This window comes from Myodes glareolus, chromosome 15, assembly GCF_982192425.1.
Source record: "Myodes glareolus chromosome 15, mMyoGla1.1, whole genome shotgun sequence".
NCBI classification, from domain to species: Eukaryota; Metazoa; Chordata; class Mammalia; order Rodentia; family Cricetidae; genus Myodes; species Myodes glareolus.
This window is the reverse complement of record NC_142040.1, coordinates 23,267,519-23,555,876: the sequence shown is the minus strand read 5'-3', so window position 1 is coordinate 23,555,876 and position 288,358 is coordinate 23,267,519. Positions and strand designations below refer to the sequence as shown.

General features: G+C 42.9%; 1 protein-coding gene and 2 pseudogenes across 1 annotated transcript; 1 reads left to right on the top strand and 2 right to left on the bottom strand.

The window, feature by feature from the left end:
- Positions 1–39,533: 39,533 nt before the first annotated feature.
- LOC125414063 (S-methyl-5'-thioadenosine phosphorylase pseudogene) lies at positions 39,534–40,757 on the bottom strand (annotated as a pseudogene).
- A 52,065-nt stretch (positions 40,758–92,822) lies between these two features.
- On the top strand, positions 92,823–288,016 carry Sv2c (synaptic vesicle glycoprotein 2C). Its single transcript, XM_087896799.1, has 13 exons — positions 92,823–93,039; positions 135,085–135,762; positions 181,144–181,324; positions 195,737–195,888; positions 245,982–246,115; positions 246,585–246,674; positions 251,064–251,174; positions 251,934–252,022; positions 257,375–257,539; positions 261,371–261,504; positions 263,020–263,223; positions 263,672–263,831; positions 279,901–288,016. The coding sequence occupies exons 2-13, from the start codon at positions 135,183–135,185 to the stop codon at positions 280,082–280,084; spliced, it is 2,184 nt and encodes a 727-aa protein (XP_087752925.1). The 5' UTR covers positions 92,823–93,039; positions 135,085–135,182; the 3' UTR covers positions 280,085–288,016.
- LOC148119651 (large ribosomal subunit protein uL24 pseudogene) lies at positions 283,731–284,168 on the bottom strand (annotated as a pseudogene).
- Positions 288,017–288,358: the final 342 nt, after the last annotated feature.

Below are 288,358 nucleotides of genomic sequence, written 5' to 3'. Positions count from 1 at the left end.
ACAGGCTTCTCTGCTACACTTGATTTACTTCTTAATAGACACGTTTCTGTTCTCAAGTTTGACCGCCTTTCGGACCATTAGAGTTGCCTTATGCCAAATCAATGAGAGAGAATTAGGGGAAAGGGCAAATGATTCCAATCATGGTTACAGCGCTGCTTCATGATGAGGGCACGCGCCTGGAATGTTCACGGCTAAATGGATTTAAAGTGTAAGAGGGTCTTAATCTTCAGTCCCTTTATGGGTGAATGGATAACCCCGAGGTCATACGAACACCCTTCTGAAAATGTAATTTCGTTGCTGCCTTTTCATTTCCCTGAGGTCTTTCAGCATTTTATGAAAATAGCTTTTCCCCCCTCACATAATTTATCCTGATTACAGTTCCCTCCCTCCAAACCTCCCAGTTCCTTCTCACTCCCTCACCCTCGGATCTACCCCATCTCTGTGTCTCATCGAAAAACAAACAGATTTTTAAGGGATAATAATAAAATAAAACAGAACAGAACTAATACATTGGACTAGAACAAACAAAAGAAAAAAGAAAGAAAAGGCACAAGAAACAGATAAAGACACAGAATTCATTCATTTTCACACACAGGAATCCCACAAACGTTTGATACTGTAAGCCATAATACATACAGATAGGACCTGTAGGGTAAAAGGGAAGGAAAAAAAGAAAATATATATAGTAAGACACAAAGTAAGACAAAATTAAAAACATAAACAAGCCCTGACATGACATTATGAGACAAAGAACCTACAGTGACACCACTGAGTTAGTTTCCTCTTGGTCTTTTCTACTGCTGGGCATACGGCCTACCCTGAAGAGTAATTTGTTTTCCCAGTGAAACTCTCTTGTAGGAAACTACATTTTAATTTGCAAGTGGTTAGTTATCAATTGGAGATAGCTTCTGGGTCAGGGATCGGGCATATGCACACTTCTTTCAACTCTAGGACCCCATCTGCTGCAGATCTGGGCAGGCCCTGAGCAAACTGCCTGGACCTCAGCGAGTTCAGATGTGCATTGCTCATAGGGCCTTGCTTTCTTGTTGTCCTCCATCCCCTCTGGCTCTTACACCCTTTCCATCTTCTCCTCCACAGGGCCCCCGAGCTCTGAGAGTGGAGAGATTTGAAGGAGACATCCAATTTAGAGCTGAGTGATCCAAAGTCTCTCATTTTGTACATAATGTCTGGCTGTGGGTCTCTGGATTGTTTTCCATCCGCTACAAGAGGAAGTTTCTCTGGTGATGACTGAGCAAGGCGTTGATCTAGAAGTACAGCACAATGTCATTAGAAGTCATTTTATGGCTAAATTTTCATTTCTTGTCTAGTTTTGTTTTCAGAACAATAGTATTTAGTTTTACTCTAGGTCCCTAGGCTAACTAGTCTCAGGTTCTTGGTCACCCAAGTAGTGTTGGATATGGGTTCCATCTTGTGGAGTGGGCCTTAAGTCAAAAAATATATTGGTTGGTTACTCCCATAAGCTTTGTGCCACCATTGCCCTAGCTTATCTTGTAGGCAGGACACCATTGTAGATCAAAGAGTTTGTGGCAAGTTTGGTGTTTACATTTTCTCTTCCGGCAGTGTACAGAGTACCTTCCTGTGCTGAGGAATAATCACTTTGCACACTGTGAAGATTTGTCACTGTGATTGATTTAATAAACAAACTGACTGGCCAGTAGCTGAACAGAATAAGGTTAGGTAGGAGAATCAGACAAGGAGAAAGTTGGAAGGAAGAAGGGCAGAGTCTTGGGAGTTGCCAGCCAGACGCAGAGAGAGCAGAAGATGAACATGTCATTCCAGTAAAGGTACTGCCACATGTCAGAGCATAGATAAAGAATATGGACTAACTTAAAATGCAATGGCTAGTTAGTAATAAGCCTAGGCTATTGGCTGACCATTTGGAATTAATAAAAGCCTCAGTGTGTTTGTTTGGAAGTGGCAGCTGGGACAGGAAAACTCCACCTACATTCCTGTACCAACGAAACTAGAATGTTGCAGTGAAGGTTGTATATAGGCCTAGGCCCTAAATCAACTTCTCCATATTCAAGGAGTTGTATAGCTATTGCCTTTGGCAATGGGGTCTTATTGTTAGTATGTAGAGGGCAACCTGTAGTCTTGGCAACAGCCTGAATTGTTTGGGGATTGACATGAGACCCCTTTGACCAACAACTCAATTAGATGTAACCAAATTCCAATACTGGAAGCTTCATTTGATGATAAGAAGTGACTCTGTTTTCTCCATTATTTGGAAAGTTCATTTGAATCCCGTGTGTGTGTGTGTGTGTGTGTGTGTGTGTGTGTGTGTGTGTGTATACGCATATATATATATATATATATCCCATATGTGTGTGTGTGTGTACACACACACATTACACATATTTGTACATGTGTGTGTATGCATACACAAACGCGTGTGCACACACACATATGAAGCCTCGACTGTATAAGATTTTCATACTACCTCTCAAATGACCCTTAATTTTAACTCTTCCCCCTTATTCCATCCTCCTCACCTCTTGATCCTCCTGTTCCAGCCACTCCCACACCCATCCATAATTATCTTTTCTATTTCCCTTTCCTAAGGAGAGCTATCTCTCCCCACCCCCTAGTCCTTCACTCTATATCTATTCTCTGTAGTTCTTTGTATTGTAGTATACCACTGATTTAAGAACTAACATCCACGTATAAGTGAGTATGTACAATATTTGTCTTTCTGGATCTGAGGTGCTTCACCAGGTGATTCTATCCATTCACCTGTGAATTTCATGATTTCATTTTTTTTAAAAAGACTGAGTATTCTTCCATTGTGCAAATGTAGTACATTTTCTTTATCCACTCATCTGTAGTAGGCTGTTTACAGTTTCTGGTTATTATGAATAGAGCACCAGTGGTTGGGCCAAGCGTCTCTGTGATATGACGAAGCATCCTTTAGTATATACCCAAGAGTGATATAACCAGATCTTGAGGTAGAGCAATCCACACCTTCCCAAGAAACTGTTATACTGATTTCAGTTAAGGCTGTACAAGTTTTCAGTCTGTACTGGCTAGTTTTGTGTTAAGCAAGATTCATCAGAGAGAAGAGAGGGAGGAGACTCAACTGAGATATCAGACTGTAGGCAAGTCTGTAAGGCATTTTTTTAAATTAGTGATTCAAGGGATAGGGCCCTACCCATTGTGAGGGGTGCCACACCTGGGTGGGTGGTCCTGGGTTCTACAAGAGAACAGGCTGAAGCAGACACGGGGAGCAAGCCAGTAAGCAGCACTCCCCCAAGGCTTCTCCTTCAGCTCCTGCCTCCAGTTTTCATCCCTGCTTGAGTTCCTGCCCTGGTTGTTTTTGATAATGAACTGTTATATGGAACTGTTTTATGTGAGTGAAATAAATTCTTTCCTCCCTAAGTAGCTTTTGATCATGGTGTTCCATTACAGCAACAGTGACCCTAAGACACAGTCCCACCATGACAGCAACAGTGACCCTAAGACAGTCCCATCAGCAATGGATGAGAGTCCCACTTACTCCACATTCTTGCCAGCCTTGGCTGTGTCATTTGTTTTATTAATCTTGGTCATTCTATCTGATGTATTTTTGATTTGCTTTTTCTGGTGACTAAGAATGTTGATCATTTCATTAAGTGCTTCTCAGCCATTTGAGTTTCTTCTTTTGAGAATTCTCATTTTAGCTCTGTAGCCCATTTCTTAATTGGATTATTTGCTTTCTTGATATCTAATTTTGCTGTTGTTGTTGCTATTGGTTTTTTTGTTTTGTTTTTTTAATTCTTTATATATTTTGGATATCAGCTCTCTATTGAAGGCTAATCTTTTCCTGTTCTGTAACCTGCTGCTTTGTCTGAATGATGGTGTCTGTTGTAGTTTGGGTTTCTATTCTGTGAAGAGACACCATGACCACAGGAACTCTTATAAAACAAACATTTATTGGGGTGGCTCACTTACAGTTTAGAGGCTCAGTTCATTATTATGGTGGGGAGCATGTCAGTGTGCAGACAGACATGGCACTGGCTATATCTTTATCAGAAGGCAATAGGAAATAAACTGTCTGTCATGAAATGTCTGTCTGAGCAAAACTTGAGCAAAAAAGACCTCAAAGCCCAGCCCCACAGTGATACATTTCCTTCAACAAGGACACACCTCCTAACAGTGCCATTCCATTTCAGGGCCTTTTTCCTTCAAACCACTACAGTATTGTTTGCCATGCAGAAGCTTTTCAGTTTCACAAGGTCCCATTTACTAATTGTTGATCTTAGTGTCTGTGTTAATGGTGTTCTATTCAGAGGGCTTTTTTTGCCAATGAGTTCAAGTCTATTCCCATTTTTTCTTCTACCCAATTTAATGTATCTGGTTTTATATTGAGTGTTGAATTCTGTGCAAGATAATAAGGATGGATCTATTTGGATTCATGAAGTCATTCAATTTGACCAGCACCATCTGCTAAAGATGCTGTATCTTTTGCCAGTCTATACTTCTGGCTTTCTTATTTAAAAAATCAGGTGTTTTACATTTTCTGGGTTCTCTGAATTGCCCCATGAATAATAACAAAATACTGCAAAATGATAAAAAAGAAACTTACTGTTATATTGAACAAAATAGATAAATCCTGAAATGAATTGTCCTTGGACAAAAATCACAGACTCATTATCCCCATTTATGTAACATTTTGGAAAGGCAAGACTCTAAGAACAAAGGACATCTCAGTGGTTTTCCGAGGAGGAGTCTCACTATACACGGCCACAGAAGGTGTTCAGGAGTTGGATGAAATGCCCTGTCTTTTCTGTCTTATCATAGTTACATGACTCATCTATAAGACCTGAAGGAAATGTATGATAAAATATGCAATTTTTTCTGTAGGCGCAGTAAAAGAGTTAGCATTTACTACTGTTCTTTTCTCTGTTCATTTCTTTCTCACATCTAACAGTTGCAAGGGTGAGAGCTGGTTGGAGTCCTTGGACGTTGGAAGTTATTTTCTCTGCATCCCTCAACATGGCTAATATTCACTATCAACTGGATTTGAAATCACCTAGGAGAAACATCTCTGGGTGTGTTGGTGAGGATGTTTCTAGGGAAGTTTAACTGCATGCGAATAGTACCATCCTGTGTGGGGAGGATGGGAGTCAGCCAAGCGCTTGTGTTAAATTCATCTCTCTGCTTCCTGACCACAGGGGCAATGTGATCAGCTGCCTCGCACCTTGTCAGCATCATAATTTCATCCCTCCCTTAACAGTGAGTTCAAGCAAATTCCTTAAGTCGCTTTTGCCAGGCGTTGATTACAGTGATAAAAAAAATAATTAATAATCTCCTTATCTTATTTTTTCTTCCTTTCCCTGTACATCCATTCAGAAGCCCTACCTCCATTATACATTTTCCCATCTCTTTTCCTCAGCAGTAAGGAGATGTCTTAGTCCAAAAGGTTGTTTTGGGTCTTGAATGTTCTAGATGTCCTTGTTTCACCCGAGGCAGCCACGGTTCGTTTGCTCCGCAGTTACTGGAGGGGAACGTGTCCTCACCACAGCAAATGTAATCTTTGCCTAGTGAGAAAACATCACATGTCAAATGAGAAGATATTTGTCTTTATTTCTTTGCCACTTCTCCTTACAGAAAAATCATCCCAGGAATTACTGGGTTAAGAAATACTGGCTTCTTTGCAGTCTTTTATTACATTTGAGAAATAGGCTATTACCCTGAAGTTTAATAATTACTAAACCCAAATATTCCATTATAACTCATTATTCCAAAGTGACACGGGAAGAATGAATTACAAAATTATGTTTCACTTTTTAAAAATTTATTTATTGATTTTATTGATCTATTCATTTTTTCTCTGCTCTCCTTCCTTCCTTCCTCTCCCCTCCCCTTCTACCCTCTCCCATGGTTCCCAGGCTCCCAGTTTACTCAGGAGATCTTGTCTTTTTCTATTTCCCATGTTGATTAGATCCATGTATGTCTCTCTTAGGGTTCTCATTGTTGCCTAGGTTCTCTTGAATTGTGAATTGTAGGCTGGTTTCTTTTCTTTATGTCTAAAAGCCACTTATGAGTGAATACATAGGATATTAACCTTTCTCAGTCTGGGTTATCTCACTCAATATGATGTTTTCTAGATCCATCCATTTGCCTGCAAATTTCAAGATGTCATTATTTTTCTGCTATGTAGTACTCCATTGTGTAAATGTACCACATTTTTCTTATCCATTAGTCGGTCAAGGGGCATTTAGGTTGTTTCCAAGTTCTGATTATGACAAACAAAGCTGTTATGAACATACTTGAGCACATGTCCTTGTAGTACGATTGAGCAATCTTTGGGTATATACCCAAAAGTGGTATTGCTGGGTCTTGAGGTAGGTTGTTTTTTAATTTTCTGAGAAATCACCATACTGAAATCCAAAGCAGTTGTACCAATTTGCATTCCCACCAGCACTGTAGAAGTGTTCCCTTTACCCCACATCCTCTCCAGCATAAGCTGTCATCTTGACCATTCTTACAGGTGTAAGATGGAATCTCAGAGTTGTTTTGATTTCCATTCCTCTGATAGATAAAGTTGTTGAGAATTTCTGTAATTGTCTTTCAACCATTTTAGATTTTTCTGCCGAGTATTTTCTGCTTAGGTCTGTACTCCATTTTTTAAAAATTGCATTATTTCTTCTTTTGATGACCAGTTTCTTGAGTTATTTATATATTTTGGAGATCAGTTCTCTGTCGGATGTGGGGTTGGTGAAGATCTTTTCACATTCTGTGGGATGAGGTTTTGTCTTGTTTACCATGCCCTTTGCTTTAGAGAAGCTTCTCAGTTTTAGGAGGTCCCATTTATTATTTGTTTATCTCAGTGTCTATGCTCCTAGGGTATAAAATTATGTTTTATTTTGATGAACGATAAGATGAAGGTAGTGAATATCAGAAAGGAGCATAACTAATTTATCAGACATAAAGCCTTCTGCATCAAAATAATAGTGTGTCCTTTGAAATTGGTTTCTTTAGAGGGTTAAACATCTGTTCAGATAATAATTAATTGATAAATATATATGGAAATCATTTGGATTAATTTTTATGGCAATATTGCTTTGAGTAGCCTTAGACATGGAAAAAAATCTGATGAGTATTTCAATATTTAAAAATTACCATGAAACATTCGAGATCAATCTAGACATAAGTAGGTAAACAAACTGTGAGATACTTTTGTTAAATGTGAACCAGGTTCAAGAAGATTGAAATTCCTAGTGACTCTGAGAGGTGCTGCAGAGGTTTAAAATAAATGTTTACATGGTGCTGTAATAGACCTGTAGTCTTTGACTCCTCCCACAGGGCCCCCCTTCATTTGATTACTCAAGCTTTGCTGTTGAAAATTTCTTAAGTTGTAGTCGCATGCTTTAGGTCAAGTGAGTGGCTCTAACAATCTTTAAAAGGCCAGACTATGCACCCGAGGTTACCTGGGACTCTTGTCTATTTCCAATCTCCAGGAGGATAACTACATGATTTTCTTCAGGTTCACCTTCTTATTTAGCTTCTCTAGGATCTCGAATAATAGGCTCAAAGACCTTTAATTATGGCTAGAATCCACTTATGAGTGAATACATACCATATTCCTCTTTTTGGGTCTGGCTTACCTCACTCAGTAAAGCGTTTTCTATGTCCATCCATTTGCATGCAAAATTCAAGATGTCATTGTTTTTTTACCGCTGAGTAAAACTCTAGTGTATATATGTTCCACACCTTTTTTAACCATTCTTCTATTGAGGGGCGCCTAGGTTGTTTCCAGGTTCTGGCTATTACAAATAGTGATGCTATGAACATAGTTGAACAAATGCTTTTGTAGTATGATAGGGCATCTCTTGGGTATATTCCCAAGAGTGGAATTGCTGGGTCCTGAGGGAGGTTGACTTCCAGTTTCCTGAGAAACCGTCACACTGATTTCCACAGTGGCTGCACAAGTTTGCATTCCCACCAACAATGGATGAGAGTTCCCCTCTCTCCACATCCTCTCCAGCATAGGCTATCATTGATGTTTTTGACTTTAGCTAATCTGACCGGTGTAAAATGGTATCTCATAGTTGTTTTGATTTGCATTTCCCTGATCGCTAAGGATGTTGAGCATGACCTTAAGTGTCTTTTGGCCATTCGAAGTTCTTCTGTTGAGAATTCTCTGTTCAGATCAGCACCCCATTTTTTAATTGGGTTAATTAGAGTTTTATTGTCTAGTTTCTTGAGTTCTTTGTATATTTTGGAGATCAGGCCTTTATCTGATGAGGGGTTGGTGAAGATCTTCTCCCAGTCAGAAGGTAGCCTTTTTGTCTTACTGACAGTGTCCTTTGCTTTACAGAAGCTTCTCAGTTTCAGGAGGTCCCATTTATTCATTGATTCTCTTATTGTCTGTGCTACTGGGGTTCTACCTAGGAAGTGGTCTCCTGTGCCTATGTCTTGTAGACTACTTCCCACTTTCTCTTCTATCTGGTTCAAAGTGGTCAGATTAATGTTGAGGTCTTTAATCCATTTGGACTTGATTTTTGTGCATGGTGATAGATATGGATCTACTTTCATTCTTCTACAGGCTGACATCCAATTATGCCAGCACCATTTGTTAAAGATGCTTTCCTTCTTCCATTGCATACCTTTAGCCCCCTTGTCGAAAATCAAGTGTTCATAGGTTTGTGGGTTAATATCTGGGTCTTCTATTCGATTCCATAGGTTGACTTCTCTGTTCTTATGCCAGTACCAAGCTGTTTTCAATACTGTAACTCTGTAATAGAGTTTGAAGTCAGGGATGGCTATACCTCCAGACATTCCGTTATTATATAAGATTGTTTTGGCTATCCTGGGTTTTTTGTTTTTCCATATAAAATTAATTATTATTCTCTCAAGGTGTGTGAAGAAGTTTGATGGGAGTTTGATGGGGATTGCATTGAATCTATAGATTGCTCTTGGTAGAATTGCCATTTTTACTATGTTGATCCTCCCAATCCAAGAGCAAGGGAGATCTTTCCATTTTCTGGTATCCTCCTCAATTTCTTTCTTCAAAGACTTAAAGTTCTTGTCAACTAGGTCTTTCACTTCCTTGGTCAGAGTTATCCCAAGATATTTTATGCTATTTGTGGCTATCGTGAAAGGTGAAGTTTCTCTGATTTCCCTCCCTGCTTCTTTATCCTTTGTGTGTAGAAGGGCAATTGATTTTTTGGAGTTGATCTTGTATCCTGCCACATTACTAAAGGTGTTTATCAGCTGTAGGAGTTCTTTGGTAGAGTTTTTGGGGTCGCTCATGTATACTATCATATCGTCTGCAAATAACAAGAGTTTAACTTCTTCCTTTCCAATTTGAATCCCCTTGATGCCCTTATGTTGTCTTATTGCTATTGATAGAACTTCTAGCACTATATTGAAGAGGTATGGGGAGAGTGGACAGCCTTGTCTTGTTCCTGATTTCAATGGAATGGCTTTGAGTTTCTCTCCGTTCAGTTTGATGTTAGCTGTCGGCTTGCTGTAAATAGCTTTTATTATATTTAGGTATGATCCTTGTATCCCCAATCTCTCCAACACCTTTATCATAAAGGGATGTTGGATTTTGTCAAATGCTTTTTCAGCATCTAATGAGATGATCATATGGTTTTTTTCTTTCAGTTTATAAGGGGAGAGAATTAGAGAGAAGGGAGTAGGGGAGGAATGGGGAAAACTCGGGGGACTGAGATGGGGAGAGGGAGGAAGGATGGATATGGGATCAGGGAAGAATATATCTCAACTAAGGGAGTCATTTTAGGGTTTACAAGAGACTTGATTATAAATGGGATCCCAGGTCCAAGGAGAGATCCCCAGATTGTTCTCTGGACAGAGGAGAGGGTGCCTGAACCGGCCTTGGCCTATAACCATGCTGATGAAGATTTTGCTTATCACCATAGATCCTTCTTCCGACGATGGATGGCGATACAGACGGAGACCCACATTGGAGCACCGGACTGAGCCCCCCAAGGTCCAAATGAGGGGCAGAAGGAGGAAGAACATGAAAAAAAACTCAGAACCGCGAGGGATGCGATCACCCACTGATACAAGGGGACTGATCTAATGAGAGTTCACCAAGGCCAGTTGTACTGGAACTGAACGAGCATGTGATCCAACCAGATTTTCTGAATGTGGCCAGATTCTCTGAATGTGGCTGGCCCGGAGCCTTTCTGAAAAGCCATTGACAATGACATTGGGACTTGTTTCCTCTGCATATACTGGATTTTTGGGATCCAGTCTGTTTGGATACTCACCTTCCTGGACCTGGAGGGAGGGGGGAGGAACTTGAACTTCCCACAGGGCTGGAAGCCCTGACTGCTCTTAGGAATGGAGAAGGAGGAGGAGGGGGAGGGAGGAGTGGGAGGGTGTTGGGAGGAGGGACGGAAATGGAAACTTTCATAATTTAATAAACTTTGAAAAAAGAAAAAAAAAAGGCCAGACTATGATAAGGAAGTGAAATTAGATTTCTTTGTACTCATTCTCACCGCCAAGGTTAAGAAACAAAATGCCAGAATGTTAAAATATTCTTTATTATACCTGGGTAACATAAGGATAAGAACAATGAGTTTGCATCTAAGTTCTATTTAGACCAAGGAGAGGCCATAGCAAATGGGCCTGGGCTAGAGCCTGCTGTCTACTATTTTCTAATTGGATGCAAACATTCCTGTAAGTTTTTGGTGGTGAGCCAGGGGCTCTGAGTCACAATGGTTGGTTAAAACACACCCAGTGGAGAGTCTAATTAGAATTGATCACTCTGTTGCTGCCTTCTGGGAGATGGGGACTTGAATGGCTTCTCAAGCTGGGTGTCTTCCTCATCTTGCAAAGGCTCTTTCAGATCGAAGGTCTCCAACGTTTTCAAGGAGGTAAAGGGTTTCTGAGTTGTCCCCATGCTTCGTGGCACTGCTGTGGCCAAGCTGAGAAGGTAACAAACAAACAGGATTCCCACACAGCATGACGGTCTCAGTGAAAGAATTTACTTGGTCTGCTCACCACGCTTATTCCAACAGTGTTTTATTCAGGACTCCGAGAAGCCATAGTTTTCTCATCAAGAAAATAAAAATGTAAAAAGATTGTATTTTGTATGTTTGTCCCCGGGTGCATGCATGTGTGTCACATGCATGCAGGTGCCTGCCAAGGCGAGAAGATGGCATCTATACCTTGACACTAGAGTTACAGGATTAGGGTTTCTATTGCTATTGTAAAGACCAACACCAAATGCAACTTGGGGAGGGAAGGGTTTACTTCAGCTCACAACACTCAGGTTATACTCCCTCACTGAGGGAAACTGGGGCAGGAACTCAAGGGAGGAACCTGGAGGCAGGAACTGAAGCAGAAGCCATGGAGGAGAGCTGCTTACTGGCCTGTTCCTCATGGCCTCTAATGAAATTCCCAACAACACTATTTTGGTGTTTTAAAACTGTATTAAATGGATGTCAGGTGATGGTGGCGCATGCCTTTAATCCCAGCACTTGGAGGCAGAGGCAGGTGAATCTCTGTGAGTTCAAAGCCAGCCTGGTCTACAAGAGCTAGTTCCAGGACAAGCTCCAAAGCTATAGAGAAGCCCTGTCTGGGGAGAAAAAAAAAGACTGTATTAAATGACTGGGATTAGTGACCTTATACAAGTTCTGAGAGGACATATTTAGACCTTCCCTATGGGAACATAATGGAAAGGAGCTATCTATGAGCCAGAGATAGGGCCCCCTGGTGGACACCAGGTCTTTCAACATCTTGACATTGGAGTAACTACCTCTAGCACTTTATCTTCATTGCTCATGTATTGGTTTGTGATATTTGATTTTTGCAGCTCAAATGGGTCAAGAGCATCATACAGTAAGTGTCTTCCTTTTCTCCTGGTTATAAGCATGATGCATTTATCACAGATTGAGTTTGGGAAGCCTACATACTATGGGGCTGTTTCCATGGATACAGGAAGACACCAGAGGTTCTCAAGAGTTAGAAGGTTGTTTCCAGTTACGCAGAAAACATAAGGGAAATTGGTTACATAGCAGAGCTTTCAAAAGCGTGCACTCAGTGTTCCTTTCCAGATCATTGGTGCTGGGGTGCAGAAGGAAGGACTTACACTGTCACAACATGTGCAGCAAGGAGGGGAAGCTGGGCAACCACCTCCAGTCTGGCTTCCTGAGCAGCAGCTACACATTATAGATTCCCTGTCCCAATACAAACAGTGAAGAAAATTTTTCCAGTTTCCCTCAAACGGAACTAAGTATTTGGAGTATTATATGATTCAAATTTAAGTTCTGTCTTTGGTTAGTTAGGAACAAAACTTACTTAGCCTTTCCTTTGATTACTTAATCAAATGTAATATATTTGCATGTGGAGAATCACACAGCAGTCCAAAAAAAATGAGATGGACATACCCCAAAGATTGTTTTTTATTGCTTTTGGTCTATATCATATAAGCCTTACCCTCTCTGAGGAGTTGATGGGGAGGGTGGGGAAAAGGTGGGGGAGTGGGAGGGCAAGAGGGAGAGGGAACTGGGATTGGTATGTAGAATAAGATTGTTTGAAAAAATACAATAAAAAAAATAGAAGACTCAGTTATAGGCCCTGGGCCCTGGTACTTTCTCACATGACCTTTGGCAAGTTAGTAAAACTTTCCAGAAAATACAGACACAGTTATCTGGTTGCCATCTGTTATCTACCATTTACCTATCTATCATATTATTGATCATCATGTCACCTGTCCATCTACATTTATATCTGGACAATCATCTATCATCATAATCTATTTACATGTTGAAGATTAAATTAATAAGGTATACATTATGTTTAGTTTAAATTTTTTGGTGAGCCTCTTATTAGTTAAGTAACTTAAATTTTGTGTTTCAGGAAACAACCCCATCTTTTGATGCATCTATTCTTAGATGATAAATCATGTTTTTTTTTTTCTTAAGAATTTACTGACAGAAAAGGGGGGTGCAGCTTGGTGAAAGAGCACTTGCCTGGCATGATTGAAGCCTTGAATTCAATCCCCAGGATCACATAACTGCTTTTTTAAAAAAAATACTGATAGAATTTCAACTGTGGGTTGGGATCTGTTCTAGGTGTTTTAGATACATAATAACAACCCCACCCATGGCTCTGTGACTAGAGTCATTTAGAGGTTGAGGAGATCAACAGTAGATAAGCAAAAGTTAGCAAAACACTCGACATGTTCCAATGTCCAAAGGAAATGGGACAAGAACCAACTCTGTGGAGACAGGGATGAAAGCCACAGAGACTAAAGCTGATTAAAGAGCTAAGGAAGTTAATTGTGGTGCTCTTCTGCTGCTTCAAAGATTTTAAAGATGAAGATACTGAGACCCAGAGTGGTTAGGCAACTTGCCATAGGTCACATAGCTAATCAGGATCAGAATTGGGATACAAAGACAATCATTGGACTGTCTGTCTGTTTTTAGATCTGGTCTTCTAATCTTTCCATCATGCCCCCTCACGAACTGATAAAAACCATATTGGAATAAATTAATATACAAATTAAAAACCACCTCTGCCGGTGGCTTAAAAGCACAGTTAAAGATTATAGGTGGGCTGAGAGATCAATAGGGAATACAGGATGAGCCAATCATAGGGTGCAATAGTTTTTTGGTTTTAAGTTTTCTAAGCTTCCTACAATGGAGAACAGGTCCTAAGAGCTGTCTCTTCACATATATTCACTTGGAAACAGCTAGCGGAGCGTGTACATCAGAGTAGCACAGCCCCAGAGGAGCTGGATTTCTTGCCCCAGCACACACTGCAAGGAAAGTGCTTCATCTGCCCTTGGCATCAGTGAGGACCCAAAGGGAAAGAGAAGTAATGGGTGAACACCATTAATGTTCCCTGAGATGTTCCCTCATGCCTCATCCTGGCTCCCTTCACCTCCCCACTCCAGATGGGCGTAGCTGAGATGTCCATGCATGGTCAGTGAAGATGAACCTGCAAACAGGAAAGCCATGCCATAGTTTCAGCACTGCAGAAGCAGAGGCAGGAACAGCATAAGTCTGAGGCCAGCCTGGGCTATATAACAAGATACTGCCTCAAATGATCAAACAACAAAACACACAATCAAACAAGCAATGCCTCATACTTTATATACACATATGTATGTATTTTAAAAACTTTAGTGTAGAAAACATTTATAATGAGAAAATTGACATTAAGTACATTTTGCAATTTTGAAGTTTTCTTTTATATGATTGATCAGACTGTAGTCAACGGTATATGTTATATATAGTATGTGCTGTTTTTCTTATTGCCTAGAAAACCACCAGGTTTGAGTGCTAATATTCTTTTTTGGTGACTTGGTATGTGTTAGTTGAAATAATGAGTTAGTACTTTAAGAAATAAGTTTAAGGAACTGTTTAGAAGTGGTGAAAGGCAACTCCCTTGTCTGTGAAATCATACTGACTTATGACATACATGAGCTTGAATAGGGAACATGCCATTTGGGAGCAGGGAGAAGCCAATGAGACACACACTAAAAACATCAGTAGCCTCTTTCTGTCCAGATTTGATTTAGTTAACTGGCGTACACAATCATGGGTTTTATCATGGCATTTCATGCATGTATGTCGTTATACTTTGCTCATATTTGCCTTCCTACTCTTTCTGATCCTATGATTTCTATCTTAGAAGGGTTTGGATCCTGGAATAGAAATAAGTGTAATCCTTCCATGCAGCAGTAAGAAGTATGAAGTATCTAACTATAGAATTCCACTACTAAGTTAGAGAAGATGGTGTGTCAATTCTAAAATAATCTATATTCTAAGCAGAAACACACATTTGTGTAAATGAATCTGTGGAAGAGACAATGTTTACCCACTTTTCCCTTTCCTACACGGATAGGAAGATTTCATGCAATTAAACTGAGGCATGAATTTTTGCCAAGAAATATAAACTATAGGATTATGCATTCCAGTCTTAAGTAGGCAAGAGTGGGAGGTCTTCTTGGTACCCTGCATCTCTTGCTAGGGTAGTCATGATCACCACATGTCCTAGATGATATCACAGCCAGAGGATGCAGAAAGGCCAATTCCAGAATTCACCACTGACACAAAAAGGTATTAACTGAGTTTGGTCACTGAGATTTTAGTTTGTTTGTCTTTTGTTTCTGTTCTTTTGCACCACAGAGCACTAGTTACTTGAGTTAAGACAGCCCGTAAGGATAGCAAGGGAGACATAGGTTGGATAGTGTATGGATGTGTAGATAGTGTATGCATGCAACCTAAGGAGGCTTTTAGAAGTGGGGAACAGCTATCTTTCCCAGAACGGGCACACTAGAACATGAGGAAAAGGGGAAAGGAGGATTTGGGGTGTGACTGGTATTTTTGGCTGAGTGCCATGATAGATACACTGTTTTCTCAGTTTGGCTGACATTTATCCATAGGTCAGGTTCATGTATGGAAGAGAACCGCAAAGCAGGAAGATTCCCACACTCTATTTGTAAGGGAAGGCTCTGCATCCATGTTCATTAAGTGCTTCTGGAGAGTCTAAGTCATTTGAGTGAGTCAACACAGTGTGAGAGTTAATAGAGCACCCTCAGCTCAACTGAAATAGTGAGCATTCATAAACCTAATCTCTAGGCACATTTATTGACATTTATTGCTTTTCATTTGTATTAGTTTTTCTTAGAGAAAGTTTTTTATGAAAAAATGTATTATTTTTAAAAAAGACTGAAAATCATGGACAAAAGCCAGTAGAGTAAGAAGTTCTTCCTTCACTGAAACAATAATAACCATAAGTTAATGTGAGGGTCTCCAACTTCTTCATATAGCTTCAAATTTTTCATGCCCTTGAATGCCCTGACAGAACACCAGGTTCAGGTAACAATTTAATTTATTAATTTGGAACAGAGCTCTTGCATTTGGCTTAACAAAATGGCTTGCCTTGTAGTGTGCTAGTTAATTTTCCATATACTAGAGTCCTTTTAGAAGAGGAAATCTCAGGTGAGAAAAGGCCTTCACCAGATGAGCCTGTGGGCAAGTCCGTGCAGCATTTTCTTGGTTGATGGTAGATGTGGGAAGGCTTAGCTCATAGTGGGCAGTGCTACTCCAGGCTGGTGGTACTAGGTGCTTTAAGAAAGCAGCTGAGTGAGCCATGAGGAACAAGGCAGTAAGCAGCACTTCTCCATGGCCTCATGACCTCCTCCTGCCTCCAGGATCCTGTTCTGATCCCCTGGATGATGGACCACAAGCTGTAAGATGAATAAGCCCTTTTCTCCTTAAGCTCTTGGTCACTAAGTTTTATCACAGCAATAGAAACCATAACCAAGACACAGATGAAGAGCTTCACTGCAGTGTTATGACAATGTTAGTCTTCCAGAAGGCAGGAACACACTTTCCCAAAGTTAAGAGAAATAGTAGTGAAGCGAGTGGAATTCTCTCAAGCAATCTGCTGTTTTTCTTCAAAGCTGTTGGCTGGGGTTGCTAGTAAGTAGACTCTCCACTTCTCCCTCGATTGGCCATGAAGGGCAATGGCTACCATGTTCATAGGCAGTTCTCTACTATTGGGGCCTTCAGACTTGTTTGTAGGAATAAGAACAGTGGTGCATATTGGGGTGGTGACAGTGATCTCACATCTCCTTCAAGAACTATGCATCTCCCTAAATGAGGAGATGGATAAGTTCATAATAATGGATTACTTTTTACATTTTTCCCATTGATTTTCCATAATCAAACGGACCTACTGCATTCAGGGCACAAGATTGAATTGGAATGAAGTAGTTCAATGTTTAAATATGAGATCTCTATATAATATTTTCTGGGTATCAATCAATCTCATGACTTCCCTTTGGGTACCAGCGACTGAACCCAGGACCTCTTTGTGCATGCTAGGTGAAGACCCTATGACAGAGCTATAACCAGCCCCAGTCCCCTTATGCTTGTTTCCAGCCTATTAATAGCTTTTTAATTCCGTAAAGAACTTATTAAACTTCCCTAAAATACTAAGAAAAGCCTATTCTTACTGCTTCATAAATGGGACCTCAGAGTACTCAGAGTACTCAGTGTGCAGTTCAAAACAAAACAAAACAAACAAACAAACACACGTGAGACTCTCCAGTCATTCAGGCTGTTTGCCACATGAACTTTCTGGGAACATCATAAGGAAGGAATGCAGGCCCTGAGAGTGGGACAGTTTGAAAATCTGTGACTGTTCTGTATGCTGATTCCCCACTGCAAAGCTCACCCCAACCTCATTAGAGAGAAAACCATGAATTTAACAGCAGTTGATGGTGTCTTAGCTAAGGTTTCTATTGCTGCAATGAAACACCATGACCAAAGACAAGTTTGGGAGAAAGTGGTTTATTTCCTTGTGCTTCCATATCACTTTAGAGTATCTTTCCTTTTCATTTAACCCAAGATAATCCCTTGAAGTGCGTCCAGAGGATAACATAATCTAAATAATCCCTCACAGTATCCTGGAGACTTGTCTCCTAGGTGACTCCAGATCCTGTCAAGTTGACAATTCATGATAACCATCACAGTTTCTCACAGTTCCCTCTACTTCATGAATGAAATGTTGCCTGATTCATAAATTGCTATCCAAACCCAATTAGGGTTTTACATCAAACTTGTTGAAGATGTTGTCTTTAATACTACCAAGAAATCCCTGGAGGCTCAACTCAGTATCTCCTTCTTGAGTCAAAGCACAGCATGGCTCACAGGGCTAAAAGGGAGTCTGTCTTAGAACAGGAATGTTGTGGAAAGTGTTGCATACTGCCCTGGCAGTGCATCTACCAACAGGTGACAACCTTCACACCTGCTTTCCATGGGAACTGTGCCTGTGATCACCCCTGAGCAATCCCCTCCTTTGCTACGTCTTTTGGTCCCTCACCAACCTACATCAATCGCTGTCTTTACTAGGTCATCCTATGTTTAGCATCCAGCCCCTCTGCTTCCCCCACCTGCCCACAGTACCCATTGCCACTGGCCACTCCCATCTCATACCATTTCTTCTCTTACACAAAGTGAGACCATTTATCTTTTTCCCTTGGTTCTCCTACCTCACTAGCCAGAGTTCATAGTAATTCTTTGCCAGGAGTCCATGCTCTCATAATTTAAATATTTGAGTGTCCCCACAAAGACTTCTAAGTCCTATATACACACACTACTTGGCTATTATCAAATATTTATGCCTTCAAATGATTCTTATATGCTGATCACTTTAATATCTCTCTTACTCCACCAGTTATAAAAGATGCTTTATGGTTTATTATATCCGAAACTGCACTGTGTCTTGTATTGATTTTGTGAGCATGAAAAATATAATTGCTTATCAACAATCATTGGACTGGACATTTTAGTTGCTATTACATGTGTTGATATCACATACCAAACAATGCAGCTATATGGAGAGACATTGCCAAATACCTTGGAAATAGGCAGATGGTATTTCACATCAAGAGGGTTAGGCATGACGAATCCTATGCTATACAGGACGATCGGTGAAACATCGGTTTAACAGAAACATGGGACAAAAGCTGCTAAACATTCAGCATCAAATAACTCAATTGAAAGGGAAAAGTATGAGTTTATAAAAGAACTAAAATTGCAGAATGGATATCTGAGGCTTGGAGAATTGGAGACAGTGGCTGCCCTCAAAATGATGTAATTATATTTTAAATTTAAAGATAAAACATTACAAATAAGTACTTGATCAATTATATTCTTTCTAGGAAAGAGGGTGACAGCTGCGGTGACATGGCCTCTTCACAGAACTCAAGATCCAGGTTCTCAGAAGGAGGGATGGAAGACAGACAATGGAGAGATAATGGACCTCTTTGTCACAACTGTCTCAGCTGGTCCAGACACCCCCACTAAAACTGTTTGATATCAGCCCACAGCCACTGAGAGAAATTTGCCACAGCCCAGTGTAGCCAGCCACCCTTTGTAAACAGCCCACCCACTCAGAGCTAAGTGACTGCAAAATAACTGTGGTGAAATTCTTTAATGTAGAAGCCATTCTGCTTTTGGCTACAATGGTAGACTTAGAATCTTCAGAGAGACTACACTAAAAATCATATTTAAATTCTAGGTAGGAGAGATTCTTCAGTAAACTGTGGGAAAGGGTATAGATAGAATTTTCTTTTTAATAAAAATGATAGTAGCAAAAGGGTCAACTGTACTCCAGTTACCATGCTTAAGTGCTTTGTCTCAATTTAAATAGTCAAATATAAATCTGTAACAAGCTTTTGGGGGTCTCTTACTAGGTCCATTTTATAGATAAAGGAATTAAAACTGAGAGAGGTAGTAATTTACCCTCCGTGGTGGTTTGAATGAAATGTCCCTCAAAGTCTCAGGCATTTGAATACTTGGTCCCCGATAGTTGGCACTGTTTGGGGAGGCATGGCCTTGATGAATCTAATGTGTCACTAGAGGTGGGCTTTGAAGTTTTTAACATCCTCTTTGTTTTCTCTGCTTCCTATTTGTCGTTCAAGATGTGAGCCTCAGTTCTCAGCTTCCGGCTCCAGTCACATTGTCTGCTACCTGCTGTCATGCTGTCCCTGCCATTGTGAACCTCAATGCTCTGGAAGTGCAGGTCCCAAATAAACCTTCTCCAAGTGTTTTATCATAGAAACAGAAAAGTAATAAATATTCCCACCATAATGTCAAAGTTTCGCATATCATGGGTCTCCGTCTCCATTCCCCCACCCTCCCTCCTTGCATCCCTTCATCTCTCCTTTCTATCATTATTTCTCTTTTCCTGAACCTTTTGTAAAGAATTAGTATATGCAGCTGTGAGGACAGGCCAGGCAAGTTAGAAGTTCTCAGGCCACTGTCAGCAAGATAAGTTGGATCTCAGCCTGGGTTGAGGTAGTGTACCACGAACTGAATATCTTTTCCTTGGTGGGGGCAGTGTCTTAGTTCCTGCTCCTCAAGACTTTAAAGTGGTTGATCAGGCCCACCAACATTATCTTTCTCCAGTGACATTCTTTATTTAAAATAAATGTATTATAGACTTCAATCACAAAATATATTCTCAGCAACATCCAGATTAGAGATTGATTGACTCACTGGGGACTATAGTTTAGGCAGATAGATGTATAAAACTGAACATCTTTGGTGGTTCTAACACAATGCCCCCCTCATAGGCTCATATATTTGAATTGTTGATCCCTGGTTAGTGTAACTGTTTGGGAAGGATTAGGAGGTGGTCTTGTTGGAGAAGGTATGTCTGTCACTGGGGGTGAACTTTGAGGATTCAAAATCCCACACTGGACTCAGTGTCTCTCTCTGCCTCTTGCTGTGAAGATGCACCATGACCAAGACAACTTAATAGAAAGAGTTTTTTGGGGACTTGCTTACAGTTTTAGAGGGTCAGTGCATGACCATCATGGTGGGGAACATGGCAGAAGGCAGGTAGGCATAGCATTGGAGTGGTAGCTGAGAGCATATATCTGATCCACAAGCATGGGGTGGAGAGGGGAGTGGAAGGAGAGAGGGGAGAACAAAGTGATAACTGGAAACAATGTGTGCTTTTGAAACCTCAAAGCCCACTCCTGGTGACACACCCCCTACAGCAAAGCCACACCTCCTAATCCTTCCCGAGCAGATCCACTAAGTGGGGACCAAGTATTCAGAGATATGAGCTCGTGAGGACAATTCTCATCCAAACCATTGCACCTGCTGAGCCATCTCACCACCTAAGTCTGTCACATTTCATAAAAATCTGTCAAGGTCAAGGGAAAATTGATAACATTTCCATTGGCAGTAAGATTGCCTGCCAGTCTCATAATGATACAAAACTGTGCAGGGTAAGCCCCTCCTCCACAGACAGAGGCAGTGGGGAAACACCCTTCTGCCTAATTGCAGTTACAAGGCAAGAAAGCCTAAGCCAGTGACTTGCCTCAGCAAGAAAAATGGTGCCCACGAGAAAATGCTGGCCTAAAGGATATATGTGAAGCCAATGAATTACATGGGGACCTTGCCACTTGGGGAGATCTATTGCCTTTCTCAGTTCATTTGAGTGTAATGTGTTCCTATGAACTTTTGTTCAGAGTAGGTGGGAATAATTTTTGCTTCCTTTCCTTGAGGGGAGGATACTGTCTAGGTCAAACATGCCTAGTCTCTTGATGCATGTTAGGTGCTATGTCAGAAATGGTGTTAATTTTTATTCCAGTACTTTCATATGAAGTCATCCTAGCCACTCAATCTTCCACTGCAGTGTACAATGAAGCTCTCTCAGCCTAATGGGTTCAGCAATCTCTCCTGGGCTGATGGCCAGAAGTGGATTGATGTGCTGTTTTAAAGGACATGAAAAACACAAAGAACTTTCAGGTCAAATGAGTAACAAGAAGAAAGGAAGGAAGGAAGGGAGGAGGGAAGGAAGGAAGGAAGGAAGGAAGGAAGGAAGGAAGGAAAGAAGGAAGGGAGGTAGGGAGGGAGGAAAGAAGGAGGAAAGAAAAAAGGAAGGAAGGAAGGAAGGAAGGAAAGAAAGAAGGAAGGAAGAAAAGGCATTTCTGTTAACAGAACTAAATGAGAAAAAAATCTCAGTGATGCCTCACAATGCAGCAAAAGGGATTCACAAGGCAGAAGAACTGGCTGGGTTTAATAAGGTCATTTAATTATAAAGTCTCAAATAGAAATGCTTCCAATTTTGCCTCAATTAAGAAGTCTGGGATGGTAAATATGAGTAAACTTAAAAAGCAATGTCATGACTACAATGTGATCAGTCCAGGAAGAGTCCCAAGAAAATGCTGGACAGACAGATAGTGAGACATGAGCAATGATCTTTGACGAAATGCAAAAGGTACCCAAAGATAACCACTGGAAACAATGGTTATCCACATCCCTGGAGTAGATACACAAAGGCAGAGCCATCCTTTGATATTCCATCTCTGTTCTATGGAAGAATTTGGGGGACTCAAAACCTGTCTTATCAAACAAATGTCTTTGCTAAGTCTTTATATTTTCTACCATCTTAAAGTTCTTTCTGGATTTGCCTTTGAGTGATACTATGACCCTGAACAAAAGAACTTAGACATCAGCCTTTTTGCTGTTGAACAGGGTGGATGAAGAAAAAGATCTCTAAAGTAACTTCAGTTTAATAACCTTGTGAGACTATAAAGGTCTATACAGAGAAATGTGTATTAAGTGAAGGGTTATTTGGTATCAATAAATTAATTTTTAAAAGATGAATTAAAAATCACCTTGTTCTACAAAGAATTTAATATGATGCATTATGGTTTCCCCAATCTATGAATAATAGGAATAGAGGAAGGAGAAGAATCTATACTCAAAGAGTTAGAAAATATTTTCAACAAAATCACAAAAGAAGGAGATGCAAATCAAGGTACAAGAAGCATGAAGAACACAAAATAGACTGGACCAGAAAAGAAATTTCCCATACCACATAATAATCAAAAGTCTAAATGTACAGAACAAAGAAAGAACATTAAAAGCTGCAAGGGGGAAAGATCAAATTACATAAAAGGCAGATCCATGAGATTAATACCTGACTTCTCAATGGAGACTTTAAAAGCAAGGAAAGGCTGGACAGATGTGCTAAAAACTCCAAAAGGCCACACATGCCAGCTCAGACTAGTATGCCCAGCAAAACTTCCAGACACAGCTCTACAGAAGAAAACCTTCAACCTGCAAAGGCTAGCCACACTCAAGAAAATAATACAAGCCACACACAAGAAATAAATGATATCAGATCTACAGGTTTAGAGAAGGGATGAGTGGGCTCTAAACCACAGCAAAGAAATAGCAGGAATCAACAGACACTTCTCCTTAACTACTCTTAGCATCAATGGTCTCAATCCCATGATGAAAAGACAAAGACTAACAGAATGGATTTTAAAAGAGCATCCATTCTTCTACTGCACCCAAAAAACACATCTTCAAGGACAGACCTCATGGAAAAAGGATGGATAAAGACATTCCAAGGAAGCAGACCTAAAAAGCAAGCTAGTGTAGCCATTTTAATACGTGACAAGATAGACTTCAAACCAAACCTAATCATAAGACATAGAGAAGGGCACTGCATTCTCATCAAAAGAAAACCCCACAAGTAGGATGATTGCAATTCTTTTCTATGCACCAGACAGAAGGACACCCAAGTTCATAAAAGAAATACTACTACAGTTTAAATCTATGTCAACACTCAGTGATAGTGGGGGACCTACAAATCCTCTCTTGCTAACAGACAGATCATCCAAAAAAAACTAAACAGAGAAATGCTGGAGATAACTGACATCATAAAAACAAATGGACCTACTAGATATTTACACAACATTTCACCCGAACATGAAAGAATATACCTTCTTCTCTCCAGCTCATGGAATGTTTTCAAAAGTGACCACATACTAGGACTCAAAGAAAGTCTCAATAGATGCAGGAAAATTGAAATAGAATTCTGCGTCCCATCTGACCATGATGGATTAAAACTAGATACCAACAGAAAGCTTACAGACTGATGGAAACTAAACAACTGTCAACTGAATAAAAATGGGTCAAGACAAAAATTAAGAAAGAAAATAAGAACTTTCTAGAATTCAATGAAAATGAGTGCACATCATCCTCAAACTTATAAGACACCATCCAGATGGTTCTAAGAGGCACATTCATAGCACTAAGTGCCTACATTAGAAAAAAAGAGAGAGCTCTTATACTAATAACTAACAGCACACTTGAAAATGCTAGAACCAAAAGAAGAAATCACACCCAAAAGTGGTAGATGGTAAAAAAAATAATCAAACTCAAGGATGAAAAAGTAAAAGAAATAAATACACACACAAAAAAAACAATGCAAGGGTTCAGTGAGACAAAGAAGTGGTTCTTGGAGAAAATCAGTAATATTGACAAGCCCTTTGTCAAATTAATTAAAAGTCCAGGAGAAAAAGAATCCAAATTAACAAAATTAGAGATGAAAGTGGACGTAACAGTAGACACCACCAAAGAACTCCAGAGAATCCTAAGGGCATATTTTAAAGATCTGTACTCTACCTATTGAAAAATCTAAATGGATAATTTTCTCAATAGGTACTACTTACCAAAGTTAAATCAAGATCAGATAAGCAATTTAAGCAGACCTACAACCCCAGGCAAAACAAAGAGTAGTTAAGAGTTTTCCAGCCCTAGCTGGGTGGTGGTGGCGCACGCCTTTAATCCCAGAACTCGGAGGCAGAGGCAGGTAGATTTCTGTGAGTTTGTGGCTAGCCTGATCTACAAGAGCTAGTTTCCAGGACAGGTTCCAAAGCTACTGAGAAACCCTGTCTTGAACTGCCACCCCCCCCCAAAAAAAATAGAGTTTCCCAAACCAAGAAGTCCAGACCAGGTGGCTTAGTGAAGAATTAGGATTCTGGTAGACCAGACTTTCAAAGAAAAGTTAATTCCGATACTACTTAAATTCTTCCATAAATAGAAATAGAATAATAGAAACAGAAGGATCATTACTCATTATCTTTACAAGGCCACATTACTCATCCCTAAACCACATAAAGACACAACAAAGAAAGAGCGTTACAGACTAATTTTTCTTATGAACATAGATGCAAAGCTTCTCATTAAATTACTTGTAAACTGAATCCAAGAACATATTCAAAGGATTATCCACCTTGATCAAGTAGGCATCATCCCAGAGATACAGGGAGGGTTCAATATACATAAATCAATATAAACAGATTGAAATAAAAAGTCCATGATCATTTCATTCAATGCAGGAAGGCCTTTGACAAATCTAGTACCTCTTCATGATAAAAGTCTTGGAGAGACTGAGGGTACAAAGGACATCATTCCAGCATAATGAACGTGATTCACAGCAAGCCAACAGCCAACATCAACTTAAATGGAGGGAAACTCAAAGCAATTCCACTATAATCAGGGGCAGCACAAGGCTGTCTACTCTTGCCATATCTATTTAAAATAGTACTTGAAATCTTAGCTAGAGCAATCAGACAACTGAAGGAGATCAAGGGGATACAAATAGGAAGGGAAGAAGTCAAAGTATATTTTCTTGCACATGATTTGATTTAATATGTAATTGTTTCTAAAAACCCCACCAGGGAACTTCTACAGCTGATAAACACTTTCAGCAAAGTAGTAGAATAGAAAAATAACACACAAAATCATCCAGTAGCCCTTCTAGAGACAAATAACAAGTGGATTGAGAAAGAAATCAGGCTAAGAATACCTTTTACAGTAGCCTCAAAAATATCTTGACATTACTCTAACCAAGAAAATGAAAGACTTGTATAATAAAAGCTTTAAGATTCTGAAGAAAGAAATTGAATAAGATATCAAAAGATGGAAAGATCTTTTATGCTCATGGATTAGTAGGGTTAACAGTAAAATAGGTCATATCAAAAGCAATCTACATATTCAATGTAATTTCCATAAAACTTCTAAAACAATTCTTCACAGAATTTGAAAAGACAATTTTTCAGCTTCATATGTATATACACACACCACCACCACCACACCAGAAAACAAACAAAAGCAGAAGATCTAAAACAATCCTGAACAATAAAAGAAGGTATTCCGGAGGTATTGCCATCCTTAATCTCAAATGATACTGCAGAGACATAACAATAAGAAGCAACATAGTATTGGCATAAAAAACATACATATTGATCAAGAAATCAAATTGAAGTTGTAGGCATAAGTACACCAGAATTTTTATAAAGAAGCCAGAAGTACATGCTGGAAAAAAAAAGACAGCATCTTCAATAAATTGTGCTGGTCAAACTGGATGACTGCATGTAGAAGAATGCAAATAGATCCATACTTGATACCCTGCACAAAACTTAAATCCTAATCATCAAAGACCTCAGTGTAAGGCCAGATACACTGAATCTGATAGAAGGGGAAGTGGCGAGTAGCCTTGAACTCATTGGCACAGAAGATAGAATAGTGGTCAATCCATAAATGCAGGCACTAGAACAATTAACAAATAGGATTCATGAAGCTGAAAAGCTTCTCCATGGCAAAGGGCACCATCATTCAAACAAAGTGGCAGCCTGCAGAGTGGATTTTAACCTTTATCTGATAGAGGACTATTATTTAAAGTTTATAAAGAACTCAAAACTGAACATCAAGAAAACAAATAGCCTAATTTAAGAATGTGGTGCAGATCTAGAGAGTTTTCAAAGCTGAAACACAAATGGCTGAAAACACTTAAAGGAACCCTCAACATCCTTAGTCACCAGGCAAATGCAAACTATTTTATGATTTCATCTCACACCTGACCTGTCAGAACGGTCACGATCAATAAAACCAAATAGCAATGCATGCTGGTGAGGATGTGGGCTAAGTTGAAGAATCCACTCTTTCATTGCTGGTGGGAATGCAAACTTGCACAGCCACTATGGGAATCAGTGTGGCAGCTCCTCAGGAGGATGGGGAAAGATATATCTACCTCAAGATCCAGTTATACCAATTTTAGGCATATACCCAAACGATACTTCATCCTACCACAAGGACACTTGCTCATCCATATTCATTGCTGCTCTATCCATAATAGCCTGAAATTAGAAACAGCCTAGATGTCCCTCAACCAATGAATGGATAAAGAAAATTGGTACATTTACATAATGGATTATTATTCAGCCATTAAAAATCATAAAATTTTCAGGTAAATGGATGAAGTTAGAAAAATAAATCATCCCAAGTGAGGTAACAGACTCCAAAAGGCAAATACCATATGTATTTGCTTATATATGGATGCTACCTGTTAAGTCTTCTGCAAGCAAGTTACAATATATTACCACAGAAGTTAGGTATACAGTAAGGGGCTGGAGATGGGTAGGAAAGGATCTCCCTGGGAAGGAAAGATAGTGTAGATTATTATGGATGCACAGAGTCAGGGAGAGGTTGGAATAGGACTATCCAACATGAAGGGAGGTAAAGGAGGAATTATGGGGGTTTTACAGCTAAAATTATGGCCATTTGAGAGGTCATATGAAAGCCTAATATAGTAGATTTTTAAAGTATATACATATATTTTAAAAATCTAAATGCAATTGACAGATAATGGGAGAGACAAAGCTCCAACTAGACAACTCTTGTTAACAAATGAAACTTCCCGTTCTGAGAATGGGCTACATCTAATGAAATTCTTGGCCAAAGGGGTCCCATGGGAACTCCCAAATCACCCAGGCTATTTCCAATATTATTGGTTGCTCTCCACAAACTGATAGTAAACTATTGATGACAACACAGTGTCTACATAACTCACTGAATAAGGAGAAGTCAAGCTGGTGTCTACCCACAGCCTTCATCCCTGCTGGTTAGTGTTCGTGGTACTGGAAGGAACTGTGCGCAATCCCAGAGAAGAAAGTAACCACCTACCAGACACCTACCCAGACACAAACCCTGCAGTCTATAGTGGTGAGCAGCCTATAATATATGCGGTACAATAGTTGCACAAATGTTGTATGAGTAACCAACTGTTCTCTGGTTGGAGTTAAGGTCCTCTCCACGAAATGGAACCCATACCTGAAGCTGTATAGTCAAGAATATGAAATTAAATAGATCATGGGCATAAGGGAAAACCAAATACTGTTGTTCTGCTAAAGGAAAATAGCACTAACGTGTCTCCTAATGACACTCTACTGTATTTACAGATCACTGTGATATCTAGCCATCATCAGAGAAGCTTCCTCCTGGAACAAATACAGAGATCCACAAATAGACAATATGCAGAGAGTGAGAGACCTTAGAACTCTCAGTCCTTAATGGGGTCTCTACATCAAATCCCTCCCCTCAGGGCTCAGGGAAGCTGTGGAGGAAGAGGCAGAAAGATTGAGAAGACCAGTGGGGATGGGTGACCGTAAGGGAACAGTGCCTTCCAGATAGGGCAGGACTAACACACGTATGTTCTCATGGAGACTGTGGCAGCATGCACAGGGTCCCTACAGGTAGCCAGATGGGCTCCCAGCACTGAGAAGGGAGCCATCCTTAACTCAGAAATTATCTTCAATTGACAAGTGCTTACAAAAGACAAGTCAGTTTTTTTCAATGGAGTCTCATTGGTTATGTAAATTACACTTAAGAGCAGGCCCCATCTTCCCAGAAATCGCTGTTCAACACAAAAATTAAGTCAGTGACATCTTAGAAGTTTGTTTTATTTTGTTGTCTCATAATGCTTTGTCTGGTCATATTTTTTAAAATGTTGTACAGATCCCTTTCATATATATATATATATATATATATATATATATATATATATATGATATATATATATGATTTCTGATTTGTTTTATAGGTTTTAGTATATATGAATGCATATATCTCAATATTTGTATTTTTTCTCTTGTGCTTTTCTTTGACTCTTTTTTGACTCTTTTTCTTCTGTCGATTTGGTCCTACTCTGGTTTGTTCTTATTTTATTTTATTATTATTTTTTAGTCTCTTTTTCTTCTTTTTTTCCCTAATGTGTGTGTGTGTGTGTGTGTGTGTGTGTGTGTGTGTGTGTGTGTGTGTGTAGGGGGGGAAGGATATAGAAGATTTGGAATCTGGGAGAAGTTGGAGGAAATAAAGCCATAATGAGAATATATTGTATAAAATTAAATATAGTTTCAAGAAAAAAGACCCCTCAAAGCACACAAAAGCAAAAATTTGAACTTTCTTCATAAACTTAGGCTGTCTGAAGTCTTTTCACTGTAGTGGCCAACATGGCCTAACACACTAAGTATAAAGCTTTTCAATCAGCATGGATTCAAAATGAGAAATGCTCTTTCTTCTATGTCACCCACCACGCTCATCTGTGGCTTTGAAGAGCTGGAGTAAGCGAAGGGGGAAGGAGAGAAGGCGGGGGAGGTGTGTCACATCTCAGTCAAAATTCAGTCTTATCACTGCTGCAGTGTGACAGCGCGTCTCCCGGCTGACATGGAGATGATGCCAGCTGAGGCGGGTAGCACTGCTCACTGCTGTTATTAGAATAATTGAATTTTCAGAAACAAGAGCCCATAAGCAGATGCCTGGAACCTCTAGCCTGTCTCCTCTTTGTCCTTCTCAGGGGGCCTCACACCCTCTGCTCCCTCTGTGCTTTCTGTATAAGATTGAACAACAGCAACGCCTGGTTTTTTAGCAGCATCACCCCCAACACCACAGGGCTTTGGGGACCTGGGCAGATCACCTCCAAACAAGATGTCGCTGTTCAGAAAGGTGTCTTTCAAGTCTGGGACACGGACCCTCATGGTGCATAAGCCTAGCACACCTCTCTTCAAGCTGTATGTGAGGGCTGAGTCTCCTGGACAGCCTGTGGCTTGGGATACTACAATAGCTTTGGAAAAAAAACCAAAGTGGAAGCCAGGCAGATATTTAAAGGAATCGTCCATGAGAGGAAGCCAGGTCAAGAGGCTCCATAGGGAAGCAGGAAGAGAAGATTTGAAGCAGTAAATGGGGGTTGCCTTCTTTGATGAAGGGTCACAGGCTCTGATAAACGGACGTGGGAGGGACAAGGAGGAGAAAAAAAAACTTTAAATTTCAAACTCAGAGACTGACACTCCTTGTTTCTTGTTCAAAGTCTGTTCTTCCGAACTGAGGGATCATGGAATCTTGACATTTCTACCAGGCACTCAGAAGACCCTCCAAGGATTGATGGGGCTTATTATTTGTGTTTGTGGAACAGCACGGTGGTACCAAAGTCAATTCTTAAACAATCCTGACCACCAGTAGGTTTCTCATCTGGCCTCAAACCAGGCATTTCTTACTTGGACACTTGTTGGCTCTCTATGCGCAGCTATGGCCACACAGTTGGGAGTACATGGGAAACCAACCAAGCTTACAAAGCTTGTAAAATGATAACAATGACAGGACCTGCTTTGTCACAGGTATAAGATGGCAGTGGGATTCATACAGAATTTGAACAGGACCTTGGTATACGGTATGTATGGCTCCAGCATCAGGCTAGGTGTGGGTGTTCGTACCTGTGCTGTCCTTAGTGTCTGTTAGCTGCACAACTGCAGTTTAGTTGTGTGCCTAGATTTCTGGCTAACGCTGGTGAGTAAGAAATGTATTTATTATCCTACAAAATGCTTGCATGTGGAAGGCCCCTTGGCAGTGAATCCTTCATCTCTTTTTAACCTGCATAATGGCATTATGAATGGATAATTCGCCCCCCCTTTTTTCACATGAGAAAACAGTTTGGGGAAAGGAAATGGCTGGCCTAATGACATACAATTGGTAGATAGGGAGATAGAAGCTTAGTTAAAAGATTAGTAAAATTTCAGAGCTTCTATCCATAGTAGGGGAAATGGGAGTGTGAAGTCCATCTTTGTTCTACCTTGCTAGAAAGTCTAGGGAGCATCACCTACACGGCTCAAAAGTGGGAATTGACCAACAGACCTCTTTCTTTTCCCTTATTACCCTGTAGGTCTTCCCAGCACATTTTCTCAGCCCTTCTCCTATCCATTTGTATTTTCAAATTGAACAATCATATTTTTTAGGTTATCTGTAAACTAGAGGCTGTTATCTAAAAACTAAAAACTGTTGAATAATTTCAGAATTCCTCAAAGTGACTTATGACCAACATAGTATCTTATGAGGCTAAGCGATTTTAATTTCCAACTTCATTCCATCTCTGCACTTTCCAGAGTTGGTCCACTGTATATACACATAAAGGGGTCAGAATCTTACATATGGAGGAGCTGAGGAGATGACTCACGCAATTAAATTAACTTGCTATGCAAGTATGAGGACCTGTGTTTGAAACCCCCAAACTCATGAAAAGCCACCATGGGAGAACACATCTGTGATTCCAGTATGAACCCACGGAAAGCCAGCATGGGAGCACACATCTGTAATGCCAGCACTCCTGCCCTGAGATGGGAAGCAGAAGCAGGAAAATCTCCCAGAAGCTCTTGGGTCAGAGAGTGAGGTCCATGCAACAATGATCAAGAGACCTTGTTTCATAACAGGTGGAGAGCAGCGCAGTGAAACTTGAAATTGTCCACTGACCTTCACCCAAACACTGTGGCATGTGTGTGCCTACACATACACACATATCATACCACATGTACCATACATATATACACATACCATACATATACACACATGGGTCACATGAGATAGGAGACTTCAGCTTGAAGACACAGAAGACACAGTAGGGCTTCCTAAGAATTCTATCATCAAAGCTTCACCTGTGAGAGCAAAGACTTATGGTCACTCTCAGGTCCTCGGCATACTCTGATATATCTTGAATAGAGTAGATATTCAAAATATAATGTGTGAATGATTGAATGTATGACCAACACTCTCATTTTCTTCCTAGTTTCGTTAATTCAGTCTGACAAAGTAAGAGAGCTAGAACTCTGCAAAGTTGTAGTGACAGAAACACAAAAGAGAAGGGAAGCCAACGCCACTGAATACCTGTGATGTCCAGAAACCAAGAGTGTCCCAGTTATCATTTCTTTAAATCCTCCTTGCCATTACACCAAAAATTGCACATTACAGCTCTACAATTGAAGAAAATAGGACGCAGAATACTGCAATCATCCCTCTAAGCCTTTCCTGCTTTCAAATGTCACATACATTCCATTAATCCCTGTTCTTAGGTTGTAGAGGAGGAAGGTTCATATAGATAATGGAAATATAAGAAGGCATCAAGAAGAACCATGAGAAATTTTTAGCTTTGTTTTATTTAAAATCAGAACATGGACATGGAGCCAAAAGTCTTACATTCAGAGCCCTTCTTTGCCACTCACTGGTTGTGAAGCCTTAGGGAATTATTGGACTTTACTGTGCCTTGGTTTTTCTGATCAGCAAAATGAGAGTGATTGATTTAGTGTGTGTCGTACTGTGGAGTTGTTGTGAGACACATGTGTGAATGATGTGCGTGCTGTTTATGATGCTAAGGATAAAGTTCAGGAAATTTTTCAAGGCAGAGACGACACTGGAAGGATGAGTAGGAGGAATATGGATTGTCACCTGACAACTCGAAAGAGGTTCCCAGACACAGGAAGCATATTGATGGAGTACACAAGCCTTGATTTATCTCAGAGGAGGAACCGTAATGATATAAGTTGACCGTTCTCCATAGGACACTGTACATAAAGGGCATTGGAGGTGGCATATTAAAAGACAGTCAATACCCAAGAAACTAATGTATACTCCGCACTCACAATCACAGTGGGGCAGAGGAGGGAGATGAGGCAGGAGGTCAGCTGGGACCAGACCTTTATCTCAAAGCCCAAGTTCAGGAACTGGCTCTTCTATTCCACACACATTTTCTTCTACCAAGGAGCTGTGCTGGCTTTCTTGGGTGGCTCTGTTTATCTAGATGTACAGTGGTTTTTTTATTTTATTTTCAGGTCCTTTACTTAAAACGGTATGATTCTATGATTCTGTTATTATAGATGATCCCACATGTGAAACAAACAGGACAGGAAAAAGTAATATAGGTCTCATTATATAACACAAAACTCCTTTGACTGTCACATAGTACCTTCCACTGGAAGCAGGGAGAAAGAGTGGGCATGGAAAAGCCACAGAAACTGCCTACCTGTGACAGGAGAACTTGTGATAAAGGCAGAGCTGGAGCATGTTCACCACATGTGTGTCTCTATGGTCATCTGCTGTGCAGAGCTTCCAGAAGATGCTGGAGCTTTCTATTATCTATCTATCTATCTATCTATCTATCTATCTATCTATCTATCTATCTATCTATCTATCTATCTATTGTTGGGTTTGCTTAGTTGTTTGTTTGTAAAACAGTTACTTATAATCTAGGCCTCCAAGGCCAGCTGCTTCTCAGAGCTTCCAGAAGATGATGAAGTTTTCTTTTCATCTATCTATCTATCTATCTATCTATCTATCTATCTATCTATCTATCTATCTATCTATCTATCTACCTACCTACCTACCCATCCATCCATCCATCCATCCATCCATCCATCCATCCATCCATCCATCCATCTATCTATCTATCTATCTATCTATCTATCTATCTATCTTTCTATCTATCTATGGTTGGGTTTGTTTGGTTGTCTGTTTGTGAAACAGTTACTTATAACCCAGGATGACTTTGAACTTGCTCTGTAGTTGAGGATGGCCTTAGATTTCTGATCATCCTGCCTCCACTGCCCAGGTGCTGGGATTACAGGCTTTGAGGTTTCAAAACCCAAGCCAGGCCCAATGGCCCTCTCTTCGTACTGCCTGCAGATCCTATGTAGAACTCTCAGCTACTTCTCCAATACAATTGATTGTGTGTTGTGCTTCCTGCCATAAAGATAATGGAATAAGTCTTTGAACTGTAAGCAGTCCCCAATTAAATGAGCTCTTTTGTAAGAGTTGCCATGGTTAAGATGTCTCTTCAAAGCAATAGAACATTAACTAAAAAAATGCTTAAGGCTAAATACATGTGACCTTGGGGTTTCACCTTACATGCAAGTCTGAAAAATGTACTTCACAAGCCACCTTGGAATTTCATTTAAAAAAGTAAATATTTTAAGTTAAAAAGTAAATCAGTCCACAAAAAAATTTAATTTTGAAATTTGCTTATCTATTGTAATGCGAGGGCCGGCTTGTTGGGGTTTCTGTCCTGCCCGGTACCCCAACAAGCCAGCAAGCCCCAAGGAAAATCAATCACACAGAGATCTCTATAAGTTATAAAGCTGATTGGTCCATTAGGTCAGGCTACTTATTAGCTCTTATAACTTATGTTACCCCATTATCCTTATCTATGTTAGCCACACCGCTCAGTACCTTTCTCAGTTTGACAGCTTACATGTTGCCTCTTTGGTGGTCTGCGCAGGAGTGGCAGAGGAACCTCCCTGCTTCCCAGAATTCTCCTGTTCTCATTGCATCACCTCTACTTCCTGTCTGGTTTTCCCGCCTATACTGCCTGCCTGGCCAATCAGCATTTTATTAAAATATGATTGACAGAATACAGACAATTCTCCCACACCATTTCCCTCTTTTTTTTTTAAACAAAGGAAAATACCCATAGTCCATTTGTTGGGAATGTGGGCGTAGTATTTCAGACTACTTCCTGCTGGTTGGGGGTGCTGATAATCTTATGGGGACCTAAAGAAAATTTAGAATTATCATCAAGTCCTGACTGGAGTATCCTGTGAGTCTTGATCATCTCAGGCAGCAGTCTTGAACCTGTTCTGGATGAAGAACTCAGACATCTGGGCCATCTGTTCCTGTCAGAGATTTCTCAGGTGGCCTTCCTTGAATCCACAACCTCTCATTTTCTGTGGAAACTAAAGCAAAATCTCTTCTCCAAAGTAACAAACCTTTTGATTTCAGTTTTGAAGCCAAGGTATTTTCAAAATACCTATCTTTGGTTAGTTCAGCAGTATTTATAAACAACAGTCCTTTAGCAGCTGTTGCTCCTTCCTCAGCATTCAAACAATTCAAAGAGAGCATAATAGCATACAGTATCAAGATTCTCTGTTTATTTTCCATCTTTATTTTAACCTCTATTTCTTTTATTTTTACTTTTACTTTTTGAGACAAGTTCTCTGTATATCTTTGTCCGGGAATAACTCTGTAGACCAGGCTGTCCTTGAACTCACAGAGATCCTTCTGTCTCTGCCTCTCCAGTACTGGGCTCAAAGGTGTTTGCTACCACACCTTGAACTCACAGAGATCCACGTGTCTCTGCTTCCCCAGTGCTAGGATTAAAGGTGTGTGCTACCACACCTTGAACTCACAGAGGTCAACTACCTCTGTCCCTTAAAGTCTCAGAGGTCAAAGTACCTCTGCCTCCCAGGCATTGGGATTAAAGGTATGTTCTACCACACCCAATTTCTCCCTTTCTTTCTTTTTTATTTTTAATGACTTTAACCTTTAGCCTGCATATATTTTTAACACACTGTAAACTATTTAGAGGTTTCCTTCATCTTTGAATCTCTCTTTACTGTATATCTCTCCTTTTTTGACCACATGAGTCTTTAAGGAGAGGACTAAAACTGTGGCTTTTATGGCTGGAATTAGCCCATTCCTTAGCTTTCCAGCCTCATGGCTGAGGTACCAGCCAGAGCTGTGTTCACTGCCACAACTCTATGGCGTTTCAAGGTCCTTGCCAGCAAGCAAACTGCAACATTCTGCTCACAGACCACACTCAGTCGGACTGCCTGCCTAAAAGAGTCAGAGTTTGCCCTGGCAGGACAGCCCAGAAAGCCAGCATTTTAACACGGCACAGCTTTTTCCCTGCTACAGCTGAAAACCGAAAAGCATGTGTTCAGCTTTTCATCAACACCGTTTAAGTGCTTCACGGCAGGACCTCTTAAAGAGCTGCAAGGTTTTGCAGCTAAAGCTGAGTCAGGAAGCCTCTCTTAGATGAGAGCATTTGCTTGCCTCTAGCAAGCAGAGCTGACCCGAAAAATTGCTGCTACCAAGAAACTATGCATAATGCTGTTATTTTGTTCTAGAATTACTTCCCAAACTGTCTCAGGCTTTATGTGGATACAGTTGTCCACACGTTGGCGCCATCTGTAACATGAGGGGCATTAGCGTTTTATTAAAATATGATTGACAGAATACAGACAATTCTCCCATACTAATCTATCTTTTGACCTGTTTATAAATCATATCCATTGAGAATAACTTCAAAAGCTTAAAAGAAAAAGCTGTCACTTAAATCTACTTATATAAATCTCTTTCTTAATAAAGCCCAATTTGCTCCTGTCTAAGCTACTTTCTCACTGGTGTGATTAAAATGCCCTGAGAAAAGCAACTTAAGGGGAAAAGATTTCATTCTGACTCACAGTTTGAGGGGATACCATCTATTAGGGCAGGGAAGACTTATAGGTAAGGTAGAATACCATGAACAGAAAGCAGAAAGCAGACATGACATGGGACCAAGTATGGAAGACTAAAGGCCTGACCTCACCCCACCCCAAGAGACATAGATGGATTCTTCATGAACTTATTTCAGATCATGTCACTTCTCCAACCAAAGGCCTGTATTCACAGTAAACTGTCAATAGGACCTGGCTCCATGCAATGTCTGGTCTCATTTTTACAAACTCTAGTTCACCCTATTTAGCCACAATACTCCTTGCTGTTCTGATTGGCCTTACCATGGAGCTTTTCTCTGTCTCCACTTGAGAAACTTGGAAGCTGCTCACTCGGAGAGTACAATACACATCCTTACTTCTTAGGAATGTCACTTTCCAATGAGGACAACCCTGTATATACTCAAGTCTTCAAGGTAAAATATAAATAATGGAAATGGGTTAATTCTAGATGTAAGAGCTAGCTAGCAATACACTTAAGTGATTGGCCAAGCAATTATTTAAATAATATAGTTTCTGTGTGATTATTTCGAGTCTGGACAACCAGGAAACGAACAAGCAGGCTCCTACTACATGTCGCCTTCCGGGGAAGTCTACCCTGCCCAGCCTAAGAAAATTGCATCTCACTCGGTCATTCCCAATATCATTTGCCATTTTCTACAAGACATCTTTTCTATCAAGACGTCACCTTATAGTATCATATAAAATGTGCTTGTATAGTTCAGCTTTTGTCTGTCTTTTTCATACAAGAGTATGCCCTGCAAAAGCAGGGATTTGCTTTGTTTTGTTTCTCATTGTTGCAACCCCAGCACTGACAACCACTGCTACAGAGCAAGGGTTCAATGCCTAGGTGATGAGTAGGTGTTGTTTCTTGAGAAAAGACCAAGTTGCAATCCAGGATGGAAAGTGAATGAGCACCAGTGTCTCTTTTCAGGGTGCAAAGGAAACTATAACTATAGGGAGCCTCTCTGTGGGCTTGGTCACACCTTCCTCTCCACAAGTTTCTCTGGGAGAGTGATTACTGGCAACTAATCATCCAGGAAAAAGACAGTCGAATTGTGGTGTTGCTTGTGAAGAACAGCAATTTGCCTAAGATTCATTAGTGTTAGTGCTCAAGGGTATGGGCCTCAGAACATTCCAGACTTCGATCTTATGGGGACTCATAAAAGAACAACTTTCAGGCAGCAAGAAAAATAAACAGTAAAATTCTCTCAAGAAATCCACCCCTTTCACTTGTTCTTTTTGTTTTGAACCATTTCATGTTCTAGGTTTTAAAGGAACACTGAAGAGGGTAAACACATTGTGATGGATCCATGTTAGCCTTTCCAGAGTCATTGAAATTATTCAAAGCTCCTTCTGGGGCAGAGACATAACAACTTTAGCTTTGGTGTATTTTCTATAGTTTGTTCTATGGCACCACGGGGAGATATATTCAGTCAGTCTATCTGAGGTCTGTGGGGGTCTAGGCTTTGGGTTGGGAGTCTCCTATTTTGTGCATTTTGTAGCCATTCTATGAAACCAAGGAAGAAGGATTGTAAAGAGAACTGCATAATGAGCTTTACACTGCTAAGCTCCTGAAGCATATTTTGCTGATGGGATCGTTACAACTTTGTTATGTTGACCTGAAGGCAGTGTGTGAACAGCACATCCCCACCCACAGAGCCATACTTTTGAAGGCAGGTAACAATAGATCCCCATTCACACCCACTGAGATGGCAGACTCTGTGGGTGGACAGCGCATTGTTAGCTGGTAGTGTGTGCTCAGAGAAGGCGACTGTTTTGTAAAAGGAAAACAGAGGCAGGGAGATGCTGACAGAGAAACCCAGGGATTCTATACATACACCAAAACTTTTACTTCCCACAGCTGACTTGCAGGACTTAGCTAGAATTTGAAGAAATAGAGCCCCCGCCCCTCACCAAGGAAAATGGAGAGAGAAGAAGCTGTGGTAACCAGGTAAGATCTTGAAAATTCTTCTGCTCTGGCTTTTATGTTTTTCCCTGAAGTTCAAGCTTCATAAGTAGTAAGGACCTATGAAATAGGAGCTGTAGTCTATTGCTAGTTGACACATTTGGCCCTCCAGAAAATTGTGTAAGACATGCTCTCATTCTGTAGATGAAGAATGTGTGGTTTAGAGATGCTAATATTTTGCCTAAAGTTGTATTTTAGAACTCACCTTGGGTTCAAACCTATGTATCCCTAACCACCCTGCTTTTAAGTATCATGCCAAATCACCTAAACCTATCATGCTTCAACCTTATGAGATCCAACAACTATTTCAATGTCCTTTTATTATTCTACTGTCAAATTCATATGTATTATGACAACCCTGTAATTTTATAACACACTTAGCAGTCTGTTAAAAAAGAGAGATAAGAGGAGAGCGATCAAGTTATAACATTTATGTTGGATATATATGTCTCCATATGTTGTCTGAGGTTTTTGTCCTGCCTGATTTCTGTCCTCCCACCAGGTCCCACAGCCACTTAGCCCCAAAGAAATCACACAGAGGTCTACATTAATGATAAACTAATTGGCCCATTAGCTCAGGCTTCTTGTTAACTCTCATAACTTGTATTAACCCATTATTCTTATCTGTGTTAGCCACATGGCTCAGTACCTTTTTCAGCAGGGCAGGTCACATCTTCCTTCTTCTATGTCTGGGCAGGATTGGGGAGAAATGGGCTTCCTTCTTCCCAGAATTCTCCTGTTCTCATTGACCCATCTCTACTTCCTGTCTAGTTGTCCCACCTATACTTCCTGCCTGGCTACTGGCCAATCAGCATTTATTTAAAACATAATTGACAGAATATAGACAATTATCCCATACCATCCATACACACACACACACACACACACACACACACACACACACACACACACACGTTTAGATTATGATAGACGTGAATGCAAAGTGGCACTTTTGTCAGTGGGGCATCCCAATATTATTTTGGTAGCAACAATAATAGCAACAAACCACAAAAATAAAACCCAGAAAAGTGCAACAACGAACAGCACAAATTTTCAAAACACTGTCTAAGGTATAGTGCCACCTCCAGTAAGCATAATTGCATTGAAAAAACCCACACATGTGATGTGGGATTGCCCTCTGTATGCTGTGAATACCATTGGTTAATAAAGAAACTGTCTTGGGCCTGTGTAGGGAATAGAGGTAGGCGGGGAAAACTAAATTGAATGCTGGGAGAAAGGAGGTGGAGTAGAGAGAAGCTATGTAGCCCTGCCAGAGACAGACACTGGGAACTTTACCCAGTAAGCCCACAGCCATGCGGCGAAACACAGATTACTAGAAACGAGTTAAATTAAGATGTAAGAGTTAGCTAATAAGAAACTAGAGCTAAAGGGCCAAGCAGTGTTTTAAATAATATAGTTTCTATGTGATTATTTCGGGTCTGAGTTGCCAGGCAGCCGGGAAACAAACAAGTGGTCCCCTTAAAACAACATACATTTTTTTTAAGTTTTACAACTTTATTATTTGATTATACTCACTTTTTTAAAAAAAGTAGAGAAAAAGATCAAAAGAAAGTAAGAATTATCCAGCATCTCTTCACAAATACAGTAGCAGGATTATATATATTCCCTTCTAGTCTTTTTTTGTACATTTATACACCATTTAAAACAAAAAACCAGTATCATTTCACAGTATGAAGCGACCATTTCTTTATGAGAAAATACGGTTTCTACTTGATTGCTTCATAGCTTAAGTATAACAGAAACATGGGACATCTAATTTTTCCATATTGTTTTGAATATTTTGGTTTCTTTACATGATTCTTCGAATGAATCTCCCATAACTTCCTGAAGAGAAACTCCTAGCGTATCAAAGTGCATTCAGAATTTTTAAACCTGAGATGCAATGTAACAACTGCCTCCCAGAAGGATGGTGCCAATTTACAACCCCAGTCCCATTTCAAGCTCACAGTCATTAGCAGTGTGGGGAAATGGACATTCTCACCAGTCTTCATTGTTGCCAGTGTCGTAGGAGAAATGATTGACAAGGTTTTTGGCTTTGTTCCCTTACATTTCTGCAGGCTGTTGTTTTCCTTCCAGGTTCCGGAGGAGTCCGTTTCTCAGTGGAGTGCACATGCTCTCACCACATGCTCTTCTTTCCCGGAAAGGAACGAAGGCCACGCATTGTTCCCATTTTTTGTTTAAGCAAAATCTCCCAAAGACTAGAAGTAGTAAGTCTCCTCGCGGTGGCCATGCTGTTTCAATGTCTTGGTGGTAAAACAGAACACTGGAACATATTCTTCAGATTTCGGAGCGTTTCTGACCACTCCATCGACCCTATCTGTGAAATGGTAGTAAGCAGTAAGCTTTTGACTTTGTTGGCATTTTCTTTCATGGTCTTTAAAACCCCATCCACTGACACAGCTTCTTCATGCTCCTTCCAACAATCACAATCGGTGGCCATGGCAATGCTTGCATAGCAAATCCCAGCCTCCTTCGCAAGCACCACCTCTGGAACCATCGTCATGTTGATAACATCTGCACCCCAAGTACGGAATACAAAACTTTCTGCCCGAGAGCTGAAACGAGGCCCCTCGATTGTCACTATTGTCCCCTTTGAATGGCATCGAAGACCAAGCTTCTTGGCTGTTTCTATGAGGACCTCTCTTGTTTTGGGGCAAAACGGTTCAGCCATCGGGATGTGGCACACTCCTCTGGCACCGCCGTGACTTCCATCATAGAAGGTCTGAGGCCTCAGGGATGTCCTGTCAATGAACTGATCGATGATGACCATGTCACCAGGCTGGATCTCCTCTCTCAAGGACCCGCAAGCTGTGGTCACTATGACGTGTGTACAACCCTCTTCCTTCAAAGCCCAGATGTTGGCCTGGTAGTTGACTTTTGAGGGCATGATGGTATGCTGTCTCCCATGTCTTGCAAGAAGTACACAATCAACGTTCTTTATCTTCCCCAAAATTAAGGCGTCGGATGGCTTGCCAAATGGAGTATCCACATATTTTTCAGTCCTTCCTTCCAAAATTTCTGGATCATCCAAGCCTGTTCCACCAATTATTCCAATCTTCACCGGCCGCCTGAGGCCATGTCTGCACCAGGGGAGTCGTCTATGAGCCGGAACGCTGAACCTGGAGAAGACTGCTGGGCTGGCGCTGCGCGGGAGGGAGCAGTGCGGCAACAACATACATTTTAAGAGTTCAAATTACTTAAAGAGAACCTGCCCTTGATAATTCTGTAAAATCACATCTTCACATCTGAATGTTCTGTCTTCTATACACAGGCAAGTGAGGCTAACCAAGCAACAAGGCAGGCCCACTTGGAGCTCTGAAGAGGAAGGGTGGATATCCATTGATTGCACACCCAGCCAAACGCGTCACATCCTGTGGTGGTTTCAATGAGAATGGCCACCATAGGCTCATAGGTTTGAACACTTGGTCACCAAGGAGTGGCACTATTTGAAAGGATTACAAGGTGTGTGGCCTTGTTGGAGGAAGTGTGTCACTGAGAGTGGGTTTGAGGATTCAAAAAGCCCATTCCAAGTCGAGAGTGTCTCTCTCTTCCTGCTGCCCGCAGGTCTGGATGTAGAACTCTCAGCAGCAAATTTTCCCCCATTTTGTCTGACTGCATGCTGCCATGCTTCCCACCATGACCTTAATGGACTAAACCTCTGAATTGTAGGCCAACTCCCAGGGAAATGCTCTCCTTTATAAGAGTTGCTGTGGTCATAAGTTTCTTCACAGCAACAGAACCCTGACTGAGACACTCACTATGCCCTCCACTACCTGAGGTGGTTCTAGCTCTTGCTCTTATTTGTATATGTGTGGTGTGCATGTTTGTGTGTATGTACACTTACATGGGTGGGTACATGTTGCATGAAGGGCCAATGTTGACATCTAGTGTCTTATCAATCACTCTCCACTTTTTATACTTATTTTCTACATTTAAACTTTTAATTAAAATGCAATTACATCATTTTCTGGATCTCCTTTTCTCTCACACCAGCTCCTACCATATCCCATTTTATCTTTTGAGGGGAACCTGGAGCTCACTGACTTGGGCTAGTCCAGAATGCCCCAGGGATCCTCTCTCTCTGTCTCCTAAGTTCTGGGTTTACAGGCAGCCAGCCACCTTCCCTGACAGGCTTTCACACGGGTGCTGGGAACATAAACTCTTGTCCTCATGTTTGCATGACAAACACTTTATCTGCTAAGTCAGCTCCTACCTTTGTTTTTTGTTATTTTTGTTTTGAGATTGGATCTCGTCATGTAGCTCAGGGTACCCTTGAAATTGCAACCCTCCTGCCTTAACATTGTGAAGTCTGGGCTTACAAACCTATAACATTAATTCCAATTGCCTAGGAGATTCTGCTTCACAACAAATAGCTTAATTTAGAATGTATTCTCCTCAAGTTCAAACTACCAGAGTCAGGATATCTCAATGTTTGCTTTTATTGCAACCAATCTGAAAGGCTTAAAACAAAGTCATACTGGGCATGGTGATGCACCCCTACAATCTCACAGGTCAGTAGACAGAGGCAGGCGAAGGCCAGTTCAAGGATAGCCTGAGCTACACAGCTAGACAAACGTAGCCTACTAAATGACTGGAAATGTGATTTCCTGTAGGTGGCGCCTCATCAGTGGACACACCAGCAGCCTCATTCTTTGCTCCAAGACACCACAAGGGCACAGCCAGCGTCAGTCCTCACTAAATGCTCCCTAGGATTCACTGTTGCTTCCCTTGTTTCTGGCTGTTAAGGCTGGGACCTTGTGACTGGTTTGGGTCACATGTGTGTAGAAGCAATCAATGGATGCATCATTTCTCGTGTATAGCAGGAGTAATGGAAAGAGGGGTTGAGTTCTTTCTCTCTCTTGTGGCAGAGATCAGAGATTGAGTTTTCTAGATGGCACAGTCACATGACCATAAGCTATGCATGTATAGATTTATTATATTAATCTTATTTTATTATGGAGATAGTTTCTCCTATAATACTTAAAGGAGTATAATCCACTGGACAGAAGATGGGGGTTTGGGATATGTACTATCTACAGTGTAGGAAATAAAAGAATTCATTTTCTTGCCTCAAAAGTCGGAGTTCTCTGGGTTGGGGATGTCTGGGTTTTCAATTATAAAACATATAATTCTTTCTGAACAATTGTGTCATGTGTTATTCCTCACCACTATCATGGGGATCCGCTGATCTTATGGACCATCCCTAGGTCCCACACCAATCTCTGCAGCAGTAGCCAAAACATCACAACCACTTGAACTGAGGACAAAGAGAGGCAGGACCCTACATGTGCATCGGTCAAAAGAAAAGGAAGAATGCTAGGCAGACAAAATTAGTTCCATCCCATGACAGGTTCAGACACCTTTTGAGTTTGAAGCCTTTCAGCGTCTCACTGTCTTCATGAACCTGTGTAAATTATCCTTCCTGAAGCTTCCTCCGTCTGCAAAGTGGCACAGGTGGTAAGGATTACCAGTCCCCCAGGATTCCTAGGGAGAAACAAGGAGTAAAAGAAGATGTAGCCTCTTACTCAATAGAGTGTAGAAATGACACGAGAAATGTCTTCCTAAATCCAGTTCTCCTGGGGTTGAGGAGCTAAGGGAGCACTGCCTGCCAATGACAGCTGTGGCTGTAGAAACCATGAAGGCACGACTTCCTTCCATCCCCGTTTCATTCAAACAGGGAACCTTGCCAGGTGCAGCAGGTGAAGGTGAGCGGTGTCATTAGCATCCTTAGAAGGCACACCTGCAGTGTGCATCAAAGCAGCTGTGTTTATTACCATAACTCATCAACCTTTCCACAGTAATTTCTCACTCATTATGGAGCGGTAGTTATATTTTACCTACTAGAAATAACTCCCTATAATTTTATCATGAACAACGAACTTGAACATTAGGCCCGTGCCACAGTCATAGCCTTCGTCTCCCTGCCTAGGTTCCTAGATTTACCTCCAGCGTTGTGTTACTTTCCTACTAAGCATGCAATATGATGTCTGGCAAGAAACTGCCATTCGCCAGTGGACTTTATTAATGATAATGAGTCAATTTTTGTTTTAAAAAAATCTATATTTTTTTAATTTTAGAAAGTAGAACGTTGGCATTTCTTCATTAATCTTCATGGTGTAGCTGAGTCTGTCCTGAAACTTCATTATGTTGGAGCTAACACAAGAAACCATCTAACTTCTGTCACACCTAGGGTTTCTATTGCTATAAAGAGACACCGCAACCATGGCAACTCTTAGAAAGGAAAACATTTCACTGTGGTGGGATCACTTAGAGTTCAGAGGTTTAGTCCATTTTCCTCATGGCGGGAAACAAGGCAGCGTGCAGCAGACATGGTGCTGGAACTGAGTTCTTACATTTTGATCCGAGGACAACAAGAAGTAAACTCTCTCACTGGGTGTGGCTTGAGCATATATGAACCCTCAAAGCCTGCCTCCACAGTGATGCACGTCTTCAAACAAGGCCACATGTACTCTAATAAGGCCACACCTCCTAATAGTGTCCCTCCCTTTGGGAGCCATGTTCTTTCAAACCACCATAGCATTCAGTCACAGCTACTTGCTTCTAAGATGGCTTTTCAGAGTATACTCTTGAGAGGATAAGAGGATAATGGGAAAGAAGAAACCCACCTCCCTCTAAGCCCTCTGCAGCAGAGCTTCCGAATGTTGTATGGGTGCCAAAGGGATGCCCCAATACAGGATCAGGAAAGCAGCAGCGAGAGGAAGCTATGTGCATGGGGAGATCCTAATCTTGGCATCTCCTCACAGGTCATGGGTCTGGGGAGGTGAGAGAGAAGAATCTGCTCTGTTGTTTCATTGTGTTGTGAAAGTCTCAGGACTTCGGGCCATGGCAGGGGCAGCACTGTTTTGGAGCTGGCGGTTTTCCACCCGTGGAAAGGCAGTGGGTTCCTGGGTCTCCCAGTTCTGTAGCATGGCTTTCAGAATTTCCTGAAAACCCATCCCAGAGGCTCTTAACCCTGATACCCAATGCTGCTAAAGACTCCTTTCCCTACATAATTAGCATAATGGCCCTTGTGCTGTCTGCTGCTTAGCCCATACCTTTCATTCGAAGGGATGTGTGCCTTTAGTTATCTGTTTTGTTCAAACATCAAATTGCAAGTTGAAACAGAAATGGACACTCCCTCACTTCTCTCTCTCTCTCTCTCTCTCTCTCTCTCTCTCTCTCTCTCTCTTTCTGCAAGAAAAACCATAATCACAGGCCTATATTTCCCTTACAATTTCAGATTCTGGTCTTCATAAACTTACTAATGATAATATTAGTAGAAAAGATTTTTTTCCAAGCAAAAATATAACAAAACTAGCATTGTTTGAGAAGGTGTTTATGGAGCAGCATGAATTATAAGTGTTATGGGCACCCTATTATTCAGATATTTGAATGGTTAAATCCAAATTCCACAACATATAAATCATAAAGATTAAATCTGACGTTTTGTGGGTCACTGTTTGGCTTTCCAATGACTTTCCAGTGGTAAAGCAACTTCCCTTAATTTGTCTGTTTTAATGGTGTAATTAAGTGAAGCAAAGTAGAGGCAGAGTTAAAGAATTAAAGAAAGGGGAGCAGTTAAAGGAAGGTACTGCTGTGTCTGTTTATGCAGGAACTCTAGGTGCTTCTTCCAAGGAAAAGTACTTTTTGTACATGGACCCTAAGAAACGCTAAAAGCTGATTATTGGTGCTCTACAGACTGGTCGAAATAAACTAGTCTGTCTCTACAGTACATTTTACTCACAGAAAACAACGCATGAAATGGGGGATGTTAGTGAATGAAATACAGGCTTTCCTGGATGTCAGATCTGTGGTGGGAATGTGTAAGCCTGGTGTCAGGAGATGTCCTGATGAGTGGGAAATCTGATTGGGATCTCAAGTATTTCTAATGGGGAAGGGAACAAAAAGGTAAAGGTAAGCCTGACCTGATGGAGTAAATCTGCAATTCTGTGACTGGGGGAGCCTGGGTAGAAGGATCCCAAGAAGGCCAGCCTAGGCAACTTAGGGGAAAACAAAAGCGAAACAGGGTTGCAAATGGCTCAGTGGTAGAATACTTCACTAAATCAAGATTTAATCCTGAGCAATGTGGGTAGGGAGAAGAAGAAATAAAGTTTGGGGAGCCATAAGTTTTGAGGGGACACTGTCAATACTGTCAAGTTATTGTATATGCTGTAGGCTTAGAGAGACCATTGAATATAGCAATTTGCTGACCATTTGTTGACTGTAGAGGGATTTTGCTCTGTTGTAAGAGCAGAAACCAGACTGCGGTGGGTTGAAAGGCAAATGGGGTGTGAGAAATGGAGACAATGCATACACAGTTTGTGTTGAGAACAAGATAGCAAAAGGAAAAGTGACAGGAAGTTACTTGAGCAGGGCATCAATGACAATGAGCATGTCAGTGAGGAAAGAGAAGGAGAAAGTGCAGCGAAGATAACTGTAGCATGTTTTTAGACTTGAATATGTGAGTCGCATGGGTTTAATGCAACATCTCCAAGCCCTGCAAGAGCAAATGCTTGATCATAATAAATGAGTGTCCATTCTAGAAACAAATTGCATTCTGTTATTAATAGAAGCACGTTCCTATTCAATTACCGTGATATAGATAAATTTTTGTTCATCCCTTCAGCTGTCTCCACGGCAGCTCTAATGCGCCCTCTCTATCTTGCTTCACATTTATCTCACTGTTCCCAATATGCAGCAATATGTTTTACACGGTAAGGGTTTAATTAATATTGGGGAACTAAGCATAATTTGAAATTATGGAATGGCAAGCGATACAGGAGAAGTCTCAGGATCCTTTACATATTTATTGTTCTGGTAACATCAGTGTTACTTCTTGTTATAATTTAAAAACAATAGCACAAGAGAGAAAGATGCCATGTGACAGAACTCAGGTGGAGAGTTTTTTATGTCATTTTTTTTTTACTGATTTTTTTGTTGAGCTCTACATTTTTCTCTGCTCCCCTCCTTGCCTCTCCCCTCCCCTTCAGCCCTCTCCCAAGGTCCCCATGTTTCCAATTTACTCAGGAGATCTTGTCTTTTTCTACTTCCCATGTAGATTAGATCTATGTATGTCTCTCTTAGCATCCTCATTGTTGTTTAGGTTCTCTGAGATTGTGGTTTGTAAGCTGGTTTTCTTTGTTTTATGCTTAAAAACCACCTATGAGTGAGTACATGTGGTAATTGTCTTTCTGGGTCTGGGTTACCTCACTCAAAATAATGTTTTCTAGTTCCATCCATTTGCCTGCAAAATTCAAGATGTTGGGTTTTTTTCTGCTGTGTAGTACTCCATTGTGTAAATGTACCACACTTTTCTTATCGATTCTTTGTTCGAGGAGCATTTAGGTTGTTTCCAGGGTCTAGCTATGACAAACAAAGCTGCTATAAACACAGTTGAACACATATCCTTGTGGCACGTTGAGCATCCTTTGGGTATATACCCAAAAGTGATATTGCTGGGTCTTGAGGAAGGTTGTTTCCTAATTTTCTGAGAAATCGCCACACTGACATCCAAAGGGGCTGTACCAGCTTGCATTCCCACCAGCAATGCAGAAGTATTCCCTTTTCCCCCACAACCTCTCTAACATAAGTTGTTATCAGTGTTTTGATTTTGGCCATTCTTATAGGTATAAGATGGAATCTCAGAGTTGTTTTGATTTGCAGTTCTCTGATGGCTAAGGATGTTGAGCATTTCCTTAAGTGTCTTTCAACCATTTTAGATTCCTCTGTTGAGAGGTGTTCAAAGGTGTATAGATTAATATCTGGGTCTTTGATTCGGTTCCATTGGTGCACTTGTCTGTTCTTATGCCATTACCAGGCTGTTTTCAGTACTGTAGCTCTGTAGTAGAGTTTGAAATCAGGGATTGTGATGCCTGGTGGAGAGGTTTTTTATTGGGGGGAAATGAATGGAAAAGCGGGGAGGAGAGTGGGGAGACCAGTCTCTGGGGACAAGGGTAGCAAAAGAGAAGGGAAGAAGAGACAGATGAACAGACGGACAGACAGAGACAGAGAGAATGAGAGAGCAAAGGACAGACAGACAAAGACAGAGAGACAAAGGAGAGATGGGAGATGGGCAGAGCCCCTTTAAAGGGGAACGTAGTGAATGTGCACAGGAGGTGATCTTAGTGGCTACAGCTGGGGACTGTACCCTAAGGTTAGGCCAGCACAGATGCCTGAATGCTAACACTTCTTTCCTGAAAAAGTTGTGTATAATTGAGAAGATATTTTGTTATGATTCATTTAAAACTGCTCTTTCATGAAGTCAGGACCGCGAAGGGTGCGTTCACCCACTGGTAAAAGGGGACTGATCGAATAAGAGCTCACCAAGGCCAGCTGGACTGAGACTGAACGAGCATGTGATCAAACCGGATTCTCTGAATGTGGCTGACATGGGGGCTGACTGAGAAGCCATTGACAATGGCACTGGGTCTTGTTTCGTCTGCATGGACTGGCTTTTTGGGATCCTGGTCTGTTTGGATGCTCACCTTCCTGGACCTGGAGGGAGGGGGGAGGAACTTGGATTTCCCACAGGGCAGGAAACCCTGACTGCTCTTGGGAATGGTGAGGGAGGAGGAGAGGGAGTGGGGGGAGCGGGAGGGTATTGGGAGGAGGGGAGGAAGTGGAAATTCTTTAAATAAATAAATAAGGGAAAAAAAATACAGACCCAAAACACAGCATCAAATGGATAAATGGATACTCAGTGAAACACACACACACACACACACACACAAATACCTGCTCTTTCATTTCATCCCATAAATCACAGGGACGGTTTCAGTCTCGGAACTTCATATACAGAGGTGGCTGGGCTGTAGAATCAGGATGGAAGCTTTGAGACTATCAGAATCTTCTTAGTGAATAGACGTTACACAATCTTGTTTTTAAAATTAAAATGAATACCACAAAAATCACTGAAATTATCAGTGTCATGTGTGTCTTCCTATACTGTTCTTGGATTATTTCTAGTCCCCAGTCTGCAAGGCTGACATTAATCATGTTATTGAGCAAACCCAGGAGCCTGGGTTGCAATGATTTATCTGACACCATTTTGCAGCGTGGCAAGGTTAGGCTGAGAGCTGGAGGCTCACTCAGACGACTTTCCCCTGACTCCCACTCCCTCCCCAGTGCCTAATACCTAACATCTGCATTAAATAAAAACTCCTGGGTGTCATTCTGTGCACAAGAGGATGGCTTGCTTCTCTCAGCATGCCTGGTGTACCAGCAGATGCCCTCTTGGCTTTAAATTATTATATGCTATCCCAAGAACTTGGCTTCCTGTGAGTGGCAGATGCTAGAAGAACAGAACTGTGTGCACTTCAGAGGTGCCAGGCCTAGGTTCATGTCCATGCCACTCTAAGTCTCTTTCACCCATGCCAGCCTTCCATTACTGCAGAAGCAGAAGGCATGCAAGAGCATTCGTCTCCATTCCCCTGCCAGTTCTTCTCCATACTGATTCTCTCTCCACACAAGCAAAATGGACCCTTTTTCTAGGTGACCTCATCTTCCCTTAGACAGAAAGGCATGATGCCGTCAAACATAGCAAGATCTGAACTCTTTCAGTGACCAGCTTGTGATGGGCACTCTCTGGAAACCCAGTTACTCGCAAATCTTTCCGACTAGAAAAGCCCTTTCATAAGTTGTTTTGCTGTTGTTGTGATAACTCATGAGTTTGCTAACAGACACATACCTAAAATCACTTACAGAACAACGTTAGCTTCAGATATTCCATGCCCTTTGTCTGTGTGATGCACTCTCTTCAGATGCTTTTGCGGAATCAGCAACTCTGCCATATTTTGACTCACTTTCATTTTCCAGGGGAAATCACATTTTCAGGTGAGTTGTTTGAGACTCACACAGAAAAATTTAAAGGTCTGCATCCATTATTCTGTCACAGGAAATTTTACTTCCCAAGCCATCAGTGCCAAAATACAAGATTGGGGCACATCGTTTGATCAGGGACACGTTGTCCAGTGAGGGACACACCGTCCAGCGATTGCTGTACTGCTAGGGTTTATATTCCCATTTTCACCCACATAACCACTAACTGCTGCAGAAGGCTTGTGTATAATGACATTTAATAGTTGCAGAGATGAGGTTCAGGGGTTTTCTTTTTGGAATAAACCAATAAATATAAATTATATTTCTTTGCTCTGTGTTTTAAACCCACTGTATCTTTTTCTAGCTGACTCTTTTGGGTGACTTGTGTAAACACTACCCTGACCCTTTGGGCGAGTATTTTCCCCTCTGAACATCCCTTTGTTGTCTAAACAGAGCAGCGCGAGTTCTCCACACCATGGGACCCTTTGTAGGGATTTAAACAAGAGGCAGCTTACCCTTTTCCAAAGAATAATTTTAAAGGGAGGAACTTACCCTCTTCTAAAATATTTAGATTTGTGATATTTGATGTAAGAAATTTCATATATGGCCAAGGAAACATGATTATTTCAACAGTGCTTAATGGACTTCCAATTTAGCTAATGGTGGCTTAAGAGTGTGTGTGTGTGTGTGTGTGTGGTCAGTGTGTGAGTGCAGGAACTGTTCCTCCCACACCATTCCATCTTCTGCACACCTTCTCAAGGTAAGCAGTGCCACCGTTTGCTATAACTAGCTCCTTACTCTCCTCTAGACACAAGCATTTTATGGATACACACACTCACATGCACATGTACATTCAAATCCACATATATAGATTTCTCAACTTTAATATTATTGATATTACCTTTGGGGATAAAATACTCCTGATTGAGAGCCGCTAGCATACTTGTTCAACCATGTCTCTCTCAACATTGATTTGGTTATTTTTTTTTAATTTTGTTTTTCCTCTACTCTGCAATAATAACCTTTGTATACATATCCTCAAATATTAATGTTTTGTTTCTACAGCATAGATTCCAACAAATAAGAACAGGCAAAGCATTATCAGGCCACATCCTGATAACTTGCATCAATTTACCTGCACCATAGTATCTCAAGCCTCGCTGTCCTCACTATCAGCAGATAAAAAACATATTTTTCCACATTGTTATTAGGTGCACAAAGATGATACCTATATATGTCTTTGATTTTTGTTTTTCTTGCCTCTTCATAATGATTCAAATTTGGAAATGAGAGGCTCTATTCTTATAATAATCACAAAATATAATTAATTTTTTTGTCATTTGGTTCTTTTTTTTCTTACATGAAACCTGGTCTTACATTTGCCTATTTTTTTCTGTTTTTTTCTTAGTTCTTTCAGAGTTTCATACAACATGGTTTTGTCTGACTTCCCTCCAGCTCATCCCCAGTTCACCACGTTTCCAATCATCCCAACTTTGTGTAATCTTAAAAAAGAAAACAATCCTTCCAGATCAATTCGTGCTGCCCAACTGTTCCTGAATATGTGGCCTTGTGTTGTATAGTAGCTGACTTGCCAGAGATCATAACCTTTAGGAAAAATATCTCTGTCTCTCTTCTAGTAGCTAACGATTCCCATTAGCTCCAGAGCTAGCGATGGAATTTCATGCCTAAGTCCCACGTCCTTAGTGTGGGACTAAGTGTGGTCCGGCTTGGGCTTGCATAGGCTTTGTCTGTGCTGTCACCGCTACTGTGTGTTCCTAAGAGCAGCTGTCCTGATGTGCCCAGATGTTTCCTCATAGTCATCATTGGACCCTTACACTCATTCTTCCCCCTCTTCCACAGTGATCCCTGAGACATTGACAAGATTGGGGTATATATGTTCCCTTCAAGTGTGAGTACTCTGCAATCTCTTCTTCTCTACACCTTGGCTAATTGTGGGTCTCTATATTACTCAGAATCTACCAACAGAAGCTTCTCAGAAAAAGAGTGAGATACATTTATCTATGCGTATAACAAGTCATTAAGAACCAGTTTAATAGCATGGCTTTTTAGCAGCATAATGGACTAGTAAGGTTCTCCTCTAGGGTCTATAATCTGTCTAGCCATAGGTTCTTGGCCTGGTAGAGGTGCCAGGTATGGAGTGGGGTTTATATTCAATCAGGAAGTGTTTGGTTACTTCCATGATGCTTGTGCCACTGTTGCACTAGTAGGCATGTCTTTCCTGGGCGGTCATTATTATAGCTCAGAACATTTGTAGATGGATCTGAGTGATGATTACGTTTCCCCTCTAATAGCTTCCATAGCATTTTCTGGCCAATAGGACAAAGTTTCAGTCTGTCCCAACTTGATTTTCTGAGTTCCAAGACTCTCTGCCATCTCCTGCAGTAGAATTTTGCTGTCAAGTTCTGAAGGGTAACCAAGAGCAAATAGCCTGTGATGCCTGGGGGTCTATGGGACCTTGCTGAACAATAATTCCAAAAGAAATAACTTGTACCAAGCACTGGATAAATTTTATTGTAGCCTCTGGTGCCTGGTAGAGGCTATGGCTCCTTTTTCTTTTTCTTTTTTTTTTTTTCTATTTTCACCAATTTGTAGGAGCTCTTTGTTAGGGATACTAACCCTTTTCCTGTCTGTATTATGAATAGATTTAGGGAGCAGCAAATCACTTGTCTTTTAAATTTGATTTTAGTTGTAGTACCACCCGTGCATTTCACAGGATAGGTTTTTATGGAAAAACTAATTTTTAATTCAAGGAAACTAAAAATGGAATATCTTGCTCAGAGTTGTAACTTGAGCTCATAGCAGAGCAGAGACAAGACTGAGCTCCCCACTAAGGGCTCCCCCTCAGCACTGCCTTCAGGGAGTCATTAGTCTCGCTCTGCCCTTATCCTTCCACACCCCATCTGTGCGTGTTTACAATGAAGAGCAGGATCCACTTGAAAACGCAGGGCAGCAAGGAATCATAAAATATCACGGCATAAAAGCAGATCACGTGCCTTGAGTACATAGCAATTCTTTTTTACAATGCCCTTTTATAGTAATCCAAGCAACCAAGAAGCGCTTAGGGAGAACTTGCTGCCCCGCCGGAACACCGAGGGTACCAGAGATAGAGCAGATGGCTGCGGGGCATTCCTGCCTGGGAATTTTGCCAGGGAGCATTCAGCAAAGAGGCACAGAGATTTTTCTGAGCAGAGCAGCCAGGAGACTAATATGTTCAGATGGCATGAAGCCTTTTCACAAGCCGCGGGGCTATTTAGTCACAGCAGGAAAAGGGCCTTTTAGAAGCTCCGTCTAACATCTTAAACATCCCATTGCGTTGGAATTCCATTTTCAGTAAGAGAATGTATTATAATAAACATCCTTTGAAATGTCGTTTTATCTATTAAAAGTCTGTGATATTGGGGGAGAATCACCCAAATTTTATTTTTCATATTGAGACATTAAGCCTATTAATTTCTATGGGCACAATTTGCAACATTGTTTGTAATACATGCCTGCAGCTGGAAACCCAGAGGGATGTTGTATGATGAACAAGAACTTGTGTATTTGATAGAGCTGAGAAAAATGGAGGTCAGATGGCTTTTATCTGCTTTTTCTCTACCTGGTTTCTGTGTGGTCAAAGCATTATTGTTTGTTCATTTTCACTTAGGGTGGTAGGACATGAACAGAGAAGAATCCAGGATTCTTATAACACACACACACACACACACACACACACACACACACACACACATGCACACATACCACATGTAACTACAGGGACTAGAAAATAAATACATGGTATATTATAAGCTCAAGAGTTGAAATCAAAGATACTCAATTTAATCTACATCTGTCCTTCCTTTTCAAAGCCATTACCACAGGCTATTTTGGATAAAAGTCAGCAGAACGCCATCTTAGAGTTTAATTTGCCATCTTATACTAGAACTATGTGCAGCATCACCAGCTAGAGTGTCTGCAGTGACTTCCTGAAGTGGGTGTGGTCTCAACATCAGTAACATCTTTAGTTTCACTGGGTAGAATCCTAATTCCAGAGGCAGATTTCCATCCAGGTGACTTTGGGCCACAATCTGAGGAGGGATCACTTCATAAGGTTGAAGGTACAGGAAGTCATTTGAAAGGGAAGGATTTATAATTACCTATTTCTTAAAAACAAACAAACAAACAAAAACAAAAGACCTTCCAGTAAATTTAGCATAACTAAAAAGAATTTAATTCTTAATATATACAGCCATCAAAAGACTGCCTATAATCTTAGGAAATTTTATTTACATACTTAGGTTTGGATCAACAACCCAGAAAAGCAGATAGCTTTGGTCAGAGAATTGACTCCTTTCTTTCTCAGTTAGGTCTCTTTGGGAAAGTTTACATCTTTATCTAAATAGGGGCCTTTGAAAGGGGCCAGCAGAACTAAGTGCTGCTGATTCACTTTAAAAATGATGTCACATGCATTAGAGGAAACCAGCCTTGATGGGTATATGGCTCGGGGCCATCACTTTGTGAATTCTGGGAGGCTGAATCTGTGTGGTTGGGCATATGTAATCTAACTGACTGGGTCCAGAGACCATCTATCTCGGAAATGAACCTCTTTTTGCGGTAGAGGCAACCACTGAACATTGTGTTCATTCCAGTCTAGGGCTCCTCCATGGGTGGTATTAAAAATATTAAAAATGTTTACAGGGGTTAAGAACACTAGCAGTTCTCGCAGAGGATCTGTGTTTGGTCTCTGGGACCCACACTGTGGCTTGTAATCACCTATAAAGTCAGTTCCAGGGGATCCAATGACCTTTTTTGACTTCTTTGGGTATTATAAACACATAGTGCATATATATACATACAAACAAATATTCATATACATAAAAGAAAATAAAAATAAAAACACAAAACTTTGAAAACTTTTTAACAATATTTAGCAGCAAGAATGGTTATTTCCAAATAAGTTAGGTAATAAAGAATACTCTGGCTTGCTAGACCATATAAATGTTAAAATTATTTAGAGAGAAAGCTTGAATTTTCAAATTTGTAGATTTAGTCTTTCGTGTGATCTGATTTCACAGGCTTATGGATCCCCAAGTTACAGGTTGACACAGGGACTGCACTGAGCTCTTCCTTCAACCTCCCACTAACTGGATCATGTTTTGGTTCCTGCCTCTTCTCTTGCTTCAGGCACAGAGCCACTAGGCATGGTACCTGACTTCACAGTCAAGTGCACACACGGTTCCAGCTCTTCCTACAACCTGCACCTCTGCCCCCGCTGGTAATATACCTACTCCCCACACAATGAATACTCCTGAGCTGTGATACCACACAAGCTCCTCACTTCTTCCAAACCTCTGATGGATACCTGGATTCTTTCCTGGCTGTTGCCAGGTCCAGCTACCCAACTCTGAGGTTGGGCATCATCACCGTGTGACCCTGTCACACACAGTTTCCATGGGGAGGAAACTGCTTTTCTTGTTCGAGGGCCTGGATCCTCTTCCAGCATCTGCTGATCAGGGTAATTATATTTAAAAATGAACCTATAAAAGTCTGCCAGAAGACTTAATGTATTCAGTGTCTCTATTATTACCCAGGTCACATTGCAACAGGATACTAATTTGTTAATGGTCAGAGTGACATTCAATAAAAATCAGCTTGAATTAATGAGTTGACAGTAGGAATTATATTAATTGCGTTTACTGCTCATCTCACCTACTGTTTTATTCTTTGCAACTGGTACGGTGACTGAAACTTTATTTTTATGTTGCTATAATGAAATGCCGCAGACTGGATATTTTTATTGCTTTTATTGAGCTATATTTTCCACACTCCCTTCCTTCCCTCTCCTCTAACACCCTCATCCCTGCCTCCCATGCTTCTCATTTACTCAGGAGATCTTGTCTTTTTCTCCTTCGTTAGTGGATCCATGTATGTCTCTCTTAAGGTCTTCTTTGTTGTCTAGGTTCTCTGGGGTTGTAGACTATAGACTGGTTATCATTTGCTTTATGTCTAATATCCACTTATGAGTGAGTACATATTATATATTTGTCTTTCTGAGTCAGGGTTACCTCACTCAGGATGGTTTTTTTTTTTCCAGTTCCATCAATTTGCGTGCAAATTTCAAGATGTCATTATATTTTACCACCGAGGAGTACTAAATTGTGTAAATACACCACATTTTCCTTATCCATTCTTCAGTTGAGGGGCATCTAGGTTGTTTCCAGATTCTAACTATTATGAATAATGCTGCTATGAACAAAGTTGAGCAAAAGTTCTTGTGGTATGATTGAGCATCCTTTCGGTATATGCCCAATAGTAGTACTGTTGGGTCTTGACATAGACTGATTTCCTAATTTTCTGAAAAACCGCCATATTGATTTCTAAAGCTGCTGTACAAGTTTGCACTCCCACCAGCAATGAAGGTGTGTTCCCTTTACCCCACATCCTCTCCAGCATAAGCTGTCATGGTGTTTTGTTCTGGGCCATTCTGACAGGTGTAAGATGGTATCTCAGAGTTGTTTTGATTTACATTTCTATGATGGCTAAGAAAGTTGAACATTTCTTTACATGTTTTTTGGCCATTTGAGAGTTCTCTGTTTAGGTCTGTATCCCATTCTTTTATTGGATTATTTGTTCTTTTGATGTCTAGTTTCTTGAGTTCTTTGTATATTTTGGAGATCATGTGTTTGGGATTGGTGAAGATCTTTTCCCATTCTGTGCACTGCCGTTTTATTTTGTCGACCTTGTCCTTTGCTTTACAGAAGCTTCTCAGTTTCAGGAGGTCCCATTTATTAATTGTTTCTCTCAGTGTCTGTGCTGCTGGGGTCATATTTAGGAAGAGGTCTCCTGTGCTAATGTGTTCAAGTGTACTTCCCACATTCTCTTTTATGAGGCTCAGTATGGTTGGCTTTATGTTGAGATCTTTGATCCATTTGGACTTGAGTTTTGTGCATGGCAATAGATATGGATCTATTTTCGTTTTTCTACATGTTGATATCCAGCTATGTTAGCACCATTTGTTGATTATGCTTTCTTTTTTCCGTTTTATAATTTCAGATTCTTTGTCAAAGTCAGGTGTTCATAGGTATGTCATAGGTGTGGAGATTGATATCTGGGTCTTCCATTCGATTTCGTTGCTCCTCCTGTCTGCTTTTATGTCATTAGCAAGCTGTTTTCAGTACTGTAGCTCTGTACTAGAGTTTGAAGTCAGGGATGGCGAGGCCTCCAGAGGTTCCTTTATTGTACAGGGTTGTTTTTGGCTATCCTCGGTTTTTGGTTTTCCATATGAAGTTGAGTATTGTTCCTTAGAAATCTGTGAAAAATTTTGCTGGGATTTGATGAGGATTGCATTGAATCTGTAGATTGCTTTTGGTAAGATTGTCACTTTTACTATGTTAATCCTACCTATCCAAGAGCATGGGAGGTTTTTCCACTTTCTGATGTCTACTTTGACTTATTTTTTTTCAAATATTTAAAGTTCTTGTCATACATCTCCCTAACTTGTTTGGTTAGAGTTATCCCAAGATGTTTTAGACTATTTGTGGCTATTGTAAAAGACGACGTTTCTCTGATTTCTTTTTCAGCCTGTTTATCATTGGTATATAGGAAGGCTACTGACTTTTTGAGTTAATCTTGTATCCTGTTACATTACTGAAGATGTTTATCAGTTATAGGAGTTCCCTGCTAGAATTTTTGGGGTCATTTGTGTATACTATTATATCATTAGCAAATAGTAAAAGTTTTATTTCTTTTCCAATTTGTATCCTCTTGTACTCCTTTTGTTGTCTTATTGCTCTAGCTAGAACTTCAAATACTATATTGAATAAATACAGGAAGAGTGGACAGCCTTGTCTTATTCCTGATTTCAGTGAGATTTCTTTGAGTTCCTCTCCATTTAGTTTTATGTTGGCTGCTGGCTTGCTGTACATTGCCTTATGTTTAGGTATGTTCCTTGTATCCCTGCTCTCTCCAAGACCTTTATCATGAAGGGATGTTCTATTTTGTCAAAGGTTTTTTTCAGCATCTAATGAGATGACAGTGTGGATTTTTCTTTCAGTTTGTTTATATGGTGGATTATATTGATGAATTTTATATGTTGAACCATCCCTGCATGTCTGGGATGAATCCGAGTTAGTCATGGTAGATGATTTTTCTGATGTGTTCTTGGATTCGGTTTGCCAGTATTTTATTGAATATTTTTGCATTAATGTTCATGAGTGAGATTGGTTTGTAATTCTCTTTTTTAGCTGAGTCTTTGTGTGGTTTTGGGTATCAAGGTAACTGTAGCCTTGTAAAAAGAGTTTGGCAAAGTTCCTTCTGTTTCTATTGTGTGGAGCAATGTATGAAGTATTGGTATTAGTTTTTCTTTAAAATTCTGTGCTGAAATAATCTGGTCCTGGGCTTTTTTGGTTGGGAGACTTTTGATGATTGTTTCTATTCCTTTAATTGTTATACATCTATTTAAATTGCTTATCTGGTCTTGATTTGGTTTTGGTCTGTGGTACTCAGCTGAAAGCTGTCCGTAACATTTAAGTTTTCCAGTTTTGTGGAATACAGGGTTTTGACGTATGACCTGATGGTTCTTTGAATTTCCTGTTGAATGTCTTGTTATGCCCACCATTTTCATTTCTGACTTTGTTAGCTCAATTATTCTCTCTCTATCTTTGGTTAGGTTAGATAAAGATTTGTTTATCTTGCTGATTTTCTCGAAGAATCGACTCTTTGTCTCATTGATTCTTTGTTATTGTTTTCTTTGTTTCTATTTTGTTGACTTCAGCTTTCAATTTGATTATTTCCTGTCGTTTAGTCCTCCTGGGTAAGTTTACTTCTTTTTGTTCCAGTGCTATCGGGTATTCTGTTAATTCACTGGTATGGGATTTTTCAAACTTCTCTATGCAGGCATTCAGTGCTTTGAACTTTCCTCTTAACACTGCTTTCATTCTGTCCCATAAGTGTGGGTATGTTGTGCATTCATTTTCATTGAATTTTAGGAAGTCTTTAATTTTTTTCTCTATTTCTTCCTTGACCTAGTGGTGATTCTGTTGAGCATTGTTCCGTTTCCATGTGTTTCTGAACTTTCTGAAATAGTATTGCTGTTGAATTCTAATTTTAATCCGTGGTGATCTGATAAGGTACATGGGGTTATTCCAATTTTTTTTGGACCTGTTGAGGTTTGCTTTGTTACCTAGTATGTGGTCAATTTTTGACAAGGTTCCATGAAGTGCTGAAAAGAAGGTGTATTTATTTATGTTTGGATGGAATGTACTACAGATGTTTGTTAAGTCCATTTAAGTCATAGCATCTGTTAGTTCTCTTATTTCCCTGTTAAGATTCTATCTGGCAGACCTGTCCAGTGGTAAGAGTGAGGTGTTGAAGTCTCCCACTATTAGTGTGTGGGGATTGATGTATGATTTTAAGCTTTAGTAATGTTTCTTTTACAAATGAAAAATTTGTAAAATTTTTATGTCCTTGTATTTGGGGCATAGATGTTCAGTATTGAGATTTCATCTAGATGGCCTTTTCTTGTAATGAATATTAAATGCCATTCTTCATTTGTTTTGACTAATTTTAGTTAGAAGTCTATTTTGTTAGATATTAGGATAGCTACACCAGTTTGTTCCTTAGATCCATTTGATTGGAAAATCTTATCCCAACCCTTTACTCTGAGGCAATTTCTGTATTTATAGTTGAAGTGTGTTACTTGCACGCAGCAGAAGGATGGATTCTATTTTTGTATCCAGTCTGTTAGCCTATGTATTTTTATAGGTGAGTTGAGTTGATTGATGTTGAGGGATATTAATGACTAGTGATTAGTAGTTTGTTTTTGTTGTTTTTGTTGATAGTGGTTGTATTGGACGTGGATTTCTCTTCTTTGGGATTTGCTGTTGTGGGATTATCTATTGTCTGTGTTTTTGTGGGTGTAGCTAACTTCTTTTGGTTGTAGTTTTCCTTCTAGTACTTTCTGTAGGGATTTAGTTGTGGATAGATATTGTTTAAATCTGATTTTGTCGTGAACTACCTTTTTTTTCTCTATCTATGTTGATTGAAAGCTTTGCTGGGTATAGTAGTCTGGGCTGGCATCCATGGTCTCAGTGTCTGCATTATGCCTGACTAGGACCTTCTGGATTTTGTGTTTCCATTGAGAAGTTGTGTGTAATTCTTATAGATCTGCCTCTATATGTTACTTGGTCTTTTTCCTTTGCAGCTCTTAATATTTTTTCTTATTCTGTATTTTTAGTGTTTTTATTATTATGTGGCAAGGGAACTTTTTTTTTGGTCCAGTCTATTTGGTGTTCTGTAAGCTTTTTGTAGTTTCATAGGCATGTCCTTCTTTAAGTTGGGAAAGTTTTCTTTTATGATTTCATTTAAAATATTTTTTCTGTGCCTTTGAGCTTGACTTCTACTTCTTCAATTCCTATTATTCTTAGATTTGGTCTTTTCATGGTGTACCAGATTTCCTGGATATTTTGTACTAAACATTTGTTGGATTTAACATTTTCTTTGGCCAAAAAATCTATTTCCTCTATTGTATCTTCAACACCTGAGATTCTCTCTTCCATCTCTTGTATTCTGTTATTTATGCTTGCTTCTGTGGTTCCTGACCATTGACCCAGATTTTCCATTTCCACATTCCCCCAGTTTGTGTTTTCTTTATTGTTTATATTTCAGTTTTCAAGTCTTGAACCATTTCTTTCACCTGTTTGATTGCTTTCCAATTTCCAAATGTTTGGGTTATCTTTTCTTCCAGTTTTTTAAAGGAATTCTTCATTTCCTCTTTAAGGGTCTCAATTATCTTCGTAAAGTTATTTTTTAGGTCCTTTTTTCTACTGCATCTGTGTTGGAATGTTCGGGTCTTTATGTTGTTGAGTGTATTCTTACCTTGCTGTCTACCCATCTCTTCCTTCAATCAGAACAGCCCGTGTTTCCTTTTCCTCCGATTGGTGTAGCAGGGGGTGTGACTCCATTGAACACTTCAGGCATTAACAGGACAGAGCCTTTGTTGATTGTTCTTCCCGGTGTCTAAGGGCCCAAAGCTCAGATATTCATTCCTCCAGGTGCAGGTGGGGCTCAGGCTGAGGCTCCAACGGTCAGAAATTTTCTGGAGGCCACTGCTGTCTCTGCAGCCTGCCACACAGCTAAGGCTTCCCCTGGAGGCCTGCCCTATCTGCTGTGTTGCTGAGGCTTCTCCAGGTGGCCCAACCCACCCACCTTGCTAATGAGGCTTTCTTCAGGGGAGCTGGCCCGCCTGCCATGCTGAGGAGTCTTTCTCCCTATTGACACTTTTGATTGATTGATTGATTGCTACTTTAACAAAGTGCCTAGGGCCCTTCACAAATATTTATATTTGAGTCTCCACAAAATTGCCTGGTTTCCTTGAGGATATGGACTTGACTCCACTCTTGTGATTGGCCAGAGCCTGGTGAAACGGACAGTACTTCAGTCCTTAGTTCAAAGCACCCAAGGCAACTTTGCTGAAATAGGAAGTATCTCAATTTGTTCGCTCCTATGATTTAAAGAAATTGTCTAGGATTTTTTGAATGATATCAAGTATAAATATACTTTATTATATAATATAACTATGAAAATGTGGTCATGCACAGAAAAATCAAGTGCACAGAAAATCAAGCCTAGAAGAAACCCTGACTAGCACAAGTCATTCCTTGTATAAATAAGAAACCAAAGGTTAGAGAACAGCAATACTCATGATGAAGCCAGGAATGGCACAGCAGTGACTAGAAGTGTACCCATGTCCTCTCTAGGTCACACAATCATAGGCCCATTTCACAGATTTTTGTATAACCTGCCACCACCAAGATACAAGTAATCAGCAGAAGTGATATCTTTCATGCAAAAGAAAGAATGACACGGTATGTCTACATGTGATTATACACTAATTTATTGATAATATAGTATATACGTCTACCTGCATTGCCTCTCTAAATTTTAAGTTTCAATAGTAAAATGCACACCAAACATGCACAAAATAATAGTTTAAAATGTGTGTAAATCTCACCTGTTATCTATCTACAGATAGCACTACAGATTTTACAATATTTCCTTACGCTTAATTATAGAGAGAATTTATTGTATGGGCTTTTTATTTTGAAGAATGCCAAACAATGCCGCAGACTTGGATGTCACCGACTAGAAGATGCACACATAGTCTTCAGTTACCAAATTAAAGCAGCACAGTACTGAATTCTGTGAAGACTTTTTTTTACATGTGTAAATTAGCACAAAGAAAACAAACAGAAAGAGGAAGATTAAGGGGGTTGGGAAGAAACATATGGAGCAGCATATCTGCATGCTGGATATTTCCTCTGTGTATGTGTATGTGTGTTGTATCTAGGTGTGTCCACGTGTGTATATGGGTGTGTGCCGCTTGTGCATGTATGCCTGGGGGCCAGAGATCAATGTCAGCTGTCCTCCTCTATCACACTGCACCTTAGTTTTGAGACAGATCTCTCACTGATCCTCAGGCTTGCTGTTTCAGCTAGACTGGCTGGCCAGCAAGCTCCAGGGATCTTCCTGCTCCTGCCCCTTTCACCCCCTAGCACCAGGTCTACATGCATATGCTACATTGCCTAGCCTTTATATGGATGCTAGGGATCCAAATTCAGGTCCTTTTTTTTTTTAAACAGCTTTATCTTACTCACATATGTATCTCCCCAGCCCCTTGAGTATAAAAAATTAAGAGAAGGGCCCTGTTGAGAGGACCATGGTGGTCCTAAAAATATGCTTAGAACATTTGGAAAAGGAATCCGGGAACCAAAAATTTAGAGATGAGGAAAGGGTGGACACATTTGTGCCTTTGGCCCAAAGAATCCTTGAAGGATGAGGCCTGAGTTGGGACACAGCAGAGTACTCTAACCTTGGTCTATGAAGGGTGGAAAAGGATTAATTAGTGTTTGGAAGAATAAGCAGGGTGCAGTATCTGTCACCCAAACCCCCTCCTCATCTCTATTGTGCACCAGAGTTGATTCTGTTGACATGAAACTGGTAGGGATTCTGTCTTCTCTCATTGCTCTTCACTGGTTCTTCTTAAAGCTGTACTGGTTTTCGGGGGGGAGGGGGGACTGGCTCTGTTCATAGGTGGGGGAGGGGCTGGCCTTATCTTAAGAAGCCTTCAAAATCCAAAGACCTTGCTGTCTAGGTCTCGCTGATCCGTGATTCCATCACCCAAGCCAGCTCGAGTGGGTAAATCTACCAGCTCCTGTGCTGACTTTTCAACCCTGCCTTTGTAAGCTCCTGTCAGCCACTGTGACTGTTCACATAATTTCTCATCTAGGAGTCTTCTGAATGAAGGTAATCTTGACTACAAGTCAGTCCTTCAGTGCACATCACTCAAGTGTCCCCTAGAACATCTAAAATCATGCTTTCTCTGGGGACTTAATAGTGACAACAGATGGAAGAGTTGAGGATACAGGCTTTCAACCAGATCCACTTTTGAGCCCCAGATGGTCTACTGTTGTGAACTTCAGGAAGTTACTCAAGCTTACTAAGTTTTTGTTGACTCATCTAAAAGAAGAAGATCAGACTCACCTTGTCAACTTGCTGTAAGAATGAAATGAACTGATGTATATATAATACTTAGTTCAGCACCCAACATATGGTAAAGATTTCAGAAATGTCCAAGTCCTTACTTCAAGGACACGTTAAGGGCTCCTTTACTCAAAAGCATGTCTACGATCCTTCCAAGTCTGGGTTCCCAATTTAGTGTGCAGGGTCCTTTGGTGGCTCCCTCTGTCCTGTCTTCTGTCTGTTCTTGTGTGCTCCTGCCATGTGATTCCTGTTGGAGACCAGCTTTGACAAAGATGCCCCTTAACCTGGGTAGGCGCATGGGGATTAGAAAAGTTAGCAAATGATACGAAGACACAAGTGAAAATAATAAAACAGAAACCATAGCATAGCACCAGAAGGGCGTTCCAGTGAATACTGATATCACCCGCATTTAATGTCCAATTGCTTAAAATACCCCAACCCCAAAAGGTAGTGTAAGATTTAAAAAAGTAAGACTGCAATAACATGATTCAAGGAAATGAGCATACCAGTTGGAGGTTGTGGGCTGCATACTTAGTTAAACATTCTGTTGCTAGACCAAGACAAGTAACACTCACACCCTAGACCGAAACATTCTGTAGGCAAACCACTCCCTGGGTGGAATCCATTGTAATCTCCCTAAAGGAGTAAGAACTTGGTTGGATCCTTAGACTTTTATTTTGTTTGGGGTAGGAACAGATCTACTTCTCAATACCTGAAATACAAAGTCTGGGTTTTAGCCACACCTGTTGTCAATAACTTTGAGATCTAAGGTTATTGTCTGATCTAAGTCTAGGTGGGATCCTTCTTTGAGGTAGAAACAGACAATAACTTTGAAGAAACAGAAGTTAAGTTCCAACTCACTGACCTTTGGTCAAGGTGGAAATAGGCCCACATTTTTGGGCCTCCTCAGATTCCCATGCAGTTCACACATGGCTCACTCACACTTTCCTCTGTGGCCTGTGCCGGCTATTCCATCTGTAGTAAGTTCAGCCACTGCATAGCTGTTCATGCTGGACCTCCTTTCCCTGGTCTCAATTCTGTCAAAGGTAGCCTTGAGACTCACTTCTCCCAGAGAACCCTTCCAGCCTCTCCTTTGCACTCTCTGTTCTACCTAGAATAGAGGGTAAATAACTGCAAAGGTAGCTCCTATCCTACCCTCTCTGCCTGAACCCATGTGGACATGCTCTGCTTAACAGGAATGGCCAGGTGTGGTTTCTAGTCAATCTTCAGCCTTTGGGAGACCTGGCAGCTTCCATGTGCTATCTTAGAATGCTCACGCTGAGTAAGTTAACTTATGTACTGGAAACCTAAATACCTGAGGCTAATGTCCAAACTACCCCTGTAGAAAGCCCATTTAGGGAGAATGATGCCTTTTATCATGTTATCTACCTCTGGTATCCAGCATCCAGGATGGTCTCCAGCAAGTTCCACTGCCTGGTGCTTATAACTCTTATGAATCTTATGTGTAGTGCTGGACTGGTCTGCCTAGTAAGTAACACACAACAGAAGTTCTTTCTGGTGTAACACTTCCAAGAGTAGGTATGAAAAATTGTGTCTGTTCTCCCTGGCTCTTATTTTTGGCTTAAGAAATTCAGCTCCCAAGGAGACTGAGTTGTCAAAAGATACATGAAACTAGTAACCCAGATTCAAAACCAAGCTGAAGGAGATCAAGTTCCAATTGACTACATACTGTGACTTCTACACCTCCTAACTGAACACAGATCCCTGAATAGACTTTATATGCTGAATATTTCCCCAACCCGTCTCTCCTTATAAAAGAGCTAGTGCATATTTTTATTTTCTAGTTGATACAGTGTTAGATTTATTATACTGGGAAACTTCATCAAGTGAAGCCAATACCACAAAGCATAGAAACATTTTTCTAATTTATAGTTCCCTGTGCTTTGTGTGAGCTTTTCTTTATGTGGGTCTGTAGACCGTTCATCCCATAGCATAAAACAAACAAACAAAAAAAACCCACAAAACAAAATTCCCCTAATAGCACCAGGCAGAACTCTCTGGTTCCCCATTTCTCATTTTCCTAAGAATTTATTGAATGAGTTAGCTGCAACTTTCAGGTAAACTACCTAGAAATTAACTAATATGACTCAGAATGCTGACTAAGGGCCAAAATAGTGATGCTCTTTTGTGTTGTCAATGCCAAGTTTTGGTTGCTCTTCACTTGATTATTTATATCTATTTTGGGTTGCCTTTAAGCACTAGTACTAACAGCATGATGACTTGCTATTTTCTTCTCAAATGCCTCCTTTCTGAAAGACCCCTTGATCTCTCTTGGCATAGTCTAAATGGTGCCTTGGAGGAGGCCCCTGCACTTCTGAAAGCTAACGATGGTATTAGTAATAATTATAATGAGTTAGCATTATTTAATACTCCATTAATATATTAATACATTCATCAGGTCCCTGGGTAGAATGGGTTGGGAACAGATCACTTGTTCTCAGGGTACTCTGAATGCGCTCTGATGGATGTTGCTGTACTATGATGGATGTTGCAGTGACTTCTCTGGACATTTTGAACTCATCAGCAGATAGAGCAATGAATATGGAGACTTTGTGACGTGTTACGAGTACTAAACACTGAACTTAGTTAATGAGAACTTGTGAATGAGGTGATACAGATTCATGAAAAATAGCAGCTAAGGGGAAGTCATGTATTTTTATGTCTCTTATATGTCAGATACTTCACAGGCATATTTTTCTTTCATCTTTTTCTTTCTTTATTTTTTCTTCTTTTTTTCTTCCCTGGGGGTCAAAGTTTATCTGTGTAGTCCCGACTGTCCCAGAACTTACTCTGTAGACCAGGCTGGCCTCGAACTCCAGAGACCCGCCTGCCTCTGCCTCCCGAAAACTGGGAAAAAAGGCATGCGCCACCATCTCCTTGCTCACAGGCATTCCTAACCATCGAAACAACCCTATCTAGTAAGTGGCAAAAAGGAAAATTCAAGGAAATTGAAAAACCTGGATTTTTATGACCCACCCAAAGACCACCATACTACTGCATGATGTCATCAGCCTTATGGAGGGGAGGACCTTGGACTTCCCACAGGGTAGGGAACCCTGACTGCTCTTTGGATTGGAGAGGGAGGGGGAGGGGGGGAATGGAGAGAGGGGGAAGGGAATGGGAAGAGGGGAGGAGGTGAAAATTTTTAATAATAATAATAATAAAAACAAAAAATGCTAAAATAAAAATTCAGAGGGGTTCAAAAGAAGAAAGTGGAAAAGTGCATTTTGGAAGAGTTGTGTGGAGGGCTATGCAGGAGGTGGTATTTGACCTGGTTTTTTATATGTTATGAAATGAAAATGTATTTTCCTTTCCCTTTCCTTCCTCCAGGTACTACCTGTACCCCAGCAGTCTTTCAAATTCATGACCTAGTTTTCTTTCATCATGTGTGTGTGTGTGTGTATCCTTATATTATATATAATTTATATTCACATAATTTATATTTATATAATTTATGTGTATATATTATGTATAATTTTACATATAACTATATATATTTATAAGCACTAAATATGTAATTTATTTTATATATAAATGTTTCTGCATACATAAATGTATTCCTAAATATATAAATACAACCTGTTTGGTCTTAATACTGTTGCTAGTATGTGTATAGATCTGAATCTTTAAAGAGGGAGCAAGCCTGATCATAGAGGGACTCTGAATTGATGAGCCCGTATCTGTTTCAAAACATTGGCTATTCAACTCGAATTTGTATGACTGTTGGAAGCAGTTACTGTTGGAAACAGTCTCGGAGAGGCAGCAGAACAAGGTTTCCTAAGAACCCACCGAACTCCGCAGAGCCACAACCATCCAAATAAAACGCGAAGGAAACAAAACAATGCTCTCAGAAGGACTGGAGCTGCCAAGTCGGCATTTTCCAGATTAGAAGGCATGGGCTCTGAGCCCAGAAGACCGCTCTTAAGATGTGTTTACGGGTGGAGACACAGGCCTCGATCTGTCCCAGGGGTGCTCCTAGCAGCAATCTCTCTCATGTCCTTCTAGGGAAGTCGGCTGCAGGACCATCCTCGCTCATCCTGTCTAGTCACAGCACTCGGCCGGTGCCTCTACCCATTAGGAGAGTCTTTATGGCTTGTAGTGAGTGCTCTGGCTCTTTTCCAACCCTCTTCTGAACCGAGTGCTTCTCCGCATCTGCTAAAGAATACAAACTGAGATTTTTTCCGTTATTATTGTTTCACATTCTTCAATCTAATGGACCTTGCCCGGGATGTTTCTAATAATCTGTGTATACTTGTGATTGAAGCATGGGGAGTGGATAGTGTAAGTAGGAAAATTGCACGTCCTGCCTGGCAGGTTTTTCACAAGAACAATACATTTAAATAAGCAGCATCGGAACTAAAAACAGAACCCTTCCAGCCCTCAGAGCTGCCTTGTTACTCTTCTAGCCACTGTTTCTCTGCCCCAAGAGGAATCACGATAACAGGGTATCTATTTTCCTGGTTTGAACCTATCTATAATTGGAATCACAGTTTGTTGTTTTCCTGTCTGGCTTCTCTCTCCCAATATGCCTGTGAGGCTGATCTAGGTGTTGGTTTAGAACAGCAGTGCGGGTTTTCCTGGATGTACAATGTAACCACAGTTGTGAATGCACCTCAAGCGTCCGTACACCCTCCCGGTGATGGCACTCGGGTCGTTTGCAAGCCGAGACCAAAGCCCATAAGCTGACTGGTTTAAATCCATAAAACTCATACGTTATTGATAAGAAAAAGGATTATGCTATTAATGATAATTCTCCCACTACAAGCAGAAGTAACATAAGTAAATTGTGTAAGATAGTTATTACACCTCAAAATAATTATATGACGTAACACATATGTTAATTAGCTGGAGTTAGTTATTCCACAGTATGTGTGTATATATATATATATATATATATATATTTCACAGTATCATGTTGTCCTGTGTATCATGCATACATACAATATAAATTGTCAATGTGTGTATGTGTACGTGAGTGAGAAAGAAAGAGAGAGAAAGAGAGAGAGAGAGAGAGACTGAAGTCCTATAATCTGCTACCTACAGAAAGTTGCTGGTATTATTCAATCCAGGTCCAAAGACCCATGATCTAGAAGTGCCAGCTTCCAAGTGCGGAAGACGGTAGGACTCCTGGTCCTTCCCACTAAGAGAGCAGAGCTCCCTCCCTAGCTTGTTCATTACTTACTCATCGCTCATTGACTTCCCTCTTTCTTTTCTACTCAAGTTTTAACTCCTTGGTTACCCCTTCAACTCCTGATCTCCAGAACATTTAAGATTTTAATATTAATACCTATTTATGATTTGGCAAAAGAACTCAGCAGAAAAAGGTGTTGCTAAACAAACCTAGCAACTGAGATTTGTCCCCAGTCCTATACACGGACACTGTGGCACACAAAACCCACACGCACAACCACACGGAGAGTGGTGATAAAGGAGAAATACGCTCCTTATAGATCTCCACTTTACTTTACTAAACTTGTCTTTTAATTTTGATGTACTAGAATCAAAGTTCTGAAAAGAAATTATCTATAACAAATCAGGTGATAGACTAAAGCTGGGAGCTAGAGAGAGGGTTCAGGGTTAAGAATACTCGTTGCTCTTGCAGAGGGCCTGGTGGCTCACGACTGTCCATATCTCCAGTTCCAAAGAACCCAGCACCCCTTTGACCTCCATAGGGACTGGGCATGCACATGACACACATATATGCATGCAAGTAAACTACTCGTGTGCATAAAAATAAATAAATCATAAGATTTTAAGTACAATTTTAAAAATAAAAACCAAAATGAATTTGAAATGTGGAAGGATGTGATTTTCCTCTTGCTCATCAAATATAGATAAGTTACTTCTCATAAGGAAAGCCACAGAAAGAAATACACTCAAACTTTCCTGTTTGTCTGAATAAAAATCCAATCATGAGTAGAATAAATCACAAAGTAAGTGTTCTTATAAATGACCAAATACAAATTTGAAATGTTTATTGTTCCTGCTATTAAAAGCATAGCCAATAGAAAAATGGAAATTTGAAGCCAATGTAACTAATAAAGGTAGAGTTATAACACATTCACACAAATCACTGAGAAGATTTTAAAGCATCTGGTTAAGATATTAGATTAGCAGCCAACTCTGTGTGACTCAGAGAAATGATGAATTAGAATGAAAAATAATAGACTCGAGTCCCATGAGAGAGAGAGCTGAAGAAAATAAATGAACCTTGGTAAGAGCCTTGCAAAGAAGCCAGCAGAAGTAACCAATTCATGGCCCTGTTGTCCCACACTGCTGTGGAGAAGATGAGGTCAGTGATGGCTGGAGATGCTACTGAAAGAACAGTGGACCAGAGAAATTGACTGGGTCGTGGATATGGACCCCATGGGTAGAGAAATGGTTGCAGCATTACAGACTGTGGTGATGGGGACAGGAGATTGGCACACTGGAGCTTGAAGGCGACGTTCTCCTCAGGCACCTTACAGTGAAGAGCCAGGGAGCGAGCCCAAAACCCTCAGCCTATCTCTGCCACTGCCTTGGGTGAGCAGCAACACAGCAATGTGAGGCGCACAGAGCTGAGCTTGGTGCGGTCTTGCTGAGAAGACTACCCAGGGACTGTTGGGATAATCTTTTTTACACTCTTGAAGATGTGTCTTTGTCCTTCCTCACCTACCTAAGGCACCTTCTGATTGGTTTAATAAAGAGGTGAATGTCAAATAGCTAGGCAGGAGAGGATAGGTGGGACTTCCGGGCAGAGGTAGGAACTCTGGGAAAGAATCTGAGGCAAGAGATTTCCAGCCAAATGCAGAGCGTTGGATATAAGGCACTGAGGAGAGGTAGTGAGCCATGTGGCAGAATATAGATTAATATAAATGGGTTAGTTTAAGTTTTAAAAACTTGTTGGGAACAAGCCTAAACTACGGCCAAGCTTTCATAATTAATAAAAAGTCTCCATGTCATTATTCAGGAACTGGTTGTCCAAAGAAAGACCTGTTACAAGGGACAAAATAAAAAGCACTAGGCAGATCTTTCACAATTCTTCAGAGTCATTGTCATAGAAAGTCTAAGCCTCATGTGGATAGAACACACACACACACACACACACACACACACACACACACACCCTCACACACACACACACACACCCCAAGCACCATGGGCAAGACTGGAACTGGAAGGTAAGGGTGTGTCATTTAGACTGGGTAATTCTTGAGGAAAGTAGAGTCTCACATAGAAGTTCATCCCAGTAGGAATAATGTACCAACTTACCAGGTCTTGATTATTGCAAACAGTAACTTCCCTAATGCCTGCTCCACAGGCCAGTCATGGAGGGAGGCAAAATTGCATTCGTCACAAACAGAAAGAAAAACTGAGTTCACAGTGTCCATTTCATTTGATTTGTTATTTTAATCTATTTGCATATCTGTGCTTAGACTGTGTATTTGTTTTGTTTTAACTTGTGTCTTGTCTAAGTCTTCCATGTGTGTCTTTCTTTCACTGTATCTACTGTGATATTTTCTTTATTGTCTCTCCTAACCCTGGCACACAAACATTTCTCATTCAAACTCCTGCATTCCCCATTTCCCATTCCCTCTTCATTTTACTCCTTAATTATTAATATCCATAGTTCTACCAAAACCCTAAAATTTACATTTTTTTTCCATCAGCAACCAAGAGCCACTGGCTCTGACCCTAATCATGGGTCCTTTGTGTGAAGCACACAGGAGTCTTTTAGTGCATGCCACAGCCAGGGCTGCTCTGTAACCAATACACTCTCATCCATGTTTGCTTCCTGCCTACATAGTGCAGAGAAACACTCAGCCAGGTAGAAGATCTAACCATGTAATATGAAACAAAAAGGAGTAGAACAATGAGAAAGATTAAAAGCTAGAAGACATGCTCATCCCAAATGGATGCATAAAACACAAAAAAAGAAACACAAATCTGAAGATACAGGCCAGGACGACCAGGTCACAAACCAAAAATAATAACAAGCTTAGATGACAGAAATTTATTTTAGAGTTTTACGTTTTCTAAGGACAAATGGCTCAAAGGGAAAAGGCATTTGGCACAGAATCTGAGTTTGATCCCTGCATTGCACATGGTAGGAGAGACCCAACTCCTGAAAGATGTCCTCTGTCCTTCACATGTGCTGTGGCACACACACACACACACACACACACACACACACACACACACACACACACAAATGTAACACAAAACATTTAAAAGGATAAATACTGCACCAAGATGAATGAACTAAGAAAATCAACTCAGGACCTAAGCAAAAATGTTAGCAAACAGGATTGAACGGTAAGTAGAGGAGAGATTCTAAAAACATGGAGGAAAATCGCAACAAGAAAAGTTAGGGTCTGAAAAAGAACATAACTGAAATAGTGATGATGAAAGAGTTAATACAACAGTAATCATTATCAATAAGCAAAACAAGCAGAAGGACCAATGTCCTATTGATCAACTTGTCATCACAGACTGGGAGAAAGTTAATAAGTGTGTGACATGGTGAGGCTGAGCTGTTCCTAACGGAACAAAACCAGTCAGCAGTCAGGTGTGATGTTTTCATCCACAATCATTTTGCTGGAAAAACTTCTATCATGACTTAGTCACTTGTAATCAGAAAGAAAAGAAAGAAGTGGTCACTCCTTCTGGTTGAGAGATATCACTGCGTTACACATTCATAGTGGGCTGTGTTTTTGTTTTATTTCCTCTTGTTTTAAAGTAGCCTCTTGTGTGTGTGTACCTGTTTGTGTCTGTGTGTGTGTGTGTGTGTATGTGTGTGCGCACGTGTGTTAGCGGCTACCTTTGCTGTGCACATGGAGGCCAGAGCACAAGCTCCAGTGTAGTTTGTGACATTCTTCGGACACTGACCAAATTTGTTTTTGAGACAAGATCTCTCATTGTCCTGAAACTGCCAAGGCAGCGAGGTTCGTTAGCTAGGGAACGCAGAGGTTCACTGGCCCCCACCTCCCCAGTGCTGGCTTTGTCAGTATGGACCACTACATCCAGCTTCTTTACATGAGTTCTGGGGCTCATACATAGGTTCTTATGCTTGCATAACAGCACTTTACTGGCCAAACTACTTTTCAAAGTTCTCGATTTTTTCTTTATTGCCATGAGGGTGGGCATTAATTTTGAAATGGGCTTTGTAGGGTGTGATTTGAAAAGACCACTGGGTTTTGTATCCATACGGTTGTTGGCTAGTGTGTTTTAATTTCCGCTATTCCCTAACAAGTTATCGGTTTCTGCTCTATACATCTTATCACCTGTGATGAGGATTAAATGTAACATTGCTTGTTGAGTTACTCAATAAATAGAAATTACTAGTAACTAATAATTACTTTAAAGTTTAGGTGATTTAAAAATAAAGTCAGCATTATGCTATAACCAGAGTTGCAACACAAACACTCCATAAGACAATTTTAAACTTTTGTGTGATGCTGATCTGATGTGTAACCTTGGACAAGTTACTTAATCTCCTAGACTCGGTTTTATAACCCGAAGTGCATACCAGTGCCTACTCCTCAGGGATTCTGTGTTAGGGACTATAGAACACGGAACAGCATAACTGACTGTGACTATTCTCAGCAACAGTCTGTATAAGTGAAACCAAGGTCACACCAACTGGACGGTGTGACCACGTTCAAGGCCAACACGGAAAATTATGACAAACAGGAAGCTACATTTCCTTGAAATAGGGCTAGTATTTATGATCCCCCTGAATTATTCAGTAACTTCCTTTACTGTGTCCTTTCACAGAGTAGCATTTTATAGGGACAATTTGATGGCCATATCTTTAGTTTAAAGAGCATGTTTCTTTCAAGTGTGGCTAAAGCTTATTCTACACAGGAAAGCTGGTATGGCACATTTCATTTCTCCTCTTGTTTTTGTTTCTGTATTTGACAATGTCTTGAGCCGGACATTCTACCAGGACTAATGCCAAGAAAACGGGTGCAGAGAGAAAATAGGTTAAGGAGAGAGGCAAGGTCCCAAGCAAAGCCCCCAAACATTTAAAGGCTGACCTGTCTCATTGGAAGCAGCTGTGAGAAGGCCAGCCATGATCTGGTTACGAAAGGAGAAGGATGCCCTCTGCAATGTAGAGCCCATTTCAGGTACTTGATCCACCTTGGAGTGCACCAAATGTCTCCATATGCCCTGGAACGAACTCAGTATTGCTTGGGTGCCAGGTACCCAACCTAACCTTTAATCTAACCACGCCCTCTTTAACCCTCACTTTCTCACCAGAAACCATCCCAGAACAAAGTCAGGTATATTTATTCCAGCTGTCACAGATAATTAAATTCTAATTTCTATGGAGCAACAGCTTAGAATTTTAAAAAAGGTCAATATTGGCATAGACATACTTTTAATAATACTTATTAGAATACAGACACAGAATAAAGATTTCTCACGAGATGAGGGAAAATATTCCAACAAGCACTTAACACTATTTCTTCATAATTACAGCATTAAATTTGGAGCAGGATGAATTGAGAGATTATTTGCCTTATAATATGAATATGACTATTAGTCAAAATTTGAGATTAGTATAACAAAAAGCAAATTTAACCACTCTTTAAAATATAAATAAGAGAGACTGGAGAGATATCTCAACAGCTAAGAACATTTGTTACCCTTGTAGAGCACTTGTATTTGGTTCCCAGCATCTAAGTGGTGCCTCACAACCATGTGTAACTCCAGTTCCGGAGGATCCAATTCCTTCTTCCATCCTCTGAGGGCACTGCGTATGCACTTGGTGATGTGAGCAAAACAGACCCACACACAAAATTTTCAAAATGAATATCTAATATATATTTATATAAGAATACTTTAAAATTATTTCAGAATACTAAGTACATTTAGATTTTGTAAAATTCCTGTGGTACTTCTTTATAATATTCTGCTGTGATATTGTGCATCTATTCAAGTATGGAATGTTATACATAAATATATTCAGTCATTCCCAATGTTCATAAGCAATCACAGATATTCCAGCTTATTGAACATTAGACAAGTGTTTCTACTATTTTACCAAAATCGAATAATTGAGATTATTTCATAGTGTTAATTCCTAACAGTTTCTTAAAGCCTCTTTATTCCAACAAGGAACATCTAATTTAGCTTAGAAATCTTCATGTCAGAATGAAGAGGAGACTCCTTCTTCTCTCTACTCAGGTTGTTTTGTATTCTGGACAGATTTAGAGTTACATCTACAGTGTGGAAGTCATAGGACTTCTTCTCGTTGTGCTCTTACTTTTGGAGACTGAGAATTTACTCATATGCATTGGAGCTCTCTATATATGCATAGTTATATGGAATATCTAATGTATATGCATGGTCATATAGAATATCTAGTGTATATGCATGGTCATATAGAATATCTAGTGTACATGCACGGTCATACAGAATATCTAGTGTATATGCATGATTATATAGAAAATCTAGTTTATACACAGGGTCATATAGAATAGCTAGTGTATATGCATGGTTATATAGAATATATATATATATAGAATATATATATATCTAGTGTATATGCACGGTCATACAGAATAGCTAGTGTATATGCATGGTTATATAGAATATCTAGTGTATACGCATGGGTATATAGACTATCTAATGTATGAAGAAAGTTGCCCCAAAACTTCATGCTACTACTGTATTCATTCACTTAAAACATTTCCGTGGACATTTTGAAATAAATATATATTAAAAGAATTATAAATAGGGACAGGTGACCATCAGAATGATGTCTGTGTCACATGCAAAATGGAAGTTTTTGTTCAGAGGTAGCTGTGCATATTTTAGTTCATATTTTTATCCTAACAGTATTAAAAACAGGATAAATTTTAACTAACATAGTTGAAATTTTTCTGAATTCTCTTCCATATCTGAAAATAGTTTATTGTTCTCTGAAACATTTATAAAATGTTTATAAAAGGTCACCGTCTTTATCTAATAAGAACTTGGTTGTTTTTTTTTGACATGATTTTGAGAGTATCAGGAAGTGCAGACACAAGGGAAGGATTTAGATGTTACATGAACTTGAGGATGAGGGTTTTGTTGTTCTTGAAGAAAAATTTATGTAATTTTCCTGGGTGCAGTTTCTATTGTGGCTTTCCACTCTGGGGACCCGGGGTGAAAAGCATATATGAGAACTGGGAATGACTCTTTATTGAAGACCAAGTGCAGGCCTGGGTCAAGCTGAAGACAAAAGGATAACAAGTAATATCACATTTCTAATCATGCCAGTCTCCCAAGTTCCCAGGGATACTTTTAATTAAACCTAGGCAAGGGTCTTGTGAGGTGTGGAGAACTTCAGATTTACATGACAAGGAATAGACAGTTTGCGCCATGTCAAACTGCTTCCCACAAAACTTTATACTGCCTTCATGCTTTGACCGAATTTACAAACATCTCACCCCACCTAGGAAAATACTTACATTGCCAGGAAAATTTGTCCTTGAACTCATCACGTGTGAGCTTTTAATCCAGTCTGAAAGTGGAGCCACCCCTTTGCTGGAGGCTGTGTGTGGTTTCATCTTCAGTTCGTTCCGCTGGACCATGCGTTTCTGAGATTCTACACCTTTGTGGTCCATCTTTCTTATGGAGAAGCTAGAACAAGTTTTCCTTAAAGCAAAGGCTTAGGTGTGTGTCCTAGGTATGTCCAATTCCAGGATGCCTTCTTGACAAGCTCTGATTCAGAAGACAGTGTGGGAATGCAGAGCCAGGTACTGATGAAGGTCAGAAAAGATGCAGTGGAGATGATGGCTCTGGCCTTTTATCAATGGGCGAGTGACAGCACGGGGCTCAGGCTAAGTCCCTGCTCTAACCCCGTCACTATGATCCTCTCAGAGGTCTTGGATGTGACATCTCCTATTTTCATAGATTCTTTTCTGACTGAATTGTCTGGCACTCTTGTTTACAGCTAAGAGCACATTGAGAGATGTTGGTGCAGTTTTATTTTCATAAGACTCTCTCTTATTCAACACTACGGTTTTATAATTTTGTCTGTTAGGCCCTTATGCTTGATTTTAATCACCTTGCTCTTCTTATTTTACTTTGAATGTTTAAAAATCTGTTCGAAATGCTGAAAATAGCTTTTAAGATTCCTATTACATTCATTTACGATTGTGCTTGTGTGTGCTACGGTATGCATGTTGAAGCAAAATGACAAAGGATGAATGGTGCAGGAGAATTGTCTGTATTCTGTCAATCATGTTTTAAATAAATGCTGATTGGCCATGAGCCAGGCAGGAAGTATAGATGGGAAAACCAGACAGGAAGTAGAGGTGGGAAAACCAGACAGGAAGTAGAGGTGGGGCAATGATAACAGGAGTATTCTGGGAAGACTGAAGCTCTTCCTCCAATCCCGCCCAGATCACCGAAGAAGCAAGATGTGAGCTGCCACACTGAGAAAGGTACAGAGCCATGTGGCTAACATAGATAAGAACAATGAGTTAATATAAGCTACAAAAGCTAATAAGAAGCCTGAGCTAAAGGGCCAATCAATTTTTAACCTAATGTAGACTCTCTGTTTGATTTTCTCTGGGACTAAATGGCTGGGGGATTGGGCGGGACAGAAACCCCAACAAGCAGACCCTTCATGTTGCAGATGAAAGTTGGCTCTCATCTTTCATCAAATGGCTCACAGGGATCAAACTCGGGTTGTTACATTGGTTGCAATTCCCTGGGAAAGAAAAAGGTATCTTGACTCAAAACTATTTCCTGAGACTCTTGTCAGCCCTAAGTAACTTTCAAATATTTTTATGTTATACCCTTAAAACAATTCAGAAAATTGAGGCAGACATACCCAGCTCTCTGTGAGCTTTGTTAACAAAAACATACACAAATGAGATAAAGAGGAGTGTGGGAGGAAGAGAAGGAAGGGAGGAAGGCAAGGATGCAGAACTAGCAGCAATAAAAAATTAGAGTTAATGAAGGAAAACAGCAAAAAAGCATGAGATGCGTTAACATAAACACACGAATAGGGGACAATCCTTACTCTACACCACTATGTTGTCTATTGAATAATAATAATAACAAATCTCACTGTGGATAGAATGTGGAAGGAAAATTAACAGTAACGTAGACTTTAGGAGGTGTAGCATAGAATAGAAATATGAAAAGGTACTGGGGAGACCTCGGATTCCGGGTCTCCAGGTGAAGCCCCTTTTACTGCTCAGTTCTGGGATCACTTAGAGCTGTATTTCAACAGGGACTCTTTCCAGTGTGAAGGAGCCGCTTCCAAAGGTGGTCATGGCAAACAAACATGCAAACAAACCGAACATGAAACAGCACCATGTGCAGACAAAAGAATAAACAGTCTGTGCATTTGATGTGTTACAAAAACAGCTGGCTGTGCTGGGGGTTTGTGCCCTACCCTACTCACACTACCAGGCATTTTAAATTCAGGTCTCAACAAAGGGCCCAGACTTCACCTTCCTTTGCCAAACCCTCCTCGGAGAAGGCGTGTTTATAGCTAGGCAGGAACTGGAAGGTTGAAACCATCCTATCCTTTTCAAAATATCACTGCTCTGAAAATATCAGCATGTTTTAACTGTTGCTTTTTCTATTTGAAAGTGATTTTAAGATCAAATACAACTAAATTCAAAGCATGATGTACTTATGAATAATCAAAGGAGCAACACGAAAGCTATTTTCCTTTCTTCTTTCTTTCCGTCTAAAATATCAGGCCTGAAAATATTATTAAAAGAGAAATGAACCTTGCAGTTTATTGCTGTCTTTGATATGTGGTTTGTTTTTGTTATTGCTGATAGACTTATTTAATATTACACTTTCAGCATCACTGGGGTAAGAAAAATTTCTGCCTTTTGGCTCTCTAGAATTGCAGCATGCAACACGAAGGCAGGATTTTGAGTAGGACCAAAGAACTGATCTGAATTTTTGGTGTGTGTAATGTCAGACAATAAGGAACATTAACAGTCTTTAAAATGTCACAATGCCCTTGTCTGATCAAGTTTTCCCAGAATACATTACTCAACTCACCTGTGGCTAACCATGAAGAATAAAATTATTTTTAGATGTTCTACCTGAAATCCCCAGAGGAAGCTGCTGGCAAGACGCGAGATGGCAGCAGGCCAGAAAGCTTCAACATTTGAAGAAAAGAAGGGTTCTTGTCCTCACCCCCCATGCATGAAGACAAGATGCACACAGCGGGGCACATTAAACATAGTGATTATAACCATCAGGTAAGCTATGTCTGCATTGTAACTCTAAATTTATTCTCTCTATTTAAAATGAATATCTCATTGTGATCAACAGCACAGAACAATGAAGTAACCTATGGCCTCAGATTCTTGCTCCCTTTGTCTGATTGCAGCAGAGACTGCACAGCGCACACACTGTCATGGCCTCTAACTTTTCTCCAAATAAATTTTCAAGATTTCCTTGTTGTTAGGAACTCTTTGCTAGTGACATTTTAACAGATGCATATTTCATCACGCAGGCACACCATGTATCCCAAGTCACTCTTCCGTTCATAAACGTTTAGCAGGTTCCAGTTTCATGATGTCATGACATGACGGACACAGCACTGCCTTGTTCGGGTTTGTGCTTGAGTCTCCTGTTTGGGAGGTTCCACTTCGGAATGGGCTCTGCAAAGGAGCATGACTACACTCAACAGAAGCCTGCAAAATTCCTCCTAAGCTACTCTCAATGGTGCAGCCTGTGCAAGTCACAGTCAGGGACATGCAGAGGCACAATCTACAGCCGGTGCTCTGTCTGGTCTCATTTTATTCATTCCTTTCTATTTTCAAGAGCAACTGACTTAAGGCTCGTATGAAAGGATGTAGCCACAAGGAGTCGCACACAGAACTCCTTGTTAGTCGTGGATCTGGTTGCTCTTGCCATTGGGAGACACCTGCGGAAGGAGATCAGAAGAGGGCAAAGGGAGACAGAGAGCAGGACACAAGTGATGTGACAGGGAAAATGGAAAATGAGGGCTACTAAAGGATGGGGAGGGATGCAAATACAAAAATGGAGGGAGATGGGTAAAATAACAAGAAGGATATCTGGAAAAGCCCAAGAAATCATATGATTAACTATTTACAAAAAAAATCCCAACAAGCAAATCTGTATTTGTGTTGCTTTCATTGGTTAAATAAAGAAACCACCTTGGCCTTTTGGTAGGGCAACACTTAGATAGGTGGGAAGACAGAATTGAAGGCTGGGAGGAGGAAGGCAGACAAGGAGAGTAGCCATAAAATTGCCAGGTCAGGGACACTGAATCTTTCTGGGTAAACCACAACCTTGTGGTGATACACAGATTAACAGAAATGGGTTAAATCAAGATGTGAGAGTTAGCCAATAAGAGGCTAGAGATAATGGGCCAGGCAGCAATTTAATTAGTACAATTTCTATGTGGTTGTTGTGGACGAACAAAGGGTCCACTCTCCCTGTAACAGCCGGGCAGCCGGGACAAGCAAAGGGCTCCCGCACTCCTCTTCTTACAAGCAAAACTTATAATACACATAATTCTATTTCTAAATATATATATGGTACTCCTTCCAAGAGCCAAAGACCACCTACCCAAAACTGCAACACCAGACACAAGAAACTCTATCTTAGGTTGTTATCCAGGGTTGTCTAAGAGACTCCCAAAGCATACAGCCTCTTAGTGTTGTCTTTGGAGGCCCCCAGAGGTGGTAAGTTCCTATTGCTGAAGATACCATGTCCTTAAGAATCAGAACCCAGAGATCCTTGAGCTAGGATTGACCTGAATGGCCCTTTCCCGAGGAACAGATTTCATGATACTGGAAGATTCTATGCAAGCTTCTGAAGTTGGAAGTTAGCCAACAACCCTACCCAGGTGTGCTGCCTATGAACCACATCAAGGACCAGCATGGCACAATTACCCTGAGGGTGCTGCAGTGGCACATACACCTTGGCCGTAACCACCAGTTCTCTAACAGGACTTAAGACTCACTCAACAAAAGGGAAACCATGCCTGGTACTCGAAACCTTCTCAGTGCTAGGGAAATCACGGTTATTGGAGGGAAATCTACAACCACCAGTCTACTAAACCAGCATAATGCACAACGACAGTGTATAGACATTTGCCCTGATACCCACAGATCAGTATAGTCTTCAGCCTTCATCAAGGAAGTGTCTCACTGAAACAGAGACCATCACAGCAAAACACAGCAAGTCAAAAGGCTGCATTGCGGAGTCCAGTTCCAATGGACACATCGACAAAACATTCCCATGCCTACGGCTCAGGGAACGTTATAGAAGAAAAGCCAGAGGATCAGGGACTTTGCTTTGAGGTTGTATCTCCTAGTAATGTCAGAGAGCTATGCCCATTATGACTCACAAGCATGACTGCTAAAACACAAGCTAAACAAGGATGTCACCAATGAACAAGCTAAAGTGTACAAGGAGGGGGGACCAAAGAGGCTCAACCCTGAACAAAGAACTAGAGGCGGAGGAGTTTGGGAGAAGGAAAGCACATACCAATTGTTTATCCAGTGCCAAACAGCCCTGAAAACATACATACACATAACAGTATATAGACTGGGTAGGTTATATTTAGGAATAAGTAAGTATGTACATATGTGTGCAATAACAATGAATTAAAAGGAGGACATGAATTTGAAGGAGAGTGGGGAAGGAAAGGAGAACTGTAATTATAATATTAAAAATAAAATAAAAATTCTGTCAAAAAAGAAACAGGGAAGAATTTCACTGTTGAGGAAAGAGGTACCAGAGATAGTTGATCTCAACTGTCCACTAGACTATGTCCCAAGATCTCTTGGGAGATAGTCTGCTAGTCATGCCTGTGGGAGACTATCTTGGTAAGTTTACTTGAGGTGGGAAGAACTGCCCAATGTGGGTGGCACCATTCTCTGAGCTAGGATCCTGGACTGTGTAGAAAGAATAAAGCAAGCTGAGCACAGGCCTTCATGGCTCTCTGTGTCCTGACTGTGGACATAATGTGACCAGCTGCTTCCCACTCCTGCTGCTGCGATTCCCCTGGCATGGCAGACTGCAAGCATAAACTGTGAACTAAGCAAATCCTTTCTCCTCTAAGTTGCTTTTCTCAGGGTGTTTTATCATAGCTACAGGGAAAATAGCTGAGATGGTGCTTTTGGTAATCAGCAGGCATCCACACTCTGATGACGTCGCATAGTTAGATGGTCCTTTTGCTGTTGGGCACTGAATGTTTCAGAAACCAAGCACGGCTTACTTCCAGCATCATGGGAGGCTTGTATTCAACCTGTTTGGGCCTCTTTCCTTAAGAAACTATTGTCATTCTACTATTTTTTTTTATTGATTTAAGCCCCTAGAGAAGAAATATATGGTGTCAGTTCATAATTTTACTTAAAATATGTTTAAAAAGAATAATATATTATAAGCTTAAATTATATTTTGCTGGATGTTGGTAAAACTAAATACTTGTTCTTAAATCTTTGTGGTCCCTCTGTTATGGTTCAGAACTTCACATCGTTTTGTTTATTTTTTTACCTAATGGAACATTTTTTTCCCACCATGATTTGTGTAAAAGTGGGGCTATTTAGGTAATCAATTTTTCTCAGATTTGCTGCAAATGTTTTCAGTCTTCTTTCTGGCTTTGCCCATTTTTGCCTTTTAATATAAACAAATTTTCCAAAGTATCTGGAAGCACCCAAGCCATGAATCACAATATTTATGATATTTTCCTTTGATAATTGACCTTAGAAATGTTTCACTTATCAATAGGTTTGAAAAATAGTTACTTTGTTTTTAATCTAGTACTTAATGTTTTTTTTTCGGTTTTTCAAAACAGGTTTTCTTAGTAGCTATGAAGCCTGTCCTGGAACTCGCTCTGGAGACCAGGCTGGCCTCAAACTCACAGAGATCCTCCTGCCTCTGCCTCCCGAGTACTGGGATTACAGGCATGTGTCACCACCAGCTGGCTAATGGTTTTATAACAAACTTTTTATTTGAAACTTGTTTTGGAAAAACTAATGAAATAAAGATACAGACTCAGTTTTCTCCCTCAAGGAGCTAACTTATTTGACTAATTCATCATTGTACAATTCTTGTGTTCTCATGGATGTTTTGGGCAAATTTTATACTGCATTGGGATGGCAAACTATTTTAGGCTAGTACCAAACGGAGTTAATTATTGCACCTTTATGTTTAGGAGCAAACATATTCCTTCTTTTGCCACCCCCAAAATGCCTAAACAATTCAGACCTCATTCTTTTTGCTAGTTAAATTTATTTTTTTTGGAACAATCTTTTCTCATTTTACATATCTGAGCACTCTTCCACTCTTTATGATAGAGTTTGTGCCTTGTTAAGCCTTAACTTTGGAAGCAAAATGTGTTGTTATTTTTCTAGTTGCTATAAGTAACTACCTGTCACAAAGCAATTTAAGGAAGGGTTTCTCTGACTCACAGTTTGAAAAGATACAGTCTTCATTAGGTGAGGGAGGCATCTTGGCAAGAGTGTGTGTTAACTGATCACATTGTGTCATTGGTCAGGAAGCAGAGAGAAGACAGGAAGTGGTACCAGGCTAAAGATTTTCAAGTGTCCACCCCCACCAATGACCCACTTGCACCAGTGAAGTTCTATCTAGAGCCTGCCCCTCAGCAGGGACCAAGTGTTCAAACACATGAGTTTGCAGGGGACATTTCACATCCAAATTATAGTCGGATCTTCCAATATTCACATTCCCACTTAAGAATGCATGTTTTCATATATCCAACTTTTAAATCTTTTGGTAAAATTCTATGCTTTTGCTTGTGTGGTTCTCAGTTTTCTTGTTAAGTTTTTTCTGCCCACTTCAAATTTTCTCCTGTTTATATAAATGGGTCCCCCCCCCACCATTATATCCCATAATGGATTATTGCCAATCTGGAGTTTAAATCAGGATCTGGGGATATTTATCTGTATTCAACCATTTCCTTCATTAACTTTCTCAAGATGTTTATACATATACAACCTTGATAATAATAATGATTTTTCCCTCACATTTTTCTGCTGTCATAATATCAAGTCTTTGGTCCATACTTTTATTCCATTATATAGTTTTTATAAGGTTAAGTTAAATGCTGTCCATTTATTCCAGTCTTGATTTTAAGGGGGATACACTTAATGTTCAACAAAGATACTATTGTGTACTTATCTTCCTGAGAATTGCACTTTTCTAGACCTCAGTTTCTTTTCTTTTTTTCTTTCTTTCCTTACTTTATTTTATGACCCCTGCATATGTGTATGTGTGGGTGTGCATGCATATGAGTCCAGGACCTGAGGACACTGAAGAAGGTACCTCATCCTCTGACGCTGGAGGTACAGGCAGTTGGAAGCTGCTAAACATAGATGCTAAGGAACCAAACCTTGGTCCTCTGGAAGAACAGGAGAAGTTCTTACCTGCTGATTATGGCCCCTCACATTCTTTTTTTAAAAATTGCAAGTAATGAGAGCTATGATGTTTTCATACATAAGTATGGATCATGTTTACCTCCCCATACCCTCTCTTGAGCCTCATTCTTGCTGGTTCACTTTCTCTTTCCAAATTCTCCCACCTCCGCTTTTATGTGTTATTTTTTTAAAAATCTAGATTCTACATATGAAGGAAAATAAGAGCTATTTGTCTTTCTGAGTCTGTCTTATCTCACGTCATAGGATCTCTAGAACTATCAACTGTTGGGAGCCAGGCCAACCCAAGGCTTTCTCAGAGACCCAGACGAAAGAACAAAGAGACCGTGTGCTCTGTGTCCTTGTCCAAGGGTAGACTTGGCAAGGTCTAGGCTGGGACTCAGGCCTGGGCCTCCAAGGGGTTACAGTTTCAGTTCCTAGGAGCATGACTTTCCCCCAGGAAGAGACTAGAATTATCAGTCCTAAGTCTCTGAGTACTCGGTCTGGGATACATTTGACATGCCCTGTCTTCCCTTTGTGCAACATCGTGTGATCAGCTTCCTGCTGACTTCACCCCACTGTATGATGGCTCCGTCCCCCACTCCTCGCCAACTGTATATAAAATGCTGTACTTCTTAATAAACTTGTTTGTGCAAGACCTCTGACCCCAGCTTTCCTGTCTTCTTTATTACTCCTCATCCCCTGGTTCTCTCTTAGGAACCTCTCTCAGGTTCTCTCTCAGGTCATTCACTGAAGAATGACCCACTGGTCTAGGTCAAGCCACTTTTCTGAAAAGTACATAATTTTGTTCTGAATTGCTAAAGAACCAGGCATTGGCGTGAAATATTAGATTAACCTTCCAACATATAATGGGATCTAGCTAAAAGATTTTCTTAGGTGCCCAAATGTTGTTAATATGTTTCCTCCTAATATTCAAGTATCCCTTCATCCCTGTTAAAACTACAGGTTTATAGTGTGACAAGTTCAGTTAACATTGCTCTTATTTTGGGCTTTGGAATGTGAATTCACAACTGAAATTGCTTTGTCGTTTGGGCGTCTGCTTTATCCTTCAAAATAATTAACGTAGAGGAAATTATTTCCTCACGAAAGGAATTATTTCCTGACAAAATAATTTTGTCTATGTCCTTAATTGCTCCCACACTAAATCTTGCAGGAAGAGGTTTAGCCAAAACCTCTATCGGGGAGAAAATACAACCTGGGCAAAGAAATGATCTGTATAGCTGCAGATTAACTTTTATTGCTCCCAAGAACAGAAAAAAACAACCTTCCTTGGTTCTTAAAAGATAGACTCCCTGACTGCTGAGCAAAACCTTGGCTGCCATCTGAACAGTGTTTCTCATAGTGTCCCCCTGCAGCTGATGGGACATTCCAGATGCAAAAGAGCATTAACAGTGTCGGCCAAGTGCCGACATAGAAAGGCACAAAGGGAGGCGAGCAATGAAATGCAATCGGGGTGTGACATTCCAAGTAGCATCAGGTGGATATAGGGTGTGGTTTTCAGGACTTCTGTCGATAGGTAGATCTTTGTAAAGCACAATGGGGCTTTTGTAAAGAAAAGAACAGTAGAAGTTTAGAAGTTGTGGTCCCTCTCTGCCAAGAACCAGGGTGGAGAGTTTCTGTATCAACACCATATGTTCTGAGGCTCAACCAAGGAGAACAAGAGCTGTCATCCTCTTACAGATCACCTGACTGAGTGGATGTCGGTTCCTCTGCCTAAACTACTCCCTCATGGCACGTCTTCAGCTGGGCTGGGTCACAGGAATACAGGAGAAAGTGCTGGAATGATGCTTGCCTTAGAGTGTCTTCCCAGGCACCAGTATTTACCTTGTTGACAAGCCTCTGGTGTTCCTGGTTGTATTCTTCTCCCTGGGGTTCTTCAGGTCTGCCTATGATTTTGTTTTCTTTGGCCTGTGTCAGCCTCGGGCTAGTGATCTATTATTTCCATCCTTTCTCTGATGCAGGCCTCATCCCTGGTCCTAGTTCCGACAGCTTTACTAGACAGATGCCTCAGTTGCTCTGACTGCTGGTCCAGCACTCTGGCTGCATCCTCGGAGCTCTCTTCAGTGCTGAAGCCTGGAGATCAGGTTAGCCCACATCAGGGAGCAACCCAGATCTCCAGGGTCTTAGCCCACAACCGGGCTCCTGGCCTTACCGTATACTGAGATGAGAGTCCAGGCATAATGCCCAGTGTTACTAGTGCAATCTACCAGGCTATGCTCTAATCAGATCTCCGCTGCCCACAAACCCTTGACTGAAGCAGAGTTCAGACAACCTTCTGCCAGTTTTCTAGGGATTCTCAGCAGTTGCCCTGCGTACATGGAAGCATTTTCAGACAAGCAGAGTGGAAGTGCCCTCACATCCTACCACACAGACAACTATGGAACCAATGGGCTTCTTGTCTAGAATATTCTGTCAGGCATTTGTCTACTGTGCCTGAGGCAAGGCCTTCTATGAGGTTGAAGATAGAAAAATAGCCATTTGTTAGACCACAAAATAGACTCAGCATAGGGAGCCTTTCTGTGTCTTCTTGGAACTCACAGTAGCCTGGTGTGAACTTGATTTGACTTTCTATTAGTTACAAAGGTGGAGAGCTACTTTCTTAAGATCTACAGGAAACCATGAGAAGGATGTGGAGAAAAAACACAGAAAAGCATGTACAGTTCTAGACTTTCAATTCATATATAAATGACCTCAATTGTGTCATGGGAGATTTAATTTACACATAGGATGTGTTGTTATTTAGGAAGCAGTTAACAGGATACCAGAATCCTCTTCTTGAGACTGAGGATAAAGAGGTGAGTGGGGGGATGGGAAGAATTTTAAAATACCTTTTTTGGTCAGCAGAGAATAGCTTTAGTCTAAATGCAGAGGAAGAAGAAAACAAATTAGACCAACTATTAATACCAATGTTTCCATCTTTAACATGCATAGTCTGGTTGCTTCTTAAAATAAGAAGCCATTTGTGACCTAAAAGTTGGTCAGCACCAATACCTACGGATAATCCTAAAAATAGAAGTGAACCTCTCTCCCCAGGAGTATACTACATGCATTTTAATAGCTAGATCATATAAGGAAATCAGCTTGTCTATTATTAAAATAGAAAAACTGAGTGTTGGAACACTAATTTGGAGCAGAAAGATTATGCAAGACAGATTTTGAACATGGGAGCAATAATTCTCCTTTGAACAGGAAAATAATTTAATAGAATTCAACGTGTTAGCAGACCTGTGATGGGATGCTAAATAGGGAGACGGAACTGGTGAAAATGTGAGAGACCCAGTGGATATATTCAGATTTGAGCTGTACAGAAAATACTTGTCACACACGCATGTGCGTGCGTGTGTGTGTGTGTGTGTGTGGTGTTCATAGCTGCAGTAAAAGTCACTGAGAAATGAAAGGAAACCATGAGAGATTATTTTTTGTAACCTAAGAAAAACTTATGGATGCAGGAAATTTCTCAAGCATATTGTGCAAATTTGCCTTCTAAAGAAGCTTTTCAGATGTTCAAGCTATAATCCCACACATGGGAAGACCCTTGGAAAATTTTTATTTTAGGAAGCAAAGTTCAAAAAGGAACATAGAAGATGAATTGTTCCCCAAAGGCATTTAGGCACACTCACATGGAAGGTGTATTATGTGTGTTGGGTTGGAGTATACAGGCTTTAACGCTGTTCATGATCCAATGTCCTTACCCTCACGGTGCTGTTGCATGGAGAGCTGCAATCAGCAGGAGAGACTTGGGGCAAGGGAAGAAATTCACTGCATGGTGAGTTTGTAACAGTGGCTGCTGTAGGCAACCAACAGAATCCTAGCCCACTGACGACTCTGAGAAGAGGCCTCAAAACTGTTTCTCCACAGACGAGAACGCCGAAGTCTTTATTCTCATTATTTGAAGGTTAATGAGCATTTGACATTCCTGCATGGCTTAAGTCATAGATGGTTGTTATGAACAACTTGTTCGGTGCTTTGTCTGTGGCGCTGGCTGTTTGGCTTGAAGGAATCTGCTCTTTCCTCCTCAGCTAACTGAGAAGTTTGGGGCAGTCAATTGACCTACTCTCATTTGTGCTTTAGTTGTTCCCAATCAATTATGAGTCCCGGCAATGCTTTGTGTGGTGGCTCTGGCTTGTCTTCCCCATTGGATGTCAGGGGCTGCTTCTCCACCCATCCCCATCATCTTAGGAGTCTCTGTACTCACGAAAGCCGAACATGGTTCCATTGACAAATCTGACTTTATTCTAGTCACTCAGATAAGTGGGGACAAACTATATGAAGGAGAACAACTGCGCCCCCACAAACACAGCCCTGAACAGCTTTGAGTGCTCCAAAATTCACCTTGCACCTCTTCCATAAGAGAGTTTTCCACACATCAAATTCTTCCTCTTCATACAGAAGAAAATCTCTCGTGGGCGTTTGCTCCACCTCATTTCCACCCCAGCAAGAGTGCTAAGTGACATGCTGCCTTCCCCCCTGAGTTACCCACTTGGCTAGAGGCCTCTTAGAATTCCCTGAATCTGGCTGGGGAAGCTTTTTTTCCTTGTCCATTTGAGCAGAAAGATTCTCCCAGAAGTTGAATGTTCACTGAGCCAGTGTTTCTCATTTCCAGCCTTCCATCTGGACTTCTGAAGGTTCCCTTTTGCTAGCTAAGATCCCGAGGCCATGTTGGCTGTAAGCTGTTATTGCTGAATGCTTTCCATGATCCAGGAACTGTGCTAGACACTCGGGATATGACAGACGGACACATCCTTCTTGTTTTCCCAACAGAAGTGAACTCTGCATAGAGTTCACCTCAAATTCGCAGGCACTTGCAAGCTGTGCTACGACTAGGTACTTTTATTTGGGAGTATATGGGGAGTGCGTGCATCAGAATGCTTCCAGTTAGGAACAAGCGGCTCTAACTTAAGATGGATTCTTTGAAAAGAAAGTAGTGCATAGCCCCCAATGGAAGGAAGGCTGTCCTGGCTGCAAGACACCAGTTCTGACTTGATTTCTTTGAAATTACTTGGTTTTGCCACTTCTGTGTGTTTTGTAATTAGACTAACCTCTTCTGTGGTTTCTGAGCGGTCACGAATGGTCTCAGACCATGTCCTCATGTAGATGCCTCTGTGACCAGAAGTGTAAGCACCTTAATGTCATTTATCACAGCTGTTGCTGGGGCCCCTTGGCAGAACTAGGTTGACTCAATCTGGGGAAGTTACATACTGCATGTTCAGATAGTCAGATTAGCTTGGCTCAGGCCAGCAGGGGCCTGTAGGCCCCAGGCCCTTTTGCCTGGGCAAATATCCCCCCACAATCTAGTGTCAAATGGGAGGGGGGTTAGAGGGAGAGAGAGAGAGAGAGAGAGAGAGAGAGAGAGAGAGAGAGAGAGAGAGAGAGAGATAATGAGGCTACTTTCTAAAGCACATAACCAGAGTAGATCTTAGTTTGCTGTGGGAGTCCCACCTTGGGCCAGTATTTTTGGAACATATAATAGGAAGAAGATGGTGTTACACTGGGAGAAATCAAGAAAGGGCAAGGAGAAGTCATCTGCCAAGGGAAAACTTGTGCTTGGCAGATGGCTGGTGTTATCAGGGCACCATTACAAGGACATTTCCTCCCGGTCCAGCAAGAAACATATCTGTACTTTGCGAAAAGAATCCGTGAAACTTTGAAAGGAATGATTAGTTTAGCCAGGAAGGATATGTAGAAGTTTCCAAAGACAGCATTTGTGTGGCATAGCTATTTCCCCCTAATTGAAACACTCTCTCCTATGGGGAGGTGTGAGCATTGAAAAGCTCAGGATGTTACTGGAATTTAAGAGCCATGGGAAACTCACAGGCTTCTAAGTTTCACGAGACCCCACCTGGAATTACTTAAGCTGTCATGATTTCTGGAGCCAGAGTTTTCACTTACAGAGCTGCCTGCACGGTGTGCAGGGAACTCTAGGGATGCAGCTTTCTTTGGTCATCGTGTGTGCTAAAGTGGGCTTTGCATGATTCAGCTGCTTTGAATCATCCTTGCCCCTGCAGGTGAACCTCAGAACCTCATTGGCTCACTACACCAGACTTCAGTAAAATCATCTTTGGTCTATAGTTGGTGCTCTACCTTAGGGGGAGGGATAGATAGTCACATCTCCCCTGAAAAGTCACAGAACAATGTTTCAATTTTGCAGAAATTTAGTGTTCTTTAATTTTGTTACAAATTTCAAAGGACCTTGCTACTGAACAAAAGAAATGAGTAAACTCATGTCTGACAGAAAGGGATGATTTCTGACCCGACAGTCATAGAAATTCCAAATCCTTTGGACATATCAATTACCTTTTCAAGTGAAAACACTGTTTCTTTTGGGTAACACACATTATAATTGCATTTATTAGTCTTTCATTTATTTTAATCAGTTTAATCATATAAAATAATGTTCACATTCTTTCCATTCTTGATTTCCACTGTTGAACCACTAAATTCTAAAACAAACCAGCAGTTCTGCATCTGTCTGGAAGTTATGTTTTGTTGTGCCACGTTTCTGGAGTCACACATCCATGATGTTCCAAGCTCTTCTGCAAAATAGGAAGAAAAATGATTTTTAGCATTCTGCATGAAGCTGAATTGCCAAATAAAGGAAAGGACACCACATTTTTAAAAGAGGGAGACTCCCTCAATACAATCCGGAAAGTGTAGGGTGTGTTTATATGTGTGGACCCTCGGATGGGTGCTGGGAGGACGAACGGTAGAGGCGACAGAGGTTGAGTGCCTGTTCAAGCATGACTGATCTTTCCTTACAGTTTCCTATTCCCTGTCTGGGCTTTAAACCTTTTTTGTTCTCCTTCAGGTAATGGAAGTTGTGTAACCGGTCTACAGATTCTTCTGCGGTGTAGCTAGTGCTCCTTCATGGGAACATCCTTACAGTCTGTTATCATGTGTTCATTGTCATCCCACTTTTTTGCGTGGGAAAGTTTTTGGTTTCTAGAACGTAAGAGGGATCTTCCGGAAAGGATTTCTATCTGCTACTACCGGGGGATGCAATGCGCGTGCCTACCAGCCATATAGTAAACTGGTGTCATAATTGTGCATCTGTTTTAAATCATTATGCAAAATAACAGAGTTTGGGGGTGCAAATATCTACAGCATGCTTTACCCAAAATTTCTTATATAAGCATGTTTATCCCTTCTCCATGTCTACATTCTCTCGGCTCATTTAAGCTAAAGCAACATCTTCAGCAGTCCCCTGCAACGGATGGTAGTGAGATTTATCTCTGCTTTCCTCAGAACCATAGTGTAAACCTTTGGGGGAGTCGCATTGTTTGGATCTCGCATGTCCCTCAAAGGCGCACGTGTTAAAGGACTGTTCTAGAAGGTAGCTCTATTGGACCAACTGAGAAGTCACTGGGCGACAGAGAATGGACTGAAGGGCCCTGGACTCTGCCTTGTTCACTTTGCTCTCTGGATCACGGTGAGGTAGATGCTCCCATGCTCCCACTCCCACTATGGTGTGCTCCCTTGAGGATGACCCAAAACCAGGACAGTGGATCAGAGGCTGGAACCTCAAAGGCTGTGAGGCAAATATACACTTTCTCTTCATGGGCTGATGGTGCTAAATTGCTATGGTGAAGAGTGGGCAAGAGTGGGCGGTACTTCCGCCATTAGATTTGATTGTTCGAGTCCTGAACTTTGTCTTCTATTCTTCTCTCAAAAATGTTACCAATCATATTGCCGTCACAGTTTCTTTATTGATGTTGTTTTTGTTTTTTGTTTGTTTGTTTGTTTTGAGACAAAGTCTCCCTATGTACTCCTAGTTGGCCTTGAACTTGCAATGTGAGCAGGTAGCCTTTAAATCACAGAGATCCACCACCTGTCTCTACCTCCCCAGTGCTGAGATTAAAGGTGTGAACCACCGCATCCAACACTCATGCATATCTTAAGAGAACAGGAGGGTAAGTATTTGAGAAACGATCATTGGAATGTTGTCCTTTAGCAAAACGCACACTTCGTGGGGTGGTCTTTGAAAACCTGTCTGGTTCTTGTTTTGGTTAAATGTTTTTGCTGTTTACCACCACTTACGGTGCTGCTACGAGATGATTGGACGATGATTGGACGGCATAAACATTAGCTCACTCAGGTGGACATCCTTCCTGTATATTCTTAACAAATTCAATGGGGCCTGAGAGTCCTGAGTCTCAGAATTCCAGAGTTGCAAGAAGGGGCAGCCAGAGGCTGAGGACTGGGCACATTCTCTTCTCTTCATTGCATCCTGAATGGTGGCTCACATGTAGCCCTCTATATCACTGTCACTGGCTGGCCACGTGGTCCCCTCCAGCGTCTATGGCTTTCAGCAGAGCCTGACTGCTCTTCTCCAGCACATTTACATACAATGCTTACATATGTGTCTGTACGGCCAAGCTTTTACCCCCCCCCCCGCCCCCATTTAAACATGCAGGCTGTTTACTCGCATGGAGCACATTGCAGGAGCGGTTGTGCCTGGAGTTCCACCCACTGCAGCCCCACTGGCGCCGCGCTTTGTCTCGCCCCGAGTCACCATTACAAGAGAGATGATTGCGCGGTGGGCACCTGCCCGCGGGGCCGTTCCAAAGCCCGTGAGTTTCTTGTGAGCGCGGAGAAGGCAGGGTCTGCTATTTAGGGATGTCCTGCTTCTCACTGCGTCCCTTCCTGTGGTCAGGGATGGGGAGAGGGTGACAGGAGGGCGACACCCTGCCCTGCCAAGGCGGAGTAGGTGCTTGGGTGTGGCCTCGAAGATTAATTTCAGTTGGTAGTCCAGCCCCAGAGTTTAGGTGAGGCTGAGGCTGGGGTTTCTTACCCTCTGCAGGAAACGGCATTCCTGGGAACACATCAACATTCTCCCGGCTTTCTCTTTTCTTTCTTTTAAAAATATTAAGCAGTTCCCCCAGTTCTGCTGCCTGGCTCTTCCTGGTTTGGGAACACACATACACACCCCGTGCGCGAAGTTGCTTCTACTATGCCCCAAGTTTGTGTTCCAGCATGGAGATTAAGGTAGGGGAATGATAAGCTCCTGCCCACTGACTTACTGAAAGTCAAGTCAAAACTGACCAGCTCCAGGCCCAGAAACAGACCAAAAGCTTTGCTCTCTGAGCATTGGCTTCCAATGATCAACAATTTCCTTGTGCTTTCGGGGGCCCGGTCCAAAGGGCGGCCAAGTGCGCAAGGCACAGTCACACCCGGTGACTAATTCAGCACTGGCGCCTTTCTCTTTTCCTGGGCTACAAACTGACTTCTCCAAAAGTACTGCACCCCCTTCCCGGGACCCGCACCTCAGCGGCGCCTCCGCATCACACCAGGAGCTCGCCCAGCCTTGCACAACGCCCTCCTCCCCCGCGCTCCGTAACTCCCTCCCTGCGCATCGCTTGTACTCTCGCCACGCCGCCGCCCGCCACTGCAGCATCAAGGGGAGGAGGAGGTGGAGGAGGACCGCAGCGTGGCAGCCCGGAGCCACTTTCCCGCCCCTCCTCTCGTCGCTGCCTCGTTCAAAGGAGTCACCACTGAGCGCGCTGCAGGAGAGAGTGGCAGACCGAGGCAGCCCCGGGCAGCAAAAGAAGGGGTGCCCGCGCGGCGACGGCTGCATTGCAGACACCGCTCAGGGTAGGGGAACCCCGGCGGCTGAAACGGTGAGTAAGGAGGCCCCCCGCAACCTTGGCGAAAAAATCGCTCTCTGCTAGACTCCCCTTCTGGACCGGGAAACCGAGCGTTGCAGTCAGGGAACTTTTTGCAGCCTTGCAGAAGCGCAACTAGCTCAACTTCGCCGGCTCTGGCTCCGGGAAAGTGGCTGCAGGTGGGGAAGGCTGCTCGCTGGCCCCCTGTGTTGGAATGGAGAGGGGGAAATCTTACGGAGGCAGCGGAATGACCCCGGTTTACTGGGCTGTGGCAAGTCAAAGGCGCACTATGCTTGGGATTCCGTGGCAGGTGGGTGGGCAGCAGCAGGCGTTCAGGGTTGCTCCTGCGTTAATCTCCAGGTTTCTTTACTGCGGGGTGGGAGACAGGGGGGCTTCAGGAGGGCCAAGAGAGACTATTCAAATCAAGCAGCCAGGAGCGCCCGCCATCACCAAGCCATCACTGCAACCTCAACTTTTCTGCGGGGATCCCTCTGCAGATGTGCGGGTGATGGGAAAGCATGGGGAGTCGCGGTCGACTCTACGGGAGGCTAATAGAAACCCCGTGAATGTTCAAACTGTTCTACAAATCCCCCAAAACCCGCGAGTGACATCTGTACGCCCGCACCAAAAGGCTGAGAGCAGGGAAGCGTGCGGGCTGTGGCCCTTTGTAAGAATCCACACTTCTTACACTGCACCTCCATTCAGCAAAACACTATGGAGCGTCCGCTATGCGCCTGGCGCAGCAAAGCGCGTCTAAGAGTGAGGGGTTCTTGGGAGAAGGAACGTCCCCAATAAAAATGATGGTGATGGTGGTGGTGGTGGTGGTGGTGGTGATGATGATGATGATGATGATGATGATGCCAGCAACAACTACTACTATCGATTTAAAGCCAACAGGAAATGGGGCGACAGCCCACCATTTTCTCTTGGTGGACTTTCCCCCTTCAAACTGGATCTAGAATTGGGAGTACTTTCTCCCGCGTTGCTGGGACTCCTCTATCCGACCCGGGAAGATTATAGAATACCGGAATAAACTTGACTCGGGCAGCCAGCACCCCACCACAGATGCAAGGAACATCTCCGTGGGCGTGCGGGAACCTCAGTCGCCACGCGCGGGGGCGGAGAGGGAGGAGCTGAGTCACCAGCTCTGGAGGTACCGCCTGGACCACGAGAGCGATGGGGGTGGGGGGGGGCGCTCGCGTCACCCTCTACGTGTGGGCGTGATGTAAATGCTGCCCCGCGTTGGGGCGGGCGCAGCGGGAGGGAGGGCTAGGAGACCCAGTCTGTCTGGGAGCGCGTGTGTGCGTCAGAGGCTCTGGAGTGATGGATGCCCCGCGGCGCGCCCTGTGCAGAAAGCAGCAGACTGGGGGACCGGGGTGGGAGGATAGACTGCGGCAGGGGCGGCAGGGAAAACCAGGCAGGACAGAGGCTGCTGGCAGGGGAAGGGCTCCGCAGTGCGCCACAGTGAGAGAGCTGGGAAGGTATCTCAGCACCAGGGCTCCCCTGGGTACCCGGAGATGAGGCATCTTTTAAGTCTCAGAGGGATGCCCTGATATTCCTTTCTCCCGCCGGACTCCTTTCCTTCCTGCTTGACTACGGAATTTTTTTTTAATTTTTTTTAGTTTAGTTCTTAGTGAGAGCCAGTATCTCAGAGCCTACTAATTTTATCTTAGCCAGCTTCGAAAGGCCTAGTGCTCACCACAAGTTTCAAGCGGAAGCTTTCGTATTTGAGTTCATCAGGTTCTTTAACAACGATCCGTTTCTTGTGTCTTTAGGCAGAGGCCTGGCGTCTAAGTGGGATTTGAGAATGGTTTAGTAAATAACGTGGCGCTTTTTTTACCATGAAAATACGTGCTAAAATCACTGCTGATTTTGCGCTCATTGATGGAAAATTAAAAATCCAATCCCCCCACCCCTCATTTTCTTTAAGACCACATTCTGGGAAGTCGATAGCAAAGCCTTGATTGAGTGAGCCCAAATCTGCAGTGTGTGTGAGAAAAGGGATAAAGGGGGTGGCAGACTAGCAAGGGGGAAAGAGGAAAGGGAGAAAAGCAGTAATCAGGAAACCTAGACAAAGATCTGGCTTCCCAGTGTCTCCAGAGATGTTGCTTGGTCACCAGGTACCTTATGGCTGCCATCCATCCTCCAGAGCAAAGAATGATGAAAACCAGTTCACGGCAGACCTTTTCTCCCCACAGAGTTGTGTTCAGACTGCCTTGGAAGCATAAACTGTGTAGGAACAGAAAACAGGAAATAAACCCTTTCCGGGGAAAACAGTCTTTTAAAAAAAATTATGGGGACTTTCCCAGCACTGTTACCTTAATGGAATTTGGTGTTCAGTGTCAACACACGCAGACAACGTTTTTTTCCTGGCACTAAACTAAAAGCAAACGCCATTAGCTGTTGTCTGGAGAAGGCGGAAGAAGAAGGAAGGGTCGGAGGACATCTGACTACTTTGGGTGATGGAGTGGACAAATAAATTGGCTTGTCATGGCTCGATGGCAGGGAAAGTCGCTTCTCCGGCCTGACCAGTAGATTAATCTAAGAGTTTTTAGGTAAAAATTGTGCTTGTTCAGTCAGTTCCTTAAATGTAAATGATGCTTCAGAGATGAAGGTGCAGTTCCTAACCTCAGGGAGATTACCGGAAAGATGTCATGATATGCCAGATGTCACGTGGCCACCAAAACCCCATTTTCTTTCTTTTTTTGAGGGCCGGAGGTTGAGACAGGGTTTCTCTGTAGCTTTGGAGCCTATCCTGGAACTAGCTCTTGCAGACCAGGCTGACCTCAGACTCACAGAGATAAAAACCCATTTTCTTATGATTAGGAATGTGGCTCTTATTCTGAAATAAATTTGTTGATGACGTGTTTTTGTATAGAAACATCTGATACGTGAGTGTGTCGTCTTGGCCAGCTCACTCTTGCTGTTCTTCTCACCACACCTAGTGGTGGATTTCTTGGGATGGTCAAAATGAAAATACTCTTTAGAGTCTATGCAGTTGCATTAGGGGAGAAGCCACAACCCACCAATATGTTGTCCTGCTTCCTGATGGCTGGGCTTTCTGTCTGACACAGGCTCATGGAGCACATGTCTGTTTAAACTGATCCTTTAGTTCTAGTCTGTTTGCTAGCATCTGAAAGGCAGATCCCTCCCTCCTTCCCTCCCTCCCTCCCTCCCTCCCTCCCTCCCTCCCTCCCTCCTTTCCTCCCCGACTACCTGCAGTTTTCATATATTACTGCAATGGTTTTGTATTTCTTTTCCTTTTAAAAACCTCTTTACAACTGAGAATCCCATGTAGAATTTTTCTGCAGATTGAGAGTCTTTCTTGAGACAGCTAAGGATAACAACAGGATGAGGGTACCATTTTAACTCTTGATAGAAATATCTTAATAGTGTAAGAAGACACCAATTTTTTTTTTTTTATCACAAGCACTTCCTCCACCATGAGGGTCAGTTAATAACCATCGCCTATCACAGCCACTTACATTCCTGAGCAAGTAGAACAATAAGAGGTAAATAAATAGATTGGGTGAACTGGGTAGGTTGGCCCTTTCTAGCCTTAAAATGTTTCAGGCCAGGAAGTAGAAAAATAGATGATGAGTTATATTTCAAATTTGAATTTTGTTTATAAGTAGAATATCAGACATATTTTTGTTAACTCATTGAATTTTACATGGAGCTGTTTTTAGTAGAGAAAGTGGTCCATTCAGTTCTGTGTTGTGCCCTTTAGAATATGTGTAGCCTAATTTCTAATGTAGCCATGTTTAAAGCTTAAATTGTGCCTCATTTTGTTATTTTCTTTGTTTATTTATTCTGTTATTTTCACAATTAAAATAGGATAAATGTTTCACTTCTTCATCTTTTGGTTTTGCAGATATCCTATGGAGTACTACTACTTTATATGATACCATGTGGGGTTTCCCCACTTTTAAAAAGCTGTGGTGAAATAGATATAACATAATGTAGTATTACCATCTTAGAGGTACAGTTTAGACATCAGCTATATTAGTATTCAGGCTGTTGTGCCCCACCACCATTCAGAAGTTCTCTCTCACCTCCCAAAACTCCAACCCTGCACCCCTTGAATGATAGTTCCCCATTCTTTTTCTGGCAGCTGACATCCATATGCCACTTTTTGTCTCTATGATTGTGACTAATATCTTATGTAAATGGGATTGTGTGTCATTAACCTTTTCATGATTGTCTTATTTCTCTTGGCATAATTTCCCAAACGTTTTCTCCATGTTTTAATATGTTTTAGAATTTCCTCCCTCACTAAGGCCAAATGATATCCCGTTGTGACCATAGATCACGTTCTGCTGGTCTATTCAACTATGGACACTTGGAGTACTTTTATACTTTAACATTATGAATTCTGATTTCCTAACTTGGTATATAATTGTTCTTTTGGGCCCATGCTTTCAATTCATTGGAGCATATATCCAGAAATAGAATTGCTGTATCGGTATTTTTATTATATTTTTTATGTTTTTAGGAACTGGTATACTAGCTTCCACAGTGGTCATAACATTTCCTTCTAAAACATTGGTTCTCAACCTTGTTAGCGCTGTGACCCTTTAACACAGTATCCTCATGTTGTGGTGACCTCCAACCATAAAATTACTTCTGTTGCTACTCCATAGATGTAATTTTCTATTGCTATGAGCTATAATGCAAATATCTGCATTTTCTGATGGTCTTGGGTGACTCCTGTGAAATTATCACTCAACCCCCAAAGGGATCATGACCCACACGGTGAGAAATGCTGTTCTATGATGAACAAGGGTGACAATTTCTTTTCTCTATAACCAGTATCATTCGTTTTCTTGTTTTTTGTTCCTACTTACAGGTACTTACATGTACATGTGTGTATGTACATGGAACCCAGAGGTCAGGGTTAGGGTCTTTTCAGTTATGTTTTTTGGGGAAAGATGGCTCACTAACCCTGGTGCTCACTGGTTCAGCTAGACCGGCCAGACAGCTCCACGGATCTTGCTATCTCCGCCTACCCAGCTCTGGGATTCTATGTCCATGCCACTGCACCTGAGCCCAGGGCATACTTTTATGTGGGTTTAAAGTCCAGGGTCAAGGAGCCCCTAAGCCCAGGGCATACTGAAGATCTGTTTGTCACAGAAGCGCTCACGTGACAGAAGGGACATGGCGACTCCCTCTCACTTCTTTTTATGGCACGAAATCCACTCGTCATAGCAGAACCCTCAGGCCTTTGCCACTTCCCTGAAGACCCAAGTTGTAAATACTGTCATTCTGGAGACAAAATTCCAGAGAGGAACAGGGAGACAACTCCTGACCACAGCAGGTGCATTTGCACTAAAATATTGTTTGCTGTTTGTATGACATTATGAATTTATCTTGGCATATTGTATTTTTATTTGCTAAATCCAGGCAATCTGTGTATAAGGTTTATTAATTTCGCCGTTTAAAAAATGAAATGAAAGGGGCGGGTTGAGGGCTTAGTTAGCCACAGTGCTCGATGTGCGAGCATGGGGCCCTGAGTGTGGAGCCTTGTAAGAGGCGTGGAGTGGTGGTTTGCAAGGGTAAACCCAGCACTGGGGAAGCTGAGGCAGGGGGATCCCTAGAGTTCACTAAAGTCATAAGTTTCCAGTTTAGGAAGAGATTCTGTCAAAAAGTAAGGTGGAAAGTGATTGAGGAAGACATAATGCTGACCCCCCCTCCCCCGCACACACACACCATCCCTCTTCCCTCCCCCCCCCTCACACACACATTCCCTCCCTCCCATTCTCTCTCTCTCTCTCTCTCTCTCTCTCTCACACACACACACACACACACACACACACACGTACATACATGTGCTTGGCATGTGCATACCCCACACAGAATGCACATACACACACACACACATACACACATGTGCTTGGTATACACACACCCCCCACAAAATGTACACACACATACACAAAGAGAGAGAGAGAGAAAGAAAACTATTTTATATTATTTGAGTACTAACTTCTTTTCATTAAACTTAAGGAGGTTGAAGACAAGATTAAGGAGAGGCCATTGCTTTATTTTGTACCCTGAGTTCAAGACATACTGTCAAATGATTAAAATATGTCACGGGGAGAAAAATAGTACAATCATGACCAGTTTCTTAGCCTTGCTGATCTTTCATTCTTCTCTGCTGTGAAAGATGATTTTTAGTGTTTAGGGTTGCGTGTGATGATATGTGAAATACTCCTGTCATGCTATTCATAGGCATGAATACTACTGGCATATATGAAATACTCCTTGCATATATGAAATACTCCTTGCATATATGAAATACTACTGGCATATATGAAATCTACTGGCATATATGAAACACTACTGGCATATGTGAAATATTTGTAGGCAGGTGCTGTAATTTTAAAGATGCCTTTTCTACTTTGCATGCTGAGTTTTAAAAAAAGCACTCTTTTACCCTCATGTAATATTTGTAAAAGGAAGTGCATTCCTTTTTAATGAATGAATCTCCTTCTCTCTTGATTAAAATTGCACTCCCAGAAGCAAGCAATATTTCCTGAGATTCTAAAGACTTTAGCTGTGTGGTTACAGCCACTCCGTTCTCAAAGAGAGTGCATTCCTGGAGCGGTCTCACACATACACACACACACACACACACACGCACGCACGCACGCACGCACACACACACACACACTGGGCCCCTGTAGTGAGCTGTCCCCATAGGCAGGCACACAGCACCTCACATTAGAAAGGGCTCCCTGTGCTTCATTTAGGGCCTGGCTGTCCTGTTGCCTCTTAAAATTCTGAGCAAGGGGCTCCATGCTTTCTTTGGTTCTGGGCCTTCCTAATCATATGATGCATGTGCATACACAGAGTTTGTCCACAGACCCACTGTGCGTGCATATTTAGTTTGTTTCTGTTATGGCTCAGGCCTCTCGTTGCTCAGAGATCTTGTGATTTTCCCCAAACTGGAGCACATCAGCAGACACCTAATTCCAGTGTCCATCCCTCTGCGCTGTGCCTGCCTCCACCTGGCTCTAAGCACCCAGTGTTCCAGAGTCAGAAGATCATTGGAAGCTTGTGGAGTGCTGCCCAAAGTCTCCTTAGGAAATGTGGGCGCATCTCCCTTCCCCATCATCACCCTTGTGACTGGGGAGAAAGTGGGGATACAGTAGCATGTTCCTAACATTCTGTCTTCTCCGATATTCAGGTTTGAAGATCTACAAATAAATAGTCTTGGATGATTGAAATGTTCCTAAACAAAGTTCCCAAGATATTTTGTTCTTTGTTTTAAACCTGTCAGGAAGGTCACGTGGCATGAGTGTCTCTGCTTTATGAAAGAGCCAAACACTCGGCAGTCCATGGACAGGGTGACCTATTTTATCACCTCAAGCTCTGGCTAGCCTCTTTAAAGGCATTCTTTTTTTTTCTTTTCTCCATACTGAGAATTGAAACTTGGGCCTCACACATGCTAGGCAAGCACTCTGTCACTGAGCTACACTCCCAATCCCAAAATCATCCACTTTAATAGTCCTAAGCATACCGTTATGCCCGTTTTATTTTTTCTTTATTTCTGACTATGTGCTCTTAAGAGATGTTCTGGCGACTCTGGCATTCTCTCCCGAGTTTTCAGCACGTGACTACGTGCTCTAGTTAATGCACATTAAACACATTATTGGCTGCACTGAACACTGGAGTAATTTAAATGTTAAGATTACGACTTTTCAAGTAGATAGTTGTAACGTGCACATTGGGCTTGTTGTTGGCCACAGCAAGGGGAAGGGAAAACGGAGGCCTACTATAGAACCCAGAGTCATGTCTCTGCTTCTACACTGACTTCACTTGTAGAGGATTTGACTCTTCAGAGACTCCTCACCATTCCTTGGAATCCTCAGCCTTGGCTCCCTGTCGCCCTTGTTCCCTGCTTGGCTCCCAGTAGTCACGATGATGGATTACCTCCCAGCCTTCCTCCACTGCCTCTCTGTGGTATTAATAGAACCTGCTGATGGGACCAGGAGCTCTTACCGTCCTTGGGGAGACTAGAGAATGAGTGAGAGCTCGGGGGCCCATGAGAGGACACTTCAAGGGACACAGTGTTCTGTGCTTGCAGTCAATTGTTTCCTCTGATGCAGCCCTATTATCTTCGGATCGTAGATGGTGTGACACCTTCTTTCAGTTAGGAAGAGCTGGTTTCTGAGAGACCTCTTTATCTCCCCCCTTCTAGACATGCTCAGACTTCTCAGAGAATTGAGATGACTCATCAGCACTCAATTATTTGCAAAAGTGAAAAAATATAAATAACATAAATGGCCATCAGAGGCTGATCAGGTCATTTGGGTCATTCAAATCATGAAGTGCTATACTGGCTTTGGAACGAATGAATAAGGGGCAGTAATTAGCAGGAACCAATTTGGATACATCTTAACATTGAAAATTTAACAAGTTTTGACCAAATGATATGATATACTTTTAATCAAGAGAAACTGAGATACATTTAAAAGCATGGAAGAATAAAGCCCGAACTGGTACCTTTGGGGAATAAGTTGGAAAAGATCATGTGCTGGGAGGAGACTTACTTTTGCCCCCCTTCCTTTGAGCTAAAAGTCAGCATTGTCCAAGGAACCCCCAAAGCATCATAGACTATTGCTCTTTATTTTCCACCTGAGAGGTGGAAGGTGAAGTTCCTGTTGTTGAAGACACCATGTATGTCACACACAGGACTCAGAGGACTGAACTGTACTCAAAAGATCCCTCTCTTAAGACTCATGGTGCCAGAAGACTCCATGGAAGCTTCCAAAGAAAAGAAGCAACCAACAGTCCAACCCACCCATGATGCCCATAAACCACAGCAATGACCAGCATGGCATGGGAACCCTAAGGGTGCAGTAGTGGCACTCATGCCTTGGCAGTAACCAACAGCTCTCTAACTAGGCATAAGACCTTCTCAACAGAGGGAAATCATGCCTAGTGCTGGAAACTAAGTCCCCTACTCAGAGCTAGTGAGGTCATGGTTCTCGGAGGAGAACCTTCAGCTGCTGCTTTTCTATTGCTACTACTAATCCCTAATAACTACATTCTAAATATTTATCTTATGCCCACATGAAAGTGTCGTCCTTACCCCTCATCAAGGAAACGGCTTTCTGCAACAGATGGAGACTCTACAGAAATCCACAACGGATCAAAATGTAGACTTATAGGCACCAACCGCTGTCAAGAGCCTCAGTCTGCTTGTTTTGTGTGCTTGAACGGAGAAGCAGGTTTATTTACTTAGGGCTGAATATGGAGGTGGGTTTATGGTATGCAGGGCCAACAGGGAGCAGGTTTAGCTAGTCTCAGTGGGGGGTCTCTGCAGGGGAGCAGTCTCAGGGCACAGTTCTGGTTGATAGCTTCTACAAACAATGCCAACAGTCATACTCTGGCCCTAAGATGGCTTTTCCATGTCCCTGAGTCACCGGGAGAAGGTATTTGTTTTATTTTTTGTTTTGTTTGGTTTTTGTTTGTTTTGTTTTCCGCTCCCATGGTCTGAGGCATTAGGGTTCTCCACACTCCACATCCACCCAGGCTTTCTCCACTCTCACACTGGTGTCTTGCGGGTCCGTTAATTTACACATTTCCTGATGGCATAGGAGCCTGAGTATATTTTCATACCCTTGCTATCTGTATCCCTTCTGGTTTGGTATCTGTTTGGAGCTTTTGACAGTTTTCCAATTGAAGTTTTTCTTACTGTTGAGTTTCCAGAGTTTTTGCTTATTTTTGGATACCAGTCCTTTATCAGTTGTATAGTTACTCTTTGTTCCCTCAACTGTCTTTCACAAAGGACAAAACATTTTCTTCAGAATAACAAACACGCTCTTGCTAAAACTGCAGGCTTTATAAAAGTTTCCGGATAAGCTGTGTGAAACTGTCACAAGTTATTTTGAAGGGGGCGAACCTGCACTTGACGGCAAAGGCACAAATGCTGTTTGTGAGGGCTGTGGTGCTTGTTTAATGCTCCCATCTTCAGATAATGGAGCTTGCCTGTCTAAGCTCATCTTAGCCTCTATTAAGTTGGAACATACTCTAAAGAACCAGCCAACTGCTTTAATAAATGCTGTTGGAACACCAGAGAAACGGGACAGGAGCCCTTAAGATTAAATTAAAACTACTTCCTCCCGCAAAATAGAACAGAATTGGTGACTGCCTTCATTCACAGAGCTTTTTACTTAAGCCATGTAAGGGGAAATGAATAAAATAAAAGAGATTTTCAATATTTTTTAAGAGCCTTTAAATCATTCCCTCCAATTCAAATACTTTTAGGCTCTCCTTGCTCTTGGTCAATGGGCAAGAAAAAGGCATGCTTTTCTTTTTTCTCCTTTTTGTTTGCCTGGGGACTTCACCTCAGCTCCTGGCATAAGACCCCTCCCCAGGGAAGGTCAAGACTACTCCCACAAGCTATTTAAACTGCCCCCCAGAGAATGAACACATTCTCTGGGTTTCATGGTCTCCCCCTTTCTCTCTTTCCCTCTCTATGCTTTCCCAGGGCCACCCGGGAGCATTTCATTAAACATGCGCATCTTTTAATTCAGTTTAATTCGGTCTGATTAGAATTATTTGCCTCAGCAGAGAGGCTTGTCTAAGAGAAATACCTAACACTTTTTTTTTTTAAAAAAAAAAATCTTTTTATTTTACATACCAGTTCCCTCTCCCTTCCCTCCTCCTGCTCCCCTCACCTTCCACCCACCCCATCCCCCCCCCCCATCCACTCCTCAGAGAAGGTGAGGCCTCCCTTGGGGAGTCAACAAAGTTTGTCACATCACCTGAGGCAGGACCAAGGCCCTCCCCACTTTATCTAGGATGAACAAGGTATCCCTCCAAAGGGAATGGGCTCCAAAAAAGCCAGTTCATGAACTAGGGATAAATCCTGGTCCCACTGCCAGTGGTCCCACAAACTGCCCAAGCCACACAACTTGCTCTCACATTTAGAGGACCTACTTTGGTCTTATGCAGGCTCCCCAGCTGTCATTCCAGTATCAGTGCGCTCCTACAGCTGCTTTTGTGGGTGTCCCCATCATGGTCTTGACCCCTTTGCTAATATTTTCACTCCTCCCTCTCTATGACTGGACTCCAGGAACTGAGCCCAGCACTGGCTGTGGATCTCTGCATCTGCTTCCATCAGTTGCTGGATGAAGGTTCTATGATGACAATACAGGTAGTTATCAGGCTGATTACAGGGAAAGGGCAGTTCAGGCTCCCCCTCCACTACTGCTTAGAGTCATAGCTGAGGTTATACTTGTGGATTCCTGGGAATTTTCCTAGTGCTGAGTTTCTCGCTAACCCCATTATGGCTCCCTCTATCAAGATGTCTCTTTCCTTGCTCTCTATCTGACCTTTCCCCAACTCAACCTTCCCGATCCCTCATGTTTTCCTCTCCCTCTCCTTCTCCCCTCCCTACTCCCCTTCCACACCCTTCATTTCCCGACCCCCCAGCTCCCAATTTACTCGGGAGATCTTATCTATTTCCCCTTCCCAGGGAGATCTTAGTGTCCTCCTTGGTTCCTAGCTTCTCTGGGGTTGTGGACTATAGGCTTTGTGTCTAATGACACAAATACTACTCATAATGTACTCACTTTATGAGTGAGTACATATCTTGTTTGTCTTTCTGGGCCTGGGTTACCTCAGGATGATTTTTTCTAGTTCATCTATTTGCCTGCAAATTTCATGATGCTATTTTTTCTCTTCTTCTGAGAAGTACTCCATTGTGTAAATGTACATTTTCTTTATCCATTCTTTGGTTGAGGGGCATCTAGGTTGTTTCCAGGTTCTGGCTATTATGAATAATGCTCCTGTCAACATAGTTTAGCAAATGTCCTTGTGGTATGAGTGTGCATTCTTTGGGTATATGCCCAAGAGTGATATTGCTGGGTCTTGAGGTAGACTGATTCCCAATTTTCTGAGAAACAAAAAGCATACATTTCTAATGTACATTTAACCACCAAGGATCTGCCAATGCCTGGGATTTTCTTCTGTAGTGTTTTAAAGACTACCCTGTCAATACAAAGAATTAATAATATTAATAATAAGCAAGAAGTCTGGAAAGAACAGGACAGATCACATGATCATCAGAGTAACTGTTATTAATGTTGTCTAGAAATGGGAAGAGAAAAAAAATTCTCTTGTTGCTTTTGGTCTTAGGGAAGGGCATTCCCTGTTCATGGTGAGTAAGGTATGAACCACTGGGATGTATATGGTTTTAGTGTTATCAGAGTGGATAAGCCTCCTTTGTTTTGTAAGTGGTTGAAAATTTTTAATGGATGTGTGTATAAATTTATCCTTTTCAGCCTCTTTTATTGGTACCCCCAATACCCTTAGAGATATAGACTATTGCAGCTTTTAGTTTCTTCTCACTTGGCTTTGGTGTGTGGCATTTTAAAAAAGAAATCTATCAATGTTATCCTGAAGAGTCGTTTGTCATCATAGCTTTTTTTGCTTGTTTGTTTTATGACGTCCTGGTTCATATATTTAATTGGATTTTCTCTTAATATTCAGGTAAATTTTTGTAGAGATTCTGGAATGTTGCCAAGTCAAGTGGATTTATCTAGAGACCTTAAAAAATACAAAAATTATCTAACACCTAATCTTGTTTTATAAGAATATGGGGCCATGTGCTCATCGTCACACAAGTCCTTTAGAACTGATCCTTGCTTCTCATTGTCAATTAAATAAAATCCTGACAAATAATCAGAACATTTGTGACCAGACAGGATGACAGATATGTCTAATTAATTTTTAAACCTGCTGAGTTTATAGAAATCAATTCCACTGAAAACAAAAATGCTGATGAAAATGAATGACTCATGGGCTAACTTTATCTTTCCAGATTATTAAAGGCTGTGTATCTTTATAATCAAAAGATAAACACATTGCTATTTGCCATTTGAGGGCAACTGTCTTACTTTTTCAAAATCATGAGTTTTATTCCATCTTTGTTACACATTTGTTTGTCTTACATTAATTTTTTTAGAATATAGGAAACAGCCTGTTTGAGTCCGCAGAGGAATTTAGTTAGGGAAGTAGTTCCATGACACAAACATTGGTATGGTTTGCTGAAGGGCTTTTCTAACTCCCAGAACTCCGTATATCTGGAATTCAGCACTGCGTATTTATATATCCCCAGGCAACTTCTTTTCCCTGAACTCTACCTACTGTTTCCTTTTCCTAATTAACAATCTCTCCCTTTACAACATGATGGATTTCAGCTTGATTTTTAATATTCCCTTCTTTGAGCTGTCTTTCTTACTCGGGGAAAATGAAAACAAACACCTTGGGTAGAGTGGACACTGACTGCAATCATACCACCTACACAACCATCCCGCAAGTTCGTAGTGGACAGCATCAGTGATTTGCTTTCACCCCGACTAATCTGTGGAGTGACAGGGGCTAGCTGTTCTGTTCTACAATAAGCTTGTCTGGATTTTCCCCAAGGTGAAGGCTGGGGCCTTGCGTCTTCCTGGTAATAATAGACACCAAGTTAATGGTTGGGTCCCTCCCATGTGCACACAGTTCATAACTATGTGAAATTAGGCAGAATCTCATAATGTCTTGTGATGTTAACTTTGTGTGGAAACTTAACAAAGCCTTAGATGTGAAGATATTTGGTTAAGCATTATTTGGGGTGTGTCTTGAAGATATTTCCACGTCCAGTCACCATTTGAATCCTTAGACTAAGTAAAGCAGACTGTACTCCCTAGTGAGGAGAGACCTTATTTAACAGATTGGGTAAAAGGCTGAATAAGAAACATTTTTATGTGCAACTATCTTATGGCGAAGCCACTGATCTTCTGCCTTTGGGTTCTGACTTGGATTAGAACTAGAACATTCTATATCATGGGTAGGCTGGAGTTCTCAGCCTCCATAATTGTGTGAACCCGTTCGTTGCACTAAACCACTTCCTATTCCTGTCAGTATCTGTGTATCCTGTTAGTTCTCTTTCCCAGGCTCAGAACTGACACCTGTCACTTAGCCCACAGTCCTGTAAGACCTGTAATGCACATGACAGTTCTGCATAAAGTGCTGTGTAACTTTCCAGTATCCTGTCACACATCTATCCATTCAAAAAATTAGTTTCTAGTGGTTTGAGCTTAGAGCTGAAATACAGTTCGTTTATGAATGTCTTCTAGAACTGTAATGCTTCCTAAGAGTGAAATTACTTTTAAGCAAGAGAAGACTACATTAGGTTTAAGAGATCCTTTACCTATGATGTTGTTACTAATGATGACTTCCAGACCCAGCTGCTGCCGAGGACCATGTCAGGGTTCATGGTTCTACCGCGGCTGGGGTCTCTGCTAATTCCGGGTCCTTCCTTGCCACCAAAGGTCACAACCTGAGACCTTGATGGTGTCCGGCTGCCATATGGCTGCCAGAACCATTCCCACCTGAGTGGCCATTTCTTCCACCCAGAGCCAGGATGTCATCTGGGCCCAAGCTGCAGTGTGGCCCTCAGACACCATCATGGTCTTTGATCGTGGGTGTCTGTACTGCTTCGATGGTAACCGGCGCATCGGACATCAGCACAGACCCTAGTTGCAGAAGGGCCACAGATCCTGACGTGGCCCTCAGCTGCAGCTCTGGCCTGGACATCACCATGGCACTGAGGGGCAGTGCAGGCCACTTAGATATGGATGCATCTTGCCCTAGGACACCAGCCTGGACTCAAGTGGCTGATCTGACCCTGGGCATCCTCATGGTAACAGGAGCCTCGTATGTCAATCTGGGCCCTGATTGCTATAGGGCATGGACCCAGTCATTACCCTTGGCAGCAGCCTGGCCCAGATGACACCATGACCCTGGATGGCAACACAGGCCACCTATATCTGTATGACACCAGCTGTGATGTGGCTCCCCAGACTCCGGCCAACCCTCAGGCTCTGACCAAGATCTCGGGCCTCTGTATTGGTCCTAGTGGCTACCTGGACCACAGATTTAAACCCATAGACCCTAGCTGCAGCTGGGTCATAGACCCAGACATGACCTCAGGCAGCAGCTCAACCTGACTGACATTCTAGCTCCAAGTGGGAGCCCTGACCACTCAGACCAGAACGGCTCTGGTAGCAGCACCTGGTCACCAACAAGACCACAAGTTGCATCCCAGACCTGAGGCTTCATGTGGCCTTTGGTGACACCATGGGACATCAGCATAGACCTTGGCTGCGGCAGGACCACGGATCCAGACCTGGTCCTCTGCAACAGCCTAGGCCTGGTTGCCACCATGGTCCCAGGTGAGGACAACGGTCACCCAGATCAGTATGGCCCCAGCAGCAGTGTGGATTATGAACCCAAACATAGACTCAAGAGATGGCCCAGCCCACTGGAAACATCATGACACTCCATGGCAACAGGAACCATGGACATTAGCACCGACGCTGGCTACTGTGGGACCAGGGAATCTGACATCATGGCCCGGGTGGCAAGCAGTCCTCTGGCATCTACCCACTCCTCTCTGTCTTCATTTCTTCCTTTCTGGGTCTTTCCATACCGCACGAATCATTCTGCTTTTCTGTCTCTCTTATGTCTCCGCCAGATGTTTCCTCATGTAATAAGGCCCACACGACAGGTGCTGCAAGGTGCTGGGCAGGCCCCTGGCTGTCTTCCCTGCAGAGCCTTGGGGACCCAGCCAATGACACCCAGCTTTTATGTTTATTCGTAATTTTAAAGATAATCCAATTAGAGCCCCAGACTGTGATGACCTGCATGCTTATTCTAAATCTACCAACAACTGCTACCTGCAAGAACTCGAGCACAGTCTCATTGAAACCTTAAATTTGTCCTCTGTTATTTGAGGGTGTGTGGGGAGGTGGGAACTTACAAGAATTCCTCAGGGGAACGGCATTGGTGGCTGTACTGAAGGGCTCTCTAGCAGGCCCAAACACTACCAACAGGTTTTATGGTCTACCCTTCTCTCCCCCTTGCTAAAACCGTTAGATTACATTCCTAAAGCTAGCCTTCACCAATTCAATTGCTTTTTTTTTGGCCACTGACTTGTTCCTGAGACAGAACACCAAGGTCCAACAATCAAGATTCATTATTTGGCTAACATGGCCAGTCAGGACTTAGCAACTTGCCCTAGCACAGATTCCCCCTTTTTCGCCTTAAAAACCCACTCCTGGAAAAAAAATAACAAAAACCAAAAAAAAAAAAACACCAACAACAAAAGCTACTTGCTTGCTGCCTTTGTCCAATCCAGAGGCAACAAGGTAGCGCCCCCTTCCACACACTTTACTCTGAAGTACGTAAAAAAATAAGATAAACTAGTAAATGAATAAAGATGTTCCAAAGATGGCTGCTGAGGCTCTTGGTGGATTCTGGTGGTTTCTTCCTAACGTGGTCTTTAAATCCTCCCATTCTTAGAGATTATTGTCAAGCAGTGTTTTTCCCATGGGATTCTCTGCCTGGGTTTTCTGGGAATGGTGTAGTGTGGTGGGGCCGGGGGAGGGGAGGTGATTTGGAATTGATTCTAGAAGAGATTCTAGGGCAGTGGTTCTCACCCTTCCTAATGCTGTGGCCCTTTAATACAGTTCCTTATGTTGTGGTGACTCCTGACGATGAAATTATTTTCGTTGCTACTTCGTAACTATAGTTTTGCTGCCGTTTTTGAATCGTAATATCAACACCTGATATGCAGGATATCTGATACACAATATCCTTTCCCTGAGAAAGGGTGGTAGACCCTTAAGGGGTCGTGACTTACAGGTTGAGAAGCGCTGCCTTTGGATGACAGCTCCGTTACCTACCGTGATCCAGGAGATCAAGGATACGATTGTTAACTGAGACTGATTTAAGAATAACTCAGAAGGGAGAAATTAGAAGATCTGAGGGAGTGGTGTGGGGCTGGAGAGCTGTTGCCTTTCTGTGGGCCTGTCTATCTCCATGAGTGCTGATAAGAACTCCCAGTCTTTATGGATGCAGGCGGTGTTACTGGGGGGCAGAGCCCTCCGCTTTTATTGATAAATTTATTATAGCTAATTGTTTTCCTAAACGTTCATTATTGTGACTCTGAATACATAGTGATGGTGCATCCTTTGGGGGTATGGATGTCTGTGCAGAAGAAACTTAGCTTGCATTCAGAGACAGTAACTGAAAAAAATTAAACCAACCAAACAAATCCATATAAAGGTTCATACCAGCTTTCCAGCAGGCCCGAGGAAGGATGCTTACGATTAATATAATTGAAAATGCGGTTTGGATAGCTAAGCCAAGATTAAAGGAATGTTCTGCAATGGATCCTAATTTTTGACAGGAGAGACATTCTGCACCTTCTTGTTATTGTCATATTATACAATATTATCTTATTATTACTTCATTGATTGTTTGGTCATTATGTCAGATGTTTGGTGTAACATAAAATCTGTTTAATGAGACTCCAAAATAAGATGGAAAATACTTTTCATATCATACCTCATCTGATGCGTTAGAAAAAAAAATAGTTGCTATGTGATTTTGAAATGAGATATTATGAAGGTTACAAATCTAAGCATAAAATTATCTTAGTCTAACATTAAAATCTGTTTGTATACCTAATTTATTGATAATCTTGGAGATGTTTTAAAGTTACTTACACTGTGTTTGTAGCTTGCTGTGTAAGTGTGTGTGTGTGTGTGTGTGTGTGTGTGTGTGTGTGCTGTCTTTATTTTTTCTTGTCATTTGTTGATGGTTTATAACACCCTCACTCAGAAAGCCACAGCATAGCTAACTGCCTTACCCAGGGTCTCCTGGTCACACTGCTCTTCTGCTTGGAAGGGTGGCTTCCTGCATTCCCAGGAGAACAAACCACGGATTTTCAATCTGGCTGACATACAACAGCACAAACCTCTCTTTGTAACATTTTTTCCTGTCTCTTTGACTGACGGCTTTGGGAATCGAGATGTCTGCCTTTTGAAGTGTCAGCTTCTCAGGCCAACTGTTATGCTGATATTTGACCCGAAGGCCATGTGGGCTCATCATTCAGGCAGCTCGGCTTCCCCTCTGGTGATGTGAGCGGGATTTGTATCAGTTTCTAGTCGTTTGTGCTTGCCCTCTGCATCCTAAACAAAACTTCTCCTAGTGCCTCCCCACAACATGTGTCTGCTCCTTAGGCAGGCTGATTTCTTACGCCTCTGAAGCCATGAAATGCGGAGTTAGTGATCAATGTACGTTCCAGCTCTTGCTTGAATTCTTAAATGTGCCCAAAGTCTCTAACGCACAGCTTTGCCAGCAAATGGTCCAGGATATTTCATTTGCGCAATGCCTGGTGAGCATTTATAATGTCAGTTAACTGTAAAATTAGCCAGTGTTTACTATCTCTTTCAAATATTGGGATAACCGTGAAAAGAGGAGCTTTTAGATAGCTCGTGGCATTTAATGTTTAATCCTGGCTCATGGCAAGCTTCCATGAATCCACTGGAGATCAAGATTAGTTATTTATTCACGTATTAGCTTGTAAGCCATAGCTCTGCTAAGTGAAATGAATGTAACTTCCCAGTATATAATAAACACTAGCACCAAAACCACCAGGTCACCAGTTCCTGCCTTGAGAGGAGACATTTGTTCCTCTGGGATAATCAAAAGTCTGGAATTTAAGTGGAGATGGGAAAACGGACACGTGACTTAATAACCTTCCCTAAGCATTTAAAGGGTAAATACACAAAAGATCATGGCCAGCTTTTCTTCTCTTCTTAACAGAATAGGATGAAATGGGTTTGAGTAGATAATTGAAATATTCTTTTAAAAATGTAATAGGCATTTCAACAAATTTTAATCTGGGTGCCATTGCTCCTGTCTGTAATCTTAGCATTTGGGAAGCTGAAGCAGGAGGATCAGGAGGTTGATACTGGCCTGGTCTATGTCACAAGTCTAGCCGCGTCTGAGGTACACCTGTCTCACAGGAGAAAGATGGGGAATCCAGTCAACAGCTTCAGTCAACAAGCCAGCCATCTCCCTTGTGCGAGGCTAGCCTATCCTTAGGAAAGTGAGATGGCTCTAATACAGCCTAGAGTTGCAAGAAGCATATGAATCGCAGTGAGATGCTCAGATTGAGCATTAATTTATCTATGCTATAATTCAGAGTGAGAGTCAATACAAGCCATCCACAACTCCTTGGAGACTGAAAAGCTGCCATCGAACACTTGCTTAAGGTAACATTTCTCAGCCTCAGTTCTGCTGGCATTTGGAACCAGGTAATTCTTTGTGAGGACAGTTCTGTGCATTGCTAAATGGGTAACAGCATCCCTTACTCCACCCACTAGATGTATCCTCCTCCTCCAGCTGTTACACTCAACAATGTGAGCAAACACTGCCACATTTGAATTTGTGAGCTCCCCCTTTGCTTATGCCAGTGTTGAGTCTGTACTGAAGGGGTCCCTGACGCCTGCCAAGCCATCTTTATTAACTTTCCTTCTTTGCTTACCAGGAACCATCAGTGGTCATACCTGGCATCGCAGTCTGTATGTAGCTAGGCAGGTTCTCTCACCCTTCTGAGATCCTTCAGACCATGCATCCTGGGGTGGCTAGCGCGCAGGCTTGTGAGTGTCTCCCAAATGCTTTGGTCATGTGTGAAGCAGCCACAGCACTGAGATCTGAAAGGTGGAGGGCCCGTCTTCATACTTGGAAGATCTAAGTATCAACCACCCTGTTGGAGAAATTCACTTCACAGTGCGTAAAGAGCAGATAGATATATGGCTCGAGAGGTTGATCTATCCACCGCCCTCAGGCTCGGAACTATCAAACTCCCTGTTGGAGCCCATGTGGCTCCCAAACACAAATATCTGTTTTCCCTAACTGGACTGGTACAGAGGCGCAAGGAATAACCAGACACAGCTTACACCATTATTACGAAAAAGGGCATCTCCGGCTTCTTCCTCCTGAAGATCTCTCCTGAAGATGTCTGCGTTTATTCTCCAAACATCTTTTATACCAATACATAAACTGGGGGGGGGGGATACATCATCATTCTGTCACCTAGGCAACCAGGTGAATGACTTTTTGTCACCTCCGCATCTACCTGTCTGCTGAGTATGCTAGCTGTCATGTAGGCCTGAATTAGCATCTCAATAAGGCATCCTCTAAATTACAAAGAAAGGGAGCAGCCAACATCCTGACCTTTGTCAGGCAGAGACGCCTGTCTGCAGGGCTACGTGATCACTTTGGATCAGCCCAATGGCTTCAGAGCCTGGCTGCTACACCATAGAGAAATCTGGGCCCACAACTCCCATGTTATTCTCAGTTGATGACATCAGCTCTCAGCATCCGCGTGCAAGGCTGCTCTCCATTGCCCCAGCCCGCGGCCTGCACTTCCCAACTTGGCCCTGTCCCTCTCTACAAGTGCTGGGTCTTCTCTCAGCCTGGAACTTTTGGCAAGAGAAATTCAGGCTTCCTGAATTGTGGATATTCTCAGTCTCCCAAGGTAGCTCAGTTTTAAACCATTTGAAAGGTCTCCTGTCAAGATTGTGCCCGGACACAGCCCAGGGTCACTTGGGCTGCCATATTTCTCTCTACTGCTGACCTGATCTTCCAAGAAATCTCTGTCTCAGGCAAGCTGTGACTGTAGTCAAGGCCTGTGAGCGCTGTGGTCTTAGCCTGAGGGCTGTATTGCTGGTCTCTTCTTCACCAGGGCCACCAGGTTCACCTTTGGAGGAGACTGTGCTTCCTTCTCCCTGGGGGAGCATGATCCCAGGAGCTGTGCTCATCTTGGCTTCCCTGAGCATATTTCACTTATCTTTACCTCAGCACTTTTTGTATTGAAACAAAATTTTAGTAAAAACATTTTTAAATTCTCTACCAGCACATGAGCTTATCTCATTTTTTTTTTGTTTCAGAGACATGTTTTATTATCTCTTTCATTTTTGAGCTCATAATATAATGACATCATTTCTGCCTTCCCTTTCCTCCCTCCAAACCCTTACACACATCCTTCCTTGCTCTCTAGAAAATTCATAGGCTCTTTTCATTCATTTTGTTGCATTCATTTATATGTATATATACATAGACTAATTACAACCTGCTCAGCCTGTCTAATGTTACTTATACATATATTTCCAGGACTGACCAAAGAAAGCCATTCTAGCATGGCCTCCACAAAGTCCTGAAGCTTTGTCTCTTTCTTGAGTAGAGTCTATTTATTCTTGTACCCCTCCCCCCTTCTCCTTGGCCCAACCACATCCATGGATTCTGCTCCACCTTTTTACCTGTAGCCTCTGCTAAGATTAGTTATAAAACTCATTGCATTGCAGTTAACCAAAATGTATTAAATCAAAACAAAAATGCATTGGCATCAACATTTATTAGAATCACATCCTTAGGTAATTAAAAAAGAGGTATAATAGATTGCTTATTTCCCCCTGTGGACACGTGGAAGAATACTTCTTTGTAGTTTGCCTATTGTAGAGAGGCTGTTCCATACAGTCGCTAGGGCGTTGGGAGAGTTTCTTTTTCAATACTGTGAGGCTTAGGAGAAAAGGAGGGATGGGGCATGCTGGCGGTGCTGCTGGGTACCTGTTGTTCCATTTTCTCAGAGCCTCAGTCTAGGCCTCCATCACCTCTCACTTGAATTAATACAATAGGCTCTAGGCTAAGACATATGATTAGTGTCTTTAAATCGTTTTCTCATCTGAGTTATCTTGTGAAATATAAAATGTGATATCTATTTTGCTAAAGATCAATAATGACTCCATCTTTATGAGGAACTACTCTGAACTTCCTGGGGTTCTGCTGGTGTCACACTCTCCTTGGGTCCTTATTGCCTTCCTGAACAAAGTCCTGCTTGCCCTTGCAGCAGCTCACTTAACTAATTCCTATTATCCTTCCTAACTAACCAAAAGGAAGTTTCCCCTTCTTCCCAGGTCTGACTGAAATGCCTTCCAGTGCATAACCAAGGCACTGTGTCCTCAACCTATTAATGAATGTTCACTTTTTTTTTTTTTTTGCTGGGATCCATGAAGGTCCCCCTGTAGATACAGAAAGTTATGCTGAGCCTAGCACAAGTGGTGTATATTGTACAAGAGAAGAGACAGAATCCAGAGACCAGAAAGTAAGCATTACTGACATGAGGCCACAGTGTGTGTATGTGCATGCATGCGTGTGCGTGTGCATGTGCGTGTGTGTGTGTGTCTGCCCATAATCCAAAAGGCTCTCAGTGTTCTGTGCTGCTCTGTCAGCATTGTAGACATTATTTTGGCTTAGACAGTTTACTTGTAAGCTTATTGAGAGATGTTCAATCCATATTCTTTTTTAATCAAACAGGAAGCATGACCTTGGCTTTATTTATGAGATTCTCACTGATGTGTGTCTGTGATCCTCACCGGCTTATTGTTGTGGAAGCTTGAGTTGTCCTCTGCTCATAGCCAGCAGAAGCCTTAGCATTTGGAAGAGCTAAAATGTTTCCCATTAGTTTGGTTCATTAATATTCTATTAGACATTTACACAAATGCTTTTTGTTATAGCACCTGGTTGGCTTCACTGCTCCATTACCCATTCTGTTAGAGTGTCAGAATCTGCAAAACCATACATGATGTCTGAAAAGGTAATGGAGTGTGTAATGATGCATAATTAAAACTGCTAAAATATTCAGCATGTTGTTTAATAGATTTCCAAAATGATACTACCTTTGATCCATTATTTAACATTCTTCATTTGGTCCAGGTGCTTTTTCGTAGCCACTGAATTGAAAGATGTGCACAGGGAAAAGGATTATATTATTCATCTGCATTTGAGTTTACTGCCAGCTCCACAACTCTAGGAAATGACATTTTTCGTTGAGCATAGAGAAATGTAAAGAATTAATTATGAAACAATATTTTGAGTAGTAGAATAGTGATATTCTCTTAAAATATTAGTGATTCTTAACTATGTCCTAATTGGGTGAATAATTACTGTTGCAAAGAAATCTAAATTCTTTTTGTTCTGGTCTTGTTTAATCTCTGGGTGCTGGCCCCATTATCACTTCAGAACAATATAAAGGTTTGCACTTCAGCCTATGGCGTATAAAGACAATCTGTGGCTACTATTGAGATGCTAACTCCTTATACAAGATTAGTTACTAGGTTAATTATAACGGCAAATATATTTTACTCTTCTAATCCCCATGATTCATTGTTAAACATGCAACTAAAATTTTAATGTATATTCTACTGAACACTTAGATTAAAGTAATACCTATTTTTGGAAACTTTTCTGGAAAGCTTTCTGGAAAACAGGCAGAGGAGGACTGTTCCCCACTCATTTGTTAGACCAATATAATTCTGACTTAAATCAAAACAAAGACTTTACAAGAAAGCAACACTCCAGGCTCAACCCCTCACTGCATAGATGCACATCCTCAGACTTGTTTTGCCATTTGAGGCAGAATCTCACAATATGTCCCAAGCGCTCTTGAATTTGCTGTGTAAGCTAAGTCTGGCCTTGAACTCTCAGTGTCTCTTGCTTCTGCCTTCTGGGTACAGGGATCACAGGCAGGGGGCACCACACCTAACCAGTACTAGTGGATTACATATTGAAATTTATGAGAAAGATTGAGGAGATCGGCCAGGCAGTAAAATTCCCACTACATGGCCTAAGGACCTGCCTTTGGCAACCTAGAACCCACATAAAAGCAGAATGTGGTGGCATGAATTTGTAATCTCAGTACTGGCAAGGCAGATGCAGGTGGATCACTGGAGTTAACTAGATAGCTAGTATAGTCTATCAGTGGTCTTTAGTTTCAGAGTGGAGATGAATTGAAGAAGGCATTCAATATTGACCTCTGACCTCTGCATACACATGCATGCACATTTGTATATACAAACACACACACACTATACACACACACACACAAACTAACAACAACAACAAAAGAAATTAAGAAGGATAATCCATCATACCCACATTTATTTGGTTGAACAGGTTGCAGAGATGGCTCAGTGGTTAAGAACACTTGCTGTTCCTACAGAAGACCTGAGTTCCACTCCCAGGACCAACATGGTGGCTCATAACTTTCTGTACCTCCAGTTCCCAGGGATACAATGCCTTCTTCTGACTTCTGTAGACATCAGGCACACACATAGTATGCATATATCCATGTGGGCCAAACTCTCAAGTAAATTCAGAAAAGAAAATATTGCCAGGTATTGAGGTATACATCTTTAATTCTAGCATTCATAAGGTAGAAGCAGTTGGATCTCTGTTGTAGGAGCCCATTTGTTTGTTTCCCGGCTGCCCAGATTCCTGAAATAATCACACCGAAACCATATTATTTGCAATACTGTTTGGCCAATAGCTTAAGCGTATTTCTGGCTAACTCCTATCTTAAATTAACCCATCTCCATTAATCTGTGTATCACCACAAGGCTGTGGCTTACCGGGTGAAGTTCGAATGTCTGTCTCCAGTGGGGCTACATGGCTTCTCTCTGACTCTGCCTTCCTTCTCTCAGCATTCAGTTTAGTTTTCCCCACCTAGCTCTACTCTTCCCTATCAAGCCAAGCCAGTTTCTTTATTGATTAACCAATAAAAGCAACACATAGACAGAAGTACCTCCCACATCAGATCTCTATGAGTTCAAGACCAGCCTGGTCTACAGAGTGAGTTCCAGGACAGCCAAGACTACATAAAGAGACCCTCACTGAAAAAACTTTAAAAATATTTTAATTACAGTCACTTACTTAAAAAGGTAGATAAAATATTTGCGTGTATGTGTGTGTGTGTGTGTGTGTGTGTGTGTGTGTGTGTATGTGCATGTTTGCCACAGCACACACACATGGAAGTCAGAGGACAGCGTATAGGACTTTGTTCTCTCCTCTGCCATGTGGATCTCAGGATCAAACTCAGCATGACCAGCTTCACCAGCAAGGCCATTGTCAGTAATTTTAAAGAAAATGCTTTTCTATTTTGAACTTCAAATGAAATCTTCTGCTAAAACACTGCAACGACTGTTTAAAAGTATCACCAAACAGAAAAGATTATTTTACACGCACACACACACGCGCACACACACACCACAAATGAGCCACAAATCCTTAAATTGTTTGTTTTTAGATTATTTCAAGTTTTTATCAAATTATTGGTTTTCTATTTTGATATTTATCAGAAACCAGCATTATTCCTAACTAAGATAAATAATGCACATTGCCAATGCTTCCCCAGTCTTGCTTGAGCGGATCCACATTCAGTGGGATGCCAGTCAGATTCAGTTCCCACAGCATATGTGTTTAGTAAAGTATAAAGGCTCCTCTGGGGGATTTCAGGCTCTGGGGGCTGAAGCACAAATGTAAAAATGCAATTTTTGGTCTCACTGACACTCAGAACAAAGAAGTCAGGACAGTAGCTCATGGCGGAGCTCGCTTACATTAATAAGCTCTGCTGCAGTGATCTGTGAGTGCCTTGCTTCATGTTGCTTCCCCTTTCTGGAGTTTTACAACTCTGTCTTGTTGTCTATTTTAGATGCTCATAACTAATTCTAAGAAGTAAGAGAATGTTATAAACTTCAAATGAAACTACTGGTGAGGAACAATTTGGGCATTCTTCTTCCCAATTTGACTGTCAGTATTTTAAATTCCCATTAGCTTAAGAATGTGCTGTTGCTTTTCTATGAGAAAAGGAAGATGCCTTTATAGATCACACCATAGCAATCTAAGTATTATCCTCAGCTAACTTACATCATTAAGATTCACAGAAGTACTTAATAGCAAATGCAGTTTTGCAGTATTTCTGTTTTTACTCTATGTTCTATGATTTTTAGTATTCACAGCATCCGTTTTCTTTATAAATTTCAATCTAAAAGCAAACAAAGAACTCAGTGAGGTCTCACACATGTGCCCAGGTCTCTAAAATCTGTATTGACTTTCTTCCCCAGATTTATTGAATTTCTAATATTTTCATTTGTTCCTCCTTTACCTCCAGAGAAACCAGACTAAAATTAACCACCTGTTTTTACTCATTCGTAGGCATCTTACTGGAATACAATTATATTCATTTCCAAGACTGCTTTAACTCACTTGTAGTTATTATGGTAAAAGTCTGCAGAGGGGCCATCAATGGGGTAAATACTATGGCAGGTGGCCGCGTGAGCATTGTAAATGCTTGCAAGTTTGCAATGACCATTAGCAGCTACAAGGTCTGTCTGAACTGGCCGAGGAGCTGACCAGAGTGCTGAAATGTTTTATTGGCTTGACATACAAACAGGACAGCATTTCCTCTAGGCGTTTATTTGGTTGTAGAACTGAAGCTAAATCCATAGGACAATTCTTCTCAGTATTCATCTTTCTTCTCCAGCCAACAACCGTGCTAGTTATTAGGACAGTGTCCCTTGGCTCCAAACCTACCTTTGCATATTCTGTTTGCCATGCCGGAAATGGTAGTCGCAGCCTGGATTCCTGTGAGGGCTCTATGTCATGCTTGTCCACAGGAGGCAGAGAGTCTGGATAAGGGAGAAGGGCTTCACTTTCTCGTTTGCTCCCCCTTGGACTTCTGCTCTGTGGAGGTTCTTGGGAGTGGCGTGCCTTAGAAATATCTCTACGTGCAATGGTGGTATCCTCTTCATTCAACACATCTTTACAGTCTCCACTACCCAAGATGATGGAGAAACTACCTTTGTTCATTGAATAGTGCCCTCCTCCCATAAAACCCATGTCTTCCCAGGGACCCAGAGTGTGGCTCTGTTTGGAAACAGGATCTTTGCTGACAAAAACAGTTATGATGTGACTTACTGGGGGTAGGGTAGGCCCTAAATCCAGTGACTCGTGTCCTTACAAGAAGGCTGTGTGAAGGAGTGACAGACATTGGAAAGAACACGTCATTAACTAAGAAATGCCAATGATCACAAGCAACCACAAGTGAGCAGGGAGGGCAAGGGAGAGATTCCCCCTCAGGGCCTGCAAGAGGGCATGCCTGCTGGGCCCGTAAGCTCCGATTTCTAGCTTTTAGTTAATGCAAAGGTAAAGTTCTGTTATTTTAATCCATGGCATTTGTGGCAATTTGTTTGGTGGCCTTCAAAACCAAAACTACTGCCTTGTATAGGCCCACCACAGTCTTAAGCAGGTAGCTAGCATCCTTGCTTTAGAGCGGGGATCTAAAACTCCTCTCAGTACCTCCTCTTGGTCCATGAGACCAGTCAAGAGCAACTGCTTTTTGAAAGCCTGATTGCCAGATCTATGGGCCCTTCCTCTAAACTTAGTGAAGAACTAAAATCCCTCACCTTGATTCATCCGCCACCCCATCCTGATTCAGAAGGCGGTACAGTTACTCCGGGAGCTGCCACCTTCTCTTTCCATCTTTTTGTTTTCTGTTAACTTGATCTTGATTCACATTAAACTTTCTCCTTTCAGTCCCCTGTCTAGAACTTGACTACTGTGTAGCTCCTTGTCAGGTCTTCATATCAATGCGCAGTGATGTCATACTCTCTGTCTCATCCCTTCTCGGTTGACTTTGGTGGCGTGTCCACTTCCCCAGGCCTCTTAGCCTTCACAAGCAGGCTGCAATCCTCTAGTCTCCTTTCTTCCACAGAGTTATCCTTCCTTCCCCTCCCTTTTCTTCTGTCAGTTTCATCTGCTATTCTGTCTAAAATCCAGACGCATGCACCACAGGTACTTACTTGTGGCCCAGACTCCTGTCTGCTGACTTTCATCCTGGTACTCACTTCTCCCTTGGCCATCTGATTGATACAGAAACCAAACTCCATTCTCTATCCCTCACACCAGTTCCTGCTGCTTCTTTATCCTTTCTCTACTCAGTGGATGGAAAATACACACTGCTTTCTCGTTTTCTTACCAGCCTACATCAGGAAGTCCTTGTACCTTTGGCTTCAAACTCAATTGGAATCTGACCACTTCCCACTGTGCCTACTACTGCACCACAACAATTGTCCGAAAGCTTGAAGTGCCAAAGCTGCCCCTCTTTGGTGGCTCTGTTCCTGTCCTTGTCCTAGGATCCAGCGGTGTAGTCAGAGCTGTGCCTGGAGTGACGTCACATCACTTCTCTGCTCAGGACTCTGCAAAAGTCAAAGTCTTTACCTGAATCACTGCCTCTGTGAGTTCTCCCTGTGATCCCTTTTGTTACTGTATCCCAGTCTCACTATTGGAGTCCTCCTATTCCTCTGATATGCCATGTGTGGTCCTCACTTAGGGATTCCACTCTCTACTTCAGACATTCTTTCTCCGTATATCCTTTTGAGTGACTCATTTCTCCTATAATTCTCATCTCAATAACTGAATTATCTGATTAGAGCTACAGCCAGATTGTTCCCTCAGTCTTTATTATAGTTTTTCTATGAATTCTATTTTTTTTTACAGTATGAATCCCCTTCAGTAAAATATATGCACGTAAGCTCCACGCAGCAGGGACCTTCCTTGTCGTACCTGAAGTGTACCTGACACAAAGTAGAAGTCTATCAGTGCACACCCAACACTGAAAGAATGAAGATCATCAGAGATTAACAAGAGCTCAAGAGATACGCTGCACCCTTGAACTAATTAATATAGGCTTCCCAAAATGAATACACAAAGGGATTAAAGGCTAACAGAAAAAAAACTAAACAGTTTAATGGAAAAATAAGCAAGCAACTCTAATACTTGACTTAGGAAAATTGGTGATCACTTCAGAAATGAAATACTTAGCAGGTTTGGAAGCTTCTTAAAGAGTAAAATGGGGCTGTCAAATGCGAGAATTAAGCTTTTTTGTTTAATTCTGGCATTAGACAATGAAACAATCTTGTTTCCTTGTAAACCTAAGTGTTTCGTGTACCTCTGTGAATCTAATGGCTACTAAACACAGTTTAGCAAACATCAGTGATTTTACAAAATCAGAGTTTACAGAATCACAATCTAAATATAACAGGTAAATGATAGTTTTCAAGTGACACATTCATTCAGTACCGTGTTGAGTGGGGGAAAACTGACCACATAAGCACCGTCTCGAAGCACTTGTACTAAACCTGAATGACACAGAAAAGATGAACATGGTTCCCATACCTGGGGGACATCCAAAGTGGCGAACCCTCCCCATTTTAAAATAGTTATAATTAAGTGAGAAAAAAATGATAATTGACTGCATAAAATATATGAAGAGTACTTAAGGAGCCCTTTAAGTTTTTCTTAGCAGAATTAATTTTTATATGGCTCTGTTAAGGTCAGTCATTTTAAAAAATGTTTATTCTTTTTTTGGATAAAGTGTCTCATTGTGAAATTCTAGTTGGCCTGGAACTCACTATATGGAACAGACTGCCCTCAAACTTGCAGCAATCCTCCTGCCTCTGCCTCCTGAATGCTGGCATTATATGCATGTGACGCAACCCATAGCTAAAATATTTTGTTTCTGAAGTCAGTAAAGCATCTAAAGATCCTTTTAAACTTTACAGAAAGCAAAGTATGCAAAAGTCAGACCTGAGGAAAAGGTCATCCACACTTAGGTTACACAACCAAGTAGGAAAATGTTAAAGCTATTTGTTTTTCATGCATCTTTGCAAGTGTTTGACTCTACAGAGCACAGGAAATCTTTTTGGGGTGGGCTCCTCCCTACTTGATTGACAGAGGGGGAGTCAGCAAATGATCATAAGATGAGAAAGCAACATTAGGTTATTTTAAATAGGGTTTTTAAAATTCTTGCTTTTTGAAATAATGGTGATATATGATGAAGGTAACTTACTTTACAGTTCCAGAAGTAAAATAGGATTGATGTTATCCACGTAAGGACAGAAGATGCCGTGATAAGAATATGGGGACAGAGAGATCAGGGGATGGAGACACGACCAGAGTAGACACAGACAGCAGATGCAGAAGTTGCTCTCAGGAAGTGTGCTTAGTGTCTGTGTTTATGTAAAGTTTCTGGGCACAGCGGCTCTTTGTGTTCTGTTCCTCGCCATATTTGTGCTAGATGGTTTTGTGTCAACTTGACACAGGCTGGAGTCGTCTGAGAGAAGGAAGCCTGCATTTAAGAAAATGCCTCCATGAAATCGGGTTGTAAGCAAGTTTATAAGGCATTTTCTTAATCAGTGATTGATAGGGGAGGACCCAGCCCCCAGCCCATGATAAGTGGTGCCATCCCTGGGCTTCTAGTCCTGGGTGCTATAAGACAGCAGGCTGAGCTAGCTGTGGAGAGCAAGCTAACAAGAAGCTCACTCCATGGCCTCTGCATAGCTCCTGCCTCCAGATTCCTGCCCTGCTTGAGTTCCTGTTCTGACTTTGATGATGAACAGTGATATGGAAGCATAAACCAAATAAACCCTGTCCTCCCCAACTTGCTTTTGGTCATGGTGTTGCATCATAGCAATAGAAGCCCTGACTAGGACAATAGTCTCTTCTCCAGAGTGAAATATTCGTATGCGGTAGAAACTAATTCAGTTTTCCTTGGGTTGCCTTGTTAACACTTAACCCTTAAGGGTAAGAAAGACTGTGTTTTGGATCTCTAGTCAAAGTCTCACATTATGTTTTGCTATTTGGCCTAGGGATCATATGGATATAAAATCTGACTCTTCTTGTGACTATTGCCTTGGGAGTAGACCTGTTCCTGTGCACAGATGTAATTAATATTCAGTACCCTAGGTAGAAGGCCATAAACCCAGACGTTCCTCCTGTCCTATAGCCAACCACTTAGCTTAAATACTCACAACTTATACATTGCATTGAATTGTACAATCAAGAAAGAAATGACTCAAAGGGAAGGAAGGAAGGAAGAAAGGAAGGAAGGAAGGAAGGGCTCAGAGGAGGGAGAAGAACTCCATCATTTATTTATATGCTGTGAGTGAATTAGTTTAGCAGCTCTTTTCTCCCAGGACAGTAAAGACTTTCCTGGAAAAACTAGAAAGGAAAGCACTCTTTTCAGTGGTTCACTTAACGTCTTATGTTGTTCCTCCTAGTCTACTTGTGCATGTGTACATACATGCGTGCACTTGGGCGTGTGCGCGTGCGCGCGCACACACACACACACACACACACACACACACACACACACACGAGTTACTTGAAGTAAAGACCTGCCTCCAAGCCTGTTTCTCAGCACTCAAAGCTACTATGCACTGGCTGAACCCCAGCTGAAACACAGAGTATCCAAAATGGTGATGCTCCAGTATTCTAGCTTTTTCCATACTCTGTAGGGAACCTGAGCATCAATAAACTCCCTGGCCCCAAAGCTACTCCTCCCCAGAGCCATGGAGTACCTGTGCAGGTGTTCAGGGAAGCTCTAACACCTCCTTTCTAGAGGCCACGCGCAAGGGAAACAATGACGTGAGCATTCCATAGGGACAGGGCCCGGGGGATTTTGTCCCTGTGCTCAGGTGGTGCCAAAGTAAACACAGGCAGCTGCTTTCGTTGCCATCTCCAGGAACCTGGCAAAATGAAATATTTACCAAGTAAAACTTAGACAAAGCAAAAAGAGAAAATATGCCATTTCCTGGCAGTGACGGGGGGGAAGCGCACACCAGCCCTAGGTAGCTCTGTTTCCGCATCTTATTGACATTCTGAGGGTCGGACACTTAACTGAGGTCTGGGGAAATTCTTTGCTTTTGTCAGTGTAATAGAAAGAAAGCCTATTTGATACACTGGCTGTGCTTTAATTGCACCAAAGTTCTACAAATATGCTCATCACATTGCCTGGTTCGTGCAACAGGATGGACAGACAAACAGACAATGCTTATTAGAGTTTTCCTTTGAAGGCTAGACCTTAGGGGACATGGCCTGGCAGTCACTGGGGAGAGTGAGTCTTAGCTCCTCGACACCATGCTCTCAGGGTGGGGCGGGGCACACCCAACCTAGCCGGCCATCACTTTTTCCATTCTAGAAGGGAAACTGCAGCGTCACTGCTGTGAGCGCTGAGTTCTGACTCTAGGTTACGTTCTTCCATTCTTTAATTTCAAGTAAACAAGTGTTCACTGGGCAGATGTAGCTTTAAGGCTCCTGAGAGCAGCAGCGGTGCTGGAACCCACGTGTATTTCTGACCCATAAGCAAGATCACCACTTATGTCTACAACTTAACCCATGACTGCTTGTACTTTTCCATCTTTGGGTTAAAATAATTCCTCGGTGAGTATTTGGCTGGCTCTACAGCAGCCTTTAAACACACAGGGTAGACATGTCTAATTTATAAATGGTGATCATTTCTTTTCCTTCTGCTTCCACCAATAGACAAACAAGAGGGAATAAATGACCCCAATTTTGCCACAGTACTTACAGAGTAGCTACCAGACATGACCAGGTTTCTTTCTGATCACTCTGACTTTTCATCTGACTGTCCTACTCCTGCTAGCCTACATCTAAGGACATTAAATACCCGGAAGTCATTGATTCATTATGAGATGGTTGTAGTCCCATTAAACATGTCTACAAATGTCAAAGGGCAGAGCTCACAAGATCAAGGAAGAGAGATTCTGTTTCTAATGACTGGGGAAAATCAAGTCCTAAAGGAAATCCCTGCTTTGCACCACAGAGCCATATTTTCTTAGATCCTGGCACTTCCTTTTAAGGCTTGAATGTGGCTCCTGGTTTAAGAGCTTGCCCCAGAGTACTGGTTGGGAAGTGGTGGAGTATGGAAGGAATTACATCACTGGGACACTGCCATCTGAGTGTTGATGTTGACCTCCTGGAGGGAGTTTGCATTCACAATAGTGGGTTACCATAGAAAGAGCAAGTCTGGCCCCTCCCTGGTCTTCAACTTACTGTCTTACCCTGCATCTCTTCTTCACACAATCATTTTCTCCCTACTTCTCTGTCGTGTTGTGACATGGCTAAAGGGGCCCTTGCCAGAGTCTGAACAAATGGAGCTACATTTTTGGAACCTCTTCAACTCTAAGCTAAACAAATGTCTTTGTTTTATTAAGTAGCTAGATTACAGTATTTTCTTATAGTAATGAAAAATGAACTAATGAACTAATGCATCTCCCTACTCTATGCTCAGCTCAGACTCAAGCATGAGGCTCTTTTCATAACCTTCAGAGCCCCTGATGATCTGTCCCTAGTCACTTTTCTTGATTCTCTCCCCCTGACTCTGTTTAGCTACCCACCTTCCGTGCCTTTCTTCACCAAGGGCCCTTGCTCTTGCGTGCTGTTCTCTGTGTCTGAGCTCCCGGGTAATAGCATGACTTCCATCCTGGCCATAGTCAGCTCTTGTTCAAGCTTCATCTTCCAGTCACCATTCCCTGGACCTCTTGTCCTAGAATACCTCCCACACTGGGTAGCGCTGAATCATCCCGTTGGGTAGCCATGAGCTATGTGTAGTTGTTGTGACTCAAAGTGTTCCTTTCCTGTTTGAAGAATACCAGTATAAGACATCAGCATGAACGTCTCTGAGTCTTGTTTTTGATTTCTCGCTCTTGCTGCTGCATGAAAGTGTGTTTCTTTGTCTCATTGTGACGATGGAGGAGGAAAGTTTGCACAACCAGGGACTTAGTGTCTTATTTAGTCTGATCTTGAGCTCCTAAAATAATGGTTGATATATCACAGACTCTTAATACAGTGAGTGAATGATCTTCTAATCCCCGGGGGAAGAAGCAAGAGTCATGGCGAGGGATCTGCTGCTCTTCCCCACCCCAGCACCATGTCTTCCAGGTCAGGCTTCCTGGAAGGAACTCGGTTCCTGGCATTGCCCACTGAGTTCCCCTCTCATGATTCCCAAGTCCCAGAGGAAGAGGTATATTCACAGGTGACCCTTTTTAAGTCTGGCAGTTGCTCAATGCTGGGGAACCATCTGCCAGGATGTCATTGGTCAATTAATGGAAGTGAATGTCTGTCTCTCTGCTATTAAAGAGTAGGAATTGCATGTGTCGAGTTTTATTTCTTTCAGCTGAGTGTTCTTCAAAATGGGGATTATTTGGATTCTCCTGGATATCTGGTCTGCCAAAGGGTTATAGGATGACTAGTAGTGACTTGGGGGCAGAATATAGGAGTACTGAACTCTTTCCGGGACCAGCAGAAGACACCCTGGGTCTGCTTACCTTTTCCTCCTGCAGAGCAGAGTTTATGAACATGGTATCAGTGTAGGGCCTAAGTAGCCAGTAACTCATCAAATCCTGTCTGTTCTCAGATTTCCCTTCCTGAATTATCCTCCAGTAAGTCTGACTCAGTCTTTGTAGCCCACCTCATCTGCTCCACAATGGGTGCGCCCCAAGATGCCGACGTTCTGCAGGGGTTAGCTTCCAGACCCACTGATACCCTGACAGGAACAACAGCTTGTGGCCAGATTATATATACATCATGGTTCTGAGAAACCAATAAGCAAATGCGCAGTCAATATAAATATGTTTTAAATAACATGTATTTATTTGTGTATGTATGTATTACTTTGTTTATTAAATAATTATCACAATAAGAAACTATATCAACTTCACTGCATAGTATTAAGGAAGGCTTGGATAAAGTATTTATCCTGTATTGGGTGAGATGTCTTTTATTAGACTTTTTTAATTCTGGAATTAATCTGTAAATTTAGTACAGCATTAATAGAAATTTCTTTGAAAAACAATGGCCAAGCAATTCTAAAGTTTCGCTGGAAAAGAAAGAAGATTAAAATAATATACCTGAATATACCTGAAAAGGTTGCGTCATGAAGGGAACATGCATTGGAGTAAAATATAGCAAGGAGATAAAATGTCAAACTATTAAAGTTAAGAATAGACAAGCAGGGGCTGGAGAGATGGCTCAGAGGTTAAGAGCACTGACTGCTCTTCTGGAGGTCCTGAGTTCAATTCCCAGCAACCACGTGGTGCCTCACAACCATCTGTAATGAGATCTGGTGCCCTCTTCTGGCCTGCAGGCATACATGGAGACTGAACACTGTGTACCCAATAAATAAATAAATCTTTAAAAAAAAGAATAGACGAGCAGGACAGAAGTCTTAAGAGGCACTGATACATCTAAGAACCTCGTTTCTTGTCTGAGGGATATTTTAATACCATTTCTGAAATATTTGATAGCTAGTCGTACCTCATACAATATACAAAACAAGTTACAGAACTAAATGTTGAACAATTAAACTAAACTAATTCTCCTATAGATGCATACTTTAGAAGTTCAACAGGGCCTTAAAAGATTTGCCTACTGGGTGGGAAATATGAACAAAGAACCTAAAGTAGATTATATAAAAATGATTTAATAGCTTAGCTAGTCATGGCAAAAGCATTCACCATAGATAAGACCATCTTAGAAAAATACTCATAGTGCACCAAAGCTTCTGTTTCTCATAATATTCAATAAGCAAAAGACTGTTAGTGTCTTGTGTCTGCCTTCCAAATGACTACAAACTGAGTGAGCTGAAATTTCTCTTCTCTCTGTTATAGAGGCCAGAAGCCCAACATGGTGGTGTTAGCTGAGCCACAGTTTCTCCAACAGTGACCCCTTCATTGTCCTCTGGGGTGGGTGGTTTTAGGACCCCTCAGCTTCTGGCTGCTGCTGGAATCACTACTGCTTCCCTTCCGTGTCTTTTCTGTCCTCTTTTACAAGGACAGTTGTCCGTGGATCTCCAGTATTACCTCATAGTCCAGGAGGGCTTCATCTCAATATGTTAACCCAATCACCTATTTTTCCAGCTACGATACCCTTCATAGATTCCGGTTTTTAGAGCATGGACATGCCTTTCTGGAGGTGACCACCAACCTGCCGTCAGCCCAAAGCAAGAATTGCACAGGATGAAGATTTTCATGAGAAATGTTCGCTTTTACCAGCAGTCAGATGAAACTTAAAGCAATAAAACATGTTTTTCATTCATCTCAACGCCAATTTCTGTTTAGGGGAGAACACAGGAAAATAGAGCACCTTTTTAGTCTTTCTGAATTCAGTGATTTTAAATTGCCAAAATTAGGTTTTCCTTTTGACCTCAGGAATTCTCAGCACACACTGCTAAGATTAAAATGATAAAAACAACCTAATTGCCCAATGGCAGGAGAGACAGGTCAGGTGAATTATAGCCCAATGCAAATTAAAGTGATAGAATAATATTTAAAAGCTAGAGAAAATTTCAATATCAAAGCAGGTTATGGAAATAGCCACCTCTGGACCAAGATGATAAACTGAATGCATCTCCAGTCCCCTCCTGTAGCCTAGTCCATGCCCTGGTTAATATTTCAAAACACCATTTAAATAATAAATGGCTGATCCCGAAATGTCAAAGAAATCCTCAGGGGACAGAAAAGAAAAAGAGAAGACAAAGACAACATGGGGACTGAGGCTGTGTCACAAGTTAAGACTCGTGTGTGATTAGCAGGCAAGCTAGGAGTTGGAAGCACACTTTCCACCCCTATCTGGGAGAATGGACAGCCTCCAGCTCTCTGCCATAGACAATGGTTAGAAAATACCACCCAGGCAAGATGGACAGCCCCAGAATCCAGCCTCTGTGCACAGCTGGAAATCCGGCACTACTGAGAGCAAATGACAGGCAAACTAGTTCAGGAGTTTGTCACCCGCTTTGGGTCTGTAGCAGAGGCGATCACAGAGTCCTATAAGAAAAACAGAAAACACATAGGAAGGCTCAGAGGGCCACATCCTGACCTAAACGGAATCTGGAAAAGTGAATCTCTGATTGTTTTTGTTGTTTTCAGATTTCCTTTCACTCCAAAGCTTACTAATGATAAACAAGATTTGGTTTGTGTGATTATATCTACTGATCAAATACTAGAAACTGAACTTGACAATGATGCCACTGCTCTGACGATTCTTGCGTTCTGCCAGGCCACACTCCATTAGCAATCGGGGCAGCCCCGGCAGAAGGTCACTATCCATTCATGAATTTTGAGAATGAAGCCAAACAACAGCTTTCTGCTATTAGAGAACCTCACAGTGTCCTTGAACAATCTTGGGGATTTCCTGGGGACCCCCAGGTCTGAGAACCTACTACTCTTGAAAGTGTGCTCACAGCCAAAACTCACTCCACATTGAGATGAAGTCTTGTGTGGCTTGAGATAGCCACTGAGCAAACAAGTCGGGAATTTCTTTTTTTTTTTTTTTTTAGTAATTTTATTAAATTATAAAAGTTTCCATTTCTGCCCCTCCTCCCACCACCCTCCCACTCCCCTCCACTCCCTCTCCTCCCCCCTCTCCATCCCTAAGAGCAGTCAGGGTTTCCTGCCCAGTGGGAAGTTCAAGTTCCTCCCGCCTCCCTCCAGGTCCAGGAAGGTGAGTGTCCAGACGGACTAGATCCGCAAAATCCAGTATATGCAGAGGAAACAAGTCCCAGTGCCATTGTCAATGGCTTTTCAGAAAGACTCCGGGCCAGCCACATTCAGAGAATCCGGCCACATTCAGAGAATCGGCCTAGGCCCATAACCATACTGATGAATATTTTGCTTATCACCATAGAACCTTCATCTGGCGATGGATGGAGATAGAGACAGAGACCCACATCGGAACACTGGACTTCACTCCCTAGGTCCAAACGAGAAGCAGAAGGAAAGAGAACAAGTCGGGAATTTCACAGTGAAAGAGTTATAGGTGTTAGAGCGATCTGAACAGGATGTCAAACGCATGGGCTCAGTGTGATCCGACCAGCTCCGTGCTCCTGCCTCCGCACAGTCGAAATGCTGGAAGCAGAACTGCTGATTAAGAATCTGGATTGTAGAAATATACCTCTCTGTCTCTCTCTCTCTCTCTTTCTCACTCGTGTGTGTGTGTGTGTGTGTGTGTGTGTGTGTGTGTGTGATTCTGAATTTCCAAATTATTTTCCCAGGATATCTGCTATGAGGTAGTATCTTCTTAAAAAAGGACTTGAAATGGGAGTGGATTTAAGAAGAGTTTTGGGGGAGGGGGCAGAATAAAAAGTGAATATGATCAAAACACAAAATATAAAATTTTCAAAGATTTAATAAAAATATGTTTAAAATTCTTTTCTCCAGTATTTTTATTGTGATAACGTCAGCATAGCATAAAATTTTCCATTTAACCATCTGTAGCTGTACACGCAGACTCTTCCACACCTGTCATCATGGTCTTTCTTCATAACCCTTTATTTTGTAAAAACTGAAACATTTTATGCTTTCAATAACAGCTCTCTATTCCTCTATTCTTCCTGCCTTAGGGAGCTGAGTCCTTTCATAGTAAGTCTCTCTGCACAATCCCTTTATGCCAGGCATTTGCAGAAAGTCTCGATGATGCCCAGGCTACTGGGTGGTGCTGTCTTTTACCAAAGATTCATTTCCACCACACGCTCACAGTTTCGCTAAAAGGTAGTTGATATGGTACTTCACAGGGTGAGCTCTGGAGTGGGCCTGCTCAATTTGATATTTTTCTCTCTTGAGACAAAGGCTTGCTGTGGAACCCATTCTGGCCCGACACTCACTGTGGAGAATAGATTGCTGCTATTATGGGTACCAGTATGCAATGAGAGTACAGTGTGTTTAAATCTATGGGAAGGCACATATGAGAAAGATGCACTGTCGAGCATCTGGAAGACACGTGCAAGTTTTAGAGAGGAGGGGCATCCCAGGAACTGGTTATTGGTAGTGATGATGAGGGAAATACTGAAGGTGGGGACTTTGTGGAGAAACAGAAATGGAGGGGGGTATGTGTGTGTGCATGTGCATGTGTATGTGTGTACATGGGAGTGTATGTGAGTGTGTGTATGGATGTGTAAGTGTGTGTGTGTGTTCACACATGTGTGCTGTGTGCTGTGGGAGCTTGTGTGAAGCAGCTTTAAATCACTATGTGACATTACTAGATATACGCTATTTTGTGAGCCACCAAAAGCAAAAACACACACTCAGCATACACACGCCACGCTTGTCAGAATAACGTTCATCCATATGTAGAGGTTACCCTTTCTCTATTTGTGCAAAATGTGTGTATCATTGAATATATCAGATGTCATTTGATATAAAATTATTTGTTTTAAATATCGCCTTTAAAGATACAGTATCAATCAGCTGTGGGTTCTATGGCTCAACATGATGATCAGGGCATTTACCCAAAACGTGAAGACTGGGATGCTTCCTTGGTGTCAGAGTGTTTGCAGAGATTCCCAGTACTGACAATAGAATACATATGATGGCATGCTCACTGCACTCCCTGCACACTCTTGGCGCTCCCCCACTGTGGTCCAGCTTTCCTCTGCACCTCCTTTTCACCAGCCAGCACCTGCTGCTGCCTTCCAGAGGACTGCACCCTAGGTGATGGATCTGCTTTCCCCTCTGTGCAGAGAACTATGAGTACCCACATTTCAGGGTCACCCTAGGTACCCTTAGCTGACACATGACAGGTGTGGAGGTGTGAAAGGGTGGAACCTTATGCTTCAGTGGGGAACGGCCTATCTTACTCCTGTCTGAGTAAGATAGGGTGTCATCATGAGTCTTTTGGAGAGGTGGGAGTCTGGAGGCTTTGCCGAATCTCCCGCCCTCTTGATCACTACGTGTTATCTAATATCACCATTTTGTCTTTGGAAAGACAGCCACTGTATTGTGCTCGTTTCCGTGGACAAATCAGACTGCACTTGGGAACTGCTATCCATTGAAAACTATCCTTGATGAAACGATATCATTAACAACTCCAACTCCTTTCCTTTTAGAGCCCACAGTATAGTTTGAAGAAGGGGTGGTGAAGCCATGTTAGTACAGGGAGGAAAAGAATAGAATCCGGGCTGGAGCCCTTACCCCCAATGGGAGCACCAGATGAAGTGGATGAGGTGAAGGCACAAGTCTTGGGCTCAGACCCAGCTGAGAGTGAGCCCCAGCTGCTCTGACAAGCCCTATGGTCCTGGACTTATTCATTCCTTTCTGCTTTAGTATTTGCATCTGAAAGATGGAGGCCATAATGCTTCTTTTATAGGACTGAAAGAGTTTGTAAAAATATAAAGGGGGCATAAAATGCTAATACATACCTGGTATAATATGCACTAAACCAACTGAATTTGTTTTGTTTTGTTTCTTTTTCTGTTCCTTTGTATATTTGTAGTGAGTGTATGCGTGTGTGTGTGTGTGTGTGTGTGTGTGTGTGTGTGTGTGAGAGAGAGAGAGAGGGGGGGGGGGAGGGAGAGAGTATGTATGTGAATGTGTGTGTATGTTCACAGGCATATGTGTACCTGCACATGTGGGAGCTTGAAATTCATGTTAGGAGTCTTCCTTGATGAGTCGTCCACGTTCCTCTTTGAAGCAGGGTCTCTTAATCAAATCCAGAGCTGACTGATATGACTCATTTGTCTAGTCAGCATTATCTAGGGCTCTCTGTCCTCCACCTTTGGAGACTGGAGTTACAGGCATGCTGCCTACCCAGAATTTCCATGGGTTCTAGGGATCTCGCAAAAGTCCTTTGCTCATGCAGAAAATACATTCACTGCTGAGCCATCTCCCTAGTCCATTGGTTTTTCAATGAATTTTAATTTTCAGTTGAAGCAGGCAGCGCCTGGCGCACAGTATGTATTATACTCTGTAATCCATTTAGAAATAAAGGATCACTCTCTGCAAACGTGAATGATGTTTTAAGATGGTTGTGAGCCTTGCTTTCGGCCACACCTGGTGAGCAAACTTCACCCTGAGAACTACTGCTTTCAACCCAAGCGTGGCTTTTGTATTTGTTAGCATGACATCACTACAAGTATCTAAGAGGGTGTTGAAGGAAGGGTTTCTTTTAGGAGCAGTCCAGGTGTTGTACTCTGTGGTCAGCTGACCCTGTTGTCCGTGAGTCTGCGATCAGACAGAGAGCAGCGTAGCACCAGTGTGTGGCAGAGCAGAGCTGCTCACCTCCCGCGGGCCAGAAAGCTGATGCAAGAAGGAAAGGAGGACCCTGGCACAAGGCTGCCCCTAAGGAAACAGTGACTACATCTTCCAGATAGGAGCCGCTTGGGAAAGAAGCATCACTTCTAATGTGCCATCAAATTACCATCCACCATCGAATGTCTGCATTCGAGGACAGCAGAGATAAAGCCAGAGGCCTTGCAGGTGGACGTGTGAAGGCCCATCGCCCCGGGCTTTCCTCATCCTGTCGGCTGGGGCGAGCTCTGAAAGGGAAGACCTCCACAAACAAAATACATGTTCTAATTCTGTGATTCCACATAAACTCACTTAATAAGCTGTCAGCTTCCTACAGACACAGCTGCGGTGGGAAGGGAGATGCTTGCACCTATGTGGAGTGCCTTTGGGAGACTTTGGTGGACAGCAAGTGTGGGGGCAGGGAAAATGCATCATGACAGGTGGAATGGCAGTCTGAGAACTGACCAATGAGCTGTTCAGGGCACGGACTGAGAGACGGGGTTTCTTCTAGTCCCCATCCAGCAGTGCCTTCACTGTATAGCTGCATGTCTTATGAGTCTTTACACGTCTGTGTGTCTTGTGAATCAAGACATAGCCTTACAGCTTTTTAAAAAATATTTTTTTAATTCTTGAAGAAATTTTTACAGTGTATTTTGATCATAATCCTTCCCTTTCCCCAGCTCCCCCCAGACTCACCCTCTACCTCCCCACCCACCCACCTTTGTGCCCCCCTTTTAAAAAACTCATCCAATCTGAGTCCTTCATGCCCTGGCCAAATACTCAGGTGTAGGGCCTGTCTTGGAGCATGGCTGTCCCATCAGAGGTCATAATCTTCACTGAAACTGACCCTGCTCCTCCCGGAAGCTATTAATCACTAGTATCTCCTCAGCTAGGAGCAGGACATCCTGCCCACCACCTCTCCCCCGCCCCTGTCTCCATGCTGAGATGTTTTTCTAGCTCCAGCTTGCCCGGGATTCCGGGTTTTATGCATGTTGTCACAACCACTGTGACTTCATTCGTGTCGCTGTCCTGCTCTCTCCGGGATAAAATTTTCTTATCGTCCTCCACCGCCTCTGGCTCTTAAAGCTTCCTACTCTCTCCTCTTCGACGATCTTTGAGTCTTGGAGGAGCCTTGTGAGATGCACTGTTTGTGCTTTAAAAGGTGGAAGGGAATTAGCTTCATCCTCAGTAGAATACCTGCGCAACATTACCCTACGAGCAAAGCTCTTTAAAACAAAAACCTGGGCTAGCTCCTCCAGGGGTGGTTTGCACTTGAGCAAAGAAACAGCATAGTGTGCTCACGTGTGGGTGCAAGCAAAGCAAGAAAAGTGCATTCTGTGCCTTTCTGTGTCTGTCTACTGCAGGGTGGAGCAGTGAAAAGGGGCCAAGAGCTGAGTGGTGGAAAATGAAAGGGAAAGAATAATGAGCATCTCTCCTGGTTCTTCCCGTACAGATCTACTTGGAACCACGGGTGAACAATGCCGTTAGAGCTGAGCTGCTGAACACTCGTGGACACTCCCCTGCTGCACGCTGGCCTTCAGCTGAGACAACATGGAAGACTCCTACAAGGATAGGACCTCACTGATGAAGGGTGCCAAGGACATTGCCAAAGAAGTGAAGAAGCAAACAGTGAAGAAGGTGAGCCAGGCAGTGGACCGGGCCCAGGATGAATACACCCAGCGGTCCTACAGTCGGTTCCAGGACGAAGACGATGACGATGATTACTACCCACCCGGAGAACCCTACAGCGGGGAGGCCAACGATGACGAGGGCTCCAGTGAGGCCACTGAGGGGCATGATGAAGAGGATGAGATCTATGAAGGGGAGTACCAGGGCATCCCCAGCATGAACCAGGGGAAGGACAGCATAGTGTCAGTGGGACAGCCCAAAGGAGAAGAGTACAAGGACCGCCGAGAGCTGGAGTCAGAGCGGAGGGCTGACGAGGAAGAGCTGGCCCAGCAGTATGAGCTGATCATCCAGGAGTGTGGCCATGGTCGTTTCCAGTGGGCCCTTTTCTTTGTCCTGGGCATGGCTCTCATGGCGGATGGTGTGGAGGTGTTTGTGGTGGGCTTCGTGCTACCCAGTGCAGAGACAGACCTCTGCATACCGAACTCAGGATCCGGATGGCTAGGTGAGTGCTTTTTGTCAGGGAGACAGCTCTGAAAATGCTTTTAATTATGGAGCCCAGAGTAAATAACACTCATCTAGAGCACTGCATTTTTTAATGAGACATCTTACAAGTACAAAAAAAAAGAAAAAAGAAAAGAAAAGAAAAGAAAAATTGTGCCATGAGCACCTGTACAGAACCTTACCTGGGTTCTGTAGCTAACTTTTCTGACGATTTCTTCATGTTCTATATATTCATCAATACAACCTATGTGTGAGCACTTTAAAGCAAGTTAGAGAAATGTATTTTAAGCTACTCTAGGAAAAGTCACGTGCCATTTAATGAGAAGGGTGTCACTAATTGATATGTAACTGTTATAAAGTCTACACATGCACATAGCTCTGACATCATTAGCCATACAATCTTATAGGTCACCATTGCGAATACAGCCTTTCATTTACCAACACATTAGTGTATGTCACATGGGTACATGGCAGTATAGACTTGCATTGGTGTCTCCTTTACTGATGTCTAAGGTAAGGCTGGGGTTGTAGTTCAGTGGTAGAGCATTTGCCAAGCACATGAAGAACCTTGGTTTCCATCCCCAGTATCTCTATAGAAAACTCACCTGATAATTTTCTAAATAGAGATTGATTCTATGAAACCTGTGAGTGTTGATTTCAGATATTACATCTAATACCGTCACTTATTTCCAGAACACTGATATCTTTTCCCTTATGATCTATGAGAGTGTTTGCTTGTTTTATTTCTAATTTATTTTCTACATGGAATTTTCTTTTTTTTTTTTTTTTTTTTTTTTTTTTTGTACATTTTATTAAATTATAAAAGTTTCCATTTCCGCCCCCCCCTCCCAACACCCTCCCACTCCCCCTACTCCCCCTCCTCCTCCCTCTTCGTCCCCCAGGGCAGTCAGGGTTTCCTGCCCTGTGGGAAGTTCCAGTTCCTTCCCCCTCCCTCCAGGTCCAGGAAGGTGAGTGTCCAAACAAACTGGATCCCCAAAATCCATTATATGTAGAGGAAACAGGTCCCAATGTCATAGTCAATGGCTTTTCAAAAAGACTTCGGGTCAGCCACAGTCAGAGAATCCGGCCAAATTCGGAGAGTCTGGTTAGATCACGTCCTCGTTCAGTCCCGGTCCAACTGGCCTTGGTAAACTCTCATCAGATCCGTTCCCTTGTATCAGTGGGTGATAGCATCCCTCGCAGTACTGATTTCGTTTTTCATGTTCTTCCTCCATCTGCTCCTCATTTGGACCTCGGGGGGCTCAGTCCGGTGTTGCAATGTGGATCTCCGACTGTATCGCCGTCCTTCGTCAGATGAAGGATCTATGGTGATAAGCAAAATATACATCAGTATGGTCATGGGCCACGGCCGATTCAGGCACCCTCTCCTCTGTCCAGAGAGCAATCTGGGGGATCTCTCCTTGGACCTGGGATCCCATATATAATCAAGTCTCCTGTAAACCCTAAGATGGCTCCCTTAGTTAAAATATAATCTTCCCTGATCCCATATTCATCCTTCCTCCCTCCCCCCCCCCATCCCAGGCCACCAAGCTTTCCCCGTTCTTCCCCTACTCCCTTCTCTCTAACCTTCTCCCCTTCCATCGACCCTCCCTCCCCCCCATGCACCCGAGGTTACCTGGGACTCTTGTCTATTTCCTACCTCCTGGTGGATAGCTAAATAATCTTCATCAGGTTCATCTTCTTAATTAGCTTCTCTAGGATCACGAATAATAGGCTCAAAGACCTTTAATTATGGTTAGAATCCACTTATGAGTGAATACATACCGTGTTCCTCTTTTTGGTTCTGGCTTACCTCACTTAGTAAAGCGTTTTCTATTTCCATCCATTTGCATGCAAAATTCAAGATGTCATTGTTTTTTACCGCTGAGTAAAACTCTAATGTGTATATGTTCCACACCTTTTTTAACCATTCTTCTATTGAGGGGCACCTAGGCTGTTTCCAGGTTCTGGCTATTACAAATAGTGCTGCTATGAACATAGTAGAACAAATGCTTTTGTAGTATGTTCGGGAATCTTTAGGGTATATTCCCAAGAGTGGAATTGCTGGGTCCTGAGGGAGGTTGACTCCCAGTTTCCTGAGAAACCGCCACACTGATTTCCACAGTGGCTGCACGAGTTTGCATTCCCACCAACAATGGATGAGTGTTCCCCTCACCCCACAACCTCTCCAGCATAGGCTATCATTGGTGTTTTTGACTTTAGCTATTCTGACAGGTGTGAGATGGTATCTCAAAGTGGTTTTGATTTGCATTTCCCTGATCGCTAAGGAGGTTGAGCATGACCTTAAGTGTCTTCTGGCCATTCGAAGTTCATCTGTTGTGAATTCTCTGTTAAGTTCAGTACCCCATTTTTTAATTGGGTTAATTAGAGTTTTAGTGCCTAGTTTCTTGAGTTCTTTGTATATTTTGGAGATCAGACCTTTGTCTGATGAGGGGTTGGTGAAGATCTTCTCCCAGTCAGAAGGCAGCCTTTTTGTCCTACTGACAGTGTCCTTTGCTTTACAGAAGCTTCCCAGTTTCAGTAGATCCCATTTATTCATTGTTTCTCTTATTGTCTGTGCTGCTGGGGTCCTACTTAGGAAGAGGCCTCCTGTGCCTAAATCTTGTAGACTACTTCCCACTTTCTCTTCTATCAGGTTCAAAGTGGACGGATTAATGTTGATGTCTTTAATCCATTTGGACTTGATTTTTGTGCATGGTGATAGATATGGATCTACTTTCATTTTTTTACAGGTTGACATCCAGTTATGCCAGCACCATTTGTTAAAGATGCTTTCCTTCTTCCATTGTATACCTTTAGCTCCCTTGTCGAAAATTAGGTGTTCATAAGTTTGTGGGTTAATATCTGGGTCTTCTATTCGATTCCATAGGTCGACTTCTCTGTTCTTATGCCAATACCAAGCTGTTTTCAATACTGTAGCTCTATAATAGAGTTTGAAGTCAGGGATGGTAATGCCTCCAGAAGTTCTTTTATTGTATAAGATTGTTTTGGCTATCCTGGGTTTTTTGTTTTGCCATATAAACTTGATTATTGTTCTCTCAAGGTCTGTGAAGAAGTTTGATGGGATTTTGATGGGGATTGCATTGAATCTATAGATTGCTTTTGGTAGAATTGCCATTTTTACTATGTTGATTCTCCCAATCCAAGAGCAGGGGAGGTCTTTCCATTTTCTGGTATCCTCCTCAATTTCTTTCTTCAAAGACTTAAAGTTTTTGTCAAATAGGTCTTTCACTTCCTTGGTTAGAGTAACCCCAAGATATTTTATGCTATTTGTGGCTATCATGAAAGGTGATGTTTCTCTGATTTCCCTCTCTGCTTCTTTATCCTTTGTGTATAGGAGGGCCACTGATTTTTTGGAGTTGATCTTGTATCCTGCCACGTTACTAAAGGTGTTTATCAGCTGTAGGAGTTCTTTGGTAGAGTTTTTGGGGTCACTTATGTAAACTATCATATCGTCAGCAAATAACGAAAGTTTAACTTCATCCTTTCCAATTCGAATCCCCTTGATCTCCTTATGTTGTCTTATTGCTATTGCTAGAACTTCAAGCACTATATTGAAGAGGTATGGAGAGAGTGGACAGCCTTGTCGCGTTCCTGATTTTAGTGGAAAGGCTTTGAGTTTCTCTCCATTCAGTTTGATGTTAGCTGTCGGCTTGCTGTATATTGCTTTTATTATATTTAGGTATGATCCTTGTATCCCGAGTCTCTCCAACACCTTTATCATAAATGGGTGTTGAATTTTGTCAAATGCTTTTTCAGCATCTAGTGAGATGATCATATGGTTTTTTTCTTTCAGTTTATTTATATGATGGATTACATTGATAGATTTGCGTATGTTGAACCAGCCCTGCATCTCTGGAATGAAGCCGACTTGATCATAATGGATAATTTTTCTCATGTGCTCTTGGATTCGGTTTGCCAGTATTTTATTGAGAATTTTCGCGTCGATGTTCATGAGTGAGATTGGCCTGTAATTCTCTTTCTTGGTTGTGTCTTTGTGTGGTTTTGGTATTAGGGTAACTGTAGCTTCATAAAAGGAGTTAGGCAATGACTCTTCTGTTTCTATATTGTGGAATACGTTAAGGAGTATAGGTATTAGCTCTTCCTGGAAGTTCTGGTAGAATTCTGCATTGAAACCATCTGGTCCTGGGCTTTTTTTGGTAGGGAGATTTTTGATAACAGCTTCTAATTCTTCGCGACTAACAGGTCTATTTAGATTGTTCACCTGTTCTTGGTTAAACTTTGGTATATGGTACTTATCTAAAAAAATGTCCATTTCTTTTACATTTTCCAACTTTGTGGCATATAAACTTTCATAGTAAGATCTAATGATTCTCTGAATTTCCTCTGTGTCTGTGGTTATGTCCCCCTTTTCATTTCTGATCTTATTAATTTGCATGTTCTCTCTCTGCCGTTTGATTAACTTGGCTAGGGGTTTGTCAATCTTGTTGATTTTCTCCAAGAACCAGCTTTTTGATTCATTGATTCTTTGGATTGTTTTCTGTGTTTCTATTTTGTTGATTTCAGCCCTCAGTTTGATTATTTCCAGTCTTCTAGACCTCCTGGGTGAATCAGCTTCTTTTTTTTCTAGATCTTTCAAGTGTGCTGTTAAGTCTCCAATGTGTGCTTTCTCAGCTTTCTTTAATTGGGCACTTAGTGCTATGAACTTTCCTCTTAGCACTGCTTTCATAGTGTCCCATAGGTTTGAGTATGTTGTGTCTTTGTTTTCATTAAATTCAAGGAAGAGTTTAATTTCTTTCTTTATTTCTTCCTTGACCCAGGGGTGATTTAGTAGTTGACTGTTCAGTTTCCATGAGTTTGTTGGCTTCCTGGGGGGAGCATTGTTGTTGAATTCTAATTTTAGTCCATGGTGATCTGACAAGACACAGGTGGTTACTAATATTTTTTTGTATCTGTGGAAGTTTGCTTTGTTACCGAGTATGTGGTCAATTTTCGAGAAGGTTCCATGAGCTGCAGAGAAAAAGGTATATTCTTTCCTATTTGGGTGGAGTGTTCTATAGATGTCTGTTAAGTCCATTTGATTCAATACCTCCAATAGATCTCTCAATTCTCTGTTTGGTTTCTGTCTGATTGACCTGTCCATTGGTGAGAGAGGAGTGTTGAAGTCTCCTACTATTAGCGTGTGTGGTTTGATGACTGCCTTGAGTTCTAGGAGAGTTTCTTTTACATATGTGGGTGCCTTTACATTAGGGGCATAGATATTCAGGATTGAGACTTCTTCCTGATGAGTTGTTCCTGTTATGAGTATGAAATGTCCATCTCCACCTCTTCTGATTGATTTTAGTTTGAAGTCGATTTTGTTAGATATTAGAATGGCCACACCCGCTTGTTTCTTAGGTCCATTTGCTTGGAAAACCTTTTCCCAACCCTTTACCCTGAGTAGGTGTCTGTCTTTGTGTTTGAGGTGTGTTTCTTGTAAACAGCAGATTGTTGGATCCTGTTTTCGTATCCAATCTCTAAGTCTGTGCCTCTTTATAGGTGAATTGAGTCCATTGATATTAAGAGATATTAATGACCATTGGTTGTTGACTCCAGTCATTTTTTTTTTTGAGGGGTAATAGAGTGTATGAGTTTTCCTTCTTTGAATTGTGCTAGTGAAGGGTCGCTAGATGTCTGAATTATTGTAGTCAGTGTTGGCATTGTTGGATTCCTTGGGATGTAATTTTCCTTCTAGTATTCTCTGTAAGGCTGGATTAGTAGTTACGTATTGTTTAAATTTGTTTTTATCTTGGAATATTTTGTTTTCTCCGTTGATAGTGAACGAAAGCTTGGCTGGGTAAAATAGTCTGGGCTTGCATCCATGGTCCCTTAATTTCTGCAGTACCTCTATCCAGGACCTTCTGGCTTTCATGGTTTCTATAGAGAAGTCTGGTGTAAGTCTGATAGGTTTACCTTTATAGGTTACTTGACCTTTTTCCTTTGCAGCTCTTAATATCCTTTCTTTAATCTGACTGCTTTGTGTTTTGATTATTATATGGCGAGGGGTTGTTTTTTTCTGATCCAACCTATTCGGTGTTCTGTATGCTTCTTGCACCTTCATAGGAATATCCCTCTTTAGGATGGGAAAGTTTTCTTCTATAATTTTGTTGAATATATCTTCTGGACCTTTGATATGCAATTCTTCTCCTTCTTCTACTCCTATTATTCTTAGATTTGGTTTTTTTATTATGTCCCATATTTCCTGAATGTTTTGTGATGAGAATTTGTTGGATTTGCTGTTTTCTTTGGTCAGGGCGTTTATTTTCTCTATGGTGTCTTCATAATCTGAGATTCGTTCTTCTATCTCTTGTATTCTATTGGTTAAGCTTGATTCTGTAGTCTCCGTTCGTTTACCTACATTTTCCATATCCAGTCGGCCCTCGGCTTGTGTTTTCCTCACTGCCTCCATTTCAGTTTTCAATTCTTGAACTGATTCCATTACCTGTTTGATTGCTTTTTCTTGGTTTCCCAGGGTATCATTTACGAATTTACTCATTTCTTCAACCTTTTTGTTATATTTGTCTTCCATATCTTTACTCATTTCTTCCATCTTTCTGTTAAATTTGTCTTCTATTTCTTTAAGTGAGTTATTCATACCCTGTTTAAGAGACTCTATTGCTTTCATAATGACACTGTTTTCCACTTCTTCCGGAATAGGGCGTTCCAGTCCTTCTGTCGTAAGATCGTTGGGATCTGGTGTTTTCATGTTGTTTTTCAGGTTGTTGGAGGAATTCTTGCCTTGGCGCCTGCCCATCTCTTCCTTCAGATGCTCTCCGATGGCTCTTCCCTCCGCTGGGTCTTCTTCTACTGGATTAGTGTCCCTTGCTATCCAGGAATCACTTTGCCTGCAGTCTTAGCTTGCTGCAGGCCGGCTATCAGAACACCGGGACTCCCGTCCCTTTGCACTCACCGCCTCCACCCCGGCTGAGATGGAGGAATTTAAGCCCCGAAAAAGGGAGAGAGGAGGGGAGGGGTGCAAGGCCGAAAGCTGGGATGGCGTAGCAGGAGAGAGGGATTAGCTGGGGGAAGCTGCCCCTATGGAGCAGCCGGGGAGATAAGGATGGCGGGAATACCGTGGGTACCTAACCGGGCTAGTATGGCGGTCAACACACTCACCCCCTCCACAGGATCAGAGCCCCTCGCTGTCCAGAAGTCTCCGTGCCTGCGGTCTTAGCTTGCTGCAGGCCGGCTATCAGAACACCGGGACTCCCGTCCCTTTGCACTCACCGCCTCCACCCCGGCTGAGATGGAGGAATTTAAGCCCCGAAAAAGGGAGAGAGGAGGGGAGGGGTGCAAGGCCGAAAGCTGGGATGGCGTAGCAGGAGAGAGCTACATGGAATTTTCTGTAGGTGATTTTAAATTTGTTTTCGGGGTTTGCATCTTCATTTCTAAACGAGACAAACTTCATTCTCTAATATGATTTTAAAACTGACTTCAAATGCTATTAATAATTCAATTTTATGTGCTGAGATATGACTTCTGTAAGGTAACTAGACAACAGATTCGGGTTTTATATTCAGTTCACCATACACAGAAGGATCTTTTGTGGAGAGGAAGTTTATTCTCTTGAGGTAAGCTGGAGGAGCAGACATACACAGTTTAAGGGCCCATATCAACTACTTGATACACTAAATCAGAAGAATTTTCAAACTCCTCTTAGGAATTCTGCCTCAGCACTGGAGAGAGGGCTCAGTCATTAAGATCACTGGCTGCTCTTCTGAAGGTCCTGAGTTCAATTCCCAGTAACCACATGGTGGCTCACAACATTCTATAGTAGGATCTGATGCCCCTTTCTGGCATAAAGTCATACATGTAAATGGAGCACTCATATCTGCACAAAATAAATAAATCTTTACAAAAAATAAAGAAAAAGAACTTTTGTCTCAAAGAACATATTTGTATTGATGAAAATTTTACACAATTCAGAATCTATACACAATCAGAATACTGCTGTCTGTATTTCCAGTAGACTTCTATAAACTAAACGTGAGAAACTGAGAACATAATTGTTTATTAGATAATATCATAATCATTGATGCAAAGAAATTGTGTGTGGCTAGATGTCATTTCCTAGCTCTCTCTCTCTGGCACCACAAGAGAAAATCACAAAGAAGAGGTTTATTTAATTCCTTTAAAGAGTTTTATTCTTTAAATTAGCTTGTGTGTGTGTGTGTGTGTGTGTGTGTGTGTGAGAGAGAGAGAGAGAGAGAGAGAGAGAGAGAATATTTATTTCTCCTGTGTAAATCGAAGCACTGGGTCCACGAAAGCAGACTGTGAAGGGGCACAGGTGGGAACTGGTGAATAACTTGCCTATCTTTGCTGATAGACTCAAGTGTGTGTTCAGCCATCAAAAGGCAGACCTCACCGTGCATCAGAGGAGAAAGCTTAGCTAGTCATCAAATTGATTTTTCTCGCCAGATCTCTTGTATCTGATACTGTGTTTTGATTTTGCTGGTTTTCTTTTCCTTTGGTAGGCAGGTATATCGGCATGAGCCTGACTGGTCAGGAATTTTCGAGATTTGCCAAAGGATGTATCAGTAGGATGTTTCAAATTAGAGCCCAAGACTTGTATCCGCGTCAGTACTTAATCACTGAAGTCTTAAATTTGGAAGGAAACCCTACTCAAGCTATAGCACCAGTTTTTATATTGGAGATTTTTCAGGAAAGCCCACACCAGACTTGCCCTTCTTCCTTTTTCTCATGCACAACATTGCATAGGGTTCCCATGCCAGTCTGTCACAGAAGCCAGCACCCGATGATGACACACATCTGCAGGTGGCATTGGCAAGTGCAGATAGCATGGCGGACAAAGAGGCTCCTGGATTGTTTCATCTGTCTGTGAATGCTGCCCTTCAGTGACTTGGATTTCCGCCCTCAGGAGGACTTGTTTTCACACAAGGGTGTGAGTCCCTAACAGAAACTGGTCTTTATGGTTCCATGGCTCTGTCTTCCAGACTTGCATTTCAATTATTTTGCCATTGTAATTTCACTCATAATTGCGGTCTAACAGAGTCTCTTTAGACAAGCATTTAAATTGTTTTGCCATTTTCATTTCATCGGCTAATGGCTTTGTAATATAATTACCACGCTAAGTCATAGCAAGGGGATCAAAACCAGAAAAGAAAGATGCATGACCCATGCTTGGTGGCATTTTGTGGATATGGATTTGCAAAATAAATTTTCATTTGCTACAAAGCATCATGTCAGTATTCTCAAAGAAAACCAGGTACAAAATATGACCCAGTTTATGTTTTAATTATTTATGGGGTTGATTCTCTTTTGTGTTTGCCCAAAGATCGGCTTAGGGTAACTCAGGCATACTGTGTGTACATTTGTCTGTGTGCACAGATAACATTGTTAATTGGACTGGAAGAAGGGAGTGTAAATATTTAATTATCTAATGAGTCATTTCTTGAAGGAGTAAACGTTGTCCTTTAAGGTAATTCACCCCCTGTTGCTAAAGTCAATTTATTGAACATTTATGGTATGCGAAGCAGAGTGACATCATTGGGAATATAGGAGAAAAACAGAAAGGAAGACAGAGAGATGGGGAGAGGGAGAAGATTTATCTACCCTCAGAAACTAGAGTCTAGAAAGGAGAAGCGGACGTGTCTGCAGATTCTCAGGACAAGGAAGCAAGTGTCAGCAGCCAAAAGAGAAACAAGGCAAACTCCTTACAGGGCAGGAGCCTGAGAAAAGTCATAAAGGGAAGATGGGCGCAGATAAGGCAGGCACACTCATTAGGGGGCAGGATCCTGAGTAAAGACTAAAGAGAAGATGGGCACTAGGCCAGGGGCAGTCAGCAAGGATTAACTCATTGATTCACCTGGAAGAGAGCACTTTGTCAACTAGAAAATGCAGAACACAGCTTTTAGCAGGAAGGAAATTCCCATTTTATGCGGTCTCATTTTGGGGTCTTTAGGGAAGGTTGAATATCCTTGTATTATTCCTCTATTGTGGATGAAGTACCAAAGAGTTAGGAACCATTGTGTTTAAGGTGATGGTGCCAGTGGCCTTCATCAGGGTGACAGTGGTTTCCTAAAAATAATGCTTAATCTTATAGCAAAGACAGAGCCTTGGAGTCTGGAAATGAATTTGTTGGTTGCTGCAAATGGCTTTGTACAAACACAGAGAACCAGGTTACCGATTCCCTAAGTCGGCATTTAGGTACATGACCACAGATCTTAGATTTTCTGCCGTTGGTTACAGGACAGGGTCTCTCAGATGCCAGTCATCTTTCTCGTCCTTCTGCTGAGGTTCAGAGCAAACTCTCCTGAAGGTGTCCTCTGGGGCCTGGCTGGCTTCGTTCCCACCCAAAGGCTAGTGAGGAAGCACACTGTGTCCTAAAGCTGTAATGAGATGTGGTCATTCTAGCTGCAGCCTGGCCCCAGCTCAAGCCCAGTGCAGAACAGCACCTGCTGGCTGCCCTTCCCTCCCCTCTGCATCAGTGGGGCGGGCCTCGCGCTCATAGACTTCCTTCTTACATCCTAGTGGATCAGAGGACTCTGCATCTTTAGCTCACTTGTTTAGGGTTCCAAAATTAAGTATTCAGGGATCAAAACATTGTGGCCATGATCGATACAAAATTGTTGGAAAACTCAAGAACGTCCTTGATAACAAATATTGAATGTTTACTCATTAAGCATCCTGTATGTGTTTCTTTGTCCCTTTCAAGGCAAACTGTAACTATAATCTTTAAATCTCACACGCAGTGATAATTTTGAGGACATGATAATTTTGAGGGCAGGAGTTTTAAAAAGCATAATTTGGAAAGAACCAGGCTCTAGGGAAACTAAAGGAGTAAACGGTGTTAAGGAAAATGGAAACACTGTCCTCCCAAGGTTCAGGAAACATCAGAGGAAAGGGAGAGGAGAGAATTTAAGAAATGGAAGATGGATGGCCAGGCGGTGGTGTCGCATGCCTTTAATCTCAGCACTCGGGAGGCAGAGGCAAGTGGATCTCTATGAGTTCAAGGCCAGCCTGGTCTACGAGAGCTAGTTACAGGACAGGCTCCAAAGCTACAGAGAAACCCTGCCTCAAAAAAAAAAAAAACCAAATAAATAAATAAGAAAAAAATGGAAGATGAGAAAGAGTAGCATGGGATGCCACCATTCAGAGATTGCATGGCTGTTGCAAATCATGAACACATAGCAGTTATGGCTATCTATACAAGATCAAGCCCTTCATGCTTCCATCACGAATAGAGGAGGTGTCCTTGAGACCACACCTCTCCTAGAGGCAATGTTAACTGCTAAGGTTTGCTAGAGGTGGGAGAAACCAGAGGGAAGCTAATTGGGAAGAAAAGGAGGTTCATAGAGAAAGAAAGGGAGAGAAAAGGAGGTAAAGAGGGCTAATAAAGCCATTGTATATTGTGTGTGAGACTGTCAGAAATAAAGAAAAATTTAAGAATAAAAACATATTAGGTGTATATGGGAGAGGGTTATGTGTGTATGGATGGGAGATACATGTGAGTGCAGTGCCCGAAGAGTCCAGAAGAGGGTGTCAGACTCCCTGGAGCTGGAGTTAACGGATGCTTGTGAGACAGCCTATGTGGGTACTAAGAACTGAACTTGGGTCCTTTAGAAAAGCAGTCAGTGTTCTCAACCACTGAGCCATCTCTCCAGCCCCCAAAAGTAATTTATTAAAAATGGAAGTAACAAAACCATTTAATTCAATAGGCATTAATTGAGCCCCGCTGCGAGCGAGGAGCTTGGCAAGGTACATTGGAGAGGATTTTATGGAGCGTTTTCTGATCTTTTCCATTTGGGATATTTTTCCCACAGTGTAACTTGAAATGAGGTGAGTTTTAGCACAGCCTTCTCCGTCTGACAGCGAGCACAATGCTGCAGTCTCTCGGGGCACAGACTCACCAGGCTGGCCCCTGAGAGAGTATGGAAACTTATCTAGGATGGAAGGTTTGCGCAAGTATTCAGAGGATAATGAAGAATGAACTGGGCAGTTGAGAAGAGTGGAATTCTGGGAAAATGTAGCTGTCAAAGGGTATGGACGCTGTGAGGCATTTGCTGGGGGCGTGGTTTGGCTGAAGTCTGGTGGCAGTTTGGAGCTGACTAAGGTCAAGTGTAGACAGACTGTGAAAGACCTTAATGTCAAGGAAGTGGAATTGATTTTATCCTAGATCAGTGTTTGGGGATGTCGCTCTGGCAGCAGTATGAGAAGTGAAGGAGATGGGAGACATAAGCAGTCAGATGGACTTGGAAAAATCTCCTTTATTGATGTGTAATTGTTCACAATTGTAGGTTGAACAGTTCCTTTCCTCAGTAGTTGTATCTACATGTCAGGAGTAAAGACAACTAGATTTTTCTGGGAGTATTAAATGAGAAAAATCTAAATATAACTGTTACCAAAGCCTCAGATACATCACAAATGCTGCTAAGTGTTGACCACGACGGTCATTTCTGCAAGCGTGAAGGTCACTCTGGAGGTTAATTCAACAGCTTGTGCCAAACACGTGATGGCATAAAAACCTGAACTAATTAGCTGTGTGAAAGAAAGGTTGGAATTGAGAGAGAAATGCAAATATTTGAAGTAAGGGATGGTAGGTGTGAGGCGGGAGATGGCAGGTGGAAGTGACGGAGACTCAAGACAGAGGAGGTTCGGTCGCTGCGAGGGTGTCGCTCTGTGAGATCGGAGAGAGGCCAGGGCCAGAAGGGCAGAGGGGGGTCCTGGAAAAGCAAGCTGAAGCAGACAGACCAAGGCTAAGCAGGAGGGTGAAGAGGACCAGTGGGGCATGGACAACATAGAGTTGGGGAGATGTGTGCTCTGAAACAGATAACAATCAGAGGTACAGGATGCTTCCGTGCTTCACTGTGGTTCTCTTCAAATTAAATCCTCTTTAATTAAATAAATTAATTACACAAAAATTCTCTTTCCTTCAGACCGAGTGGACATTTCTAACGTTCGAGCTGTACAATCCACAGAAGTTTAGGCGCCATGAAGCCTTCTGTGGAGATGGGGATCAAGGTTAAGAGGACTGGAATGGCCTCTCCTTCTCTGGCATTTCTCTGATTCTTTATCAGAGTAAATTCATATTCATCTCCAACATAATTCAATTTATGTAAATAATAATGACCCATTACTAAACATGTAAGGTATGTGTGTGTGTGTGTGAGAGAGAGAGACAGAGACAGAGACAGAGACAGAGAAAGAGAGATTGTTGGAGATTTATTGAACCCAGGTCTTGTATGTTAGGTAATTGCTCTACCATGGAGCTATATGCTCAATCCTTTTACAGTTTTTTTTTTTTTTTTGAATTTTGAGGCAGGGTCTTACTAAGTTTCCCAGGCTGTTCTTGGGCCCCCTATATTGTCTGAGCGGGCTGCAAGCTTTCCATCATCCTGCCTCAGCCTCCTGCGTACTTGAGATTACAGACTTGGGCCTCCACGCCCAGCTTATTTTAAATACTCTATCCAGGCTTTAGGTGACTTTAGCTGCCACAGTGGTGCTGAAAACGGCTTAGTGTATCATCAGGCAGCCATGATGGACCATTATGTGCAGATCAAGCCCAGGCGTGAAATTCTGTTCCTTTTATTTGGGGAACCATGGTGTTTCCTAGATGTTGGTACCTTAGTGAGTTAGGCAAACCTATCACCTGAGGGAGAGCTAGGAACATGGAAGGTTCTCTTTGGTTCTGTGATCTGTGCTGAATATCAGCTTAGATTGTGTATAGAGCACGTGTTCTCAATCCCAATTTCCCTTCAGTTCCCTGAAATTTTCACTTAAAAACCTCTTGGTTGGGTTAACTTTTGGAAGAACACAAGACTCTCGTTCTTAGTGAAGCTATACCATCTGGGTATCTCAAGCTGAAACTATAAATTGATCTTTTGTATGTGAACTACCATATTACAATCACACATTACACTTCATCATTTTCTGTATTCTATTTTTTATATTCATAGGCACTATATCACAACAAAAGTTGTAAATGAGAAAGTTGGTTGCCTTGTAGAATTAACCTGTAAGATCAGCTCCTGGCACAAAGCCATCTAAGAAAGGGAATGCAAGACTAGGTTCGTGTGTGCTGCTCCCTACAGAAGCCTCCTTGCCCTGATCAATATTTATTTATTTGAGGATCTCAACAAATATCCATTGAGTGCATGAGTGGCCATCTCTGAGAGCTCTATCACTTTACGACCTCTTTGGAGACTTGGTGTATTTAAAATAAGATTCTATTTTCTTTAACTGTAACTCATTAGTAGAGGCAACTTTCTACAGACACAGTCACAAATATAATGCTGGCTGTTCTCTTCCAAAGCCGGCAGTAGAGGTGACCTGATGTAAGAGTTCATCATATCTGATTTCAGGGCAATCTGTACCTCTATGGAGGACAACACAGAGAAGGTGTTCTTACCCACGTCTCTGAGCCCTGTGGCTAGCTTCTCTCTGAAGCTAACCTGAGGGTGTCAAGAGCTTAGAATTTGCCCACCAGAAATGTGGTCATCAATCATGCCATCATTGATGCTAGTTTTCTCAGTCAATCGTTTTCCATTTTAGCTGACCATGTAGCATTCTGAATTTCTTTTTCCCTCTTTCTTGGTGAGGTTAGATATCTGAACCTTCTTCCTTACCATGTTGATATGTGTGTTTGTTTTTTCAGCATGGCTGGATTTGGGGGAGACTCCATTCATAATGTAGATCACGTCCTGAGTCACAGTTTACAGGGTCCCCTGCATTTTTTGGGTAAATATCTTGAACTACATATTAATTTTTTAAAACATTTACAATATTAGTTAGAGTTGATTAATTTATTGGCAAAAATAAAGCTTGACCAAGAATACCAGACCAACAAAGAGTAAATATTTATACCTATGAATGGAATTTTACCTGACATCTTATTTTGATCTTTAGTTGCTCTTAAAAGTATTTAAATTCTAAATAATTTTAGATTAAGTAAATGTTTTTTTTGCGAATTTAGTGTTTATTTTTAACATAGAAATGGGGTGTGTTTTTTTTTTCATTTTGCTTGACACTCCACTCTCAACTATATCAAATCGATATGCATTCCTGTGTCTTCTGCTGATGGATGGAATATTTATCCAATAAAAACATGCTGAGCATCTAGTATTCAGTAAGACTGATCATACTCAGAAGGGGCAGTAGGAAATAAGACAGGAAGTGCCCAGGAGACCTTATACATAAATTTCAACCGCTCTTGTTTCCATAGTTTGCGCTTGGATGATGGAATTTCTTTCTCCCTTGCTCCCTTGCTTGCCACATGCAGGAAGAATGGTTTCCCTGGAGGCAGCCCTAAGAGTTCTGACCTGAACCTCTACCTTGACTTCTTGGCATTCCTGCATATGTTCCCGTATTCCTCTAGGTACTAACAGATAGCACGTTGGAATTTTAACTGCCTCACTGGAGATTGCTGTGTCTAATATTCTAAAAACAACCAGCTCTGAGTTTCTGAGATTTCCTTCCATCTTTTCGTCTCTGTTTTCTGCTCTTAGATCATGAGTAGAGCACAGAGACCGCACACCGTACTTGGAGCCATTGTTAGAACAGTCCACTGTTGCTGGTAGACTAGATGTCTAAGCCAATAATAAAGAATGGGGCAGTTTTCTCTCTCTTCCAAGTTTATTCCAAAGTTTTTATTATTGGTATCTTGGGTAATGCTCTGAAATCTAAGATTATTGATTTGCTCCCTAACACTGTTCACTGCATTTGGGGACCCACAGCTGTGCCCTCTAGGTGACGGTCTCTTTGTCCTTCAGTGTCTTTGATGGAGCTGTGAATGTGCCCTCAGACTCTGTTGGGCCTCCTGAATGTCACCTCGGTTGTAATTAAATTTTAAAATTATCAGCTCATGAAATACACCTGTACACCTATACTAGCAAGATATATTTGAATTCATTATCGCCAAACAAGAAAATAAGATGTATTAATCTATCGCCATTATAGTCCTGGGTCTTATGTCCTCCAGTTCTCTTGCAATCCCCTGAGGAGAAATGTTTCCGACATAAGAGAAGAATTGGACCAAAGTAGCTTGCAAAGCATCCATCCATCCAGAAGGTCTAAGTAGATAACAAACATCCATCCATCCATCCAGAAGGCTTGATTCATAGTCATAGGATAGGGAGTAGACAGAGCTTCACGTCAAATCTTAGACATCTAGTGATGCACAGTTGATATAAAGGTTCTATAATGGAGAGTGATAATGGTCGTGCATCACTAGGAATGTCCGCCATCCCAAAGTAGGTCCATTGGAATTCCTCCATACAACAGTAGGTACACTGAGATGTCCTCTGTCCCACAGTAGGTCCACTGAGATGTCCTTCATCCCATAGTAGGTCAACTGAGATGCCCTCCGTCCCACAGTAGGTCAACCAAGATGTCCTCCATACAATAGTAGGTACACTAAAATGTCCTCCATCCCACAGTAGATCCACTGGGATTCCTCCATTCCACAGTAGGTTCACTGAGATGTCCTCCATCCCACAGTAGGTCCACTGGGATTTCTCCATCCCATAGTAGGTCAACTGAGATGCCCTCCATTCCACAGTAGGTCAACCAAGATGTCCTCCATCCAACAGTAGATCTACTGGGATTCCTCCATCACACAGTAGGTCTACTGGAATTCCTCCATCCAACAGTAGGTTCAATGGGATTCCTCTATCCCACAGTAGGTTCATTGGGATTCCTCCATCCCACAGTAGATCCACTGAGATGCCCTCCATCCCATCCCACAGTAGGTCCACTGAGATGTCCTTAATTCCACAGTAGATCCACTGGGATTCCTCCATCACACAGTAGGTCCACTGAAATGTCCTCCATTCCACAGTAGATTGTTGCAAAAAGGGAGTGGCAGGCTGCGTCCCACCACCTCGCTCCTGGCTAGCTTTACCCGAAATAATTACATGGAAACTGTATTCTTTTAAACACTGCCTGGCCCATTAGTTTCAGCCTCTTACAGTAGATCAACTGGGATGTCTTCTATTCTACTGCACAATACTTGCAATATACACATTCTCATGGTAGGCACGTCTTCAGGTAGGTATGCTGGGCACAGTCTCTGCACTTGGGGTACTGAAACAAGAGAATCTGAGTTGAAAGACGAACTGGGCTACATAGACTCTGTCTAAAAAACAAAAACCAAACCAACCAAACAAGGAAACATAAACAAACAGGAGAACAGGGTGGGAGTATAGCTTTCCTATTAGAGCCCTGCTTAGCATACCTGAACAACTAGGTTACTGTCCTGGCGCCATTCCACAAAAATAAATAAAATGAGATGTTTTAGTTTCCTTAAATTTTAACAAACCACAAACAAAAAAACGTAGGCACATGCGCACATACACACAGACGGGGAGAGAGAGGTCTTGCTTAGAGTCGTCCCTTTCCTGCGTTCAAGGGGACGCTGGAATTGATGAGCCGCTCTACACAGACAAGAATGGAGGGAGAACTCTTTCTCTCCTGTTGCCAGAAGATCCCTGGAATTCAGGGTCCGGATGGGCTCAGCTCTTAGTCAGTGATGGCTCCCCTTGCAGAGTCCACAAAGCATTTTCACGCTAACTCCGGGCCCTGGGTTTGCCGTTCTGACCTCTCATGTGTACGCTGAGGTGGTGACTTCTGGGTCGTCCCTTCAGGCAGCATCTGAATAGACAGAAGGACGTGGGCGAGATGAAATATGCTTCTTAAAAGCCAGAGGGGACCAGCATATGTCCTCAGACATCCTGGGGTTAATTATTTATTCACTTGGAATCAGATCAGTAATCATAAAGTGTCCCTTGTGGATGAAAGTTTTTGCTAGCTAAGGTATTTTTTTTTTCTAATAAATTAAGCTCACCTCTGTCAGAGCCAATGTTCTTTGGGCTAGAACTAAGGATTTATTTTTTATGAAAATCGGTGGTGATTTATGTAATTTTGAAATTCCTCAAAAAAGACAAAAGCAAAATACATACATACATACATACATACATACATACATAAAACAGAACCATAAACCAACAGAAAGCTATTAGGGTGCAGTATAACTTAGTGGGAGAGGTCGGATTGCCTCCCAATGATAAATACTCTGATAGTTTTAGTTTCCAGAAATGCTAACACAATCAAAAGAGATGCACAAATAAAGACCACACCCTGGTTCATCGGCACAGCCACTGTGATCTGCTTTCCCTCCGTTCCTTCTCCTCTGTCACAACTGCCCTTTGTCCCTAACTCATCCCTCAATACTCTGTGCATCTGTGTGTGGTGTAAGGCACTAATGAATAGACCTGCTGAAAGTGCAAACAGTGAGCGTGAGCCACCTCCCCAACCAGGGCCTCATGACACAAGTCTGAGAGGCACAAAAATCAAGTCCAGACATGTAGTCACGTGGGTAGAGGATGTTGGCTATCTGGCTCTTGGTCCCTTACTGTAAATCTTCTCTGATCTCCAGTGATACTGGTGGCTGCCTGCCAGTCACAGACCTCAAGTCAGCAGCAGCGTCAGCTTCCTCCCTACAGTCAGAACTGATGATCTCAGAGTTTGGGTTTGCTACAAGGTAGATGTGAGGCTTTGACATTTTAACTTCCCTATTCACTGGGATATGGCTCCTTTGGCTGTTCTTTATCCTCTGAGCTTCCCTTCCTAAAGGGTCTTTGTGGTGGAGACTCTTGTTCCTACAGCCTACTTGCCGTTCCTCTTTAGATATTCCCAGGAGGCATAGGGAAAACCGTTCATATTTTGTCACGTCCTATCCATGACAGGTTAGTATACAGGCTAGTGTGAACTCTTAGGAGTAGCCTTCAGCTACATAACTCAGCCCACTGTCTTCCGTTCTATCTGCCAATCACTCTCTCTCTAGATAGTCCAGTAGAAGGGGTAGTTAGAGTTCAGAAACCCAGTTAAATCAGAAGGACAGAAATAATAGAATGATTTTTTAAAAAAATAAGAATGTCATGTGTGATATTTGAGACATAGTTATACTAAAAATAATTTATCACTTATCAGTCTTCTGAAATTCAAATTTAACTGGGTGATTATACCACTAGCTGTGTTGGTAACAGGAGAGTAGAGAGACTAGCATTTGTTTTAACCTTAGTGATTTCCTCATTGCACTGTATTGGAGTCATAGCCAATGCTAGAGCTTCGGAATTGGTTCTAGGCTAGAGCTGGGAAGCTGCCCCTCATTGTGGTATCCTTATTCAAAAGTAAATTTTAGAATCCATCTCCCAGACTAGTGTTTCTAAAACATAGGCGCACACACAAGGCCTGGGGGATATTTTGACTGTGCAGGATTGGACACTGCAGATCTAGAGCCGGCTCATGAATCTTAGCACTGAGACTGCAGGCCGCGACTCACTTTGAGTGGTACTTTGACACTCACGTTAAACCTGGTCAGTCCCGTCACATTTAGGTTTCCCAACCAACATCCTCAACAGTTATAGTAAGGATGTACATGCTATTTTAATGTTAAGCAGTTACCAGGCTAAGGGCTTAGGGAGCCAGCAGCGTTACGTGAAAATGCTCTTCTTATTTACCAGCACACAGTAACACCATGGACAGAGGGTTTTATAAGCCAGTTCAGGGGAGGTGTGTTTTTCTAACAGCCAGTATCAACAGCGGAAGGATGCAGAGTTCTCCTGCACTAGTGGGTAGTGACTGTATATTCCATGCTTTTCCCTTCACACTGGGGGCTCTCACATCTCTAACCTTATCCACAGCCACAGATCCCGGTGTGGGCTCCATGTGTGCAGGGGACAGCGGGACTTTGCGTTCTGGAAATAGCTTCTCAGTGTTAGTGTCATGGTGATGTAATTATAACGTGATTCCTTCAGATGTTGCCCTCCCTGTCCAGCCACATGAAATTAAATGAGTTTTCTGTAACTTTGTTTTCTCGGAAGAGCACAGTTAGGCCAGAAATATGAAAGGCACAGTTGTATCAGACGAGCTGTTTGGAAGCTAAATGAATCCAGCTTCTACCGGAACAAAACATAATCCTGCGGTGGGTGTCAGCTTCGCACAAACACGCATGCCTGCCTGGAGGTAGATCACACAGGCGAGAAGTGGGTGTCCCAGCCCAGGGCCCTCTGTCCATTTTATTGATTATTTTCTACTAACTAGTTGTGACATGAGAGGAGGTGGACATAAAGTCCCACCCCCAGCCAAGGAACTGTTGGTAACCTATTGCTTCTGGAAGACCGAGTACCCTTTCTGTCATTGGCAGGTCTACCGGCTCCAGCTGAAGGCCACACCGCCATGAATACATAGTCAACACAATTTGAACTTAATGGGTAAAGTAAAAAGGAGATGCGCTTGGAGGAAGGAAAGGGGTATGTGGATCTGGGCGGAGGGGGGAGTTTAAGGAGAGATGAGTGTGGTCAAAACTCAGCTCGTTTTACAAAATTCCTCAAAGAACTAGTATTAAAATCTTCTTTAAAAAGTTGTAATATGGGTAGACGTTCAATGAACAATGTCTGTATGAGGTCTGCCTTTCGGTACAGCATGTCTCACACAGAGGGACAACAGCAGGAAGCCAGTCCATCTGCCTACCACATCCTTAATAAATCCGTGCAAGACAATGCAATCTATCATGTGACATACTCAGATCAACCGGCTACAGACTCTCCACAGCGGGCACTTGTTTTCCGAACAATGCAGGAACCAGGACAGAGATTTAGTCTACCTGAGGCAGGAGTGGGTTAAAGAAGGGCCTCAGAGATTTGAACTTGAACTTTGAACTTGGCTTGGAATTGTGGGTTGAATTTGGAATATAGGAACAGGACTACAGACAGGAAACAAAGCAAGGGAATAAACACATGGTGATCCTGGGCCCCAAGTCAGCTCAGTTGAGGTCGTGCATGCGCAAAGGACAGCAACTGGAAAAACCCGCGGTGCCCGGAGAGCCTGAAATAAATTTATTCTGATGCTAGTGGGGAGTGGTTGGTGTGTTGGCAGGGGACTGGTGGGCGGAGAACTCTTGATTGGGAGACTGCTACTTTTGGAAAAGCTAGAAGAGGTGTGAACTCAAGACAATAATTCGGCCAAAACACCTCAGACCAGAACAACCGTGGCAATAGTTGACAAGGGCCTGATGCTGGAACTGGACAAAAGAAGTGTTCATTCATGGACTTTATCAACAGATGAGCTCCAAGGCCAAGAGCAGACCTTAAACCGTGTGCCTCGAGATCAGTAAAGACTGGCGTTTTAGGACTAGCTGGAGGAGCGGGAGTTCATGCGCGTGGAAATATGCTCTGTTACCCTGGGCTGGAAGAGCAGGAGCTAAGATTATGACCCCTACCATACAATAGAGCCTAACTGGAAAGTGGTGACCGGTAAATTTCCATTGAATTTGGGATGCCAGCCAAGCTGTTTAAGAGAAACAGCAGGACCTTGGGAAGCCAGTCCTGGGCCTTCTGGGAAACTAACCCCAGCGATGGGCATCGTGGAGACCTTGGGACAGAGATAAAATTGAAACCGCAGGAATGGAGGTCATATTGAAGGCAAGAGTGTAAATGATGGGCTAGGGATGGATCTTTAGTTGAGGCTTTCAGGGAAAGAGGGACACTTCATCAGACAGGTGGGTTGAAGATAGGGAAAGCCTCAGCTGCCTGGAGATAAACAGGAAGAAAGAGTGAAGGAAGAAGGAAGTGATTACGACTGCCAAGGGCTTCTGGAGCAGAACGGAGAGCAGGGCCTGACAGTGGGGATGAGAACGGTCTTCCAGAGAGGGGCAAGCACCGGTGTCAGATGAACGCTTAATCCATTAGAATGTACAAAACACCTTTTGTTTTGAAGTCATAATATGATCACATCATTTCTCCCTTCCTTCCCCACTCCAAACCCTTCCATGTACCTCTCCTTGCTGTCTTTCAAATTCATGGCCTCTTTTTTTTTCTGTTTTTGTTGTTAGTGCCTGTGTGTGTATGTTGTGTGGATTCCTAAATATAGCTTGAATAATTATAATATTACTCATGCATTTGTTTTCAGGGCAGGAGAAGGAAATGAGTCTGCTTTAAATTTAAAAGAACTTCGGTATATGTGTATTTGTTTTGGTTACCACTTTTAATATTGTAATTATAGCATAGACTGGAATAGCTAAAAATTGAATCAGCCATCTTCTTCAAAGGAGGATGATAATTTGTATTCATTACCTAGTACTTCTGTGCCGTTGTGTGTCAGTAATCACATCTAGAATATAAAGAGGAACTAAAGTGGCAGAACCCAAGTGGCCTTGGTCATCTGTTACTCTCCTGCTTTAGTGGTTTTTTTCCAGGCTGGAAAGCCATGTCTGTTATAGGTAACACAGTATTTCGTAAAGTTGACTTGCTGAAATGTTACCATTTATGTAATCAAGTTGTAGTTTGACAGTGGGACAGGACTGCCCAGAGCAGGCTTTGGAGGAGTGGGGGTGACATGATTTTGTTTATAGAATATCTTCAGGACTCCACTCTAAAACAAGGTTAGGAGCATCTTGGCTTCCTGAGATTGCCGTCACAAAGTCCTACCCATTGGGAAATAAAAGCAATGAAAACGTTTTTCTCCTAATTGTGTGTGTGTGTGTGTGTGTTTGTGTGTGTGCGCACGCGTGCACACGCCTTTTAATGCCTGTGACCTTCCTCAGTTTCTTGTGTCCAGTCTCCGCCTGTGCTGTCACGTGACCATTGTCACACTTCATGTCACTCTTCTTGTCCCGACAGCTGCAATATTCTAATAGGATCTCACTGCATCTATGATGAGACCTGCTAATGTCTTTGGAGAGACATAGCCTAATCAATACAGAATCAAAATTAATGACTAAAATGAATTACATGGTCATTATTCAACCACTTAAAATGAATTAAAATTAAGAAAGCATTTTTATTCATAATAGCATCAAAAAGAATAAAATTCGTAGGGAAAATTGACAGTGAAAAACTTATATTCTGCAAAGTGAAAATAGTTACTGAAATTGAAGTCATAAATAACTAGAAAAGCAGTATGGTCGTGGAAGGTGATGTTGTGCAGGTGGCAATAGTTCAAAATTAATCTACAGATTATAGTTCAGCTTAAACATTATGACAACTCCAGCCAGATTCTTTATAGAAACTAACATGCCAACTCTAAAATTCATACAGAATTCCTACTCTGAAAGTAATATGAAATTCTGAAGTTGATATTTTGTCCTTGGTCAAGATTTCAACTAATTCAACAGCATCAGTCTTAAAACGATAAGAAACCCAAATAATATGATTAGTGGCATTTTAAGATTTATTCTTATTTGTATGTGTGTATGTGGGCCACATGTGTGTGGGTGCCTACAGAGGCCAGTAGAGGGCTTCGTGAGCCACCCAGTGGGTGCTGGGGACTGAAGAGTTCTCTGGAAGTGCACTGAGTGCTCTCAACTGCTGAGCCATCTCTCCCACCCAGTGTAGTAACATTTTAATGACGGTATAAAATCCAGAACAGAACCAAGAAAGCATTGGGTTTGCATCACAAGTTCTTCAACTTGAAATTCAACCTGTTTGTCAGTTCAATCAGATGCAGCCTACGTTTCTTGTCTTCAGAATTGAATGGTCTCTGGGCTATAGGCTAATATGATTATTGTAATACCAAAGATACAAAAAAAAAATCTTGTCACCATGGTGACAGTGATGGGAGAGGACACTGTCAGGTAATGGTGTTCTTGCAGTTGAGGCAATGCTCATACGTTAGCGCTGGTATAAATTTTCCCTTCAAGTGCTTAGTAAATGTTTCCAGTGCTGTTTTAAAATTACTGTTCTAACTGTTATGTGCTGGCATCACAGGTAATTGACTTAGTGACTGGTAGGCGTCCTTTAGTGCCCTTACTACAGTAACTGCCACATGGAGTGTGGAATAGACAGGCTCTCCTTTCTTTAAATGTTGGGGCCAGGAACCAGGGCCTCTTCAAGGACTGCAAGGCTGCTCGTTCACATCTGGGCAGATGAGGAAGCAGAGAAGCAGGCTGCTGGTGTTCATCGGCTGCCTCTTTTTCCCCCTTTTATTCAGTCTTGGTCATCACCCCATGGGCTAATGCTTGCCGTGTTTAGGGTGTATCTTTCCTCCCCTCACTACCTACCGCAGGAAACATGAGCCCAGAAGTGTGTCTCATGGGTGCTTCCTGGTCCAGCTGACAGGAAGGTCCACTGTCACACTGTGCATCTCCTGTATGTGTCCTCCTTTCCTCGAAGATGGGCCGAGTCTGTGCCCACTTCAGTCACCAAGTCAAAGTGAAGACCATTTTCTTCCATAAAGCCCTTAAGTATTCAAGTCTCAGGAGGATGACTTTCTAAAAGTGTCACATTTCCTTTAAGTAATATTGTCTAGCAACATTAAGGGTCACTGCTCTGACTCATGGAAACTTTGTATAAACTCATTAGGGAATTGCCTTGTTGCTTTTCAAACGGTCTCAAGACCACATTCCACCCGAGAGTGATGCATGGCGTGGGCTGCTGTCCAAGAGGGGAAGAATTAACAGTTGCACAACAGAAAATGGATTTGTCAAAGGAAAGGAGGAAAACCCAGCCACAAACACAGTTCATGCACCTGAAATAGGTCTTGGTACCAGCACCTCTCCACACAACAGATCAAGTCACATAACTGTCACCCGCATTCAGAGGGTCTAGTTAGGTCCCATGCAGGTTCCCCAGTTGTCAGTCCATAATGTGTGAGCTCCCACTAGCTTGGGTCAATTGTCTCTATGGCTTTTCCCATCATGCTCTTGACTCTCCCTCCTTGTTCATATGACCCCCTCCTCCCTCTCTTCAACTGAACTTCAGGAGTTCAGCCCAGTGCTTGGCTGAACTTGGGTCACTGCATCTAGGAGGCATTTTCTTAATTGCAGTTCCCTCTTTTATGTCAAGTTGACATACCACTGTCAGCACAGCATGTTTTAGCTTTAATTTCCTCATCTACAAAATGAGTAGTTTTCCTGATCCATGTGTCCCTTCCATCTCTGTATTTTCCTTGGCTCTGAGTCTTGATGGCCTTGGTGTGACTGAGCTATATGTTGGTGGGGTGAGCCACCTAGCTTCTATGATTCTCTGAGTTACATGTGTGTGTCCAAAGCTTTGGTGATGAAGGTGGGTAGCACTGGCTTATCCTAATAAATGGGGAGACATAGGCTAATAACAGTGTCCAATGTTTGTCTGAGTGTTGCTGTGTGCCAGATAAAGCTTTGCATGTATTACAGCTCGTTATTATAACACTAGCTAATCCTCAGAATAACCCTGGATCGGTTACTTTCTGTTCCTATGATAAGACGCTGCAATCACAGCAACTCATAGAAGGAAGAACTTATTTGAGGCTTATAGTTGCAGAGGCTCTGAGTCCCTAATGGCAAAGCAGCAGTAGCAGGCAGCAGGTGACTGGAGCAGAAACTGAGAGCTCCTATCCCAGAGAGCAAGCAGGAAACAGGCAATGGGCGTGGTGTATGCTTTCAAAACCCCCAAGCCATCCCTCCAGTCCTTCCCACACAGTTCCACCAACTGGGGACGAAGTCAGTACTCAAATGCCTGAGTCATGAGAGAACACATTCAACTGACCACAGACACTATGAGGAAGACACTATTTGTTTTAAAAATAATGAGGCCAGAGAAGACACTTTGCCTGAAGTCTCATGGCCACTAAGTCCAAAGCTGGGTAAAGAGCTGGACCATGTGGGTGACAATGGAGAACTTTCAGACCTGGCGACCAACATCCCCTTATTTTGTTTGCTTGTTCTTATGGTTCTGAGGGTTGAATCCAGAGCCTTGTGTATGCTAGCAAGCAGTCTACCACTGAAACGACTCTCCAGCCCTCCTCCTGCCCATTGCCTGAGTCAGACATTTTTTTAAAACTGCTCAGCTCTTCTCAAATTTGTTATGTAGCCCAAGAAGGCCTTGCACTCCCCTGCCTCAGCCTCCAGAGTAGCTGGGATTGTCAATTTGTGCTCCTATTTACAGCTCCTAAGTCTGCACCAGCTGTATTACACCGAAGCTTTCTTTTTATAATGCCAACCTGGAAAAAATACTTCATTCACAGAGAAAGCAAGGACTCGGTATGTGGAGCATCGAAACGATTTCCACCTGAGGCTGTATTTGTGGCGGGGTCACATTCAGGGCAGCTGGACTCTCACAGCTGGGCATATTAGGTAGTTTCTCACTGCTTTCCCCTTGCAAAGAATATCCCCTCATCTATAACTCATTGTTAGGGTACAGTAGCGGCTCCTCAGTTTCCTAAATACACAAGTGTCCTAAAACTGCTGGACTTCTTAACTCTTCTAGATGGAATCAAAATTCAAGTACTACAGGCGCCATCCCCAACTCGGAAGCCTTTCTTGCCCTCTACCTGATGGCTCCCCCTTTCAGTGGCTCCCCTGCCCCTTTCTGATCTACAGGATGGTACCTCTTGTGATGTATTTTGACCCTCTGAGTGTGAATTGACTCAGCCCCTGCCAGCAGAACCCCAGTAACTGCCCGATCCCTCCTAGCCTATCCCCCTCTTCCCATCTTAGGTATAGGTCAGAGTTTCTCCATCACACCAGCCACAAACAAAGCAGGCTGAAGAAAGGGTGTTTCCACGAAATTCTAGAAACATTCATCCTAGATCCATTTGTGGGTAATTAAATGGATAATTTAATCAGAGCATTGGATGAAAAGCAGTGGTCATCTTTGACTGGGTACGCAGGAGTCTCATCCAGAAGGCTGAGATGAGACTGAAACAGGCGGTGAATTCAACACCTGTGCTTTCCCTTGGCTTTCTCACCCCACTGGTTTTACCTTCATGATGACATGAGACCAAGAGATCTTCCTTTCCTTGTCCCTTCTTACCCCTCATGCTCCAAAATTACATTCTGATGTATATGTACTAGAAAGCTCAGAGAACAAAGGTTCTCATTCAAGTTTCTCATATGCTGTAAAACAAACTCCCTTCTCAGTGAACGTGCAGCCCATAGGGAGGCGAGTAGTTTGAAAATACTGGTCCAGCAAGGCTCCAGTAATGGGCTTGATCTTAATGGGAAATTCCCCCACCCTACCATGCCATTCCCTGCTCTATCAGTCTGCCTTATGAGCACCATTGATTGGGCATAGCATTGGTATTGATGAGCTAACTCTTACTAATGTTGTGTTATAAGAACTTGCAGATGTCACCATTTGTCACTCTTCCCTACTGAACTGCTTACAAAGCATTGCTGATCTAATGTTCCTGTGGCAGGTATTTTCACTAAGAATGAAAGAAGATAGAACAAAATAAAGGCATTAAGTAGAATGGGAGAAAGCTCTGAATGTGGACAGTATATGAACTAATCCAAGAGCATTAGAGTGTTAGCAGTTGGAGAATGCTGGCTAGTGAGCCGTTTAGAAGCATCTCAGTTCCTAGGATCATTGTGGTGAAATGTCTGTCTTCCAGATTACTGATGTGACAAGAATGGCTCAGATCTGTGTGACTAGTGCTCTGAGTTAGTCTCTGAACATGATGTCATATTTCCAAGACCCCTTTAATTGTAGGTGGAAAGGGTGACGAGACCCCAGGAATCAAGGGTGTTAGAAAGGTTTATAAAGACGTATTTTATCTTCGGATTTGTCAGTTAGGATTTCATTTCTGAAGATGAGAGAGCATCTGGATCAGAGAAGATAGAATAAAACTGATATAGTCTCCATTAGTACCAGGGGATTCCACCCAATGTGCCTAGCCATTGTCAGATTAGCAAAGGCCTGGGTAAATGCTGTGTCAACTGAACATTGATGATAATAAGGTTCTTAACTGACTCCAGATTAAGGAAGCTACCAGACGAGGCTGAAGCTGCTTGGAAACTAATCCTAGTGACGACAGCATGTAGAATTTCAAGAGTTTGAGAAAGGTCTATCAGCATGCTAGGTAGTAAGATACTTTGACTTCATATGAAAACCATGCTGATAATAAAAATAAATGCATGCATGAAATTCTCAAACAATAAAATGAAAAGAAGGCATTCTGGTAGAATAGTAGCATTGGTTTGTGGAGAAATAGCAGGGTTACTTAGAGAAATTTTCCAAAAGAGGGTCATAGATATAGTCTGCAGAGCTAGATGACACCTATAAGAAATTAAACTGAACAAAAGGAGTATTGATTAAAAAAAAAACAACAACATCATCAATAACACTGTCAAACAAACCTTTGTCTACATAAGCATTGATGTCACAATTAGCTATCACCTTAACCCCATTTTATGAAACCTCCCTGCTTCTGGCATTTATGCTGGGAGAAGAGGCATAAAAATGTAAGAGCATGATGATCCTGTGGTCCATGTGGTCTCCTTGAATCTGAAATGTGTGATGCTGAAGAAGGGAATGTAAGAGGGATACCCCGAGTCCTCCTTGCTGTTGCCCCAGGCCCAGAGGTTGCTCCAGACTAGGTAATTAGGGAACTTTCCATGAAGTGCCAGATAATTCAATAGATACTTTAAGCTTAAAGCCACCTGTAGTTTACGACACATATTTTTCATTACGATAGTCCTTTCTTAGACTGTAAAACTTTCCAGGCATAGTGATTGTGATACATACCCTTATTCCCAGAACTTGAAAGACAGAAGTGGGCAGATCTCTGACTTTAAGGTCATCTGGGTCTACATGCAGAGTTCTAGACTAACCAGGGCTACATAGTGAGAATCCAGTCTCAAAACAAAACCCCCTGCGATTTGCCCTCTAACTTTGCATCACTATACGAATAATGGTCCAGCAAGGTTTTAGCAACAGACCACAAGTTATTGAACTTCTCAGACATCATCAGAGAAGTCCAGAGAATTAGTGTCAGTGGTGTGTTCAGCCACACATGGGACATCTTTAGCACATTCCCACAAAGGCTAAGGGAAAGATTGTACAAGCCAGACATCAGGGGAGACATGAGCAAAGCAGTGTCTTCTGGACATGGCAGGACCATGGTATTTATGAGCATGTGGCACCTGTGGCTGCCTGCATAAGACCTGTGAGATCAAGACAATCAACACTTGAGTATGGAGGAAGAAGACTTTGTGAGCCTTCACCCCTAACTGAGAAACTGTGGACAATTTATGGCTTTGGAAAAGGGGAGAGTTGGTTTTCTTTAAGCATGTGATTCCTGGTAAGTTGAACATACTCCAGTAGCTATCTTCACACCTTGGAGAATTATGGAAGGGCAAATTAAACTTGATTCACTATTTTAAAAAAGAGGATAAGAAAGATGGGAGCTAAGGAGGTGGGGTGTCTCTGTGACAGAAGTTAAAGGGAGGAGTTGGAAGGAATATTATTAAAATGCATTGTATGAAATTCTTAAATAATAAAATAATAGTATAGTATTATAAAGTATAATATTGTTAAAATGTACAGTGCTGTGGAATAATACACTTATACACCATAAAGATTTGTCACTTAAATTAGTTTAATAAAATGCTGATTGGTCAGTAGTCAGGCAGAAAATATAGGAGGAGCCATTAAACTAAGGATGATGGGAAGGAGAAGGGTGGAGTCAGAGGAGTCACCAGCAGATGCAGAGGGAGCAGGATATGGACTTGCCATACTAATAAAGGTACTGCCACATAGTAGAGCATGAATAAGGAATGTGGGTTAGCTAAAATGTAAGAGCTAGTTAGTAATAAACCTGAGCTATTGGCCAAGCATTTATAATTTATATTAAGCCACTGTGTGGTAACTTGGGAAGTAGCTTCTGGATATTTGGGAACAGGCAGATGAGACAAGAAACATCCAATTACAGCAAAATACTGTGTTTAGCTCATGAGCTATACCTACACATAGTTTGAAGACCCCTCTTACAGACCAGTTCACTCCTCTTTAATAGCTAGAATAGTTCTTCAAATTTTGACAAGGCCTTCTGTCTTAATGAGCTGGAGTCCTCTTACTCATCTGATGTAACCCAAAGACTAGAGATAGACTTAGGTTATTCCTCCTTGGTCAGCCCACAAAATGCTGTTGCCCTAGTTACTGCTATTACAATATGCATGAAAGATTTTTGTCCCTGTGTCAAGAGCGTGTGCCTTCTGCCACCATCCACAAACCAAGCAGGCTAACTTAACTTCAAGAAAGCTATCTCAGACTGCTTGCAATTCTTAGGGTGGGGAAAAAAGACCACAAGCTGCAGTGGAAGATGGGCGAAGAAAAAAATTTCATGGTAGGTGGATTATCCAAAAGATCATTCCCCATCCCAGTGATGCTGGCCTCAGTTTTAAATCTCCAGGTTTTGATTTTGTCCTTGTGGGTACAAAGGCAATGGTGGGGTGAGGGTGCTTTGATGCCTTCTGAAGGCTAGAGTTTACCAGCTACAACAGGAAAGAACCAAAAACAGAAGATAGAAGTTTCATATTGTCAAATGGCTCAGATTAAACCTGATTCAACTCAAAATTGCTCACACCTCTGACCCTGGGAGGCAGAGGCAAGAGAATGGGGTATTGAAAACTGTCTCGGCCTGCCTAGCCAAACCCTATGTTGATAATTTAATACACAAATAGGCAGTGTATTCTTTAAAGTCAGACTATAATACAGTTTTAATTGAAAGGTAAATTTGATATTGCATGCAATGGCGAATGTTTAGACATTGGAGACATCACCGTTCTTGAGTGACAGCAAGCTCAAAAGTTCCCCAAGTCACAGACCATTTGTTTACTGATAGGATGCTGCCAACACCAGTCTGAGGGTGTAGAACTATGGAGAAATTATTTAAAATGCCTTTCAGATAACTGAAGAATTAAAATGTAAGTGATAGAAAAATCTTAAAACTCACTGTTTCGATCAGCTGAAACTAGGTTTTGAAATGAGGCAGCCCTGTCAGCTAAGTCTGCCAATCCCATGGCACTCTGTGAGGTATTGCTCCCTGTAGACACATCAAGTTATGAATGGCGTCTTCCCAGAGAGAACATACTGGTAACATCTACATGGTAGCCTCAGGCTACTGACTCACAAACAGGTATAAACCTCCAAGAGCATGTTCCTGACTCAAGAAGGTGGCGATTTCATGACCTTTGATGACCTTATCCAGGAAGCTCCAGGGCATCACTTCTGCCACACCTCATTGGCTCAAGGACTTGCCAGTCAGGATCCGAGAGAGGAGAAACACTGTAGACTGTACCTCTAGACATGTAGTCACTGTCATGTATGCAGGAGGTATTCTAGTCTGTTCTATGCTACACAAATATTTTTAACGCCTTTTCAGAGTGCAATGTTTCCAAAATATTACTCCTACTTTTGTGAATTTTTTATTAGTGATTTCAAGTCTTTTGGATTTTAGAGTCTACTTTTTTTAAAAAAAAATGAGGAGTTTACATATGGAAGACATTTAGTTGGCTAAAGAAAGAATTGAAATTAGCAGTAGTTACTCTGGCATACACTACTCCTTCTGATTCTGTCCATGTATAACAATAGACAGAAACCAGGTTTACAGAGAGCAAGAGGGAGAACAGGCCCTTGGGATGAAAGACTGTCTTTCAAATGGAGCAACTTCCTCTCAGGAAGAAACATATCATTGTTCTTGTCTTTTCCATTTTCCTGTGGGCTGCTGGGAATTTTCACACTATGTCTGTTGTATAGGCATCCATTTGGGAATCATACCTCCTGGCAAAAAAAATATCTTAAGTATGTAATGTATCACAGTATCTTGGGACACTCAAGATTTTATAGTCAGAATTTTATTTTTACACGATCCCTGCCAATTGCATAGCTACATATATGAAGGATTTCTGTTTGAGCCAATCCTTCAGTGACGCTGTTGCCGTTGGTTGCCTCCCAGGGGTTGAAGGTAAATTCCTATTGATGAAGACGCCATATACCTCGGACGCAGGCCCTGGAAAATCCAAGCTGCATCTGACATGAAAGACTTCTCCCGGAGGACTAGCTTTCATGGTACCAGAAAGCAGCATGCAAGATTCCAAAGTTGGGGTATAATCAGCAGTCCTATCCTACAAAGACACCTATGAACCACAACCAAACCTGTGTGGCACCATAACCCCAAGGGTAAAATAGCGGTACACCTATGTTGGCAGTAACCACCATCTCTGATGGTCTGGAATAGAGGAGCCCTTGTTTGATGTTTCAGCACTGTTGACAAAATAAACCTCAGGTGTCAAGAAATGCTGCCCTGAATTCATCTCATCGTCCCCTGCCAGAAGTGGGCTAGGTGTGGGGTATCTGTATATTCACTGCCCTGCACCAACAACCTAGTTACCTGCCTGTTTGGAGGAGATGGGGGGGTTGGTCAATATGACCAAAACACATCGTATAAAGAACTGATTTTTTTAAGAGAATCACAGTGTTCCCTAACACATAAAAACTACTGTGAATTCTTCTGGTTGCTTTGATGCCTGCCACATAAACTTCAAAACAATGGTAAAATGAGCAAAAGGATTTGTAGACAATTTCCCAGGAATGGGTCTTGGATAATCTGTGTAACTTATTTCAAAACAATTTTGTTAGCCTAGCACTATGCTAACCTTTGCATTCACATTGGGACCTGTTTCCCTGGCTAGCAGAAATGGGTTCCCAGGGACTGAAATGCTCAGATTTAAGTGATGAGAACACTGGTCCCCCCAGGCCTTCTGATGCTATAGAATAGGAAGAGATTTGGAAGACATATAGATGAAAACTTGTTTTCTTGTTCAGCTCTTCTAAAATACCAGATCCTTTTAAAATCTTTGTTTTTGTTTGGTCACCGTGGAGACATAACAGAGCCTTCTCTTGGAGAAGCCCTTTCATTGCCTCCATTATTCTTAGGCTTGAGGAGATTAATACTTTCTCATAAGCTTGGCTTTTTGTGTGTGTCCTAGAAACAAGGCACGTGATGGCATCATTCTTTCAAAGTGGCCCGCACTTCCCAGAAAGGGGCATTTGTCTGTGTTTGCTGTAAGGAGGCTCCATTACACTCGGGGTGTCATTTCTGACGCTCACGCACCTCGGCACACCTGGGTGCTCCTGCCCCACTGCATCTGCTCTGCTTCCCCTCCATCCAGCCGTGTGCCTTTGCTTCTCTGGATCTCTGTGATGTGCATCTCTGTTTCCCTGTCCTCCCTGCTCATTCGCTTTCATCATCTGCTCGCTGTGAGTGTTACTCTCATTGGCAACAGCTTGGGATTTCCTTTTCAGACCTCACCAGTGACTTCTGGGGCAAACTCAGCAGTCTTCCTGAGTTCTTGCTCTCTGAGCACCATCCTGAAGCCTTGTCTCTCCTCCACTCTCCTCTACCTCAGCTCTCTTCTCTCCTTACCAGCCTTTTTTAATTCGTATTTTCCCGCTTACCCTCCAAATATGCACATTTTTCCTTAAACTTCCCTGTTGTATTGGATCTCTCAAACGAATTTCATCCCCCCTCACTACTGATTTGGTTTTAAGATTCTCATAGCCTCTCAGAAACTCACTCTAATTCTCAGTCACTATGCATCTGCTATAGGCGACTGTTTGCTAGACAGAAGTGGTCTGCAAGCTACAGCCTAGTGGTTAAATTCAGCCCACCACTATATATTAAGTTTTATTGGAACACAATAATGTTCATTTGTTTATGTGTTATGTGTCACTAGTTCTGTGATGTAACAGCAGAGTTGTGTGATTCACAAAGGGTAAAATATTGACCCCCCAACTCTTTATAGAAAGTTTGTGATTCTAACACAAGGGCTTTGATTTCATCAGTTCCACACTCAAGAAACCATAAATGATTCCCAGTGTCTTTATTAGTAATTGTGGAGGTTTCAATAGGAATGGCCCCCTTAGACTAGTGTGCTTGAATGCTTGGCTCTTAGGGAGTGGCACTATTAGGAGATGTGGCCTTGTTGGAGGAAGTGTTCACTGTGGAGGCAGACTTTGAGGTCTTATATGCTCAAGCTACACCCAGTATGGTACACGGTTCACTTCCTGTTTGCCTGCAGATCCAGAGGTAGAATTCTCAGCTCCTTCTCTAGTACCATGTCTACCTGCATGCCGCCTTGTTTCCTGCCATGAAGATAATGAACTAAACTTCTGAAACTATAAGGCAGCCCCAAATAAATACTTTCCTTTATAATAGTTGCCATAGTCATGGTGTCTCTTCACAGCAATAAAACTCTAAGGCAGTAATTAACCTTCTTGTTAGCTATTTAAAGGTTTTTCTCTTTGCATAATATTAGGTTCATCCATACTGTAACAACATTCTTAAGTCTGAATAATAATATATTGTTTGTGAATTTTACACACACACACATGCCCACACACCTTGAACAGCGTGGAGTTCTTGTATACTCTGTTCTGTGAACCTTCAAGCTATGCACACTGTCTTCTTCCCTTAATTTGTATCTTCCCTAGGAGGGATCATTTTAGTGGGAGACCTCTGATTCACGACTCAAAACTCAGTACCACTACCACCTTCCAAGTAGAGTTTCAGAAGTCTATAGAATTAATTAAGCTGATCTTTCTTTTTTCCCCTTAAGCATAATGTTCATGATTTAATTACAACATGTGTTTGATTTTGAACTAATTACTTTTAGCATGTTTTCAATCTCCCAAGAAAAAAAGCTTCAAAGGTCCATCTTCACATTAGAATTGCATGGAAATTTTTTTAAAGATACTGTTTGTCTAGAACTAGTGTAGGCACAGAACCCCTGTGTGAAACCCTTTAAATGCTTTATTTCTGAGATAGGGACTGTCCCACAGTCTAGGCTTTCTCTGAAATCTGGATCCTCCTGCTTCAGTCTCCAGAGACTGGAAGTAAAAGTGTGTGGCACCATGTCTGGCCTTTTCAGAAGATATTGTACAAGTTTCCTCAGAGACTGAAACCTACAGAAAGGCTCCTTAAGTGGAAAAGTAGACAACTCAAAATAGCTTCAGGAAGTCCCTGAAACCAACCAGATTCACTAGGCCCCTCCCTGCCAGAGTAGACAATAAAAGCAGAGAGTCCCTCTCAGAAGAGCAAAGCTAAGCTGCAAAGGGATTCTGAGACCAGACCAGTTGCCTAGGAGAAGCAGAAACCAGCTGAGCTGCCTGGAAGAGGTTTAGATCAGAGACTCTTAGAAAGGACACACTCCAGCCTGTTGAGCAGTCTGCAGGCTGTGAAGTATTTTCCAGATTTCCCAGTTTTTGTGAGCTGTCATTCATGCTGGTGTGGGCCTTGGAGACATTTCTGTTCCTGTAAATAACTTCAATAAGACTCATTGGTTTACCAAGTTGGACTTTGGTGGTACCTGTACTTCGGTATTTCACGGGATCCATATCTGGGGTGGGTAGGCCTGTGTGTTCCATCTCCCCAGGACAAGTTTAGTCACATAACAGATGGTTGTAATGCACAGCTAGACACAAAGCTGTCCTGAACTTGGTAGTGAACTGCTGAGGAGGAAAGGCCATGTCCTGCTCACATTTGGCAGCTTCTCTTGCCTCTCTGTCCCTCATACTTTGCAAGATTTCCACAATTCAAACAAACAGTGATCATTAGCTATTACTGACCCCTTTGGCTGGATCAGGATTGGGAATAGTGCACTCGGTCACCACTTCCCCCTCTCAGATCACAGCTTAGAGTACGGGAAGCTTGAAGAGCCGGAGCCCATTGGTGTGGGACCAAAGTGTGGTGTCCATCATCTACCATGAACCAGCTTGCATTCATCTTCTTTCTTAATGCATGTTGTTGTTATCGTTATTATAACTATTACTATTATTAGTCCTTCAAATACCAAGTGAATTGCAATTGCCTGCTTTGATATTAGAGCTAACGACCATGCCTTTTTTCTTTTACTGCCTCTCCTATCCAACAAGCATGTTATATCCTGGCCATTTAACCAGGGACAGTGGAGAATAAACTGGGCTTTCTTATAAGGACTCCCATCTAGTCTCCCTATTCACTGGTTGGGCAAAATGTCTCTGATTTTCATATGCTGTTTAGTGCCCAGGTGAACTTGGGTAAACTAGCAGTGTTGCCCATATAAGCAAGCAGCTTCTGCCTCTACCTGAAGACACATTTAAATGTCAGGCTTTCCAAATGTGAATTAGAAACATGCAGTAGATGGCTTCTGATATTTACTGTTCTTTCTAGCTGAGGTGAGCTGACTTTTGTTGTAAATATTCTCCAGTGCAAATTCAAAAGGTTTTTCCCTGCTTCACGCATATGTCTAGTTTATTTTCCTTGGTTTTATTTGATTTTTATATAAGTCCATAGATATATTTGAGCACATAATGACTCCTCCCAGTGGCTACTGTCAATAGCAGTTGAAAACCAGGGATGGAGAGGCAGCTCTGTGGGAGGGGACTTAGGGAGCATGTATAAGGCCCCGAGTTCAATCCCAAGCACTGCAATAAATACATGAAAATAATGATGAATAAATTAATAATAAGAAGGAAAGAAAAAACAAAGTGAGAGGTTAGAGTTAGGTTAAACTTATTAATGATGAGTTCTTTTAAGTTTCTGTTTGCAAAAATAATGCATTGTGTGCCAGTATGGGTGCATGCACTTGTGTGTGTTTGTGTATGTGTGTGTGTGTATGTATATCTGGGATTTTAAAAGTTAAATTATTTCTCCAGAGCTGTTTCAGGTGGATCCTTTTCAGTCCTTGAGCTGAGGGAGGCTAGATATTGTCATTCCATGGCCTCTCTTCCTCCTGTCAGCTCTACCATCCCTTCCTTTGTTTTTCCCTTTTCTGTTTGCCTCTTACAAAAAATAAATAAATAAACATTAGAAATTGCTGCTTGCTGAGCGATTGTGCATCACCCAGTTAAGAAACTGATTTATTCCATTTAGTCCCTAAGAAACCCTGTGAGATAGGAACTATTATTAGCCCCATTATACTGAGGAGAAAACTGGGGCACAGAGAAATTAAGTAACTTACCCAGGACCACAGGCCCAGGAAGGAGAGAGAAGATCTAGGCTACTTGTTTCAAGGCCTGAGCACTTAACTCATTGTTGCCTGGGGCAATGTTCAGAATGGGAAATGATGCGGAGGGAGAGTATTGCATTTAATTCAAAAATACATTTTTTAAAAGTTTTCCTTCTTCCTCCTTCTCAACACCCATTGCCTTGGTAATGGGATCACTTTTTTGAAACAAGACCTTGCTACCTAGCTAGGCTGACCTTGAACATGTGATGCTGTTGTCTCCACCAACCCAGTGTTAATATTACAGATCATAAGTACGTACCACCATGCTTGCTACTTGTCAGCATTTTCAGTGAAGAGTCTAATAATGTAAGTGCTGAACTTGATTGATGTTTTTGTGTTCATTCTATTTCAAGCACAGAATTTGAACAGAGAAGTGGTAAGAAATTGAAAATTGTAGATAAGAAGGAAACCTATTCCCCTTTAAGCTTTGAGTTGGGGTAAACTGAGGCAGCTGGGGAGGGGCCACTGAGATCAGCCCTTTATGGACTATGATGGTGTTTGGCCAAGGGAAGGCCATATTAATTCAGACAACATACTGAAGGGTTGGGGACTCTGCCCACAGGCCAGCAGATGTGGATGCTTCCACGGCAGTGGGCGAATGTGAAGATGTTGAAGAAACCAGCAAGGGGAGAGCTCCTCCCCAAGACCAAAGCACAAGGCTAAGCCATTTTTGCAGGGTCAACCAACCATACACCCAGCCCCGCCTAAGCATTTGGCCCAGGGAGACAATGAGAGACTGGCCTAAGACCTTACAACCAGTTGCTAAAGACAGACTCAAACTAGGCTTGACCACTTTGACGTCACTCCAAGACTTTTTTCAGTATAGGCTGAAAAATCCAAACCAGAATCGTTGCTAAAGGGAATTGGAGAGGGGGAGGCCATGAGCTGTGGAACTGACCTCCACTAGCTTCTGATAGCCTTCAATAAGACAAAACTATTAGTAAGCCATCAGGGGTAGTCTCAGTGACTTGTGTATGCCTGGTTTCTTTTAGCACAAAGCATGTCTTTATGAAACGCTGCCTTATCTAACCAAATCATGGCTGATATTTGGTAATGGAAAAGTTAACACAAAGTGTAATATACCCAGGTCCTTAAGTGAAGTGTTTAACATGTCAGCTTACACTCATTTGAGAGTCTTGAGTGCAGAGCGGTCTTTGCTCCAGAAGGGCTCTTCAAACTGGAGCTCACCCTTGTCTTTCTTGCATCCTCCCTGCTATTAGTAGCTTTGATTTTTCAGGTTCACAATTCTTTCAGGTACAGTGAGAACGTTAAGACATTACCCCGAATCTGAACACGGAGTCTTGCATTAGGTCTTGGTCTCTTTCAGTTATGTGGCTCACCTTTGTTTGGTGGCACTGATTCCTTTCTGTCTTCTTTCCGAAGTCCTAAGTTCACGTTCCTAGTAATAGTTTCCTTCCCTTTCACGCTCACGTTTCCCTGTATGTGTGATTGATTTGTAGGCAGATGTATAATTAACAGCAAGCAGAACTGGAACAAACAGGTCAAGCGCATGTGCAGCCCGCCTTTGGGGGGTCACAAACTGCCGGCAGTGGAAGCAGAAGAAAGGCAGATGAGTCACAACGGAAAACTTCCACTGATGGGGCTCAGTGTGCTTGGTGGGGGTGGGGTGAGGCTGTTTAATCCATTGAGTTAGATAAGTAAATCATGGCCTAATGGTATCAAACGAAAGGTTATTCATTTATTAGTGTTTAAAGACAGTACACAGGTCATACTCAAGACCCTCACAGTAGGCTTGGGGATCACTGCAGTGGGGAAGCGGGACTTAATTACTACCAGAAGGAAAAATAAGAATTTACAACCAAAGAGTAAAGTTCCAAGGACCCTAGGAGATGGGTGGAAAATTACTAATGGAACACATCGCAGGGCGAGAGGACCTCTCACCTCATTAGTCAAGCTGGACTCTTGCTGAAGGCAAACTAGGGTACCTAGACATCCGCTGAGGGGTGGTAGAGGGTGAGAAACCTGATTGGGTATCAAGGGATGTCACGTGTGGGTACGTGGCGGGGGGCAGTCCTGGCTTAGCAGGAGTCTTGTTAAAATTGAGCAATGCAGAGAGGAACTCAGGCAGCCAGAAGTGAGGACCTGAGATGAGGGAAGTCCTCATCTGGATAGGTTAGGTCTAGGAGAGCATCTCCATTGGTGAGCTGCTACTGTAAAAACACCCTGAGTTTGTGGGAGAAAACTCCACCTTTGTGCAAATAGTATATCTGCTACTTATGAAAGGTATGATATCTAGAAATATTGAACACAACTGAGCAATAATGGTATCCTCTTTATTCTGTGAATACAATAGCCTACATTATAGTAGTCTTTCCAAACCTTCCCAGAAATGTTGTTTTATTCAAAATGACTCATTACACTTTGACTTAGAAGTTTTAATATAAGAAACACTCCCCTCCCTATGTAACAGGTGAATAGGATCATTATTGCCTCATGGAGGTTTTTTGCCCCCAGTAAATTTAGCATGTCACCATAGAAAAATTTTCCTTGAAAATCAATTTCTAAATTCATGGTGCAGTGAATTCTAAAGTCACCCGTTAAACAGAGATAGCCAAAATGTTTAAAACCATTTTTAAAAGCTAATTGGTAGTTACTATAAGGGAAAAAAAATGTTGTAGCCTGTTTCCTAAATTGGTCTGTTTTGTTTAAATGTGGTTTAAAATGACACCAGGAGAAAAGATGTGATCCCCCCTTCAGGGAATGTCAGGAGGAATCAAAAGTAGCTTAGAAGAGATGAAAATGGAAATGTGATATTTATCGGGGGGAACAAAGCTATGATTAAATCAAATTGAACCAGCCTGCACCTTAGAAAATGCCTGGATGAGAACGTCACACTCAGGGCCTTGGGGTTCTTCTCTGAAGACGAGGACAACAGTCTGGCCAAAATAAAATAAAATAAAAAGGCCTTTACCAGAGCCGTGGAAAGGGGATCATGAGCTTGTGTCTCAGGCCAGGTTCAGCTTCCTGATGGCTTCACTGGATTAAATAAACTAATGAAAGAACCCAAGACACAGTCCGGGGCGTTTTTCTATTGCTCTCCCAGAACTGGACTGAACGCTCACCTGCAGTCCTGAGGAAGACAGGTCCGGGGAAGGAGCCCTTTCTTTTGGGGAAAGGAGAATTTTAAGACTGTCCGGTTTCTCTCTGCTTCAGCATTATTCCCTGTCTGTCTGGAGACTTGCTCTTGTTGACCAGGCTGGTTTTGAACTCCAAGAGTTCTGGGATTAAAGGAGTGAGAAGCCATGCCCAGCAAAGGAGCCCTTTCTAAGCCTTCTTGCCCCTTTGTGATCCCCAGCTTCCCCAGGGAGCTCTGACTGCTCCATGTCTTCCAGCGTGGAATATCCTGCCACCTATGCCCCCCCAGACATGTAAGACCCTAAGTAAGAAATGTATTTCCGAGGATGTTTAGGTGGAAAGCCTGCCAAGCCAAGAGCACTTTGAGACACACATGAGCATACAGAGCATTTAGGGATCAGGCTCAAGTAAACAAGAAAGTCCCAGGAAGTGCAAGAGCCTGTGTTCCTATCAAAGTTCTTGGCTCAAAGGTCATAGTTGGAAGAGCAAAAGTTTAAAAAGGAGCGACTTCAAAAATGCCTTCTCACAACTTCTGGTCTTCTCCCTTCTCCTAAAAAGGGGGCCTTTGGCCGAAGGCTCTGCCTAACCCTGGCCAGCAGAGCATCATGGAAAAAGAAGAGCAGAGGAGGCAGGGGGCACATCCACAATGTACAGCTACTGCAGGTTCTCAAGGACTCCCTGAACAATACCCTGAAAACAAAATAGCAACTTGGACACAAGTAGAAAGTACAGTATGTCTCCTTCCACTCTGAGTGGTTACAATTTCACTCACACCAAGCCTTTGTAAACATTCAAATGTTTGGCTTTAACTAGACCTCATGGTCAACAAGTGAGCATTCTAATCTCCATGGTCTTCTCTCAAATAAGCTGTTTGGTAGATTGAATCCTTTCCATAGCTTGCCCAGTGAAATAGTCTAGCTACCAATGTCAATATTAAGCAAATATAAACCACGAACAATACTACCTTCAAAGGGTAAGCATTTTTAACCAGAGTGAAAGAGGAAGGAATGTACAGCTTGACCTTGCACATCTTTGTGACAAACCTGCCACTTGTGGAGGACTTTAATGCCATCTCAAGTTTTCCCTCTCACACGTTCCATTCTTAAAGGAACCCCCCCCCCCCCGCCCAGGGTTTGCGTGAGAATTAGTAGCCTCTCCCCCACTGACTCTTCTATTGGAGGATACACCTCCTCCTTTGGACTCATGCCAAATGACTCCTTAAACATCCTTCTTAAAATATCCTATTCGAGTATCCTGATGAGCACATAGGGGACCCTAGTGCCCCCACAAGATGGCTACCTGCTTCAGCATTGTTCTGGTCTGGCCATTTGTCCCCAGGAGGCCACGGAAAATCTAGCCTGGATGTTGCCTTCTGACTTACTTTTTGATAAGCCACTCTGTCTAGATTACAAGTTATTCTCTCTCAAGAAGCTGAATATCCAAATAACTTCATGACCAGGCGGTCGGAGGAAGTGGGGAGTCATGGGTAGTTAGAGTCTAGGGGATAGGAGAACCCAGATTAACTACACCTGCCTCCGGCACTCAGATTCACTTTTCTTAAATGGAACAAATTGAGATCAACCAGAAGCTCAAGAGCTAGGTCGTCTACTTTATACTGTCTGGTTCTTGATTTGAGTGTAATAAGTAATTCCAAGGTGAGCTTGGCAGAAATAACAGTGGCGGTATTCGAACTGGTAACAGGTATCCTGGGAGTCAGAGTAGTTTTCACAGTACTGGGCATTGCCCTGTATATAACACCAGGTTTTAACCCTTAAGGTCCCAGATCAAGAAGTCCAAAGAGTCCCAATGGAGGATCCAAAGCCACAAGACCTGGTGTTTTCAACACACCACGAATCCTGAAAATCCTGCAGGTGTTAGCCTGACAAAAAATGGGTTTACTATCCTAATGTGCCATTTTTTCTGTCTGTTGGATCATACTACAAAATCTCTCGGTCCCCTCATCTATGACACAGGTTAATAATACCCTTCACTCTTCAAGATTGTAGTGAAGTTTAAATGAGCCAAAGTGTGGCATGTTCTTCAAAAACCCAAAAGATGTAGAGTCAGCATGAGTAACAGCAGGGGTTATTACTCTCACTGAAAAAAGTAAATGGAGTCTAGGTGCAGTGGCACCTGCTTACAACCCTAATACTAGGGAGGATAAGGCAAGAGGATCATGAGTTCGAGACCTGCCTGGACAACATAGTGAGACCTTTTTAAAAGGAAGAGAAATGAAGGAAGAGAAGGAAGGTAGAAGGGAACGAAGGAAAATGTTTGTAAGTGATTATGGATTGGATGCAGATAGCATACTTTGCTGTGCCCTCCCTTCCTGCAGCAGAGCAAAGGAGAGAGCCACAGAGAGGTGGGATTAGTTTGGCTGTCATGGCAGCTTTCTCTTGGGGCAGAAGGAAACTGAAGAACTTAAGTGGATGAGGGGCTTTATTTCTTGACCCTTAACTCTAAGCAAGACTTTCAGGTGTTTAAATCCAAGAAGCTACAGGTCCTGATAATTAGACACTCACTTTCTCATGTGTAGATTTTTTAAAAGATGCAGACACCATCACTAAACAGCTTAGCCTCCCTATCCTGTGAGGTGTGACTGGCAAGCACGTGCCGCTGAAGCTGTCAATGCAGGCTAGGCCACCTACGCATTTCCTCGATGAGTCTGTCTACTTTGTGAGGATGTGTTCTTTAAACCACCTTTTGGGCATGCTTTGGATCTCATGATGTGAGTAATCTCTATTGAGAAGGAGGGGGCGTGTAGCCAGTCCTGTGGGAAAGAGGAAATGATGTCTGCCACACACACAAGGCTCAGTCCCCTTCTTTGCAGTATCCCAGTCTGATTGGAAGCTGATTTTGGTAAGGAAAGAGTCTAGTTTACAGTTGACCCTTTCCATTCACCATGGTTGCGTGAACAGTCTGTATGATGGTTGGAAGGTCTTGTCAATTGTTTTCCTCCTGAGCCTCATACTGACTCATTAATTATGTGGTCACTAATAATTAAGGGGATGTGACTATTTAAAGAGGCTATTTCTGAAACTAATCTCCACCAATAAATTATTAGCTCCACTTTTTTTTTTTTTTTGCTTTCTTAAATCAATGTCAGACTATCTGGAATGTATATTTAAAAATAGTACTTGACCAAGAGATTCATGCCTATGAATTCTAGCACCAAGGAGGCTAAGAAAGAAGGGCTAAGACCAAGGCAAACCTGGACTATATAGTCAGTTCTAGGCCAGCCATGAATGTACATTAGGGTCTTGGAGAGAGGGGGGGAGAAAGATGGAGGGAGGGAGGAAGAGGGAGAGGAAGGAGAGGGAAAAGATGGATGAAAAGCTGAAGGAACAGTCTCTTTAGTGCCCCTTCTAGGCATAAGAAACCTTCACTCGTGACTTTTCTCTTGGACATTTCACCATTTCAGAAAGGCTTCTCGGGGCTGGAGAGATGGCTCAGGGATTAAGAGCACTGTCTGCTCTTCCAGAGGACTGGAGTTCAATTCCCAGCCAACACATGGTAGCTCACAACCATCTATAATGAGATCTGGTGCCCTCTTCTGGCAGGCATGCATTCTATAACACCGTAGCTGTGTTAAATCAATCTTGAGAGAGAAAGAGGGAGAGAGAGAGAGAGGAGAGAGAGACAGAGAGAGAGAGAGAGAGAGAGAGAGAGAGAGAGAGAGAGAGAAGAGAGAGAGAGACTTCTGAACTATCATTTGCCACACCTAGGTTCCTCACTAAGGTTTACATAATGTTTACTGGAGGTTTATTTTTCTTAGGGGGGAGTAAATTAGATGGCTCAGTGGTTAAGAGCTCTGGCTACATGTGCTTCCAGAGGGCCTGGATTCAATTCCCAGCACCCACGTGGCAGCTCACAACTATCTATCACTCCTGTTTAGGGCATCTAACACTTCATACAGATATACATGCAGACAAAACACCAATGTACCTAAAATAAAAATAAATAAATATTTTTTTATAAAGGGCTGTGTTATGCTCAGATCCACAAAGTCCCCCAAAAACCAACAACGATACCCAGTCCCATACGTATAAGCAAAGAGCCTTTATTTTATACAAGTTTGCAAATTCTGTCTCTCCATGTGTTTGCAAACTCCATCTCTCCGTGTGTCCCACGTATTATAATAATCAGAGAGCCCCAAGCTCAGTTAGAGTTGGATTTCTATAGTAGTAAAGGTGGGGGTGAGAGATTTCTAAGGTTCAGAACCCCTGATTGGCTGACATTTGTCTAGGGGTGTCCTGGTGAATGTGTGCTGGCAGGTGATCCTATATACAATGGCTGGAACATTAGGAATTTCCTTTGGATGGTCTATTCTTGGGTGGTGCTTGGGTAATCTCAGTTTGTGGTCCTTCCTACAACCAGGTACTGCTTCAAGGTAAACTACTGAGAATCAGGCCTCGATTAAGCTTATCCTGGCTGGGTCCCACACTGGCAGGTGATAATGGTTGGAAGTTAAGAACTTCCTTTGGGTGGTCTGCTGCTATTAATCTTATCATGGTTGGCTGAGTCCTACAGATTGAAGGGATGGGTCAACAGTTAAAAGGACCCGGGTTCAATGTCCAGCACCCACATGACAGCTCACAACTGTCTGTAACTTCATTTCCAGGGGATCCAACATGCTCACACAGATATACATGCAGGCAAAACATCAACGCACAGAAAAAATAAAAATAACCAAACCATGAAAAAAAAAAATCAAGTGTCTACTCACAGTGACTGCAAGGGGACCATCTAACTCCTAGTTTTCATTTGTTTTCCTTAGGGGTTGAAGCCAATACTAACATTTCTTGAAGTACTCAAACTGTTCCTTGTCTCAGTGAATTCTTGGCTCCAAAGGCCTCCTCTGATGAGAAGAGAGAGAGAGCTAGCATACATTGTGTCTCATCCTTGTAATCACCAAGTCCACTCTCCTCAACTCCTCAGAAAGCGCCAGAGTCTAGACTAAAAAGAAGACATGGAATCTTCTAGAAGGGTTAAGGTCTGGCCTTAGCACAGGCCATTGGTGTAAGCAGGACTTTGAAACGGTTTGGAGGTCCCCTTTGACCTCGGAGGGCCCTTGACTCGGTTTCTCATCTTGTCCTTGTCATGGTGACACACAGGACTTTTGGATCAGAAGTGAAAACCTGGAGTCAGATTCCAAGATTGTTCTGTGAGATTTCTCATACCCACCCACTGCATAGCCGTCCTCACAAGGCTAGGGTGGAATGTGACCGGCTTATCTTCTACATGTGATGACAAAGGAAATAACTTCCCATCGGTGCATCTGAGGGGTCAGGGTGGTCAAAGATCTGGCAGAGATAACTTCCAAACTGTCAACCAACCACTGTATCCCTAACGATGCACTAATCACTGTATCCCTAACGACGCACTTTTAGAGGTGTTTTCCCTGTACAAAATGCTGGAGTGTGTTTTGTACCCTGTTTGATGTTACACGTGCAACTTGTCCTTGTCCCCAACCTCTGACCTGTTCTTTTGTTTTCTGTGTTGCAGGCAGCATAGTGTACCTCGGGATGATGGTGGGGGCGTTCTTCTGGGGAGGACTGGCAGACAAAGTGGGCAGGAAGCAGTCTCTCCTGATTTGCATGTCTGTCAACGGATTCTTTGCCTTCCTTTCTTCATTTGTCCAAGGCTATGGCTTCTTTCTCCTCTGTCGTTTGCTTTCTGGATTCGGGTAAGGTTTTTCTCCTTTCTATTTTATAGTGACGTGTTTGCTCCCAATTGTAGAGTAACACTCTGTAAGATCTTAGCGCCAAGAAAGAAACTTGTAACACATTTCTGCTATTTTTGTGTCTGCCTAAGAAGCCACAGTGTTGATTCTTGGAAATGTAATTATAGACATTTAAATCCGAGAAGGTACTGAGACACCCATGCTTCTGGGCCAGGTGGTGTTGTCACTTAGCTCTAAGGGACTGGCTTTGCTTAAGTTGGAATTCTGTTTGCACAGCAAAACATGTTCAGAATCACACATTTCTTTTGAAGATTTAAGTAAGAAAAAGCTGTGCCTATAACAACAGTTCACATTATTTAGGGACTGCTCTTAAATACAGGATTAGGCTGTCTCAAATACTGTGGTTTTGCCAGGTGGTAGTGGCACATGCCTTTAATCCCAGCACTCAGGAGGCAGAGACAGGCGGATCTCTGTGAGATAAAGGCCAGCCTGGTCTAAAAGAGCTAGTTCCAAGATAGGCTCCAAAGCTACAGAGAGAAACTCTGTCTTTAAAAAAAAAAAAAAAAGTATTGTGGCTTTATTGGTCTAGATGGCCTGTGTGTATTTAATTGCAGGGGGTGGAGCCTACTTTAGGAAACATAATAAGTTCTGGTTATAATTCCTGATTTGGGTAGAGTTAACTAGAGTCCACTCCTAGCCATGTGCAGGGGTACAGCAGCATCAAGGGTAGAGCTATTTTCTTGAAGGAGACAGAAGCACTTATTTACTCAGGGTCCATAAGCGTAAAACCCAAAGGCCTGTTTATGTGAGTATGAAAACTCCACTTCAATAAGGAAGAATTGGTAGAAATATAAATTTCTACCTCCCAATAGATAACTTTGAGATAATCTTTTCAAGATATTGTTAAGAACTATAGCTACTTTTTTTTTTTAATGAAATAAGGGAGGCAAGATCGTTTATGAATTTGGGAAGTTACCAGCAACTGTTGATCACAACCTACAGAGCAGGGTGCAATTAAATCAGAGGACCCCAGCACATCTTTCTCTTACATACATATGCTCAACTACACAAATAGTTTTCAGGATATTATCAGTATGTGTTGGGCACACTCCAAAGGGCTGGAGCCTGCAGATACAGAACAACTCCTCAAGATGTTAGCTGCCTGAGGGAAGATAGCCATAGAAGCTTTTTTTAAAAAATATTTATTTATTTGTTTGTTTATTTATTATGTATACAATATTCTGTCTGTGTGTATGCCTGCAGGCCAGAAGGGGGCACCAGACCCCATCACAGATGGTTGTGAGCCACCATGTGGTTGCTGGGAATTGAACTCAGGACCTTTGGAAGAGCAGGCAATGCCCTTAACCTCTGAGCCATCTTTCCAGCCCCCATAGAAGCTTTAAAGGGCAGTAGAGCAAGGTGTGACCACAATGGCTGACCCTGTAGACTGATGTCTGTGAGTCACACGGTTCCCAGAAGTGAAATAGCGAAATGTTAACTTCTTATTTAATCTGTATAAGCAGAGATGTTTCATATGGAATGAGCAAAACTCTAACACAAATCACTGAAAACAGCCATGGCTCCTCAGTCAGCTTCCAAGTAGGCACCGCTTTACAGACCTAGTACTTGCATAAGGGAGAAGCCAAGTCCCTGTGAGGAAAGATACCACTATGTCAGCAAAAATTAATCGTGAATATCTCTCACAATCTTCCTCCAAAGGGGATGGCTATGCTTCAAGAACAAAATAAATAAATAGAAAAAGATAGGCTTCTCAGAATTTACTGGACCCTGACTGGATTCCAGTAAACCAAAGTAACATTGTAGTCTACCAGTCAGCATAGGAGCTTGGATCCATGACATTTTAGCTCAGGTCTGGCTCACAGTGGGCCAGGAAGTCATCAGCTCTGTCTTGTGCTTGCTTGATTCTAAGGTTCCAGAATGTTCCATTGGAAGAGATATGTCTGGCAGTGGCAGAGTCTCATTTGACAGAACATCTGCCCACCAGGTCCATTCATGGCAAGCATTAGAACACGAAGAGAAGTCCTGGGTCACCAAGCCCACACCCTGCACACTGCAGATTTATAACTAAGATCAGCTATAATCAGTCCAGTCCTGTTAACTTGCAACATCACAATTAAGTCACCTGGACCTTCCAAATCCAAGGGTTAGATGTCTTCCTGTTGTTTTTGCTGTGAATGCAGCAGGGACTGGGGGAGGTTTGATTTTAGGCTGAGATCTGCCTGGGCTTGTGGTTTCACTGTCTCTAAATAGCCAAATGTGCTCCCGGTGTCTTCTCCTCCCCCTGCCCCGCCCCCTGGGTAGGATCACACTCTGAGTCTCAAGGAATGGCCTCAGCACATGATCATCCTGCCTCAGCATCTCAAGTGCTAGCATTACAGGTGTGTGTTGCTGTGCTAAAAAAAAAAAAAAAAAAAAAAAGATTTTCCTGCTGGGTACATCAGTGTTTGTTGGGGTGAGGAATAGGATCTCACTAATTGTCCATCTGTCTTTTATTTTCTCAAATGAATCTCACACCAAGGCAGCACACGTCCCTCTTTATCCTTTGTTACAGACAATTAGAAAGCTGGGAAATGGAGTTGGCACCGTTAATTCATTTTCATTTGCCCCAGAATTAAATTATTTGTTTCCAGTCACTGTTAATTAAGGGAATGATAATGTGTTGGATGCCAGGCAATGTCAGAACTGGGAGCTGCTCACTGAGGGTCTGGCACTCTTGAGCCTGCTGGTCAGGAGGAGCGTGGAGGAGCAGCAGTAATGACAGTAAAAGTTCTTTGTGTCTGTGCACTGGAAAGGAAAGAAGCATCATGTCTTCCAGTGTGAGTGGAGCTGAGCCACACATGCTTCATACCTGTGCATGGTGTCCATCACCTGATCGGGTGTCAGTAAGATCACTGTGGCTGTGTGGAATTCCTTGCCACTAACCAGGATTCTCCCAGAAGCTTTATTTTTACAACTGCTTCCAAAAAAAAATCTAGACATTCAAATATGTTTTCCCTTAATTAGAAATTCAAAGCACAGGCAAGCTGTTATTTCCAACTGGTTCACAGCTCCTGGATTTTCTGATTTTTAGTCTGATTCAGAACTATACAGTTTTTCATTCAAAAATGTTTTCCCCTAAAAAATAATTTACTGATCACATGAGAAAATGAAAATTAATTTTTAAAATTTGTAAGATTTTTAAAATATGTCTTATTTTAAAAATAAGTGCTTGCTTTGTGAGAGGTGATGGGTTTAGCATTTTATGCAAATTGATTGACCTAAACCTCACTGGTCCCCATGAGAAAATACTGTCATGCATGTGTGACTATTTAAATATTGTAGATGAGGAGGGTAAGGCACATGAAAGTGTGGTAACTACCTGAGGGCACACAGTGACTGATCTTGCCAGGTTTCAAACCCAAGGTGTCCAGCTTCAAAGCTGGTGGTCATAACCAAGCTTGCTATGTCTGAGACTCAACCCGAAAGGACTCTGCCTGTGTGTGGCATCACATCCCAAACAGGATAGGTGCTTTAAGAGATCTGTCCAGAAAGATTTCTGACCTCAGAATGGAATGGAAAGACCTTTCCCAGCATATACTTGAAATATGTTTAATTGAAAAATAATCTCAAATAAAACTATACACAGGGGATTAATGTTTTCTTAGGTTTGTTGTTCAACATGGTAACCAACTGGCCACAAGTAGCTACCAAATACCTTAAATGTGACTTGCCCAACTGTAATGTATTTATTATAAGTGCAAAGATCTAATACTCTACAATTTGAAGACTTAGGGCATGTAAAAAAAATGTACTATCCCATGGATAATTTTACAGTTAATATGTGTTGAGCGATAATACTCAATAAATGAAGATATATTAAGATTAACCTTGATTTTTCCCCTTGCTTTGGTATCTCTTCTAGAAAACACATAATGACCCATGTGGCTATGTCTCTTGGAAGGTACTATCTTAGACAGTGCCTTTCGCAAGGCTGTCTGATGCAAAGGCTGACCTTTTTAGCAATCCTTAGCTTCCTTGTGGTAAAGGTAATGTTGATCCCAATGGGAAAGGAATGGAGCAAAATAGCTTCCACACTCTGAGCATTCCGGGATCACACATTAGCCACCGGCACCCTTTAGAATTCATCCTTAGAGCCCCTTGTGGGTGGAATCTGGTGATGTTTGTCTTCAGCTCTGGCAAGTGGTGGTCTGCTTTATGCAGAGCTTGAAGGGACACAGCAGGAGATGGGGAAACGGGAGGATGGGTAAGTAGGGAGAGATCCAGAGGGAGGGTGAGCAGAAGGTGTTTTCAACAAGTGACTGATGATTGCATCTGTGTGCTTTTGTGATTTCTCACAGATATTTGTAACAAGCCCTTTTATCTTTATTCATAGAGCCATTTAGGTGTTGGGGGAGGGGGAATGCATTCTTCCAGCTCTCTCAAGAGCTACAGGAGCTTTTGTATACAAGACAGCTTCAGCATCCTGACCTGTGTTGCGCCATCCCCTATCCCCCTACACGCACCAGGCTGCTTCAGCAAGTGCATATGTGTCCACATATGTAAAGGCTTAGGTGAATCTGACTGTAAACAAGTTAAAAGAGTTACACTGTTATATTTTTGTTATCATCTTTTGTTAGCAATGTACAGACGCCCAGATTATGTTTACAAATCAATGTTTTCAAATGACCAAGTTTCCTACAAAAGTATAGTTTATGCAGTGTTGATAAAATAACTCTCTGTGTCAAAAATGTTCTATTATGGTTTTGGAAATTGGAGAACTAAATTTCTCCACTGGCTGAGAAGATCTTTTACCAGTAATGTGCCCGTCCCACTTATTTCTATCTTGATTTATTGTAGCAAACGTGTGCCTTCTAACCAGCGTAGCACCCTCGTCTTCTGTGTCAACCTAGCCTGCTCCAGAGTTTGCCGTGTGTGCTCTTTTATCTAAGCTAGAGTAGCCATAGACATGGATGTGCGAGTGTCCCTGTGGTGGGATATGGACGCCTTTGGGTCTATGAACAACAGCAGCATAGTTGCATCATATGGAAATGCAAGCTAATGCAGTCATTATGAAAATCAGTGTGGAGGCTCCTCAAGAAATTAGAAGTTAAAAATAGATACCCACATCTCTTGAACTGTTGCTTGGATTGTTTCTGTCTCTGGGTACAATTTAAAGCGTAACCAATTGCTTCCGGATTGCTGTGTAATTTGACTGACAGCACAGTATCTTCCCTCCTTTCTGTTGATTCTCAGTGAGGATTAACAGGCTATTTTTCCAAGGGAGTTATTTGTGGCTGTGATGCCTGGCATAGTCTGCACCATACACTGCGCTTTGTATATGCCCGTAATACTTGTGTTAATAAAAGCTGCCAGGTCTGCCACTCCTGGTGGGTTTTGAACCCTGCTTATCATCTGTGTGGGACATGTGGTTTTACGGCTATTCCTCAATAATAATAACCTGCTCAATTACGTTCTTGCATAATTTCCCACTTCTTAACAAAAATGGAAGGTAGAGGGAAAAGATCATTTAAAAATTACATTGTGGAAAAACTAGAATTAAAGTCATTGAATATTATTTATATGTGTGTATGTTGTGTTTTGTGTTGTGTATGCGTGTATGCATGTTTTTGTGGGTATGCTCGCTCATTGGGTGTCTGTTGGGAGATCAGAGATTGAAGTCTGGATGTTTTCCTTTATTGTTTCTCTGCCGGGTTTTTTTGGTTTTTTTTTTTTTTTTTTTTTTTTGGCAGAATCTCTCACTGAACCTGGAGCTTACAGCTTTAGCTAAATTGTCTGGCCAATTCTTTGCCCACAGTCCTCCTGCCTCTGCCCCTGAGTGCTGGGATAATAGGAGTATATTTCAAGCCTGGCTTAGCTCATGGATGCTGAGGATGCGAACTCAGGTCTTCATGAGTTTACTTTAACACTGCCTGAGCCCAAGAGTGAAATTATTCTTTGTTACTATTTTTTTTTACTAAAGAATTGAAAGAGGAACAAAATTGCTCAATAGAATCCTGCAGTCCTTTGAATGAGAGTGGTTCCCATAAGGCTCCCGTATCTGAATGTCTGTTCCCTAGGTGGTAGAACTATCTGGGAAGGTGTGCTCTTGTTGGAGGTGCTGTGCCACTGGAGCCTTACTGTTTGGGAGGTTTTGGTCAACAGCTGGTTGATTCTGTCAATTTTGGGCCTGTGACAAGGCAGTACATCTAAAAACAGGTCGCCTGTGGTTCACCTCATAGAATCTCGGAAGTCAAAAAAGATAGATCTTATAGGAAAGCATGCAACCACTACTTTACTAAACCAGCATAATCCCTAACTACATTCCAAATATTTGTCCCTGTGCCCACAGATAAGTATAGACCTTACCTTCATCAAGAAAACCCTGTTTGCTGAGGACAAAGACCATTAGAAAAAATAAACACAACCAGTCAACATGCAGAGCTGTGGCCCAGGCCCAATAGATGCTCTTACAAAGCAACTCCCACACTTAAGGTTGAGGGAACATTGTAGAAGGAGCAAAGAAAGCATAAGAACCAGAGGATAAGGGAGTTTGCTGTGAGCTTGTGTCTCCTATTAGTGCCAGAAGCTACACTTATAATGCCTCACCAACATGACAGTTTAAACATGAACTAAGCAAGGACAATAACAATAGACAACCAAAGTGCATGGGGGAAAAACAAGGCCTCAACCCTACACAAAACTCCCAGCAACCAAGGGATGCCAAGAGTGGGAGTCTTTACAGGGGAGAACACATCAGTTGGCCCCTGATACCAAATAGCCCTGAAAACATGTATGCAAGTAACCGTGTACAGACTGAGCAGGTTATAATTAGGAATATACATATGTATAACTGTATACATATATGCACATAAGAGCAATTTGTCGGGGGGGGGGAAGGCCATGAAATTTAAACGAGGGCAAGGAGGGCTTTATGAGAGAGCTCGGAGGGAGGAGAGGGAAGGGGGAAGGGTGTAATTATATTGTAATATCAAAAACCAGAAAAAATATTTTAAAAAGACTGGAAGATGTTGGTTCAAATACTCCCTACCAGAGCACACCCCCAATGACATGATACCTTACTAGATTCCACCTTAACAATCCTGTCCCCTGTCAAAACTGGGTAGGCTGGAGAGAAAGCCTGGAGCGCATGAATCTTTGGAGAAAACCCACCACGTCCTAACAGCCAGCATAGCTGGTATGACCCGGTACCAGGGCAAACATACCCCAGTCTGGACTGGAGCACTGAGGGGGTCAGGACAGTCAAGCTTGTGCACAGAGTAATCTTTGGCATCGTCCATCACCTGTTGCACTAACCTGATTCAATTTACCTGCATCGCATTTCCCAAAAGAGGGGGAATCCACCTGCAATGCTGGTGTGTTCATTGTCTTGCCCAGCGTCCTATTCGTGACTTCATCTTAGTTACTGGGAAAATAAATATGTTCTATGGTATTTTCCACATTGAATCACGCACACACCCAAGGTCTGTATGATGGAGGAAAGTCCCAACTTACTCCAGGAATATGTTTATATATATATATATATTTTTCGAGACAGGGTTTCTCCGTAGTTTTTTGGTGCCTGTCCTGGAACTAACTCTTGTAGACCAGGCTGGCCTCGAACTCACAGGGATCCGCTGCCTCTGCCTCCCTAGTGCTGGGATTAAAGGCGTGTGCCACCACGGCCCGGCTTCCATATTTCCTTTTTATAGTTTTATAAATGTTGTAAAAGAAAAAAAACCCAAGGTTAATGTTACTTACCAAAATTAGTACTATTAATTATTTAAAATTTTATTTTCCCAACTCTAAACTGCCAGTTATCAACATTTAAGTTCAGTTGTGCAAGTTTATATAAATTTATTGCTGGATAGTTTTCTCCCTGTATAATGTGGATTTCAATTGTTATTTCTTCTGTGCCTCCTCTCACCAAGGATAATTAAGATTTGACATTTTTGGAAGCTCGTAAGAAGTATTTAATGTCTGTTATTGAGGAAGTTCCTTATAAACTACTGCTCTGATTCCTTCATTTTTGTAAACATTCCCTCACAGATTCTGCAAAGAAAGGACCTTAAGCAGCTCTTAATAACAGCTATCATGATATAATGAACAATAAGTTCCCATGGTAAGAAAACTTAGGGATGTCTCACCCATCAAACAGTATAAAAAATAATTATTCAATCTTTGCATTATGGCTTTTTAAAATGAAACTAATTATATTTTTCACATTAAATCTCCATTCACTGTAATTGTTTCTCATCCTTAGCACTGTTAATGCTTTGGCTGCGAGATTCCTTCTTCCTGGGGACCTGTCCTGTACATTGAGAGATGCTCAGCATCCTCCCCCGCCTCTACCTCCTTGATGCCAGAAGTACATCCTGAGTTGTAACAATTCACATTGCCTCTGGATAGCTCAGGACATCTGTAACCATCCACAGCCATGGGTCAAAGGGTGAAAACAAAAACCAAAATCACTTTTAAGAGCTTCCGATACAAGGACTGTGAGAACTCGCACCAAAATATTTATCTTTGATGCGTTCTCAGAAACTATATCCTAATGTGTTAAACATCACCATCAAAAACAAATACGAGGTGTATTGTCCGCTCGTATTTGACCTTTTTAGTTAGCATATGGATATATGTGTATCATTGTGCTTTGCTGGCCTTTGCCTTCCCACCAGCTCTTGTCTGCCACCAGCCCCATAGTCCTCTTTCCTCCCCAGAGTGTCTTCCTTCTGTCTTTGTGTTAAACATACTGTTTTGTTCATTTATTTTTGTATTTGAGAGAAAGCATAACATATTTGTTTTTCTGAGTCTTATTTATTTTGCTATCCACAAATCACATGATCTCATTCTTCTTCATGGCTGAATATGGCTGGCTCTGTTGTGAAGATGCACCACGCTCTCTTCATCCACTCACAAATAGAACAGCTCCCCAAGAAAAGAAGATCCCCAACCCAGTCTGTGAACAGCTGATGGACAGTTGTTCCACATCTGGACTGCTGTGAACAGTGCACTGTAGCCATGGATGTGCAGATGCCATTGGGGGTATGCCAGCTTAGACTCCTTTGGTATAACATCAAGAAGTGAAAAAGTTGGATTGTGTGTGGTAGTTTAATATTTGGATTTTTGAGGAACCCAAGAATACTGATTCCTATCATGACTGACAGACTCACATTAACACCAGCAGTGGCTAAGGATTCTACCTTCTCTTGGTCCATATTTATTATTGCTGTTTTCCTTTATGGTAAATTCTGATTAGACTCTGACCAAAAAAAAATGTTGCAGTAAAACAACAACAGAAAACTTTTTTTTTAAGTTGCAAATATTGGAAGGAGGGCTGTTGGCAGTTTTATCTTGCCATTGTTAGTTTTTGTAGAAACTAAATTATACTTCCAAGACCTGAGTGCACCTGTTTTGCCTCTTGTCAAGACATTTTTATTGATGATAATTATTGCAGCTATCACATTTTTATGAAAGACATCAGGTGTTTTAGAATCTCCTAGAATGTCTGTCAGGATTGCCAAGAACCTTCTGATGAGACCCAAGTGAACTCTTCCTGTGATAAGGACCACCAAGGTGTTTGAGGGAAGGGTGGTCACAGTGACTAAGGCACACAGGGAAGTGTACTGGCTCTGGACTTGCAACTCAGTGTCTTCGACTTCTTTTGTGGTCAGACAAATTTAGGAAGGGGTGCATACCCTTGCTTTTCGGGATGTTCAAGTCACCAGAACAGCACAGTCCAGGAGAGCTGGTGCCTACTTCAACATGGAAAATTCTGAAAATCTTAGGAGTAAATACATAGTTTGTGCCCACTGGGCCAGGTACAGGGGACAAAAACAACCGCCAGGCTGTTTCCACCTTCACCTTGAATGGAGTATGAAATATCAGAGACAGGTAACATGTCAGCACAGGGGATGATTTTCCTCTGAAAAGAGCAGGCTACAGAAGATGATAATATTTTCCCTAAAATAGATGGCTAGCCCCCTATAAGAGAGTGGGTGTTTGGATTGTTTTATAGATTATGGAGAATAGAGAATCTTGTAAAGGATTGACTAACATCCCATACTAACTGCTCAGATTCATTTAATTAGAGTTCTTTGCAGCCTGGTGTACAAACAGACTGAGAGTCATTCGTGAACAAAGTACCACCTTAGGAAAAGGCAGTGCATCAAAATGAGCTTGATTGCTGAATACAGCGTGTTTCTCTTTTTAACTCTGACTTACTGAAAATTAACAGGCAGTCTTAAAATTTTAGCCATGTCGGAATACATTTATCTCAGTTTCAAGGTGCCTGACGTATCTTGGCGTGCAATTTTGCTTTCATGAAAGTATGAGTTAAAGCTGTCCCACTCAGAGCGTCCGGAATCCCGATGAACTCTTAATTAGGATGTGAAGGGTCCGTCAAAACTAGAGATTCTTTTCTGTGCTGAAAACTGACATGGCCAGGGTTAGAGACGTCCCAGTGGGTAAACACTCTTATCGTGTGTGCAAGATGAGTGGATGAATTTGAATCCCTCAAAGCCATGTGAAAGCTGGATGCACATCCTGACCATCGAGAGAGATGGGAAGTGGCGATGAGACCCCTGGGAAGCTTGCAGGAGAGCCACCCTGACATATGCAATGGCAAGCCAACCAACACAGAGATTCTGTCTCAAACAGGCGGAAGGTAAGGGCCAATACCAGGAGTTGTCTTCAGACCTTCAAATGCACACCCATTTTCATGCATACTAATGTGTGCATGGGCACACACACACACACACCACATGAGGGGGCAGCAATGCTACAGAACAGGTACTCAGCGTGGCATGATTTGTGAGGGAAACATTCTATTTCCCACTCAAACTGCGTGTTGCATGAAACCATCTAAAACCTGTTCAGATATTGTTGAATTTTAAAACCTAGCATGAGCTTCTCAAACAACCAAGCAGAATTATGAGTCTACTGTGGTATGGAGCCAGCCAGTTCTCACTACCTACCACATGCATGTTTTTTGTTTGAGGATTTGATTGGTAGACTGAGACCTGGTGGCCGCCTATGTGTGGACTGATGTTAGTCACCATGTCTTTCATCAGAATACTTTTTGAAGTTGTCCATTAGAAATTTTATGTAGTCATAGTATTTATAGCTTAGAGAAAAGGAAATAAGGCTTTATACAAGGAACTCGCTGCTGTGTGTTCCAAGAAATGCACTATGGGTCTGGGGAATATTGTGTTGTGCTTACAAAGCATGCACAAGGGGTTGATCCCTAGCACTAGAAAACCAGGCAAGAAAGGAAGGAAGAGGGAGGTAAAAGGAGAGAGGGAAATAAAAGGAAGACAGATACTATGACCCATTTTGATACACATGAAAATATGTACATAATGAATATAATTATATATGTTAATGTATACCATAAATGTTTATAGAAATAAAGCTTTCATGGAATGGACTTAAGCTTTTCCTTATTATTTAAACTGCCATCGAATATTTTCACTTCAATTATATTTCCTAAGAGGCTATAGAGATTACTAAACTGACTTCATGGTTCATAGACTGAATACACTGAGCTGAGCGGCCTGCCCATGTCCACTAGTGACTTACTGCAGCATCATTGTAAGTGGGACAGATACTTAAAACGATGCCGATCGTATTTGACCTCCCAGTTAATGTGAAGAATTATACATCCGGTGGTTCATTTGGTCAGGCCAATTTGCTGCGAAATGACCTTTCCTTAAATTGCATTTGCTGAAGGCATGACTAATAGTCCTTTATTGTATTAAAGGCTCAACAAAAATCAGTTGCTAGATGGATGGGCATGTTTTACTCTTTGACATTACATTATTTGAAATGTCAATAGCAATTTACCTTATGGTACCATAAATGGAGGAATTCATACTTGTAGGCTAGATTTTCTAGGAGCTAGTGCCACACCCTGGCTGTGTTGTTTCACATCTTTATATGTGTATATACACACACATGTATGTATATGTAGTGATATGTAAGTAAAGCCTTTATGTCTGGCTTTAAGCGACATATTTAGAAGCGTCTATGTGTCTGACTTGGATAGAAATGTTTCAGCAAAGCCTTTGCTATGTTTGAGTTAATCAATAGAGGCTAAGAATAGAGGTTCGTGTGTTTGGAGACCACTCGAATCTTGGAGAAAGATCTCTCTGGAGACTCTGCACTTGGTGCTGTGGGAGAGCTTGCAGCTGCCCTGACCTTGGTTCTAAGACACTCCTGGCAGCCCTGGCTAAACTCTCCCGGCAAGCCATGATCGAAAGGGACTAAGATCTGTGTGGGTTGTCTGCTTTCATGGGCAGCAAGAGCAAGATAACTTTGTTAGCTGGAACCTTTCCCAGCTTCACCTAACCTTTTGTGTTTGAATAAAGTAACTGGAGTGAGCTAGCTGGGTGTCAATGTTTTCCAAGAAAGCTGAACCCCTTTGCTTCGTCGGAAAATGAAGGCTTAGCATCTTGGTGAGCTTCTCTATGTACTGCGGCACCTATGACCCAACATCAAACAATATGTATATGTGTATATGCATATGTGTGTGTGTTTGTGTGTGATATGTGTATATGTGTGTATTATATATTATATATATTTGCATATGCATATATATTTGGATTTTCAAGGCAGGGTTTCTCTGTGTAGCCTTGGCTGTCCTGGAACTTGCTCTGTAAATCAAGTTGGACTCAAACTCACAGAGATCCTCCTGAGTGCTAGGATTAAAGGCGTGTGCCACCACCACCTGGCCTAAAACAATACATTTAAGATAATAGTTTGAAGCAAATATAAGTAATACTTTCTGAGGCAGTTGTTCCAAAATTTAGGGTCAAGATTTTTTTGAAATTAGAATGAAATCTATGATTTGCCTGCCAGAGTAGACAAATACTATCCCGGCCAGCAGGATACGAACGGTGGTCCCTGATAAACCTAGGGGAGAGGAATGGAGGGGCAAGAGACAAGGAAAATGGCAGCAAGACAGGATTTCTGATCAAACCACCGTTTATTATTCCTCAGAAGCTGTTATATAGCAGACGGGCAAGGGGGAGGGGAGATGTGTCAGGTCTGCTGGAATTCGAGTCCAGAAACATCCCTAGCTGATAAGTAAATACTGGAGGTCTGTGATTTTTGACTAACAAAGAAAATGCTAATGTTTTCTAAAAACCTGGTGCCTGCAGGTCTCACTAGGTTAACATCCTAGTTCCAGAACTTGCCTGCAAAGGTGAATATCTTACTTGTGAACTTAGATGGCTGTAAACAAAATGCAGATTTCAAAGTACAGGTCTTTGCTTCTGGCAAAATTTACTGTTATTGTTGTTGTAGTTGTTGTTGTTTTCGAGATGAGGTTTCTCTGTGTAGCTTTGGAGCTTCTCCTGGCACTGCCTCTATAGACCAGACTAGCCTCTGGTCTACAGGGATCCGCCTACCTCTGCCTCCTGAGTGCTGGGATTAAAGGCGAGTGTCACTACTGCCCAGCAAGTAGACAAATTTTTAATTGTGTGGTGTCAGCATGTGAGTCTTTCACTTGAATGGTTTACCCACTAGTCACACTATAGCTTCAAGTCAGTCAGAGGCTCTTACAAGTACCCTTATAAGGGGGATGGACAAAGCGCTCAGTGTTTAAGAATGCTTGCTGCTCTTCTAGAGAACCCTAGTTCAGTTGGAAGAACCTACATGGGTGGTTCACAAACACCTATAAATAACTCTAGTTCCAGGAGATCTGACACTCTATTCTGGCCTCTATGGGTACCCCCACGTATGTACAAGCACACACATACACAAATAAATATATATAGTAAAATATTTTTAAGACAGAGGAATGAACAAAATACCACACTTGGTACAAACCCTTATGTTTAGTCTCATTCAGCTGTCCTATCTCCTGGATAAAGATTAGAACTAATATAGGAGGTGAGCCTGTCCATATGTCTGCCAGCAAAGCACATCCGCCCTGCTGTGAGGGAGCAGGGACTAAAGATGGCAGATGGCCCCCTAGGGGTATTTACAGCAGAGCCCAAAGTTCCCACCAGTCATATGGATGAGACACATCACAGTGCTTCTCTTCGCTTTAATGAATCAATTAGGGTACTTATTTTAAAAACCACCAGAATGCTGTAACTTTTAATAATTATCACGTAGACTGTCCAGCCCTGAGCACAAACTCCATCTGAATTGCAAGCAAAGCTGTAAACCACATTAGTGGGGAACCACTGCCACCTTCTGCCCGCATAGCTTAATTGCAATTCCAAGTTTGGGCGAGACAGTAATGCACCTGTGTTCGCCAGGGACACTTACTAAAAAGTGATAGAAAATGCACCTCGCTTGCTGTGCCAGGGATGGGAGAGGATATGTCTTGCTACCGTTGGCCTTGCCCCCCCCCACCTCACCTTAGCTGTCCCAGGCCCAATCTCATGTGTTCTCTGCACCTCTTGGCAGGATCGGAGGCGCCATTCCTACTGTGTTCTCCTACTTCGCTGAAGTCCTAGCCCGGGAGAAGCGGGGTGAGCACCTCAGTTGGCTCTGCATGTTCTGGATGATCGGTGGAATCTACGCGTCAGCCATGGCCTGGGCCATCATCCCACACTACGGTAAGGGACCTGCCATGTTTCAGCTTCTCTCTCCATCCGCTTCCGCTCCACCCCGAGCTCTGGCTTGGGGACAGTACTGTCCTCGTCAGGTGTCTGCCACTCATAATGCTCTCCATGGGGAGGTCTGTACAAAGACGGTGTCAAATGGTCCTTTGGGCATGTGGATAGAAGAGGCAGGACTCCAGGGCTGGTCTTGCGCAGTGAGAGTCGGTGGTCACCCATCCTCCACTTTCCCCATAGCTGCGATTCCTTCAGGTTAACGTGTCTGACACTGTCTATCTAGGTTCAGAGTCAGGTCCCGCAGGTTGAGGATTCAATCCCGCACGACTGACCCGTTTCTGATGCTTCCGATGCCAGCTGAAAGCCCAGGCCTCCTCTGAGTGACCAACTAGAAGCTGGAGCTTTCCATAATCCTCCTCCTCATGTGCAGCTGATTTCTATAATGGCTCACAGATCTCAGGGAAATGCCTACCTCGAATTTCCCAATTTATTATCAAGGACGTTACAGAGGATACAAGTGAACTGCCAGATGCCGACATATGGGGAGAGCAAAGAACCACACCTCCTCCAGGTTCACCATTCTCCATGCGTTCAGCAGCAGGGAACTTCCAATCTCATAGTTCATGGTCAGTTAATAACCCAGGCTTTAACCAGAGGACGGGGTGCATAACTGTGGTATGTCTTTCTGGTGACCTACTCTACACAAGAGCACATCAAAACTAGGCTCATCTACACAAAGTCATCCCTATCTCCCAGATAACTCCAGAGGGTGAGGTCTCTTCTTCTGAGCTGAGAATGAAGTTCTGTCACAGTTGCTACCAGGAATCACAATAGTACAGTCAGGGTCAACATCTGCCACAGTTGCTACCAGGAATCACAGTAGTACAGCCAGGGTCAACATTTTTCTCTTCTGTCGCCCTCACTCTCGTGTATTTGCTGTAGCTGTCGAGCCTGACTTAGGGTTGAAGCCAGATTCCCACAGTTCAGGAGGGACACAGACACTCCATAGGGCATTATCCGGAGTGACCACATCAACCATCAACGGCGTTTATAGAGATGTGACCTCCCACCTCTCTCGAAACTGTCATACACTTCAGATGCACACAGGCGCCAGGTCTGTGTCAGCCAGGCCCTGTCTGTCTTCAGACAACTCAACGAGCAAGACTGCGCCTCACAGACCATGATCTGCAGCACATAAGTGCTGACACTGCCTAGCCAGCCTCCAGACCCTCTTGTCTGTTTCTCCTCAGCCATTGCCATGCCTGCTTCCATGAACAGTAAAGTCCCCATTCCGAGCAATACTCTCAGTCTCAGAAAACTCAAGTTTCAAGTTGCTTCATCTGTATACAAACAGTGAAGTACAGAAATCAACAGAACCCAAGAATCAAACTCAGTGTGCAGGAAGAAGGAAAACTAACTCCCCTTCCTTTTTCCCTCTCTTTCTCCCTCCCCCATCCTCCTCTCCCACCCCTTTGAACAAGCTAATGCTTGAAAAGTAGAAATATTATATAAATTCAAATTATGCGTGACTTCAGACTGGGGGACCAGGGATGTGTCTCAGTGGCAGAGTGCTTGTCGGACATATCCAAGGACCTGGATCCAGACTCCTGCATTGAAAAACAAACAAACAAAAACATGACCTACTCTTAGTTCTTAAAATCTGATAAACCAGGCCAAATTAGATTACTTTTTAAATGCAATTGCTTATTTTCTATTCTTATTTATTTTGAGAACAGTACAATTTCTCATGCTAAAGCATAATTTTGAGAGGTCTCCAGCACACAGAGACAGATGGGGGTATCCCAAGGTGCTGTTGTTTGCTTTGCCGTATTGAGTACAGATATTGGGTTGTCTCCGTCTTCCTTCTGATAAACCTAAAGAGTTATGTAAAGGCCAAAATCGTATTTAAAAACAAGAACAAAAATCAAGACAAGGATTGTCATGGTCTGTAGAGAGCTTCCCTTTGCCGAGTGCTGAAGTTGTGGATGACGTGCTAGCCCAAGTGGTTTCCACCTGATTCTGGGCCAAAGGTGCCTTCGTGTGGCCAGTTCCTCCAGAACTGTCTTCGGTCACCATCCAAGGAAGCAGAGATTGTCTCCTTCACCTGGGACCTCAGGACCTCAGCCACCCTCAGAACCTTAGATTGTAGAGCAGCATTGAGTCCAAGCCCCTCTCAGCTCAGATTAACATTGAAAAAATGTTAATTCTTTCATGAGAGGTTACTCTGTGAGAACTAGAGAAGGTGAAAAGGAAATGCAGACCTTCTGCCAAGTCCAGCCTTACTCGCCATGGTTCTCAGAGCTACTGCTGGTCCGCTCACACACAGCCTTTTTAGCCATTAGAGTAAGGTGCTTGGCACAGTGACTAAGCATATGTATTGCTTTTGCAAAGAACCTGAGTTCAGTTCCCAGTGCCCACATCAGACAGATTGCCACTGCCTGGTAACTCCAGCTGCAAGGGTAGCCAACATCTCTGGCCTCCATGGGCACTGGTGGCCCTCATGTGCACATACGCTCAGCACAAACAAACACATACAAGTAATTAAAAATAATAGAAATAAATCCTTAAAAAGTAAGGTGGTAAGGTGCCCTCTGGGTGGGCAAAATTATAGCCTCATTCATCATTTTTGCATGGGTTCCAGGCAGATTGCTCTCTCTCTCTCTCTCTCTCTCTCTCTCTCTCTCTCTCTCTCTCTCTCTCTCTGTCCCTCACTCACTCTCCTCTTTCTCTCTTCCCTTCCCTCCCTACCCTCTGCCCTCTGCTCCCACTTAATCCTCTCTAAGCCAGCCTTCTCCTTTGTCCTGTCCTCCTATGACACCTCCTTTCCTTGGCTATAGCCAAACCTCTCTGGAACTCCTTGGTTCCTTGGGTTTATTGCAGATCCCTTCCTGGCCCTCCCTTCCCATCATATCACTCAGGGGCTCATCTGCTGGTCATGCAGCCAAGGCCAGGTATTAACTTCTGCAAGCTGTTCATTGCTTTTCTTTTGCTTTCCCTGCTAAGGATTCAGCTCTTCTGATTTGCCCTTATACTTCCCTTTCTTGCAATTGTGCATGGCCTGATGGCCTGAGAACCTTTTTCTTTGCAGTGCATCGGTGCCTAATACCCAGGAATCAGCGTATGCAAGCTCTGCCATTTTAATATCAAAAAAGGACAAACTGATTCATCCACAACTAACCCACCTATCAAAACTAATCCATCTCTGGCTGTCATGGTAGAAGGTCACACATCACAAAGTCACTTGTGTAAAGTGAGAATGCAACAAGATGAAATGTCTGGGATGACTTTAATCTTGATGATGTGGCTGGAACCTTGAGAAGTAACGACCTGGGCAGTAAAGCAGTCACAGAATATTAAAATCTTGGGGCTAGATTTTCTTGAAGTCTTTCCATGGCCATAAGTTGGCCATGAGCCAACAACATATCACCTCAATCAGCCCTGTCTGCAGGTTAGAACCAGCGGGGGGAACCCTTGTGAAACACCCTTGCTGAAGTCACTGCTATGCTCTTGGATGGTAGAGTCTTGTTTGCTTTTGAAAATTTAAAATCCAGATGCTACTTTGATGAGGTATCTGCCAGTGAGTCTTCTGTCTGTCCTATGGGTGGGTTATTTCCAGTGCACTCCTTCCCAGAATCCCCTAGCCAGGTGCTTAATAATTGTCTACATCTATGGAAAATACACTCTTCTGGAAATGTTTTCAGTAAGCCTTCTACTTCCCGCAATCAAATCAGGTCCTCCAGGCTAAGGATTCAGTGCTGTCTTTATTCTTATTCTTTTTAGCATAAAGTAAGTATGACTGACAAATACAAATTATATATAGTTGATGTTCACAGCCTAACTCTGTATACATGCAAGATGGCTCAGCCAATAAAAACTCTTCTCATGATCTGAGTTAGACCCCTGAAGCCCACATAATGATAGGAGAGAATTGACCAAAGCTGTCATCTGAACTCAGTATGGACACCAAGGCACACACACATGTATACACATACACAACACAAAATAAATAAATAAAAGCAAAAATAGTTTTAAAGAAAATCAAGCATTAAATGTTTAGGGGGAAGCTTTATTTTCACTGGAAATTCTGTTTTGTATGAATGATCCAGAAGCCCATAGAAACAGGAGCAGGTCATTTGCTTCTCCTCCGCTTCTCCATCCTTTCTCACTGAGGAGATGTTTGAGGACTGCTGTTATTGGAGGGTTGTGTATGGATGCATTTGAGAACACAGCACAGTGACTTGAAGTTTGGTGTTGATATTCTCAAATGGAGGGAAAGTGTGGATAATCGGTTTCCACATTGTAGATATGCTTCTGGTGAATGAGTGCACACATTAGTGTGGCTCATGCACACACGGCCCTCTTGATGGCTTCTATGCCAGGTGCTTCTTTCCTGTCTACAGGACACAACCATCAGTAGGGAGCCTGAGCCTGATGTCACTGAGATGCAGTGGCTCCACACATGTCTCCAAGGCAAAACAGACCTTATGTTTGGTCCAAGGATTCTGAAAGGATTCTTGAGCAGTTAGATACACCACCAGAGGGTTTGATGGCTTCATGTCCTGGTGAGTTAAGACACGAGCTGCTAATGCTAGGAGCTAATGCTAGGAGCTAATGCTAGGAGCTAATGCTAGGAGCTAATGCTAGATAATGGGATCGGCCTAGTTTTTGTACCAGTATCAGATAATGATGGCATTTTCTCTCACATTATCAGTCTTTGGTAAAGTTGAAACTTTACCCAGAGATGGGTAGTTGCTAATATCTGAAGGTTTCCAGCATAAACTCTCACACCTATAATCCTAACACTAAGCAGGGCTGAGACAGTAGGATTTCCGTAAGTTCAAAACCCTCTGGGCTACATAGTACATTTCAGCACAGCTTGGGCTACACAATGAAGCCCTACCTTGATCTCCATTCCCTCTTCCTCCCCTTACCCCACCTTCCTCTGCCGGACCAGCTAACTAGGTGTAGGGAGTGTGACTATCCTGGGCACCCATTCTCAGTTTCTGATTTCAGTGGAAACTGGCTACCAGCACATAAAGGAACATGACAGCTTTCCCTCTGTTTCAGAAGCTGTTATTACCATGATTGTATATATCTGTGGACTACAATATTTATGTTGATATTGTTCATAACGATCATATAACTTCTGTTTCTTCCGTATTAATTCTGAGAATCAAACTCCAGTATGTATAGCAAACAACTCCTCTACCTACTAAGCCATCCCACCAGCCCCAGGTTGATTTTTGCCAGCACCTCTGAATCTCACAGTGACAAACGGGAACTGGCAGGTGGCTATTTGTAATGCTAATACCATTTTCTTAGATATAAACCCAGGAGAGGCTGGACCCTGTGTGCACCTAGTTTTATACCCTTGAGGCATATTCTTTAGATCTGACATTGTTTGTTTGCTTATCCATTTGCTGTTATATGTGTGTGCATGTGCACACACGTGTAGTACAGCACATGGGCGGAGCACAGGTGATAACTTACAGGAGCCTGCTCTCTGTTCCCACTATGTGGGTCATGGAGATGGAAACCAGGTCCGCAGGCTTGGTGGCAGGCATTCTTTACCAGCTGAGCCAACTACAACCCTCTTGAGGCATCTTTACACTGATGCCTGTGGTAGCCGTGCCACGCTAACAACATTCCTAACAACAGAGTTCAAGAGCTTGCTCTTTCTCTCCACCCTCGGCGGCGTGCATTGTCTGTTTTAGGGCAGCTGTTCTGGCTGAGATGGTGGTCTCCCACTGAACGTGGGTGGGACCAAGCAGCTTTTTCAGAAGCAGACACGGCTCCGATGGAAAAGCCCTCCCGACACTCCCCTGCTTCTCTCTCTCTCTCTCTCTCTCTCTCTCTCTCTCTCTCTCTCTCTCTCTCTCTCTCTCTCTCCCCACACTCTCCAGTAATGAGAGCACATCAGCCTTTAATGGAAACCCAATTACCTTCCGGGGAAAATGGGAGCAGGGCTGACTCATCACTCTGGTCCTCCCACCTGAAGCTTTCAGTGAGGTCCGGATGCAGAGGCTGCTGCTTCCCTGCAGTGCCGTCCACTCCATTACACTCCTGTCATTCTGCTTGACCATGCGTCAGATGAGGTGTACATCCCAGTGAGGAGCAAGGATGCTCAATCAACTAAGGGAGGGGATTTTCAGCATGAGGAGCCTTGTCCCTAAAAGCTCACTCACACGGTACTCAGCACCCAACACCCCCAGGCTGTGTCTGGCTCACCCTTTCACTGTGAGCATCATAGAACCAAACAGCACATCTATACGGCCCAAGTCCATCCTGTAAGCCACCCCCTTTCAGCCTCAGAGAGATGGTGGCCTGGAAAATACACATCTTTCCAATGTTGTCCAAATTACGCTGTGCTTGGATGAGATCAATACATCTCTCCCTTACTGTGGGGGAAAGAAGAGAAGACCACACTGATTAGGGGAGGAATAAGAAGGCATCCCTTGGATCGCAGAAGAAAGGAATTGTGACAAGTAACATCAGTCTCTCTGCTACTGCCTCACTGAGATCTGATAAGCTCAGTGCCACTTCCAGTCAGCATTCCAGTAGGAGGCAGCCCAGTAACCATGGTAACCCCCAGTAGCTATCCAATCCTCAAAAGTGGCAGCCACTTTCAGGCCTGTTGGTGGAAGTCTGTAATCCCAGCTACTTGGATGCTGAGGCATGAGGGTTGTACATTCAAGACTTCCCTGGGCTACATAGTGACTTTAAGGATGGTCTGGGCAACTTAATGAGGGCTTGTCTCAAAAATATTTAGGTAAAAAGGGACTCTGGATATAGCTCAGAGATAGAGCTCCCTACCTTCTATGTGCAAAGCCCTGGAGCCCATCCTCAGCACCACAGGGAAACAAGAAAGTGGCAGTGGATTGACTGTGTGATTCTCTTCCTGCCTTAGGTACCTAAAATGTCTATGCTTACTGTGAGCATAGAAACTACAGGGACAGGTCAAGAACAAGCCAAAGCACGTGATGCTGTCCAGTACGGTGTGTGTGTGTGTGTGTGGGGGGGTAACAGTTAAAACAAAGGAAGTGAATCTGGAGAACATAACATTATAGAATGCCGGTGACCTGGAAGCCTCATCCTCCACTCACGCTCATTGGATAAATTCGTTTTCAGTGGACACATAAAACGCAAGCGTGTAAGTTATGGTGATTACCTGCATTGTCGACATGCAGGACTCTATGCTTCTGTGCTACCATCACTGCTTTGTGACCAGGGTGTCATCCTTCCCTCTGACAGTGAGTTGAAGTCTACAGACCTCTTTCCAAAATAATGCTTTTTCATGCAAAAGTAGGATTATACATGAAACAATTGTTGTCAAGGACAGTTAGTAAGATGTAACAATATCTGGCAACAGGTGACGGGGATGGTCACTGCCATAAAGTTAAAATGGATATGAGGACATAAACTAGAAATCACCAGGCATTTCCTTTAGAACTTTAAGAAGCCACTGGACCCTGGGTTCAAATTCCTACATTTTATTTCTTCACATTTGTTAAAATTAGAATTGACTAGATATAAAGAAAAATCAGCTAACAGGAGGCATAAACAAACTTGATTTCTATTCCATAAGATTGTCTGCAAGCAATCCAGAGTCGTTATTGTAGCTCAATAGTTATCATTAAAGACTCCAGTTTCTTCTAAGTGTCCTACCATTCCTAGTATAGTTTTACTACTTGACATTATGGTCTACACAAAATAGTAAATACATAGAAGGATATGATATACCTGTGCTCCCATCAAAAATGACCCTACCTAGCTGCAAGAGAATCTGGGAAATATAGTCTCCAAGCAGAAAGGATAATGTAGTGAAGGTGGGGAGACAATGAGCCATCTCTGCTGTAGTGTTTCATTCTTTGTGAAATCTTGGATGCTCCTTCATTTTAGAATCTATAACTATTGACCAACATGGAGTTGCAACTAACCAAAAGAGAATGGGAATATTTGGGAAAGCTACTGGGTACCCAGCAGGTGGTCAATAAGGCTGGAGAACCAGGCTCAGAAAACAGCAGGAGCCAAGAGAATCTTCTATTAAATAACCAACACAGTCCATCAGAAAACTCAAAAATTTCTGAGACCAGAAGAAAAGGCAATTTAAGAAAAAGTACCACAAATTCCTCAGTAGTTAGTGTCAAAAATAGTGGTTTTATTGGCTTTATTTTTCTTCATAAGTCATGGGGAGTTATTTTCTTTGCAAGATAGAAACCTCCTAGGTACCACTTGCTTTAGTGTATCAGTTATTGCCAGGAGAGTTTATTATGGATAAATTACCCTATGTCTTCCTTCAGACAAGATGCTTTGTACATCCTGATGTGTGCCAGGAAGGAACTAGGTACTATTTGAAGGATGGGTATCATTTGAGTAAACAAGGCCTTTGTATGTTGGTTTTAGAGTAGATAGATACTAGGTTCTCAAGATCATCAGCCAATGGTCCCTCTGCAGCATTTCAGAGTGCATCAGACTTACCTGGTCCTCAGATCATAGGTTTTCCCCTAGCTACCTATGAAAACAGTTTTCCACTGCCAGGTCTTTGTTCCTCTCTCCAAGGTAAATGCAGAGATCTGCCTTCCTGCGATTATCTTTATCAGCAGGCATTGGGTAAATGCTTAGGGTCTAGGAAAGAGCATTCCATTTAAGATGTTCACAGATATCCAAGGACATAGGATTACTGCTTTTCCGAACTGCTGCTGTGGTTTTACCCCACGACCAGAATGACTGATAACAGCATACCCTGGAACTGATAATTCAGAGGCCTGGGTTCCTTCTTTGTTTCTACTGCCTAGAGCAAAACTCCAGACCTAGACCCATAGAAACTGCAGCATCTGGTGTATGTGCTATCTGATCAGGAACCATGGCTTCTCCCTGGCTATTTATGTAGCTTGCTTGCTTACCCAATTCTATCCATGCTGGGAGAAAAGAAGTGGCATGCTGATTTAAACAATCTGTGCCCTATTCATAGTTTTACTAAAAATAAGCCTTTACCTCTTTACAACCACCTAAAAATGTAGTGTAGTGCACTAACCTTCACCTCTAGAACTCCCTGATGATTTAATTCCTTTCTTAAATAACTTCTTTCATTAAGGAACTCACTGGATGTGCCCTAGCCACTCCCCTTTATCAGCTGTCAGCACAGATCTGTGTGTATGTGTGAAAATTCTTATCTGATTTTTATGGAGGAAAACAATTACAGCCCTGAAACCTGCTATAGCGAGGGAATTGCTGTTTTTAAGGATGTATGTGACTGGGAATGCTTATAATGGGGAGAACTGATAGATCTGAGAAAGAAGAGAAAGAAGAATTTAAAAACATGGATAGATGGAACCTGCTGTGAGTAGACTTCTTAAGCCTCAGATTTGTAGTCTCTCTTTAGCTTATTGTGGAGACCTTTCCTTGAACCCTGAAAGGAAGTCTTTTTTATGGTTTTTCAAGACAGGGTTTCTCTGTAGCTTTGGAACCTGTCCTGGACCTAGTTTTGTAGACCAGGCTGGCCTCGAACTCACAGAGATCTTCCTGCCTCTGCCTCCCAAGAGCTGGGACTAAAAGTGTGTGCCACACCACCCAACCTGAAAGGAAATGTTAAAAGCTGAAACTTTTAGGCTTCTGTAAGAACCTCAACACGCTAGATTCCCCAAGAATCCTGGAGAACTTGATCTCCAGGAAAAAAAAAATAGGCACTTGCTTCTAATGTGAATATTCAGAGTCGTTGGTGTTGGGCTTTGCTGTAAGAACAAGTATTTCATTTTGTAGCATAAAATCTTGTTTTGAAAAATTAATAACAATACCAAGTGCTGGGGTCACATGAGGGAGATCTTTACATTGGTCAGATATTCTAGTGTCTTGATTTCTGAAGTGATTATATAAATCTACACATGATATAATGATATAGGCCTGTGAATATTCAGCCCTTTGTATATGTATGTTCTAATCCTGTGTAATCAACCAATCCTGAACCAAAAAATATTCAGGAAGGAATGAATCTGTAGGAATTGTCTATAGATTTTTTTCTTGATGCTATTCCCAAGCAATGCAGCAAAACAAGTAGTCACATGGCATTTGTGGTATAGTGCATATTTAAAATAATCTATAGAAATGAAAGTGCTCAGGGAGATGTGTGTGGGTCAGATGCAAAAGCTATTCCATCTTTGTACAAGGTACTTGAGCATCCATAGATTTTGATGTCCACGGAATCCTGGAAACCATCCTCCACAGATACAAAGGGATAGCTAAACATGTATTATACTACTAGATTCCTGTCTGAGGTATCTTACTCAAGTCATGTAAGCTTAACCACTGAGAATTTGCATAAAGATTATGTGTGATTTCCCTGTGCTAATTTCATAACTTTGTGTGAATCTACAATTATTTCAAATAAGAGAAAAATTAAGCACTACCTTTTTTACATATATTATTAAATATATCTAGATTATACCATTTATTTTCATATATTATCTTATTCTAATGATCTTGGGAGAAAAGGTAGTCATGTCTTTACTTTTTTGTTTTAAGAGACAACCTAACACATTGAAATGTTTCCCAGAGTGACAAAGACAATGGAAGATTAGAAACAATATTTTGATTCTCATTTCTTCAAAATGATACCCCAGATGGAACACTGTTAAGAGGCTTTCCCAAAATATGACACAGAAGGAGTGTGGAATCATTGTGCCTGTAGTGTATATATCTGGCTGGTGGCATCTGTCCCCTTGCTCAAGTGATGCTGTCCTAGCCCCATGCCAAGCCTTCTAAGGTCTAAGCTTCATTTTGCATAAGAAAATCAAGATAACTGCAGGATTCTTTATTATTATAAAAATTGTCATACTGAAGTATTCATAAGAAACACAAAGACTTTTGTATCACATTCTTCATAGACTACAGCATGGAAAATCCTCAGTTGGCCTGTGTTTCCTTCAAACACATCATGAGGTCTTTCTGGTCCCCTTCACACACACACACAGCATGCGAGCGGAAACTGCTTTCTCCTTCCTTTAGGACTCTGACCCCACTCTCACATTATCCTCCTTATTATGCAGAGAAATCCAACTTTGCCAGCTTCTGATTGTGGGTTACATGTCCGTTCTTTTATTAGTCAGCTCAGCCTCCCGTTTTTCCTTATGGGGGGGGGGATGCTACTGCCTGGGAGGCATATACAACAAATATTCTCTCACGTTATGAAGGCTAGAAGTCCAAGACAGGCTGCCGGAGTGGAGCTGGTAGGGGGTAGAGGGGTGGGGTAGGGTGGGGTGGTTCTGATGAAAGCTATCTTCCCGGTTTGCAGACAGGCACCTTCCTGCTGCACCATCACATGGCATGAGTAGGCAAGGTCTGGCTCTTTCTTCCTCTTATAAAACCACAATCCTGCTGGCTTAGGAGGTCATTCTTATGACCTCAGTAAACCTTCAGGACCTTAACTTCAGATATAATTATATGATAATACAGTGTTCAAGGTATGGATTTGGGAAAACGCAATTTAGTTCATAACACCATTGACTGTATCTTAGAAAATAAAAAAAAGAAAGAAAGAAAGAAAATAAGAAAGAAAGAAAATAAGAAAGGGGGGTTCTGAAAAACTCTGCCAGCCATCAGAGAGCAGCTCTACCCTTTGAAAGCACTGAATTATAGTCATTATTTTCTAATATTTTCAATACAAACTGCTAAGCCTAACTTGATAATTCTCTCTCTAAGGCATGCCCCATTCCTGTGCATCTTTCTATATTCTGAAGCAGACAAGACACATGTGAAGTTAGGGCACCATTTTCTGAGAAGTGTTTTAAAAATACCCTTTCTAGGTTGAGTTCACCATTAACCTAATTAGATCCCTCACCCAAGGCTTACAATTAGCGTTGCTATCAAGACCTAGTAGCTAACCGTTTTGCTTCTAAGTGTATTTCCACCTGGAGGAACATAAAGAGCCAGCCCATCCCAAAATGCCCCTTTTTGTGAGTCACCATCATTCCTCAGACTCTCATGAATGTTGCTGAGCTGTCTTTGGAAGCAAGAAATGGAATTTTGTAGAGCAGAGAATTCTTTCTTTGCACTGTAGGGTACAAGTTGCTGAACTTTGGATATCATTTTTCTTCCATGTTTATGGTGGGGTCCTCAGAAATTCTAATTATCTTTTAACTATTCCAGGTTGGGAAGGTAAAAAGTTGTAGAGTTTACCCATCTCTGGTGGTTGGAGCCAATTAATATTCTTTCATTTATTTAACGTAAGCCAAAACTATTTTTTTTTCACATAACTTAGGAGACATTGGTGCTAAGTGAACTATTCTCTTCCCGTCTGATTTGGTGATTATGTTGTATGACCCTGATTTGGTGATTACATTGTGCAAAGCTGTCTGTCAAAATCAAGGTACCATAGTTTTGTCCTGAGATGCTTTTAGAGGGTGTCAAGGCAATACAAGGACATCTTAGCTAATGTGCCATTTGACGCACGCACACTCGTGAGGGTTCCTATGTGACTGATTGCCTGAGATGTGCAGCTAACCATGCAGAATGAAACCTTATTAGGAGAGATCTTTAAATGGGACAGCATTTAAGGTCAAAATCATGGCAGGGGATTGAATTGTCCAAGTTTGGAAGGTCCTTCTTCCTTAGCAGTTGTTTGGCCTTTTCTGGAGCACCTCCTCACAGTTCACTTGAGGACAGATTGAAGCGCATTTACTCCTCATTCTTCTGTGAGACTTTCAGTGGGCTCTCCAGATGTGCAGCCCATCTTACTGCAGGGTGTGGAAGAAACACGGAGTTGGTTGAGGTTCTGATGGTACACTTGCCGGGAAAGTGGCGGTAAGCCTAATGGATAGAGAAGTGGCAGAAGTCAGACTCAAAATCTGGCAACAATCAAAGGAGACAGAATATGTTGCAAGAGGAAATATGCTTGAAGCAGCGTGGAGTGACTGTGTCAGAGATTAAACAATGCTCTTTTGCAATCTTGTAATAGAAAAGATTGAATAATTGAGCCATGTGTGTATTTATTTCTTGCCTAGGCGTCCCTGAGATTTAATGGTCTGTCTTAACCACATGACTAACTACAAAGCATGCCTTCATCAGGTGCTTTATGAATTAGGAAGTAAGCCTCACTGGAATCACCTTGGAGTCCTCTGTTCTTTGCCATAGGAATGGTGTTACTAGGTGGAGGCAGGCTCCCATAACCTGTAGGTCACTTAAGAGTTTTGGAGGAACTGGGAAGAAAGAGGGGCTGAAGTGTGTGGGGTCAGAGGAGTCCTGGCTTCACTTTGCTCAACAGTTTAAGACAGAGGTGGCCAACTCAGAGGTGTTCGAAAGGGAAGCAGGTGATGACACCTTACGTGGTAATGACCCTGGTGGCTTGTGAAGATTTTCAGAGGCCTTACCTTATGATGCTGAGAAAAATCAAACCGCATGACCATGTGTTGTCCTCGGAGACTAGCCAGACAGAGGACGGCTTGCAGGAAGCGGTGGTAGAGCCAGCTCCTTACAGGCCCATGCACCGTCTGCCTCTGCTATGTATGGCTTGTGCTCAAGGCTGCCCCTGACTAGGACAGCTTCTGTCTCTGCAAAAGGACAGACTGTGGAAGGAGCATGCCCCACCTCTAACTCCAAGGTAGCGTCAATGAAACCAAATAGAAGGAGCTATTTACCCAAAGCCTTGTTGGGATCCTTTCCACTGTTTCCTGTGCCCAATGCACACATCCCTCTGCCTCAGAATTTTCTTTGTAACCTCAAAAAAAGAGAGATAAATGTATGTCTTTATGTATATTTAATCCTCTAAGCAATTGCTGAGCTCTGAAGCCAGAAGTCCAGTGTTATTCTAACCTCCATGGCACTGAATACAATGTCTGATCTAGTCTGGCCTCAGTGTTTTGTTGAATTGAGTCAGGAAACCCTACCGCCAAAGCCTTTTACACATATAGTCAAAGGTAGTTGCTCCCAGTTAGTTCATCTAATTAACTGAGCTTATGCCCTGTGAACTGAGTTTTGTCAGTGACTTACTGTGTTTAGGAGCGGATTCCCATCGTGAAAGTTGATGTGGCAAATGGGGCTTGTTGAAGTAAAAAAATTTCATTCCAATAGAGCATGGGTCTTGCAAAAGCAATTCCCTAGCTTAGCAGAATCACAGGGAGCCTTACTGCTACCCATCATGCACCTGGGGCCTTGTCATGGTTAAGAAGCTGCTGCGGTTTTATCGTTGAACATGGTCTCGAATTCTGGTGAGCTTCTCTTGTTCCTGCCTCATTATCGAGCCTGAGCCTCACATTTTAGTTTTGAAGCCATCACATCTATGGCCTTTGCTCTGTGTAGGGTATAGGGCATTCCCGGGTACTCTGTTGTATCAGAGGGCATGTCCCTTCTCCCGCCAGATTGCATGCACGTCAGCCTTTCTAGAAGAAAAGTCTCTCAATATTGCTGTAGTTTGAATGGCACTGAGATGTCCTGAATAAGGCTGGGGTGACCAGACAAATGTCTGTGGATCACAGCAAAGGACCTGCTCAGCAGGGAGGCTCTGTGAAATCTAAGGGTACCTGTCACCCATGGTGGGAAAGCCAGTCTCAAAACAACAAAAGGTCAAGGGAAAAACAAAGTTGGGTTTGGGGCAAGAAGGTTGAATTGAGATTATATTTTCTTTGTGTGTGTGTATATATATATGTATGTATATTCTTTATATTATATATAAGATTTATTTATTATGTATACAGCGTTCAGTCTGCATGTATGCCTGCAGGTCAGAAGAGGGCACCAGATCTCATTACAGATGGTTGTGAGCCACCATGTGGTTGTTAGGAATTGAACTCAGGACCTCTGGAAGAGCAGGCAGTGCTCTTAACCTCTGAGCCATCTCTCCAGTCCCCCAAGATCTTTAAAACAACAACAACAACAGAAAGTGAGATGAGGCATAAAGGATTTGGGGTTGGATTAAGATTTTTTTTCTAAAGTACATGGAGGCCTGACTATTCTGTGGTGTATTCATTCAAGGGAAAAAATCTGATGATACTTATAAAAATATATACCTGCTGATCAAGTACACTCCACCTCAAATGTGCCCAGAGAAATGCATATATAGACCCATAGAGGCCATGCATAAGGATATGTTCATTGTAATATTGTTCGTGGAGAAAAAAGACTATTGCCAGTCCAGCTGCCCATCACTAGGGTAATGGATGTGTAAAAGGCCACGTGGAATCCCTCTGTCAGTATAGAGCAATTGTGGCAGCCTGGTCTAAACGCATAAAAGCACAGAGTGCAGAGAAAGGAATAAGAAAAAAAGAAGCAAGGACTAGATCATGTTGCTGTTATGTTAAGAAAATACACGCAGCCTACTTTTCCAGGAGTTATTCGAATTCTAATTTATGATTAAAAACACATTGCTGTAGGAAGGAAGGGAGTGAATGTTGAGAAAGAGATAAGTGATGAGTCTTATTTATGCAGTGCTTAGCAACAAAATGTGATAAAATATGAATAATGATACAGCTTTCTGTCCAGTTTTTTAAAAAGGAAACCGGTGTTAAGGGTTCCCTTAGAGTTTGTGGTAAGTACTCATTGGGACCCAAGCATAAGATGTATAGATGACAGAAATACAGAAACACTGTGAGTCCCCGACTAAGAATCCACAGCCTGTCTTCATTTACATTCCTGCTCCCTTGGGGTCTCCAAACTTTGATGCCTGACACTCATTCACTGGTAAATATTTACCACCCCCTCAAAATACCATTCTGAGGCCCGATATTAAATCCTTTATAAAAGTCAGGAAATGGGTTAGGAGCCCTTCAAATTTTCTTTCCAGGGGCAGGACTCTGTAGTTAACTAGCAGCTGTGAACACGAGTCAGTCATTTCCAAGGTCACCAAAGGCCTGGATCAGATCAGCTGTGCAATAGGTTCCCATCTAAGTGAAACCTCGTGCCACTTGACAAGTATGTAGGATCAGTGGTTTGTTAATGAGCTTCATTTAGTCTTTCCACAAAGTGAATATTCCGTATATCAAAATATCGTGTTACAGCCGGGCAGTGGTGGCACACACCTTTAATTCCAGCACTCAAGAGGCAGAGGCAGGCGGATCTCTCTGAGTTTAAGGCCAGCCTGGTCTCCAGAGCAACTTCCAGGACTGGCTCCATAGCTACAGAGAAACTCTGTCTTGGAAAAAAAAATCGTATTATGCACAGGCACTGTAGCTCAGTGGGAAAACCCATGGATCAGGAACTGGGCTTCATCTGCAGCATGAAAAAGACATAGACTACCCACCTGCAGAGGGATCACAAGATCTTCATGCCCCCTAGATCTAATATATGTAACATTGTCAGTTTTCAAAAGATGCCAGTATTAATGTAGCAGTGGTTCTGCAGCCATGGTTAAGGTTGTTTCCTCTGATCTTGGGAAGTTTGTATTTGAAATCTTTTATTTCACAGCAGTGAAATGGCATTAATTCACAGCAAGAACCAAGCTATTTTGGAGAGGCAACTGCATACGTAATTTTTTAAATAAATGCTTATTTCTTTAGCATACCATGCATTGTTATAATCCAGGGTGCATATGGGCATATTGGTTGGATTTTTGTGACTGCAATGTATTATTCAATAGATATTTAAATGTAATGGAACTTATAATTTAGAAGAACCCCTGGTATGTTTCTAAAACTGCCCAGCCCCAGCACTTTAATATTTGCCCTTTCTACTCCAACAAAATTAAGCATATGTATCAGACATTCACACTGAGTAATGCAGCCATTATTATACCAGTCTCTGCATGTTTCTGAGGGAAATCATGACTCAGATGCTAAAGAACACCTCCACATAACCTGCCCCTTATCAAAGGCAGCACAACACATTCAAGGCTTGCCTGCAATGGTTTTACACAAAATGATCTGGAAAACGCTCAGAGCAAAGGTGTTTGCTAGCACGTTTAGCTTCCAAGGAGAACAATGTTTTATGCCTTTGCTGCTGTGACTTCCTAATGGACGGCGCCACAGAGGGGAGGCTCCTTCCCATTTGCTGTCCTACCCTGCAGTAGGGCAGAGATGGGAGCGGCAGATCCCAGCCTGACGCAGGCTTTGTTCCCTTGATTGCCCTCAGCATCCCCGCCGCTGGCCTGAGAAACAAGCTTCCTTGCCTCTTACGAGCATCGTACATCATGGTTTCCTTTTAGGGGAAAGCTATTGATTTGCTCGTTTGTGTTCCCTTTCCTCTCTGGTCCACACGTTAGTGGGAAATTGCAGCTTCCTTTACGCAGTATATTATGGCCAATGAGAAGGGTGGCCTGTGCTTACCTGATGTGCAATGAGAGGTGACATGGGCGAGGATTTCACACCGTTCATCCTGCAGCGAGTGTAATCAACAGAGAAAAGTTTGAGCAGCCAGCTACAATGTGCTGGCGAGACCTCATCAGAATTATCCACTGTCTTTCCTGAGGCACTCAGTTTATATGGAAAACCCAGCAGAGTCGAAAGCAGTGTGTGTATGTTCCACTGTGTACTTAAAGCCAGTGAACATTCAGATTTTACTATACTTTCTGATTTGACCTTTGAGGCCAAAACTAAGCAATGAGTCCCATACCCCAAAACATGTTGGTTTAAATCCTTCCTGTACTAATTAACCCTCTAACCCTCATTATCACCTACGCCACCATTTTTTCAGGTCCCATGGTCACAATACTGAGCTCCTGTCTCCTCCTACTATGAACTTGATTAGAGATAGGCTTGCTCGCCATCACCTCACTGTTCATTAGTAAATCAGACCCATGAAACAGAGGCAGCAACAAAATGCTTCGTAACACAAGCAGCAGCCTCAAAACTTTTCTTCTCTCTATCTTATTAAATTATATACTGGGGAACTATTAAATTATGAACAACTTAGGTGTAATTTGACTAATACTAGTCCACAAAGGATCTAAAGACAGAAGGAGATTTATACATAGAGACATGGTCAAAAATAAATAAGAAAGTAGAGAGAAAACATTTAATGATAACTTAAAGACACTAGCCAAGGGATAAATGAATATCCTTAGGGAATGTGGAGATACCATGACATGTCCTGGCAGTAAGATGAACAAGGCTACATGGGTGTCTTTGCTGTTACCATATGGATTTTTCTAAAGCATGGCATAGCTTGATGGGCAAAGCTTCCTGTACCACGGTGATAAGAGAAAACCTTCTCGAACTGAGACATTTGTGATCGAATGGTGAATATATGTATGGGGAGACGTTGAGCTTATAAAGAGAACTAGCAGAATTAAATCAATATAAACCATTAAATGCAAACAATGTTGTAATATGGGTAGTTTACAGTGTGCTTTACACTCAAGAAGAAGTCTGTCCTTCAAGTGCACTGTGTGCCTTATGTCGAAATCTCAGAGTGCCTCTTTTTACCAGATATTTGCTTAGTGAAAATAATTATTCAGGTAAAAATATACAAGCCGAATAAGACAATAATGAGTTGGATGATGTATTTTTCAGATCCAAAGAAAAACATCTCTTCCTACAAATCTACATTTGTTTCTTTTTCACTTCGCTCCAGACCCGTTTGACATCTTTCACTGTGTCTTCACATCTGAGAATAAGTCCTTTCGCACCTCAGATGAATAAAGTGGAGACAGCTGAACTGCCTCCGTTCCTCATCAGTCTCTTCTGAAACTGAAGAATGCGTATTTAGAAGACAAAATGTTCTTAACCTAGAAACTAGAGCTAGTTGCTGCCCTTCAGCGAAGGAGACTGCATTTTCTTAGAGGCACGAAGCCCTTGCCTCTCCAGCTGGTTCAGTTCTCAGGGGTAAAATGAACCTCCATCCTCCTGCCTCAGCCTCCCAAGTTATAATTACATGTCTTTACCACCATACCCTGCTCCAAGGTTCTTCAGGTACATTTTATCTCTTTCTAGTTAATTTTTAAAAATCAAAGTAAGTATGTCCATAGTCCTAAAACTCCAGCACCTCATTGAGACCACAATGAAAATGAGCAGGTCTCTGCCCTTTCCTCCTCATACTCAAGCCGGTGACAGCTTTCATCTCAGACTTGTTCTCTGTGTTTGCCTCATTGTTTAAGTAAATTATGTAAGGCCAGCAAAATGACCCAGTGAGAAAAGGCACAAACTTGGTAACCTGGCTTCTATCCCCAAGACCCATGTAAACAAAGGTGGAAAGAGAGACCTGACTCCAAAAGATTGTCCTCTGACCTTCATATATGTGCTGTGGCACACATGCACAATGACATGCACACATATATACACCCTTCACACTAACAATAATCAAGTAAATAAGTAATTTCTGTAAACAGGCAATTTCTATCTTAATCTATGCCCCCAAATTAGAAGTTGGAAACTAGTGCTTCTGTGCCACGTCACTCCAAAATGTTTTTATTCTACCCTCTCAGTTGCTACATCACAGCACTGGGGTGGGGGAGTGATCAATATAGTCAGAACTTGCATTATTCTTGCTTCAGTCGAGCCAAACAGAATTTTCATATGTTTGTTTTTTGTGTTCCTGAAGTTAGTAACTGTATTTTCAGTTGCCCGTGTTCCTCTGTGCAGGCCACAGATGCTGTCCACAGTCCCCACCTGCCAGTGTTGCTGGCAACACGGTGAGATCTCTTAGGTTTCCTGCCCTCCCACCACAATTTACCAAGGACATTCTCCTGGAATTCTTGGTCCTGTTTAATGGTTCTCCTGCATACCTGAGTTGACTCCTTATTCACAGGATATCCAGAACTTTGATTTATGCCTCCTTTAGGTGGAGGACACTCTCAGACAATTTCCTTTGAAAGGATACACAGACTGTGCCTTTACCAGATCATATTTAGGTACTGAATTAGAAGCCAAAGGCATCTTACATCAGAATAGCTGTAGATAATTCTCCACTATCATCCAGATAGCTTACCCTGTCTTCATTTTCCCTGGAGTACACCCTTAGGTGCTCAATAAAATACCACTGACCTGTGCCAAAGCCCCTATGGCTCTCTATGGTGCACTTTGGTCCCCTTCTCAACAAAGAAAGCAGAGTGGCCCTTCAAAAATACAGGTCGCCTGTTCTGCTGTTTCAGGCTCTCCACCTTCAGTGTTTCCTAATTACACTTAGCAGTGAACATCAAGTCCTTAACCCTCCTTGATCTGGTCCATGTCAGACCTCTTACACATTACTCACACACACATGTGGTGATGCAGCCTTGCTGGCCTTATTATTCTGCAGTGTGCATGCCAAGAGCATTTCCCTGCGGGATGTCCTTCTCTCAGACATCCCAGGAGCTGCCTTCTGTGTTCGTTGGAGAGCCCATTCCTAATCACCCGATCTAAAGCAGTAAGCCTGTCCCCAGCCCATGGCCCTTACATTGTTTTATAATATGAATTCTGGGTGTGTCTAGTTAGGGTTTAGAATAAAGCCCCACGAAGTCAGGAACTTAATCTCATTCAGTTGTATGACTTTTAGATATAAAATGGGTCCTGGAGTGATGGGCTTCTGGAAAATATTTGTGGATTTAACATCCAACAAGAACTTTGTCCTCATGTAGTCTCAATCATCTGAGGCACATAGAGCAAAATGTTAAGCAGAACTTTCATAAGGTCCAGTTCCTGCTGTCAAAGAGACAGCGTCCAGACCGGCATCATCCAATGGGATGCACAAATATGGTTTACAGTTTCCTAACTAACATGGTAAAAATAAGAAGTGAGCCAGAAAAAATGACTTGGCAGGTAAAGGCACTTGCTGATCCCAGTGACCTGAGTTTGGTCCCAGAAATCAACAACATAGAATTCTACACATGCATGTCACACACACCCATACACCCCCACCCTCCAACACACACTAATGTATTTTTAAAAATAAAAGCTATATGCAATTAATTATGACAATATTTTATTTAGCCCGCTGGTGATCTAGTATACAAAACTAGACATTCACATATTTTTATGCCACTAAGTCTTCGAATCTGGCAAGTTTACTGAGCTTGCCTCAATTTGGAACCGAACTTTCATTTGTATTTGGGTTTTACAGTTCCCAGTTGAAAATGTAGACTCCAAGTTTCAGTGCATCCCTGGCATCCTGGGATAGCCCTCCACTGCTCTCTGTTCGATTATTTATTTGAGGACCCTAGGCCTTGGACTTATACACTCCTTTTGGTGGAAGACAATCTCTGGCAAGTGTTTCAGCCATTCTCAATAATTTTGAAATAACTGAATTAATGTCATATTCTAACTATAAATTCATTAGAATTCACCAAAACTTCTCATTCAGTTCTTTAGTCAAACTGGTCATATTTCAAGGTTTTGGTAGCCATGGATAGCTAGTGGGTGATGTATTGGATGGCATGAATCTATTGGATAGTCAAGATGCTTAAACACTTGGTAGTGAACACACTCGTGTAAAGATGGCACAGAGAGGACAGCCAAGTTCTGAATGCCGCTTTGGCCCTGACTCCTTCATCTCATTCCTCAGGATTGTCAGCTTTTCCCATAGATTTCCCAGTTAGGTTAGCTCCCCTCAATTATACACTGTTAGGACATTATCCAGCTCCCCTATTTAGTCTACTGTGCTCCGCTTTAATTAGTCTCTAGATTTCTCTATTTGAGTTTCTCATTAGTTTATAAATGCTGTATGGCTAGGAAACTGCCATTGATGAGTCCCCAGTGCTGAGTCCTCGCTAAGTGTTTGTAAATAAGATGAACGAACTAAATGAATGAAGTAAATGGCCGCCCTTAGTTGAAGGGCTAACCCTATTAGAACAGAGAAGCAAGGTAGGAAGGGAAACCAGGATGCAATGACAGCGACAAAGACACAAGCTATCACGTCAGATGCTCCTGAAGGTCCCTGGGGGTCTAAGCTAAGATAGAAAGCTATCATGTTTAACCAGGGCCTGCTTTGATGGCAGTCATTGGGAACACTCAGGCACACCTCACTTGCTCATCAGTGTTCTCGTGAGCTCCTAAGTTCTTTAAAAGGCTGGTTTCCAAGTTTCAGGTATTGTGGGTGTGAGTACGTTGAGGCTGAAGGCCTAGCTTACTTTAAATGTTTGGTCAGCCTCAATCCTTCTGTGACTGCGGTCCCCTAAAGGACAGCTGCTTTGTCTGCATACCAACTGAAGTGGTGAACTCTTTGGAGCTGACTTGGGGCTGTGTGTGATTTATGGGCATTTGATCTAAAGATACTTAAAGGATGGAGTTATTGGAGCCTGGAGGAGGGAGAGATGTGATTAATCACAAAGGACAGTTTACTAAATGACTCTCTAAAACACTGCAGTAAATGCTAAGCCAGGACTCTTGTTCCAGCCGTGGAGGCAGGCAAGGGTGTGTGCACGTGTGTGAACGGGCTAGAACAAGAGATAACGTGCACACATGGGGCTCAAACGGATGCTTTTCCAGCCTGTAGAGATGACTGTGATTGTGGGATTCTCGGGGAATATATTTATCTTTTATATTTTCTTACATTCTTCGTAAAGCTATCTGCCATGCAGTGGCCAAGTTCCTATCTCTGTTTCCATCATGAGTCTTTCTGACTGTCTGTGAAACAGACAGGGAGAAAAATACAATTTTACAAATTTATACTTTACAACTCTGTGTGGGTTTTGGTTTTTCCATTTCTCTGAATATTTCCTCACCTCCTTCATGTTGTACAGCCTACAGATGTAAAGTTCCCTTTGCAAAACTTACTGGCACTGACCAACCTGTTATATGTCAGAATTGCCTACTGTCTCTCTAAGGAAAAAAAATAGCTATCAGTGACATGTAAGCAGTTCACGTGTTCCTTCTGCCCAGGGCACTGTTGTAGTTGTTCAGTGACCCATTCTGCCAAGCACCCACACCTGTTTCTCCAACTCTAGGATGTCCAAATGGCTGGCCAGCTACATCCTTAGCTATAGGCCTCCTCTGGCTCACTGTTATCCTAGAATCATGTGGGGATGAATGCTGGGAAACAGCAGTAAACTGGAAATCGGGAAAAGAGAAGCTCAAGACAGGGTGTGGGGACCTTGTATAGACTCAGCTTGTGCTCAGTAAAGCAAGACATCACAGTGCTGAGCTGAGTTCCCTGCTTGGGGACAAGAAGACTTGTATCTTTTGACTCTCCCCCCCCAACACACACACACACACACACACACACACACACACATGTGCGCGCATGCATGGGCTAGGGATGTGTCTCAGTGGTAGAGCCCTTGCCTGGCATATACAAGGCCCTAGGCTCAGTCCCCAGCATTACCAAAAAAGGATAAGTATCTACTTTTATTTCTCCTGCCCAGTGACAATTTCTACCTGTGCCAACTCTATGGTTTAAAAAAATTTAAAGCTTCTACTAGTGAAATACCCTCAAAATAGTCACAGATAAATGAAATGGATAGAGTTACAAAGAGACTGAAGTTGGCATCTTTAGTTTTCTTTTGAAACCACTGACTGAGGAAACGATTAGAAATGATTCATTTACCAAAATGTGCATTGGTGACCATTGCAGAATGGAAATAAAGAAAGGAAGATTTAAAAACTCAGAAACCCCAGGCAGAGGTGGCACACATCTTTAATCCCAGCATTCAGGAGGCAGAGGCTGGTGGATCTCTGTGAGTTTAAAGGTCAGCCTGGTGTACAAAGCAAGTTCCAGGACTGCCAGGGCTACACAAAGAAACCCAATTTGAAAAATCAAAATAAATAAATATGTTAATTAATTAATTAAAATAAAAAAACTTAGACTCTTTTTTGCTCCAGGATGTCCCTGTTTCCCCACTGGGTAAGAGCCAGGCCAGTGGAGCTAATTAATCTGCAGGATTAACCTGTAGTCCTCACGATGAGGTGACAGAACCCAGCTCTGGGGAGAAAAGGAACTAACATCCACACAATGACTGGCTCAGGACTTGTTGTGTGTGGCAGATGTGATCCCAAAATGTTGGAGGTAAATGTTTTTAACTTAATTACGTTGTCCGTGGACTGTAGCTATTGGTGTGACTCCTGTCCACTCCTTAATCCGAAGCCATCGCTCACTTTCCCAAGTGGACTTTGGGAACCAGCTAAGAGACCTAGAGAAGAAGTGTGCTCCTCCCATACAGGAGGGAGTTGTTTCTTGTCTGTGCTCACTGGACGCTGTGAGTTAGCACTGCCGGCGACATCTTCTCCTTCCTACAGCTCCTACTCCTGAGTACAGAGACTGAAGCGAGGGGCTGAGAGGAGGAACACTTCAATGCTAAGTCTGCTAGAAGGGTCATCAGTCTGTACTGTTGAATTCTAAATTTAAGTCAATTTTTTTAAAAAAAACTGTGAACCAAAAGTAGCTTTATTCCTTTGTATTAAACTTCAAGACCTGGGCTGGAGAGATGACTCAACAGGTAAGAGCACTGGCTGCTCTTCCAGAGGTTCTGAGTTCAGTTCCCAACAACCACATGGTGGCTCACAACCAGAATATGAGACTTTCTTCTGGCGTCCAAGTATACTTGCAGACCACTCATATGTAAAATGTAAACAAATAAAAAAAAAGTAAAACTCACAACCATTAAACCACCCCAAACATTAGCTTCTAACCACCCCACAATGCCATTGCCTTTAGCATCTAAGATTAAACATGCAAATGAGAGACTACATGACTGCTGTTTTATACATGAACAAATCAGATATGAAATTCAAGGTGGATCTCAGCTACTCCCTTTTTGACTGTTGCAGTATTTTTACATTTTTTTTCACATGTATGTGTACGTCTATGCGAACCTGTTTTTCACTGTGAATACAAGTCCCAGGTTGTATTGGGAGTCTTCCTTGGTCACTATTTTAGTCACTGAGGCAGGAACTCAGTTGAACATGGGACTCATCAATACTGGCTAGTCTAGCTGACCACCTTACTCCAAGGGTCCCCTATCTCAGACTTCTGGGTGTTGGAATTGAAAGCAAGCCACCATACCCACCCAACATTTATGTGGGTGCTGGAGATCTGAACTCTGGTCCTTACTCATGGCAAGTGCTTTGCCCTAAGCCGTCTCCCTAGCTAGAATGCAATGTTCGATGATAGTCACAATAGGTGCCCGGAAAGGCAGAAGAAAGACTATATGGAAGAAAAAAGTAATTTTCCAAAATCTGCAGTGGGGATGGATGGACACCGGAGTCAGTTTGTCTGCCTATCAATGGGGATGGATATTGAGGTCAGTTTGCCTGCCTGTCCATTTGTCTTCAGATGCTACAGAACTGAGGATAACACACGTCTCGTATCTATCTGTTATCTTCATTTTACAAACAGATGCCAAATAGCTTGAAAACAATGAGTAGATTCAAAATTGGATTGGTGGGAGAACTCAGCTAGAGACAAGTTGTGTTTTCTCATCTAAGTATGCAATTCCTTTTTGTGGTCTTTTTGTTTTGCCATTTCTAGAAATAAGATCTCACATGACTAGGCTAAGTAGCTAAGAAGGACTTGGAACTGAGTCTTCCTGCTACAGCATACCACCAAGTGCAGGGATTGCAGGCATGTTCCACCACGTCCAGCTATGTCAGGGTCAGAGAAACGGCTCAGTTGGAAAATGGCCTGACTCACAAGCCTGATAACCTGAGCTTGGAGCCCTAAAATATATATGAAAATCTGACCCAGTGGTGCACATCTGTAATCCCTGTAATAATGAGACAGGGCGGGGCCAGAGACAGGTAGATTCTTAGGAGCTGTGGAAGGGAAAAATAGTATGACCTACATGGCCAAAAATGTTCCAGACCAATGAGAGACCCTGGCCCAAACAAAAAGATATCAGGCACCTGAGGCATGGCACTAGGGTTGCCTATGATCTTTACATGGGTGCTGCATACGTGTGCAGCCCCATCTACATATGTACTCCTCACACACAAGCATACACACAATAAATAGTTTAGTCATCATTAAACATAAAAAGAAAGTTCTGTAACAAAGGAGCAAGAAGGAGCTTAGGTCTCTCTCTGAAACACACACATGAAAGTACCCATCATAGTTCCCCAAGATGGCTTCCATCATATGTGCTGATTCAAGGCTGGTGGCACGCAGTCAACACCTACTCCACGTTTGTGGTAATGTTAGGTCCCCTGCTCCCACAGATCTGCCTTATTCTAGGGTCCATTGTTGTTTCTTGAAGTATTCACACAAATAAGAAATACCTATACCAGATGCGAAATATTTATTGTTTTGCATCCTCCCGCAGTGACAGCGTTAGTTCAGAGGAAGAGGGAGGAAGGCCTTGGGAATAAATAACTTGGGGAAATGAGTAGTACAGTCATATTAGACATTGAATAGTCAAGATTGGGTTTGAAAAATATTGTGACCTTGTGATCTGGAGCCAGTTTGAGAGGCATCTCAATAAGATTTGAGGCCCGGGTAATCACGCTGATCCTAGCAGCTGCTTTTATTTGGTTTGTGAGATGACTAATTTTATCACTAATATCCACAACAAAAATGAGCTAGGCATCGATTCCTCCTGCCGTGAAGATGTTTGTGTGTAGCCTTCTCTGCCAGGAGGTAAAGAAGTACAAGCCTTTCACTGCCTTGTTCTGCTGTGATCCAAATGCTGGTGGCAGGCGAGAGGCTGTGCACAGGCTGTTCGCATGCAGCGGCTGTAGCAGCGGTAAGCCAGGTCTAGTCGAAGACTCTGCAGAGCCACAGGGTCCATAAATCTTCCGAGTTGCAGTCAGCTCAGTCAGCCATTCAGCAGCTCAATCTTGTGCCACAATCCTGGTAATGAGATTTTTTTTTTCCAATGGTGGTAGTTTAATATTAACACTCGGTGGCTTATGATGGCATTTGCTGCATAATTGGAAGGTTTTATTCTGAACACTGGATTTGCAGGACGTTCTTCTAGTTCTTTCAAAGTCACTTCCTCCAAAATAAAGAAGCAGGCACAAAAATCAAATAGGGTTGCCTCTTTCATAGAGAAGAAGCAACACATATCCAGTCCTTTGCCTCCCTTGTCCTTGTTGTTTCATTGTTCTTTTGTTTCACATCCTGTCTCTCTTTAAATATGATCAGGAAGGGCACAGATCTAATAAAATACCTGCAGTGTGTTATGTGCATGATTGTCATGTCTTACAGGTGTTTGTACAAAAGTGCAAAGACTGGTAGCTTGCTTCTTGTCTTTGAGGACACAGGGACTTATTGTTGCTGCTGTCAATCTACTTGGCTATGATCATTTCATATTTACTAATTTCCACTTGCTGTGGAAACAGCCCCCAAACCCCATGAGAATGCAGTGTTTTGGAACCACCACCTCCCTCCCCTTTCCTAGTTGTCTTGAACAGGTGGTACTGGAAGAAAATGGCGCTGCATGAGAAACAAGAAAAACAACTATAGGCATTCTTCCTGTGTGAGCCACATGAATTGGGGTTCACCCCACCCCTACGTTTTATCAGTATCATTAGAGTTGACTTCTGGGTCAGTGTAAGGAGCCTGGAATAAAGGAAGGAGAGATGCTTTGGGCTATACTGACATAGCATAAACCAGAAAACTAGATGATCACAAGTAGAACTGGTCCTTAGTAACAAAGTTGGCTCAGCTTCATCTCCTGCAGCATCTCAGTAGGTGGGTCTTCTTCTTTGTTATTCCATTTCCTTTTTGCAAAAGAAGAAACAAAAAAAAGACTTCTTGACCTTGCCCATAGAAAGGCAGTCATTAGCTTGTAAGTTACCCTAGCGGCTACTTCATAGGCCTTGTGCCTCCATCCCTGAAGCCTTCCCTGTCTTGACCCACTTCAGTTCCTGCTAGCAGATGCATCACTGAGAAAGGGACTGAGAGAGGGATATCTGGAAGCATGCTGATGTATATTCACCCCCAGTTCCTCACTCTAACTGCCCCCTGCTCCACTCCCACATCCCAGCCCCTCCCCAACTTCATGTCCTTTTAATTTTTTTAAAAGATATATTTGTTTTATTTTATGTGTATTAGCGTTTTGCCAGCATGTATGTTATGTTCACTGTATGCATGTCTGGCTTCCTTGATAGTCAGAGGAGGGTGTCAGATCCCCTGGGACTGGAAGCACAGATGGTTGGGAGCCACCATATGGGTGCTGAGAAATTGAACTTAGGTTCTCTGCAATAGCAACAAGTGCTTTTAGCCACTGAGTCATCTCTCTAGTCCCCTTTTATTTTTTTTAAGAACCCATTGAGTCCAATGTATCTTTTAGTTCTCTTTTGTATATCCTATATACTAATCCTCTGTTGGATGTGTAGCCGGCAAAGATTTTCTTCTCCAGAATTTAATTTCTTATTGGACTGGTCTGGGCAGAGCCAGAGATGTTCCCAGCCAATGTTTTTGCTGCTGGTTCTGGAGCCAGCACTGCGCAGTGTTAGAGCACAATGCACACCTATTCAGTACTTTACCTCTGGATCTTCAGATCTCGTGATCTTACTAGCTTTCTGTCCCCGTGACATCCATCACTATGGACCTGACTCTTGACCTTCGAGTTTGTAACACTTACTTAGGTTGCTTTCTGTATGAGTGTTTTGCCTGCATGTATGTCTGTGAACTATGTGCATGCAGTGCCCTGGACAACAGAAGGGCAGAAGTGGGTGGATCCCTTGAACCTAGAGTTCAGAGGTTCTGAGATAACACATGGATGCCGAGAAGCAAACCCAGCCTCCCTGGAAGAACAGCCAGTGCTCGAAGCACTGGACCAACTCTCAAGCCGCCAAAGCATTCTGTTTTAAAGGTGAGATGTCACTAAGTAGCCAAGACTGGCTCCAAACTCACAATTCCCCTGTCTCAGCACCCTAAGTGCTGGGATTACAGACATGAACCACCACACGCAGCGTCTAAACACTTTCACTCTGTTTCCTTCGTGAGGCCTCCAGACAACAATGTCATTAGCACTTCCGCCTTGCAGAGGAGAAAACAAATTCAGAAGAATGAGCATCTTGCTCAAGGGCATGAGGTACCAGAAGTAGGACTGTTAACCAGGTTAACTCCAGAGGGTTTAGGTCCTCAAAATAGAGCGTCCAAACTCACTGATCAAGAAATACACAGTAACAGAAAGTTAAGTTCAGCTCGGTGCATGGGAAGCTGAGGCAGGAGAATTGTAACTTTGAGGACAACTTGGACTACTTATAGAATTCTTGGCCAGCGTAAGCTGTACAGTAAGACCCCATCTCAAAAAATGGCTTTGAATACTGGCGCTCGAGGGAGGAATGTGTGTTAAAATCAAGCCTGAGCCACAAAGTCAAATTGTCCCAAGCAAACAAACAAACACAATCCAGATACAGCAGGAAAGGAAAGTGTATGTTCTGACTCTCTCCTGCCGTATACGCTTTCCTTAGGTGGAGCCACTCAAAGCACAGGTGCACATCGTCAGGCTAATAACTGCTGGGCTCCAACCATGGTGTGGGGGGCATGCTTAAGGCTGGGACAAGCAGTGGGAAAAGGAGCACCTCTAATACGCAGTAAGTGAGTTCTTTTTGCCAAGCAGTTTCTAAATTTTGCTTCTAAGAAAGCATCACAATGAAGTCAGCTGGTGCATTATGTCATTAAAGACGTCATAACAGAACAAATGGCGTAGCTGCAAGTCAAGACCCTTCTGTTGTGCATACTTTTTTAAAAAGTGTTCAAGATAAGCACTCATTCTAACAGTAATGAATATTTATCCCTGGATACATAGACAAATTGGAAAAATCCTCCCTTTCACAGTATAAAAAGATATACTACCATTAAACTTATTTTCAGAACTTATCACAAATTGTATAATGTAGTTTGATATATTGATTAATTGGGGAATGGTAATTATGATAATTGCTAGATTGATATAACTTTGATTATTAGAAAGCCTGTGGTCACAAGATACAATTCTACATCTCAAATTTAGATAAATGTGTCTGTTGCAGAGAAATACAGAAGGTTGTGTGATAAAGTCGTTAAAACACGGTTTTTGCCTATAAATGTACCTTTTTTAGGTTAGATTCTGGGAGGAGGTTGTGGGGAAAATTTGAAACTCTGGGAGAAAAGGGAATTGTATAAATTTCTTTTGACTCAAGAATTAATCACCATGGTTTTTAAGTGGCTGTTGACCAGCTCAGAACTGTTGATTTTAGGTGCCACTGACCCATCTCCAAAAGTGGCATCATGGATTTACTTAAGGATGTTCTTCTAGCTTTAAATAGACCCAGAGTTGTGGTGAAAATGATTAGTGTCAGTTTAGAAATGTGGCATGAGGGGGGTGGTGGTGCTGAGCGTAAAGCTGGGCTCCGTTCCCTCCACCCTGAGCCCCGGTGAGCACCTGCTGCCACCCTCAGGACAAGCTGCTTCTCAGGAAGCTTTTTCCCACATCTCCTTTCACCCCAGAAATCAGAATCCTTGCTGTGACGATTTTGTCTTTGTGAAATAGATGTTTTTTTCCTGACTTTACTAGCACCAAGTGAGTCTTTAGCTGCACCCACTGGTATAGTATAATATGCAGCCAACTATCACCAGGTGCTAAAAAGAGTACAATAGCTCAACTTTTCTTCTTATGGGAAGGTTGTTTTTTTTTTTTTAATCTCACTGCAGGGGCTGGAGAGATGGCTCAGAGGTTAAGAGCACTGGCTGCTCTTCCAAAGGTCCTGAGTTCAATTCCCAGCAACCACATGGTGGCTCACAACCATCTGTAATGAGATCTGGTGCCCTCTTCTGACCTGCAGACATCCATGCAGACAGAATGCTGTATACATAATAAATAAATAAATCTTTAAAAAAATAAATAAATCTCGCTGCAGGATAGTCTCGCTGGGTTTTGAAAAATCTGAACTGCTCCCTTCTCTTCAGCAAGGCAGCATAGGAGCATTGATGTTCCCCTCTTAGTTCTGTGCTTTGAGAGAGCTTGGTGGAAGCTGAGCCTGAGGATTAACCCCCTAGTCCTCGGCCTTCAGTTAGCTATCCAGTAGCACTGGCCACTTGATCTCACTCCTCCGGCACTTTCAACTTTCCTGATTTGTGCTGGAAACCCCTGGTCGGAGTTATGTGATGCAAACATTCAATGGGAAATCCTGAGAACCTGAGTTCTTAATGGACTGTGAGCCAAGATTCAGATTGCAAGACCCTCTTAACGTATGCCGAGGGCGTAACTCAGTAGTGGTGCGCTTGCCTAGCAAGTGTGAGAGGCTGGCTTTGATGCCTAGTGTTTGAAAGAGGGAAGAAATGTTTATGAATGAAGCTAACTCCTGTGACTATCGTTAAATCTCTCATTAATTAGTTCAGTGCTAATAATTTTATCACATTCAAGATGTGCTTGTGTTTCCCTCTGGGTGATGAAATTGGGTGGGTCCCTTTCTTTAATTCTGTCTTGCTCCACTTCGCCATGCTTGCCCGTGTTGTTTTGCTACCAGAAACGGAAGCACCACTGTTACCGAGTAAAGGAAAATGATGGGCAGCTCTAAGTGGGCGCGGTGACTCCAATCCAAACCGTTTCCTGGTGCAAATGCAACTCAGGATCGATTTGAAATTTTCCAAGACCTTCTGCCTCCCCATCCTAAGTGTATTTACTTTGCCTACAGTATTTATGTGTGTGTGGTTTATGCATGTGTATGTTCCACATGTTTTGTGCACATGACCAAGGAGTGCATGCCTACATGCTGGTCAGAGGTTGACGCCAGAATGTCTCCCTCAGTCTCTCTCCACCTCCACCCTAACCTTGTTTGGAGACTGGGTCTCTCACTGAGCTGGATCTTGTCCTTTTAGCTAGCCTAGCTAGTCAGAAAGACCCTGGATCCTGTCCATCTCCTCCCCCAGGGCTGGGATAATAGGTTCATGGGCTGCTGTATCCAAAGTTTTTGCAGGTTGCTGGGGACCAGAACTCAGGTCTCATGTTTAGACTGGAAACACTTTCCCCGTTGAGCTGTCTTCCCAGTCCATAGTGCACTTATACTTATTAATACTCACTGCCAGAAAATTCTCTGTTAATCAGAGACGTTGACATTTTCCTTATTGCTCTGTCCTATAGCAATCAGAAAACTAAAATGCTAGCAATCCCTCATCTTATGATTAGAGATCATTATCAAGCCCTGGCGCTAACTTCACTAAGTCAAGACACAAAACAAAAAACAAAAAATAAACAAACAAACAAACAAAAAACCCCACTGGATGTGGTAGTGCATTCCTTTAATCCCAGCACTTGGGAGGCAGAGGCAGGTGGATCTCTGTGAGTTTGAGGCCAGCATGATCTACAGAACAAGTTCCAAACCCTGTCTAAAAAAATGAAAAATAGCCGGGTGGTGATGGCGCATGCCTTTAATTTCAGCACTCAGGAGGCAGAGGCAGGTGGATCTCTATGAGTTTGAGGCCAGCCTGGTCTACAATAGCTAGTTCCAGGACACGCTTCAAAGCTACAGAGAAACCCCATCTTGAAAAACCAATAAATAAATAAATTCCAGTTACATTAAAGTTTCTTTCTGCCTGTGATTAGCAAAACCACAATGCTTTCCCTGAGATATGATGATGGCTTATTCTTTCCTGTTTAGCCATTTTTCCCAGATAGGAAATCTGAAGTAGTCTCTGGACTGTGGTTAGAATCTTTCCAGTCATTTGCAGGCAAGACTAATAGTGCTGAGACCATCTTTTCATGTTATTTATCTCTCATGGTTTGACATTCTTCACCTCTGCCCCAGCATGTGAGTGCCCCCTTTCATCAACCCTGTTACTGGAGCCATTTTATAGTCTTGTCACATATCAGCCTGAGTTCCATATATATATTTGTGTGTGTATGTATGTACATATATGTGCATATATGTACATATATATGCACATTGTGTGTGTGTGTGTGTGTGTGTGTGTGTGTGTTTAGCTGAAACCAGATAAGAGACAGGAACACAGATATGCTTGGTTGTTTTATGATATGGTACACAAAAATTCCCACTTGAAGTTTTGTATCTGCATCCTTTGCTCCTGACAGTATATGCTTGGTCTTTAGATTCTTAGAAGCAAGGTGGAGCCCAGGCCTCAGAGCTGAAAGACAGAATGTGAGGCCCCCAGGAGAAGGAATTTAAGGAGACAGCAACTGGCTAAGCACACAGCCTGGGAAATGATTAACAAAATGGTGAACCAAAGAGGAAGGGGTTTCTCTGCCTTTAATTTTTTCCCATTTAGATCCACAAAGCCTAACCTACTTTAAAGGACTTCTCAGGTTTACATGTAAAAGTTATCAAGAGAAACCTTTTAAAGAGCCTAAAGACTCATGGGGGGGGGGTGTCTTGTGAGTTCAGGGTGCATTCCAGTGTTGGGGGGAGTGTCTTGTGAGCTGGGATGCCCTCCAGTATTTGGGGGTGTCTTGTGAGCTCAGAGTGCCCTCTAATGCTGGGGGGCTATCTGTGAGCTCAGGGTGCCCTCCAGTGTTGGGGGATGTCTTGTGAGCTTGGGGTGCTCTTCAGTGCTAGGAGCTGTTTTGTACGCTCAGGGTGCCCTCCAGTGTTGGTTAGAGCTCATCACCATTCACTGTCCCTTAAAACGCCCAACAAGGACTTAATCGGTATCTTGTCTCTTGTGGTTCTTGTCTCTCACACTTAGCTTTGTGAGGAGCTTCCTCTGCTTGTTATTTCTGAATATTCTGGCCAGCTAAGTCTCCTGGGTATTTTTTAAATGACAAATGGATTTGCTTCTATGTAGACTTGAGCTCTTAGGGAGAGGAAAAACGGTTTCCAGGAAATTTGTTTCCCAGCATAAATCTTTTTGGTTAGTTCTCTCTCTCTCTCTCTCTCTCTCTCTCTCTCTCTCTCTCTCTCTCCTTTGTCTCCATTTATGACACAGTCTCATTACCGAACCCAAACTGGTCTGGAATTCACTATGATACCCAAGCTGACCTCAGCCATCATGCCTAGCTTGCCCAGCAGGAATCCTGCCTGTCCCCAAAGCTTTCCAGATTTGCATCCCCTCCCACCCAATGTCAAAGTGCTTATGTTTGTAGATCTTCCTAGAAACAAACACTAGCAACTAGTGTATGTACAATGTGTAATATATTGTGCATTGGTGCCTGGTGTGTGCATGCATTGTGTGTCAAATGTATTGTTTTCACTGTACATGTAGTGATGTGGCATATTGTAAAATGTGTATAGTATGTGCATGTATGTGTATGTTGAATATGCATAATACACATGTGATATGTGCTGGTCTCAAACTCACAGAGATCCTCCTGCCTCTGCCTCCCAAGTAATGGGATTAAAGGCATGCGCTGCTACCACCCGGCTTTGTGTGTGTGTGTGTGTGTGTGTGTGTGTGTGTGTATGTGCGCCCTGTTTTATAATGTGTGTGCATACCATATGCACAATGTGTGGTGTATACTATGTGTAGTGTTGTGATTATATATCATATATTTATAATATATGTTTGTGTTGTTGTGTATAGCATGCCCTGTATGTATGTGAAGAATATGTGGAATGTATGGTTGTGTGATATGTTACATATAGCGTGTATGGTGCATATACTGAATATATAGTGTTCCTTGTATATGTATATGTGTGCAGAGTATGTATGTAGCATGTGCTGTGAATGAACTGTGTGTATGGCATATGTGTAAAAGGTACATGTGTGGGTATAGTGTATATATAGTGTGTACCAGGCTTATGTGTGCTGTGTTATGGAGTGTGGTATATGTATATCACATGTACTATGCATTTAAAATGTGTGTGTGTGATCTCAGGAATATGCTTGTGTGGTGGTTGGAGTTAGAGCACCCACCAAACTCCCAAAGGCCAGAAGGATCAGAACAACCTGCTTGTGCCTGAAGAAATCCTGTGGAAGAATACTTCACACCCTCTCCGGGTGACTCTGGAGAAGCAGGGGAGGAACTCTTTGTATCAACTGTATCTAGAAGCTGCTGAAGTCAATTCCAATCAGAATGTCGTGGTCAGCGAGGCAACAGCTAGAAGAACTAGCAACAACTTGGTCTGTCCTTCAGGTTCAGCCACTGTCTTAGCAGTTGACTCGATCCAGTAGGGAGCCTGAGGATGGCCAATGGGGCCTGGGAGACACTTGAGCTTTGCTTTCCTCTGCTGTAAAAAGAAAATGATACCTTTTCAAGGCTAAGCAAACTTGACGCCAACTAAATAGGGCTAAACTCAAAGAGATAGAATGTGTGATATTTCAGATCAGAATAGCATGTAAAGTGTGGTGTCCTGGTCTCGCAGCCTGGTGGGCTTGTGGGAGCGCAGGCTCACTGCTACATTCTTCTTGCTGCTCTTCTACGCTGGATAATTTATGTACAAAAAACACAACGATCCCAAATGTGAGAGTAAATGGTTGTTGACAGTGTGTACTTCCATGTGACTGCCACTGAAATCAGAATGTAGAACATTCTCACTTCCCCCCAAATTCTCTGACTCCCAGCTCTACTCCTTGTCCTCATCCACCTGAGATGACCCACTGTGTGCTTTCTGTAACCAAAGCTGAGTTCTGTCTCTTCCAAAACTTCACTCAGATAAATTATAGAACCTTTTGAGTTCTCTCGTTCAATGTATTGCTTTTAAAATAATATATTCACGTTATCAGTAATTCTTTTCTTTGACTATTAAATGGCATTCTGGTGTGTAGAGAAGTCACCATTTATTTCTTCATGAGCCTAGGAATGGACGTTCTGGTTGCTCCCAGCTTTTGTTTGTTTGTTTTTTGCTCTTTTGCTGGAAGCATCTGCTTCTCAGGGTTTGCTCACTGGACACTCTCCCCACAGTCTTCCAAAGACTGCTCGTGTGCTCATTTCACTTCGGTACTCAGGATGTTTATAAACAACTGTGGGTTCTGTACTCAGGCCCCCGTGCGTTGTGTAGGAGAGAACCATTTACCCCTGTCCTTACCAATGCTTGGTGGGCATGCAATTGACTCTCGGGTAGTCTCAACTCACAGTTCTCTGAGGACAGATGACATTAAACAATGGAAGATCAATATGGAGACTCACTGTCTCAAATCTTACTAGAGACAATCTACAAAATAGGATGCAGTAGTGTGCACTAAACCTAGTGTCTTATGTACTTCTCTGAAACTCCACTGAAAAGACTCATAAGGCCTTTGATACCCGGTGTAGGAGGAGTCCTTTGGGAAAGAAAGGTGCTGGGGACAGAGCGAGCCAAAGCAGCTATGTGGCTCGTGGTAGAAAGGGACAAATGAAGATAGGATAGTTCATTTTCTGTGGATTTAGTTCGTGATTCTTTAATCTAAACACAAACGGGAGGGGACTGAAGATGAAGCTGGGGAATAGGGATTCTACTGTTGTGAAGAGGAACCGTGACCATAGCAATTCTTATAAAGGAAAACATTTAACTGGGGCTGGCTTACAGTTCAGAGGTTTAGTCCATTATCCTCGTATCTGGAAGCATGGCAGCCTGCAGACAGACACGGTACTGGAGAAGGAGCTGAGTGTTCTACAGTTCGGCAGGCAGCAGGCAGGAAGAGAAGGAAACACTTCCTCTAACAAAGCCACACCTACCCCAACAAGGCCACACATCCTGATATTGCCACCCCCTACGGGCCTATGAGGGTCATTTTTATTCAAACCACCACATTCCAGTCCATGGCTTCCATAAGCTTGTAGCCATAACATACTGCAAAATGCATTTGGTCCAACTTTAAAAGTCCCATAGTCTATAACAGTCTCAAGTCTGTAAAAGTCCAAAGTCTCTTGTGAGACTCATACAATCTCTTAACTGTAATCTCCTATAAGAGCAAAATGAAGAAGCAGATCACATACTTCCAACATACAATGGCACAGGATATCTATTACCATTCCAACGGGGTGGAGCATGAGGAAATACTGCGCCAAAGGAACTGGATGTGCAAAGTCCAAACTCTGCATCTCCATGTCTGATGTCACGGTGCTATTCAGATTCCCCAGCTCCTGGCAGCTTTGTTGACTATAACACACTCCGCTCTTTTGGGCTGGTTCCACTCCCTTTTAGTAGCTCTCCCCGGCATGCATCCCGCCGCTCTGGCATCTCCAACATCTTGGGGTCTCCAGCACAATCCAGGCTTCCTTCACCTTCACAGTTTCACTAGGTCTCTCTAGGCCTGCAGACAAGGACATCCCTGTCACCTGCCTGGCCTCAGCAGCTTTCCTTAATCTCTGAGGGAGAGTCCATAATCCCTTTCTTGTATCCTTAACTCTAAAGCCAGAATCATATGGCTGAAGCTGCTAAGTTCTGCTGCTTGTTGGGACTGGAACATGCCCCCCTGGTTCAATTACCTCTTCCCCAGCTTTCTGTTTCCAGTGGTTTTCTTCACCCCCTATGCTTGGCTGTCCTGAATATGTAGACCAGGCTGGCTTCAAACTTAGAGATTCTTCTGGGGTATAGTTAGCAGATTTAGTAAATGTAGGATGCTTAGTTAAATTTGAATTTCAGATAAGTAACTTTTTTTTAGGATAAGCATATCCCAAATACTATGTGTCGAATACTCATGCCTCCTTTCTCCACATTAAACATTAGGGGCTGGAGGGTTGTCTCCAAAGTTAAAAGCACACACTGCCCCTTGCAGTGGAACTGAGTTTGGTTTCAAGCATCCATGTCAAGAAGCTCACAAGTCTCTATAACTCCAGCTCCAGGGGATCTGACGCCTTTGTGGGTATCTGCACTCAAGTGCACAGATATACAGAAAGGGAAGGGCGAGGGAGCTTTATTTTTTTTTTAATTTAAACAATGTCCTGGATTTTATCTACCCATCATCTAAGGACTGTTGGAGTATGGAACAAAATAACATGAGGGTATCTAGCACGTGATGGGTGTACTATCAACACTCTTAAGAGCCCGTCTGCTCCACCCATGTCTTTGGTGTCTAGCACGTGATGGGTGAACTATCACTACTCTTAAGAGCCTGTCTACTCCACCCTTGTCTTTGGTCAGGCTTCTGCTTCTTCCCCAAAACCATGATCAGTCTGCAAAGAAAGGAGCGCACATATACTGGGAATTAGCATTCCAGCCAACGCCGGCTTCAGTCTCCCCTGCCAGGGCACTGGTCTGCTTGTGCCGCTGGGGTGCTTTCTCACTGTAGGCTCCCTGAGTTATTAGATCATCCCTCATAAACAGCAGCCAGTGATGCTGAATGAATGATGGCTGCATTAACCCCAGACTAAGCCACTCTGGGTCTGATTTTTCTGGCGCCGTAGCCCTAGAAAACCATTTCTCAGGATGCACCGGGACCAATCATTTCCACAGTCGGTTGCAGCCAGGAACGTATTGGAGGGCCAAGATTAATGGCTCACATAGCCAACCTTTCCAGAGAGCAGAGGTGAAATTCTACTCTGGGTAGACGCCGACATACTGAAACCAAAGGAAGAGGGGTGGGAAGAATAGATAGAGCGCTTGAATGTCTACTGCAAAGTCGTAAATCAGGGATGGGCAAAGTGGATCTGTCTCTGCCAGCCCATTTGCTTGATTTAGGCTACTACGGTTTTACTTCAGACAGTCTGAAGAAAGCATGCTTTAGAGATGTGTTGGGGGCCCCGACCCTTGGAGTTCAGTCCTGACTTCCTGTCTCATGAATTCTTTATTTTTCTAAAAGGAAGACTAATACGTGCTTGAGGGAGTATTAACTATGTCCATGACAAAATAAATCCATCAATCCATAGGAAGTCTATTTTCTACAGAGACCGCGCACTGAGATAGGATGAGCTTCAGACTGGCTCGGGTGAGGAGGTGAGGACGGGAGAACCACTTCCAATCACCAGCAGCTGGGAACCCTCCTCTCCTCTGGTCAGTCCTCTTAGTATGTCTTTACTGGCCACATCCAAATTATCCAACTTCTAAAATTTTGCAAGTTTGTGGAAAGGTTTCTTTGGAACAAAGTTACAGCAAACACAAGTGTTACAGTTGTATTTGGGGTGTGCCTCGCTGGGCTGTGTGTGCATTGATGGGTAAATGGGTATCGTGAGATGGTTTTGTGGCTGTGTTTTAGCGTCTCACAGGAAGGTGTTCATAGTCTTTAAATCCCAATTAGTTTAAAAAGTTACACTATCCCACCTTTGTACGGGCTGCTGATGACCCCTGCCAGCCCTCAGGGCGTGAGGAAGTGTGCTGGCAGAGGCAGGAAATGAGTCCTGACTTCAGCACAGGTATGCTGCTCCGTTTCAGGTGATTGGCTGTTTGTGAACCAGACTTCCCTCAGAAAACAGACAGAATTTAGCACAATAAATAGGAAAATCCAGTCAGGATTTAAGAGATATAAATAGCATGGCCAATGGATATCGATATTGGATAGTCATAGACTCTATGTAGCTACAAAGCAAACATTCTTTTGGATCCCTCATAGAACAATTTTAAATTGGACTACATGCTATGCTATAAAGCGAGTTCCAGATATTTAAAAACCTATCAAGACTGTTTTCTTATCACCTTGAAATTAAATTAGAAATAAAGTAAGAAAAAATTATGTGGTTGAAAAAGAGGAGGTATAATAGACCTGTTGCCAAATCAATTGCTTTTGAGGCTGGAGAGATAGATAGCTCAAGTGATACAGAGCTTGTCTTGCTAGCCTGCGAAGCTGAGTTTGATCAGTGCGAACTCACGTGTAGAGAGCCCAGCTATGCTGGTTTACATTTGTATCCCAGCATCATGGAGGTATAGACTGGCAGATCCCTGGGACTCAACCGCCAGCCCATTTTACTATCCTCCCTAGCAAGTTCCAAGCCAACCAATGAGAGACTCCCTCTCTCTGTGTGTCTCTGTCTCTGTCTCTCTTTCTCTCTCTCTTTCTCTCTCTTTCTGTCACTCTCTCCATTTATATAATACATTATATATTATATGAATATATTACACATACACATACAATGGATGGCTTCTAAGGAACCACACCTGAGGTTGACCTCTATTCTACAAACGCACACACAATGCACACACACGCACACATGCGCACACATGCACATGAAAATCATTTGGAATGGTCTAGACAAACTCTGAATTTAAAAGAACACAGTATTGAATTCTTCATCATTTAAAAAAGGATTTGTTGAGTTGCTAATACCATACCAAAGATAAATAAGGCATAGGTCTCCTCAAGGAACAGACACCAGATAGATCCTTGGTGACTTTCAGTGTGATTTTCTTCTATGTCAGGTACCTGCTAAGAGGTGTGGAAATAAATAGACCACCAAGTTACTGAATAGAAGGAGACTTCTTACAGTACACCAGGAAGAATTCACAGAGGCTCTGCCTACTTGGCTAATAGAAGACTAAAGTTGAGGAGTATTTCCAAGTCAACCAGAAGGGAGGATTGGCCTATTTATCACTTGAGAAGTACATGACCGCTCTTCTAGGCACTGAACCACAGATCAGAACGTGTGTCAGCATGCTGGATGTGATGATACACACCTGTTATCCCAGCCCTTAGGAGGCTGAGGCAGGATGGTGAGTCTGAAAGCCAGTGTGGATTACTTAGCCAGACCTTGTTAAGTCAAACCAAAACAAACAAAAAAAAAAGAGGTTTATTTGTATTTTACATGTATGAAGGTTTTGCCTGCATAAGTGTGCATAGCATGTGTGTGTGTGGTTCCTGAAGAGGCCAGAAGGTGGTATCAGATCCCCTAGAACTAGAGTTGCAGATGATTATGAGCTACCATGCTAGGAACTGAACCCAGGTCCTGTACAAAAGTATCCGGCGCTCTTAACCACTGAGCCATCTCTCCAGCCCCTGTCACCTGAGTTTTATTACCCAGAATGCTCTTGATTATATAGTAAAGCTAGAACAAGCCAACTAGAAGTTGCAAACTCTATTAGAGAGAAACAGCATTTCAAATTACTTAATGGCAGGAGCTTGGTCAGTCCTAGGAAGTGGAAGGCAGAGGAATGGGACCCAGTGGTCCTTTTCCACGTTCGGTATTACCTCAGCTGAGGACCATGAACTGATCCAGGGCTCAAAGTCTCAGAGCAATAACCATAATATACATGCGTAAATACGCCATCAGCAGGCACAGCCATGCAGATCTAGGCCAACTGTGCCTTTGTCTATTAAAGTGGTCCAGGCAAGATATGAGTAGGGAGGGAGATAAAGGAACGAGTTTTAGAGAAACGCAGAAAATAGAATTGCGTTGTTCAGTAGTTGGCACCACCCGGAGGGAAAAGAGTGGAGGCTATCACCACAGTTCTGGTTAGCAAGCCAAGTTACTTATTCTCGGCACTTCGATTGAATATGAATCTCAGCATTAACTTCTTTCCACAGCAAAAAGCAACTTCTTTGGCCGAGATTGAGAGCGGCAGTAATCTATGGGTATGAACATACATACTTAGGAACAGTCTGATAATAAATATGTCTGCTTAGCAAAACAACAGTTATAGGTACCCTGGTTGTAGGTTCTTTTTTCTCTTTTTATTCTTTTGGCTCTTTAGGGGGCCCTGCCACTCAGCTCCTAAATAAATCAAACACAGAGGCTTATTCTTTCTTATAAATGCCCAGACTTAACTTGGCTTGTTTCTAATTAGCTTTTCTTAAATTATCCCTTCTCCCTTTTGCCTCTGGGCATTTTCCTTTCCTTCTGTAATCTGACTTTCACTCTAACTCTGTGACTGGCTGGGTAGCTGGGTGGCTGGCCCCTGGTGTCCTCTTCTCCTTTTCTCATTTTTTGACCTCTTTTTCTCTGTTTTTCTCCTTCTGTCTATTCTCTCTGCCGGCCATCCCTTCCTATCCTTTCTCCTGCCTTGATATTGGCTGTTGAGCTCTTTGTTAGACGAATCAGGTGTTTTAGGCAGGCAAAGTAACACAGCATCACAGAGTTAAACAAATGCAATAGAAAAGTGTGCAACACATTTTTGCCTCATGAAAACAAATATTCCACAGCATAAACAAAGGTAACACACCTTAAAATAATATTCCACAACATACCCCCACCCCCATCTCTGGGGTCTGTAACTTCCTGGACCATGGGCTTTTGACCAGTTTACAATACCAGCCTTGTGCTGCTTCCTGCCAAGCATGCCTCAAAGACAATTAGAAAGTAGCTGGTGACCCCCGTAACATCCATGCCACTATTGTACCAGTGATCACACCTTGCCCTGCAAGTCAGCATTGTGATGCTCTGAGTTCAACACTAGGTAAACACATTGATGATCTTCCTCCCAGGTAGCCTACATAGCACTTTTTAAACCCAGCACCACAAAAGCTATCCAGCAGGGAGGAAGTTTTTAGGTTAGTTCCAGCTTTAACTGATCTTTTAATTCTTTACATTTTGTTTAATTTTTTTATTGGGTATGTATATTTTGTCTTGCATATATGTCTGTGCACCTCATGATTGCAGTGCCTGAGGAGACCAGAAGAGGGCATCAGAGTGCCTGGGACTGCAGTTAACAGATGATTGGTAGCATTCATGTGACAGCTGAGACTTGAGCCCTAGACCTGTGTAATAGCACCTAGTACTCCCTTAAGTCATTTCTCCAGACCCACCCCCACCCCCAGGAAAGTCTGCTGTGTTTGGGATTTCTGGGGCCTTCCTGACCAGTAACTCCTCAGAAATGGCCCCATTTCCCATACCCCATACTGAGATTTTGTTTAATTTGGATCAGGTGTGGTGCCTCATGCCTTTCATCCCAGCACGAGTGAGGCTGAACCAGGTGGATCTCTGTGGGTTCAAAGCCAGCCTGAGATACCGAATGAAAACCAGTAATAATAGCAATAACTCTTGTCTTCTGGGCATTCACCCACACAGGGTATCTGTGTTCAAGCTCTCTTTTTTATTGTATTTTTAATGATCTTACAAAGTGCATTCCATACAGGTTTCTCATACATCCTTAGCTTTGGTAAAATCACCCCCACTTCTCCTCTCCTGTGTCCCCCAAGACTAAAAGGTCAGTGAAAACAGTTTTCTTTCATATACAGACACAGGGTTGTCTCTGGCGCCTTTTCGTGGGTACTCTTCGGTGCACACTGTTTCTCGGTGTTCACATTGATCACAACCAGAATCCATGCCTTTTCTCGAGAAATGCCAACGCTGAATAATGGCATGGCTATGATTCCAGCTTTCCTTTCCCCTCCTCCCAGCGCCGGAGTCACTCAAATGCCAAAGGCTTGCAACTGTGGTTTGTTTTCCTTTTTAAGTGAGAAGCGACAGAAGGTTATGTAAAGTTTACACATTAAAGAAATAATGTCAGAAGAGAACGTGCCCACGAGCGGCTTCCTGCCTTGAGTAGCTACCCAAAGCAACTTAGTGCATTTGCAGCCCACAGCTTTTCTAGACCAGATGATGTGTTTTATGTGCATATAAAAATGAAACCGTTGCTATTCACACTGTTGGGGGACGCTTCTCTCTTTCCACTTGGACATGTTCCATGTTACACCAGAAAGATCTACCTCGTTTTTGCCCAGTACCCACATGGTTTGTATCAGATGGCTACACCGTAGGTTATCTCCCTGCTTGCCCACCAGCATCCTCATTTATTTATCTGTTCATCTTTATTTGGTTTTGCTGCAAATGAGAGATGAGCAGCGCTGCACGGCTGCCCAGCTGCAAGTTGTTAAAACCTTAGCATCCCGGATGGTGCTGGCTGCCTGACAACCCGAGTTGCTAGCCAGGCATTCATATTTCATGCTGATTATATAGTTTTTCTACTTTAGGCCAGTGACAGGTTGAGGGTATGAATTTTTATTTCTGTCCCAATAATATCAGAAACTCACCTGACCATTGTTCCACACAGACACACACATTTTTCTCACTGGAGAAAATGAACTTGGAGCCGCTTTAACAGACTTTCAGCTGCCCCGTGCCTTGAGAGACTACCAGGGTGAAAATACATAGATGATTTACTTGATGTCCTGTACAATACTGAAGGTTTTTCTTTTTAGTACTTTGGCTCTGAGTCTTGAACCTGAAATCTCCCTTCTGGACAAAGACAGATTTGTTGATAATATCACATAACTTTTGACCAGAAAACAGGTCTGTGAAGTAGGTACCAAGATAACAGAGTTTTCAGGATAAAGCCTAGAAAAGACAGGGTCCTGTGTGTGATGCATGATTTGCCTGTTTTCCTTGAACAACAGGCAGCTGAGCAGGCAGCCACAGGGCCCTGTAACAGTGGCAGGCGGAAGCTGGCAAGGGCCTGGATTATTATGCAGGAGGCATCCCGCTTTTATTAGTGCCACACTGATTAAAGCCAGGCTATAACAGCCTTCCATAACACCTTAATTGAGGTCTTCCCTTGCATGGAATTTACATTATCTGAAGATAAATCCCACAGGGTGACATTTTAATGGGTACTTTAGCAAACTCCAAAGGACGATTAGAAACATCAGCTTTGCAAAATCATTTTTTAAGACACGCAAAATAGAGAGCATGGTGCCAACTGTAGGGATTCATTTGAAAGAATCAATTTTACTAAGTGCAGGCATGCTTGAACATATGAGCCGCTCTCCCAGTGGAGTGGGGTTTGACTCCACGGCCCTCGTCTTCGCCCTCCTTCGAGATACCAGTGTAGGGTTCTGTAGGGAGCTGGAATTCAGATTTAACCTTCCTTGAAATGGTCCTCAGGAGAGCTGAGGACGCAAGGCTGAGCAGCGATGGTGCCCAGGGGTCCAGTCCTTCTCTTAATGTCTTTAAAGTACAGAGTGCTGTTCTAGTTAGCGAGACAGCGGCGAGCTCATTTCTAGGCCTCTGTGGTGCCTGCCTTCCTCTCAGGCCCCAGGATATTTCTAAGAATCTTGGACTCAAGTAGGCAAATCACCGGAGGAGGGGTGGCCATTTCCCTTCCCAGGACTCCTCCCACTGCTCCAGGACACGCCCTCCTAAGTCAGTCAGCTGTAAAATAATAGGTAAAGGGCAATCAGTCTTGGATGGCCTTGCCTACTTCATAAGCACAGACCTTGATTCTCTCTAACTTTGACATTAGAAACTCCAAAGTTTGCTTTGTGCTGAGTTCAGAAGGAGGAAAGGAATTTGGCCAGAGCTCTTGAGAAAAAAGTTCCTCAGAAAAATAGACGACTCCATCCATCCGGTCTGCGTTCTCTGCTTTCTTCCTCATCTGGTCCAGCAGGAGTCGTGTGTCATCGTGTTTCCTTCCAAATCTGCCTCTTCCTCAGGACTCCGCCTTCCCTGGAGCAAGAGCTCAGGCTCGTAATCTCCACGCCACATGAGGTGACTGGCTCCCCGTGCCGTATGTGGTGACCGGCACACATAGGCACTGTGTCTAAGGGTGACTGGCTCCCCGTGCCGTATGTGGTGACCGGCACACATAGGCACTGTGTCTAAGGGTGACTGGCTCCCCATGACATATGTGGTGACCGGCACACATAGGCACCGTGTCTAAGGGTGAAACGGAACAAAGAGATCACTAGATCTTAGGAAAACTCAATTTAAATTATGACAACATTGCATTAGGTATCTACCAGAAAAGTAAAGGCGTTTTTAACAGGCAAACCGTGGTGGGAAGGCCATGCATCAGCCAGAGCTGCAGCACATCGTGCATGGCAATGCAGACAATGCAGCCACTGTGGAGAGAAAGCCAAGGCGTTCCTATACAATTAACCAGATACTTGGGGGTAGTGAAGGGACTGGGCAGTAAAGCCGCTCACCTCTGAGCCTAACGACCTGAGCTCAGCTCCCAGAGCCCCCAAGTTAGAGGGAGAGTGGAAATGAGTGCTCACAGACACACACACAATCAACAAACAAATATAAAATATAATAAAAATTACAAATAAAGCCAAACAGAAACTTAACATATGATTCAAGTGTCTAATCTTATATATTCAAAAACTAAATCTTTAACAGGCACAAAAAAATGTTTATAGCAGCTTTATTAATAAGTACCCTAAATTGGGAACCATCCAACATTCTATAACCCACTAACATAAGTGACAATTTGTATGCATCTCCAGTGAATCATGCTAAGTATAAAAGCCACATTCTCAAAGTTACATACAGCCTACCGTGGTCATGTGTGCCTGTAATCACAGCCTGTGGGAGACTGAGGCAGGATTGCGAGTTCAAGGTCAGCCTACGCTGTACAGCAAGACCCTACCTCAAAAAAAAAACAGCTAATCCGTAGTATGACTGCATTACCTCGGTGTTCTGAAGAGACAAAACCATCAGGGCAGAAGAGACAGAGAGAGCAGTGGTCACCAGGATCCTAGATGGAGGAAGATGACCCCCGCCAAAGGATAGGCAGCACCAGGGAGCATCTTGAGGTGAAGAACACTCTTGCCAGTTCATAGACATATATAAATACATTTTGCTCTATCTACAATGACAAAATAAAAGTTGACTTGCTGTTTAGTGGGACTTCAGAGGAAAGGAGAGAAAGGAGGGAGGAAGCATGGGAAGAAGAAACAAGAGAAAGAAAGGAAGGAAGGAAGGAAGGAAGGAAGGAAGGAAGGAAGGAAGGAAGGAGAAAGAAGAAAGAAAGAAAGAAAGAAAGAAAGAAAGAAAGAAAGAAAGAAAGAAAGAGACAGAGAGAGCACCCAAGTACTCATGGTCTTGGTAACTTGCAGTGATTTTTCACATGTTCATGTACACACACACACACACACATACACACACACACACACACAGAGAGAGAGACAGAGAGACAGAGAGACAGAGAGAGAGAAAGAACACACACACACAGAGCACCCCTCAGACGAGGGGAACTGGGTGGGTATTTGGTGAGTCAGAAAAGTAGGGTTACTATTTTCTTGACGTGAAGTGGGCTAGTTAATAAACATGGAGATGAATGCAGGAATGTGGCTGTGCTGGCAACTGCAAGTGCCCATCCAGACAATAAAGTGGCCTAAACGACAGAGTAAGTTTAGTGCTTTGGCTCCTCTGAGGAGATGACCCTGACCTGAGCTCTAGAAGGGATGGAGGAGGCAGTCATCAGGCAGAACATCCCGGCAGAGTCTTCCAGATAGGGAAAATATCAACGCATGCAGGAGTCTACAGTGAGGACAAGATTACTACGGAGACAAAAATAAAATAAAATAAAACAACTCACCTCACACATGGAAGCACCTTTCAAATGCACAGTTGGAGACAAGCCAGTGGGCTGGACTAAGTGAGCAAGGAAAACAGCCGAAGAAGGTAGGCTCAGCTAGGAGCAGGTATCAGTTCAGACAGGACACAGAGCCATGGTGACATTGGATTGCCATTACATGTCACACATACATCAAACTGTGGGAGACAGCAAAGTACTCGCACCCATATTTTAAAACATAGCTCATAACTGGTGTGGAAGCTATCATGGTCTGGATATGAAATGGCTCATGCATCTGAATGCTTGGTCCAGGCCTGGTGGTGCTATTTCGGAAAATTACAGAACTTTTAGGAGGTGGGGCCTCACCGAAGGTTGTGTCTTGCTGGAGCCAGGCCTCACGGGTTATAATCTGGACTGGTTCCCACCTAGGTTCCCTGTCTACTTCCAGACTGCAGCGACAGTGGAAACAGAGGTCTTGTGGGGCCATAGCCCAAGACGCTCCTACTGCCCACCTTCCCTACGCTAATGGACCTATCTCTCCAACCACGAGTCCAAATAATCCTTCTTCCCTTTAGTTGATCTCTCAGGTGCTTTGTCACAGCTGTGAGATAAATAAATAAGACACTGGCCTGTGGGAGTTCAGGAGAGCAGACACAGTTTTCCAACTTAACACAGTATGCCATGTCCCCCTTGCCACTACAACGAACATTGACCGTGGACGACATCAATTTATTTTTTACATTTCTGGTGGTCAGATGTTTGAATTTGCTAATGGAGCCTCTGCAGCCTCCTTCTGGCACTTCCAGGAGACAACTCTAGTCACTGAGATCCCCAGCGTCTGCTAGTCTCCCATATGCCTTGGCTAGTGGCCCCGCCCTACGTATTCAAAGCCAGCCCTGCAGCATCTTCAAATCTCTCGGCCCTCTGGTCTCTGCTTCCCTCGTATCTTCTCCTCTCTTTGTCTCACTCTGTGTACTTGTTACTTGTTTGTTTGTTTTGTTTTTGTCAACTTGACACAAGTTAGAGTCATCTGAGAAGAGGAAGCCTCAACTAAGAAAATGCCTCATTCTGAGTGGACTGCAAGAGAGACTGTAGGGCATTGTCTTTATTAATGATTCACACAGTTCACTATGGGCAGTGCCACCCCTGGGCAGGTAGTCCTGGAGAGCAAGCCAGTAAGCAGCATCCCTCCATGGTCTCTGCTTCAGTTCCTGCCTCCAGATTCCTGCTTGAGTTCCCTTCCTGATGGACAGTGAGCTCTGAAAATAAACCCTTTCTTTCCCGAGTTGCTGTTAGTCGTGACATTTATCACAGTAATAGAATCAAACTTGAACACTCTGTCTCCCCGTCCGTCTGTCTTTCTAAGGGTGCTCACATTTACCTTCGGTCCTGCTCTACCGGACAATCTCTTTCTCTCGGGATCTCATGGCTTGCTTTGCCTGTAACATCTGCATTCTCGGGTTCTGGAGGTCAGCGCAAGAACCTCTGATGGGGGGTGGGGTCGTTTTTCTGACTATCACAGAGGTGCTCTGCTCCACCCACTGTGGTGACAAGGCTAAGTCCTTTTGACCTATTTTCTGTTGAAAGGATCACCTTGTGAGCTCTCATTTTGAACTGTGACACTAGAGCCCTCTATCTCTTGTCTTTGTTCTTCCTCCCTCTATTCTGTGGAAAGTGTTATACCTGAAATTTAACTCGGTCACTGAAGGGTTTATTCCCAGTGTTAAGAATAATAAGATTTAGAGATCTTTAAAAAGAGTCTTTATATGAAGCTCTAAGATCATGTGAAATGTGCACATTATGGTCCCTTTGTTCTGTCCTAGAGTTTCTTCTGCATTTTGGATATGTGAGACTTTTGAATATAGGTTATATGAGACGTTGAAAGTAATAATGCTTCCTGAAAGCTAATGGCATAATTAACTCAGCAACCCACATAGTCTCCCATCTTAAATTCTTGGAACAAAACTAATGTTGCATGCCACTGGTGTTGATGACCCTTGTCAACAGCACAGTGGACCAGTTGTCATCTGCATAAGTGCAGTGTGCAATTCACGATTCAATCCCATCTTGAATCCTAGCAGAAAAGATTTTGTGACTTCAGCTTGTAGCTTTGGGGATTATGTCACTTCCAGTGTCTCCCAGGGTTCCCACAAAAGGCAAACATACAGCTCTCCTGGGGAGGGGCGAAGCCAACCTCACTTTTGTTCACAGAAGCTATGCTGGGGATTGGTGTTCCACCTCCCACAGTTCCTCTGTCCTTCTGTAAGCCCTGCTCTGGCTTCCATTAGATTTGATGCACTTCTTTCTCTCTTATTTGGAACCTGTTGCATATCTACTTTCAGTATTCATGCCAACACCAGTTCCTGGAGGGATTTTTTTTTTAGCCTATCTAGCCCATCGTGAGTAGTTTTATTATATTGTATTAGAACTTCAATCTTTATGATCCCAACATTTAAACTGGCTGCTTTAAAGTTGAGATTCACCTTGCTATTCTCTATGATGTCTATGAGCAGAGATACAAGTCCTTGTTTCTGAGAAGGGCACTGTAAAGTCAGCTTTCCCCCCAAATGGCCATTGAAAGTGTTATAGTGAAAGGGCTGTTGACAGAGCTGTAGCGGCTATAAAGAGAGACTAGCGGGACATGCTAGAGCACCTTGGAGTCCCCAAGCCCAAAGGCCAGCAGTAGGAGGGCTGGCTGTGACCAGCTGATGACACCAAAGTAGGCCACTCTTCTGCCTGGCCAGTGGAGGGACAAGGAGGGCAAGGAAAAGATGTCCGACTCAGACCTAGTTGGGAATCCGGTGTGGTAACAGGTGCATGTAATCACAGTGGTCAGGAGGCTGAGACACAAAGATTATGAGTTCAAGGCCAGCCTCGGCTACACAGAGAACCTTATATGAATTCCACCCCCAGACCTGGTTGGGAACTGGATGATGAAGCCCACAGCAGGTCATTTCCTGACGGATGGATGGGAAAGAATGGATTATGGTCTGGAAGAGTAAAGAGAAGACACCCAGCATGGTAGCCTGTTGAAAAACACTTTGGCCTTTGGGGTTTAATTTTAGTAACTCTACATGTACCCCAAACTTAGATCTTGATTCTTTTTCATTTCGGGCACATTCGTCCTCGGCACTGCTTTGGTGGTGGTGTGTGGGGGGGGTGATTTTGGGCACATTCGTCCTAGCACTGCCTTCGGGGAGGGGGATCTTATATTGAGCCAGTCACTGTAACTGATTCGTAGATCAGCTCACCCCTCTGTGGACAGCAGAACTTGACCGACGAATCCCCAAGGGCCCCACACGATGACTTGCCCAGCTGCAGTGTACAGGGGCTCTCTCTGACTCCTCTGTCCCTTTCCAGGGTGGAGCTTCAGCATGGGCTCAGCCTACCAGTTCCACAGCTGGAGGGTCTTCGTCATCGTCTGTGCCCTTCCGTGCGTCTCCTCTGTGGTGGCCCTCACCTTCATGCCGGAAAGCCCTCGCTTCTTGCTGGAGGTAATGCCTGTTGTCACAGAAGCGCAAGTGGTCCATGCACATTGGCAAGGCTTCTTTGCCGTTTCGAGGGAAGTATGTCTGCCTCTTCGGGAGGTGCATTCTCCCTTCCTGCCACGGGGGTTTGCAGGGTTTGATTTCTCATGGAGGCATGCTTTAAGCAAAGAGCTCTCACAGCCAAAACCACGCATGCACTTCCCTAAGCAAGTAGCTTTCACTCGATGAGGGGGCTATTGCTCACTGTTTGATAAGGGAAGCATTCTTGTAATAGGTGCTATTTCTAGCCGATAGCACATTCTCTGAGTGGCTGCTCTACAGTGGTGTCCTCGGCCTGCATGCTTCAGTGGAGAAGAGCTAAACACATCTGTGTGGTGGCCTTCCATGTGCTCTGAAAACTCAGAGTGATTGGTGACTGAAAGACAAGGGGTCCTAATGCCTGGCTCCTAGCTCTGACTGCCTGTGTGTTTCTTAGGTGGGAAAACATGATGAAGCCTGGATGATTCTGAAGCTCATTCACGATACCAACATGAGAGCCCGGGGCCAGCCAGAGAAGGTCTTCACGGTGAGTCTGCTTCTCGGAGAATCCTTGAGTTTCTGACATGGTTTCTGTAAGGGGCCAGACTTTTAAGGCCTTGCTAGTCATAGAGTCTCTGACACAACTACTCAGCTTTGTCTTTGCTGTGCGAAAGCAAGCAGCCATAGAGAATGTCTAAACCATGGACCTTGGTTGTGTTCCAATAAAACTTTATTTACACAAACAGGCAGAGGGTCCCACCTACCCACACCTATCTAAGACTCCAAGCCTCTGTGGTTGGTTAAGTAATAATACTAACCTGAGAGACAGAATGTGAGCAAGAAGGCCATGATTTAGTCTCTGATTTATTCTGACCCCCTGGCTCAGTACCAGAGGTGTTGTTGCAGGGATCACCAATAGATTCTCTTCACCGTACTGTCATAGAAGGATGGCCTCCCTGCTGGGCCACCATCTCTGCTCTCTCAAGTTCCTACCTCATCTGAAATTTGCTTGTCCGTGCTGCTTATCCAGGAAATTCAGGGTGCCCTGGGGGCTCCTAGGTAAAGCAGATGTATCTGAACTTAGAGTCCATCTCCATCACTCGCTTGCTTCACAGCCTAAGCAATAAGGCCCAGGTTCTGCACTTCAGCTTCTTACCTACAAAGTAATTATAATAACACTGTACTGATACAGTCCTGTGAGGGTCTCAGGAGATGCTGCCAGGTAGCCCCCTGTCTAGCACATTCCAAGCACCCCATAAAGAACAGATAGTTATATACACAATACTTGTTTATATAATATATATACAAATAAGCTATATAAATATGTGTATATATGTATGAGTGTGTAGGAGCAGTAAGAAGACAAAGATAGCATTGTCCCACCCTGTAAACCCAGGACATGCCAGCCATCCTGACTTTCCCCTGACACCTTCGGGTTTCTCATCTCAGGAGTGATTTTGCAAATGTTCATGTGTACACGCACACACATACACACATGCACACACATACACACACACACACTAAATATATAGATATATAAGTACACACCAGCATATAAATAATAATTTAACAGCAACCTAAGCATAAGACTGTCCCCCAGGTTTCCTAGTAAGCAAAACAAATTTAGTGGATCGCATGTTTTTCAGGAAAAGTCGGTTTCAGTTCTGGTTTGTAGGGACAATACAGACCTGACTGTAAGGGACCTAGCAGTATTATGTATTATCCTCAATAGCACGTTCATGTAATGACAAACACCTTTTCTAAGATTTATTTCATCTTTTTTGTTTAAGTGTGTTTCATCTGCATGTATGTGTGTGCACTGTACGTGTAAAGTATGTGCAGAGGCCAGAAGAAGGCATTGATTCCTCCAGAACTAGAATTGCAGATGGTGTGAGCCACCATTTGGGTATTGGGAATTGACCCTAGATCCTTACAAGAACAACAGGTGCTTTTGGCTGCTGAGCATCCCCATAGTCCCTCCATTTTCATTACTATGTGTATGTATGATATGTGAGAGTGTGCTTATGTGTGGGGGGGGTGTGCATGTTCATGTTTGTCCAAATGTGTGTGTGAAAACCAGAAGACACCTCAAATGCCAGCTTCAGGAATTTCTTTCTCATCCTTTGACATGGTCTTTCATTGGAAAACACCAGTTAAGGTAGATTTCCTGGCCCAGATCCCCAAATCCGATCCCTACCTCCTGGCAATGAGATTACATGTGTATGTCAGCATACCCAGGACATTTATGTAAGTTCTGGGGGTTGAACTCAGGTCTTTGTCTTGAACGACAAACTCTCTACTAACTGAGCTATCTCCCTTCTACCCGAAACTAAGATTGTTCTAAATAAGTAATAAAGAACCACAAGGGGTTAGAGAGATGGCTTCATGGTTAAGCGTATTTACTGCTCTTCCAGAGGACCTAGGCTTGACTCCTAACCCTTACTTGGTAGCTCACAACCCTCTGTGACCGGGTTCCAGGGGCTCTGATACTCTTTTATAACCTCCAAAGGTACCAAACATGCTTGTAGTTCACAGACATTCATGCAGGAAAACTACCCATATGCATAAAATAAAAAATATTAAAAATAATAGCAAAAACTAAAGGACCACAAGACCAAGAACGTCTCAAGACGTCACCAAGGTACCTGGTGTCTTTCAACCCTTCTTGACCAGGTGATCATAAACCCTTTGTCAAAGACCTTCTAAGAAACTGTTTCTCCAGGGGCTTCCTTCCTTGCCTACCTGTTTTTTCTTACTGAAGAGCCGAGTAGTCAGGCCTACTCGTGGGCATTCTCATCACTGTGACCACTTAAGAGTTAGCGGCGGGGGGGAGGGGGAGTGTGAGAGCATGTGTGGGGAAACTCTGGAGCACTGGCGGGAGGCCACTGCAGAAGTCAACCGAAACAAGTCTACCCTTTCTCTTGTTCTACGTACAATGCAATGACGTTCTTTGAACAGGCTCTTGTTTTAAATCAATACAGAGTAATATGAACTTTAGAAGATGATTTTTTTTTCAGTCCTGGGGCTTGAATCTCTTCTCACCATGTCTTTACTATAGGTGCTGTTTTCCATGGCTTTGTGGTCAGGTGACTTGTGTCATGTGTGTATCTGTATGTGTGATTGTATGGTGCATGTGCATTTGTGTGCCTGCCTAAGGGTGCACAGAGGCCACTGGGCATTCTCTTCTACTACTCTGCTTCCTGGTTTTATTCCCTTGAGAAAATAAGGCCGGAAATTCTTCTTTTATTTAGCCACCACAGCACAGGCACAGGCAAACTTAGGAGTGCTGGGGATTTGAACTCAGGCCCTCATGTGTAGAGCAGCAAGCTCAGCTCTCTGACCAATGAGCCATTATCCCCAAGCCTCAGCTGGCGTCTCTTTAAATTCTATTTACTCTCTTTGGATGGGCTCAGCTGCTCCCTGCATCTCTAACTCCTGTTACACAGATCTTCCAAGATCCAGACACATGAATCGAAGGGCTCTGTGGACATTCTCTGTGTCCAGCGGTCCTTCAAAAGCTACCTTCTAAATCAGAATTTCCCATTCTGAAAGTCCTCAACCTCTTTCTTATCCGAAATGCCACCAGGAAGTACTACCAGCACTGCCCGAACTTAACTGCAAACCATCTTATTTAAATGATGAGATATTGACTCTCATGCAACAAATAAAATATATTTCAAATAATTATGAAAAAAACAAATATTGAAGACTGGACAAGTGGAAACTCTCAAAAGTTAAACAGCTGATGATTTTTTTTTTAACAAAAGAACTAAAAATTCTAAAGTGAGCATTGTTTGTGTACTGTTGTAAACCCAGCACTTAAAAGCCTCAGACAGGAGGATCTCAAGTTTCAGATTCACCCGGGCAACATAGTAAGATACTGTCTCAAAAAGAAAATCAACTTCCCCATATATTTTATTTGAAAACCCATAGTTAACTCAGAAGTGGTTTTTGCTAACTAGAGACAGTGTCTTTTGTATAGTCAAAAGGAGACTACTGCCTGCCTAGCACAATTTGAAAGACACCAAGATACCCAGGCTCCAAACAGTATCTTCAATAGAATTGCCATTTAGGATATGGGCAGGCTGAAAATAAAAAATAAAAATAAAAATAAATGAAAAGGAAAAAACGAAAAACCCACTCAGCCCCTAGGAAAAAATAGCATACATACTATTGTGTCCTCTTTATCCAAAAGCAGGGATTCTCTCTCTCCCTCCCTCCCCTCTACCTCCACCACCCCTCCCTTCTCATCATTCCTTCCCTGTATTGAAAGCCTTGCTCACCTGTGTTGTGGCTCTTTTCCCTTCAAGAGGCCACCTTAGGTCACAGATATACACTGTCACTCTGAATCTTCATCTTTTCTTTCTCTTACACACCTGAAGAGTCAGGGTTGATGCTCACCATGGAGACATCTTCCATTGTAGCCATCTGTGCATGTCTGCTGGCCAACCACTGGGTTAACCTATGGGTGAAGGAAAAACAGGTCTTAGTGATGCTCTATGGATAAATGTTGCATGGGCAAGTATTAACAACTGCAGTTAAAGGCCAAATTCATCAAATAAATAGTCCCTCCCCCAAATAATCTTCAGACAAAGTAGCTCTACATGCAGAAGTTCCTGTCTCTGGTGTTCCATCTGCTGGCATGGCTCTTTACGGAGATGATGCAAAGGGAGACATTTTGTCTCTGGTCAACCTATCCCCACTTGCTCCCCCTCCCGATTTCTCTCTGGCGTTCTCCATCACTAAATCATATTCAGTTCCCTCAGATGTCCTTTGGGTCTGTAGATCTCTGCCAGTGTTCTCGTGTGCAGGCAGGGTTCTTACCTAATACCCCTTTCTGTTCCGAGTTGTGTTTTGCTCACTTAAAATAAATAGCCTAAGTTCAGCAACTTCAGGGAAGAGAACTCAACCCTTTGCACTCTGTCGCTGTCCACAGGTAAATAAAATCAAAACTCCCAAGCAAATTGATGAGCTGATCGAGATTGAGAGCGACACAGGAACTTGGTATAGGAGGTGTTTTGTTCGGATCCGCACGGAACTGTATGGAGTAAGTATGAATTTGTTTCACGACAATCTACACATCAATTTCTGACATTTGGGGATAGTCACGGAGAGACTGACTATGCCTGTCCCACAAGGAGGACTTTTCCATGCTATCTAGGACACCTGTCTCTTTCACTAGGACCAGGCAACTGAACCCCTCTCATCTCAGAGGCTAGCCAATATGCTCCATCCATCATGAGGAAGGAAAGTGCTGGGCCAGGAGTCAGGGCAATGAAAGTCTGTCTCAGTATCTGTTGGCCTCCAGGAAGCTGAAAAGTGGGCATTGCTAGGTAGGCCTGGTGATTAAGGCCTATAATTCCAGGTAGTATAATTCCAGGCGGCTGAGGCAGTGGAATTGAGGAGGGAGGAAGGAAGGGAGGGATGGAGGGAGGGAGGGAGGGAGGAACGAACTTAGTTTAAGGCCAGTCTGGGAAGCTTGATGAGAACCTGTCTCAAAATAAAAAAAGGAGGATTGGGGATGTAGCTCAGTGGTAGAACACTTGTCTAACACACTTGAGGTTCCAAGTCCAGTCACTAGTACTGCAAGAAAAATGAAAGAAAAGGAGGGAGGGACAGAGAGGGAGGGGGAGGGAAGAAGAAAATTCCAGCCTTTGCTTCTGTATTGATGTTAAGACTTTATATTATAGTTGAAATTCATTCAACACTGCGAAAACTTGGCTTTTTTATAATTTGATGGGAAGGGATGGGAAGTGGGGTTCACTATGTAACTGTGTAGGAACACTAACCATCCGATATTTCACAGATTTGGTTGACTTTTATGAGATGCTTCAACTACCCAGTCAGGGAAAACACCATAAAGCTTACGATCGTTTGGTTCACCCTGTCTTTTGGGTAAGTGACATTTAAATTCTCAGTAGACAAAATCAACTGTCACATTGTGACTCCCAGTTGTGTCTTTGTCTTTTTTGTGCTCTCTCTCTCTCTCTCTCTCTCTCTCTCTCTTTCTCATGCTCACTCTCCTTCCCTCTCTCTCTATTGCTTTCTCTTACTCTCTCTTTCAAATTTTCATATGGTTCAATTCTGCTAACTTTACTGATGGAGGAGGGTTATCTGTCTATGTGTTACTTTCATTAGTTAATAAAGAAACTGCCTTGGCCTGATAGGTCAGAACATAGGTAGGCAGAGGAGACAGAACAGAATGCTGGAAAGAAGGGAAGTGAGGCAGTCGCCATGACTCTCCTCTCTGAGACAGACACAGGTTAGAATCCTCCTGGTAAGCCACCACCTCGTGGTACTACACAGATTATTCAAATGGGTTAGATCAATATGTAAGAGTTAGCCAATAAGAGGCTACAGATAATGGGCCAGGCAGTGTTTAAAAGAACACAATCTAGCCGTGCAGGAGCCAGGCGGGAATGCAGCCCGCCGTTCCTTTTACACTTTACCAAAAACAGATATTTGCAGCTTACATTTGCTGACAGTCGCATTTTTGTTTCTTTGTTTTTTTTTCAGGTTTGTTTGTTTTGTTTTCTTTATTTTCCCAAAATAGGGTCTCTCTGTGTAACCACTGTGACTGTCCTGGAACTTGATTTGTAGACCAGGCTGGTCTAGAACTCAGAGACCCTCCTGCCTCAGCCTCCTGAGAGCTGGGATTAAAGGTGTGCACCACCACCACCCAGGGTCACAGGTTTTATAACTACTAAACAAACCCTTCTGTTACTCTTCTGGGAAACTGCTCTGGCAAACTCAGTGGCACCTGGGAAGTCACATGAAGCCCTGGGTGACTCAGCTGTATGCTACCCTCGGTCCTTCCTCAGTTCAACCCCAGCCACACTGGCCTGTCTGCTTTTCCCTGAACTTGACGAGCTGTTTCGGCCTCCAGCTCTGCCTTGGCTGCACCACCCCTACCAAGAGTACTACTGCCCTAGGCTGGCAGCTGCCCTCCCTCCCTCCCTCACCCCTTCACCTCTTCCTCATGTCACCTTCTCAGTGACCCTGCCCCTGAGTTAGGGCCTTCCTCCCTAGTCCTCTCCCTCCCTTCCTCTCTTTTTCTCTCCCTCCATTTCTTTCTTCCTCCTTCCTTTCCTTTTTATTTTTTTTTCAAATATTTATTTATTTGCTTATTATGTATACAGTATTCTTTCTTCAGCCCAGAAGAGGGCACCAGGCCTCATTACAGATGGTTGTGAGCCACCATGTGGTTGCTGGGAATTGAACTCAGGACCTTTGGAAGAGCAGGCAATGCTCTTAACCTCTGAGCCATCTCTCCAGCCCCGTTCCTTTCCTTTTTAAAGTCAGTTCTTCATATTCCAAGCTCTCTGGTCCCTTCTCAGCTTTATGATTCCATGTGGCACTTTCTATTTTCTACCGTACAAAATGTTCTTTAAGATTTGCTTTACTAGCCGGAGAGATGGCTCAGGGGGCAGAGTGCCCAACTGCTCCGCCTGAGGACCTGAGTTCGATTCCCAGCCCGGCGCTGCATGTAGTTCCGTATACCGTCAGTCAGCGCCACCCAGTGGCCTGCAGAACGACCCACACATAGTCTCCCACTGTCCACCGTAGATCCGCGTGGAGTAGTAGGCAAAAAAAAAAAAGCCATAAAAAAGATTTGCTTTACTGATTTGCATGTGTGTGAGCATATGCACCTGTGTTACAGATGCCAAAAAACAGCATGGATTCCTTGGAGCTGGAGTTACAGGTCTTTGCAGATTGCCAGCTTGTTACATGGGGACTGGGGTGCAGCAAGGACTAGTAACTGCTGAGTCATCTCTGAAGCTCCCCCCAAAGTCTTTCTTAAAATTCTATATAAAGACTAAAAGAGGACTGAAGAGATCGCCATTAAAGACTGAAGTTTACAACCAAAATTTCAAGACCAAAAGTTAGGCCTCCTGTTCTGGAAGTACCGTGAAGGAAAGGGTTTTAAGCTACCACCCACCCACACACACACACACAGAGAGAGAGAGAGAGAGAGAGATGAGAGAGAGAGAGAGAGAGACAGAGAGAGAGAGAGAGAGAGAGAGAGAGACCATATATACATCCCTGACACAGAATAGGAGTTCAGTAAACAGTTGTTGCCTTATGAATAAAACTGCCGTATACATGCTCTAAGAATGGGGGAGGGTAAAGTCGTGATTTTATTTACTGATACTTGATATCTCTACTTCAGAATGTGTGTGAAACCCTGTCACCTCATCCTTATAGAGAAAGCAATGAGATAATAACCTTGCACTGTCAAGTCCAAAGGATCTGGGTGCCTAGTAGAACCCAATATTAATCATACAGGTTCCATCTCTCGGCATCTGTAAACTACAGCAAGCACAGTGGTCCCTTTCCCACTGTTAGCAAGGTGTGATGAAGGAAAAGGGGAATGTTCTGGGCAGGGATTCTGGGAGCTCATTCTATGCAGCTCGGTTAGCCACGTGTCTTCATTCTCTGTTTCTAAGTTGGGAGGCTTAGAGTTAGAGGCATAGCTCAGTAGTATAGTATAGCACTTACCAGGCGTGTGTGAAATCATGGGTGCCTTCCCAAGGGAGGCATGCCAAGTAAACGCTCCCAACTTCTGAAGTATATAATTTTAGAGGAGAGACGGAAATGAAGAGCATTGAGTTCCTACCATTAGTTTAGCACAGAGTTCGGTATGAAAAAGGCAAAGATAAACAAAGAAAGTCCTCAATGTAGCCAGTACCCTGCCGATTATCTGGGTAACTTACTCGTTGCTGACCAGAATCTAAGTTTCGCCACTTTCCTGATATCTCGGTACGGCCTACTATTGAAAGGACATCCAGCAAATGTTTGTTGACTAAGTGAAACGTCAGCTAAAAGGCCCCATCACTGGTGGTGGATTTCCCGAGATGATGTGTTTTCCTTGTCATTCCCATGGTTTTGCCTTGTGACTCTGACCAGAGAGCAGCGCACTGGTGCTGACCCTGAGTCATCGCTTGCCCAGTGACTACCCACACCCTCACACTTCATGGTGCACACACAGCCTGTGAGGAGCACGGGGTGGAAACCTACGGGGAGTCCTGGGGACCACGATGATGATTCTAATGACTCATTTGGGCTTTGGATACCCTTGGTGTGGTAGGCACTTTGCATCCCATTATACCTGAGCAGCTGCCTGTGGAAGGTGGCTAGTCCTAGATCCTGTGTAGTCAGCGTAAGTGTGGTAAGCCAAGACAGAACCAAAGGGCCCGAGTTCATGCGGCAGGCAAATGACAAGACCAGGACTTGAATTCAGTCTGCTTACGAACCACTTCCTCCCCTGAGTCTCTTAGTATCACTGGAATACGCTAGAAAGAAAAACTGGAGCAAACAGCAGAACAATCCCCTGGGGCGCTCCTCCCCAGATTCATGATGCCCTGGCTCAGCTTCATGGACATGGACCCAGGGATCACAGTATGGAAGCCACTACATTAGAGTGGCACTATCTGATGCAAACACAATTTGATCCACTTATCCCTTTTGATATTTTCTGGACGTGAAAGTAAAGAAAAAGAATGGATAAATTCTTTTTATCTGTTTATTATTATTTTAATCTGTTTTATTCAACTCATTGTGTCGAAAGTAGTATCTGTGATCAATATAACATTATTAATAAATGATTTTACATTCCTTTTCCATACCTCTTGAAAACTGTGCCACCAACACAGCCCCCATCAGACTGGCCACGTTTTCGGGCCTTAGTGGCTACATGTGATCAGTGGCTTCCAGGCTGAACAACCTGGCCACAGCTTTTACAGTCACACGTCAGCGATTGTGAGACAGGGAGTGGGGATAACCTGGGTATTCAGGCTGCTCAACTAGTAGAGTGCTTGCCTGATATGCATGAAGCCCTGGGTTTGGCCCCCAGCCCCTGTAAAACATATGTGGTTGGCATAGGCCTGTAATCCCATCAGTGGCAAAGTGGAGGCGGGCAGATTGAAAGTTCAAGGCCTTCCTCTGCTACATAGTGAAGTGTTAATCTAATTAATCTTTATCAGTAAAAAAATCGGAAGCAAGATATCAGGGTAAGAACCTGAAAGATCAGAGAAGCAGGTAGCAGCCACCAGTTGCTTCCTACCTCTGCCATTCCCGTATCCAAAGGGGCCAAGATCCTCTCTCCGCCCCACCTTACTGCTCCCGGTCTCCTCTCTTGTCTGCAGTCCTCCAAACTGCAGGTTAATTTAGGTCAGCTAGTGGCTAGCTCTGCCCTCTGACTTCCAGCAAGCTTTATATGTCAGAACACAATCAAAATATCACACAACAACGTAGAACATCTGAGGCTATCCGGGCTACATGAGACCTGGTCTCAGAATAAAAGACATGTGTGAGGGAGAGAAGGGTGGGGGAGGGGGGAAGGAGGGGAGAAGAAAACCCCAAAGGTCCCTTCCTGCTGCCTTGAGCCCCTTTGGGAAACTTATCTCCCGCTCCAGACTAGCAGTGCCACAGCTATGTAGGAAGCAAAACTGATGCTCCACTAGTCAAAGAGGTGATCCTGGGAGCTCTTCCTGGGTCCCAGGACTCTCTTCTACCGGGCTAGGGGACAGAGTTTCTCAGTGGAGTCCAGGTTGGTATGAATGACATCGGGACCAGCATGCCATGTTTTTCGATCTATTTATGTTGCCATCACAGCCTAAATGCCTCACTTCTTAGTACCATTACATGGGATTTAGGATTTTTTTTTGATTCATCTATTTATTTTATTAAACAGCAATCCTATCTCACTTCACAGACCAATCCCAGCTCCGACTTCCTCCTCTCCTCCTGTTCTCTCCAACTCTCCCCCCCACTCCAACCCCCATCCACTCCTCAGAGAGGGGAAGTCAACAAAGCCTAGCATATCACTTTGAGGCAGGACCAAGGCCCTCCCCACTATATCCAGGCTGAGCAAGGTTTCCCTCCAAAGAGGATGGGCTCCAAAAAGCTAGCCCCAGCCACACAATTGTCACCCGGTTTTGAAGGGAACACACTCAGACCATAGCCCTGTGTGTGGTTACAGGATGAGATTCATACAGCTTCCTTTCAGAATTGCAGGCTTCAGGAACTACAGATTGGAGGATCCAACTGTCTCTTTATCTTGTTTTTGCAGGGGGAGAGGGCAGCGTTTCAATCATTGTGTGATGATTTGTTCAAATGTTTCAAGGTGACCGTCGTAGCTGGAAGCATTTCTAGGAGCCACTGCCGCCCTGATATGTCAAGAGCCCTGCATGGCCTTGTGTGCACACGTGTGTGCACTGTGCCAAACATGTTTCTTCGCCTTTGCAGGTACTATGGACTGTCGGTTTGGTTCCCTGATGTCATTAAACATCTGCAGTCTGACGAATATGCCCTGCTAACGAAAAACGTGCAGAAAGATAAATACGCAAACTTCAGCATCAACTTCACCATGGAGAACCAGATCCACACTGGAATGGAGTATGACAATGGCAGGTCGGGAAACTTGGACATAAGTTACCATGCTCGCTAGTCACAAACACTGGCTTCGCCGTGGTGTCCAATTACTAAGAACCAACTCCTGTGGGGTTTTCAGTTGCATTGTTAGTTGTTTGAGGGTGTATTTTAAGCATTTAAAATCCACTTTCAAGAGATGCAGGTCAGTTACTTCAAACTACTTCAGAAACTGGCATTGAATCAGTCATGTGCCTCTTGGAGTTTAAACAAAATGCAACAATGGAACCACTTCTGAAACTGTGTGGCCTCATGCTTACTGGAGGGCTGTGAAGGCCGTGGAGGGTTAGCAAGGCTGAGCACAGGACAAGGCTGCTCCTTAATGTTAGGTAAGGCAGGAGCTCAGGGCGTGGGTCTGCTTCATCTTTTCAGAGAGAAAAACAGATGGACGAGGGCACCATGGTCCTGTATGAATCTTCTGAGCAGAAACCGCTGATATGAACTCACAGGAGCTCATCAGGCTTAGAAAATTGTCTTAATTTTTAAAATGATGAATTTTTTTTTTACATTTCCAAGATAATCAAAATTGCCCCAGGCAAAATCCTGTTCACTGAGATGAAAAAGACTTGTGAAATGCTTGTGGCCAAGATAAGGGACACTTGCCCATATGGTGGGTGGGGTATCATTATTCTAATTAGCAGTCTAATAAGAAACCCAATCATCTTTTCATGTATAATGGCTTTGCTTGTTTTAAACAAGTTTTTCAATAATGAATGTATGAAATTGAAGGAAGAAAGCATACCAGTAGATGGAAAATGAATGAATGGGAACCATGACGTTAGGAGACATAAAGCACAGGGAGAGACCTGCTCACAGCCCGAGCCACACAGTGTCAGCCTCAGTCACCCACCTGAACCACTGGTGGGCTGCATGTGCATTCCCGAAAACCTTGAGCATCAAATTCTGTAACTGTGGGATAAATATTTGATTTTAAAAGTGTTGTTCTTTCATTAGCAATTTCTAAGATACAGCGGGTGCGATGGTACCTGTAATCCCAACCCTGGGAGTGGGGAACCAGGAGGCAATGAGCTTGAACCCAGCATCACACATAGCAGAGTATGTCCCACATAATAAGGTGTTTCAGAACAACAAAAACAACAGGAAAAGGGGATATTTTTAAATAGTGTTTATGTCTGAGACAGTCATAATTTTAGTAATATTTGTTAACATTCTAAACTGGATGTCTCATTTGTTAATTAATGTGCAGTGTAATGATAATATTATATTTAATCATTTTAACCATTCTACTGTAAAATCCTTGAGCCAGATGTGATGGCACACACCTGTCATCCCAGCACTTGGGCGGCAGAGGCAGAAAGACTGTGAGGTTGAGGCTAGGCTGGGCTCCATCCCCAAAATCTGTCTCAGAAGTCCAAACTCCAGGCTGGGGAGATGACTCAACGTTTAAAGTCATTAGCACAAAAGCCTGATTGATCCACACACAAAAAAAAAAAAACAGACACGATTACACGCACATTATAATCCCAGTACTCTTTTAGAGAGATAGGAATGAAGACAGAAGAACCTCTGGACTCTCACTGGCCAGCTAGCCTGAGCTATGTCCAGTGAAAATCAAGAAGACCGTATTCCAACAAGGTGGAGGAGTTAAAACAGCGCCGGAGGTCTTCCTCCATCCTCCACACTTACACCGTGACATCCACATGCCCACATTCCCTCATGCACACAAACACGCGTGCGCACACGTAGGGAGGATTCTTTTAGGATCCCCAAACGAGGAAAAACCTTACAAACATACATTTTGAATTTGAAACATCTCTTTTAGAAGAAGATAGACGAAAGGTTTTTGTCTTTCAAAAGAAATTTGAACTCCTGCTGCTGACCCGCTTTTAAATGACAAAATGCCAGCTTCCCTGTGTGCTGTCCCCCAGTGGGGATCCTCTACACCCTGACCCAGAACACCCTCTGGGCGGTCTGCACAGATCCGTAGGGAGCCTTCCTTTCTGTATGCAGGCTGTTGTGGGACAGTCCAGAGGCCTCTTTAAGTCCCTAGACAACATCTCTCCCTAGCGGGGAGAGGCTTACCATCCCTTTCTCCAATGTCACTCTGTGTGTGTCACACGTTTAAATTGCTTCCCCTTTCCAGATTCAGACTCATTTTAAGAGTTTCGGCCTTCACAACCCTTTCAGCCTCCGTCAGCACACCTAACAGCTTTCAGTGTGGCCCCTGGAGTGGAGAATGGGAAGGTGGTTGTCTGTGAGGCCACAGTACATTTTCAGTTGAGAAAAGCAACTGGGCATGCAGATGCGAATAGACTTTGATTGTACTCAGCACGGAGTGGGTTCTTTTCCGCCAGCTCACATGGCTCTAAGCGTTAGTCTCCTTCTCTGCTAAGGGTGAGGCTGAAAGACCCCCGATTAGGGGAGACTCTCACTCAAGCCTCGGGATGACGCAAACCCCCCCAGTAACTCACGAGAGACCGTCCTTGCTGCAATCACACGAGGTTTAATGACAAGACGACAAGACAGGGACCAGTGCACTGGGGCCGAGACTCATAACCCACGCAGGGGAAGAGTTCGACCCTGAGTGACCGGAAGAAGTAGTTTTTATAGGAAGAAACCACACAGCCCAGTAATCCGAAAGGAGGGCAGGGAGGGTGCCACAGAAAATTTCGAAAATTCCAGTGATGATTACAAGGGGGCAACTCCTTGCCTCTCAAGATCATTCTCAAGGTCGTAATAAGCTAGTTCCTATACCAATGATAATTACTAGGGGGTGATAATTACTAGGGGGAATCTCCCTGTTTCTCAAGATTACTCTCAAGATTACAATCTACCTTTATCTTCAGCTAGTTCCTGAAACCCTGAAATTGGCTAATCCTAGATTTCTGATTCTTCTCTTCCTGCTAGATTTTTGGCTCTGTTTTCCTGCTAGGGGGATCTGGATTTATCCAGGTCTTTCAAGGCAACAAGTGTCCCCCTCTCTTGGCTTGCTAGGAATACACTGAGTCTCTAAGAAAGGTATCAGGCTTACTGATACTCACTCATCCGTGGCCTCAGCGAGTCCATTTCAATGACTCATGGGCTCTTTTACGACATTAGGTTCCTTTTTGTTAAGCCCATTATCAAAGTCCCCATTGTATGTAGTCCCTTAAAAATGTATCTGACCCTATTTCATCGATCTGCATGTTTCCAAAGGTCAGCAGGGCTCTTGTAATTTGATTTGGCTCAAGGAATATCTTTGACTGTGAGAAGGAAAATAACCCTGGAAATAAGTGTATATTTTTTCACCCTTGTCAGCCATCCCTCCCACGAAGAAGACGAGCTCCCATGCTTGGCCATGTAAGGTTCTAAACTTAGGAAAAGGACTTTAAAAAAACTCGGAGGGCTCAGTCGTAGAGCCCTTGTCTAGCATGTCCAAGTTCCTAGATCTAATCTTATGGCTATAATATATAAACATAGGTAAAAATATAATGTTCAGATATTACCACATCTTCAAGTGATAGTCACACGTCTCAATGGAGATTTTTCAACAACAACAACAAAAAAATCTGGGGAGAGAATAGTGATCAAAACCAAACAATCCAGAGCCACAGTTCCAGCTCTCAAGACTTTTGCCATCATTGTGAAAAACCAACGAACTCAAGTGTCATTGCTTCTCCCGGCAGGAAATGATATTGAACAATGGTGTAGCCAAGAAGCCAAAAGGGCAGAAGTAGCCGCCTAGAAAACCAAGATGCCCTCTATAACTTACGGATGGTCATAGCAGGGTGCCATAGATCTAAGTCCATTGACTTGACTTTGAACTCGAGTAGATAAAAGTCAATTCATTTGTCTGTGTGCATGTGTGTACAGATTCCTCGGAGTCAAGTTCAAGTCCGTAACTTTCAAAGATTCGGTGTTTAAGTCCTGCACCTTTGACGACGTGACCTCAGTCAACACCTACTTCAGGAACTGCACATTTATCGATACCCTTTTTGAGAACACAGGTAAGGTATAGCTTACACTACTTACAGCAGCAGCAGGGAGCCTTCAAAGGGCCCCTCTCTTGGCAGAAATGTCATCATCATGTGACATTGGGGCCAGAGGCTTGTAAAGTGAAGATTTAAGTGTGAATGAACGATTTTCCCATATCAGGTTGAATCAAAAGCAAGCTGGTATTGTTTAGCTTTCTTTGATTTAATATAGAAACTACCTTCAAAGCTGACTAAGTAAATAGCCCCTGGGGGAATAATTAATTCTTAAAGAAAAGAATTGACCTGTGGGTTTACTTGTTTTGATAATCTTGATTTCACAATCTGGTTCTTGCTTAAGTAAACCTGTCTAACTCTCCAGTTCACAGAGGTAGCAGTGTGTGGTTGTGCTCAGTAACTTAGAATGCTTTAGCCCCAAGTGTGAAATGGAGTTTCAGAAACTTCCCAGAAAAATAAAGGAAGTGGACATTCCCGTCTAGGTCATCAGACACTCACAATCTCAGACGGTTTTCACAATACCTGAGGCTTAGAAAAGCTAAGTGATTTGGTCACAGTAAATGACCTAGTAACCTTAGTTACAACTAACCTTGGAGCCCTGGTCTATGTGACTGTAGTGTCCATGCTTTCTTTCCCTTTCCTATATATTTGTCTAGAATCACATCCCAGCACTGCAGGAAGATGAATGAATGTCTGCCCTGTGAGCAGTCCTGCCTTTTGGCGCTCAGTCAAGAGCCAATTCTGCCCCTCTCCAATAAGAATAAGGCCGAGTGTTGTCTTCTAACCCATTTGACCCCAGAAGACCAGCTGTTTTGAGTGAGCAGAGGGTAAACTGATATGCAAGGAAGGTGATGGTTTTGCCCTGAGCTCTCTTAGCAGAACCTAGCAACATGTAACATCCTTCTTGAAGAGATAAGTTCAACAATAACAACAATAAGATGCAAAGAAGGGCTTCTGGTGACCTTCACTGGAGACTGACCTTCATTCTTCTGTGAATTTATCTTATGTAGACCTTAAATTATAAACGCAGCTTCAAGGATTCAAGGAGGGTCCTATTCCTTCTGTGTGCCTCAGAGATCCTAAAAATGACAGTGATGAGGTCAGCCTATGTATAATTGAAGATAAATTGTTTCATAATCATATTATATAGGACTTATTACTATTAAAGACGTTGGTCTTTCTGTAACATGGTAAATGTAAAGTAATATTGCAAAGGTGTAAGCACTAATATGGTTGGCAAAGGCCAAACACAGGGAATCGAGATAACTGGAAACTTTAGTTAATTCAGTCCCTTATCCAGCAAAGGGAAAGCTTCACGCTGCTACTTTGTAATGTGAGGTCCCAGACTAGCTCTCATGCTCCAGCAAGGAGGCAGAAAAAGTGAAGCCAGCCTCACTCAGCCATGGGATGGTCAAGGAGCCAGCAGTACTGTGATTCTATGCTGAACTCTCAGTGGGCCTTCTGCTGCCGCCCAGATCTGTCACTTGCGCCTGGCAAGAGCTTGATGGATTTTATTTGTTGTTGCTTCTACAGATTTTGAGCCATATAAGTTCATCGACAGCGAGTTTCAAAACTGCTCGTTTCTTCACAACAAGACGGGATGCCAGATTACTTTCGACGATGACTATAGCGCCTACTGGATTTATTTTGTCAACTTTCTTGGGACGTTGGCAGTGTTGCCAGGCAATATAGTGTCCGCTCTGCTGATGGACAGAATTGGGCGTTTAACAATGCTAGGTGTGTGCATATAGTCCTGGGAATAAAAAGAGCTGCCCCTGTGATCTAGAGAAAACCTGTGTCCTACCTTGTTCCCTGTCCCTGTAGAATGCATGTCCGTAAGAAATCTCTTAGACCTTTGTCGTTAGGAATGAACTGTAGTAAAAAAATGTGTCTAATTACATTTCATATGAGCAATCCCCATGAGTTACAGACTGAAACGCTCATTATGTGTAACTAGTGTATATTTTCCCACTTAAGTAGATGAGTAAGGAATGATGGCCTTTGGTAAATGTCACATTCAAAAGGTGTTTAGACTGCCTTTCAAACAGGTGGATACCCTTGAACTTAAGTCCTATTGAGCCCAGTCTACAGCTTCCCCATGGAACTGTCTGCTTAAGAGCACTCCAAGACCAACAGGTCCTCGCTCTACTGGGATGACAGGAAATACTTTGTCCTCTGTTGGCAGGTGGCTCCATGGTGCTCTCGGGGATCAGCTGCTTCTTCCTGTGGTTTGGCACCAGTGAATCAATGATGATAGGCATGCTGTGTCTGTACAATGGGCTGACCATCTCAGCGTGGAATTCCCTCGACGTGGTCACTGTGGAACTCTATCCCACAGACCGGAGGTAGGCTGGCGCGGGACCACTGAAAGGTCGTAAGCGGAGAATGTGCGTGGTTTCCTGGCTGCCCAGACCCAAATAATCACACAGAAACTATGTTAATTACAACACTGATTGGCCAGTGGTGTAGGCATATTCCTGACTAGCTCTTACATCTTAAATTAGCCCGTCTCTATTAATCTGTGTATCATCATGTGACTGTGGCCTACCAGTAAAGTTCTTGGCACCCTTCTCCTTCAGCAGTTACACAATGTCTCTCTGACTCAGCCTTCTTTCCTCCTCTATCTCTGCTTGGATTTCCCACCTTGCTATATTCTGCCCTGTCATAGGCCAAAGTAGCTTCTTTATTAACCAATGGTAACAAAACATATTCATAGTGTATAGAGGGGAATCCTACATCAAAAGGTCATTACAGAGATAAGCAAACTGTCACTCACAAGGCAGTGAAAATCCACAAAATACCTAGCTTATGAACTTGTATTTTTAAAAAAGATTCCTAGCAGGAGTTAATAGGACATTACAGAAATGTAATTCTGTCCATGATTTAACATGTTGGCTAACAATAACATTGAGCTGTAATGTCACAGTAAACATTAGAGTTTAATAGCCTGTCTTGGCCTTCATTTTGGGTACTTATCAGTCCTGTGAAGGTCATTGCCTTAGATTTGGAGGTACCTGTGCTAGCAACTATAAAGAGGTAGAAGGTGTCTCTTGATGTTTTTAGTCTGTTGGAAGAAAGCCTAATATATTGATAATTATAAGAAGGAGGTTAGAGAGGTGATTCAATGGGTAAAGCACTTGTCATGCCGAGTGTGAAGACCTAAAACCCACATAAATAAATCTAAGCACAGTAACACCCATCTGAAATCCCTGTGCTTGAGATGGGAGGCAAAAATGGGAGGATCCCCAGAAATTCGCAGGCTGGCCAGCCTGGTACATGCTGCAGGGAGCAACCTAGATATTCTTTTTCAGACAAAGTGGGAAGAGGGTGTAACACCATCTGAGGTTGTCCCCTGACTCCACAGTGTACTGTAGCTTACTCATATTTGTACATACACACACACACACACACACACACACACACACACACACACACACAGGCGCATGCCCTTTTAAAAGATTTATTTATATCTGCATTGGTGTTTTGCCTGTTTGTATGTATGTGTGAGCATGACAGATCCCCTGGAACTGGAGTTACAGACAGTGTGAGCTGTCATGTGGGTGCTGGGAATTGAACCCAGATCCTCTGGAAGAACAGCCAGGGCCCTTAACCACTGAGATATCTCTCCAACATTCCCCCACACCTTTTTTTAAAAGAAGGTTTCTACTGGAATATTACTCATCCAATCCCCAATAGACATGGATACTTTAGGCATCATATCAGAGAGGGCTGGGTAGAACCTCAGGAGTTTAACTATATTAAAAGCTTAGAAGTCCTGTTTTTCCATCCTGCATAAGCTGAAATAATGCCCTATGACATCTTTTATTTCATGCAAAATTCCCATGTTTTGTCGCCCTGAAAGTCCTCTGCACTGAAATATTCTGCAGCTTTTGAATAGAAAGGGATCCCTCCCCTCAAAAAAACTACACTGAGACATTGGCAGTCTTGATTCGTGACTGATCTTATGTCATCCCTCTGACTTCATTCTCTCCACTTATTAACCACCCCTAGGCTTATCCTGTACAAGGCAGACTCACATATTTATTCCTAAGGAGCATCTTTACATCTTTTCCTGGCTTATAACACCTGTATTGGTACCCACATGCCCAACTTTCTATAGAATATCCAAAACACAAGAACACTGTTATTCATATTCTTAATAAACTCGCTATCATGTTCTTAGGCATTGAGAATCTGCATACAGCATCCCCTTGACCCAGCCAACCTATGTTCACTCTCGGTGTAGTGAATACACTGAGTTTTCCTTCATCAGCATCTCATTTTGAAAACTGGACCCACAAAATTGGGCATTAACTGCTACATTTTAAATCATGCCCTCTGTGTTAAAGCAAGGCGGTAAGAGACTCCCTCCCGTTTGTTTTGCATTGTCTGAGTTTGACAGAATTCTAGAATAAATCGACTGACCATATAATTCATAGGAGGATAAGTGATGAGCATTCTCTTGGGGAGTGGCACTGGTTTTAAAAGGAAAAAAGAAAAACTCAAGAGTCGGGCAGACCTTTCCTGTGACCAGCCTGCCCCGATTGTGTTGTTGGAACGGTGAAAGACCAAGTAAAGAGAAGGTGAGCTTGCTGTGTGTGCTCACTTGGTCCTCCAGGACAGAAGAGGGCAGGAAGGGATTGGATGTCCAAGAACTGGGTAAGCCCTGTATGGCATTTCCTCTCTGTGGAGGACAGGCGCTTGTCAGTTACATGCACAGTTACCTGTGTATGCAGTTACAGTGTGGTCTGGTTGGGTCACTGGGAGGAAAGGACGTGGTGGTTGCTGTGTCAGGGAGGGTTTCTCTGAAGAGTAGTGTCTGAACTTGGACTTGAAGAAGTTGGGAAGAGCAAGGTAGTCTAAGAAATGCCACCTGGAAAGCCCTGGAAGGCTGTGTAGGCAGAGTTTTCCTGTCCTGCAGCCGCTCTCAATGAACCGGCAGCTACTTCCCAAATAACTGACTCAGAGACTTAATACAAGTTATAAATGCTCGGCCCTTAGCTCAGGCTTGTTACTAACTAGCTCTTACAACTTAACCCATTTCCATTAATCTATGTGCTGCCCCGAGGCTCATGGCTTTCACCTCTATCCCATTTTGTGTGTCTGACTTGTTCTCCATCTGGCTGGCGACTCTTCTGACTCTGCACTTCTTCCTCCCAACATTCTCAGTCTGGCTGTCCCACCTATACTTTTTGCCTGGCTGCCAGCTTGTCAGCTTTTTAGTAGCCAATGAGAGTAGTATATATATATTCACAGTGTACAGGAGGATTATCCCACAGCAAGGAAGGGAGCTAGCAAAATTCAGCAGAAACTCAGTCATAGAAGTCAACCCATTGATCATGCCATGAGGACAATAAGGGGGGGCTTATAGAGAGAAAGACAAAAATCAAGCATGAGTTGGGAGTTCATGCTAATGAGAGAGGAGGCAGGAATCTTACTTGCATTGCACTCCAAAGAGGAAGATGTAATCTAAAAAAAAAAAAAATGTAGATGAGAAAAAGGAGAAGTCAGAATCCTACATTTTGATCGATACTCAGGAAAAAAATAAGAAAACTGCATAATTGGTTATACATTGGAATGAGGGAAAGAGGTTGTCAAAGGGAGGCTCCTGTTTCTGCTCGCACAGCTGACCGGATGGTTGCACCGTGTTGAAGCAGAGACACTCTGGAGGAGCAGAGCATTCCGACTGGGGTCAGGGAGATAATGAGTTCCCTTTAGAGGAAGTTGAATTGCCATGGCTTCATGGAGCTGTCCAATGGGCATTTGAATTTATATGTGGGAAGCAAAAAGATACCTCAACTGGGGATAGAGCCACTGACAAATTGATCCAGAAGACACTTAGGGGATGCATATCATGAACCAGAGTGGTTTCAGTCACCGGGGTCCAGTAGTGGTCAGACAGCAAGCCTAGGCTTGATGGAGCCTACACTCTGGTTGGGAAAAAGCAATCAATAAACTACTAGATAAGTAAAGTAGACATAGTGTATCAGCTGGTGCTGAGTGCTATAGAGAAAAACAAAACTACCCAGGGGCCTAGAGGGTGATGGGATGGAGGAAGGCTGTAGTTGCAATAGCAGGCTCCAAGGAGATGTGGATCCTGTAAGGTGACATTTGAGTAGGTACTTTGGAAGAGAGCTTTCTTGGCACAGGTGGCAAGGCCCCGAGGGTATGAGGAGAAGGGATCAGCTAGAGAAGGGGCTGAACTGGACATATCCACAGTTCAATGTCTCCATCCAACCTTCTCTTTTTAATCCCTCTTCTTGTCAAAACTGTGAACTTCTTTCAAGTCCTAAGTGTAGCCATGTGTGGCTCTGGCCCCCTTTTTTTTTTTTGGTCAGCAAGTCTTTCATCTAGTCAGTGGCTTTCTGCTGCCACCATGTGGCTGGTCATGGCAGAGTTCTTCTGCTCACACTTCCTAATCCTTCCAGCCTTTCCCTCCCTGGAGCTCAGGCCAGGAACCACACCGGGGGAGGTGACGTCATCCGGGTTCACACAGTCCCTGAGCTGGCCTATCTTCAGAGTACAGACAGATCCTTCCTGCAGGGGTCCCTGCCTTTTCCCAGCCTCCTCCTTCCTGCACTCTCACGTGTGCACGGTTCAGCTATGACCCCAGAAAAGGCTTGAAAGAAAAACCCTGGCAGCTCACACCTGTTAACCTCTGCTAGTACTGTTGGTTGCTGCTGTCACCCAGGTCTGTGGGTGATTTTTCTCTATCTCAGTGAGCTAACGCAAACCACTGACCAGAGTTAAACCCCTAACTCCCTCCGCTCAGGACTGTTCCAGTTCAGACAGGCATTTTCATTTCCTTCCCACAGCCAACTGGTAACCCTGATCCTTACTGACATGGGTGCCTGTAGGGAGACCATTCAGGCAGCCTGTGCCTCAGTGGGTCTTTCTACTGCAGCATTCTCTCTGTCACCCCATCCTCTGCTGGTCTATAATGGCCTCTTATTTATTTATTTATTTATTTGTTTGTTTGTTTATTAGATTTGATATGAAGGACTCTTTGAGCTACCTAACCAACTTACGTATTCCTGGTTGACTTTTCTCTGTGTGCCATATCGTCTCCCTATATCTGTTTGCATTTTCTACACGTTTACATTTTGGCATTGACCAGACAAGTCAGATTCTTTCTGTCTCTGGCAGTTAAACATACTACGGGAGAGCTGAGCATGGTGGCCTGTGTCTATAATCCCAGCATAAGGGAAACTGAGGCAAGAGGGTTGGGATTGCAAATTTTAGGCTATGGGCTGCATACAAACTCCAGGCCAGCCTGAGCTATGCAGGAAAACCTGTCTCTGAAAAAAAAGAAGGGGAGCTTGAGGGGATGGGAGCACACACTGCCTTCCCACAGTCTCACTACCACAGCGTAGTGCCAGCAGATCCCGCTGCGTGGAAACAGGATGAATGAGAAGCAAATGAGGGAAGTAGCCATCGAGCCGCTTCTTGAGCCCTGGGGAGGGTGCTTCTCTCTGCTCCGGGTATTGAACAAGTCCTGGCATGAAAGGGCCACAGACACCATGATGTAGTAACAGCACAACCACCGGCTTATAAGCTCATCGAGCATGTGTGCTCTAGGACCTGGAGTCATGCCAAGAGTACCATGTCACTTGTTTGAGTCTGCTGGACTCAGGAGATGCCTGACTGACCATTGTGCTGAGGGCAGGGCATTCTTTCCAATCAGCTGCATGTCTTAAGCCCTGCTCACATCGCCAATGAAAACCCATCCTTCCCCATGCCAGCTTCTGAATGATGCACCTACTGCAGTCTTTGCTGCCCACTGACTTCTGCTGAAATACCTTTAAATGCTGTGCTATTCCTTAGTGAACCACACCATTGAGCACATGACAATGGGACATTAGTTTACTGTTTACTATCTGACACTAACGAAAGAATTGGTTTCTTGGGAATAGGACTTTGTCTTCCTCATTTGCTGAATGAATGGCATACACATCTTAAGTGGTCCATATACCAGAGCTAAGAAGTCCAAGTGGGGGGAGGAGCTCAAGTTCAAGGCCAGCCTAGGTTAAGTAGACGGTGTCTCAGAAAATAAACAAACAAACAAAAAACTCATACAAAAAGAGAAGGAAATAAGCTTTGTAAAATTTACCTGGGAATAGACTATAGTGATTCCTCCAAGCCTGAGGCCAAGCTTCCTCGGGTCTGAAGTAAGTCACTTAAACCCATCTTGTGGGCTTTCTCCACTGACCCCTCAGTGTCCCTGTTCTACTGAGGCCATTGTAGTCCTTCATCTCTGCATGCGTGGTTGTCAGCTTCCTCCCTCACACAGCATTGCCTGCTGGGGACCTTTTCCTGCTCCCACTACTGCACCGGCCGTGTCTTAGTTAGGATTTCTATTGCTGTGGAGAGACACCGTGACCACGGCGACTCTTATAATGAAAACATTTAATTGGGAAGGTTTGCTTACAGTTCAGAGGTTTAGCCATTATCCTTATGGTGGGGAGCATGGCCTCCCTAGGCCTCCATTCAGGGACACCCCTGACACATGCCTGGCCTCAGCAGCTTTCCTTAATCACAGAGGTAAATTCCATAGTCCCTTTCTTATATCTTTTACTCCCAAGTCCAAACCACATGGTCGAAGGTGCCAAGTTCTCATGCCTGCTGAAGATGGAGCGTGGCTCCCTTGCCCAATTACATCTTCACCTGCTTTGTGTTTTCCATCGTTTTCTTCACTGCTTGAGCTCGGCTGTCCAGAAACTCGCTCTGTAGACCAGGCTGGCCTTGAACTCACAGATCTTCCAATTAGATCTTCACCAGCTTTCTGTTTCTGAAGATTTCCTTCATTGTCTAAGCTTGCCTCTTTTGGGACTTGCTCTGTAGACCAGGGTGACCTCAGACTCAGAGATCTGCCAGTCTGTGCCTTCTAAGTGCTGGGATTAAAGGCATACACCACCACGCTTGGCTCTAAGATTTTCCTTAATTCCTTTTCACAAGTTGGAAATTTAGCTGGGTAGGATCTTGCCCTGAGGTCACCACTCCCTTTATTCCATTTCTTTTTTTTTAACATCTATTTATTTATTTATTTATTCCATATACAGTGTTCTGCCTGCATGAATGCCTTCACTCCAGAAAAGGGCATCAGATCTCATTACAGATGGTTGTGAACCACCAAGTGGTTGCTGGAAATTGAACTCAGGACTTCTGGAAAGCAACCAGTGCTCTTAACCTCTGAGCCATCTCTCCAGCCCCTTATTCCATTACTTAATCTGTTTATCTCCTTGAACACAGGACTTAGCTTCATTCCACTTTCTGGTGCTCCTCAAATTTTACATTTTCTTGCTCCTTTTCATTATATATCTTAACTAGAGTTAACACTAATAACCACACAACAGAGTCTTACTAGGCTGTTTTGAGATTTCCTCTGCCAATAAAATTAATCCAAAACACTTCACGTTAGCCTGAGGCAAACTCTTCAGACAGAGACAAAGGCAGCCACATTCTTCACCGAGGTATCACAAGAATGATCTCTAGGCCACATATTAACATTCTTCTCCTCTGAAGCCTCTTGAGCCACGCCCCCACAGTTCAAATCACACTCCGCGTCATTGACATTCCATATTCCTACTAGGATGGCCTATTAAGCAGTACTTAAAGCATTCAACTGCTTTTCTATTTCATGGTCCCAAGATTCATATACCTTCAAACAAAAGTAAGGTCGGCTCCATCCCAGCAATACCCTGGTCCTGGTACCAACTCTGTCTTAGGGTTGCTGTTGCTGTGAAGAGACACCATGACCACAGCAGCTCTTATAAAGGCAAACATTCCATTGTGAAGGCTTTCTTAGAGTTCGGAGGTTTCGGTCCATTGCCTTCATGATGAAAAACAAGGCAGCGTCCCGGCAGACATGGTGCTGGAGAGGCAGCTGAGAATCCTACATCGGGCAGGCAACAGGAAGTGGTCTGAGTCACTGGGCAGTATCTTGAGCATACATAAAACCACAAAGCTCGCCTCCACAATGACACACTTCCTCCAACAAGACCACACCTCTGAATAGTGCCACTCCCTTTAGGAGCCATTTTCTTTCAAACTACCACTACATGTGGAGGAAAGAACGATGTTCAAAACCCAGGTGCAGGTTTTGTTAGAAATCAGCTGGACAACAGGGGCAAGCCGTGTTGCCTTCCAGAGCCTTGTTTTTCTCATCTGTGAACTGGACAACAAATGAGGTGCTGGGCTGATATTTCACATGTTACCTTTACCCAGTGTTCTACAAGATTAGTTCTTCTTAACTCATTCTCAGGGGAGGGAATGAGACCCAGACATGAAAGCAACTTGTCCAGGGTAGCTTAGTCTCGACCCCAGATGCCATATCCAGAAGTGCCATTTCAGGCCAGGTGACAGGCATAGGTCCCTGCCTTCTCAGGAGGGACAGGTCTCAAAGGCACAGGTCTGGGGTCTGTGTGCAGGAAGCTTTCCTGGAGTCAGCAGGGTTGGGTGGCACATGCCTGTAGTCCCAGCCCTTGGAAGACTGAGATCGGAGGTTGAAAGCTGAGAACTGACGAGGCTACAGAGTGAGTTCAAGGTCAGTCTGGATGATTTAGTGATCAGAACAACAGCGGCAGCAACAACCACAAAACCCTCAATCCAAAGCAAAACAAAACAAACCAGAAATCCGTGGGTTGCTGGGCTGCACAGCAGCATGAATGGCTCTTGACCTCAGGTGAACTTCCATTTGCTGCCCAGAATTCTTGATCATTCTGTTCTTCCTCCCCCTGGCCCATGCCCACACTTTCTAGCCAGGCTTATCGGATCCAGTGATAAGACACAAAGGCTCTCATTATTACCTAGGTTTCGTGGTAATATTTTATTTCGGCAGGTGCAAGCAACAGGAAGCCTCTTGAGGGGGGAGGGACTTTGGGAGGAGATGGGCAGCCACCTTGAGCCTGGGAAGTCTGTTCAGCCCACGGCGTATGGGAAACTTTCTTTTCCACCTGAGGAGTGAGGAAAACAGGTTGAGGGGGCTTCAGGCTGACATGTAGCCTCATTCAGCAAGATGTGACCCATCTCAGTAAGTCAAATATTCTCCATAAAATATCAGAAAGCAGTGGAAGGAAGGACAAGTATGTAGTTCAGCAGTAGAGTCCCTGACTCACATGGACCAGAGTCTGGGTTTAATCCCCGCCACTCATACAGAAACAAAGAATAAGCCACTGAACCTAGCCTTCTGACTTGAGAATATAGACTGATTATTTTCTCTGCAAGAAACAAGACATCAATACACAAACATCATCCAGCTAATACCCATTGAAAGGTCCAAAATTACCCAATTTGGATGCTTCAAAAATCTACTTCAAGCATACTTGGAAGCATTCAGGAAATTGCTCATTCTCCAAGTATCACATAGGCGTCCTCGTGCCTTTGAGAAGGGTTGACAGTGAGCAGCTGCAAGGACTGTGCAGCCCTCTCCAGATGCAGCTGGCCTAGCAGAGCTAACTCCGTATTGTGAAATGCCCAGGGTTGCTGCGGGCAGAGTGAGAGAGCAGTCAGTGTGTAGGCAGACGCCTCAAGAAAGCAACCCTGGGGAGCGAGAAGAGAGCAGACACTGAATTAGGGAGAAACTGTCCGTGCTTGGTAGAACAAGCTAGTCATGATATGTGGAAATCAGGCTGAATGGCAAACACGAGCCAGTGCAGTGGTTCATGGCTTGGAGTCCTCAATCTCTGAAGCTGGGGCAGGTTTGCTGCAGAATAGCCTGGCTGTAGAGAAAGAGACCCTGTCTCAAGCAAAACAAAACAAACAAACAAAACTGAGTGAAGGTTGGAAGGTTCTGGTGGGGGTGATCACAATACATTGTAGCACAGACTACACAAGCTAGGAGGAGCCCTTTCCTTCAGTTCTCAGCCACCTCTCCCCTCTCACCCACCTCATAGAGCTCCCAGTCTTCGCTAAGCAGCATCCTCAGCGCTTTTCCTGGCAGCTCTGTACTGCCTGGCACTCCCCAGCAAACACAAAGTCTGTTGTGTATTTGAGAGTGTTAGCTGCAAGACCACGGGTGTTGCCCCACATTTGAAAGCCTCACTAGCCAAAGGCACAGAGAGAGAAATGATGGTGACGTGCGACATTCAAACACAAACAACGTGAGACAAAACCTCATAACAGTGACTTTTAAAAAGAAAGATCAGTTGTATAAAAGCTTTGTCTGTGATAATTTGTATGGCTGGAAACAGGGCAAAAGGGATTCGGAGAGGAAAAATGATTTGTTGGTGGAGGGGAGGGACGACGTGTGTAGTTAGTTTCCTTGATTGTTTAACAGTACATCCAAGTCAGTTTTCAAATGTAAACATCCCTGGGAAAGTAACAATGTTCTCAGTCCTGGACACACCTTGTGGTCATAGAACTTAGAAAAATACCAGTGCCTAAATCCCAAGAGAGCAATAAAATCAGAACCCCTGTGATTGTAGCCTTTGTCACTGTGGTTGTGTTTTGTTTTGTTTCTGTTTTGATTTCTGCAGGAAATCACTTATGTAGCTCAGGCTGGTCCTGCATTTGTTGTGTAGCCTAGGCTGCCCTAATCTTGCAGTGCCCCTGCCTCTGCTTCCCTTGTGCTGGGCTTATAGGCAGGGGCCGCCACATCCTGGTGGCATGGTTGTTTGAAAAGCTCCGAAGTGCACTCAAGTTTGAGTGGTATCAGGGAGTGGAGAGTTCGGACCTGACCACATACCTTAGCTCAGTCAGTCGGCCATCCTAACCATAGGTTGGCAACAGCTGTGTACGAAGGCAGGAAATGGGAGCTTAGGGCTGGAGCGAGATAGCCCATTTGGCATTAAAGAAGTCTTTGGGGGTGTGGTAAGGTGGACTGAGTAGGCACCATGAGATAAAGTAAATGAGGGGTGTGAGAAAGAGCGTCCCCTGTCCTCACATTGTCTTTCACCAGAAGATCTCCACCTGTCCCAGCGAGGCTGGCCTTGTTCTCATGCATCTCCTCCAGAACGGCTCCCCCGTCTGCACCCACCCAGAGTCAGACATTCCTCACCATCTGCCCGGGCCCTCATGCTCGTGGCATTTTTCATCATTTGCACATGGTGTGTGTGTTGTCACCATCTGTCCTCACCAGCTTCAGCAAAAAGAGAGCCTTCAGCTCTGGGGTCAGTGCCACACAGGACAGCGCTTGGCCATGTGAGAGATGCTCACTTGCTTGATACCTGGCATGATGGTGCACACCTGTGATCTCAGCGCTCAAAGATGGGAGCAGCAAGAAGGAGAGTTCAAGACTAGCCTTGTGCATAGACAAATGAAATTTAAAATACTTAATGAGTGATAATTAATTAATATAAATAAGTGCATAGGAGAATATATACATAGGAGTGTGTGTGTGTGTGTGTGTGTGTGTGTGTGTGTGCGCGCGCGCGCACTTAAGATGAATTTGCTTAACAAATACTCAAGAGTGTTTAGGCCAGTTAGCATTATAGTTTGTGAAATCGAACAGGTTCCGTGTCAAAATAGCTCTGGCATTGACCTGGGAAACTAGCCCTTGTTCACAGTATTGTTTCTGAGACAAATGAAATCCTTGTGTGTTTTAAATAACCCGTTTCCAGATGAATGTTTACATCGAAATGTAGCCTTGATTTAAGCACAGCCTGTACTTTCCCAGATGCCCCATGCTGAGTCTTGAATATTCTTTTTATAACGTCTATGGATCATTTCCCTGGGTCAGCAGGAAAAAGCTCCTTCCAGAAGCTCAGCCTAGAAGGCTTCCCTTTCCCTTTTAGCCGGTGACATCTGTGAACAGAGACTGTACTCCACCATTCCAGACCTTGGCGGAGTGCATCAATTACTTTTTCCCTGATAATTTCATCAGTAGGTGGGGTGGGTATTTAACATGTTAAAGCCAGGGCTAATCATGGTATCTGAAGCATGTTAGACATGGCCCGAAGTCCTGCAGTTCTTCACTGCCTTCCTTTCATCTGAAACATAAGCAGCCCTCTGCACCAAAGTACAAAGAAAGGAACTGACTGTTAGTTAAGACAGTGCTAGTCCCCCTCCATCCACAATGGAGCCTGCGGTTATCTCTTCACAATCTCCATTAAAACATAGAATGGGGCTGAAGAGATGGCTCAGCAGTAAGAGCACCAGCTGCTCTTCCAGAGGACCCGGCTTTGATTCAGAGGGCCCAACACATAGTTTACAATGGCCTTAACTCTAGTTCCAAAGGTTTAGACACGCTCTCCTGGCTTCCTTGTTGCATCCAAGTGTCCTTACATTATAAAATAATACAATAAAGTTTAGCTAAATGAATCATAAAACAATGTAGATAAACTAGAACCCACTAAATGGTGAAACCCTCCAAAGAAGCAGCCACGTTTCTCCTTGGGGGAGAGCACCTGGATAGAATGGGAAATGTGGTTAGCATAGGGGAAAGATTTATGTGTTAAAGATGTGTGTAAGCAGTAAAAGGGAACAAAATCTGGCAAGAGAGAAGTGCAGAGGGCAGGGCTGAGAGAGAGAGAGAGAGAGAGAGAGAGAGACTGTGTGTTCTCTCACCTCTTTTGATGACTGCTGGGTCAGAGGAGGCAGAAAAACGTCTTGGTTTGAGAAAGAATATGGGACCCAATCTGCTGCTAAGAAGTCAAGTGGAGCTCCCTGAGCTCCAAGTCCTTCGCCCTCGAGGGACGTCGCAAGTGTGAGATGCCAGGCAGAAGCAATGCCCTCGCTTTAGGGAAAAGCAGAGATGAAATGAGGGGAAGCTGTCCTGCAGAGAAAGCAGAGAGCCCCTAGGAAGACTTGCTTTGGGGACGGTTTTCCTAACACAGCTGGGCCTCGGATGCATCAAGCATCCCACTCTCCAGCTGCAGATATCTGAAGGAATAATTTATGCTCTCGGAGAAGGGCAGACACGATTTCTTGAATGCTGACACTGAATTTTCTCCTGAAGCACTGCCTCGGCTTGAAACGAAGATGGAGATGGCTAGGAAATAAGGATTTGATCATCTCCATTAGAATCCTTGGGTACCAGATGCTCCCAATGCCGAAGTCACCCCTGCCTCCCAGACATCTCCCAAAGTCATCCTGTTCCCAGCTCCCGTTACAGTGATGTGAGGGGACAGCCCTCCGCATTTTATATTCTGTTCTGGGTCACAGCAGAGGGTCATGGCTTGGTGACATATGGTTCCTCTACTCTAGACGTAAATCCTACATGAGTCATTCTGAAGCGTTGGGGTCCAAGACTTCATCATGGCAGGGGAATGTTTTCCTTTTTCTTATCAGAGACACACACATTCTAGCTGTTTTCCCCGGCAGGATGTGCTTTATCTGAACACCAGAAGATGAATGTGACAGTTCATGACAGTTTGTCAAACCAGGACCAAGGCGAGCCGGGGCTTGGGAGGGAGCAGGATGAACAGGTGGCACTCAGATTTTTAGGGCAATAGAACTATTCTTCTGAGTGCTGTCATATTGTGTGGCAAATGTCATCATGTTTGTCAATCCCTGTAGGAGAACCAACACCCAGAGTGAGTCCAGTGTTGATGGTGAGCATCCACTAAAGATGATGTTAGTTAATGCTAGTCCATCGAGGCACCTGGATAGAATTGGGGACCTGGCTTCTGAGGGGACCATGTTTGTATAGGATAAGGACTGATGTGTTAAAGATGTTTCTAAGCAATGACTGAGAACAAGGTCTGGCTGAGAGGCATGCAGAGGGTGGAGTTAGCAGAGAGGCAGCAAACCATATCCCTCTTTCCCTTTGGGTGTCGGCTGGGTGAGAAAAGACGGGAAACCCTTGCTCTCTCTACACCTGTACTTTAGGTCGGGGGGCTGGGGGGCATTGAGCATGTTGGAGTTCTCTCTACTTATTTTGGGCTTGTTTTTGCTGCTTGCTGCTCCTTTTTAGATGTGTGTGAGCCAGCAAACTCATTGATAAAGTGTCTTAGCACCCAGTCTGGGCTCCTGAGCTCAGGGGTGAAGGGATTAGGGATATGGGTTCCTTTTCAGTGGAGGAGCAAGTGACAGGCTGCATAGGAGCTGCAATCCACTTTTCAGGTTCTGAAAACACAGTGAAGAAAGTCTCATGACTGTATGTGCTATGGTGAGTGGTTGTCAAAGGAAACCCCACACCTACAAACTGACAAATCAGTCACAGACACACCGTATATACTAACCACTTCATTCTGCAGCACACAAGGTTCAGCTTCCTCTGTGGGTTAAAAGAAAAAGCATTTTAAAATTGCTGTACGTTTAGTCTGCTTCTAATCCCTGCCAGCCCTCAGTGAGAGGCCAAAACACAAGGAACTGGTAGAACGTCAGAGGGCAGCTCACGTGCTCTCATAAAGTCAGTGGGAGACAAAATCACGAGCAGAATTCAAGTTTCCTGCCTAGGACACAGAAAACCACCCAATACATGAATACTAAATAGATGAAGTTTTTGTATTCCAAAGAGTTTATATGTCGGGAGTGAAGGTGGAGCTAAGTGATTGATAGGACTGGCTTAGTGGGTCTGAGGCACTGGGTTCAATTCCCAGAGGGAGAAAGGGGGGAAAGAATTGAGAAAAGGTGGGGGATGGGAAGAAACAAGATGAGAAGAGAGAAGAGGGAAAACCTTATGTGCCTGAGTGTCTTAAATGCTAACAAAAACCAGACAAGATCTTTAGGCCCACAACAATCTCTGTAGGCATTTCTTTAGATCTGTCTCCACAGAGAATTCTGATGAAAATATGAGTGTGTGTGTGTGTGTGTGTGTGTGTGTGTGTGTGAGAGAGAGAGAGAGAGAGAGAGAGAGAGAGGGAGAGAGGAGGAGGGAGGGAGGGAGGGAGAGAGAGAGATGTAGGGGATGTGCGTGTGTCATGTTCAAGTGCATAGACACATGGAGAACATTGGGTGTCATCTTTCCTCATTACTCCCCTGCTTTCTTTCTTTCCTTATTTATTTTTGACTTTTGGACACAGGGTCTATTACTGAACCAGAAGCTCACCATTTTGGCTAAGCTGACCAGAGAGTTCCTAGCATCTGCCTTCCTTTCCCTGCCCCCCATGCCCCTCCCAACACTGGAGCTACAGACATGCTAAGCCTTGCTGCTGGTACATGAGCTCTGGGGGTTTCTGCTCGCACACGCACTGAGCTGTCTCCCAGCCAGAGGTGATGCCACATTAGCTTACCGTGGAGTCGACTCATGGGAAAGCCAGAGTGCTCATAGTTTTCAGATTGGAAGGCACTTGGGATTTCAAACTTCTGGATGAAAGGTGTTCAACTAGGAATGTCTACACAATATTCCAGACTCTTCTATGAAACAGTTAGGATCCCAGCCGTGCCACATTAGGGATGCTCAGACAGTCTTTGCTATCTTCCTGCTATCAACATTAGGGATGAAAGTCTGGCAGTTCACCTCAGAGAGGAGAACACACCTCCATTATCCCTGAAAATTCAGTTGACTTAATTGTTTAAAAATTCTAGCTCATTATACTGACCTGGCAGCAAATACTTATAATCCCAATTCTCAGGAGGCTGAGACAGGAGGATTACAGGTTCAACGCTAAGTGATTCCCACAGGGTCTCTGATGGCCACATGTACTTCATGGTAAGCCTGCCCTGCTCATCTTAACACACGTGAACATACACACTAGGTGAATGAATGAAAGATAAATGAGTATAAAAAAATAAAATCTAGAATATTCACTTAGATATCTAATAGGACGAAAATGAAAAAAAAAATAAGTCTAAAGAAACCCATTGCCATATCATTGTGTTTCATTCTGGGACAAAATTTGAAAAATCTTCTAAATACAGGTTATCACTGAAATTATGGACACTTAATAAAACAAAATAACAAGTCACTTTTGTAAAGAGATGAGAACTTGCCAGGCTATGGTGGCGCACACCTTTAATCCCAGCACTTGGGGGGCAGAGGCAGGTGGATCTCTGTGAGTTCAAGGCCAGCCTGGTCTACAGAATGAGTTCCAGAACAGGCTCCAAATGCTACATAGAGAAACTTCGTCTCGAAAAACGGGGGTGGGGTGGGGGTGGGGATGGGGTGAGGGTTGAGTTGAGGGCTTGCTAGATCACCCAGTCTTACTCCCTTTGCCCTGGACACAGGAGGTGTCCGGAACTGGGCAGAGGCGAGATGGCTTCTATCCTGAGAGGATGTAGAGTGATGTTGACTTTTACTTTAGTAGAACCTTCCTTCCAACTCTCCCTGGGCCAAGACCGATCTTTTTAATTCCTTTCCAGAGTAAGAGTCCGGAGAGCAGGAAGAAGGTCCACAGGAAACTGGACACACCCCCTACAGCTGGCTTCTCGGCCTCCACATTGGCTAACGAGCATTTTAATTACCTGCACCACTGACATGCCCCACAATCTACTTAAAAGACCGCTGAAAATGACTGCACGGGTCGTGAGGGTCTAACGCCGGACTCCAGCGTGTCATTTTCTCAACCTTGTCCTCTGTGTTTCTTTCTCTTGCAGAGCCACGGGCTTCGGCTTCTTGAATGCGCTCTGTAAAGCGGCGGCGGTCCTGGGAAACCTAATATTCGGCTCCTTGGTCAGCATTACCAAAGCCATCCCCATCCTGCTGGCTTCCACCGTGCTTGTGTGTGGCGGACTCGTGGGCTTGCGCCTGCCCGACACGCGAACCCAGGTTCTGATGTGAAGGAGCCAAAAACCATCTCGTCCCACCATGGGCCGGCCCTCCTGCCTGACTCAAGGCTGCAGGGGTTTTGTGTGTAGAAAGGCGGCCGAGTAGAATACAAACTTTTGCTGTTGACGTAAAGAGTAGCTGCGTGCGTATCGTCTTGCCCCTCCAATGTGACTTTGCACTGTTTTATTTTTTTTCCAGGCATTGTTATCTTTCCCTAACTGTGACACTCCTGCCTCCCCGTGTCCCGTGGAAGTGTTCCTAAAATGTCCCAGTCAGCCAGGCTTTCCTGGGGATTCTGACCACTGACACTGAGAAGCTAAAAAGCCTGTGCTGGCCTAAGAAATAGACCCTGCCCCTGACATGTCATTAGCAGGAAGTTTAAGCTGGCATAATTGAGTTTGTGCTGAGGAAAGGGATTTCTTTTTCCTTTTTTTTTTTTTCCATACAGAATGATATTTCCTGTTTACTTAGAAAAAAAGAACACCCAGACACTCTAGCTGTTACAGCAGGGTGTTTCAAAAACATTGTGTGACACCAAGCATGCCTGAGTGGGGCTCTTTCAGGCAGGACAATCAAGGTGACTCTTCTAACAAGAAAAATTTAAAGTCTGACTTCAGATGGCAACAAAAGCCTGCTTGAGCTGCAGAAACCAGATTTTAGATGGGGAGCCCTGATACATGTGAGGGCTGCAGCCGCCACCGCATCTGGGACTTGGCAGGTGGATCTCAGTGTTTGAAGATCAGAGATCCTCTGCCCCTCTTTGCATTCCTTCCCAAGCTGCCCCGGAATTGGCCAGAAAGCAGATGCAGGGAAAGAAAGCCACTTCTTAAAAAGTCACATCTGCCTCTTCAATTCTGTGACACTTCTCTCGTCTCTGGTCCAGTGATTGGCAGTAGAAATTAGAAACTGGCAAGAAAGTCACAACCAAAGCCATTTGGAAATGCCAAAGGGTATTTCTCTCGGTACTGTTTCTTGAGAGTCAAAACCATCCCCCCTCCCTTGGTCGTCTATCTGTCCACGGTCACTGTTTAACCCCATCTCCACAGCAGGCCCTGTCCCTCCAGCTTTCCCCGGGCTATGGGCACCCAGCCTTGTCGGAGCCCAGCCTTGTCTCTGGGTTTCCCCTTCTCTCCCAAGCAACCCTCTTTGATTAGCATAAGCCATTAATCCACTGTCCCCAGCGAGTAAGTCTGGCTTGGTGGAGGGGGACAGCCTAGGGTTAAGATGGGAAGTCTCAGAGAGTAGTTCCCTGGATAGCATCTTCTGATGGATGTCTGTCTGTTTACCTCTGGAATCTTCATGAGCGTGGAAGGACAGGTCAGCGGGACATTCCCACGAGCCAGCTGTCAGCTAAATGACCTTCTGGTCTCTCACTGACTGCCCCTCCCCCAAGCCCGTTCTTTCATCCATCTTTGAAATCTGAAGGCTCCTTGTCGATGCGAACCCAGTATACGTCCCATATTTAGATGGCCTTCTCTCTTTAACTCCCTCTGTCTTGTTGGAGGGTGATCCTTGTTGCTTCTTTCCTGCTATTCCTGCATGACCACAGCCCTGGGGCTTCCAGAAAAGAAGAAATTTTTGTTCCCACTAATCATTCTGTTCAAAGATGGCCCTGCTCCCTGGAGGGGCCCCCTGTCTCCCCTCCCCTACCGCATTCCCTGATCCCTCCTGGAGCTCAAATTCTGTGAAAAGCTCTTTGATTAACATAAGCCATTAATCCACTGTCCCCCAGTAAGTAAGTCTGGCTTGCTGGAGGGAGCAGCCTATAGTTAAGATGGGAAGTCTCAGAGAGTAGTTCCCTGGAGATAATTTAGATACACGGAGCCAGGACACCAAGGATATCAGAACAAAATCTGCAAAGGTGCCGGAAAAAGGAAAACCTTTAAGATTAGGCATGACTGCTTTGAAAGACACCCACAAAGCAGGGACCAGAACAGAACTCACTTCTGTTTCCTTTTCCATCCCTGGGAAACAAATACATATTTTAAAAATCTCAGAAAGTATTTTTCAAATTATTCGTTGTCTATGTGGGTTCGATCCCCCCTCCTAGTTACCCGTGATTTGTCTTCTTTTAAAAAGGCGCGGGGAGGGGGCATTTTTGGGACCCAGAGCAGATCTTTTGGATGAATGTAGCCTGTAAAGACAATGCTACGAAAGTAAAATATGAATCTCTTCTCTTCCCACACAAAGGAAAAACTGACATATACAAAGGCATTGTTCTCTCTACTCTTGAGTGGTAGTGAACTTACTGCATAATCAAATTGTCTCTATTCTCTGTCTTATAGTCTAACTACATCAAGTACATTCCAAACTGCAAGACACGGTCATGCAGAATTTTATCTGGATGCTGGTTTGGGTTAGCATGAGATAACTCAGCGGAGCCCTGCTTTGTTAAGACCATCTGCCATCATCTCCTTCAGAACTAGTCTTGTCCATCTACCCCAAGCTTCCCAGGTGGCCCAAGAGGGATCTCTTCTAATCTCCTGGACAATCCGTGGTCACAAACCTTCTTGGTCACCACCACCTTTCCCACCTCCCATGTTTTCTTTCTCAGCCTTTCACTGTGCATCACCTCTATTGCCCATGACAACGTCCTCGTTTCTTCCCAAGTATGTGGTGCGGCTTGTTTGGTTTTAATTAGAGCTTAAGATATAATCATGAGAGTCAACAGAAGCCCCCGTTGTATGAGTGTTATGTGGCACCAAGGCAGACATCTGCCTTCCCATTTCATACACAGCAAAAGGAAACTGAAAGCTGATTCAAAAATGAAATAGAACAGCCCCACATGTACCTGTATTTGGAACTCCATTTCTAAGATTTCCCCCATTGCTCTTCAGAATCAGTTCAGAGTGTTCCCCAGTTTTACTATCACCGAATCCTCTCAATATGAAAGAAAGCGAAACAATCAATAGCGAATCAGCTGCTCGGCACAGTGACTTCTCTAAGATGCTCCACTCTACATACTGGGTCTCAAGGCTCACACTCAGTCCTGCTTCCTGATCCATCTCACTCCTGGGTACTAACCCAAGACACAATATCAATGGGGGCAGAGATCTTTCTGAAGAGAATCCATATGATCGTATCCAAAAGGTCAAGAATTAAGTCACTAGACATATGGGTCCTCAGTTCCCCCATCTGTAGAGAAAAAGGATGACTATTTTATTCTCCAAGATACTATGGGATGAAAATGAGAATAGCTTCATCTTACTCGTCTTCTACCGATGGGAAGCCTACCTTAGCAACATTCTGAAAATGAGACAATAACCAGGTCTATAAGGAGAGCAGGAGTTGGTGTGGGAAGACCTCATATCACAGGCTAGAACAGTTTCCATGTTGTCTATGTAGCCCACACCTAGGAATTTGAAGTGTATCTCGTCTCAGTGCCACTGGAACTGCCATTGCTATCCACCCAGGGAATGGACAACCCCAGAAGACACACTACAGTTAGAAAACAACTTGATGGAGGGAGACCCACAAAGGCTGTATCCTCCAGCCCCATCCATCTACTTCACTGTTTTCTTGAAATTACCTTAAATGGATCTAGGCCATCAGCAACAATGTTTCTCAATGGCTTGACATGAATTGATAGATGGACACTCCTTTATTTTTTTTTTCTCTTTTCTCAAGCAGTTTTTAATGAAAACTGTATGAGACGCCCCTACTCCTGCATCTTCTCTATTGTTTCTTCCTTGTATTTGCCCTTCTCCTTTCCTACTTGTCGAGACTTGGCTTTCCTTTCCAGGATCTTCTTGCGGTCTTTGTCCAGCTTTAGCCTGGTGATCACCACCTTGCTGGGGTGGATGCCCACGTGGACAGTTGTGCCATTAGCCTTTTCTCGCTGCACCCGTTCAATGTAGATGACGTATTTCTTCCTGTACACTTGGACTACTTTGCCAATCTGCTGGCCTTTGTAGTGTTCCCGGACAACCTGAACTTCGTCATCCTTCCGAATGGGCATCGATCGAACATTGTACTTCTGTCTCAGCTCTTTGGAAAGGGAGGAAGACATGATCTTCCTCTGAATGTGAGAAGGTGCATTGAAATACCGTTTGCGGTTCTTGCTCCGGTCAGAAGTCACAAAGGGATTGAACTTCATTTTGGCGGCTGCGATCCAGCGATGGCCGCAAGAGGAAAGAGGTCTATACGCGACTTCCGGTTCTTGGACACTCCTTTCTAAATCTCACCAATAGAGCTCAAGTTTGCACCAAAAACTCATTTGTTTTCAGAATATCTCTGGGCATCAAGGGAGAGGCAGTGGGAGGTGTAGTGGTGGCCGGGAGAGTCCAGTGTTCCGTCACTAGAGTTCTAGCAATGAGATTAGTGCACCTGGGAGACATTCTAAACTCCAGGATCATTTCCAGAGCATTCCGTGAGAATACTTGCTGATGTCTTCTGCCAGCCAAAACAGAATATGATATTCTCCAGTTTGCTTCTATCTTATATCAAACAGGCTTTTTACCTATTTCTTCATCAAGATGCCTTATTTGTTCATATACAAAGGGCCCCGAAGCCAGGAATGTCTGGATTTGACCTTCACCTGGAATTGAAGACAACTGACCTATTGTTTGGGGCCTAGTGGCTGTATATCAGGTTTCTTTTAAATCCCATATTGTGCCAAACTTAGGCTAGTTACCAACCACCCCTCACCCCCTAAAAATGTCATGCAGAGACAGCAAAAACACATCTACACAGTAGAGTGCCCTGAAGTGACCTGTGTGTTCCTTCACATTCTTCGCCTGTTGAGCAAAGTGTCTATTTTAGCTGAAATGTCTCCTGTAATCTGACAGGAGGAAGGGGTCAGGGTCTTCGATGCATTGCGTGTCCTTTCCCTGTGTCAGGAAGCTGGCAATTCTCTGTGGACTGCGCCGTTGCTTTCACTATTGACCACACCCCTGTCAACAACCTCTCCCCAACCATAGACAAGCCATTGCCAGGGCTTCCTTCCACTTTCTCGGCTCCCAGGTGCGGTTTAGCTGTCCCAGCAGTTTGAGCCTGTGGGTCTGTTTAGGTCATTGACTGAAGTGGGTGGATCTGGGAGAGAAGAGAGTTGGGTAGATGGGCCTGTCTCTCCTTTCATGACTGTATTGGCTAAGTACTGGCTTATCATTGTGCTAGGTGTTCAGGCACTGGGCTGTGTGCCGATACTTAGCCCTCTGCAGTATTTCTTTGAGAACAGGGAGAGCCAGAAGAATGAACGACAAGACAATCTCTTATCTTCTCACATTTCGTGTTAGGCCTCTCTGTCAATGACTTCTGTCTCTAACTTTTAAACAAGTTATAACCTACAGAAGGTAGTACAAGAACTATGCAGTGCCAGGGTGACGTGACAGAGGAAAAGCTTCTTCTTTAGCCGGTCTTGGGGGAGGGAGTACTAAGCAGTCCTGGGAACACAAGACACGTTCATGCATGTGTTTCTTCACAGGGTCTCAATGGGAAATTGCACTAAGCTATCGTATAAAGAAGAGAGCTGACAGCGAAGGTGGTCCCTGCCTTTCTAGAGCTGTTCACGTCTCTACAACAGTTCATTCCAGGGAGCTAGGAAGTAAGTGTGTTCCCCTCTGCACAAGCTAGGGCTCTCTCTCCAGGGCCTCAGCAAGTCCTGGCAGCTGGCTGCTGATCTCTGGACTCTGCTCCAACCCTCCCAGGAGGTGTTTCCTTTCTGGTGTTAGAGATTCGTGACTGAGTCACACAGTCTTGGGGGCATCCGAAAGGGAAAGCGACTTTCCCCTTCTCTAGCCTCAGCAGAAAGCAGGTTGTGACCACAGGAGGCCATGGAGATTATAGGCTACAGTTTGAAACTGAGTGTGGGGTTGTTGCCGAGTGTTTTGAAGCTGCAAAGGATCTTGGGGGTTCTAGAGCCTTCAAATAGGCAGGGCAAAGAGAGAGAGTAGTCACTGGTCCTCTGAGAGCCATGGGTGCCTTTTCTCCTCACCTCTCTGTCCTCTGGGCAGCTCATATTCACTTTCATTCTTTCATTCACCATTCTTCTTCCTTCTTCTTGTCCCCTCTTGACTCTAGCAACATCCAAAGGTGAGGGTAAGCTTTCCCAAAGCCCCAGGACTCAGGAATGGGCATGTCCTTACCTTTCTGGAATACAGAGGATGGAGAACCTGGGACGGGTGGGGGGGGGGGAGTGTAGTGATAATGGTGCTCCCTGGGTCCGTGGAAAGGTCCTCCTAGTCCAACACCCTAATAAGATCAGCATAGAACCAGAGTGCCAGAAGACATCCCTTGGCTTCCAAAAGGAGCATTCCTCTCCAGGAGCATGGCATTCTGTGAAAAATCCCAACTCAGTACTGGAGGTCCGGTGCTTAAACTACAAAGGTTGCCCGTCCTCTACCCTCCCTACCATATTTGCATGCCCCCTGGAACCAAGAGCATCCAGAACTAAAAAGAGACAACAGCTTTCAGCCTTTGGTTCAGACTCAGGTAAGTTTTTATGCCAAGCTAAAAACCTTCCTTGGCAGCAAGAACATAGAGCCCTAAGCCGCTGCTTCCAGGCGCTCTGAGAAGGACTGGCCAGCCAGGACATAAGGGGCAGTGACGTCTAAATCCAGCCAAGACTGGGAACAGGCTCAATCCAGTTCTTTGGAGTCAGTTGTTTAAGCTTCAGAAATTTTAAGAAAGCCAATCGAGAAATATAGCCATCATTAAAAGTTAAATACAATTAAATCAGTTATATTTTAAAGCAATATATGTTTAAAAACTCATCACTTTCTACTTATTTTGCTACATTTTTCTATTAGCCATGCCCTTGGGGTAATATATGCCTAGTATACCTCTATACCTCTATTATGGAAGTACTATGTAACGATGTCCTATTGGATGTATATTCTTGATGACAGGGTCAATGACATTATACTGAGTTCATCCACATTTACAGCAAGGAAAGTAACAAATGCTTTAGGTCAGACTCCTCCTACCCCTACAATAAACCCCAGGCACTGGTAAAGATTTACCAGCATATCACTGTCTGAAGCCCTGAAGAATACCAGGCTTCCTGTAACTCAGCAGGAGTGTGCTTTGCTAGCCTGCACAGGGCCCTGGGTTCACAGAGGTCGGGAGGTGGGGGAGGGGGAGGTTGGGCCTCCCAAGGTACAGACCCAGGCCCTTGGGCTTCCATTACCCATGAGTCCAAGGGAAGGAAAGATTTAGCAAGTACTCATGCTAGTTCTCAAAGGTGTCCTTCCACATCCATATTGGCTCAGATTAGGACCAGCCATGCAAAGAACCCACGGGCCTCTGGCTGGTGTTCCTTCTAGAAAGTCAGCTGCTAAGTGCGCATTCCCATATGTGGTTGCATATTCTCTGCCTGACCCAGGAGCACACTGAATGGACTGTGAGCTCTTTATCGGTGTCTGAAAAGGGAATCCCCAGAAGAGGTCCTTCCAGGCACGCTTCCACTTAGGTTGCCTGCTCAGCCTACAACTCCACCCTGCTTTTGGCAATGAACTCCTGGCAGTGGTCCTGTCCTTGGTCAGGGTATGTGGGTGTTTTGGCTTTGTAGTCTTTCTCTTTTCTATTTCCGGAGCTGTGTCTGCTGTCCCGCTGTTTGATCCAGTCCCCCTTGTTGTACTGTATAATGTGCTGCATGTGTGATCCTCAGTAACCCCCATTTCGGGTTTCCGGAGTTCCCCTTCTCGAGTTCAGCTGATCCTGGCCGTGAACTCATCTTTCTGGTATGCTCCTCTGTGTCTCGTTTCCGATTGCCAAAAGGTTGGGCCAAGTGTATTTTCACAAATGTCCCAAGACAGCCATGTGTGTATCCTTGTGAAAGGGCATGCTCCGTGTGGGATGGCTCGTGTACAGCGTAAACCTATCACATGTGAAAGTGTGTATACATTTATATGCCAGATAGCTATCGTTCATGTAACAGCTACGAAGATATTTAATGTACATCAGATGAATAAAAGAGCATTTTTTGCTCCATTATATTCAAATAAATATTGCTGTGTGGCTGCCTTCCCTTCCAGACAAACAACCACCAAGGCACAAGCATCTTTTGCTGTCCGTGATGGGACAAGCTTGTGATCTCAGCTGTCAAGAGGCTGAAGGAAGAGGGTTGTGAGTTTGAGGACAACCTGGGCCACATTGAGAGACCCTGTCCTAGGGAGGGGGAAGGAGCAAAACAAAAGAACACATATGAAACACATTTTTATGTCTTTGGACCTAGAGAAAGCCAGTCCCTCTGGCGCGGGCCAGTTTTACTTGCATTTGTAGGCTGGTTCCATGGGTACCGTTGTGTTGCTGATTTTACAGAAATACTTTCCAATGGTTACCTAGGGC

Bases quoted from the DNA above. Each gene is read 5' to 3' on its own strand.
- Sv2c (XM_087896799.1), top strand. From the start codon at position 135,183: ATGGAAGACTCCTACAAGGATAGGACCTCACTGATGAAGGGTGCCAAG. The intron at 263,224-263,671 runs GTGTGTGCATAT...CTCTGTTGGCAG, and splicing joins TGGGCGTTTAACAATGCTAG to GTGGCTCCATGGTGCTCTCG. The intron at 263,832-279,900 runs GTAGGCTGGCGC...TTTCTCTTGCAG, and splicing joins CTCTATCCCACAGACCGGAG to AGCCACGGGCTTCGGCTTCT.